Consider the following 288358-nt stretch of genomic DNA (forward strand, 5'->3'; position numbering starts at 1 on the left):
AAATTGTATTCAATACTAAATGAAGTCAGACGAGAAAAACAAATATCATGATACTGATTATATGTGAAATCTAAAAAAATGGTACAAATTAATTTATTTATAAAACAGAAATAGAGTCACAGGTATAGAAAATAAACTTATAGTTACCAAAAGGGAAAGAGAGCGGAGGGGTAAATTAGGAGACTGGGATTGTTATATACACACTATACGTAAAACAGATGATTAATAAGGACCTACTTTATGGCACAGGGAACTCAATACTTTGTGATGACCTATGTGGGAAAAGAATATAGGTAAGAGTGGACACACACTGTACAGGAGAAACTAACACAACATTGCAAGTCAACTATACTCTAATAAAAAAAAAGTTTTTTAACTGCATTCATTCAGTATCAGCTCAAAATGATTTGAAAGAGAGAGTGAAGGAGAGAGGAAAATTCATAAATCTTAATGATCTTAACATTGAACTATCTAGCATAGATTTCTTTTTCCTGCATTGAACAAACTGCCCCTAACCTACCTCTTTGAGGCTTTGGCAAATGATTACTTCTGGGGCAGCAGCAGCAAATCTAATGTACTTATTGTCACAAAAGCCTGAGATTACATTTTATTTCTCCTAAATTAGTCACCTAATAAAATTGGCTTCAAATAAAAATCAAATAAAAAGTGTGTCTTCCTGCTGTCTTTAGCTCTTGTGAAGGAAGAGTCTGTCTTTTGCCTTTCAGAAGAGTCAGAAGCCCCTTAACTGCTGATAGAATTATGCACAGCTTCCCCCAACACTTTCTCAGATTTAGCACTCGCATTATAACATCAACAAAGATAATAAGAGGTCTGACTGGGTACACACGCAGCATGCTCCAGTAGAAGTCCACACTTACGTCCTTGGCCCATAGTGATAACTGCTCTTGGCCCACCCTTAGTCTGGCTTTCTTTGTTGGTAAGGTTCCCTCTCATACGTAAAGCTTGTGAAGACAAAAATAAAAACAGAGTGTTAGCAAAGAAACACTCGATCTCTTCCCTGTTAGTCTATACACACAGTGTTTTAAAATGTACCTAAGATTTATTCCAAACAGGTATGGTAAGACAGACAGACACAGAAATGACAGTTATGAAGGAAGAAGCTTTTCCTCACAATTCCCTACAAGCAGGAGGTATAGCTTTCCACACAGGGAAGCACCAAGGGTTGGTCAGGAGGCAGCAGGAGTGAGGGAAAACATAGGCAAAAGACTTTATTGTGGTTTTCATAGAAAGGAATGGATAAGCAAGGTAAGCAGTTTAGGATTGGCTAGTTTGAAAAATCTGGGCTATATAGCCTCGTCCCTAATTGTCTACTAACTGTCCCCGGGTGACTTAGGGTAGAGGGAATATTGGCTTCCGGTGTGAGTTAATGAAGAAGGTAACTGGAGGTATGGACTTTGGATTGGTTGGTGTGCATATGAAAGGTATGCTCACAAGCAAATTGTTTACTCTCTTTAGGAATTAGCTAGCCCTGGAAAGCACAGACTTTCTGGGAATAGCAAAGCCCTAAGATGTCAAAGCATTATAAAATACAAAAAAATTTAAAAATCATCTGATCCCTCTTCCAGCAATTCTCATTTCTTCCTTCCTCCTCTCCAACAAAAGATCAGTCTAATCCAGCTCACTAGCCTCCAGATGTGAGTACTATCCTTTTATCTGTGCAGGAACCCTTCCCAAGTGCTGACTTTTCACATTGCTTACATATCCTGGTTGAGAACCAAAGTTAAAGACACCTGCATTTCAGAATCACTGGGGGAATTTATTAAAAAATATAGTTCCTTGGTTTCATTCAAGACCCACAGAATCAGAATTTTCCAAGGTAGAGCCAAGGCCTTCTGTGGTGGTTCATTTTTTGCAAGAATGACCCCAGGGTGCCCAGATCTGGTTAAAATTTTTCTGAGTGTGTCTGTGAGGGTGTTTCTGAATGAAATTAGCATTTGAATCAGTTGCTGTTCAGTTGCTCAGTTGTGTCCGACTCTTTGTGACCCCATGAACTGCAGCACAGCTGGTTTCCCTATCATTCACCATCTCCCGGAGTTTGCTCAAACTCATGTCCATTGAGTCAGTGATGCCATCCAAGCATTTTGTCCTGTGTCGTCCCCTTCTGCTCCTGCCTTCCATCTTTCCCAGCATCAGGGTCTTTTTCAATGTGTCCACTCTTCACATCAAGTGGCCGAAGTATTGGAGCTTCAACTTCATCATCAACCCTTCCAATGAATACTCAAGGTTGATTTCCTCTAGGATTGACTGGTTTCATCTCATTCCTGTCCAAGGGACTCTCAAGAGTCTTCTCCAACACCACAGTTCGAAAGCATCAATTCTTCAGCGTTCAGCCTTCTTAATAGTCCAACTCTCACATCCATACATGAATCCTGGAAAAACCAAGGCTCTGACTATACAGACTTTTGTGGGCAAAGTAATGTCTCTCTTTTCTGGTACACTGTCTAGGTTTGTCATAGCCTGACAGCAAAGCATCTACCTGCAATGTGGGAGACCCGGTTTGATCCCTGGGTTGGGAAGATCCCCTGGAGAAGGAAATGGCAACCCACTCCAGTATTCTTGCCTAGAAAATCCCATGTACAGAGGAGCCTGGTAGGCTACAGTCCATGGGGTAGCAAAGAGTTGGACACAACTGAGCAACTTCACTTCACTTTCTTCCAAGGAGCAAACGTCTTTTAATTTCATGGCTGCAGTCACGGTCCCCAGTGATTTTGGAGCCCAAGAAAATAAAATCTGTCATTGTTTCCATTGTTTCCCCATCTATTTGCCATGATGTGATGGGACTGGATACCATGATCTTTGTTTTTTGAATGTTGAGTTTTAAGCCAGCTTTTCCACTCTCCTCTTTCATCTTCATCAAGAGGCTTTTCAGTTCCTCTTTGCTTTCTGCCATAAGGATGGTGTCATCTGCATATCTGAGGTTATTGATATTTCTCCCAGCAATCTTGATTCCAGCTCATGCTTCATCTAGTCCAGCATTTTGCATGTGTACTCTGCATGTAAGTTAAATAAGTAGAGTGACAACAGATAGCCCTGACATACTCCTTTCCCAATTTTGAACCAGTCTGTGGTTCCATGTTCGGGTCTAACTGTTGCTTCTTGATCTGCATACAGATTTCTCAGGAGACAGGTAAGGTGGTCTGGTATTCACACCTCTTGAAGAATTTTCCAGTTTGTTTTGATCCACACAGTCAAAGGCTTTGGTGTAGTCAATGAAAGGGAGGTAGAGGTTTTTCTGGAATTCTCTCACTTTTCCTATGGTCCAATGAATGTTGGCAATTTGATATCTGGTTCCTCTGCCTTTTCTAAATCCAGCTTGTACATCCGGAAGTTCTCGGTTCATGTACTGTTAAAGCTTAGCTTGAAGGATTTTAAGCATGACCCTGATAGCATGTGAGATGAGTGCAACTGTGCGGTAGTTTGAGCATTCTTTGGCATTGCCTTTCTTTGGGATTGGAATGAAAACTGACCTTTTCCAGTTCTGTGGCCACTGCTGAGTTTTCCAAATTTGCTGGCATATTGAGTGCAGTACTTTAACAACATCAACTTTTAGGATTTGAAATAACCCAGCTGGAATTCCATTATCTCCACTAACTGTGTAGTGATGCTTCCTAAGGCCAACTTTACTGCACATTACAGGGTATCTGGCTGAGTGAGTGATCACACTGTCACAGTCACCCAGGTCATTATCTTTTTTTGTATAGTTCTTCTGTGTATTCTTGCCACCTCTTCTTAATATCTTCTGCTTCTGTTAGGTCCATACTGTTTCTGTCCTTTATTGTGCCCATCTTTGCATGAAATGTTCCCTTGGCTGTCTCTAATTTTCTTTGGACTAGAGATCTCTTCAGACTAGATTTGGGTCAGTAGACTGAGTAAAGTAGATTGCCCTCCCTCATGGGGGTGGTGTTTGCTCAATTCATTGGCTTGAATAGGACACGAAAAGCTGAGTAAAGAGAGAATTCACTCTCTCTGCTGGACTATCTTTGAGCTGGGACACCAGTGTTCTCCTGCCTTTAGTCTTAGACTAGAATTTACACGACCAGTTCTCCTGGTCCTTCGGTTGTCAGACTCAGAATGGAACTGTATAATCAGTTCTCCCAAAATCATTGCAGATGGTGGCTGCAGCCAAGAAATTAAAAGATGCTTGCTCCTTGAAAGAAAAGCTATGACAAATCTAGACATGTATTAAAAAGCAGACACATTACTTTGCAAACAAAGGTCCATAGAGTCAAAGCAATGGTTTTCCCAGGTGTCACATAGGGATGTGAGAGTTGGACCATAAAGAAGGCTGAGCACTGAAGAATCGATGCTTTTTAAAAAAATACTTTTATGTATTTATTTTTGGCTATGCTGGGTCTTCATTGCTGTGAGGGCTTTTCTCTAACTGTGGCAATTGGGGGCTACCCTCTAGGTAGGCGGGCTTCTCACTGCAGGGGATTCCTGTTGAGGAGCACAGGCTCCAGGGCACATGAGCTTCAGTTGTTGAGGTTCCTGGGCTCTAGAGCACAGGCTCAGGAGTTGTGGCACATGGGCTTAGCTGCTCCGCGGCACATGGGATCTCTCTGGACCAGGGATGGAACCTGTGTCTCCTGCATTGGCAGGTGGATTATTTGCCACTGAGCCACCAGGGGAGCCCAAATTGACGCTTTTGAACTGTGGTGCTGGAGAAGACTCTTCTCCAGGGTGTGTACATACAGGGTGTGTATCCTCCAGTTCCCTGCCCTTGCTGGTCCATGAAGACTTCTCTGCCTCAGCCCACACAATTTGACTTTCTCCTCAATGCTTGGTGCACTAGTTGTCAGAACTACAAATTTTTCTATATTTTCACTGTCATGATTAAAACTTTTATATTAAATTATAAAATCATGCAGTATAAATAAAGAACTCCAAATACATTCTTATTAATCAAAATCAATTTTTAATTCAAAATTATTATTGTTATTCTAGGTCATTTGCATTTCTCTATAGATTCCAAAATTAACTTGCCAATTTCTACAAAACTCCTTCTGGGATTTTGATTGGAAATGCTTTGAATCTATAGATCAATTTGGGGAGAACTGACATGATAATAACATTTAGTCTTTCCACCGTAAGCATGGCATGCATCTCTATTTACTTCAGCTCAGTTCAGTTCAGTTCCTCAGTCGTGTCCGACTTTTTGTGACCCCATGAATCGCAGCACGCCAGGCCTCCCTGTCCATTACCAACTCCCAGAGTTTACTCAAACACATGAGGCCTCTTTAATTTTCTCTCATTGTACAGGTCTTCCACGTATTTTGCTAAATTCCTAAATATTTCATAATTTTGATGCCATTAAAAACAGTATTATTAAATATCAGTTTCTAAATTATTCATTGATCAGATATAAAAATTTGATGATTGGCCTTTTATCCTACAAACTTGCTAAATTCATTTATTAATTCTAACAGATTTTTTGTAGTTTTCTTAGGATTTACTTACATAGATAATAATGTAATCTGTACATATAGTTTTATTTTTTCCTTTCTGATATGTATGTCTTTTATTTCTTTTCTAATCTTATTATTATTAGACTGGCGAGGATCAGTACAATGTTGCATAGAAGTGATAGGAGTAGATATCCTTACTTTCTTCTCAATCTTAGGGCAAGTGCACTCAGTCTTTCTCCATCTAATATAATGTTAGCTATAGGTTTGTTTTTTCTTTTTTTCTATTGCTGACAATCCTTATTTTGGTGAGAATATTTTCTTCTATGTCTTGTTTACTGTGAGGTGCTTCTTTTTTTTTTTCTTTACCAAATCAGTATTGACTATTATCTGATTGTTTTAATGCTTTAGATCTGTTAAAATGAACATACTGCTTTTCATTTTTAGTCTGTTTGATGTGATAGGATTATATTGACTGATTTTTGTATGTTAAACCAAACCTGCATTCCTGGGATAAACTCCACTTGGTTATGATGGCCTTCTTTGTATGTTGCTGGATTTAATTTGGTAAAACTTTGAAAGAATTTTTGTGTCTTTAAAAGAGAGATACTGTTAGTGATACTTTCTATATGCTTAAAATCTGCATGATCTTATTTTGATTCTTGCAAAAATGTTGTGAAGATAATATGTCAGTGCTTCTTAAAGTGGATACAGGCCTTTAAAATCCCTGTCAATCAGGCACTTAAGCTGACTTTCTTTTCTATTAGTTGTATTAATAAGTTTTAGATGAGAAAACTAAGGCTCAATAATTGAGTAAATTGTTCAGGAGTTAGATTTGGGATTCAAACCCAGGATTCAAACTGAAACAGGAGGGAAGAAGACAGGGCACAACCTTTAAAAGCATGATGTAGCTATTAAGGATACAACAAAAACTGGTTAGAATTGATTAGGCCCAAGATGACAGAAGACTCGACTCCCAGTAGACCCTGAACCTCATTACACACTCATTGTGATACATTAGCATGTTCAACAACACAGCCACAGGCACCATGACAGTTCTGAGGCTGACCTTAAAAGGCCAAAACGTGGGTAGTGGCCCTATTCCTGGAAATCTCTGCCCCTTCCCCCAAATAGTTGGAATATCCTCCCACTCACTAGCTCTGTGAAATTAGCCAGCCCGTAAAAGCCAACCACCTCATATTTTGGGGCCACTCTGGCCTTTTGAGATGGACTGCCTTCTATCTATAGAGTGTTCATCTCTCTAAATAAATCCAATTCTTACCTATCACTTTATCTGTCACTGAATTCTTTCTGCAACAGCAATACATAAAGAACTTGAGCTTTATTAAGTCCTGAGACCAAATGGTCAATTTCAGTTAAAAGATCGTGTGTTCAAGTCCCAGCCCATGGTTTCAAGTCCCAATCCAAGTTGTGTGACTTCAAAACCACCTTCTGTTCATGCTGCATTTAGAGGGAAGTGACTTCTTTTCACCTTGCATAAGGATTCTGTATCAGTAAGAAAAGGAGTGAGAACAGATACTGAGTGTGTGCCTAGCAGTGTCAGCCACAATGTCTCTCAAGGGGAGCACTGACTATTCAGCAATCAATAACCCTAGCACACTGGCCAGAAATGAGGCCACCAAGTAGCTGTATAATCCTATGGTTATATATGAGTTCAACTGAATTATAGTCGGGGTGACTCTCTTTAGAGATGTGACTTATCACTTCAGCCCACGCATTCCATCAATGGGGGTTCTGTGAAAACATCTGTAGTGTAAGAAAGCTGAACTAGAGGTTACAAAGAGGCTTGAATCAAAAGTTCTTCAGGTATTTAAAGCAGGAGTTGACCTGCTGCCAACTTTCATAAATAAAATTTTATTGGGACACAGCCATGCCCATTTAAAAAAAATATTATCTATGGCTATTTTCAGTCAAAAACAGTGCTAAATACTTGCAGCTGAGACCTATGATGCATAAAGCTGAAAATATTATTATTTAACGTTAGTCTGTTGACCCCTGCTTTAATGCAATGCTGTTCAATGTTTAATTGAACTTTCTTTGATGGTAAAAAATACCGCATGTCTGCCCAATATGGTAGCACCTAGCTACCATGACTGTTGAGTGTTTGAAATGTGGCTAGTGGGACTGAAAAAATAAAATTTAAATAGCTTCATATGGCTCGCGGCTACTCTATTGGACAGTGCAGCTTTAAAATGTTAGTGCCTCTTAAAGTGGATAGAAGCCTTCAAAATTCCTGTCAGTCAGGCACTTAAGCTGACTTTTTTTTTGCTATAATTTCTTACATTTACTGCTTGACACCTAAAAAAACAGAGACTCATCCAAATTAACCAACTTGCCATAGTTACCGTGTTAGTGACAGACACCACAGTCGAATGGATTCTCCACAAAGTCCATGTGTGACGCTTGCCAAGGGTGTGGCAAATTCATGTTTTGATTCTTTTGGAGTTTTGGGTGTGATGTGGGTGGTCTTCACCCTATGTAGTCCTGGCCTGGGTAAAAGGCGTACTATTAACATCCTGTCCACCCTTGGCTTCCTGTTGCTCTTTCTAATATGAAATGATAAAAGGATTTCTGCTCTAAAAAATATTCATTATTTTACCATAAATAGTTTTCCTGGGAAGGGTCTGAAGAGCTGTAGATGCTCCAGACTGTTCATTAAAATCCATTCTCTCCCTGGAGAGAGAAAACAAAAGTATGTGCCATGCACTCAGTCATGTCCAATTCTGCAACCACATGGACTACAGTCTGACAGGCTCTTCTGTCCACAGAATTTTCCAGGCAAGAATACTGGAGTGGGTTGCCACTGCCTCCTCTAGGGATCTTCCCGACCTAGGGATCGAACTCATGTCTCCTGGGTCTCCTACATTGCAGGCAGATTCTCTTTGGGAGGACAGTAGTTGCATTTAAGTTGTACCTAAGAAGTACCAGATAATCAAAGCTACGGTTTTTCCAGTAGTCATGTACGGATGTAAGAACTGGACCATAACGACGGCTGAGCATCGAAGAATCGATGCTTTTGAACTGTGGTCCTGGAGAAGACTCTTGAGAGTCCCGTGGACTGCAAGGATATCAAACCAGTCAATTCAAAGGAAATCAGCCCCAAATATTCATTGGAAGGACTGATGCTGAAGCTGAAGCTCCAATACTTTGGCCACCTGATGCGAAGAGCTGACTTATTGGAAAACACCCTTATGCTGGGAAAGATTGAGGGCAGGAGGAGAAGGAGATGACAGAGGATGAGATGGCTAGATGGCATCACTGACTCAATGGACATGAGTTTGCACAAACTCTGGGAGATAGTGAAGGACAGGGAAGCCTGGCATGCTGCAGTCCGCAGGGGTCACAAAGAATTGCACATGACTTAGCGACTAAATAACAACAACAAAAAGGTACCAGAAAAGGGGCTCAGTAATGTTTCTGACTGAATGACTCTTCCAGCCAAATATAAGTGGTTGTATCTAGAATGCTAGCAAGGAATTAGCCCAGTGCACATACAAAAGCAGCATTCCCTTGTCTGCGGGGTGGGTCCATGGACCACTCTGTTTTCCTTGGTTACAACAGGAGGTGCCTGGAGTCATTTCTGCATTGGTTGTAAAACACCATTCTTCCACCTCTTCCCACTCCACACCTTCCCCAATTCTCTATTCATAGTGGCCTGGAAACCAGCTATTCCCATAAAATGAAATATTAGGTTGGTGCAAAAGTAATCACGGTTTTGCACTGTTGAACTTTGCTGTTTGATATTGGAATACATTCTTAAATAAATGTTATGCTACACATCATTTTAATGACATTTCTCACTTTACGTTTTTGGGCTAATGACTTATTCCTTGTTGTTTATTTCATATTTATTTTAGACTAGGGAAATGATGTTAGACAAAAAGCAAATTCAAGCAATTGTCTTATTCGAGTTCAAAATAGGTTATAAAGCAGCAGAGAGCTCGCAACATCAACAATGAATTTGGCTCAAGAACTGCTAATGACCGTACAGTGAAGTGGTGCTTCAAGAAGTTTTGCAAAGATGAAAGTCTTGAAGATGAGTAGCATAGTGACTGGACATCACAAGTTGACAATGACCAATTGAGAGCATCATTGAAGCTGATCCTCTTATAACTATACAAGAAGTTGCCCAAGAACTCAATGTCTACAGCTGTTCAGTTTTTGAAGCAAATTGGAAAGGTGAAAAGTTTGATAACTGGGTGCTTCATGAGCTGACTGAAAGTCAAAAAAATCATTTTCAAGTGTTGTCTTCTCTTATTCTCGGAGAAGGCAATGGCACCCCACTCCAGTACTCTTGCCTGGAAAATGCCATGGACGGAGGAGCCTGGTAGGCTGCAGTCCATGGGGTCGTTAAGAGTCAGAGATGACTCACCACCACTATTCAACATAGTTTTGGAAGTGTTGGCCACAGCAATCAGGGCAGAAAAAGAAATAAAAGGGATCCAGACAGGAAAAGAAGAAGTAAAACTCTCACTGTTTGCAGATGACATGATCCTCTATATAGAAAACCCTAAAGACTCTACCAGAAAATTACTACAGCTAATCAATGAATACAGTAATGTTGCAGGATATAAAATTAACACACAGAAATCCCTTGCATTCCTATACACTAACAATGAGAAAACAGAAAGAGAAATTAAGGAAACAATACCATTCACCATTGCAACAAAAAGAATAAAATACTTAGGAGTATATCTACCTAAAGAAGCGAAAGACCTATATATAGAAAACTATAAAACACTGATGAAAGAAATCAAAGAGGACACAAATAGATGGAGAAATATACCGTGTTCATGGGATTGGAAGAATCAATATTGTGAAAATGGCTATACTACCCAAAGCAATCTATAGATTCAATGCAATCCCTATTCAAGCTATCAACGGTATTTTCACAGAACTAGAACAAATAATCTTCACAATTTGTATGGAAATACAAAAATCTCGAATAGCCAAAGCAATCTTGAGAAAGAAGAATGGAACTGGAGGAATCAACCTGCCTGACTTCAGACTCTACTACAAAAGCCACAGTCATCAAGACAGTATGGTACTGGCACAAAGACAGAAATATAGATCAATGGAACAGAATTGAAAGCCCAGAGATAAATCCACGAACCTATGGACACCTTATCTTTGACAAAGGAGGCAAGGATATACAATGGAAAAAAAGACAACCTCTTTAACAAGTGGTGCTGGGAAAACTGGTCAACCACTTGTAAAAGAAATGAAACTAGAACACTTTCTAACACCATACACAAAAATAAACTCAAAATGGATTAAAGATCTAAATGTAAGACCAGAAACTATAAAACTCCTAGAGGAGAACATAGGCAAAACACTCTCCGACATAAATCACAGCAGGATCCTCTATGACCCACCTCCCAGAATATTGGAAATAAAAGCAAAACTAAACAAATGGGACCTAATGAAACTTAAAAGCTTTTGCACTACAAAGGAAACTATAAGTAAGGTGAAAAGACAGCCCTCAGATTGGGAGAAAATAATAGCAAATGAAGAAACAACAAAGGATTAATCTCAAAAATATACAAGCAACTCCTGCAGCTCAATTCCAGAAAAATAAATGACCCAATCAAAAAATGGGCCAAAGAACTAAACAGACATTTCTCCAAAGAAGACATACAGATGGCTAACAAACACATGAAAAGATGCTCAACATCACTCATTATCAGAGAAATGCAAATCAAAACCACAATGAGGTACCATTACACGCCAGTCAGAATGGCTGCTATCCAAAAGTCTACAAGCAATAAATGCTGGAGAGGGTGTGGAGAAAAGGGAACCCTCTTACACTGTTGGTGGGAATGCAAACTAGTACAGCCACTATGGAGAACAGTGTGGAGATTCCTTAAAAAACTGGAAATAGAACTGCCATACGACCCAGCAATCCCACTTCTGGGCATACACACCGAGGAAACCAGATCTCAAAGAGACACGTGCACCCCAATGTTCATCACAGCACTGTTTAGGCGGAAGAGGGGATCGGGATGGGGAACACATGTAAATCCATGGCTGATTCATGTCAATGTATGGCAAAATCCACTACAATATTGTAAAGTAATTAGCCTCCAACTAATAAAAATAAATGAAAAAAAAAAAGTCAAGAGATGACTGAGCGACTTAACTTTCACTTTTCACTTTCATGCATTGGAGAAGGAAATGGCAACCCTCTCCAGTGTTCTTGCCTGGAGAATCCCAGGGACAGGGGAGCCTGCTGGGCTGCCGTCTACGGGGTCGCACAGGATCGGACACGACTGAAGTGACTTAGCAGCAGCAACAGCAGCGTCTCTTATTCTATACAATAACAACAAACCATTTCTTGCTTAGATTTTGATGCACAATGAAAAAAGGATTTTATGTGACAGCCAGCGATGATCAGCTCAGTGGCTGAACTGAGAAGAAGCTCCAAAGCACTTCCTAAAGCCAAACTTGCACCAAAAAAAAGTCATGGTCACTGTTTGGTGATCTGCTGCCAGTCTGATCCACTACAGCTTTCTGAATCCTGGAGAAACCATTACATCTGAGAAGTATGCTCAACAAATCGGTGAGATGTACCAAAAACTGTGACACCTGCAGCTGGCATTGGTCAACAGAAAAGACCCAGTTCTTTTCCACAATGCCTGACCGCACATCACACAACTAATGCTTCAAAAGTTGAATGAATTGGGCAACAAAGTTTTGCCTCATGTGTCACATTCACCTGACCTCTCCCCAACCAACTACCACCCCTCCAAGCATCTCGACAACTTTTTGGAGGGAAAACGCCCCCACAACCAGCAGGAGGCAGAAGATGCTTTGCAAGAGACCACTGAATCCCAAAGCATGGATATTTACTCTACAGAAATAAACAAACTTATTTCTCATTAGTAAAAAATGGTGCCCATTTTGATTAATAAAGACATGCTTTGAGCCTAGTTATAATGACTTAAAATTCATGGTCTGAAACCGCAATTATGTCTGCACCAACCTAATAATTAGAAAGGAACATAATTCGTGTTCATATCTATGTCAATATGGAAGGAAAGGGTGCCTGGCTGTGACAAGGCCAGAGTCATGCACGGGTGGGTTCTGATCCTGGCATGGGCCTGCAATTTGTGGAAATTAAAACGTGTGAGGGGTGCTGTTACCAGAGGAATCCTGTGATGCAGTTGCAGCAGGAAGGGCACTACTCACAAAAGCAACAAAATACAGAATGTACTAAGAAATAAGTTTGGCATGCCATGTGTGAGACCTGTATAAAGACAACAAAGAGGTTTTATGACAGACAAAGGAAGAGGCCTCGTATAAGCCCCGAATTTGGGCCTGAGAGGACTGCTAGATCGTGAGTAAATGCCACCTGTGCCCTTACTGAAGATAGTAATAATTCTACCTCATGGAGGTATGGCAACGATTAAATGGAAAGGTTCATATCAACAGCAGGGTCAGTACTCATTAGATATTATTATCATCAATTAATTTTAACCAAACAAAACATATTTTTAAAGGGAAGCAAAGAACACTAGTTATACCACGTATTTAAGTATGATTTAAAACAATGCGTAAAAACAACAGGTTACTGAGAAAAAGATAGATGTGCAAATAAATAGAGAATAGAGTATATTGGAGACTTACTCTGATTGTGAGAAGTAATATATTATAAAGGAACCATCACAAAATAATGATTAAAAAAAAGAAATATTCCAATATTATTGGGATAGAATAAGCTATTTGGAAAGATAATTTAGATTAACCCTTCATACCGCACACTAAAAATAAATTCCCATATGCATGCTAAAGAGTTAAACAGTTCTCATAACACACAGAAAAACTAGCAGAAACAAAAATTGAGTGATTATCAGATCTCTGGGGGATTAACTTAAAGCTATGAAATGATCAAAGTGTTAGAAAACAAGACAACAGGCCCAAAATGGCATTGCTTATGCTAAGCCCCACTTCACAAAATGAAGACTTAATTATAGTTTCAGCCTCTTTCAGAAATGGAATCTTAAAGCAGTCAATCAGGAATCATCTGATCAGCACTAGCTAGGTAATCTGCCTGAGATATCCCTGCCATCCCATAAAGAAAAGCAACCTTTCTCAGCCTGCCCTGCCTTGCCTTTCCCCTAGAAACCCCAATGAAGGCTGAAGCCTAAGCATTCTCCTCCATTCCATCATTTGCTTCCTGATCAACACTTTCCTGGTGTTTTCTACATGTCTTGGGGCAGCATGCTGTTCTTCCTGTCTCTACGACCTGTTAGTATAATACACTTTCTTTTACCTTGAGCCTCTTTCCTCTTGTGGCCACACATGCCTGATCATCTCATAAAAGAATACAAAACACTCTGAAATACCATTTGAGGGAACTATTTCAAAAGACAAAAAATGGATTTACTGCAGCAATATCTATAATAGTAAAAAACTGGAAACAACCAAAGTGTACAACGGCATGGAAACAATTAATCAACTTATGCTATGTGTAATTAATATAATATTATCATTTAAAAAGACAATACTTTGTACAAATATTAAATGTTTATATGACTTGACATTCAGCATAAAAGCAGCATGCATGCAATGCTAAATAGCTTACTCGTGTCCAACTCCTTGAGACCTCAAGGACTATAGCCTGCCAGGCTCCTCTGTCCATGGGATTCTCCAGGTAAGAATACTGGAGTGGGTTGCCATGCTCTCCTCCAGGGGGAATCTTCTCAAACAAGAGATTGAACCTGCATCTCTTACGTCTCCTGCTTTGGCAGTCAGGTTCTTTACCACTTAGCACCACCTGGGAAGCCCATAAAAGCAGCATACAAGTACAAAATAATGAAAACAATTTGATATATTGTGGTGAAAATATTTTGGGTGAATTTTTTTCCATTTTATGTTAGTAACTATAGATAATGATATCTTGTCAATGCAATTAAAAGTTTAAAATTTTATAGCTAATAAATGCAGGTATCTTCTAACATTATGGATTATAGATTTCTCAAGAATATAATATGAGAACATCAGTACTCATTTGAGTTATTACTTTTTATTCTTTTATTAAGTTAAAATGCAAAATGGAAGATCTCTTTCCTAGAATTAATGTCCATTTTAATATGATTTTTAAATTGCAAATCTTTTTAAGAATGAAGAATTGAGTGATGAATGTCAATTCTCCCACCAAGGCCAGCTGGAATACCTTCTGTGGCTCATGATGCCCTGAAAGAATCCAGTGCCCCAGCTCTGGATTCCCACAATCCTTCACTCTCTGCTAGACGCCAGAGAGGCTATCTCTGCTCAGTTGCATTGGAGACCAAGAGGTCTATTCTTCTCTGGGATCCACTTCAATAAGGAAGTACTTCTCCCCCTGACACTGGTCTTAGCAAGGATTTTTTTGATATGACACCCAAAGCAAAAGCAACTAAGGCAAAAATAAATAATTTGGACTACATCAAACTAAAAATGGTCTTAGCAAGGATTTTTTTGATATGACACCCAAAGCAAAAGCAACTAAGGCAAAAATAATAATTTGGACTACATCAAACTAAAAAGCTTCAGCACAGCCAAAGAAATAACCAACAAAATGAACAGGAAACCTAAGGAATGGGAGAAAATATTTGCAAACCACATTGATAAGGGGTTAATGTCCAAAATATATAAGGAACTCACAGAACTCGATAGCAAAAAGCAAACAAAAAATACCACCAGGCAATCCAAACAAAAAACAGGCAAAGGACTTGAATATATTTTATTCCAAAAGACGATCCAAAGATGGTCAAATCGTCATGGTACCTGAAAAGGTACTCAAGATCACAACTCATCAGGGAAACACAAAGGAAAACCACAATGAGATATCACCTCAAAACTGTTAGGATGGCTATATAAAAAAGACAAGAGATAACAAATGCGAGCAAAGGTGTGGACAAAGGAGAACATTTGTACATTGCTGGTAGGAATGTAAATTAGTGTAGTCTCTATGTAAAACAGTATGAAGGTTTCTCAAAATAGAATTATCATATGATCTAGCAATCCTACTTCTGGGTACATCCCCAAAGGCAATGAAGTCACAATCTTGAAGGGATATCTATCTGCACCTCTGTGTTCATTGTGACATTATTTACAAAAGCTGCAAGATATGGAAGCAACTCTTTAAGACCCCCATGTAGCCCACCAGGGTCCTCTGTCCATGGAATTCTCTAGGCAAGAATACTGGAGTGGGTTGCCATTTCCCTCTCCAGGGTATCTTCCCAACCCAGGGATCAAACCTGGGTCTCCTGCATTGCAGGAGGATTCTGAGCCACCAGGGAAGTCCCATTTATCTAAGTGTTCACCAATAAATGAATGGATAAAGAAATGTGGTACACATACACAGACAAAATGGAATATTACATATTCAGCCATTTTTGATGTAAAATGAACACATTATGCTAAGAGAAATTAATCTGACAAAGACAAATAGTGAATGACCTCAGTTATATTTGGAATCTAAAAAGAACCAAATCATAGAAACAAAGAACAGACTGTTGATTGCCAGGGGCAAGGGGTGGGGAAATTAGAGAAGGTGGTCAAGGGGTACAAACTTCCAGTTATAAGGTGAGTAAGTTCTGGGGGGGGGATGTGATGTATATATAGCACGATGACTATAGTTAATAATACCATATTGTATATTTTAAAATTGGAAAGAGAGTATATTTTAAAAGTACTCACCACATAGACACACACACAAAACTATAATCATGTGAAGTCACAGATGTGTTAACTAACCTTATTGTGGCAATCTAAATGGTTGCCACAATAACGTTAGTTAACACATATACATATATAAATATATACATGTATTTATACAACATACACATACATACATATATATACATATACAACATATACATATATAAAATCACCATTTTATATACCTTAAACATTCACAATGATCTATGTCAATTGTATCTTATTAAAGCTGGGGGAGAAAAGGATACTTCTGAGACCAAGGGACAGTGAAATCTGGGTTCAAAACCTTTTGCCAAGTTTATGATTTTCAGTTTAATCAGGAGCTGAAAAAAACTAAGTATTCAGTAGTCATGGTATCCAACTCACACACAGACTAAGAATTTTTACAAAGTCTAAAGCAATTATGATGATAATAATAAGCATTCAGATTCCCTGACAGACCCTCCAAAAGTTAGCATCAAAAAGTCTCTTTTCTGCCTGACAACTCTTCCCCGAGAGATGATGTGATAAACATACCATTTTTAGCAACAGGCTAATTTTTTCTCAAAGCCACTGTGATTATGCTCCCTTTTTTCTTTAGTTGCTAGGAAGCTCAAAGTCAATTTGCAGTTCACTTCTGCTGGGTACCAGACTTCAACGGTCAGTGCTACTCAGTGTTTCCACCCAGCCCTAACATGACTTTCCTTCTTTTCCTTTGAATTTATTGGTTAATGGCCAGCATACAGCCAAACTTGGTGAATAATCCACATGTACTTGAAAAGGAGTATTCTGCTGGAATTGGGTGGGGTGCTCTATAAATGGTAGCGGCTTTAGAGTGAATGCTCAGGAAGGGCTTTTCCAGGACAGTCATAGTTAAAACTGGGGCTTTCCTCATGGCTCAGATGGTAAAGAACCTGCAAAGCAGGAGACCCGGGTTTGATCCCTGGATTGGGAAGATCCCCTGGAGAAGGGAATAGCTACCCACTCCAGTATTCTTACCTGGAGAATTCCATGGACAGAGGAGCCTGGCAGGTTACCGTCCACGGGAGCCACAAAGAGTCGGACACAACTAAGCAACTAATTCTTTCATTTTCACAACTAATTCTTTCACTTTCAGTTTTCATAGCTATAATGCAAAGATGACAAAAAAGGAACCAACTTGTTAAAGACCAGGCAGACTGGACAGAGGGAGTAACTAGTGCAAAGACCCTGAGAGGGGAGGTGGGCCCTGAGATCACTGCTATCAGGGAGTTTTATATATATAAAACTTCCTCACGATTCATGCTCACTCAGGTTTTAGAGAGTTGCTGTCACACCAGGACTGGAGCTTTATTATCTGTGATCCTCCTTTTTCCCCTGACCAGAGCCCAATGGAATTGAAGGGACTGGTGTCCAGTTACCCAAGTGGCAGGCCTGCCTTTGGCCTTTGCCTCAGTCATGATCTCCAGGCTGCTGTCTTATCCCCAAAACTCACTAAAACAACAATAATTCTAAAATCATCATAGCAGTTATCATCTACTGCATGGTACCACACACACAGTGGATTCCACTCAATCTTCACAACTGCCTTGTGAAGTAGGCATCATTCATCCTTTTACATGTAAGGAAAGTGAAGTTCAGTGAGGCTGAGGAATTCCCCCAAGTTCATGCAGGCTGCAAGATGCAGAGTTGGATTTAAAACCCAGACAGCTCTGACTCTAAAGCCCATGCTTCTAACATTAGGCCACATGACCTCTCTTCACCCACTTGCTGTACCAGTTGTGATCCTCAAATCCATGTCTTAGCTCCAGTCCTGATGCTGCCAAGTTTCTCAGCACACTGAGCCTGGAGCTCTGCTCTGCTCCTACTGATTCTCCTGGCCTGGACACAAACCCACGATTGAAACTTGCTCTGTCCTGACATCCATCCCCAATCCCACTGCCCACCTCACTGTGTGACACTGCCCTGCACCTGGACATCTCGGAGCCACAGCAGGGGCTGTGAACACATTACAGTACCCAGTGCGATTCCAGGTTTTGCCTCCTGACCTTTGCCTCCCCAACTAGGGCCTGGGTCCTATTCCAAGTCCTGGCCTCTTGCCCACAGCCTCGTACTTACGTGACTCACCACACTCCAGGCCTGAAGGAGTCACACTGCCCACCCCCGCAGCCTCTACCTCCCTCTGGGGTTCTGTGAGGTGTAAATTTCTGAGACTTATGGGGACATGTCTTGACTTCACACCTTAATCAACATCAGCAGCAGATACCCAACCACTTTCATCAGAAACCCCATCAGTAAAACATTTGTGCACTTGTGCTCCCCAATATATGCACATTTAACTATATGTAAGTCATAGTACTATAGCAGTATATTGTATACTTCATAATGCACAAAAATATGGAAAGTGTTAAATTATAAATTATAGGATTCCATAATATATGTTTAATATTTAGAAACATATTATATAGGGTTTCCCTGGTGGCTCAGATGGTAAAGAATCCACCTGCAGTGGAGACCCAGATTTGATCCCTGGTTGGGAAGGATCCCCTGGAGAAGGGAATGGCAACCCACTCCAGTTTTCTTGTCTGGAGAATGCCATGGCCAGAGGAGCCTTGTGGGCTACAGTCCATGGGTTCTCAAAGAGTCAGACATGACTGAGCAACTTTCACTTTACTTCACTTCACATATTACATAACATACATTATTATATGTTCTACATTAAGAATTTCACCTTAAGGATACATTTTGTGTGTGTGAGAGAGTTTTACCTCTTTAACAGTTTTTATATTTTGTGTGTATAATCTGTATTTACACTCTAATATATTCTATGCCAGGGATTTTTTGTGGTTCACGTGAAGGTACACCCCTCCTCTGGAGACCGCTTAACCTCAGGATCCAGGCCAAGCCCCCCAGGAGCCATCCTGGCTCTCCACAGACAGACTTGTCACCTTCTCCATGCTTTCCCAGGTCTCATCCTCATTCAGATAGGTCTCCCAGCTACTCCCTTTCATCCCAACACATGCTTTGGAGTCAGAACACCTGAGGTTAACTACAGATGGCTGCTTACCAGCTGTGTGACCATGGACAGTGAATGTAATCTCTCTGGGCCTCAGTTCTCACCTATAAAATCAGGACAATAGCACAAACTTCTCTGGTAGACGTGAGGACAGAAAGAGGTATAATACCTAGAAGGGGGCCTGGCCCAGAGACAGAGGCCAATGACTGATGACCATCACCATCATTTTGCCAAGGGACTCACTACCGCCTCCAGTTACTATTTATTCTGATCCATCCTGCCCATCCTTCCCTTCAAGTTCATGGGCTACCTGTCCTAACCACTCCAGCCCTCCATACTCTCTCTGCTCTGGGATCCACACACCCTCCCCAACCTTCTGCACTTAGACTGTGTATCTGCAGATTGCCAACTAACTATTTCTGTCTACTCTCACTTCTCCAACCAGTTCCCATGCTCTGGGAGGGCAGGGAGCACAGGCTCCTGCTTCTGGGTGCTCACCACAGGTGGCACTCAGGCAAAGCAGGTGAAGTGGACACATGCCCTCACACAGCTTGGCTCTGAAGGCTTCCTGTGCCACCCCCTCCTGGCATTTTACCACCCTTTGTCCCTTCACTGAAATCACAAGTTTGCATCTGTTGGCCTGTGAAATCCCACAGGCTCCTACAGAAGAGGCCACTCTTAACTAGACACTCCAGCAGATCCTGCCAAGCTAGGATCAGCATCTCATCATGTTTCCATCACAACACAGTGAGAAACATGTGACTGGCCCTTAGCAACGGTCTCTCAAGAAAGCTACCCCTATAGAGAGCTCATTAAGTTAACTGAACACACGTGAGGCAGAAATCTAAAAACAGACCTGTGCTGTCTGAAGCCTCATGCAGCACGTGGCAGACACTGGAAAGGGCAAGGATGGAGCCTTGCTCCCAGGAAGAACAGGGAAAGAGAAAAAAATCTGCTGGGCAGGCAACTCATGGGTGAGTCCAGATCCCTGAGGAAAAAGAGAAGGGTGAACTTCCACCTGGAGCTGAAGACCCTTTGGTGAAGCCAGACCAGCCACATACACACATGCAGACACATACACATTGGTGAAGCTAGACCAGCCACACCCACACACACCCACACACCCCCTTCCCCCCACTCCCAGGTATTGGAAGCTCTTCTCCACTCCCTAACCAGGAACCCCAGGAAATGGCTTTGAAAAGCAATTGAAATAGTAAAAATTTTAAATTCATTTCAATTCAGTAAACCTCAGGCAGTTACTATGCTGCAAATGTATGTCCTCTGTGACATAGTCTTCACTCTTAAGAGATTTACAAGGACAGGATAGGATATGTAACAATACCTACAACTCAGGATAAGGCATGGTACAAGCTCTAATGCGGGAGCAGGCAGAGCATTCTGGGAGCAGAGAGGAGAAAGGAGAAATAACACTGAATGGGGAAAACAGGCAGTCAGGGAGGGCTGCATGGAAGAGGCATGCTTGCCCTGTGCCTGTGAGTTGTCTTCCTCGGTGCTCAACTGAATTCAGCAAGCACTGGTTAAGAGGTTAAACAGGCAAGTTTTCCAGGAGTTTGGTTATTACCTACGCCTTGCTTGCTTGCCGAGGCTAGCCTGTAAACGCTACAGCTTCTTTTGCCTTTAGGGAATTTATTCAGTGGGGTTGCTGAGCTGTGCTGTGCTCAAGTTGCTCAGTTGCATCCGACTCTTTGCAACCCCATGGACTGTAGCCCACCAGGCTCCTCTGTCCATGGAATTTTCCAGGCAGGAATACTGGAGCAGGTTGCCATTTCGTACTCCAAGGGATCTTCCCAACCCAGGGATGATATCCATGTTTCTTGTGTCTGCTGCATTGCAGGCAGTTTCTTTACCACTGTGTCACCCGCGAAGCCCATTCAATGCGGTTAGAGAGACTCAAACCTCAGAGAGGAGACACCAAGGACCCCACTCCCTTGCACCCTTGGCTGGTTGTTCCCCTTCCTTACGGAGACCAGTGGAGGAAAAATGGGCTCCTCGACTCACTCTGATGTAAAAATAGGAAAGCAAACTGGGCCAGCACACACCTGTGATTTATGGCTCTTAAAATGATTTTAAAATGCAAAGCAGTCTCACCACCTTCACGGAATGTTTGCCTTCAAGAAAAATCTGCACAAGGGGTTAAGACTAATCCCTTTGCTGAGAATGTATAAAAGGCAGCCTTTCTGTATTAAAGGAGCAGGAAACCTGGAACAAGCAGAAAAGGGGGACATGTGTGCCACCCCTGATATTTTGTGTGTTTTGAAAGAACACAAGAGAGCAGGCAAAAGAGTAGGCATCTTTAACCCACAGGTATTTGCAAGCTGTCACGATAGGAAAACTGGTCAGAAAAATAATAAAACACACACACACACAAATGCACACAAACACACACCGAACAGAAAGGGAACTTTCAAGAGTGTCAGAGGTCTGAAGCAAAGCACGTCAGACACGCAGGCCACCAGAGCTTGGGTCAGACATCTCTGGCTCCACCACAGCAGGTGAGAGTGTCACAGGGTTGAGTGGGAGTTGTTGTGGGGTGTTAGCAGTGGAAATCTAGCTCTCATTTTCAAAGTCACCCCCCAAAAGGCAAGTACTTGAGGGAGAGGGGCAGCTCATACCTGCTTCAGACAGAGCCACACTCAAAGCTGGGGCGCACATCTGTGGTTCTCTCTCAGACCCACATATGAGGTAAAGTTGTGATAAAGGGGTCTGTGAGATGTGGAAATAGTGGCAGGCCTCTTCAACAAGAAAAGGTGCACTGTGAAGCTCTACAAATGTCAGGGTTTTGTTTTGAAGGAAATTAACATCAACATTACTTCAGTAGGAAAGAGTATCTATGCTTCCCGGCCTCTTAGTAGCTAATCCTGTTGGCCTCACTCTAACCCACTTCACTAAAAATTAATCAGCTCATTTCATATATTTCTTTTTTTTTTAATTTCAATTTCTGTTTATTAGAAGTTTATATAAATAACAATTGATTTTTGCATATTGATTCTCTATTCTATAACCTTGTTATGCTTCCTTGTTGTTTTTTTTTTTTTCATTTATTTTTATTAGTTGGAGGCTAATTACTTCACAACATTTCAGTGGGTTTTGTCATACATTGACATGAATCAGCGGTGGAGTTACATGTGTTCCCCATCCCGATCCCCCCTCCCACCTCCCTCTCCACCCGATTCCTCTGGGTCTTCCCAGTGCACCAGGCCCAAGCACTTGTCTCATGCATCCCACCTGGGCTGGTGATCTGTTTCCCTGAAAGAGACACGTGCACCCCAATGTTCATCGCAGCACTGTTTATAATAGCCAGGACATGGAAGCAACCTAGATGCCCATCAGCAGATGAATGGATAAGGAAGCTGTAGTACATATACACAATGGAATATTACTCAGCCATTAAAAAGAATTCATTTGAATCAGTTCTAATGAGATGGATGAAACTGGAGCCCATTATACAGAGTGAAGTAAGCCAGAAAGATAAAGATCATTACAGCATAGTAACACATATATATGGAATTTAGACAGATGGTAATGATAACCATATATTTCTTTACTCAACTCATTCGAGGCACGCTGTCAAACACCTAGCTCATGCTAGGTCCAGTAAAATGAATAAGACATGCTAATGCTCTCAAGAAATTCACAGCCTGGCAAAAAATGTTCTAAAGGTACTAGTTACACCAAATGCATAGAAAAGGTCTGAAAAGAAACACTCCAGAAGTGGCTTCCTCTGGGGAAGGGAGCAAGATGGGGGTATTAGTGAATTCTTTACCAGGGAAAGATTCAACCAAAGCACTAAGTGTCCCTCTGGTTTTTGAAAAACGACACCTCTGTAAGCTTCCTTTTCATACGCAATAAAATGGAAAAAAAGTTTTTGACCTTGGAATAAGCTACTATTTCAATTAGTCAGAACTTTCATGAAATGGACATGACTGCTGCTGGCAGCTGCTCCCAGCTGAGTTGAATTCACTCCTGAGTGAATGTCCCAACCTGCAGGTTGCATGAACAGCAAACAACATTTAATTATTTCCTAGTTCATACTGTCCACTTGGAGGCCAAGCCAGTTCTGCTTCACGTGAGTGGAGCTCCTCGGGCTCATTTTAGTTCCATTTTCAACTTCCTGTTGACCCAAATCCCTCTCTGGCCCTGGGAGTTAAGACTCTGTGTTCCAGTTACATAAATTCTCGGCCTCAGAATAGTCATGGATGCATGACAGCCATTTACCCTGTTCCTTGCCCCCCCCCGCCAGGCCCTGCTATCCTGCCCTTTCAGATGACCACACCATCTATCAACCCTCTCTGGTGGGCAGGGCCAGGGGGTCTGATAAATGGGGTCCCAGACCACCCAGCTATGCATGCTGACTCACAGTACCCACTCCCCACTAGAGGGCTTGGGGAAGAAGGCTTCCTAAGTGTCCTCTGAGACATTTTAAACAAGCAGAAGCCACTTAAAAACTGAATGGTAGAATTAAAATACAATTCTTTGCTTCTCCAAGTAGAGTACCCAGCCCACAGCACCAGCACCCGCAGCACCCTGGAAACTGGGAATGAATGCAGATTCTCAGGCTGTGCCCCATACCCACTGCATCAGAAACTGGGCCCTGAATCTCAGTCTCATCAAGCCCTCCAGGGGGATCTGGAGTGTGTCTGCTGAAGTGTGAGCAGCACTAATGCAACTATCTGAAGCTGAGATGAGAAACGAGTTGCTCCCAGTTCATGAAACTCGTAGAAACTGCTTAGTTTGAATGTCTGCCTCAAAGAGTGTGTGTGAGTGGTCCTTTGTTCAGACACTTAATTCTACAGATAAGCTATTTGAGGATGTGAGAATGAGAGTTATGTTAGTCTGCTAGGGCTGCCATTACAAAACGGCACCCCAGACTGCGTGCCTTACACAACAGACTTTTTTCTCTCAGTTCTAGAGGTTGGAAGTCCAAGATCAGGGTATTGGCAGATTTGGTTTCTCCTAAAACATCTCTCCTTGACTTGTAAGTAGCCACCTTCTTGCTGCCTCTGCAGAATGGTCACCACTACATACACGTATGCCCTTGGAGTCTCTCTGTGTGTCTTCAGGGCCTCTTCTTATAAGGGCACCATATTGGATTAGGGCCCACACTAACAGCCTCATTTTAATTTGATCACCTCTTTAAACACAATCTCCAGACACATTCACATTTTCAGGTACTAGAGGTTAAGATTTCAATGTGTAAATTTTGGGGGATATATTCCAGTCCAACTGTTCTATCAGTTTTCACAAGCCCTGTCTCATGCCCTTTCCTTGGGTATGTCGGACCAAGGGGAGAATGACTGGATTCTCTTTCCTTCTCCTTGGCTCCCTCATCCCCTCACACCACTGTATAGGAGGCAGCTGATTCTATAGGCCTGAAGACTCCTGGGAAGGACAGCCTTGCTGTTGGCCGAGCAGCAGACAGGAAGAGGAAGAAATGGATGGGGAATAGGAAAGAAGAAGGGAGAAGGAGAGATTGACAAAAAGAAAGGAGAAGGACTAGGGTGAAATCATTAATGAGTTCAGCAGGGAGATGTCTACCTGCCTTCACTTCCAGAATCAGTGCCTCTACCCCCACCTGGTCTGAAAGGCCAACCAGGGAGCCAGACCAAGGCTATGTCCCCAGGGGCTGAGTGGTCTTGTGTCAGCCATTTACATCTTTGCTGTCTCTGTTCATTCATTTGTTTGTTCACTAGTTTATTCACTCATCCATCCTGCAGAATAAGAATATGCTTTAGACCCTGTCCTAGGTAATATTTCCTTGTTGGTAAAATGGAAATAGTAATCCCAGTTTGCAGAGTTGTTAGGATTCGAGACAAATACCTAGTAAGGTGTCTGTCTGTGAATCTCATCTCCTGTGAATGTAAGCCCTTGAGGACAGGGATTTGGTGTGTGTGTGTTCACGTCTGTCCCCCAGCACCTGGAGAGTGACAGGTGTTCGACGGATATTTGAGGAAGGAAAGAAACGTGAAGGATGGGGCGTGGGGAAAAGAAAGAGGCAAGCTTGGCGCACTGAATGGTCACTGCCAGTGCTGCTACCTCTTGAGATGGCCCAGCTCCTGGGAAGTCCTGAGGACAGTCACGTTAGCACCAGATCTTGGAACCGGCATCACTTTCCTCCCACCTCAGTAAGGCTTCTGGCAACAGAAGCTATATACGACTTGAGGGGACTCCAGGTCAGCTGTAGACCAGTTCATGAAGCAACTGAATTTGTCATCGGTGAAGCACATTAGCAATTCCTGGGAAATATTATAAAAATAGGATCTGGGTAATAAAATAAAGTCTAACCTTGTTTTCTTTTCCTTTGCGCTTGTGTAGTTTCACTTGAAGTGCACTCCGCGCTTCCGACCACAGTTCCTAGTATGAACCAGCTGCGCCCAGCACCTCAGCTAGGCAGGTTGTGTACACAGGTGCTGGGCACAACATAGCACTTCAACATGGCGGCGGCGGCGGGCAGAGACACTTGACCTGGTATCGCGATGCAGCTCAGCAGCGCGAGAACTCTACCCCTCCCCCCTCCCCACTGATGGCTCCAAGAGCCTTATAAAGTAGCCCTGCCCGTGATCCATGGGGAGAGCTTGTGCTGCGGTACAGGTTCACATCTCTCCATTCATTCTCTGATTGGACAGTAAAGCTTTCCTTTGCTTCTGAATCAAGCCTGGTTTCATTCTATTGGCACAAATAGAAGGCACCGCTGGGCAGGAGAATCCTTGTTGGGGACTAACACGGGTGGGTCTGTAACAAAATTTCTCTTTGACACGCTTACAACTTGACCCCGCTTTATGCTGCCCCTCATTTCTGATCCTCACAGGCTGCTAGGGCCCCTCACCTTGAGGGAAAAGGGGAGAGGGCAAGGACAGAGCTCTGAACTCTCCCATCCTATACCCCCTCACACTTGCCAGCGCTGGTCTCCCTCCTGATAGTTCCAGACATCTGGTCTCTGTAACGAGCTGATGAACGAATTCTCACCATGGTGTATAGTAAACGGTAGGATGGTGTGTTACCCCTCCCAGGGGTCCTTGCCCTGCTGCAGGGTCTGTGCTTTAACCCACACACAATCATTCCAGAAAGTTAGCCCTGGGAGGGACCTTACAAACCAGCCAGCCTGACTCTTCATCTCCAACAGCCAATTTTCAGCCCCCCAAAACATAAAATATAATACTGAGCCCCTGAGCAGGATGTCTCCTTGTGACTCCCTAAACCCCAATTTCCGTATAAGCCAATGTGACCTACATTCTTGGCTTGGCAGAGACAAGCGAAGAAATTCTCTCTTCTGTCCCACTGCCTTCTCAGTGCTCTCAAAGCACAGCCAGGTATTCTCCCATTATCACCTCTAATTTGTCAAGAAGTAATTTCCTGACACAGGCAGCTCTGCTGAGAAACCAGTCCCAAGACTAGAGCTGTCAGGCTGGACCACGGTGATACCAGTCCACACTAGACCTTAGGCCCCAACTCCCCTCCTCTCACACACTCTTCTTTTGGACCATGAGAGAGTTTGCCTTCCTTCTCCTGGGGGCAGAAATCGCCATAAGGGGGAGACAGCCCTTTCCCAAGCTGTTTTATTTGAGAGCCTGTGTTTCCTGTGCATGCCTGCTGAGTCCCTTTAGTCGTGTCTGACTGTTTGCAACCCTAATGGACCACAGCCAGTCAGGCTCCTCTCTCCATGGGATTCTCCAGGCAAGAATACTGGAGTGGCTTGCTATCTCCTCCTCCAGGGGATCTTCCCAACCCAGGGATCGAACCTGCACCTCTTACATCTCCTGCACTGGCAAGAGGGTTCTTTACCACTAGCACCACCTGGGAAGCCCCTTGTGTTTCCTACCTCTTAGCAAAGGAAGTGGGCCTCTGTCCTGGGCCCCAGGCTAAACATTTAATTGGGCTTCATGAGACATTTTATGTGGTCCACAGTTGCTTCCATGTCTTGTTAGATTCTTGCTAGCTACCCCGAGGAGGGGCTTGCAGGAAGTCTGCCACTGCTCACTGGGCATTCTCCCCTGCCCTCCTGACACAGAAGTGCAAGGTCAGAAGCTATGTAGCAATGTGAGCACACACTGGAAGAGTAGGGTAGTGAAGGAGAATCGAGGTTTGAAATGTGTGAAGTCAGAAGTAAGTCATCCTTTCTTTTCAAGTTATTTTATATTTGGGAACATGCCTGCATATGTGCTAAGTTGCTTCAGTCCTGTCCGACTCTGCGACCTCATGGACTGTAGCCCGCCAGGCTCCTCTGTCCATGGAATTTTTCCAGGCAAGAATACTGGAGTGGGTCGCCATGCCCTCCTCCAGGGGATCTTCCTCACCCAGGGACATGAAACATCAACAAAAAATCAAATCAACAAGCCTACACTTCTGCAGGTTGGGAAGGGAGCTGATGCCCAGGTTGGTGTTGAAGACTGGGACTTTCACTGGGTCACAGGGACGGCTCAACATGACCAGTGGCTTACTCTGTCCCCTATTAGTTACTAGTTTTAAAAATTATTATAAAATAAAATAAAATCAATGCTTATGTTTTTAAAAATCCACTGGCTTCTCTGAGCAGGGCCAGCAAGCCTGAGGCCACCAGATCACCTCCCCCAAAATCACCCAGAGGCTTCTTATAATGCAGACTCCTGAGGTCCAGCCTGGAATTTCTGAATCGGGGTTTCTGAAGGGATTTGAGACCCTGAAATTGAAGACCCACCTTCCTACTTCACCAAGTGAGAAAACAAGCTCTCAGAGAGGGCATATTAAGACCAAGTTCCTGGGACTTCCCTGGTGGTCCAGTGGTTTAGACTCTGCACTCCCAATGCAGCAGGCATGGGTTTGACCCCTGGCCACGGAACTAAATCCCACATGCCACAACTAAGAGTTCACATGCCTCAATGAGGACTCCATGCAAAAGAAAGAAAATAAATAAATTTTCTTTTTTAAAAAAGACCAAGCCCCCATGGATAGAAAATGGCAGATTATTGGGAATTCCCTGGTGGTCCAGTGGTTAGGAGTCAGTGCTTTCACTGCCAAGGATCTGGGTTCAATCCTGCAAGACGCGTGGTCAAAAAAAAAAAAAGGCACATTGCCTAACTCCAAAGCTGCGTTGTGTCTCCAGCACATAATAATAATCTATTAGGGATATATTATGGGCTGCCTCAAATTCTCTAAACTCTAGTCTTCTGACAGACCCTCAGCTGTTCTTATTCCCACTGTATGCCCCCACCTCCCTTGCAGTTTGGCACAGCCACGTGACTAAGTGCTGACACTGGTCACATAAAAGGAAATAATGTGAATGACTTCCAGATGGTGGCCTCAAAGGGAAGGAGACTGCTTTCCTCTTCCCCTTCCTCCTTTCCCAAAGCTGGGAAACAGACCTGGTCATTGGTATTAGAGCAGCTTACACATAAGATGGAAGCTGAGTTTTGAGGGTAGCAGTATGCTGAGATGAAAGGACCCCAGTGTCCACCACCACCACAGAACCACCACACAGCCCTGGACTGTGATGTAAGAGAAACACGTCACATCACAATGCATCTTACATCACAGCCCTGGACTGTGATGTAAGAGAAACACGTCACATCACAATGCATCTTACATCACAGCCCTGGACTGTGATGTAAGAGAAACACGTCACATCACAATGCATCTTACATCACAGCCCTGGACTGTGATGTAAGAGAAACACGTCACATCACAATGCATCTTACATCACAGCCCTGGACTGTGATGTAAGAGAAACACGTCACATCACAATGCATCTTACATCACAGCCCTGGACTGTGATGTAAGAGAAACACGTCACATCACAATGCATCTTACATCACAGCCCTGGACTGTGATGTAAGAGAAACACGTCACATCACAATGCATCTTACATCACAGCCCTGGACTGTGATGTAAGAGAAACACGTCACATCACAATACATCTTACATCACAGCCCTGGACTGTGATGTAAGAGAAACAAACTGCTAGCTTGTCTTGTCCACTCTCATTCCAGCTTTTGTTGCAGTTCCCAAACTTGCATCCTAGTACACATTCCACCAGGCAGTGTAGCGCAACTGGTTAGAGCCAGCCTCTGGAGTTAGACACATCTGAGTTCAAATCCTGGCTCATCACAAAGATGGCTCTAGCTTTTTTCTGATGATTGCTATTCATCTTCTTTGATAACCACTTCGTAGACCTTCCTAAGGGACAGTCATTCACATGCCATACATATTCAGCATAGTAAGAGCTCAGTGGTTGAACCCAAGGACTCAGACTACTGAGCTCAAGTCCTAGATCCATATGTTCTACCAACATTACCTTGGGCATGTTACTTAACCTTTCTGGGCCTCAATTTCTCCATAGGCAAATAAGGATACTAATAGTGCCTTCCTCACAGGGTTTGCTAAGACTTCAGAGAGACTGTAGCCACCCACTATGAAAGCAGAGCAGACACAGCTTCCTAATACTTAAAGATACCTGGTCCAGAACCTGGTATATAATAAGCATTTAATAAATATTAGTTGCTGCTCCTGCTTATTATTGTTATTATTCTTCTCATGCTGAGCACAGAGCTTGGTGCATAAGATGTAAATGCTTTCAAAAGGATGAATGAATGAAGATCTAAACCTGATTCGGTGGAGGAGATAAGGCACACACACAAAAAAACCAAGGTGAGGTGTTTTATCCCAGATTGATCACTGCTCATTGGTGTCTGCCAGAGAATGCTGCTCCTCAGTCTGTAGACCCTCACAAGAGCTCCTCAAGCTTGAAATGGTTTCAGTGTTGTTTACACTAAATTAAAGCTTAGACAGTTGCTCCTCTGGTACCTCCTTGATAGTGGGGAATCCCATACAGCCCTGGAGGATTGCCCACGAAACACAGAACACTTTTACTCTGGGTATTGACCCCTGCTATTTAGTGTAAACATAAGAATCTGTGCTTGTTATTCAAAAAGGTGAGTGTAATTCTCACCAGTGATGATACTCCTGGATTGGCAGCCCTGCTTGGGCACCGGAAGCTAACTCCACAGAGTTCCTCCTTCAGCAGACAGCACTACTCTTTCTAAAGAAACAGGGACTGACCTGAATGATGCAGCTGGCCGAGGCTCCACAAGGCCTGAAGGTCTCCTTGGATCAGAGAGCTGGAATCAGCCAACCAGAGGCAGAGCTCAGAATCAGACTCCCTGAGTTTGCCATTCACAATCTGGCCCCATTACTAGTTACACGGTCAACTGTCTGTCTCTGAAACTTGAATTTCTCATCTGTCAAATGGGTTTAATAACAGTATCTACCTCACAGGTGGTTGTGAGAAATTAGACAGTTAATGTGAAAAGCTTATAACAATGCCTGGCACATAGAAAGGCCGCAGTAGGTGTTTACTATTATTCTTGCTATTTTTAGTTTTTTTGGCTGGCTGGGGCAAACAGCAGGATGCAATGATATGTGTGCAATAGTGTGGTTTGTCCTCCTTCGTTCTTCTCTGCCTAACCTGTCCCTCTAGGCCAGTGACTCTGCTGGCTCCATCCTGGTCACAAGACAGTGGCCCCCCACACTGGACCAGCCGCCACTGGGAACAACTGCCCAAATCTCACCTCCTGTCTCAAGTATGCCCCACTGCATTTTTAAGTTAAAAGCAAATGGAAAAGATATATTTCAAAGTATTTTATAAATTACACTTGAACTAATGATCTAGCCTGATTAGCACTGTCCTCTTTTCTCCTCAATTCTTTCACCGTAGAGACATAAGGGCAAATTGTTTCGGCAGAGTGTACTTTGCCTGGTGACCCTTCTATTACAATGCAGGCAGGTAGGTGCAGGGGCACCCCCAGCACACTGCCCGGGAGTAGCTCATCCTTTCAGCCTGCTAGCATTTCTAAAGCTCTTTATCAGTATTTAACCCAGAGGTACACGAACAGTATTAGGCAGGAAAATACTGCCACCTGTTGATCAACCAGAATCCCTGTTTGAGTGCAAGCATTTCCTTTATCACACGTTTTATATTACTCTAGCCTTTTACTTGTGCTAGATACTCGGAAAATTCAGTGTCTTATGTTTCTGCCCAATGTGTTCATTTTACACAAATAACTAGTAAATAGGGTTAAAAATACCTTTCAGTACTAGTTCCGTATTCTCAAAATCATTGTGCCCGTTTCATACACAGTCAGCCCTCCATATCTGCAGGTTCAGCATCTCACAGAGGGCGGATCATGAGAGCCTGGACCATTTGCAGTATCTGCTCGGGGTCCTAGGACCAACCAGAAACAGATATCAAGGGATGACTGTACATTTATGGAAGTTATGTAGGATGAGAGGAGTAAAGGAGTCTTGAGCTTCTGGGCTCTTTCTTCACCTGACTATTGATTAGTTGTGGCCTGGGTGAGTGCGTTCCCTTCATAGGCACTCTGCTGGGTGGGGGCAAGTGGTGACTTGCAACTCCAATACTACATGGTTTTGGGTACCTAATAACACATACAAGACATTGTAAGTGAATTTTTTGAATCAAGCATAACATCAAAAATTATATTGCAACAGTTCGGTTTTTAAAAAATAAATAGAAAGAGCTCTCTTTGAGGCGTTCCACAGTCGGTCATTACCACTCTGCAACAATTAACTGGGTCTGTGCTAAAGAGTTGCCTCCAAGCCAGAGAATGACTGGAAATGGCTGCACACCCATTCTCCCCACACCTGTCTGAACTGTGCCTTCCCAACCTTTCAAATAGAAGGTAGGGTGTGCTCAAACTACCCATGGCTACTGCTGCCACTAGGAGTCCAGACCCTCCAAAGAGCTCAGGAACTGGGGCTTCCCCATAGGAAGAAGAAATAGTGCCCAGAACACCCTGGTACATGGCCCTGGAGCTTTGAGGGTTTGTGGCACCAGTTGGGGCTTTTTCTCACACCTAGTAAAACAGGGCCTTGCAGGTTGGACAATCAACTTCAGAAATGGGAGAACTAAGTGGGTTCAGAGGTTCACGTACAGTCACCTGTACAAATAAAAATTTGTACCTCTTCAAATAAAAATGTTAAGCATTTGCCAAAATAAGAAAATAATTGTAAGTTACTGTAATGAAAAAGAACCTATCCTATAAAAATTTCAAAATACTGCTATGCTCGCTAAACACATCTTTCAGTTTTTAAATGTGTTTACTTATTTCACCTAATTCTTCCTCAGATGTCCTTTGAATTGGGCTTGGTCAGTCTATGCTTCAGCCTCCAGTGTTTCCAATCATTAGAATAACCTGTCAGCCACACCTGCCAACAGAAAATCTCTCTTCTCAATTAAGACTCACCCAGTGATAACGGGAGAGTTGGAGACATATTCTCCCCAAATGAGAGTCTCTTTTTCATGGTTTCTATCTTGTCTCTCCAAGTCCCTGTTAAGTAACTCTTGGAGCCCTGCAAACCAGGAAGCCCTGATATGCAGTGTTTACCAATATATGAGGTGTAAATACTTCTGCTGTGGCCAGTTTCAAGTGACCGTGATGTTACTAAGCATGGAGTTGGAGAGAAATGTGCAACTGGCAAGAGCCAGACCCACTCCCACCCCCACCCAGCACATCTCTGCAATGTAAACTCATGTTCAAAACTGATGAATTCTAAAAGACAATTTTTTCCTACATGTGTATATACCGAGTAAAAAAATATTCTCTGTAAAATAAAACATTGCATTAATAATCTGCAAAAACATCAACACAAGTTGTTTTTTTCACACACATACCCCTGAGAAAGCCTTGGGAGGGTCTCCCCAGTTCTTGTGGACGCAGAAAACAACAGTGTGAGAGAAAGGGGAGTCATGTATTTTATTATTGCAAAATCAGGAAAGTGAGAGAAAAGTCTGGAAAGGAGGACCAGATGCTGGTAAATATATGTATAGAGAAGGTGAAAAAAGGAGCTGGGTAGCAGTCCATCTCAAATTGAAATCTCTCCTCAGGGCCAAGCCCTTGCAGAGAAGCAAGCTGAATGCCAGATGCATGAATAACAGCCCAATCCAATCCATATTCCCCGTGAGTCCCCCTCAGCTCCATCAGACCTCAGTGTGACTTGAGTGAGCTCCCACCTCAGGGAAGAAAGATACGAAGCAAGGTCCCAAGGAATCCATGAAAAGAGGAACATCAACCTCATTCGGACCCAGCTAAGCTGTCAAGTCAGCACAGTGGACGATGTACTTGGCTCAAGTCTTTCAAATACCACTGAAGCTTAGTGGGAGATGACCAGCCTCTGAAAAAGTCGTAAGGAAGCAAACATGTGTTTTCCTTCTTCCATCCTAATCCTCCCCCTTCCTCTCCCCGTTTGTCCAGCTGCTGGCTGCCTTCCAGCTAATCCGCACACACATGAGATGAGAGATGATTGGCCAGTCTGCTTCGACTAAGAATTCCCTTCAAAAAGCAATTTGCATTTTATTAATGGATCCGTGGAGACAAAAAAAGCCTTCAAGAAATCAGCAGTCAGTGCAGACGGGTGGGGGCAGAGGCTGATCTGCCTTTCCAGGAGGCCAGGGCTTCGTCCCAGACAGAAGTCTTGAGAGAGCAAGACTAAAACAGAAGGTGATTAAAACAGAAGTCAAACATGTTGGTGTTCTTATAAATGCTGAGCACCTTCTGCAGAGGACTAAAGGAGAGCAAATGAGTTTACATTTTAGCATGAAATGTATAAAGGATATAAGGGAAAAACTACAGATGACAGTAATTATTTTAAATGTTTAGCCATACTGGGATGGGCTGGCTTATCATCATTTGACTCGGTGATTTTTCTTTCTTTCCCTCTTAGATACTGTATATTTTTTTTAGAATTATATCTCAATTAAACTGATTAACATATAAGTTTGCATTTACAATTACCCTTTAAGCTTCATCATATGAGATATCTTGAGGCATCCTGGGAACAATTGGAAGTGATAGTGATTTTTTCCTTTTATCTTTGCACAAAGCAGATTAATCAAAATTGACATTAATAAGCAGAAATGTCTCTAGCAATGTGTCTATTAAAATAACCTCTACCCAAGTGGTTATGAGTTCCACATACTATTTCCTTGTTACTTTGATTTTAAACATTCATTCCTCTTTCCTTATAACCCACACCCATTTTTCCTCCTATCACATTCACATAGGCAATCATTCTAATATTTTCCATGTATGTATGTTTGCATTCTATAAATTTTATGTTGTTCCGTATACTTGGACTTTTATTTAAGTGAGTGATATTGTGTTCCATAGCACACTCTCAGTCGCTTTGCTTGCACTGATTTGAATATCCATCCAGTTTGTTCTCTGGAAGTAACCTGGATGAGTGTAACTGCTGCAAAGTTAACCCAGGCAGTACCCCCATCACATTTTATCTCTGCTGTCCTTGTGAGGGACACTGAGTTCATTTCCAGTGCTTGACCACCACAAACAATACTGTAATGAGCAATCTCCTTATGGATCTGGTGAGAGTTTCATTGGGATAAACACCCAGGAGAAAGCCGATCGGTCATAGGTAATGCATATGCTGCATTTTCCTAAGTAGGACAGAAAACCTTCATTCTGTTCTTTCCAGAAAAAATGAACCAATCATTCCTTCTATTGAGCAGTGCATAAGGTTTCCTGCATTCTTACAAATATCTGGCATTATCCAACTTCATATTTTTGCCAGGCTAGTTAAAGTAATCCCTTCTCCAGCGAATCTTCCTGACTCAGGAATCAAACCAGGTTCTCCTGCATTGCAGGCAGATTCTTTACCAGCTGAGCTACTAGGGAAGACCCAGTTAAAGTAATATCTCATTGTTTTCATTTGCCTTCTCTGATTACTGATTATTTGAAGCTTCACTTCCTATATACTGCCCAGTGTTAGATGGTTATCTTCTGGGTTGGCTATAAATGCCTGTTCCTATCTTTTGCCCATTTTTCTACTGGGGCTTCTGTCTTCTTATTTGCAAAGGTTCTTGTACGGGCTAAATGTCAATCCCAGATTTAGTTTAGACTTTGAAACTGTTTGCTCTCATTCCACCACCTCTCCATTAATTTTTTCACTGAAGAGTAACATTTAACTTGGGGTTAATCCAATTCATTTATTTGTTGTTTGTTATTTTTGCAACATGATTTGTGCTTTTAAGGTTATGCTTAAAATGTTTTTCCCTGCTTCTGGGTCATGAAGATAGCTCCTGTATTATCTTGGATCCCCTTTATAATTTTATCTTTTATATTTTCATTTTTAGCTTATCTCCAGTCCACCAGTGAGTGATATGGCATTGGGTAGAATCCAGTTTTATTTTTCTTTAGGAAATGAACCAGATCGCCAAATACGTTTTTACTTAACAGTCTGTCGTTTGCCTGCTGACTGTTACCTCTATCCTGTAGTTTTCACATACACCTGGATTTGTCCCTGAGTTCTCCATTCTGTTCCTTTGATCTGTCTGTTTTTATTCCAAATCTAAACTTAAAAAAATAATAATTTGGTTTTGTAGTATGCCAGTGTCTAGTAGAATTAGCCCCTTCCTCCCTATCTTTACTCTCTTTTTTAAGGTTGATTAGTCATGAATTTTTTCTTCATATAAATGTTAAAATTAACTAAATTCCTCAAAAAAATTCAGCTGGAATGTTAACTGAAATTGTATTTGATTTATAACTTAGTTTGAGGAATAACTGACATCTTTATAATAGCATATCACATTATTCAAGTGTATGGGTAATCTCTATTTATTGACATATTCTGTGGTGTTTTTAACAGTTTCAACATTTTCTCCATAGAGTTAGCATTTAGTTTTGGTCAAGGAAGAATTCCTGTATACTTAATGACTTTTTTGTTTCTATTACGAATGGTATCTCAATTCTGATTATATGGTGTAAGAGATACCATTAGTTTTTATGGGTTGATCTTTATCCCGTAGTATTGCTAAATTTTTAGTACTGCTAACAATGTAAATTCCTATTTATTTTTCTAGAAAGATGATTATATCTACAGAGAATAATGAAAGTTTCAACTCCTCCTTTTAATCTTTACACATACATATTTTTCCCCAATATTGTCCAGGACTGCTAGTCAGTAGTCTTCATTTTTGTCTTTGTTAGTATGTAAGGGATATTGTTCTGATCCCTATATGAAAGGAACTGTATCTAGAGTTTCTTTATAATATATGTAAGTGTGCATTTACTTTAAGATTTTGCTACGTAAGCTTTATCAATTAAAGGACGTTTCCTTCCATTTCTAGTTTGATTAAGAGTTTTTAATCATAAATAAGTATTGATCCTTTTCAAAAGCTTTTTCATGCAGAGACTGAGATGATTATATAATTTTCCTTTATATATTTGGAATGTGGGGAATTACATTGATTGGTTTTCTGATGTTGAGCCATCCTTTTATTCCTAGGATAAACCTCACTTGATTTTGATGTATAATTCTTTTAAATAAACTGATGTATCAGTGAATATTTTACTGTTTATGTATCTATGTTCATAGTGAAATGAGTCTATAATTTTCTTTGTCTTCTGTCTTTGCAATCAAATTTATAAATTTATAAAATGAATGAGGCAGCTTTCATTTTTCCTATTTTCTGGTACAATTTGTGTTAAGATAGGAATATCTGTTTCTTGAAAGTTTGGTGAAAGGTGCGTGAGCCTGGGGTTTTTTGGAAGATAGACCTTTGACCATCTCCTCAATTTGTTTAATACTTGTTGATGTAGTTAAAGCTATTTTTTCCTGTACCCATTTTAACAGTTCATATTTTTCTGTGAATTCATTTCTTTCACCTAGACCTTCAAATTTAGTGGTAGATACGTGTCCATGTGCTTTTCCAACCTCTCCATTATATTATTTCTCTTTTTAATCCTATATTTTAAAATTATGTCATCTTCATTTTTTTTTTTTCTTGATCAGTCTTGCCAGAGATCTGTCAGGTTTGTACTTGAAAAAAATCCCATTGTGGGATCTTTAAAGCTTTCTTTAAAGCTTTTTTACTAGGTATATGTATGCTCATAGTGGACAGATCTTTTTTTGTTTTCTGTTATTCCTTTTATGCATATATGATGTACTACCATCTGTCCTCTGTGTATTTTTTGCCTTATTCTGTAAGATATTAATATTGCTACTCAGGTTTTCTTTTCATTCATAATTACCTAGTATATATTTTTAATCTACTTTTTGACTTTATTTTTTCATAAATTTTGTAGACTACATATTTTTGTATCATATTTTATTTTTTAATACACTCTGTGAACCTCTGCCTTTGGTGAGTTTAACCTTTTTGCTGTTCTAGTTCCACTATCTTATTTATTTATTTTCTATAATCACCACAGTGTACATTATATTCCCAGGATTTATTTTATACTGGAAGTTTGTTCCTTTGACCACCTTTACTCATTTCATCTGCCTCTGGCAAGCACCAATCTGTTCTCTGTTCATTTTTCTTTAGATTCCACATACAAATGAGATCATACAGTATTTGTCTTTCTCTGACTAACTGGCATAATACCCTCAAGATCCATCCATGTTGTTGACTATTTGCTATTTGTTCTACTTTCTTTTCTCTGTTCCTCAATTCTACTGCATATACCAAGTTTCCCCCAATTCACCATTGTCTGTCTCCACCTTACTTTACCATAATCTCATGTCCTCTTGGCCTCCCTCCCACTCTGTTCCCCCTCCACCATGCTGATAGAATTTTAGTTCTGGGTTTTATGTGAGAGAGGTTTTTTCCTTCTGACACCAAATACATGGAGTCTTTTCCAACGCTACTTCTCCAACTCCCTAACACCTTCTAGGTGTCCTACAATTCAATTCTGACACTAACTACCCAGAGTTAGTCAGATTCCACAGGTTTAAGGATTTAGGCCCAGAAACTGCCCTCACTTCAGATGCTAGTCACAAGACTTGGGTTCCCAGGATACTCACGCTTCTGTCCAAAGAAGTAGCTTTGTAGCTTCTGGCTACAAAGTCAGAGGTTTTTCACAACCCTCATCCCAGGCTTGATAATTTGCTAGAATGACTCAGAATTCAGGAAAATACTGTACTTACTAATACAGTTTATTATAAAGACTATTGGGTTTGATCTCTGGGTTGGGAAGATCCCCTGGGGGACAGCATAGCAATACACTCTAGTATTCTTGCCTGGAGAACCCCATAGACAGGGGAGCCTGGCGGGCTACAGTCCATACTGTCAAAGAGTTGGACATGGCTGACTCCAGCTCCTCTTCCCTCTTGGAGGTTGGGGAGTAAGGTTCAAAGTTCCAAGTTTCTAATCAAGCTTTTTTTCTTTCTGGCTACCAGTCCCCATCCAGAAGCTATCTAAGAGCTTGCCAGAAGTTGCTTCATTAGCCAAAAGATGCTCTGTCATCTTATTACTCAATGAGTTTGAAACATAAAAGCTCTCTCTCTCCCCTCTGGGGTTTTGAATTTCAGGAGGACAACTCAGAACTTTAATGACACAAGGCTACTTTTTCCAAGGATAAGGCTGGGAAAAGATGAACCTGTTAGGTTTTGTTTATTTATGTTTCTTACTTTATTATATAGATGCTATGTCTACACCTTTAGCAGTTGCTACAGTTCACTGCTCAGGTCCTCCTCAGCTGGTAGTGAGGGCAAGGCAGATTTGGGTCACTTTCCTTACCATAGTGTCCTGCAGCTGGTTGATGTGGGATCTGGGTTAGGTATGAAGGCCTGGCCCTCTTGACTCAAGATGGTACAGCTCTGAAAGGCCAACCGTTGGAGCTCCCTGTGAAACCAGCTGAGACCTTGGGGCTGATAGCCCCAATTTCTCACCCTGGCCTCACAGACCAACTCCTAAGACGAGCCCTGTGAGATAGATAGCATTTATTCATACTTTGTAGATGTGGAAACAGGCTCCAGGAGCTTAAGTAACTTGGTCGAATAGTAAACATGATATTTGATTACAGAAATCTGTCTGATTCCAAACCTTTGTAATTTTTTTGTCCAGTGAGGACAGGAATGTGTGGTAATAACATTCATTCAACTGTTCTTCCCAGGTCCTCCATACCAGGCACCATGCCCCAAAACTATAGTTACATTACACCACACACACAAACACACACACGCCTCTGCACCAGGGTTACCATCTCTTCCACGTCGAAAATTCCCAAAGAGAAGTGAGGAGCTACAGGCCACGGAGGTATGCTTCCAATGCCTTTGCAATTTCAGTGGCATGAGGCCAGGCTCCAGGGCTGGGAAAGAGGGCTGTGGCTGACTGGCACTCCCCTCGGGGCTGAGGCTATGCTTCCCCTGCCAGGTTCAGAGGAGGAAGGGCAGCTAGCTGGGCTCCGGGAATGGCTGTCCCAGGAGGGCTCCTTCTCCTCCCTAGACTTCCACCTCAGTCTTCTCCATTCCTGAAAACCTCACAGCTGGGGGGTTGGAGGGAGGCGGTGGTGGTGCTGGTTTTCAGATTCCAAGGCAGAGTCAGGAATTGATGCATTCTTTAAGAACAAATGCCATCTGCTGTCAGAGCACATCTAATAATGCTCCCTCTGGGGCCTTCATTGTAACATACACCCCCTCCCTCCCCCTTTGTGGCCACATTTAACATGTCTGTGCGCTGAAATATTCTCTGAAGTGTAAAGTCCTTGCCTAGCACCTTTTAAAGAGGCGGTCGTGTTCTTTGCTATCGCAGAAACACCCTGAGCCTGCCTGCTGTCAGAAAGGCATCCTGTGCAGTGAGGTCAACTCCACCTCACTCAGAGGGCCTGTGGCTCTCCCTCAGCAAAAGCCTGCTGGGCTGTGGCATCAAGGAGAAAATGCAAAGAATCCCCGGCTCTGCACAAACCGTGTGGCTCATTTCTTGCAATGGGCCCCCCATTACCCAGGGCCTGTGTGTGGTTTCTCGGTCTCGGGCCTGGGCTGTTTCAGACCGGGTGCTTGGCTTGGTTCCTCTCCCCCGAGAGGAACAGTGACAGGGCAGAGGAGGAGAGTGGGCGGGGCCGGCGAGGTGCAGTCACTCAGTAGAGGAATCGCAGCCAGGGCCTGGCTTTCCGCACTGGCAGCCGGTGTGTGTCGCCCCCTGTGCCAGCCACGTGCCCGCAGCTCACCACCATGGCAGCCTGCTCTGTGAGTCTTTGAGGTGATGGCTCCAGCTGTCGAGCCTGGCCTTTTCTCTCTCTCTTTTTTTTTTTTTTGCCTAAAGGTTTTATTAAAATATTGGGAAGACAAAGACAAAGACATCACCTTGAAAGCTTAGGAGAGTTCTGTCACATAGCAGAAACATACCACCAATGTCTGAGGCACAGCATGTCGTGGTGCCCTGGCCTCCCTGTGGTGACCCAACGATGAAAGTGCAGATAAAACCCAGAGGGTCTTGGAATGCAGGAATGGAAAAACCAAACCCTTATTGTCCTTCCCTCCCCCAAGTTATAACTACTAACGGATTTCAGGTCCTCCTGAGCAGTATACCCTGTCTCCCTTCCTACCCCATAGGGAGAAGATATTTGCCTTCCTCTTCCCCCTACCCAGTATACATGCCTCATCCAAACAGCACATGACCCACAAGACCCCTTTCCCACTCCTTGTACCCTGGCTATAAAAGTGGACTAAGGACTCCTGTTCAACCTCGGTTCCCCATTGAACTGGCCCGCTAACAGCGACTCCCATTCTAGTAAATGTTATTTCCCTCTCATTCTGTCTCTTGTCTGGAAATTCTTTTCTAATCCTCACCCAGACCATGATACTCCCCAGGGTGCTTGTCCACTCTTCCTCTTGGTGGACAGCTGTGGTCCTTCTACCCCTGGTCTGCGACTTTCCCGCAGAGTCCCTCCCCGGGCGCGAAAGCTGGGCAGCTCCTCCTGCGTCCTGGGCGCTCACCATTGCACTCAAGCACCTCACAGAATACTCCGGAGTCCCAACCCTGAGCACTAGGGCTGGGAATATGGTAGTGGTGGGCGGGGGGGGGGGGTGAAGATTTAAAAACCATCATGGAACTTATCAAGTCTGGGGAGAAGATCAACACTGATCACAGAATTAACCAATAAAAGTAAAGTTATAATTGTGCCAAGTGCCAGGAAAAGGAGGTAGGTGGAGCCGTGAAGGCATGTAACAGGGGCCCTGATCTAGTCAGGCTGCCCTGACACTGGAGGAGTAGCAGGCAAAGTGAGCGAGGGCTGTTCTGGGCAGGCAACAGCAGGGGCAGGAGGGAGTGTGGCTTCTGAGGACTGGAAGAAGGCCAGTGAGAGTGGGAAGGGGAGACTGACAGGTGTGCTGTGAGCCAAAGCTAGAGAGGGGCCAGTTGGGGAGAACAATGGAAGTCTTTAAAGTATTTGAAAATCCCTGTTGCCTGCAGCAGAGAATAAAATAGGAAGAGATGGTGAAGGTCAGTTAGGAGTTACCACTTTGGACCACAGTGTGCAGATGAGGAAGAGGGAAGAGGTATTAGAGATCTTTTGGAAGAAGGATTAACAAACACTTGGTGGATTTGAGAGATTTGGATTGAGAGAGAGAAGCAAGTGTCAAGGGAGATACATGGGTTTTGCCTTCATAACTGGTTATACAATAAGAGGAGGATCAAGTCTGAGAAAAGGTAATTAGTACATTTCAGACACGTGTAATTTGAGGGGACAGTCAGGTTGTGTAGTGAGAGGCAATTGGGCTTTTGTGACAGGAGCTCTGGACTAGGAACCTCATTTGTGATATGAGTGGTTACCAAATCCCTGGGCCTGGACAAGGTTGTCCAGGGAGCAGTTAGAGTGGAAGGAGAGGAGAGGGGGCTGGATGATGGGGGAGCTCCAACAGTTCATGGCAGGCTGGGGACCACGAGCCTGCTCGGAAGACTTAAGAGGAGCTCCCAGAGAATAGGAGTCAAAGCAAGAGGATGTCAGGTCACAGAATCCAATGGAAAAGAATGTGTTTCATGAAGAAGAGGATTTTGATTCTGACCGCAGTGAGGTCCAGATCGTCCCCCTGCTTTAAAGCCCTATTAAAACAGGCAAGGTGTATGAAACAATGGTTTTCAGACACTGAAAAGCAGGCAACACAGGGCAGCCATCCCTGAGAGAAGAGAAATAAAGGTGAGTCCAACATGTGATGCAGTCAGCTGCCTGAAGAGAGCTCCAGGCTGCAGAGCAGGGAGGGGGACCCCGAGCAGACACTGATCGTCTTCCTGGGTGCAGGCAACAGGAATAAGAGTTTGAGGAGACTGATTTAGACTTTTCCTTTTCTTCCTCCAGAGGGCCTGAAGTGCTTTGAAATTTGGGTCTCACATGGGGCCTTCCTGGGGGCTGGGGGACTCTTGGCAGACAGTTTGAAACTAGCTTCAAAAGTAGCCTAGTGAGCCAGTAAAAATAGGGCATGCAGCCTGGATGGGAGAGTGACAGAGGGACCCCATTCTGATTGCAGAGTACAAGTCTGGGGGAAAGAGGGTCAGCCTTCCTGACAGCTAGGGGCTGGGTAGGGGATGACAAAGTCTGAATGGATTTATTCCACCCCTTGAGACATTCAGGCTTCCCTAGTGGCTCAGATGGTAAAGAATTTGCCTGTAATGCAGGAGATCTGGGTAGATCCCCTGGAGAAGGGAATGGCTACCCCCTCCGGTATTCTTGCCTGGAGAATTCCATAGACAGAGGAGCCTGGAACTTTCGGGTGCTAGCCACTGCAGGTGCCTCCCCTCCCCTGCTGGGGTCACTCTTATCCAGGCTTGTCTTTGGAGAAACCTATCTTGAAAATTCAACATCACACGTATTTTGTTTTTTGTTTTCACACCTGTGTTTTTTAACTTCCTGTGAGAGACAGCCCACTGAAACCCCATCGCCAGACTCCGAAGCCCACCTTCCAGATGCAGACCCCCACCCCTGTGGAAGAGACACACACACACACAGCTGCCTTTTTTCCCCTCCCAGTCACTTTAGCATGTCGTGATTTATGCAGTCCCCAGGCTGACCTTCCCTGTGGGTGGCCCAGCTGGCATACTTCACGGTCGGCGACAGGTAAAGCCTTCACTTTCAGACAGAGGAAGTGATCCCTAAGTCAATCTGCCAGAGGAGGAGTGAAAAGTAAAGTTGCTCAGTCATGTCCCCAACTCTTTGGGATCCCAGGGACTATACAGTCCATGGAATGGGTTGCCATTCCCTTCTGCAGAGGATCTTCCCAACCCAGGGATCGAACCCAGGTCTCCCGCATTGTGGGCAGATTCTTTACCAGCTGAGCCGTCAGGGAAGCTGCAGGAGGAGGGACACATGAATGATGAGCCAAAGAGTCAGGGCTGCCACCAATGCCTCACTTCAGCAGGGCAACCTGAGTGTAATGCAAAGCCACGAATCTGCAGCTAGAAAGTCAGCTCAGAGGGTGGGCCGGTGGCCTGTGCACTTTTAGCAGCACATGTGCCCTGCCAGGCAAGGAAGCCTGGGAAGGACAGGAGAGGACAGGGCTGGGAAGCCTAGGAGGGGAGATCCAGGAGCACACAGAGCCCTGGCACCATGGCTGTCTTGAGAGGCTAACTAACTCCACTTCCAGATAGGGGTCTGGGTGTGTGTTTTCCTTGAGAGCTGGGTAAAGCGAAAGGCTCTATAATGGTCATATAATCTTCATCACCCAGCACATTAGTTTTCTGAATTTCTACTTGGAACATTTGTGCCTGCCAGATAAGAGAGGAGCTCAATTAGGCTCCAAATGTCACCATTTCTAGTAATTACCATCGTGCACAAACAATGGAAAGTGCTCAACAATGGGTCTGATTTGAAACATTAACTTTCAAAAATGCTCACAAATGAATCATTTAATCTACAATCAACTTCTATTTTATTTTTTTTTCCTTCTAGAGATAGAAAATAGATAGTTACTGTGAAGAGAATTGGGGAAACTTTCCACGCACATAATTTGTGTTCAGAAACATAGAAACAAACATTTCTCTGGAATGTATGAAATGATTCCATATACAATATGCTATCATTGTAGAAAGCCTTCCAAAAGGGATTCAGTGCAAGAAATCCTAGTTGAAAACATCTGTGATTTAAGGCATGTCAAACTTGAAATATGCATGTATGGGCATGTGGGTATACATGTGTGTGCTCCCCATAATAGAGTCCCTGGGCATCTCACTCTGCGTGGCCCACGCATTAAGTGGGCATGAAGTGATTATTCACAAAACCCCAAGCTGCTGTACCAAGCAGAGTGCCTGATAGAGAAATGCAAAAAAGGGAGCACAGAGTCAGCAACTGCTATGCACTGGGGAAGACTTGGTAACTATAGCAACTTGCTTTAGAAGTTGCTCTTCCCCTGCCAGAAATCAGGTGGGCCCTGTCAGCCCTCCCACTGTCACACCGCAGGGAGAGAGCAGCCATTCAGGAGAGGTGAGGCCAGCCCGCAAAGGGCACACAGAGGAAAGCAGACCTCCTTAAGTCCCGGCACCACACAGGTCTGTGAAGCAGCAGATTAGGAACAAGAATAAGTGCAGCTGAGGAAGATGAACATAAAGAGAGGGTTTTGAACTCTTGCAAACAGAATGGGAATTCTCTGTCATGGATACATCCGCCCAGCTGTGACCATTCTGATGAAAACCGGCACACGACACAGAAAAGATCAGCACACACTCAAGAACTGGACCCAGGCAGGGTCAGGGTATTTCTGTCAGTCTCCTGGATAAAACCTCACATTTCCACCGAAAGGAGGGACTAGAGTTAACACCGGAACCCCACCACATATCAGATTTTTGTAGTTGCGGTAATTTTTGGGGGGGATTAACTTTTAGTAAACTGCAGATGGTTGAACACACAGGGTGAGCTCATTTCTTCTCATCAAATCCTTTACAGGATTGTCATTAAAAAGCCTGGAGCCAAAGGAGCTCCTCGGATATGGTGAGCCAAAGGTTTCCCCGCTGGGAGCCCCAGTGACCTTTCGCAATCTGGTCTCTGAAGTGGGTAGAAGGGAGGTCTCTCTCACATGGAATGGGCTTGGTGAGCTGAATGTTACAGGGACTCAGGCTTGGTTTACCCTCCTCACCACAGCGCTGGGCACAGCTTATGCCTGCCTATCCTGAACCATGGCCTCCATTTGACTGCAGAACTCACTCCTGTTCCCCTACCACCTCACTGGTTGCTCCCGCTCCCTCCTCTCTGCAGGATCTTCCTTCTCTCTCCCAACTCTAGGTGATCTAAGCCTTGGAAGGTCTCCCTCCTCTTGCCTTCATTTTTTATGTGATCTTATTTAGTGTCAGGGTTCTCACTGTATCTGCAACTCAAGACTGACATAGTCAACAACCATCTCAATGTGACCACGTGGATCTCGATCTAACAGGCACCACACACATGGCATGCCCCAGACTGTCTTCTTGTAGCAGATGGCTGGTTCTCCCATCAAAGTACACCCCAAAAGGAATGTTCCTCAGCCCATCCTCTGCTCCCTGCCAGCCACCAACATGCCTGCTTGGACTGTGCCAATGGCCTCTTGAGTCCTCTGTTTTTGCCCTTGATCTTTCCTACAGTCTCTTCTCCACATGGCAGCCAGAATCTTTTAAAAACACAGATCAGATCCTATCACTATCTTGCTCAAGACCCTCCAGTGTCTTCTGGCCACCGAATAGAAGCTGGAGCTCCTGCCAGTGGCTTCTGGGCCCACGTGATCGGGTGCATCCCTCTGCTCCAACCGCCTCTCGACCACCTTCCCCTTTGCTCACTCTGCTCCTGACGCACTGGTTTTCTCTGCTTCTTCACACATGACCTCAGCGCCTCACACTTGCTGCCATTACTGTCTAGATTCACTGGAATAGCTCATTCCCTCTCCAAGTTTCCACTCTCTTCTTAGAGACATCTTCCCTATTTTCCATTCTATCCCTTTATCCTGCTTTACTTTTCTTTGCCATGCTAATCATTACCTATATTATCATAGAAATCCGTCTCCCTCAGGAGGATGTGAGATTTATAAAAACAGGGACTTTTTGTTCACTGCTTTTTCCCCAGGACTCAAAACAGTGCCCAGCACATGGTGGGCAATCAGCAAATATTTGTAAATGAGTGAATAAACACACGCATAAAGAAACTAACCATACTTTGTGTAACAGGTTGGCTGTGACATGTAGTGGTTCAACAGTTTTTAAATTGCTTTTGATTTTGTTGCTAAATGATTTGGCTCCTGTAACAAATCAGGTGGTAAAATAAGTCATTCTGTTGGAAAATAAACCACATCTGGGGTCAAAAACATGGTGCTCTCTCACGTCTCAGAAAAAAAATGGATTTCAAAAATCTAGTTAACAGAAGAGCCCGGACAGAATTAGAATATAGGATTCTGGATCTAGAAGGGACTTCTCTCCCCAAAGGAGATATATACTCTCCCCCTCCAAGAGCAAACATCAACAGTTCTTCTCAACCCTGTGTCCTATGAGCTCCCCTGCTCCAAGCTTGCTCACCAAGTCATCTTCCCAATACAAGTGCCTGTCCCAGAAGAACCCCTCTTCTAGCTGCTAAAAAATTCCCTCCATGTCATTACAGAAGTTTTAGTAGTAGCCACAATGTACTGGGTATTAGCTATTTGCCACACACTTGGCATTCACTTGTTTACTCCTCAAAGCAATCTGGTGACTTGGTGATGTTAGTAGCCTCATTTCATAAATGAAGAAACCATAGCACAGTGAGGCTAAAGGACACGTCCAAGGTTACAAAGCTGGTGAGACATGGAGCCAGGATTCAACCTGAGGTTCTGACCTAGCATCCATGCTCTTGATCATCTGCAGGCTCTCTTCTTAGCAGACTACCTGGCTCAAATTGGGTGACTTGGCTAAGGTCACACATAGCAGGCAATGGACAAATGGGGCAGGGGGAGGGTCCAAGTCTTTGTTCCCTGTTCTCTCTAGTTGGCTTGAAAGATTTCAGTGAGATGTATCTGCCTCAGAGTGGGTAGCAAGGAAGTTTCATGGTGGAACTAGTTTCAATTACTAGCTGCTAATTTAAAGCCAAGGTGAGAAACTTGTCTCACTCGCCCCATAAAAGAGAGTCAGATTTAAAGTGTCTGGAATTTTATCTCAGTTTAAGTGGCAAAGTATGCCTTTTGTATTTGAAATCTATTTTCCTTTTTAATCCTTCCTCTACAAGATATTTGGTAGTGACAACTTAAAAATACCTTTAACAAGTTTTTTTTTCTGTTGTTCCTACTGGATGATTTTGCTTATTTTAAACCTGGTGCAGACTGTACCTGCTATGTTCCTTAATTCTGCCACATTCAAATACTGACTACTGTGTGCGCCCCTGATGGAGTCTTGGTGCTTAAATAGTATTGCTAGGACTCACCCTCATGTCCCAATCCCTAAGCATATAAGGTGAAATTTATGACCTTGAGCAACTCAGACTCTCTGAGCTAGCTTCCTCCTTTCCAACACAAGTGTGGGCCTGGCTGGTCTCTTACTCGATGGTGCCTTCTGATTCTATATCTAGAATAATGACAGTCACTATTTATTACGAGGCACTATGTTAAGTGTTTTATGTGCATTTCTCATTAAATCTTCACCAACATCACTATGAAATAGGTACTATTATCTCATTTTTATAGATGAAGAAACTACAGTTTAGAGAGGTTAATAAACTTGGCCAAGGTCACACTCTCAGCAGGGGAGTGGCAGAGGTGGGATGCAAAGCTTGGCAATGTGCACAGAACCTACAGTCACTACCAGTAATGAGGTGGCAGAGTGCTCCTCACAGAATCATGGAGAGCTGAGGTGCACAGAACAACTCCCCTCACAGCACAGATGGAGACACTGGGGCCAAGAGAATCTGAGAGACGTCCACTGCCACATTACCAGGCAGTGGCAGAGCCGACACGAACTCTCTTCTTGCCTATTTCCTATGGCTGTTCCATCAGGTAGATTCTGGAGAGTGGACATCTCTCTCATCACAAGCTTTTGATTGGACTCCGGACCTGGCTTACTCACCTTCAGTCCAGAGAGATTTTAAAAACAGTTCGAGGCAGTGGTATGTGTCTATCACGCATTAGATTTGTACATTACTGTGCCAGACTTAAGCCTGAAGTTATCTCCTATCTATATATATCTGAACCTACCTATCTCTCTTTTTCTTAACTTTATTTGGAATTTGTATTCAGAATCCAAACTGGGTCTCACGAGGATGCTATCAGTTGTCAATATGCTGGTCTACTTCTCCACAGGAACTTTCCCCACAAATCCATTGCAAGGTGGGTCTGCGGAAGGCTGAGGCTGAACTTGAAGAGACTGCATCTCCTCCCACATGCTAAGCCTAAAACAGTGTTCTCCTTCACATCACCTACTGACTTTCAACTTTTAGGTTACTTTTAGATTAGGATGATTCTCAGCTCTGCCTGTACATTAGAATCATCTAAGGAAACAAGAAAAAAACAACAGTATTTGGGACCCGCTCACCATTGAAACCTTTGGAAGCTCCAAAACCACTGAAGGCGTTTGAGTAGGAACATGATGTGGGGAACAGTATGCTTTATCAAAATTGTGGTCAGGTTGCTATTTCCAAAATTAACTGGAGGGAGCTTTCTACATATTTTTTGGAAAGAGCCAGGTCTTCTGTTGCTTAACCTCCCAATTTGGGGTTAATCTTGAATCACAGATTTCCGACACACCTCATTCTTTCTTTTCAGGGTCCCCTAGGGAGTTTATCTTTCATTCTGCAGTTCTCATTCCACACAGAAGAGCTTTAGGAGGAGCATGTACCTCTATACTGTTTTCTCCTTACTTTATTATTAATTTTGAAAATATGTTTTGTTAACATGTTACAACATTCAATACAGAGTAAAAAATGAGTCTCCCTACTTTCCTACCTCTCAGCCTTGGTTTTCCTCCCTGGAGCCCAGTTTCCAGCTCTTGGTGTCTCCTTGCAGAAATGGTTTCTGCATATACAGACAAACATTATGCACACAGATTTACCTAAATGGCAACCTTCTAAATACTGACCAGTAACATGCTTTTTCCCTCTTTCTCTTTCATCTTCAAAATTAAGCATGCAGGTTCTTCTAGGCATTTTTAAGGGGGAATAAAAAGGGCAACGACAAGGTTTAGAGGATCCAGAACCTTAAAAGCTGTCAAAACCACATTTCTGAGTTCTTCGCTCAGTAGTACTTAGAGCTTCCTGCTCTCTTCCTTTCTCTTCTATACTGAGGTGGAGCTCTCCAAATCTTATAGCTGCTCCCCCAGCCTCCTAGGTCCCTGACCCCATTCAGCATATTTTCCTGTTCTTCCTTCGTGAAAGTGCCCTTCACTAGCAAGTGGCCCTGAATTTACAGTTGAAGTGAACGAAACAACGCTTGTGAATAGGAGGCCATTCAGGGGTGCCTAACCTCATTTGGGAATTACACATTTCAGGGGAATTTTATAATCCATGGTCACCCTGAGCAACATTTCACTTAGTAATTTAGGCAAGTGACAAGGGTCTGAGCTATCATGCTAAAAGTTGGAATTCAAAGGAAGGGGTAAACAAAAGAGACCATGCAAAGAGAAATGTGATGCAACTTGATAACTGACTAGGTTTGGGGAGTGGAAAGAAAGGAGTGAACAACTCTCTACACCTTAGAATCGAAGATTTTAAGCTCAAGCAATCAGAAGAATGATGGGATCACTGTTAAACAGGACATTCTTTGTAAAGGTTTTCAAAAGGCTTGCTTTGTTTTTTGGTTTTTTTTTTTTCTAGGTTGAATACTGTACTCATCAAATTTCGGAGGCAGACCAGGCATGGGAAGATCTGTGAGGTAATAGTTTGTCTCTGACGCTTCTCTGCACCTTTTCTGTTTCACTCTTCTACCTGAAGCCATGGGCTATTCTTCCATGCAGCTGCCTGTCATATAACCCTGCCAAAGTGATGAACAGTATCAGGTGTAGGCTGATAAAGGCAAAGCTGTGCCCTCTCTCAGGAGTAGCTACATTTAAAAAGAAGACTCATGAAGAAATAAAGCCTTAAGACAAAGAAAGAGAGCACCTACAAGAGTGAAATTAATGGGTCCTAGGGTGAATTTTTTTCAGATGAACTGGTTAATCACAAGGTTAATTATGTTCCATTGGGACTACTTATTTCAAAGCTTTTCATGCCTGAACAGATTCCTAAAGAGAGAGTTCTCCACAGCCTCAGTTAAGTTGAATGCAACTGAAACAGCTTAGTGAGCGAGCCCACTCAGACCAGAGCAGGACCTCAGTAATGAATGCATACAACCAACAGTCACCAATTCCAATCTATCTGAGTTCACCAGAGGTCTATCTAAATGAGATACTGCTTCACCTCCTCCAGGCATCTGATGTTGAAAATATTCACTGTATAAAAAGTGAAATGGAATAATGGTGAAAAGCAAAGAGCTCTGGAGCCAGGCTATTTAAGTTCAAGCATTTACTAGCTTTGCCAATTACTGCTTAAGTGACCTCAAGACATTTATTTAACTTGCTGTGACCATACTAATACCCACCCTACAGAATGACTGTGAAGATGAAATGACATACAACACGTACAGCATTGAGACAATGCATTGCAGATAGCAAATTCCATGAGTGTCAGCAGTTAGTGGTTTTACTAATTGTAGCATTTCATATTCTGATTTTGCAAGCATTCAGTTTTGCAATTAATTTTAGTTTGTTAAAATCAGACAAAATAAAAAAGCAGTATCTCTGCAGTTTCTTTCTTTAACCATTTCAAGTTTCTCTCTGATGTCCCAGGGGCTAGTAATGGTATCACATATGGCAAGGGACTATAAGAAGTTAGGCTACATTCTAAATGGCAGAGATGTCAGGAGATCCTTCAGAGTCATCTTTAAATTCTCATTGCCCACCAGCATAAGATAAAGCCTTTTTATATCCTTTACTATCTACTGTCCACTGGCAGGAAATTCAGTTTAAATTCAACTCAGCCAACAACTTCTCACTTCTGGCTTCAAGCAAGCATCCCTGACAATGGAGACAAAGCAGTTAAAAAAGAAATATATTCTATATCCATGTCTTTTTTTAAAATGTATATGCCAAAGTAATTTTTGAAAGAGGTGGCATGCCAATATTAGTTTCTTCAGCTAAAGGAGATACAAGGTTCGTCTGAATATATCATCTCAATGAAAGGCAGGTCTGTGATACCTCAGAGCTTGGCGAAAACGGATACCACCAAGGATCTGGGAACATTAGAAGATACTGAATGAACGCATCATTTCATCATGAGGTGTTACTATTCTTAAACTGTGGAGCTACACAAATATTTGTTGAATATTTATGCTAAGTGCTTTGCCCGTGTATGAAATGCCTGTCACATAAGTGTTAATTAATGTTTATTGGTATGTTGAAAAGTAGTGGTAATCTAAAACATTTAAAATGCATGGTTGAAAATACTTCATTTGGAAGTATTATTATTTAGATATCACTTACTCTATGTTTTGGCCTTTAATTAACTAGGATAGCTTTTTCTACAATACTGTAGCAGGAAAATTTTCTATTCCATATTGTTTTAAACAATTTCTCTCTCTGTGGAGGTCAGCAGGATTCCAGGAAAGAAATATAGTAAGTTTAGTACTTTTACCTTTTAGCTTAGCTAACAAACACCAAATTAAAGCTGTATATAACCTCCAGACAGTTTGTACTGCTGTTGACAGAAAATTCACTTTGATAGCATTATTTCTAGGTATGAAAATGGAGCATAGTTAAAAGAACCCCAGAGATTGCACATTTTCTTTGAGAAGACAAATCATTTCCTGCTGCAAATATAAGGCTGATGTTAGAGGTCTAATAAATCTTGTTGATAAATTACACAGAAGCACATAAAATGTCTAAAAGGTAGCTCATGCTAGGAGAATATATTAAATAAATTTACATGCATAATATATATTTTCTCTCTTCAATCAGCTTTCCAAGGAATTGAATGAAGTACTTTAACTTCAAATCAACCCCAAAATGCTGTTTCATATCCTATTTCATGTTTCCTAAACTTTTATTCTACTTTTAGAAAGTCTATACCTTATACTGGATAATGGGATATCTGGCACAATTTATCCAAAGATCTCAAAAAGCCACGCATATAATAATGTGAGTTTTACCAAAGAAAAATAGGGTTCTTCAGGGTCACATTACATGTAACATGAGGGCTGGAAGAGCTCAGCTGGCCACAGTTAGACTAAGCACGATGTTCCTTACTCTGCAGCTGTGTTTGCTGAGATACCACTTACAGGCTCTCTCTCAGAACTGAAACCACAAAATAACTAAAACATCTCAAACCATAAAACTCAATCCACAATATCAGCTCTTGGGTATGAATTAAGAGGCATCCAAACTTTTAAAGATTCTATGTGTGTGTCAGTCAGACTCTTTGTGATCCCGTGGACTATAGCCTGCCAGGCTCCTCCATCCATGGGATTTTCCAGGCAAGAATACTGGAGTGGGTTGCCATTTCCTTCTCCAGGTAATCTTCCCAACACAGGGATTGAACCCAGGTCTCCCACTTTGCAGGCAGACTCTCTAGCAACTGAGCCATCAGGGAAACTCATCTATAGGTAATAAAACAAATTATTAGTGACAAACATTTTTTGGTGATTAGCTTGTTAGCTTACTGACAGCATGTAATAAGACTGTTGGGGAACGGAAGACTACTGGTTAATTTTTTGGTGACACTGGGGGTAAAGTATTACGGGTGGGACACAGTGACATTAGGGAGCTGCAGAATTGCCAGCTCAGCGGACAGAGGTAGCACTGAGGTAGTTATTAGAAAGGAATGTGTGGGATGGGAGGAGATGAAAAGGACCTTGTGAGACAGGAAAAATCTACTGTGGGACGGAAGAATGTAAAACACTCTCTGCACACACACACACATATACGTGTGTGTGTGTGTGTGTGTGTGTGTGTGTGTGTGTGTATGTGTGCATGTAGGTGTACGCACATCTTTCCTTCTCTCCTACCCTAGGCTGGCCCTAGCTAGTTATTCAACCCAGTGTGGTCTTTGGTAGATTTTCAAAAAATTTTTATGTCGAAAATGCATATTATCTGTAGAAAATAAAAATAATTTTATGATCTAAGGATATTTTGACAAATTTCATCCAAATGGTCTCTGTGTTTATAATTGCATAATTGGGATTATGCCTATAAGATTTTTAAGAATCTGCATATATGTTTCAACTATTAAGAAAAGCATTAAATATTAAATATCCCCTTAAGACAGGGAATTAGGATTATTTTTTTAACTTTTAAAATTTATTTAGTTATTTTTGACTGTGCTAGGTTTTTGTTGCTGCAACAGCTTTTCTCTAATCGCAGTGAGAGGGGGCTACTCTCTCGCTGCGGCGCATGGACTTCTCGTTGCAGTGACTTCTCTTATGGCAGAGCCACACTGGGGCGTGTGGCTTTTAGTCTCCCAGACTCCAGTGCACAGGCTCAGCAGCTGTGGTGCACGGACTTAGTTATTCCGTGGCATGAAGGATCTTCTGGACCAGAGATCAAACCCGTGTCTCCTTCCTGGCATGTGGATTCTTTACCACTGAGCTACCAGGGAAGCCCTATGATTATCTTGAATGCTGTTTCTTTCCATGTGATAAAAGCTAGGTCCCATAGCTTCCCCTCTTTCTCTTGACTTCTTGCCCTTTGGTCATGGTTTATCATTTGCTTTGCTTTGCTTTTAGCTGTTATCCAGAAGTCCTTCTCCTCTCACCTCCCATAAAAAATGGGACGAGGTAATTTAACCTGAACAGCTGCTCCTTGTGTTCCTGATGTTTTACTCTCTTCTTTCATAGTTGAACCCCTAACTCATCCCCTTTCCCTATAACATAGCATGATTGCTGTTGGTTGGAATCTTTAGTGCAAGGCCAACCTTAGTAACTCAAATGATTGACACGGACTAAACTGTCTTGTTTAGCCCACCCTGTAAGTTGCTTTCCTAGTTTTTAGCCCTTGGGGGTAGAAGGGGGGAAGGGGTAGGGGGTGCTGCTTGCTTATCCTAAGGGCTTTTTATTTTATTATGGTGTTATTGGAGAAGAGTCTTGAGAGTCCTGTGGACTGCAAGGAGATTCAACCAGTCCATCCTAAAGAAGATCAGTCCTGAGTGTTCACTGGAAGGACGGATGTTGAAGCCGAAACTCCAATACTTTGACCACCTGATATGAAGAACTGACTCATTTGAAAAGACCCTGATGCTGGGAAAGATTGAGGGCAAGGGGAAAAGGGGACGACAGAGGATGAGAGGTTGGATGGCATCACCGACTCAATGGAGATAAGTTTGAGTGAACTCCAGGAGTTCGTGATGGACAGGGAGGCCTGGTGTGCTGCGGTCCATGCGGTCATGAAGAGTCAGACACGACTGGGCGACTGAACTGAACACTGACTTGTAACATTATAAAAATTTCATGTGTTCAACACTGTATTTAGACTTCTATATCCACTATAGCATGTTCACCACCAAAAATTTAGTATCTATCTGTTGTCATAGTTGAGCCCCTTTACTCATTTTGCCCAGGGCTTTTTACCCCACACTAGACTTCCAGAAAGACTGCTAGTGTTTCTGGAAAAAAAGAGTATTTCCCTGTCTGGGCCCATCTCTTTGATATCAAAATTGTTTTATGAGCCTTCTTAGACCAATCTGTCTATTGTCTTCTGGGCTCTACCAGGAAATCATCAACATGCCTTTCACTCCTGGTTCTGGGCTTCCAGCTCCTGGTCCAATCTACCAACCAGAGCCGACCACCTCCACCAGTGATTCCAGGCTCCAAGTTCATTCTGCCCTGCCCTTGCTTGTCAGGGTTCTCACAGCAGTGAGCTGAGCGACCCCAGCTTCTCCCTCTATTCAGTCACCTCACTCTAGTTCCCAGGAGGGTGTTTCTACTCCCACGTCTTCTCTGAAAAGCCTCCTTGTTGCTGCATACCTTGTCCCTGTCCTTGAAATATCTAAGTCACAGTAGGAAGGGTCATTTTTTCATGAATCACACTGTTCATGCACTCATTTTAGCATGCTAGAAAGTTAATCACCTTTACCTGGAAAAAGAGAAATTTCATATGGTTCAATCTGTTAATAATAAATGTCATCAACAGGAAAATAAATAAATTAGCCATAATCTATTAATACTCTGGCATAATACTCTGGAAGTGAGAATGAATGAGCCAGAGCTGTCATAGATAAAATTCACAAATATACTGTTGAAGAAAAAAGCATGCTGCAGAGGAATACATATAGTATATCATGAGCACAAAGTTTGAAAGCTAGGCACAGCAATGCTCTATATTTCTTAGGGATTTATACACACACACACAGATGCACACACATTGTCATATGCTATGGTAGTATCATTTCTTAAATGGAAAGAATTTCCAGAATAATCTTTTTAAAAAGACGAAAAATGCATAGTAGCTTTCAGTAATATTAGTGAGTAAGGACATGGGCTGTGGAGTCAGACAGACCTGGATTCAAATCTATGCTGTTACTCCTTACCGCTATGAGACATGGGCAAGTCATAATTTCTCTGAACCTCGGCTCCTTCCTCTGCAAAATGGAGATAATGCCAGTTCCTGCTTCATCCTATTGTTAGGAGGATTAAATGAGATGAAGAATGTAACCACTTACGATAGTACCTGGCACAACAACAGATGGCTGGTGGGAGGATGGGGTAGAAATGATAGTAATACTAATACTTTCTCTAAAATACATAAAATTTTAACTCTTAGTTATCTGTAAAGGGGATTTATCTAAATGATTTACTTCTTAAGCAATCTAGATAGCTAATATTTTATCTTAATAGACTTATTATACCAAGAACTGGGAGTAGAAAGGTAAGACACAGTGTCTATCCTCCAGCAGAGGTATTGTCAGTGATGCCTGTCAGGGCACCATTTGTGTTTAACAAAGATGCTACAGTCACCAAAAACTTAAAATAGAAGTGGAAGTATAAATAAATGCTTCCAACTCACTTGCCCTGCCTTAAGCAAGAATGCTTCAAAGTAAAGTGCCATTGGGGAATTTTGATTTATGATGTAGTTTTTACAAGTTGCATGACTTCAAATAGCATCCTGTAAGTTCCCGAGCAGTAGATGGGGAGCCATTTGACAGGTTTGTCATTTGCTTTTTCTCATTCTTCAGAAAACTCCATGGATGCACTGTCTTCACTTACATAAGCCTTTGTATCTATGCTTTTGAACACTTGCCTTTGTTAGTTAAAAATAACCCGGATTGTTCACAGTTCTTTTTTTGTTCTGGTGTGTCTTTAAATGCAGCTGCATGCAGTTTCACAGCAAACAATTTAATTGTGAGCTTAAAGAACTCACTTCCAAAGTTAAAATTTGGAAATGGTGCATTTTGTGTAACTCATGTTTAAGATGGAAAAACGCTGGTTATTAATTTTTACTTTTTATTAGTGCCAGAAATGGACTTTATACAAATTTCCTTTTTGTTGATAAAGGAACAAAAAAAAGAGAGAGAGAGATTAGACCGGCCAATCTCTTCTGGTAAAGTGGTAGGTAATTTGGATCTACCTCCTTGTTGAGGGCAATTAGAAAGTTGGACAAAATATTAATAGTAAAGATATATGCTTGAAACTACTTGGGAGATAAGAAGATAGTACAAGAACTACCAGGTCAAGATCTGGGGAAATTTGATGGCCCAGTTACTTTCTCTTGGATGAGTTTAATGATTCCTGATGGAGTTATTGAGAAAAATAAGCAGTTCTTCTGATACCCTCATGGTGCTAGGAGGATAGGAACTGGAGTCTGGAACCAGCCACAGAGGAAGGCCAGGTGAACCTCCTCACTTTAGGTTAGGATCCTCAGGGGCTGTGCCCTAGGAATAAGGTCAAATCAATAGACAGTCTCTGTAAGGGCCACAATTCAACTCTGAAATATCTCCATTCCTAAAATTGGACTGAAGAAATCCTATACTGATTGCTGGACCAGAAAATAGCAAAAGCAAATACTCTCTGAAAGAAGGTATCATTTTTTAAAAAGTCTCCACATTATTCCTATAATCACAAATGACTAGGTATATGAGACAACAGAAATAAAACTTATAGAAAAAATATATATTAGAAATAGGGAATACTTATCCTGATTTATTCCAGATACTGGAATTATCATACACAGACTATAAAAGAACTTTCCTTATTATTTTCAAGGAAACAGAAGACAAGATTAAAAGTTCTGACAGAAAACTGGAAACACTAAAAAAAAAAAAAAGGAAATTCTAGAAATGATAAATACATAACAGAAATCAGGAATTTATTCAATGGGTATAACAGCAGATAGACATAGATTAAGTGAATTACAAAGAAGGTCAAATAAAATATCCAAATTAAACACAAGGAATGAAAAATGGGAAGCAAAGATTAAGAGACAAAGAGGAGACACTGAGACAATCTGACATGTAGGTAACTGGAGTTCCAAGAGGAAAAGAAAGAGAATAGGCCAGAAGAACCAGGAGAACTTTTTAAAGAAATGATGACTAAGGATGTTCCAAAAGTGATGACAGATATCAAGCCACAGATTCAAGAAGCCCTTCTGGATTCCAAGGAAGATAAATTAAAAAAAAAAAAAAAAAAATTCATAATATCACCACAGAGTCTAAAAACATTAAGAAGACAATAAAGATATTATGAGCAACTTTACGTCAATAAATTAAATAATTTAGATAAAAAGGACACAACTGAAAATCTCAGTATCTATTAAAGAAGTTACAGCTCTTAAAATAAGCCAACCCACAAAGAAAACTCTAAGCACATTTATGGTTTCATTGGTGAAATTTATCAAACATGAAAAAAAGAAAGTACCAATCTTAAACAAATTCTTTCAGAAAATAGAGGAAGAAACACTTTCATAGCCCAGCATAACACACACATGAAAATCTGACAAAGGCATTCCAAAAAAAAGAAAACTATTAACCCTCCTGGAGAGAGCTTGCAACAACCTTTAATAAACACTAGCAAATCAAATCTAACAATACCTAAAAAAGAAAATGATCAACCAAAGGCTTATTCTAGTAAGGTTGATTTAATGTTTGGAAATGAATCAGTGCAATGCATCAGATTAATAAAAGAAAGGAGAAAAATCATCAGTTCAACAAAAAGCATCCAACAAAATGCAACTCCAAATCAAGATTAAAAACTCTCAGCAAATTTGGACTGGATAAGAACTTCCCTCAGTCTGATAAAAGGCACCTACAAAAACCTGGTTGTCATACTTAATGGTAGCATCAAACTTAATTGATGCTTTACCACTGAAGACTGGATCAAAGCTAGGATGTCTGCTCTTAGCAATCCTCTCTAACACTGTACTGGAAGTCCTAGCCAGGGTAACAGAATGAGAAAAAGAAATGAGAGGCTTACATATCAGAAAAGAAGCACACTATTTCTAGTCACAAATAATATGATTGCTTACATAGAAATTTCTATGGATTCTACAAAACTAATAGAACTGGTAAGTGAGTTTGGAGAACCTGAAGGCCACAAAGCAAACAGACAAAAATAACTGTACTCTCATATATTAATATCAAACTATAAAGTAAAATTAAAAAAATTAAATACTGTCAAAAATATGCTACTTTCAATATAAATTTAACAGAAAACATGTAAAACCTCTACACTGAAAACTACAAAATAATGCCAAGAATTAAGAGATACTGACAAGGCTCACTACTGAGCCACAGGAGGAATCAATACTGTTGTCAATTCTGAGCTATAGATTCAAAGCAATTCTAAATTTTCAGGAAAAAATTTTTATACAAACTGACAAGTTTATGCTTAAATTCACACAGGAATATAAAGGACCTAGAATGTATAAAACAATCCTGAAAAAGAACAAATTGTGGAGGGTTTACAGTACCTGACTCCAAGAATTACAAAAAGTACCAGTAATCAAAGCTGTGTGGCACTGGCAGAGGACACACAATTAAACCAATAAAATAGTACAGAGCCTAGAAACAGAGCCCCCCCACACCCCCATACACATTCAATTTGTTTGACAAAGGCAAGAAAGCAATCTGTGCATAGTTGGCTATGGCCCCAGCTGCTATTCTTCTAGATCTACTGTCATGTTCTTGCAAAGGCCAAGCTTACCTATCACTAACGACCTTTCACTTACCTTCTGCCAACGATTCAGCACAGTGCGGTTAGTAATACTGGCCACTTCCTCTAACAATGTCACTTTGGTGTAAGGAATCCCCGTAGGCCTGGCCAAAACTTGCTTAGAACAGCACTGCAGTTCAAGATACTTTTCAACCAATCATCCTTTGCCCTCCTTTCCTTTTACCAACCAAAGGCTCTCCACATCCTTTCTCTGGCCTCTCTCCCCTTTCTCCTTCATAGGCAGTCTTAACAAATATCTAGTACATCTACTCCTTTCTTGGCATACATATCTCAGAGGATCCTAAACTAACATAGGTGATGATGGGACTGAACTAAGAACACAAGTGGCAGGATGGAGTTGTTGACTGGCTTATTCATTACCTGGTAGGCAAAGAGGAATGCCATTCTAGTGGTACATGGGGCATGGATAGTCCCTGGCACAGGATAGTGGCCAAACTGCTAAAGATTTTACCAGTGGTGACCTGAGAAAACCATTGGTGGGTTTTGCTGGGGAGGTGATCGCACTTGCCTGTGTAATGATTCAGGCATCTCAATGAACTGGGGAGAACAACATCTAAAGACAGTGGGATTGGTTGGTTACTGTCAAGCTGCTATGGTACTCTACAGAGGAAGGATGAGAAACTGAGAGCTGTTAATAAGCCATTAAAATCTATGGGTATGATATTAGTTTGGTAGTTTACAAAAAGGCCCTTATTTCTAACTGTGGAAGAGCAGATACAACTGAGTGGCTGACTGAAGATCTGTTCATTAGAGTCACAGAGTTCTAAAGACATTTAAATGCTCAGATGGAGGTCTGCTATACTAAGGTCAAGAAAATCTGCATGAGGGCATGTGAACAGAATGGCCAAGGTGGCAAAAATGAAGCCCATGATATAGGCTTCCACTTAACCAAGGCCAATAAAGCCATTTCTGCCTCTGAATGTCCAATGTGTTAGCAGCCAATCTAATTCTAAAATTTATATAGAAATACAAAAGGCCAAGAATAGTAAAGATTATCTTAAATAAAAACAATAAGGTAGAAGGGCTTGATTTCTTGGATATCAACACTTTTTATAATAACCATTACAAAAAGCTGTGATATTGGTGTAAGGATAGACCAGTAGAAAAGAATAAAGTCTATAAATAGACTCAAGTATTTGCATCTATCATTATATATCATCTGTCATCATTGTATGGTCATATCATACATCAATATAAATACCTGTGTATATTTATTTTTTGTCTGTGTTTATGTATTTTTAATAAATTGTACCTGTAAAGCAATGGGGAGATGACAGTCTTTTCAATAAATGGTGTGCTAAAACTTCATTCTGTATTTTTATAAAAACTAAATGATACTTAACCTCCTATGGCTCACAGAGATCAATTTCTAGATGGATTATAGATCAAACTATGAAAGGTAAAATAACAAAGCCTCTAGAAAACAACACAGGAAAATCATACAACCTTGGCATACAGAAATATTTCTTAACCAGGGCATAAAAAGCACTAACCATAAAGAGATTGATAAAATGAACTACATTAAATTAGTAACTTATTTTCAAAGAGCACCCTTAAATTGAGAAGACAAGCCACAGAGAAGAAGATATGACTAATAAAAACATGGAAAGATACTCAACTTCATTAATAAGAAAAAGAAAACTTAAACCATTACAAGACACTGCCACAAACCCACTAGAATAGCTAAAATTAAACAGAGTAATACCTGAAGCTGGCAAGGATAAAGAGCAACAGGAATTCTCAGATTGCTGGTAGGCGTATGGATTGGTACAACTTCTTTGGGAAATTGTATGGCATTACTGGGCTTCCCGAATAGCTCAGCTGGTAAAGAATCTGCCTGCAGTGCAGGAGACCCCAGTTCGATTTCTGGGTCAGGAAGATCTGCTGGAAAAGGGATAGGCTACCCATTCCAGTGTTCATGGGCTTCCCATGTGACTCGGTAAAGAATCCACCTGCAATGTAGGAGACCTGGGTTCAATTCCTGGGTTGGGAAGATCCCCTGGAGAAGGGAAAAGCTACCCACTCCAGTATTCTGGCCTGGAGAATTCCATGGACCGTATAGTCCATGGGGTTGCAAAGAGTCAGACACTAATGAGCGATTTTGACTTTCACTTTCATGGCGTTACTACTAAAGCTGAAGATATGCATATCCTATGAATTAGCAATTCCACTCCCAGGTATTTACTTAACATAAATGCCTGCACATGAACAAGAAACATATGTAAAAATGTTCACAACAGTATTACTTCTAAAAGCTTCAAAGTGAAAGTCGCTCAGTCGTATCTGACTCTTTGTGATCCCCATGGACTACAGCCCACCAGGCTTCTCTGTCCATGGTATTCTTCAAGCAAGAATACTGGAGTGGGTTGCCATTCCCTTCTCCAGGGGATCTTCCTGATCCAGGGTTCAAACCCAGCTCTCCTACATTGCAGGCAGCTCTCCCACATTGCAAGCCTAAGACATAAAAGCTTCAAATTGTAAACTAAAATATCCATCAACAGTAGAGTAGATAAATTGTGGTCTATTTATACCATGGATCACCACTAGCAATGAAAATAAAGCAGTTTACATATAGTAAAACAGCTGAATTTCACAAATAAAAATTTACGTAGGAGAAGCCATACTAAAAAAGCACATACTAAACATTCCATTCACATGGTTTAAAATATAGGCAAAATTAACACCCTTAGGTGGTGTAAGTCTATACAGAAGCAAGGAAGTGATTACCATAAATTAGGACTGGAGTGGAGGGAAGGGGTGATAATTAGGAAGGTCATGAGAGAAGCTTTCTGGAGTACCAACACTATTCTGTTTCTTGACCTGGATGGTGGTTACATTGGTATTCACACTGTAGTAAGATTACTGAGCTGAAAATTTTATGCACTTTTCTATATGCATGTTTTGCAATAAAAAAGATCAAACAAACAAACAAAAGGAATGGTCTTGTCTTTGACATCAAGATGAAAGGTTTAGTATTTGCTTAGTATGCCCTTGAGTTATTTTATTGACAACTTTAAGTAATTCAATTGAATTATTCAGATTTTTTTTTACTGAGACCCTATGCCAGACATTTCTGAGATGGTTGGTTAAGGGTAAAAAAAAAAAAAAACGTTTATTGCCGAAGAGTTGCAGAAAATTAACCAATCCAGCAATCAAACCTAAAAATATGGCTTCATTTTAATATGCTCCAAAAAACAAAATTAATAGAATCACACATAGTATTATACTTATTTTTTTAAGTGAGTGTCTTCAAAAGAAAATGGATTCCTGCCAACAAAGTAAATAAGGCAGAAGAGGTAACAGAGACATGAAAGGGACAGATAAAAAAGTCTAATTCCCCAAAGCTTCCCTCCTTGCTGCTGCTTTGTTTTGAATTACAAACCTTCATGGCAGAATTATCTTTGACAGAATCCTGGGAAGAAGATTTCTAGATCTGAAAGATAACAGGGTAGCTGCGCATGTTAAAATGGGAATAGAGCAGAGATTCTGCAGGTGTAACAGGATAGAAAGAAGCAACTGCATAATAAGCTGAGGTAGAAAGAAAATCAAGTATTGCCTTAGTAGTGCCTAGTAATGCCTTAAAGATTCATCTGCATGATCTGACAATCCAGGAGAGCCTAGTGGAGGGTACTTAATGAGAAAAGGAGCTCAAACTAGCATTATGATACTCTGGAAGAGAAGAATTTCAACTGGAAGTTTAATCATGGGATTAAGATACAAAGGAGATAGGTCAACCTTCCCTAGAGATACAACTCTTCCATCTCACAATACAGTCAAACCCAACTCTGAATAAATCTAGCTGTCTCTTTCTGACAACTGTCTTCCAATTGCTGGGGGGGAAAATCACATATTGCAGACTAGAGCCACTGTAAATTCACGGGCACCAATCTCAACCATGTTTTAAATGTTGTATGACAATTTCCTATTTCCCTGGAAAGTTCTCTCTCCCATTTTTCACAATGACTACTTCAAACCTTCTCTACTTTTCTTAACACTGCTCCCCTCTCACCCTGAGCAGTGTTGTTACCTACTTTAAAGAGAAAACAGATGCCATTAGAAGGAAACCAAATTTTTTTGGCAATAGATCTTCAAATCCTTTTACATTCATCCTTTTCTCCTTCCTGCAGGCAAGGTTTCCTTTTAAAATGTAAGATAAATCCTTTCCTCCAACCATGCTAGTAATCCTTTCCCTGTCTTATGTCCCAAACTGCATTACTTATCATCCCAAACAGGCTCTTCCTCTTAATGGTCCTTATATCAGTAGACCAGGACCCTGGAAACTATCCTTGACTCCTTCCTCTCAAATTACCAAATCCAGTGTATTCCACATCCTATATGTCTCCTGAATTTATCTCATTATCTGCCTCCTCTGTCACCATCATCCCCAATTATTACCTGTCATCGACTGTACCTGCCTGACTGGTCTCTTGACTTCCAAGTGTATTTCTAACTCACATACCACTTTGCAGTTGCCAATTATCTTTTCCAAATGCTATTCTGATGTCAATCAGTTCAGTCGTTCAGTCGTGTCTAACTCTTTGCGACCCCATGGACTGCAGCACGCCAGGCTTTCCTGCTCTTGCTAACCTCTCTAATTTATTTCTATTTATTCCACTCCTTCATGTCTTGCACCAAGCATTTCCAGACAAGCATGCACCCATTTCCTTTGCCTGGGAGACTGTCCACTCTCACCAACATTCACCTGCCTAGGCCACCTCAAACTGTAAATATCATTTCCTTTTAAAGGCCCTTCCTGACTTCCCAGACTAGGTTTGGTCTCTGTGCTATGAGCCTCCCTAATATAACATTCATTGTTCTTTGTTAATTCAACTTTATGCTCAGAAAGTAGGGCTCTGTCTATTCACTATTGTTCCACAATACTCAGCAGAGTAACTTCAGGCATCAAAAACTTTTGTTGAATAAACAGAAATATAATAAATGTAAAAAGAAAAATAAAAAGAAAAGCAAACCATCTAGCCATTAATGATAGATGTACTCTTATCTGGTTTGGTCTAGATTAAAAGTTGCCATAGATTTTTTTTTTTTTAGCTTTCCTGGTGGCTCAGATGGTAAAGAATCTGCCCGTAATGCAGAAGACCCAGGTTTGATCCCTGAGTCTGGAAGATCTCCTGGAGGATAGCATGGCAATCCACTCCAGTTTTCTTACCTAGAGAATCCCATGGACAGAGGAGCCTCATGGGCTACATTAGTCCACAGGGTTGCAAAGAGTCGGACATGACTGAGTGACTAAGACACACACACAGATTTTTTTTTAAGTTAAACGTGTAACATTCATGGCTTTCATAGGTAAGAATGAACTAGACACTTTTAAGTAATACTGGAAGCTGTTACAACAGAAGACAGATTGTGATTTGATGACTCCTGTGTCTTTGATATTGTTTCCAGGCCAGAAAGGTGTAATTTTATGACTCTGGGAGACATCAATAGCCTTTATCAAAAGAGTAGTATTGAAACAGCTAGCCTAAAGGCAGGATAGATAAATTACAAATTTTTCAAGAAGTCTTTGAGTATTGCACACTTACACAAGAAACATATTTACACAGACTATAAGGTCTTCAAAATCATTATTACTAAACAAATTTATTATAGGAAAAAGAAGTATAAACATCCCGAGAAAAATGACTTCAATACATGGTCAGAGGGTTTAAATTTTTTTTCCTAAAGAAAAAGAGTCAGGGCAGCTGGCCTTACAATAATGAGAAAAAGGTATTGATAACTAGTCTGCAAAAAAAAAAGTGCCTGAAATGTTCATTCAAGGCTGGTATTCATTCTTTATTCAGAGCCTGGTTGTCAGGCTTGAAAGGCAACAGAGATTACTGATGCATTCTACAGCCAAGTCATGGAGAACATAAATAAATTTGTTCTTCGTACAGCAATGAATAAAGGGAGGAAAAGACTCATTCTTTGTATCACAAGGGCTCTATGCCTTCTGCTTGGCTTTAGTAAGACGACTTCTGTTAACTACAGTCATATGACACACTTTAGAAATATAGTAATTTGATATTTCATTTTCATTAGTTCAATGCAGCAAAGCCGCCTTTCAATTCTGATATTGCATGATTAACATCTTGCATAGTTTTATTTGCATTTTTTAAAGTAGGTAACACAGTGATCATGAATTCCAAAAGGAATTTATGGAACTATTTAGGAGCATTAAGTAATTTACCCTTGTTTCAGTTTAGAGACGTTAGTTAAAAAAAATCTGAGGCCAAGATGAAGATAGTAGAGTGAAAAACAAACTTAAAAAAAAAAAACCAGTAGCAGTATGTTTACTAAAGTCAAAGTCAAAGCTACATTTTGAAAGTCATTCATGAGAATTCCCATTAAATGAAAACACTTGATCAATTTTGCTCTCTGCCTTAACAAATTACTTCAGGAATATTAATAACTTTCACCTTTTGGCCAAAAGAGTTGATTCTGTGCTTTCCATTTCTTAAATTACACACATACACACACACATACAGAGTTTTTATGAAGCTAGGACTAGTTCTGTGTCAATTCTGTTACTGAGATTAGTGGGGGAAATTTTTTTATGTAGGCATGCTGTCTAAGAAGATATGATTTTAAGAGCCTCAGTGGACAGAACAAAAAAGGAGATACTTCTGAACCCATTTGTAAGAAGAGATACTGTGAGTTGCCTTTTAACACAAGGCCCCTGCAGTCTTGTGAGTAACCTATTTGGCAAGCTTGAATAGTTGATAACTGTGATGCAAAATGGCTTAAGAATCACTTGAAGACAGTCTATAAGAGAATTAAGAGAAACTGAAAAGGAATATGAACTGTAGTTATTGAGATCGAGAGTTGGTGAAAATAGAGATGTGGGATTGCTATTGAAGAAAGGGTAGGGCTTTTTAAAAGTGGAAATAAAGGGTAGAGTTTCAAATTTTACAGAATCGAACTGAAATGAACATTTTTCCTATCTTTGCTATGAGCCCACGACTGCAGCCTATCGGGCTTCTCTGTCCATGAGATTTCCCAAGTAAGAATACAGGAGTGGGTTGCCATTTCTTTCTCCAGGGAATCTTCCCAGGCCAAGGATGGAACCCAGATCAACTGCATCTCCTACTGGGCAGGTGGATTCTTTACCACTGAGCCACACATATTTATAACATGGAAGTGCTTCAGAAGTCATCTCATCTGCTCAGACTATAAATTATGAAAAGTAGTAGTTATAGCTTACAGATCAGCAGCTTACAGATAAATATCCCTTACTTAGAAACAGTTATAGACCCACTTCCTTTCTTTTCACAATGACTAAATTTCATTCAAAATTCCACTGCTGCTAAGTATTTTCTTCCTCTTCTTCTGTTCCACCATTATTGGGAAGGGGAAGGAACAGTGTTACCAAAAAAAGCCAGAGGGACTGACAGTTTCAAGGAGGCAGAGTATATGCAGAATATAAAGATCAAATAAATTAAGGACTGAAGAGTGTTTATTGGATTTGGTAATATGGAGGTAAATGGGTGACTTCAACCATAACAAGTGAAGCCACTTATTTCTCCATGATATATTAATTCATTTTTTTTCTAACTCTAAGGTTATGCATGACCTTGTGGAATAGTAACATAATTCAGTAAGAAAAAAAAAAAGGTCATTACCCAGTAACTTTGATTCTTCTTAGGGTATTAAAATTAACTACTCAATGATTTGCTCCAAAAGTCTCTAGTCTGAAAGGTTATTTTGATTTTAAAACAAACACTACATGTATGGCCTCTTCAGTCTGTGAGTACTTTCTGATCTTCTAGGAATGTTCTGAAAAACAAAAGAAAAATTATCATAAACTATTTATGACACATACTGCCAGGCTTTACAACAGATCTACTTCTATTATTAAGTATGGGATTGACATGTACACACTGCTATATTTAAAACAGATAACCAAAAAGGACCTATTGTATAGCACAGAGAATGCTGCTCAATATTCTGTAATAATCTAAATGGGAAAAGAATTTGAAAAAGATTAGGTAACATGTGTATGTATAACTGAATCACTTTGCTGTACACTTGGAACTAACATAACATTGCTGATCAACTATTCTTCAATATAAACTTAAAGAAAAAAAATCTTCAACCATTTCCTTTTATATCACCCTTAACTTCACCAACACCAGTATCATTTCCTTTTCACTTACCTGGCCACAACTGAGCTTTACAAAAACTACTACTGGCTACTACCTTTTGACTATAAGCACATCTGTAAAGACAAACTTTAAACTGTGGCATATTTTCTTGAGTTAAATTCAACACTATATAGGTTTGTAAGGTTGGAAAGAAACCTCAAATGGCTATCTAATCTCTTGTTCTAGGTCCAGGCAAATCTACTCAAGAAAGCAAAGCAAATGTTTTTTTTTAAATTAAAGCCATCAAGAATTGTTTTTTATTTCCTTACTGTACTGCTAACAGGAAGACTTAGTTCATCTTTCCTCTTCGACAGGGATTAGAGATCATTAGTTAACTGCCTAGATAACCCTCAAGGTAGCAAGTTACCAACAACCTCATGTATCAGCTACCTATTGCCACAATGCTATGTGAAATAATCCACTTCAAAAATTAGGTATAAGACAATAAACATTTATTTTTACTCATGAACAGTTCTGGGCTGGGCTAATTTTAGCTATGCTTGCTCATCTGTCTACAGTCAGCCAGCAGGTGAGCTTGCAACTGGCTGGTCTAAGTTGGCGTCATTGGGGATAGCTCTCTGCATGAGGTTTCTGAACTTCTAGCAGGTCATGCTGAACTTCTTTCACTACATTTGGCCAAAACAAGCTTCAGGGACACTCAGGTTCAAAGCGGTGAGAACAGAACCCATTTCTTAATGGGAGAAACCAGGTAAGAGGGACCCCTCTACTGATGCGATAGAGGCAAGGATAAAGATTCCAGTCATTTTCACAGTCAAATTACCAAAATGTCATTTAGTCTTTTCTTCATACTAAATCTGATATGGATGCTGTTTCTCCTCCATCCCTGAATCTGGACTGTGTAAATATTAACAACTAATTTTATCATTGCAAAGTGTAATTTCAAGAATGCTATTGAACTGAAGTCAAGATGTGCTAAAATTAAAGAGCAAGTTGAGAGTTTAATTAATGAGCATAAGGAGTTGAAAAATATTGATTTTTTTGACTTTAGGAAAAATGACATAAAAGCTACCTTAAGGAAATTAAACAGCATAAGTAGCTTTTAAATTTTCCATTGACTGTTTAGAGCTTATATTATTTGATAAACCATCAGAAAGTTTTATTCAAAGAGGAAACACCCATGAACCTTTAAAATGAACCATTTATTAAAGCAGACTGTTATTCTTAACAGTTATGTAAGTTACATGGTTTATGTCAGTGTATTTCACATGGAAATTTTTTAAACTCTTATCAGCAAGCAAAATTGTATCACACAATATATAAGTAGGAAGGGGATACTGCTAAACATTCAAATAAGGCAAGTATTTTAAAACAATAAAACAATAATTAAAAAAATTCAAGCATTCCTTTAAGAGAATTCAATACTACAAGCTAAATGTACTTTCTGAGTGTATTCATACAATCAAGGCAGTGTTTCTTCTTTTAAAACACCAGGAAATGGGATAAGGCTCATTAATAGATACAGCTGCCCGCAAGATTTTTAATCTCAGTTGCTTTCTTTAAATTAAAATTCACAAAGTGCACAATTAAGATATATCAAAAAACTGAATCTGCTACTCTAACAACAGCTGTCCATGCTTAATACTTAGTGGTTTATTTGACCAAATGATGTCTTTTCAGGGAAAAATAAAAAAGATAAGCCACTGTAAAACATTTAGTTTGAAATGTATGCTAATATTTTTCTTAAAAATCAAAAATTATGGAGGAAAAGGGTTATTTACCTTAAGGAAAAGAAAGCAAAACACTGGAATGACCAAACATTTTCAAAGAACAAGCACCACAAAGGACATTTGCATTCAGTTTTGTAATATTTATCAATGCATTTTTTCTTACTCCAACCAATCTACTTCATCAAATTCTGAATCATCTTCTGAATCACTGTATTCCACAGCAATACGACGGGACAGGATGGTGGCAACATCATTTTCAATGCGTTCATGTTTAGCTTCCTGTTCACGCTGCTCTTCGACTTTTCGCAGCTGAATACCTGATAGAGTAAATTCAAACGTTCATTGTAAACCAAAACACTAGATATTATTATTATTAGATATATTATATATTGCTATTATTACTAGATATTATATTATTAGACATTATTAATCTAATAAAATCAAGTACATATAAGAAATACTAACAGGAAAGTAAAAAGCAAGATCTATTAAAAACGATTTGAATGAATCATATTTAGAGAGACATTAATTCTTTTATTATATTATTATCTGTGATAGTATTTGATGAAATTTACTACATATCCCAGAGGATGTCTATAGCTTATTTAGCCATAACGGTATATTGTGCTTCCCTACTCATCATCACCTGAAGTTAACCAGGTGATACATTTTTTTCGTTTGACCTCTATGGTCAAATAATTAAACATTGTTGAGCATATTTTCTGTGGCTTTATTCTCCCCAGTACTTGAGAGAAAGGCACTATTATTCATTCTATACTGTTAGTGCCTGGCATATAGTATAACAAGTCATTCCTTTGTTATTAAGGTAGGAACCTAAATCCTTTCAAGGTACTAGTAAAGCAAGTGTCACTTATACACCAAATGGACAGCCTTAACACGGAAGAAAATACCATTTTTAAAGTAGTTAATATACATATTAAGTATAATACAAATTTTAACTAAATTTTCCATAACATTTAAGTCTGATATTTTAAATTTCCCATTCATTACATAAACATTTTAAGAATCCCTACTAAGTATGAAGATAAAATAACTAATGTGATAAACTTTCTTGAAAATTACTTAAAATATAAACTGACCACAGCTCTACTTTCTAAAGGCTATTTGTGCAAAAAACATGATCATCTAAAATTTTACAAATAAAGAAAACATTACTGTCTCAAATATTCAGAAAGGTTCTTAACGCTACTATTACAATGCTTTTAAAGAAAAAAGAGAAAATTACCTTTTCGTATTGCTTCCAGAAGTACACTTCTGGCGTCACTGATTACTGGTAGGGTTGATGGATGACGCTTTGGCTCAGAAGCAGGTGTAACTTGTGAAGGAGGAGATGGAGGCATTAATGGAACATGGGGACCTGGGGCAGTAGATGGAGTTGGATGTAGCCCAGAGGGAGGATGAGCAAGAGCTGCAACTGTGACAGGTGATGATGGTCGAATGCCAGGTGGAGGCAAAGGAGGCGGTGGTGGGGGTGGAGGCAGCCCTTGGACTTCTCCTTGTGGGAGTGGATGAACTGGTACAGTCTCGCATACTGGGGCAGCTCTAGCTACTGGTGGAGAGGGCTGTACTAGAGGAGGTGCAATTGGAGGAGGAGCTGGATGAAGAACTCCAGGGGCAATCTGAAGAGGAGCTGGAGGTGGTGGTACTGCTGGAGCTTGCAAAGCAGTGGTTGGAGGTGGAGGTGGGGGTGGCACTGGTGGGGGAGGAGTTGAAGTCATCGAAGCTCTTAATGAAGACGTTGACAAGGCAGATGGAAGAGGTGGTGGAGGAGGTGGGGGGGTGGGGCTCACAAACACAGCTGTCCTGCCTGTAGCTGGTGACTGAGGACGATTTTCTATCAAACCTGTAGCAGAACTGAAATGAAAGAGAGATCCTAGCAAGTTATTTAAACAGAAAAGACTAACCACACAAAATATAAATGGCGACCAGTAATTATATCAAGGTAGATGCATTAATATGTTCCTATAAAAATTAAAAATTCTTCATCAATATTTAGAATGAAATGAAAACCAAAAGTACACTAATAAGAAAATTAATACATGGTGCTGTGATTTCTAATATTCTAAATGGACTGCTCACACAACTTTCATATCTATAAGCATTTTATACTTTGATAAATAAAATGCTCAATTTTATACTGTAATATGAGTCTTCATAATGGCTCAATATCTATCATACTACAACATTTTGTAGTATGCTATATGTATGCTACAAATTTGCAGCAATACTTGTGGCCCAAACAATACTGTATTCATATTGAAGCTATTAAGACTCATCATATGTCATTTCAGTTAAATCAATGACAACTAATTACAAACCACAAAGGAAATTGACATCCCTCTTCCTTCCTAAGGATGGAACGAACATCAAATGAGTCAGTGATATAAGCTTGATTTTTTTTTTAACTGAAAATTGTAAAGCTGATTTCTAATTCTCTATTAAAAAATTGTAATGTGGATAACACTGGACAAAATTAAACTTCAAAAAGCTTTACTAAAAGATTATTATGAGCAATTGCTTATTCTCTCCCAAATTCTTAAAGAGTTATTTCCCCAACATCAAATCAACATTTATAATTAAATCTTTGATTCCCATTTCTTTGTCCTTAACCACATACCAAAAATTCTTATTTTTATTAATATATTGCACATCATGTGCTTGAGAACAAAGCCATAATAAAACAAAACACATCTATCTTTAAATGATCATTAGCTAAATTTTCCCAAGAGAATGTGTGAGCTCTTATCAGAGACTGGCAAATTACATCCCACGGGCCAAATCTTAACTAATCCCTGTTTTTGTAAATAAAACTTTGTTGAAACACAAACATATTCATAGGTTTATGTATAGTCCATGGCTTCTTCCATTCATCAATGTCAGAGTTGAGCAGTTGTGACAGTAGACATATTTCCTAAGGTCAAAAATATTTACTACAAGGGCCTTAAAGGAAAAGGCTACCAACACCTGTGATAAACACATCATGTGCTTGTTCTGACATACCTGATACAGGTGGGTATGGGTTTCGCATCTCCTGCTCCATGCATTGGTGGAGGTGGAGGAGGTTCATGTGGTCTGACTAAAACCCTTTCCTCAGCTCTAGTCAGGAGCTCACTCATCTGACTAAATGGCAAGGCAGAAAGTGAGTAAGATCCATCCATATGATCCACATATGTCTGAGGTCTAGAAAAAAATAATAAATTAGTGTATCTTTCTTGAATTATTGCTGAAGTAAAGTGTTTTACATGAGATATTTAAGGTTTATCCTTTGAATGCCAACATTTTAACTACTTTTAGGAAACTTCTTTCAGAAATTTATCCTGCTTTTAAAACACAGAATGCTGCTCATAATGCAACCTTTCCTTGCTGATTCAAGCTATTATGATGACTTTCAGTTATTTTATTACATTACAATATAATACTAACAGCTCACAAAGGTGAAAAGTGTTACATTCATAATCTGATAAACAAGAAAATAGTTAACTTTTAGGCAAATCGTGTTCAAAGCTATCTGCTTTAGTTTTTTTCCTTTATAATAAGATGCTAATGACAAAAATCTAGAATATGAAAATTTTATACACCAGAATATCCTGTTGCTCTTTTAAACCTAAATGACTTCCAAATGTCTTGTGCCCAAGGGAGATAGGTCTCAATGATACTAGTAGCACAGAGATCCCTAACTACATTGTTTTTGTCTTTTTCATGTTTTTAAAGATGTTAGAGTACTCAGGGAAGAAGGCAATGGCAACCCACTCCAGTACTCTCGCCTTGAAAATCCCAAGGATGGAGGAGCCTGGTAGGCTGCAGTCCATGGGGTCGCTAAGAGTCGGACACGACTGAGCAACTTCACTTTCACTTTTCCTTTCATGCATTGGAGAAGGAAATGGCAACCCACTCCAATGTTCTTGCCTGGAGAATCCCAGGGATGGGGGAGCCTGCTGGGCTGCCGTCTATGGGGTAACACAGAGTCAGACACGACTGAAGCGACTTAGCAGCAGCAGAGTACTCAGAAAATAGCTGAGTAACGTAACATGTGACTCAAAACAGATTTAAGCAAAATTTTAGATACTTTGAGCATGTGACGATTTCTAAATGTTTACTGACTATAGTGCACACTGCAGACAAAGTTGGATTTAAAAGATGTGTATAAAGCAAGTTAGAAGTGATTATATTTACACTATTGGGTCAGCAATATCTCAATTACTTAACAGTGATTAGAAACAGATGTTTGTCTATCAATTGTTAATTTAAAAAATCAATTCTTTCAGCCTCTTTCTTTCAGTACTATATATAGACAGTATCATGTATATTACTCCTAAAATAGAACAAGATAATTTACATTTATGACCCAATCATTTACAGGTATTATTCAAAAGAAAGTCTCAAGTGCTTTTCCATTGAAAAAAATCAATAACTATAAGATATATAATAATAACTGAAATCAACTGTACACAAATTTCTTCACAAAGAGATACTAGTATAATGTTTGTTAGGGTCGCATGTTAGTTAGATAGGGCCCCTGGTTACTGAGAAAGGAGAAGGACCTATTGTCTATTTCTGCAAAAGGGGATGAGTGATTTTGTTTGAAAGTCCTGATATATCTGAGGTAGAAAATGTGACCCGGAAAGGAAATGAGGGGAAAGAAAAAGAACAAAATACAACCCCTTCTCAACTCCTATTTTATACATAGTGAATCAATAATACGTCAAAAAAAATCCAGACCGCCATTACTGTTATGAAATTTTAACAGACTCGGCCTGAACTACTGAGAAGGAACTGAGACTTCATATGAAAGTTAAAATAAAGCTGAAGATCATCTGCTTCAACCACTTCTTTCTACAGATGACAAAACTGAAATCCAGGTACAAAAATGACCTGCCCAAGATCAGACTTCAGTAGGCTCACAATGGTTAGGGTTTCAAAATCATCTCAATACTTATAGAACAGCGTCTATCAATTCAACAGTTCAGGACCTAAGCCTTAGACATATAGATACTAGAAATAAAGCCAGTGTTTTATCATTAATTTTGTTAAAAAACAAACAAAAGAAAAGAAACCTTGTTTCAAAATGAGAGGCTGGGCCATTAGCAACTTCAATATGCTTATGTAAGAGATTAGCATCATCTTCAGCCAGCTCTGGACCTTGGGCCAGCTTCTGCCATTCTCTCCGCCTGTCATGAGGTGCTCTTGGCACTTTTTCTGGTTCATGAGGACGATCTAGATTTTTCTGCTATAACAGATGTATTGAAACAAAGCCAAATGCTGAAGTTCTATGTTTTTAAAGAGAGGTTAAGACAATCAAAACAGAATTCTAACATCAATATTGAAAAAGCAACTCATCATAGTATAGTAAAAGTAACAACAGAATAACTCATCATAGTATAGTAAAAACAACAACAGAGACAGTTCATTTGTGCATTCACAGTTAAATGTTAGGAGTTTGCTTGTAATCCCATTTTCTAATGTTTTTTTAACCTCTACTTGGAATTGATGTATCAGATAAAAACAGTATATCTGAGGAATAAAACTTGAGGTCAGAAAGTCCTTTCAGATGAAAAAAAATTCATCAACTCTGCTCCCTCATCTATTAGTTTTTGGTATAATGAGTGAAATTTCTACCATTAATTTTTCCAGCCCAAACTGGAAACTAGTACTAAGGTTATGTGACCTGAGAAGTGACTAATTAGCTAGCCAATACATTAGAAAAAAAATCCAATTACCCAATTAAACCATAATAACAACTGTGTCACTCAACAGAAAATAGGGTATTTGAAAAATAAAACAGAAAGTGACTCAAACTGTGGGAGAACAAGTATAGAAACGAAAGGTACAAAAAAGTCAAATGCCAAAGGGTCAAGCAGGTAACATATTTGAATGGTAAGAGTTAGGTATAAGATGAGGCCTGCAGGGAACTAGATGCGCATGACCATCTAAGGGATTTCAGTTCAAAAATTTAAAAACCACTGTGTTTGTCAAACAGAACTGCTTGCAAGCGTAGCCTGGGCTACCAGTCACCAGTTTGCAAACTCTGGCCAGAACACTGGTACACTGTCTAGTGCAGAAAATAGTAACTTGCAGGCATTATGGGGCAGTGCAGGGAAAGCAGAAGTAGCTACAGGAGAAACAGAGGGATGATAAAGACAAACTTTGCCACCTTCATAATTCTGCCTAAATCCAACTGTGCTTCTTTCTTTTATATTTCTAGTTATCATTAATATGGAATAAAACAGATCCAAGTGAATTTCATCAGAAAACAGAAAATGACAATACAGCAGACAGATAACAGGAATTTAGTGAAAATGTTATAATCTTTTCAGGGCATTTAGGATATGCTCTGTGGTAAGAGAATATTAACTAATCTACTTTACCAATATCTGTACAATGTTCCTTTCATTCTTTTTCAGTAGAATGCCTTTCTCTTCCCTGGTCCACTTAATTCTTATTTGTTCTTTAAGATTCATTACAAGCTTTGTTGAAGTGTTAATCAGGCCCACCCTGTCTAGAGCGGGTGCTATTTTGTGCTACTCAAACTCTCCGTGCATACCTCTGTTAGGGTACTTATCACACCATATTTGCACCCCACTGGACTGTGATCTTTCTGTGTGGTTACTATATGGACCAAATAAAATAAAACTGTCAAAGTATAGAATTAATAAAATTCCACATATGCAACAAAACACAAATACATGAAAACTAACTTCAATTTTCTGAATTTCTTGTAATACCTTCTGCTTCCTCTTTTCCTTCCTCTTATCCTCTGTATCCTGTAACATTTTTTCTTTCCAAAGATCAAAGAAATATGAAGGATTGGTATAAAACTTCAAACCTTCTTTACCATCATCTCTGAAATATAAAATATCAATGAAAATACACATTAGTAAGACTTAGGCAATCAGAATAGAAATTATTTTACTAAAATTGTTTCTTCTTACATTAACAAAATATAGCATGTGTAAAAATACTGGCAAAGTAAATCAGAATATGCACCAATAGAACATTTCTCACAAATCAGACAGGAAACTAAGGAAAATGGAAAACCAGAAGTTTTGCAGAGTTTGTGTTAATAAAGTACAACTGGACAATTTTCATCCTTAACTTCTACTGAATACAAAATTTTCTATAAGTCCTATGGGAAATTTCAATAATTACAAATGATTCTGCCAAAGATCAAAGCCTGAAAGGATAACAGAATAGAGAAATTATACAGGGTTTCTGCCAATACTCTTACTATCATCTTATCAAACAGAAAAAAAAGTCACCAAATAGTCATTCTAATAGTAATAGCTATATCCAATTACTTGCATACTGACATAGTTTCAAATAAGTATCTGAATACCATTTCATTTAGGATGTGTTGTGCCTCTTAAATTCCTCATTTAACAATTTATGTGAAAGACTCAAAGAAAGGCTGAATAACTCTAGATTTTTTTTAAATGGCCAAAAAAAACAGATACTATATATTCATTACACAGAAATATGATGCATACAGATCAAGAGTAGATAAGAACAAGAAAAAATGATATTTATTTTATTAATGTGAGATTTTGAACTCTCTTTGTTTTCCATCAAATTAGAAATTGAAAAGACGTAATAACAACTCCTTGTACCTTTAGAGTAGTATCTGCCATTGGCTTTTCTTAAAAATATTTGTCAAAACAACTCCTTTGATTTGTATGCCAGAATCCTGGGAGCTCACTAGTGAATAAAGCAAAGGTTTTCTAAAGGTGTTGTCTACGGAGGGGTCTCTGCATTGGTCAGGAATCCAGTGAAATAAAAAAGTGTTTGGGGATTTAGCATTTAAAGTTAGACCTCTTTGAACTTGAAGTCTGAGATAAGTAACCAGCCTTATTTATTAGCCTACTGACCTGTAAGGAGTGAGTATATTGAGAGGAGGAGGCTGTTCACAAACATCATATGTCTCTTGTAATGGAATAGGCAAAGTCTTGCGGTCGAAAAGCTGCTGATCTTGAATTGTAGAACTTCGGAAGGCTTTTCTCATTGTTATATCTTGCAAAGATACTAAAACAAAAATCCAACATGTATCATTTTATTTTACTAACGTGATTTAACTAACATAAGGACAAATTCATACACTGTATTTGTTTAGAAGTCAAAAGGCTGTGACTGTAGTGGCTTATGAATCAGGAACCACATTTTTAAAATAAATGCTCTTATCATTATATCACAAATAATTTTGTGCTTTATTTTCCCAATTAGATGGACTTTAATGCAACCTCTGATTTCTAAGGCTCAGAAAGCTCTAATGACACCTGAAGCACATTTTACATTTTCCATCAAAACATCTTTTTCTTTTCTCTACTTACCATATTATCCCTCATCAACCTACATTTTCCTCTTTTTTTCCTATAATCTTTATTCCATCCCCCTTTATTACTTTTATTTAGCTTATACCATTAACACTGAAGGAACTGCTTTGCTGTTAGTAGTATTCTGGGCTAAACACAGTATTGCCCTCTATGCTATAAAGATTATAAATACTGTAACATGGACTATAAAGTTAAAATAAATCTACTGTAAAGAAAATTAAATTTTCAAGTACTGGGCAATCTGTATTATTGCCTGTTTCACTTTTCTTTTATTTTGTACTATAAAGATCTCTAATTAACTACAAGTTCTTAAGGACTGAAGCTGTCTTATACATTAGTACTTCTAGTAAGTAACACAATTTATTACTTATAGTACCTCTAGTAAGTAATACATATGAGGATTTAAAATTACTTCATTTACTCATCTTCTTTTGGACTGTGCAGCATGTTTAAATAAAAATGTGTCAAAATACTAGATTCTTAACTCTTAGAGTGACTTCTTGATATTAAAAAATTAGGTGACTTTATATTGAAATATACATATTTGCATATGATTTTTAGTATGATGCTTTATGCCATAAAAAGGTCAGTACTAAATAATCATAACGAGTCCTAAATTATTTTCCTCCCTAAAATAGTATCTCTTTCATCCTCACAAATAAAATACACTCAACACAAATGTTTGGATCTATGAAGTAAGTGAAGCAATAAGGCTGGCTGTGCAATAGCCACAATATGACTGCATCCCCAGCAATTCCACTGCTACCTGACTTGTAACACACTTAAAAACAACAAAATAAAATTCAAAGAAGGAAAACAAATTTTTCCACTATCACTAAAGAGTAGTATGAGAGATATTTAATGAGTACAAACTATAGTGGTAGATGTTTTCACTAATTTTTACTTAACCTTTATAATAACTTAATGAGATAGGAATTATTATGCCATTTGTAAACATATAAAAATAGAAAATATTACATAACTGGGCCAAGATAAATTGGTTAATAAACAGTAGAGCTAGAACAGAAAATGCAGATTTGTCTGCCTTTGAGGCTAATCTCTTTGCCACAATACCGTATACTGTTCCTCTGGCTCATGTCAGAAGTGGCCTCTGTTTTCTGCAATCAAAATGAACCAATTCTTGCCACTATCCTATCCCACTTATTAACCATTAAATATAAAACCTAGTGTTTAATCTCCCAAAACTTTCTTAGTAAAGAATATAAAGAACATGTAAAGTAATAAGCATTTTTCATTCTTCAGTTCCTCTTAATTATCATTTCTCATTTGTTAACAGACCAATGTGACAAAGCCCCTTGCAGCTGCCAACAGTGACATATTACTTAGTGTTATATAACACAGCAAGTCAGCAAAATGTTTGTAAACATATTGAACTAAATATAATTGTACAGATCTTTGTTTAAAACTCAGTGTTTTACCCATTCTAAATTATTATGATAGTTCTATTACTATTTAATGGTAATTAAAAAACCCAAAATACTGACGTTACATTCTGTAATTTATTATTCTACTCACAATGTTATTTTATTTGAACTGTAATGGAGTTAAAAAATCTAGGTTAAATAACTTTGAAAATTCCTCTATCCAACATCCCCAAGACAATTTCAAATTAAGTAGTTCAACTTTAAGATTCTGAATTCTTCCCCAAAGCTCCATATAATTTTGAAGGAAACCAAATAATTCTGATAGTTGTAGGCACATTAAGAATTTTTTTAAACACTTAAAACTATCTTAAGTTATTTACTAGTACCTATATTTTCATTTTCAACTTAATGGGAATGCTAAAGTATCTTAAAATTTAACAGTATTTTGAAACAATGTTAATTTTTATTTCTGTTACATAAAAGAGCTGCTTGTGTATATTTTAGATGACTTACATATTTAATTACATATTTAACTTACATATTTAAATCATTTAAAAAAGAAATTTTGAATACAAATTATATATTTGAAAGTATGGCCATAAATTTTTTTTAAATATTAGCAGTGATTTTTACTTCACAAATTTCATGATGTGTAACTGATATACACAAACAAGTTTCAAAGGATACCACCAAGAAAAAAATCACCACAGAATGAAAGAAAATCTTTCTAAATCATAAGATTTGGGACTTGGATGCAGAATATGTATGTACAGAATTTGCATAACTCAACAATAAAAGGAAAAATAATCCAAATTAAAAATAGGAGAAGGATCTGAAAAGTTTTCCAAGGAAGATACACAAATGGCCAGTAAATCATTTAAACCCTGTTTTCTTAAAAAAATCAGATCACTATTTTTTTATTATTATTTTTTTACATTAAGTTTGAGTAAACTCTGGGAGTTGGTGATGGACAGGGAAGCCTGGGGTGCTGCGATTCATGGGGTCGCAGAGTCGGACATGACTGAGTGACTGAACTGAACTGTGAATTACATTTGACTGTAGTTTTATTAAAGGGACAAGCACATGCTAACTATCTATTGACAATTCTATCATAAGACTTCTGGTACAATGTAAAGTCCAGATCCAGCCCTTTGCACAAACAGAATCATTTTTGTTTTACTTGTTTTTGACTGAACTAGTTGCAGTTGCTAACATTTAAAAACAAGAGGTATGAGATAGACATCTAGATATCCCGGACACAAAAAAGATCTGGAATGACCAGACTGACTTTCCCTCATTTCATGTCACCCAAATACCAACAATCCACTCCCTGTTTGTATACTCTCTCAAAATTGTGCACTTGGTCCACTTCACTCAGAGTAACTAGGATGAAAAACCTGGTTTTAATCCTATCCACCACTTTCTTGCTGGGTGACTTGTCTCTAAATAGCTTTTAAGCCATGAAAAGATGCTCAACATCATTAGTCATCAGGGAAATGCCAATACATTCTACAAAATGAACCAGTATTGAAAACATTATGCTAAGAAATGAAAGAAGCCAGTCACAAAAAATCATATGCTATAAGATTCCATTTATATGAAATGTCTAGAATAGGCAAATCCAAAGAGATAGAAAGTAGACAGTGATTGCTAGAGGCCAGGGAGAAGGTGAGGTGAGAAGTAACTCCATTAGATACAGGGTTTCTTTTTGGGGTGAGGAGAATGTTCTAAAACCGACTGTGGTGATAGTCACATAACAGAGAAAATACTAAATTCCATTGAATCATACACTTTACAAGAGGTAACTGTAGGGTATATGAAATATACCTCAATAAAGTTTTCTTTTTTTTTTTTTTAAGTACTGTCTTGGTTTTTTCTCATATCTAGACCTGTGAGTTTGTATCTTCGCATGCAAAGGAAACTTGGCATAGGAAGTATTCACCTCTCCTTATTTAGGCATTAAATTAGGTTATGTCAGAAATTTTGGTTCAATCACTAAAACATCCTTATATTTTACATATTTGCTATATAAAAGGTAGCAAAATTACCTTTTGATTTTTCCAGTGATATCCTTTAGTATTTTTATTGCTCAAGTTGAGATAAATAACTTAGTTAAAATAAAAATGCTATTCCACAAAAAATATTTTGAACAGAGTATTATAAGAGATTCACATTAAATAATTCTCTAGGGTCGATTGGCAAAAATTATGTTCTTAATAATTTCATTTCTCTTGGTAGAAAAAAAAAAAAAAACAGAGCCATTGAGAAACAACAACATTCAATATATTCTATCAATGCATGAAATGTTTTACCACTAAAGTTTTTACCATTATTTTAGCCTGTAATGTGATTTTTTAAGCCTGATATCCCTAGCTTAATATCTCACTATTGAACATTTTTGTCCTGTATGTTGGCAATTTGGGGTTTTGTTTTTTTTTGGAGGGGAGGGAATGTTCATTTAAAATGGGAAGTAACATTTAAATAACCAGATCAGATTCTGGTGATTTTAGCAATTTGCACATATAAAAGCATATTAAAAGGAATTTTCATTCTTTAAAAAAAAAAAAATCAAACCTAAGAATTTCAGATAATTTTCAAGTAATTTTTATTTTTAAGACAAAAGTATACAAATAAATTATAAGGGAGATACTGAGCCCACAGGTCACAACCACTAAAGCCTGCATGCCTAAAGCATCTGCTCTGCCACAAGAGAAACTACTGCAGTGAGAAGCCTCCACCGCACGCAGTGAAGACCCAGCACAGTCATAAATAAATAAATAAAAATTACAAGGGAGAAAGAAAAGAGAAAGAAAATGGAAGAAAAGTCTGGCTTAAAAAAAATTTATGTCAAAAAATGAAGAGCTATCTAATAGACAAGAAGAAGAAAAAAAAGAGTAGACAAAAAAAAAAAAAAAGAGTAGACAACTCAGGAGAGTCATGCTAATGGCATTTACAGATAAGCCACCAACCTATTACAACATGTACAACAAAGGTCGTGGGTAAAAAATATTTGCAGTAAATTCATGTTTTTTGTGTGTCTCTTTGATTAACGGAAGCACCTTTCTCCCAGTTGTTTTTTTTTAAATAAATTCATGTATAATACTGTTCTTATATATATATCACTCATCCTACCTAACCAAAAACATACATGTGAAAGAAAATATGCATAAACTTACATTCTTCTTCTTTAGGATCAAGCTGTGTAACACTGACAGATAAACGGTCCACACGTTCTTGTAATGAGTTAACTCTGAAGGAAAAACTATGTGCTTCATTGAATAATTCTCCAAATATATCTTCAGCATATTTACCTAAGCAAAAATGAAGCATATACCATAAAGTTTAAAGTTATCATAGATAAATATAAACCAATTTAACATTTAAAATGCTGCCCCAATAAATTTGATATTTATTTGAAACCAGTTTAAACTTTAAACCCTCAACTACAGTAATCTAACTGTGATAGAGTTGGAAAAAACAAACCCTAGGATATATGGTTTTAAATACTAGATCTACCACTTTCTGGTAGGTGACTTGTGGCTAAAATGGAAATACTCTCCTGCTCTACCCCTATCTATACACCACTTTCACTCCCTTTATACACCTGTTAAGGGTTAGAAAGGTCATGATGTAAAGTAAAAATAAATAATACATCTCTTAATCCCAAATCAGCAATCATAAACAGTCTACACTAGAACTGAATTTCAGGCCAAGTGACAGAATGCAAGATTCTTCATAAAGCTAATAGATGACCAAATCTCAGGTATGCCCAAAACATAGATTCTGAAAATTTATGAGATATATTTTACATTTTCTCTCATTCTAGTTTCTTAAAAAATCATAAATCTAAAATCACTGTATTCCTCTAGTCATGTAAATTTCCATTATGAAAAGAATAAACCAAAATAATCCCATTCAAAAAGGAGCAATAAAAATTTCTATCTAATAAAAAAGTCAGGGAGAAGTTTCAGATGACCTAGAATTTAAAAATATTCAACTGTATTTAGAATATATAAACAAATGAATACTCACAATATAAAGATAAGCCAATTACTATCTATACCTTGAATTAAAAAAAAATTGATTGTCTTCCTAAATCAAGACAACTTAGACCCAAGCATACTGTCTAGGTTAAATGAGGCTCAACAGTAAGCTCTATAACCTGTAACAGGGTACTTACATACTTACATAATGAATTCATTAATCTTGCCAGTTTACATTTGAACAATGGCTATTTTTTTTCAAAGCACTTTAGTACATTATCAGTTAAATCAACAAATGTTTACTGAGGGTTCAGTAAACTGTGCCTGGTAGGCGTTATTTCCTACTGAAGACACCAAAAAATAAAACATAAAATTCCTATCCTAGAAGATTTTCTAATCTTTAGGCAAAAAAATCAGAATTTTAATTTCTTTATAATTAAGAGAAAAAGGATAATTTTATACATTTTCATTCGCTCACATTTGCTGTAAACCAAAATGCCAGACAATGTTCTAGATCCTGGAGACAGAAAAATGATTGGAAGAAGGTCTCTGCAACTGACAAGTTTTGAACAGAGGGAGAAACAGACATTTAAATAAAAATGAAAACCAATTTAATAATTAAGTCCAAATCTTTGTTCCCTTCACTCTGAGGCCTTGGTATAAATTTCCTCACCTGTAAAATAGAAATAAAAATATCTCCTTCAAAGAAATTATAAGAAAAAGAAGCAAAAAAAAAGCCAGGGGGAAGGGCAATGGTAGAGTGCCTGATACAGGACAGGAGCTTAACAACAGGCAGCTCTGACTATAGAACAAGGTCAGAGCCACAGAGCACAGAGAAAGAAGCATCTAAACTTTTGGGTGTGGGATGGTATTAGAGAAACTTCCAGAGACAGTTTCTCTGGCAGATAAGAGAGGCATTACAGGTGGAAGAAAAGGCAAGTATAAAGTTACTCATTTATTCATCAAATGTTAAGAGACACAAAGATGGAAGAGACAATTCTATTCCTGAAAGAACTAAGTTTAATACACGGATCTTTAACTTACAGTCTGTATACCACCTGAAATTATATGCAGATTTCTAATGCATTTGTATATTTTGGGAAAGAGAGCCCACAGGTTTTGGACTTTTTTTTTTCTTTTTTTAACAGATTTTTTAAATAAAGTCTACACTTCCCCCACTTCAGGTTTAAGTGCCAAAGCACTGACATACATAAGATAGACATCCCATTTGTTCTATTTTCATGTCCCTTCTTACTTTCTAAATCTACCTCCTCCTATCCCAGAGAAAGGTGAAATGAATAAAGTTCGCAATGGAAAAGAAAGCTAATTGTCTATGTACCTGAATTTCAACTAAACTTACATTTATTATACTACTGTCTCTACCCAAGAAGCTGTGAGGTCTCATTATCTCTGATGTTAAAATCTAAATCCTCTCATCTAACACTATCCTCCATATGAAGCTCCACCATATATATCTAATATCATTTGTACCTTTAATCCCTCTCACATGGGACTTCCCTGGCAGTCCAGTGGCTAAGACTGTGCTTCCATTGCAGGGATCTCGGGTCGGGGAACTAAGACCCCAACATGGTGTGCAGCAAAAAAAAAAAAAAAAAAAACCCTCTCATATATTTATTTTTGCCTCCATTCATTTGCTTACTTCTTCAAACAAGTTGAAAGGCCTTCCTTCTTCATCCCTCTACATTTTCCAAATTCTTCTGTTCCCTAAAGGCCCAGTTCAACTCACATTCATTCAGTAAGCCTCCTCTTATGACTTCACCTATGGTTATCTCTCTTTTCTCAGTTCCTATAATCTAAAACTCATGGTTTTTAATTATATACATGCTCACACTGTTTGAAACACACAGAATAGTTTCAGCATTCATCATATTAGACTCTTCAACTACATGGGGTGTGTTCTTTGAGGACAAAAAACATGTACCTTCATCACATAGCAAAATATTCAGTGTTATCTGTCCATTATCTACTAATTAGTCTTATAGAGCCAATCTATTTATCTACCCTCTTACCCATCTACATTGCTACCTGTGAAATTTTCTGATTGAGAACAAGAAGTAGGCTCTATCAGCTCATCTTGGCAGCTCAAAGTGGCTATATTCAACAAGAGAAAGGCCTTGGGAAGAGAAAACACTAAAAGATCTCTCATATAATTAGAGTTCCAATGGCTGTTAAATAAGACATGGGCTTCCCTAGTGGCTCAGATGGTAAGGTCAGGAAGATCCCCTGGAGAAGGAAATGGCAACCTATTCCAGTACTCTTGCCTGGAAAATCCCATGAATGGAGAAGCCTGGTAGGCTACAGCTCATGAGGTCGCATACAGTCAGACAAGACTGAGCAACTACTTAAGTAGTAGTAGTAATAATGGGGAAAATTTTGGAATAGCAGAAGAAATTTAAATAAAGCAAATTCTAGGCTTTCAGTAATTATCATAAAACAGAATTGTGTTCTACTAGGAAAAACAACTGAACTGGATGTATATTTTTGTAAGGAAGAGGTCAGAACAATGTCCAGCCCCAAGCTACCTGAGCCCTGGAGTCGACCTTCACTACTGTGAAAGTGCTACAGCACTTTTGGTGCTGGGATTAGCGTCAAAGCGGAAATATGTATTACGTAGAACCATTCTGAATAGCCTAGTTTTATAAGTAGTTCAGAGATTATTTAATGCATTAATTATTATTTTAACTGTTTTGGATGGAAACTGAAATAAAATCTACTCTAAGTTTCCCTGTCTTAAATAAAAATTAAACATAATTTAACCTGTTTTTGAGAACTCAAAGTCATAAATTATGAGAAACAACAGCATTAAAATGTATAATTTTACATTAAATGCAGTTACATTAAATGGCCTCGTTCCAGTTTTTATGTTGCTTTTCCTCTTATGTCACTTCTTCCTTCACTATAAACTACACCTTTTGATTGGCTTCAGTAATGCCTACTTCTGTTATTGGCATCCCCCTTCCCCCACATTTCCTCTTTTAATTCTCTGAAGCATGAATGTTTGGAAATCACATCATTAACCTGTCTGAATTATCAAAGTAAAAGCAAACAAACTTGGAGAGGGATCAACTGGTTATTTTATGTACATGGTCTTCAGCCTGGACTTGTTTATTCTGGCTATCTTGAGGCCTTTTAAATTTAACTCCAGGTTCTCAACTATGTCAAGTGGGAAAGTTGCCAGAGAGCTTAATTTTAGGGTGGTAAACTAATGTTATACCTTGCTACAATATTTTATGCTTTTTCTTTTTTGAATCTCTACAAACTACCATGAAAATGCCTCTATAGTCTCTGATTCCAAGTCTGAAGCACTCAAAGCCTAATTTAGTTATATTTTACAATGTATTTCTATTTTCAGAGCTTGGTTACAGCATAACCATGTGCTGGCTGACATATGTTGCTTATAATGGACTGCCTATACCAGACATGAAAATTCTTTACCTTTATGTTATGTGAGAAATGGGTTAATACTGCAAAATTGACACTCTTAATCATTACATTAGTTCTAAATTCTATATTGAAAATACACCTAAAATAAGATGCCTATATTAGATCTAACATTCATTTTGAAGAAATATTTTAACCAAACTTATTAATGTCATTTCTATGCTCTTAACATGCATTTTAATATTAACAAGCTGATGCACCTATTTACATATAGCATATATAAATTTTAAATGAAGTTATGTTATGTTATATTATTAGAATATAACATATAAAACCAGTTAGTACTAGCAAATGACTTTAAACAATATATTAATCATATATTAATACTTTCTTGGACTTTTCTTTTGACTTGTTTCAAAAGTACACTCTATACTGAATTGCTCAAGAAAGAAACAAGTAAACAGTATGTTAGTGATTCACAGCCAATATCTAACCTGGAAAAAAAAAAAAAAAAACACACCAAGTGGAACAAAGAATATACTTAAATTCAAATAAACAGTCTTTTAATTTACTCTTACAACTATTTCACAAGCAATGTAGAAATTTAGTGCTCTCACCAAGAACATTAAAATACAACTTTATGTTGCTCTGGCTACATGAATATGTCCAAATGCTCTCACTTGAAACAAATCAGATCAACAACCTCATTTTACCTTGTGCTAAGTACTCAATTATAAAAAGACAAAAGTTAATAGGAAAAGAAAAGAGGAGTCAATCCTGGCTATTAAGGACAATCTGTGTAGGTGGGTATGGCTGACAAATCTAAGACTACTTAGAGATGATATCTAGGCCAAAAACATCTTATTTTGTCTTTAAAATAAAATATAAATGTCTCAGAAAAAGCTAATCCTTCAATTGAAAAGATAAACTGGATTTTAGAAATTTTTTCTAACATTACATTTAGAATAAATGGGAAATAATTCCTTAACCTAGCAGCTCTGTTATAAAATCTTATAATGGAAACAGACTGACCTTCACCTCCTCCCTTAACCTGTCCCTTCCATTGGCCTGTATTATCTGGCCAGTCTGCTGGCCTTCTGTCTGCCATCAGGCTGCCAATCAGACACTTGACTCATATGCTAATGTCCTTTAGACAATCCACTTGACTAACCTAATCCTCGACTAGTCAGTTACTACTCCACATCTTTCACTTTTAGATATGTGATAATATAAAAATATATCCCTAGGCTAATAAGATATATAAAGAGATACTAGTATCCCAAAACACAAATACTGAAGCCTCTAGAAAAGTATATAGTGATAACAAGCAAGCAAAAGTACAACTCTACCACCACCTTCTATAGTCCAAATCATATTTTAAAAACAATCTCAGTAATTCTTATGCATCATGTGATTCTGTTGCTAAAAGATTCTGTCCTTATTTCCCTTCCCCAGATCCAAGAGAAGAAATGATTCTAAAATGCATTAATTTTATGAAAATGACACTTTTTTTCAAAATAATTAGATAATTCTGCACTCTTCTTATTAACTATCCCCCCACCCAAATTAGTCACAAGAATATTGTTTTAACACCCCAATGTGTAACTCTGGTTTGTGAGTAATATTTTTAATTGATGTAAAAATACTTACTTAGGCTACTTAGTTGTCTAATTATATTTGCCAAGGAAATATTGGTCACACATTCCAGTTCATTCTTAATTCCTCTAGGCAGTGCTGTGTGACACAAGTGCCTAGGATCAATGTTTCTTTTCACTAATGGCATCTTGAGATCAACCTTTGTGCCAGTTCACCTGTAGGAAATCATACAATAAATTAACACTTTTCAGTCTTAACCAACACAGAGTGAGACCTTATATTTCACATTTCATAATAAAATATTTACTAGTATGAAGATGGTGAAAATGGAGTCACACCTGACTAAATAAAACTGATTTAACATTTTTATCAATTATTAGAATGTCAATATCATATGAAACATTTTTTAAAACTTACTTTCAATGTCAGCTGCTTCATGATCAATTCATAATCATTATCACTATTATTCTCTTGACACCACTGATTTTACTTACTACAACTAGAGGTTTTGTTCTAGAAAGTTAGTATGGAAGGTCCTCTGTAAGCAATTATCTAAGAGGATTAAAGAAGCTGCAAGATTAGCGTCAAAGTTACTTTTCCACATAAAATGTGGAAAAAATGAGGCATTCAATAGCTCAAAAATCAAATAGTCCATGTAATCTTCAATCTCATCAAAACCAACCAAAAAATATTTATTTAATTGATTAACCTTCTTTGAATTACAATCAGTCCTTACTTCCCAGGCTTCCCATATGCACAAATTTCAGCTTCCACAGTTCAGTTAAATAATACCAGTCCCCCAACAACATGGTTCTAATTCGACTTACTACAGTATACTAACTAACTACATAAATACAAATCCCTTTGCAGGCACTTCAGTTCACAAGTTACTGTGTTAATAAGAGAGGAATATCATTCCAGTGACCAATCATATCACTTTTTTTCAAACTCTGTTGGTGAAAGGTGACTTCTCATCTGTTACTCAGTTTACCTATAGACAGCAAAGAAAGTAGTTGGTTTATCTTCTTGCCTCCCAATGATAAACTCATGTGAAATTTTACAAAATGATAACTGAAAGAGAGAACTGGCCAATAATGATAAAAATGTGGCAAAGAAAGAAAAAATGACATTGGAGTGAAATTCAAATTGACTCTAAGTGGATTAACAGAAAAAAACAGCTGATTGTGGGAATGTTGCCACTATCCTATTTGAGAGACACTAGATATGCAGTCAGAGGAATTTAGTGAAGGTAAAATTACTGAAATGCGGAAAGTAGTTGTCACAAAAAGATGTCCCAAAAGAAGCAACAACAGCAAAAAACTTCACAATAAAGGAATTCTTAGGTAAGAAGAGAAGCGAAAAGCAAAAGAGAAAAGGAAAGATAAAAGCATCTGAATGCACAGTTCCAAAGAATAGCAACGAAAGATAAGAAAGCCTTCCTCAGTGATCAATGCAAAGAAATAGAGGAAAACAATAGAATGGGAAAGACTAGAGATCTCCAAGAAAATTAGAGATACTAAGGGAACATTTCATGCAAAGATGGGCTCAATAAAGGACAGAAATGGTATGGACCTAACAGAAGCAGAAGATATTAAGAAGAGGTGGTAACAATACACAGAAGAACTGCACAAAAAAGATCTTCATGACCCAGATAATCACGATGGTGTGATCACTCACCTAGAGCCAGACATACTGGAATGTGAAGTCAAGTGGGCCTTAGGAAGCATCACTATGAACAAAGATAGTGGAGGTGATGGAATTCCAGTTGAGCTATTTCAAATACTAAAAGATGATGCTATGAAGGTGCTGCACTCAATATGCCAGCAAATTTGGAAAACTCAGTAGTGGCCACAGGACTGGAAAAGGTCAGTTTTCATTCCAATCCTTAAGAAAGGCAATGCCAAAGAATGCTCAAACTACCACACAATTGCACTCATCTCACATGCTAGTAAAGTAATGCTCAAAATTCTCCAAGCCAGGCTTCAGCAATACGTGAACCGTGAACTTCCAGATGTTCAAGCTGGTTTTAGAAAAGGCAGAGGAACCAAAGATCAAATTGCCAACATCCGCTGGATCATCGGAAAAGCAAGAGAGTTTCAGAAAAACATCTATTTCTGCTTTACTGACTACGCCAAAGCCTTCGACTGTGTGGATCACAATAAACTCTGGAAAATTCTCAAAGAGATGGGAATACCAGACCACCTGACCTGCGTCTTGAGAAACCTGTATGCAGGTCAGGAAGCAGCAGTTAGAACTGGACATGGAACAACAGACTGGTTCCAAATAGGAAAAGGAGTATGTCAAGGCTGTATATTGTCACCCTGCTTATTTAACTTATATGCAGAGTACATCATGAGAAATGCTGGGCTGGAGGAAGCACAAGCTGGAATCAAGATTGCCGAGGGAAATATCATTAACCTCAGATATGCAGATGAAACCACTCTTATGGCAGAAAATGAAGAAGAACTAAAGGGCCTCTTGATGAAAGTGAAAAAGGAGAGTGAAAAAATTGGCTTAAAGCTCAACATTCACAAAACTAAGATCATGGCATCCGGTCCCATCACTTCATGGGAAATAAATGGGGAGACAGTGGAAACAGTGGCTGACTTTATTTTTCGGGGCTCTAAAATCACTGCAGATGATGACTGCAGCCATGAAATTAAAAGACGCTTACTCCTTGGAAGGAAAGTCATGACCAACATAGACAGCGTATTAAAAAGTAGAGACATTACTTTGCCAACAAAGGTCCATCTAGTCAAGGTTATGGTTTTTCCAGTGGTCATGTATGGATGCGAGAGTTGGACTATAAAGAAAGCTGAGCACTGAAGAATTAATGCTTTTGAACTGTGGTGTTGGAGAAGACTCTTGACAGTCCCTTGGACTGCAAGCAGATCCAACCAGCCCATCCTAAAGGAGATCAGTCCTAGGTGTTCACTGGAAGGACTGATGTTGAAGCTGAAACTCCAATTCTTTGGCCACCTGATGTGAAGAGCTGACTCATATGAAAAGACCCTGATGATGGGAAAGACTGAGGGCAGGAGGCGAAGGGGACACACAGGATGAGATGGTTGGATGGCATCACCGACTCAATGGACATGAGTTTGGGTGAACTCCAGGAGTTGTCGATGGACAGGGAGGCTTGTTGTGCTGCAGTTCATGGGGTCGCAAAGAGTCAGACACGACTGAGCGACTGAACTGAACTGACTGAGGGATATTTCATGACACAAAGTGCAAAAGGATAAAATGTTGGAAGCTGATCTAAAATTAGTAGAAAAGAATAAGACAATTTGCAAGGCATAGAAAAGACGATTATTCCACTGGCTCTGTTATTCTAAGTTATATAAGGAGAAGGCAAAGCACTGTTCAAACTACTCTTGGTAAGTTTTTACCAAGAAATAAAGCACTAGCACTATAATTCAGTTTCTAATACATTTAGAAACATTATACTAAATTATTATACTAAATTATATTAGCTTTACTTTTTCATTTCCTTATATGTTTATAACTAAAATAGAATTTTAAATGTTTTGACAAATTTTTTAGAGATCATGGAACAGCTGTTAATTTTTTCTCACTGATTATTAAGACGATTTTGTATAGTTTTATTATCTTATACAGGCATTTTTTTTTGGTCCCACACTACCATACTAAATGAGGACTGCCTGTACTTACTGGTAAACAATGCTTACTGAAGGAAGGCATTTATTATCTACTGAGCTTTAATAACTACCAAAAGGAAAGTTTTGTATAAATCTAATTGCATCTAAGTGTTACTGATGAACATTCTTTAAAAACAAACTTTTACATGAAATCTGTCTCCTCTGACTGCTTTGTCCAGCATTTTCTCTACATTTTTAAACCTTTTTACAATTGTACAATATGAAGTTCACTTTTAAAAAAGTATACAAAATTGTACAGCTTCAATGATTTAAACAAACATGCACGCTAACATAGGAGCCAAAACATGAGAAAAAACCTAAGAAGTAAAAACCCCAGAACGGTCCCACTTTGGTCTCCTCTCCAATCACCCTTACTTCTTTCCTCCCCAAAGGTACCCATTATTCTGACTCTTACAATACACATTTCCTTGTTTTTCTTTACACTTTCACATCTTAAGCAGGTAACTCTAAACACTGTAGTTTCATTTTTATTGCTTCTTGAAGTTTATGTGTCTAGAACCATATGTTATGTATTATTACTTTGTGTCTTGCCTTTTACAGGTAACATTATACTTGTAACATTCATCTATGTCGCTTTGTGTAACTGTAGGGTGTTCATTTTCAATGCTGTAAGATACTTTACTGTATAATTACACCACAATTTATTTACCCATTCTAATTTTGGTATTATATATATGAGTTGTTTCTGCTGCTGCTAAGTCGCTTCAGTCGTGTCCGACTCTGTGCGACCCCATAGACGGCAGCCCACCAGGCTCCCCCGTCCCTGGGATTCTCCAGGCAAGAACACTGGAGTGGGTTGCCATTTCCTTCTCCAGTGCATGAAAGTGAAAAGTGAAAGTGAAGTCGCTCAGTCGTGTCCAACTCTTAGTGACTCCATGGACTGCAGCCTACCAGGCTCCTCCATCCATGGGATTTTCCAGGCTAGAGTACTGGAGTGGGTGCCACTGCCTTCTCCAGAGTTGTTTCTAGTTTGAGGTTATTATGCACAATACTATGAACATTCATGTACAAGTGTCTTGGTGTACACATTTCTGTTGGGAGTATACTTCAGGAAAATAGCTAGGTTAAGGACATGCACAGCTTGAACCTTAGGAGATGATGTCAAACTGTTTCAAGAGCAGCTATACCAAAGTATACTCCTTTCAGCAGTGTAGGAGATTGCTGCTGCTCCACATCCTCACAAACTTGATGCTGTCAGTTTTTTACAAAAATCTAGCAACTCTTGTACGTAAGTTGTGACAGAGTACTGCAGTTTTATGTTGTCCCCAATTACTGAGAGTTTAAGCACCTTTTCATGTGTTTATCTTTTGGATCTTCCTCATCTGAGAAGTGTCTATCCAATGCTCTTGCCTATCTCCTTTCTGCTATTTGTTGTGTTAGGGCTGATTTGTAAGAGCACTGGCTATGAGCCATCTGAAGGTTATGTATGATGCAAATATCTTCTCTTGTGTCATTTGTTATCTCACACCCTTGAAGTCTTTTATGAGAAAGTGATGGAATTTATCCATCTTTTTAAGTTTACTATAAAAGCACAGGTTTTTTAAAAATCATTTTATACACTAAGATCACAAGTATGAGCTTCTGTTTTATCTCTTAGCTTTGTTGTTTTGCCTTGTACTTTCAATTTATAATTGACATGGAATTAATTTTTTGTGAATGGTATTAGAAAGCAGTCAAGTTTCTTATATATTATTTCAACACCACTCACTGAAAAGACTATTCTTTCCCCGTTGCTCTACTGTGGCACTTTTTTCATAAACCAAGTTTCTACGTATCCTTAAATCCATTTTGAAGTTCTATAGTGTTTCACTAATCTGTCCACCTAAAGCTAATCTCAGTGGAGCTCTACAGTAAGTCTTGATATCCAATAGGGCAAGTCCTCCTACCTTGCACAAAAGCATTTTGAATGTATTGAATTCATATTAAAATTCCAATGGTATTTTTCAAAGAAATAGAAAAAGCAACCCTAAAAATTCACATGGAAACACCAAAAACCCCAAACTGCCAAAGCAATCTTGAGAAAGAAGAACAAAGCTAGAAGCAAACACTTCCTGATTTTATACTAAAAGGGTATAGAAATTAAAAATTACGGTACTGACAGAAAAATAAGATATACAGACTCATGAGAATTAAGAATCCAGAGATAAATGCAAGAGTAAATGGTCAGCTAATATTTGACAAAGGAGACAAGAACACTCAGAGTGAAAAAGATAGTCTTTTCAATAAATGATACTGGAAAAAGTAGACATTCACATGCAAAAGAATAAAACTAGACCCCTATCTGACACCACTCACAAAAATTAACTTGAAATGAATTAAAGATTTATATATAAGACCTGAAATGTAAAACTCCTAGCAGAAAACAAAGGGGAAAAACTCCTTGACATTGGTCCTAACAATGTTTTTTGGGGGGATATATGACCAAAAGCACAAGAAACAAAAGCAAGTAAGAGTGACTACATCAAACTAAAAAGTTTCTGCACAGCAAAGTAAACAATCAACAAAATGAAGAGACAGCCTCCAGAATAGGGAAAAATATTTGCAAACCATTTAATTAATAACAGGTTAATATCCAAAATATATAAGGAACCCATACAACTCAACAGCAAAAAATCCCAAACAATCCAATTAAAACTCGGTCAGAGGAGTGAACAGACATTCTTCCAAAGACGGACATACAAATGATCAACAAGGACACGAAAAGATGCTCAACATCACGAATCAAGGAAATGCATTTTTTCCTTTTTCAGAAAACTTGTTATACAATTTTAAAAGTTACAGTTATTACAAAGTACTGATTATATTCCTTGAGTTGTACAATACATCCTTGAACCTGTCTTACATCCAGTAGTTTGTACCTCCCACTTTCCCATTTTTATACTGTTCTTCCCCACTGGTAACCACTAGTTTGCTCTCTACATCTGTGAGTCTGCTGCTTTGTTTTTTTTGCATTCACCAGTTTGCTATATTTTTTACATTCCACATATAGGAGTTATCATGCAATTTAAAACCACAATCAGATAACACCTTACAACTGGTAGAATGGCTAGTCTCAAAAAACATGAGATAACAAATACTGGTAAGGATGTGGAGAAAGGGGAACCACTGTAAGCTGCTGATGGAAATGTAAATTGATACTTTGGAAATAGTATCAATGAATACTATGGAAATAGAATATGGAGTCTCCTCAAAAAAATTAAAAACAGAATTATCACATGATCTAGCAATCCTCCTTCAGGGTATACATCTGAAGGAAATGAAATCGTTATTTTTGAAGAGATATTTGCAACCCCATGTTCACTGCAGCATTAAATACACAAGACGGAAACATCCTAAAAGTCCAGTGATGGATGAAAAGATAAAGAAAATGTGACATAAACAGTATATACCACGAAATAATATTCAGTCATAAAAATGAAGGAGATCCTGCCATCTGAGACAACCCTGAGGGCACTAGGCTATCTGAAGTAAGTCAGATAGAGATGAACAATATATGATATCATGTATATGTGGAATCCAAAAAAAACTGAACTCAGAAAGTAGAATTGTGGTTGCCAGGGACTGGAGACTAAGGGACATGGGGAAATGATGGTCAAAGAGTACAAATCTCCAGGTATAATAAATTCTGGGGATCCAATCGCATTCAGTTCAGTTCAGTCGCTCAGTCGTGTCCGACTCTTTGCGACCCCATGAATCGCAGCACGCCAGGCCTCCGTGTCCATCACAAACTCCCGGAGTTTACTCAAACTTATGCCCATGGAGTCGATGATGCCATCCAGCCATCTCATCCTCTGTCGTATAGCACAGTGACTGTAATTGGCAATATTGTATTATGATTGTATTATGTACTTAGAAGTTGCTAAGAGAGTAGATCTCGCTGGTCTCACAATAACAAAAAGAGGTAACTATGTGAAGTGACGGATGAAATAGGCAATAATCTTATGTGGTAATCATTTCACAGTATATATTTGTATCATATTGTACACCTTAAATTTATACAATGTTATATGTCAATTACATTTCAATGAAGCTGGGCAGGGGGGAGACCCTGGCATACAGTAAGTATACAATGACCACTACTTCATTTGAATTTCTCAACAACATTGATTGTTAGAAGACAGACTTGATTGTTAGTACTCTCTGACCCATTTTAAAGGGGAAAAAGTATATGGAAGCAGTGTTTGAGAGTAAAAAAGATGCTAACCAAATCTTTCCAAACTTTTTATGTGGGATGTATGGAAACAGCACTACCCCCCAAAAGAAATAAATACAAAACTAATTTTAGGAACAGTTATCAGTTAAGGCAAAGAGACAGAAGGTTTAAGTTTGGAGAAAAGGATGAAAATGACTATGCACAGCTAAGTCTTCAGGTCAGAGACAGAAGCTCTCTGGAGTATAATGGAAAGATGTGAGAAAGACAGAGAAATGGGTCAAATAAGGAAACATTCAAATAAGATGATGTGAGTTCTGAAGATAACAAAAAACAAGGATTGTATATCTGTCAGTTGACATAGACAAACAGTGTCATGAGGCTTAGTGAAATTATTTCTAGGTCTTTTGAAAGAGTATGAGCACACGCTTTGGTTTAAGATATGATCCTGAAGGTGTCAAGAGATGATGCTATGGCATGCAGAATTAAATACCAAACTTTACCACATGTTGTCACACAGCTAATTATTGGCACCACAGGATAATAATCTCAGTTCTGACTTTCAATTCAGTGTTTCCTTCATTATAAGAAGTTGACACTTTCTCCTAAATTTTATTCCTGGACTTTTAACTAATTACTTGGAATACATAATCATTTAAACATAGTTTCATTTTTCCTTAGTTGTATTCAAAGTTTACTACAAGGAAGTTCATTTGCTACATTCTTGTCCACTCATAGTTCCACTAGATCTTCACATAATTTTTCATCTTGGCATTTCACTTTACAGAGGAATGTACTGGCATTTCAACATGTGCTTTCTCTTCCTGAACATTTTCAAAATATACAACCAGTATCAACATTAATCCTCACTGTTAAAAGTTTTCAATTCAAAATAGCAGACCTCTTTCAAGACTCCTAAGCTGGATGGCATATTAAAAATCAACTATTTCACCTCTCATTTTTTAGATGAACAAATTTACCTCAGAAAATTAAAAAACTGTCCAAGTTCACAAAATTAACATCAGGGTTAATACTAAATTTTAGACTGCCAGATATTTACTGTTATACTCTTAATCTGTTAGTATTTTTTAATTCTATTTTATGTTCTTGACAAATCAACGTTCAAATCTCACAATACTCTAGAAGATTTTCAATGGTATTTTGAAGCTCCCCAATTCCTAAGTGACTTTCTTCAACAAACAAAATACTTTCACGAGCCAGAAGCTTACAAGGTAAATAAGGCAACAAAGAGAAATGCTAAAAACTTTAAAACAATAACAATTAACCTATGGCTACAGTCTAAAAGTAGGACAAGATAAATTATTAGTTATGCAGAGAGAATGAAATCAAAACAAGCTAAAGAGGTAAAGAAGACAATATTGATATAGACCTGTGGTATATTCATTGTTAGCCCCATGTAGCTAAATGAAAAATAGATAAATTTCAAGTTCAGTTTTTCAGTCACACTAAGCCACATTTCAAGTACTCAATAGCCACATGTGGCTTATGGCTGCAATTACAGAGGACAACACAATTATAAAGCATTATGCCATAACTGTAGAAAGTTGCATCAGACAACACTGATGTCTATGATGGACAAAATGTCAAGGAGACGGGATATTTTAAGTCAAGGATAAGAGAGGAAAAATAAGAAAACATGCCTGAAAGAACACAAAAGTAGAACTAAAAGATAACATACAATCAAATTGAAAAATTGAACTTTGAAATTCAATAAAGAACTCACAAGTCTTCTTAAGGAGTAAATGATCACAAACATTCAACTTTAAAGAATTTTAAAGAGTCCTTATCTTTTACTATGAAGTATATGTGAAACAGGAGTACCAGACCACCTTACCTAACTTCCTCAGAAACCTGTATGCGGGTCAAGAAGCGACAGTCAGAAGCAGGCATGGAACAACCGACTGATTCAAAATTGGGAAAGGAGTACACCAAGGCTGTATACTGCCAACCCACTTATTTAATTTATATGCAGAGTACATTATGCAAAAATGCTGGGCTGGATAAATCACAAGCTGGAATCAAGACTGCCGCAGAAATATCAACAACCTCAGATATGCAGATGAAACCACTCTAATGGCAGAAAGTGAAGATGAACTAGAGTCTCTTGATGAGTGTGAAACAGACAAGTGAAAAAGCTGGCTTGAAACTCAACATTGAAAAAACCGAGATCATGGCATCCAGTCCCATCACTTCATGGCAAACAGAAGAGAAAAAAAGTGAAAGCAGTGACAGATTTTGTTTTCTTGGGCTCCAAACCACTGCAGATGGTTACTGCAGCCACAAAATTAAAAGATGCTCGATTTCTTGGAAAGCTATGATAAACCTAGACAGCACATTAAAAAGCAGAGACATCACTTTGTCAACAAAGGACTGTATAGCTAAAGGTATGGTTTTTCCAGTTGCATACATGGATGTGAGAGCTGGACCATGAAGAAGTTTGAGTGCCAAAGAATTAATGCTTTTGAATTGTGGTGCTGCAGAAGACTCCTGAAAGTTCTTTGGACTGCAAGGAGATCAAACCAGTTGATCCTAAAGGATATCAACCCTGAATATTCATTGAAAGGATGGTTGCTGAAGCTGAAGCTCCAATACTTTGCTCACCTGATAGGAAGAGCTGACTCATTGGAAAAGATCCTGATGCTGGGAAAGATGGAAGGCAAAAGGAGAAGGTAACAGCAGAGGATAAGATAGGTAGATAGTATCACTGACTCAATGGACATGAATTTGAGCAAACTCCAGGAAACAGTGAAGAACAGAGGAGCCTGGGTTGCTGCAGTTAATGGGGTTGCAGAGTCGGACACAAACTTAGCCAATGAACAATACATAAAATGACTAAAGGCAGTAAAATGCTGGTGCATAGGGTATATATAAACATACATATGCATCAGTTCAGTCACTCAGTGGTGTCCGACTCTTTGCAACCCCACGGACTGCAGCATGCCAGGATTCTCTGTTCATCATCAACTCCCAGAACATGCTCAAACTCATGTCCATCAAGTTGGTCATGCCATCCAACCATCTCATCCTCTGTCGTCCCCTTCTTCTGCCTTCCCAGCATCAAGGTTTTTTTTTCAGTGAGTCAGTTCTTTGCATCAGGTGGCCAAGGGGTTGGAGCTTCAACTTCAACATCAGTCCTTCCAATGAATATTCAGGACTGATTTCCTTTAGGATTGACTGATGTGATCTCCTAGAAATCCAAGGGACTCTCGAATCTTCTCCAACACTACAGTACAAAAGCATCAATTCTTCGGTGCTCAGCTTTCTTTATGGTCCAACTTTCACATCCACACATGACTACTGGAAAAATCATACCTTTGACTATATGTACCTTTGTCAGTAATGTCTCTGCTTTTTAATATGCTGTCCGGGTTTGTCATAGCTTTTCTTCCAAGGAGCAAGCATCTTTTAATTTCATGGCTGCAGTCACTATCTGCAGTGATTTTGGAGCCCAAGAAAATAGTCACTGTTTCCATTGTTTCCCCATCTATTTGCCATGAAGTGATGGGACCAGATACCATGATCTTAGTTTTCTGAATGTTGAGTTTTAAGCCAGCTTTTTCACTCTCCTCTTTCACTTTCATCAAGAGGCTCTTTATTTTAGTTCCTCTTTGCTTTCTGTCATAAGGGTGGTGTCATCTGCATATCTGAGGTTATTGATATTTCTCCCAGCAATCTTGATTCCAGCTTGTGTTTCATCCAGCCCGCATTTCCCATGATGTACTCTGCATATAAGTTAAATAACCAGGGTGACAATATACAGCCTTGACGTACTCCTTTCCCAGTTTGGAACCAGTCTGTTGTTTCATGTCCAGTTCTAACTGTTGCTTCTTGACCTACATACAGATTTCTCAGGAAGTAGGTATGGTGGTCTGGTATTCCCATCTCTAACAATTTTCTAAAGTTTGTTGTGATCCACAGAGTCAAAGGCTTTTTTAGCATAGTCAATGAAGCAAAAGTAGATGTTTTTCTGGAATTCTCTTGCTTTTTCTCTTGCCAATGGATACTGGCAATTTGATCTATGCACACATATGTATAGCTTTAGTAAATATTGCTAAATAACTTTCCTCAGTGCTTGAACCAATTTCCACCCCACCAGTTCTTTATGAGCATTCCAGTTGTTTGATAGCCTTGCTAACTCTGGTATTATACACTAATAAGTTGATGATCCAAGACTAATCACATCTTATTGTAAAGCTTCTTGTCTTCAAAAATTTCTAAATTTCTAAAATTTTTGCCCATTAAATAATCATAATAAAATATTAAATACATCATTCTTTAATCCTTTCCAGAAAGTAAATGAGTAGATAAAACCTCTTCCATGATACATAAACAGTATTCCCTATATTCTGTAATATAAGAATTCTATAAACTCAAGAATTCTAAGATTGGCCTTAATAATAACAGAAGCAACAAAATTTGTAGCTACAGTTAATACATCCACTGTACAAGTTTAAATAATGAATAGGAATTTTATTAAATTTATATTTGTAGACATACAATTAAATTACAATGTTCATTAGTCAACAATTTTGAGTCAAGAACTTGTAAATCTTCCAAAATCACCTTTTCTATTATGTATGATTCATAGTTACATCCTCAACATTTTACAGTTTCCTCTCATTACAGGTGAAAAGAAAAAATACCAATACTGAAAAGGTGCTAGGAATATTATTAACATTTTAATTCTCTTCCCCGACTTGGACATGGAAATTTTTTGCAAATGCTATGCTGAATCGGAGAGAATAATCAATTTACATTTGAGTTTCAGAATCATCCCTTTGAAAACATTTATTATTATTACTATTATGTCTTTTGTCTTATGTTTAGGGGAAAAAAAACACAAACTTTATTGAGGTATCAATAAAGTACAATATACTGCCCTATGTGATAGGCAGAATTCTAAGATATTCATTCCAGATCTCCAGCACCTCCTCCTACTACTACTTCCATGATTATATATTACATGTTACAAGAGATTCTGAAGACATAATAATATTTGCTAATCAACTGACCTTAATATACAAAGATTATATGTATGGGTTTAATCTAATCACACTAGCCCTTTAAAAGCAGGGTGTTTTCTCCAGTTGATAGCAGAAAAGGAAGTCAGAGATTCACATCAGGAGGGACATTCGCCATATCGTTGCTGGCCTGCCCAGCAAGACCGAGGCCACTTGGGAAGGACCTGCGAGGAGCCTCCAAGACAAGAGCACCGTCGGGCTGACAGCCAGAGCAAAACAAGAAGCTCAGTTCCACAACTGCAAGGGACTGAATCTGCCAATGTGAATGGGCTTTTTCACCCAAAGCCTCCAGAAACGAATGTAGTGCAGTTAACACCTTGATTTTAGCCTTATAAGATGCTAAGCAGCAAACTAGCCAAGCCCACTCAAACTAGTGACCTACAAAACTGTGAGATAATTAATACACACTGTTTTAGTCTGCCAAATTTGTGGCAATTTGTTAAGCAGCAACAGAAAATTAAGTGTACATACTTATAAGTGTACAATTTTAATTAGTTTTAAAGCAGTTGTAACAGTTTAACACTGTGAAATCACTACAGTCACTCCTTACATTTTCTTCCTGCCCCTTGGCAATCCTTCCCTCCCACTCATTCCTGCAATCAACCAGGCACTTGCTTTCTGTCACTATAGATTTGTTTGCTTGTTATAGAATTCTATACAAATGGAATCATATTTACTCTTTTTTGCCTGTCTTTCCATTAGCATAATGATTTTTTTAGATTTGTCCATGTTGTTGCATTTATCAATAAATCATTCATTATTACTGTTGAATTTTATTGTTCATAATATGGATTTACCATAATTTACCATTCATTTGTTGATGGACATTTGGGTTATTTTCAGTTAGGGGCTATTATAAATAAAGTGACCATAAACTTTTTGTACAACTCTGTGTGTGAACATATGTTTGTTTTTCCTGGATAAATAACATACATAAGTTTGTTTAAAGGGCCTGAGGCAGGGCAGGGAGAGGATAAGTGGCAGGCAAAGAGTTAATGGTACCTTTACTGCAAAAAAGGAAAGGGATTCTTCTGAGTTCCAAAAGTAGTTCTCAGGAGAAGCTGTGAACTCTCCTCTTTTGTACCTGGAAAAAATGGTGGAGGAACTAGGATTCTACAGTTTAAATGGTAAAAAGGGTGATGGGTCAGTAGGCAGAGACTTAAGTCTCTTCTAAATTCTACTTTTTTCCCAACGTATCTTTCTTTTCAATGGTTTTATTCCATTGCTTATATGCCTAATAAAATACAGTATCATACAGATATACTTAAAGCATTTTCAATGTATTATTACAAAGATGCTTACATTCCAGTTTTCTCATTTACTATTATGAACAATGTTGCTTTGTCCTCTATGAACAGGCTACCTGACAAGAACACACGGCCCAGCCTTAAACTGACCTCTACAGAAAGACCACAGTTAGGCAAGAACTGAGCCTATGTGAGCAGTCTTTCAACAGATAAGTACCACACACATAAGCAAGTAAAGAGGTCTACAACAAAAGACATTAATAGGGGGACCTTGTCACCACTAACAGACATTCATACAGACATTCATAAATCTAAAGTTTATTAGCTGGGATTCCCTGGTGGCTCAGATGGTAAAGCGTCTACCCGAAATGTGGGAGACCCGGGTTCAATTTGAAAGAGCGCAAGTAATGAAATTCAAATTCTAGCTGTCTCACTGATATATTTGTGTTATTATTGGGCATTTCTGTGAATATATTTTAGAAAATACATTCAGAAGTGTTTTTAAAAGTAAACTGAATTATTTACCAGGAGGTGACTCCTGACCCAGCCTCTGAGTCAAATAAGCCACTGTTTGAACCAGAAACCGAGGTCCTGATAGACACTGGGATCTTCGAGACAATTCCTCGAGATAAGTTTGACAAGCTATACAGGCTTGCTTCTGCTGGCTCCAAAAGTCCTGAGTCCGCTGTTTGACCCCCAAGACAATGCCTTCCTGTCCTGGGCTCACTGCTATGCTACATTCCACAACTGATCTAATTGCTGGGTCTGCAGAGCACTCCCCTCCTCATCAATTGAAGGCTTCACATGGTGCGTTTCTCCACTTCAAGGAAAAGACTTTCTTCAACTCTGTCAATATCTTCACCAACGACAATCATGTGTGATGCCTCTCTTCAATTTGATGACATCTAACAATCCTAAAATGGACTGATATAACACACTGTACCTTAACTATGGACATAATGTGACTTTTAATTTTGATTATGTTTTAACTGGTTTAATTACTATTTTGGCTTACATCTCTAACTGTAAAATGGGGTTTGTTTCTAACCGTCTGAAAGCTTTTAGATTACAAATGATGGTTCAAGCTCCTATGAGTGCCACAACCTCCTCCAACTGTTACTTGGGGCCCCTGGATCAGAGACCCTCAATATGAGGGTGAGGAGAATATGTACCTCAACAATTTAGGGATGACACCCGTCAAAAGCAGGAAGTAGTTATGGAACTAAAATGATGCCCCTTTCCCTTGGCAACATATTCTAAAAGAAAAAAGAGGGGAATGAGTCAATTCCTAGGTAGGTTGATAAGAAGTCCAGGGTCCCTGAGGAGGAGGAAGAGGTCTGGGGCTCTCAAGGAAGAGATAGGGGTCTGGAATTTTCAAGGAGGAGAAAAGGACAAACATTTTTTTCTACATTCCTTAGTCTTAGTCACATATAACCCTGACCTGATGATGATTACACAACAAAACAACTCAGCTTAAACTCTCTATATAAGGACTATATGAGGATTATATAACAACAATGCATCCTGCTTGAAGACAGTTTCTGCTTCTTGAAAACCTTCTGACTAATCCATTGGTCCATGGGGCCCCAAAGAGTCAGACACCACTGAACTGAACTGAACTGAATCCTGTTATCTTAAAATGTATATTATGGGTGTGGGTCTGGTAAGATCTTTCTGTTGTTAGTTCTAATCCTGTCATCTTAAAATGTAAATTGTGGGAGTGGGTCTAGTTAAGATCTGTACCACCTTGAGACATTCTTTTGATTCATTGTAATAACCAATTTAAAAAAGTATATGGTTCCCTTGCTAAGACTAGTGATGGGGCCACTCTTGTCCTCCGTCTGATGTTTATGTCAGAAGCCTTCTCTGTCCTTTTCATACTTTAATAAAACTCTGCTACACACACACACAAAGTAATTTGAATTATTTAAAAGTAATTTGAATTTATCAAGAATGATTACTTATAAAAATTATTTTCTTTTTGGGGTAACAGGTCCTAGAACATAGAGATGAATTCTGTTCCAACTTCCCTATTTTTCATGATTCCTATTCTGTGAGTCTATTCTTACCTAATCACATTTTTTCATTATACAGTATTCTCAAAACAGGCAAAATATAAATTAAGATATATCAAGCAGACAGCACATGGCTTGCTTCAAAAGTCATCAAACAAAGATAAAGGAGGAATACTTCCTAACTCAATGAAGTTGGCACTACACTAATACAAAAGCCAGATAAAGATATACTAATATCAAGAAAAGAAAACTACAAATCAATACCTCTGATGAATACAGATGCAAAAATCCCCCACAAAAATTTAGCAGAATCATTAAGGTATACAAAAATTACACACTACGACAACATGGGATTCATTTGAGTCATAAAGACTGGTTCCACAGTCAAAAATCAATCAAACTGAATCCACCCCATCAACCTGCTATAGAAGAAAAGTCACATGATCATATTAATAATGTAGAAAAAACATTTGACAAGCCCAACACTTTTCATGATAAATTCAGAATGGCTAGCAAACCAGGAATTGAAGGTAACTTCCTCAACTTAATAAAGAGCATCTAATATCTAAAGCTGCAGAAGGAAATGGCAACCCGCTCCTGTATTCTTGCTTGGAGAACCCCATGGACAGAGGAGCCTGACGGGCCACAGTCCATGGGGTTGCAAGAGTTGGACATGACTTAGTGACTAAATCACCACTACCACCAAGAGCTAAAGCTATTACCTACAGCTAACATCATACTTCATGGTGAAAAACTAGAAGCTTTCCTGCTAAGGTCAGAAACAAGGCAAAAATGTCCCATATCATCACATCTTACTCAAAGTCTTAGCTAGAGCAATATGACAAGAAAAGGAAAAAAATAAACAGATTGAGAAGAAATAAAACTGTCTTTATTCACAGATAACATCACTATGTATGTTGAAAATCCAAAATAATCAACAAAAAACTCCTGGAACTAATAAATTATTATAACAAGACAACAGGATACAAGGTTAATATATAAAACTCAACTGTTTTTCAATATACCAGCAATAACAACTGTAAATTTAAATTAATAACATATAATTTACATTAACACCCCAAGCCCCAAAATACTTAGGTATAAATTTATATAAGATTTATATGAAGGAAATTATAAAGCTCTGATATGAAAAAAAGAAAAAGAAGAACTAAATAAATGAAGCAATATTTCACATTCATAGATAGGAAGACTCAATATGGTCATCATGTTAAGTTCTTCACAACTTGATCTAAAGATTCAATGCAATTCAAATCAAAATCCTAGCAATTTATTTTGTAGCTACTGACAAACTGATTCTGAAGTTTATATGGAAAGCCAAAAGACCCAGAACAGCCAATGTAATACTGAACGTAACAAAAATTAGTTAGAAGACTGACACTACCTGACTTCAAGCCTTAGTATAAAGCTATAGTAAGCAAGACAGTACAATACTGGCAAAAGCACGGGCAAATAGATCAATGGAACAGAACAGAGTGCCCAGAAATAGGCCCAATCAGCCAACTGATTTTAGACAAAAAAAGCAAAATAATAATAGGAATACCTCATTTTATTGTGCTTCACAGATATGGCATTTCTTACAAATTGAAGGTTTGTGGCAACCCTGTGTCATCAGATGACAGTAGTTTTAGCAATAAAGTATTTTTCAATTAATGTATTTTTTTTTTGCACATAGTGCTATTCCACACATAACAGACTAAAATATAGCATAAACATAATTTTTATATGCACTAAGAAAGAAAAAAAATTCATGTGACTAGCTTAACTGTGATATACACTTTATTGGGGTGGTCTGGAACCAAATCCACAACATATCCAAGTATGCCTGTACAATGGTGAGAAGAGTCTTTAACAAATGGTGCTGGAAAAACTGGACATCTACATGTAAAAAAGTGAATATAAACACAGACCTTACACCTTTCACAAAAATTAACTCAAAATGAATCACAGACCTAAATGTGAAATGAAAATCTATAAAACTTCCAGAAGATAACAAAGGAGAAAATCTAGATGACCTTGTGTTTGGCAGTGACTTTTCAGATCCATGAAAAAATAATTGATGAGCTGGACTTTATTAAAATTAAAAATTTCTGCTCTACAAAAGACATCAAGAGAATGAGAAGACATGTCACAAATTGTGAAAAAAAATTTGTAAAAGACTGAAAAAGAACTGTTGTCCAGAGTATACAAGCAATTGTTAAAAGTTTTTTTTTTTTTTTTAAAGAATAACCTGATTAAAAACTGGGCTAAAGATCTAAACAGACACTTCACCAAAAAAGATATATAGATGGTAAAGAAGCATATAAAAAGACGCTCAACATCATATGTCATTCAGTTCAGTTGCTCAGTCGTGTCCAACTCTTTGTGATCCCATGAATCGCAGCACGCCAGGCCTCCCTGTCCATCACCAACTCCTAGAGTTTACTCAAACTCATGTCCATTGAGTCGGTGATGCCATCCATCCATCTCATCCTCTGTCATCCCCTTCTCCTCCTGCCCCCAATCCCTCCCAGCATCAGGGTCTTTTCCAATAAGTCAGCTCTTCTCATGATGTGGCCCAAGTATTGGAGTTTCAGCTTCAGCATCAGTCCTTCCAATGAACACCCAGGATTGATCTCCTTTAGGAAGGACTGGTTGGATCTCCTCGCAATCCACGGGACTCTCAAGAGTCTTCTCCAACACCACTGTTCAAAAGCATCAATTTTTCAGCACTCAGCTTTCCTCACAGTCCAACTCTCACATCCATATATGACTACTGGAAAAACCATAGCCTTGACTAGGCGGACCTTTGCTGGTAAAGAAATGTCTCTGCTTTTTAATATGCTGTCTAGGTTGGTCATAACTTTCCTTCCAAGGAGTAAGCATCTTTTAATTTCATGGCTGCAATCACAATCTGCAGTGATTTTGGAGCTTAAAAAAATAAAGTCTGACACTGTTTCCAGTGTCTCCCCATCTATTTCCCATGAAGTGATGGGACCAGATGCCATGATCTTAGTTTTCTGAATGTTGAGCTTTAAGCCAACTTTTTCACTCTCCTCTTTCACTTTCATCAAGAGGCTTTTCAGTTCCTCTTCACTTTCTGTCATAAGGGTGGTATCATCTGCATATCTGAGATTATTGATATTTCTTCCAGCAATCTTGATTTCAGCTTGTGCTTCTTCCAGTCCAGCCTTTCTCATGATGTACTCTGCATAGAAGTTAAATAAGCAGGGTGACAATATATAGCCTTGATGTACTCCTTTTCCTATTTGGAACCAGTCTGTTGTTCCATGTCTAGTTCTAACTGTTGCTTCCTGACCTGCATACAGGTTTCTCAAGAGGCAGGTCAGGTGGGCTGGTATTCCCATCTCTTTCAGAATTTTCCAGTTTATTGTGATCCACACAGTCGAAGGCTTTGGCGTAGTCAATAAAGCAGAAATAGATGTTTTTCTGAAACTCTCTTGCTTTTTCGATGATCCAGCGGATGTTGGCAATTTGATCTTTGGTTCCTCTGCCTTTTCTAAAACCAGCTTGATAAAAAAAAAAATAAAAAATAAAACCAGCTTGAACATCTGGAAGTTCACGGTTCACATATTGCTGAAGCCTGGCTTGGAGAATTTTGAGCATTACCTTACTAGCGTGTGCGATGAGTGCAATTGTGCAGTAGTTTGAGCATTCTTTGGGATTGCCTTTCTTAGGGATTGGAATGAAAACTGACCTTTTCCAGTCCTGTGGCCACTACTGAGTTTTCCAAATTTGCTGGCATATTGAGTGCAGCACTTTCATAGCATCATCTTTCAGGATTTGAAATAGCTCAACTGGAATTCCATCACATCCACTAGTTTTGTTCGTAGTGATGCTTTCTAAGGCCCACCTGACTTCACATTCCAGGATGTCTGGAGAAGCTCTATACAGTCAGCAAAAACAAGACTGGGAGCTGGCTGTGGCTCAGATCATGAACTCCTTATTGCCAAATTCAGACTTAAAGTGAAGAAAAGTAGGGAAAGCCACTAGACCATTCAGGTATGACCTAAACCAAATCCCTTATGACTATACAGTGGAAGTGAGAAATAGATTTAAGGGACTAGATCTGACAGACAGAGAGCCTGATGAACTATGGCCGGAGGTTCGTGACATTGTACAGGAGACAGGGATCAAGACCATCCCCATGGAAAAGAAATGCAAAAAAGCAAAATGGTTGTCTGAGAAGGCCTTACAAATAGCTGTGAAAAGAAGAGAAGTGAAAAGCAAAGGAGAAAAGGAAAGATATTTCCATTTGAATGCAGAGTTCCAAAGAATAGCCAGGAGAGATAAGAAAGCCTTCCTCAGCGATCAATGCAAAGAAATAAAGGAAAACAACAGAATGGGAAAGACTAGAGATCTCTTCAAGAAAATTAGAGATACCAAGGGAACATTTCACGCAAAGATGGGGTTCGATAAAGGACAGAAATGGTATGGGCCTAACAGAAGCAGAAGATATTAAGAAGAGGTGGCAAGAATACACAGAAGAACTGTACAAAAAAGATCTTCATGACCCAGATAATCACAATGGTGTGATCACTCACCTAGAGCCAGACATCCTGGAATGTGAAGTCATATGTCATCAGAGAACTACAAATCAAAACAACGAGAATTCCCTGGCAGTCCAGTGGTTAGGACTCCATGCTTTCACTGCCAAAGGCCTGGGTTCAACCCCTGGTCAGCGAACTAAAATCCCACAAGTCATGTGGCACAATCAATCAATAAATACAGACACAAATATTTATATAATATATATAATGTTTAGGAATACGGAGTCTGACAACAAAGGAGATGGGGTTTGAGTATGGTTCTGCCACTTACAAATTGTGCTAAGGACTTTAACCTCTCTGTGCCTCTGGGATTAATACTACCTACTTCACTTGGTTGATTTTGTGTGAAATTGTGCTAAGTCGCTTCAGTTGTGTCCAATTGCAACCCTATGGACTGTAGCCCACCAGGCTCCTCTGTCCATGGGATCCTCCAGGCAAGAATACTGGAATGGGTATTCCATTACTGTCCTCCTCCAGGGCATCATCCCAACGAGCATATCGAATTCATATCTCTTATGTCTCCTGCATTTGCAGGAGGTTTCTTTACCAATAGCAGCACCTGGGTTGTTTCTAAAGATTTTGTGTAGTTGCTCAGTCATGTCTGATTCTTTGCAACCCTATGGACTATAGCTCACCAGGCTCCTCTGTCCATGGGATTCTCCAGGTAAGAAAACTGGAGTGGGCTGCCATTTCCTTCTCCAGGGTTTCTGCCCAACCTGGGGATTGAACTCAGGTCTCCTGAATTGCAGGCAGATTCTTTACTGTCCGAGCCACTGAAATGACTAGGAGAAGGCCCGATACATAGCAAATAAGAACTCAAAGATGTTAATGATTATTTCTGTGAAAAAAAACTTTGTATTTCTTAAGAATTTTCCAAGGATAAAGGGCTACACTATCTTATAATTAGAACGGCTTTTTTTCATTCTAAAGAACAATATTTGGATGAAAGGGAACAGCAGTTTTCTGAATTTCTGCCACTTTCCCTTTTGTGAACTACTATTTTGCATGACCACAGAATCCACTATGTGTGTGCGTGCAGAAAAGTGCTTTGTTGAATCTTCAGAAAAACTGTTCTGGTCTTTAACATAATCAATAATCAAATCTGAATGTTAGAGTACTGTGCTCTGTTTTTACCCACACCTCATTTCTGACAACAAATGGGTAATTTTCCACACCAAGCAATTCTCCAGTTCTCTGTGGACATCAACTGAGCATCCTACAAGTCAATTCAGTATGTCCTATGTGCACGCGTGCTCAGCTGCTTCAGTTGTGTCTGACTCTTTGCAATCCTATAGACTGTAGCCCACTAGGTTCCTCTGTCCATGGGATTCTCCAGGCAAGGATAGGGAAGTGGGTTGCCATGCCCTCCTCCAGGAAATATTCCAGACCCAGGGATCAAATCCACGTCTGCTTTCATCTTCTGCATTGCAGGCAGAATTCTTTATCCACCGAGTCACCTCAGTTCAGTTCAGTTGCTCAGCTGTGTCGGACTCTTTGCGACCCCACGGACTGCAGCACACCAAGTCCAGAAGCTTACTCAAATTCATGTCCATCGAGTCAGTGATGCCATCCAAAACATCTCATCCTCTATCATCCCCTTCTCTTCCCGCCTTCAATCTCTCCCAGCATCAGGGTCTTTTCCAATGAGTCAGTTCTTTGCACCAGGTGGCCAAAGTATTGGGAGTTTCAGCTTCAGCATCAGTCCTTCTAATGAGTATTCAGAACTGATTTCCTTTAGGACTCACTGGTTTGATCTCCTTGCAATCCAAGGGACTCTCAAGAGTCTTCTCCAACACCACAGTTCAAAAGCATCAATTCTGAGTCACCCAATATGTCCTACAAGTCAATTTAATTCCAATATTAACTACTTGGAGACAGCACAATGCCACAGGCTGCTCACTCCCACAAGACTGCCCCCAACTTCAGAAGCCAGTTAAAAGTCTTAGGCCTCCCATTTTTCTCCCCAACAAGTTATAAATCAGGGGTTCCCATGACTCCCTCCTCAGGTTTGCTAATTTGCTAGAACAACTCAAGGGACTCAGGAAAACACTTTACTATTTTAACTGGTTTGTTATCAATGACACAACTCAAAAACAGCCATGTGGTTTGTAAAGAGTTGGACACGACTTAGTGATTAAACAACAAATATGGGCAAGGTATTGGGGAAATTTATGGTCTGGAGAAATTCATGCAGAGTTTCCATGTCCTGTCTGGGCACATCACCCTCCCAGCATCTCAGTGTGTTCATCAATCTGGAAGCTTTCCAAATCATGTAATTTAATAAGTGTTTTTACGGAGGTTTCATTACATAGGCATGGTTGATGCAATCATTGTTCATTGATGGTTAACAATCTCTAGACCCTCTTCCTTTCTTTGAGGTTAGGGAGTAAGGTTGAAAGTTCTAAGTTTCTTAATCAAGTCTTGGTTTTTATGGTCGCCATCTAGGGGTATCTAGGGGCCCCCTGTCACTAGTCATCTTATTTGCATACAAAAAGATACTCAAAAGTTTTAGGAGCTTGTGCCAAGAACCAGGGACAAAGACCAACTAACTACATGTTTCTTATTATATCAGAAGATTACAAGGAGTAATTTGCAATTAAAAATGAAGATTGAAAAAGAAAAATACTAGTTTTCAGATTACTAAAAGTCTACCTGCATGTAATTGTCTTCTAAAAAAGATAAAAACTGTGAAATTTTTTGTTTTTGTGAGGATCCATTCCTTGCAAATAACATTTCTCTTTGCTATTCCATGCCATTTAAGGAAAGCAGAAACCTTAGTCTCCATCTTCTTATCACCTCCCACATTCCCCCAGGGCTATGACTCTCTACATTATTCTACCAAATAACAGAAGTCAAATTTGTGTGGTAATTTTTTAATAATTGTGTGTTATTACCCATAGGTATTATCCAATTCATGCAAACTTAAGTGCCTCAGCACCTATGGTCAATTAGAAATGACTGCAAATTCTTTGTAACTCTTTATTACGTTATTTCCATACTCCTTAAATTTGGACTGGTTTTGTGACTTGTTTTTACAGTATCATGTGGTGGAAGTGACACTGTGTGATCTCCAAGTCTAGGCCTTAAGAGACCTCACAGCTCCTATAAATGCTCTCTTTGAATGAATGCTCTCTTATCTTCCACAGATAAGCTCAGATAGCTATGAAGTTTTGGAGTAGTTTATTATCCTGTGAGAGGTAACAGATACACACACCCCCTACCCCCTTCTAAAGAAACGAAATTATCTTTGTATACAATAAACTAATGAGTTGTACCACTCTGCTTTCAATTAAACCAAATCTGGTAATATGATCACAACCACTGGATTGGTATTTGATCTGGAACAGGTCAGGAAGATCCCCTGGAGGAGGGCATGGCAACCCACTCCAGTATTCTTGCCTAGAGAATCCCATGGTCAGAGAAGCCTGGCAGCCTACAGGTCCATAGGGTCACAAAGAGATGGACATGACTGAAGCGACTTAGCAAGCATGCAGCCACATACAAGACATAAGTGAAGTGAAAGTTGCTCAGTCGTGTTTGACTCTTTGTGACACCATGGACTATACAGTCCATGGAATTCTCCAGGCCAGAATACTGGAGTGGGTAGCTTTTCCCTTCTCCAGGGGATCTTCCTGACCCAGGAATCGAACCTGGATTTCCTGCATTACATGAAGATTCTTTACCAGCTGAGCTACCAGGGAAGCTCATGACAAGACACAGGGAAGGCCTGTCATGTATAAAGTGACATGGCACAAAACTCTGCCCTAGCGGACAACTCCATGGAAGGCAGTGACAAATTCAAATCCTTTATTAGGTAACAGGAACGTTAACATAAACACTGAAAAACTGGTCACTAAAGCTGCTAATACATCCTGAACAATATAATATAAATCCTTGTTCTGTAAGCACTAGGATCCAGGGGGCTGTATGTCTACTCAGCCTCTTTGCAACCCTACTCTGGAGTAAGCTTCCATTGGCTAAGGAAATCTGAATATTTTTCTTTACAACCTGAAAGGACACTATATATGCTATATTAATTTCATCTATCTTAACACTTTATAGTGTTTAAGTTTATAAAACATTTCTAAATAATCTCATTTGAGAGGTAGCATGACTTATTGGACAGGGCACAGAGTTTGGGTCAGGGAGGCTAAAATTCAATCACACTAATCAAAAGATTACTAAAAGAAGTTTTAAGAATTAGAAATAAGAGAAGTACAAAAGCAAAACTAAACAAATGGGACCTAATGAAACTTAAAAGCTTTTGCACAACAAAGGAAACTATAAGTAAGTTGAAAAGACAGCCCTCAGATTGGGAGAAAATAATAGCAAATGAAGAAACAGACAAAGGATTAATCTCAAAAATATACAAGCAACTCCTGAAGCTCAATTCCAGAAAAATAAATGACCCATTTCAAAAATGGGCCAAAGAACTAAACAGACATTTCTCCAAAGAAGACATACAGATGGCTAACAAACACATGAAAAGATGCTCAACATCACTCATTATCAGAGAAATGCAAATCAAAACCACAATGAGGTACCATTATACGCCAGTCAGGATGGCTGCTATCCAAAAGTCTACAAGCAATAAATGCTGGAGAGGGTGTGGAGAAAAGGGAACCCTCTTACACTGTTGGTGGGAATGCAAGCTAGTACAGCCGCTATGGAAAACAGTGTGGAGATTTCTTAAAAAACTGGAAATAGAACTGCCATATGACCCAGCAATCCCACTTCTGGGCATACACACTGAGGAAACCAGATCTGAAAGAGACACGTGCACCCCAATGTTCATCGCAGCACTGTTTATAATAGCCAGGACATGGAAGCAACCTAGATGCCCATCAGCAGATGAATGGATAAGGAAGCTGTGGTACATATACACCATGGAATATTACTCAGCCTTTAAAAAGAATTCATTTGAACCAGTCCTAATGAGATGGATGAAACTGGAGCCCATTATACAGAGTGAAGTAAGCCAGAAAGATAAAGAACATTACAGCATACTAACACATATATATGGAATTTAGAAAGATGGTAACGACAACCCTATATGCAAAACAGAAAAAGAGACACAGAAGTACAGAACAGACTTTTGAACTCTGTGGGAGAAGGTGAGGGTGAGATGTTGCGAAAGAACAGCATGTATATTATCTATGGTGAAACAGGTCACCAGCCCAGGTGGGATGCATGAGACAAGTGCTCGAGCCTGGTGCACTGGGAAGACCCAGAGGAATCGGGTGGAGAGGGAGGTGGGAGGGGGGATCGGGATGGGGAATACGTGTAAATCTATTGCTGATTCATGTCAATGTATGACAAAACCCACTGAAAAAATAAATAAATAAATAATAAAATAAAATAAAACAACTGAAAAAAAAAAAAGAGAAGTACATGTAAAATTTTTTAAGTGTCTGGCAAATAACAGCACCCCAATAAATTCTATTTTTCTATTAATTTAGTAAGATTTACTAAGGACACTGATTGCATCAACTGGCTTTTGTTACATAACAGAACCACCTCAAAAATTAGTAGCTTAAAATAACAACCAATTCTGAGTCAGCAATTTAGGCTATGCTCAGCTGAACAGCTCTGCTGATCTTGGCCAGGCTCATTCATATGCTGTGGACAGCTGCCAGGTAAACAGGCTGGTCTAAGATAGCTCAGCTGGGATGGCTGTCTCTATTCCAAAGGGTCTCTCATCATCTATCTGGCTAGCCTAGATTTGACTACATATGGAAACATGCAACACCTCTTAATGCCCAGGCTCAGAACTCACCAAACGTAACCTCCGCTGAGTTTATCAGCCACAGCACATCGCCAGGCAAACCAACACTTAAAAGGATGGGGAAACAAAGTCAAGGAGCTGCTGAGTGTGGTCATTCTGCAGTTTATCCAGAGACCCATATACTGGGGACTGTAAAGGGCTTTTAAATGCTATATATATATGTAGATGTAAATGATTTATGTATTTAATCATTACATTAAATCATTACAGAAAGGTCCTCAAGAGAGATATAGACTATTCCTACTTTCCATGTGGGGAAACTGAAGTGTAGGGAGCTAGTAACTAGCCCGAATTATTATTACGGCTTCCCTGGTGGCTCAGTGGGTAAAGCGTCTGCCTGCAGTGTGGGAGACCTGGGTTCCATTCCTCGATCGGGAAGACCCCCTGGAGAAGGAAATGGCAATCCACTCCAGTACTCTTGCCTGGAAAATCCCATGGACAGAGAAGCCTGGTGGGCTACAGTCCATGGGATTGCAAAGAGTTGGACACGACCAAGCAACTTCACTTTCACTTTCACATACATAGCAGAGTCAAAATCGGAAATCAGGTTTCCTAGGTCCTACCTAGTTCAATGTTTTTTCCATTCATCCTATGTTGTCCAGAAATTGATTCCAAGATCCTAGAGGTCCTATAACACCTCCATAAAGTAGCTTCTAAATAATGTCACAGAACAAAATATTTTATGATTTGAGATGTAAGTTTAAATCATATTTGCTTGATTTCTTTGTCACAGTCTACCTAACCTAACAAATCACCTGTGGGCAACTTTAATGAAAAACTGCTTCATGGCACAGGCACCATTTTGTTTCAGTTTGATTCTGGGAACATTATTTTTCTTTCTAAATGAAGAATTTATTCAATGACTCACTACTGAATGTCTGTTGTCTATGTCAGTCACTGTACTATATACTGAAGATACAACAAGATAATCAGCTTTTATAAACTATATTTAAAAGCTTTCTTTTAAGATCCCCCTCTTGAAGAAATAAGTTTGATAAGGGAAGCATTTATTTTCAGAGAAATTTCTGGGATCTACTATTTTAATGAAAATATATTCCTTTTTACCATTAAACCCTGCAATAGCTAATGGACTACCAAGTTCAACAAATTGCATCACCTGTATGTATGAACAGATATTCACAAATATGCATTTAATTATCATGGTCAGAAGCCTATTAATCCTTCTGACTCCTATCTCTATTCATCCCCCACATCTTGGTTGATTCTACCTTCAAAATATATATCTACTAATTCACTAACACTATGTTGAACCAAGCTACTACTGTCTCTTGCTCAGAACGTAACTTGCACTCATTTCATCTCTCTGCGTCCATTACTGTCTTCTTAGAGAAGCTCAAGATACTTAAAAGATGTCTGATTACATTATTTCTTCTGCTTAAAACCCTTCCAGCAGCTTCCCTATTCTAAATGTACTCGCTTCACTGTAGCCTTTAGGACCTTTCCATTCTCACCTTTAACCCTTCTCTTTGTTGCTCCAGTCACACCAACCTTTTCCTTTCACTCCAAGCTCTTTTCCACTGTAGGGCCTTTGTATGCCCTGTTCCCTCTTGGCATCACTGGCCTCTTTTCATTTCTCATGGCTCAAAAGGCCCTTCCAAACTTTTCTTACATAGGTCCCCTTCTTATCCTATTATGGTGTCCTATTTGTTTCCCTCATAGCATGTTTTCAATTTTTAAGTACATATTTACTTGTTTATCTACTGGTTATATCCTTCCTACCAGCCTGTAAGTTCCATGAGAGTACAAACTGTTTCATTCATTACTGTACAAATATTTAGCATATTGCTTGCTACACAGCAAGTGTTCAATAAATATTTTTAAAGTAATCAATATCTAATTTTTGCATGGCACCATTTTGGTTTATTTGCCAATAACTGCAGATAGTGAAAAAAGGATGGACAAAACTAAATTTACTAGAGTGAATGAAAATGAAAAGGTTTCCAGGGTCAACACCCAATGTGAAAATAAAATTTATTACCTAAAATTAGTACTTGTTACCATCATCTTAGATTATTATGGACAGAGGAGCCTGGTGGGCTACAGTCCATTAGGTTGCAAAGAGTTGGACATGACTAAGCACATACATACATAACAAATAAAACCTAGTTTCCATGTGCCTAGAGTATCTAGGTAGGATTAGCAGTTTACCTCTTGCAAACGCAGGAATAACGATATTACTGCTAGAGTGACTTTTCACAATAGGCTTTCCTCACCTCTTCTATTTCTCTATAGGAACATTTTTCACATTAAATACTAGATCGCTGAAATACAGAGATGGAATTTATATACTAATTTCAAACACAGTACAGTATATTTCCAAAGACACAATTACACTGTTTCTGGCATAAAAGCAGTAACTAATGCTGAAACACATTTTTAAATGATGGTTCTCTGCAAGCAGTTGAAAGAGGGAATTTCTAAGGTCAGTTACTTTAAAGTGAAGTAAGTTTAGATAGCTGACTAAATTAAAAAACTATACCAAATAGTAGCTAGCATCAAATGTTTTTCCAACTATAGTCAGAAAAAATATACTTGTCTTTTAATCATGTGAAATGTTTATTGCTGCCAGTTATATAATTGGTATATGTTTCTTGAAGAAAATTTGAAAAATATTCACAAACATGAAAATAAAATTATCCCAAATCCCAGCAACCAGAGACTAAGACTTAACACTTCATTTAACAGAGACCTCTATTTTGGATCAATTACAGTATTATGTAAATAAACTCTTTAAAAGAATCTAGCTTTCTGAACTTACGACCCAACTACTTTCAGACTTCTGTTCATGCCATTCTCTCCTTGAAGGATGAACCAAATCTCAATCCACTCACCTTTAGGACTGAGTTATGTAATATCCCTAAGTATCTGTTTTATCCTAAGATTTTTGTGGAGATTTAGTCACGAACATTAAGAACCTAGTACAGTAGATGTTATACAAATGGTAGTCATTGTAACAGCTAAAAAAATCACCTCTTTAGTGGATCTTTCACAGATTACTTCAGTCCTTTTCTGATGCTATTTGTATGTTACTTACATTGTAGTGTCTCACTACGAGCCAATACAAGACTTATATCCCTCCCTAGGATCTGAAATGATTTGGGACAGGTCTTCCACAACTTTATACTCCCCACGATGTTTACAGATACTTAAGGTCAATTCAAAAAAATTTTTTTCACACATATTACCTGTAAGTCATCGAACTGGGAGACACAAAGATGAATAATAAGTTTTCATTTCTGCCCTCACATAGTTTATATAATCTTTTAGAGGGAAAGAGACATTATTAGTGTAAATGACATCAGGTCCACAAACTTTTTTTTAAACCCATTGGGGGAAAAATATGTTTCGGAATTTACAATTTCTCAGATTTTAGAAAGGTAATATAGTATATATACTGTATATTAAGAAATCACTCAGTAAGGTCCAGGCTGGTGCCCTATGATCCAACATTATTACTTCTATTCATAGTGAAACATATGAATATTTACTAACTGGTATAAATATAGACTATAAGTAGCCTCATATCCATTCAGGTCAAATTTTACTACTACATGAGTTTTCAACTGTTGCTGTAGCAAATTACCATAAATGTAGTGACTTACACAGTACAAATTTATTATCTTTTAGATCTAGAAGTCACAACTGTCCTTGTGCTAAAGCCAAGATGTCTACAAAGCTGGTCTCTTTCTAAAGGATCCACGGGAGACTGTTCTTTGCCTTGCCTGACTTCTGGATGCTATTAGCTTTCCTTGGCTCCTGGCCTTTCATCTTAATAATTAGCAATCACCCCACCACTCTAATCTCTACTTCTGCCATGACATTTTCTTCTGACTCTCTTGCCTCCCTCTTCCTCTCATAAGGACTCGGGATTACACTGAGCCTATCTGGGTAGTCCAAGCTAATCTCCCCATTGCAAGATCTTTAATTTAATCATCTCTGCAAAGCCCCTTTTACCAAGTAATGTAATATGTTTACAGGTTCCAGGATTAGGATATGGACCTCTTTGGGGGCCATCATTTTGCTCACCAGAGCCACAAAATTAGCTTTTGTTTGTTTTTTAAAGAGAAAATTTTAGTTTTCAGAGTCTTTTGAACTTTAGAACTACAGAGAAGGAACTCTGGACCTGTATAAACAAAGGTAGTACAAGGCTAGTGATACAAGAAAAGCACAGGAGAATTATAGAAATATAATGAATGGAAAAACCACAAGCAGTTAAGTATCAGGAAAAGCTCAATGAAATAAATAGCATTGGGCTGGCCAAAAAGTTCGTTTGGGTTTTTACACAACATCTTACAAAAACCCAAATAAACTTTTTGGCCAACTCAATATTTGATGGGAACCTTCAAAGATGTAAAGGATTATGCCAGGTGAACACTGGTACAAAAGGTAATTTTCAGACATTCTTGCTCTCAAAATTTTATAGGGACATACAGAACAGCAACAACAAATTCAGAGACAGGAACAATATTTGGAGAAGAAAGAGACTGCAGTTTGACTGAACTATATAGACTAAAAGTAACAGTAGTGAAAGAAAAGGAAAGATGAAGACAGATACAATGGGCTATGTTGCTTGTCAGGATGAAGAGTTTGTTCTTAATTCTGGAGGAAGTGAGCAGTCAGGTGGAAATAGTTTTGAACTGAGAAATGATATGATATGATTGGTGTTATACTGAAGAAAGATTAACTTGGCAAGAGGATTGATTCAAATTGGGAAAGGCAGAAGCGTAGCAGACAAATGACTAATCTAAAGAATAGGTACTTTCACTAGGGTGATGGGAGAAGAAGAATGATGTCAAGGTAGCTGGAATTCTTAAGAGATTTTCATCAACATAATTTTTAATAAAAGCAGCTACAAATTATAGGGCTTACTGTAATGTCAGGTACCATTCTATGAAAGAGTTTAACTCCATTTTATAGATAAGACGACTTTGGTATAGAAAGTATACCTTCTACACTAAGTATCATGGCTGGGATTTGAATCCAGGTAGATATGACTCCCGGAGAAGGCAATGGCAACCCACTCCAGTACTCTTGCCTGGAAAATCCCATGGACAGAGGAGCCTGGTAGGTGGCAGTCCATGGGGTCGCGAAGAGTCGGACACGACTGAGTGACTTCATTTTCACTTTTCACTTTTTACTGTCATGTCAGATACCATTCTATGAAAGAGTTTAACTCCATTTTATAGATAAGAAGACTTTGGTATAGAAAGTGTACCTTCTACACTAAGTATCATGGCTGGGATTTGAATCCAGGTAGATATGACTCCCGGAGAAGGAAATGGCAACCCACTCCAGTGTTCTTGCCTGGAGAATCCCAGCGACAGCGGAGCCTGGTTGGCTGCCGTCTATGGGGTCGCACAGGACACGACTGAAGCGACTTAGCAGCAGCAGCAGCGACTCTAGAGTCCAAATGAATATGAACTTGTAGTGACATAATCTGAAAATTGAACTAACTGATGTTGAAAAATTCACCATTCCACCTAAAAGTAAGCTATGATAAGTTAACAATGTATACTTAAAACTCTAAAACAAATACTAAAATATCACAGGGAGTTATAGCTATTAGGCCAACAAAGGAGAAGAAACAGAATTGTTAAAAAAATTACTCGGGCTTCCCGGGTGGCTCAGTGGTAAAGAATCTGCCTGCCAATGCAGGAGACACAGGTTTGATCCCTAGTCTGGGAAGATCCCACATGCCATGGAGCAACAAGGTCTGTAAGTCCAACTATTGAGCCTGCACTCTGGAGCCCAGGAGCCACAACTACTAAGCCCGCTCACTCCAACTACTGACGCCCACGAGCCCTAAAGCATGTACTCTGCAATAAGAGGCCTGTGCACGACAACTGGACAGCAGCCCCAGCTCACCACAGTTAGATAAAAATCCACAGAGCAGTGAGGACCCAGCACAGCCATAAATGAATATTTCAAAATTTACTCATGCTGAAAGAAAATAAAAAGGGAAATGAGAGATTTATGAACAGTTACAACAAAAAGAAAATAACAAAATGGTAGATTTAAACTCTGTCATCAATAATCACATTAACCATAAATGATCTGAACATGCCAATTAAAAGGCAGAAATTGTAAGACTGAATTTAAAAAAATAAGACCACCCACATGCTGCTTATAAGAAACAATTTTAAATATGAATACACAAAGAGGTTAAAAGTAAAAGGATAGAAAAAGATATACCATGCTAAAGGAAAAAAAAAAGCTGGAGTGACTACATTAATATCAGACAAAGTTGATTTTAGAGAAAGGATATTATCAGAGATAAAGGGAATCATTCATACTAACAAAGCTGTCAATTCATCATGTATATATCATAATCTAAAATATTTACTTTACAAATAAATAGATTCAATAAAGTAAAAAGTAATAGAAGTACAATATAATACAGAAAAGTCCATAGATACAGCTAAAAATTTCAACATCTTTCAATCACTAATAGACCAAGTAGACAGACAGTAAGCACAGAGATGTCTAGAAGAATACCATCAGCCAACTTGATAATTGAACTTTATAGAAACCCTATTCCAAAATAATACAAAACACATTTTTAAGTATTACAAGTACACAAGTAACATTTACCAAGAGAGACCACTTTAAAATCATAAAATAAGTAAGAATAAACGTAAAAGGATTTAAATCCTACAAGGTATGTTTTCTGACCACAAACTAATTACATTAGCAATCATAACAAAATGATATACGGAAAATCCTCAAATAGTTGAAGGCTAGGAAATATATTTCCAAATAACTCCAATCAAAGAAGAAATAAAAAGGGAAAAAATAGTTATTTTGAATTGAATGAAAATGAAAACAAAAGTATCATAATGTCTGAGGGAAGCAGCTAAAGTAGTAGTAAATAAAGGGAAAATTACAGTATTAAAATGTCTACATTGAAAAACAAGAAAGGTCTTAAATCAATGGCCTCAACTATTTTCACCTCAACAAACTAGAAAAAATAAAGCAAATTAAACTGGAAGTAAGCAAAAGAGAGGAAATAGTGAAGGTGAGAGCAAAAGTCATTGGAACAGAAAAATAATGAGAACATTAATAAAAACGATAACCCACTAGCCAGGCTGATGAGGAAGGGTAGCATATGAAGAGAATATAAATTGACAGTATCTGAAGAATAATAGGACTGCTATCACTATAGATTCTACACATATTAAAAGAATTGTTCAGTTCAGTTCAGTCACTCAGTCGTGTCCAACTCTTTGTGACCCCGTGAATCGCAGCACGCCAGGCCTCCCTGTCCATCACCAACTCCCAGAGTTTACTCAAACTCATGTCCTTCGAGTTGGTGATGCCATCCAGCCATCTCATCCTCTGTCGTCCCCTTCTCCTCCTGCCCCCAATCCCTCCCAGCATCAGGTCTTTTCTAATGAGTCAACTCTTCACATGAGGTGGCCAAAGTACTGGAGTTTCAGCTTCAGCGTCAGTCCTTCCAATGAACACCCAGGACTGTTAAGAAATATCAAAAACAACTTATACTAATAAGTTCCACATCTTACATGAAATGGAAAAATCCTGAAAAGACACAAGGTTTAGTGAACCTCACAAAAGAAGAAATACATTGTCCTTCGAAAAAAGAAAAGCAATATTAAGGGATTTATACTCCTTGACTTCAATACTTATTATAAAGCCATGCTATTCTAGGTAGTGTGGTATTGGTATGAAGATAGACAAATATCCAATAGAACAGAAAAGAGTCCAGAAATAATCCAACTGATGAATTATTTGGTCAACTGATTCCTTACACAGATGCAAAGTTGACATTCTTTTTTACTTTTTAATGGTGCTACAACAATTGGATATCGCTATTTTAAAAAAAAAACTTAGATTCTTACCTCTTATCATGTATGTACAAATGAGTCACATATCTAAATGTAGAAAGTAAAAATATAAGACTTTTAGACAAAAGAAAATTTTTACTGCCTTGACTTAGGCATAGATTTCTTAGATGTAACACCAATAGCACAATCCATAAAAAAAGAAATTTTTGAACTAGAATTCATCAAAATTAAGAACTTTTGCTTTTTCAAAAGAATTTCTGCTTTCTCATTGAAAAGACAATTCACAGGTTGCAAGAAAATATTTGTAAATCACATATTTGATGTATCTAGAATGAAGAAACCTTTCTTGGTGGCTTAGATGGTAAAGAATCTGCCTGCAAGTCAAGAGACTTGGGTTCAATCCGGGAAGAGCCCCTGGTGAAGGGAATGGCAACCTACCCCACCTGGAAATCCTATGGACAGAGAAGCCTAGTGGGCTACAGTCCATGGGGTCTCAAAGAATCTGACACGACTGAGCGACTAACACAAATAAAGACAATAAAATTCTATTAGAAAACAACCCAAAGGTAAACATCAAGATATTCAAATAGATACTTCACAAAAGAAAATATACAAATGGCATTTAAAAAGATGATCAACATCATTAGTCTTTGAAAGTGAAAGTCGCTCAGTCATGTCCGACTCTTTGCAACTCCATGGACTATGTCCATGGAATTCTCCAGGACAGAATACTGGAGTTGGGTAGCCTTTCACTTCTCCAGGGGATCTTCCCAACCCAGGGATCAAACCCAGGTCTCCTGCATTGCAGGCAGATTCTTTACCAGCTGAGCCACCCGGGAAGCCCTCATTAGTCTTTAGGAAAACACAAATTAAAGTCACAAGGAGATACCACTACACACCTATTAGAATGGCTAAAACTAAAATGGCAAGAATGTAGAGCACCTGAACTCCTACCCTGCTTGTAGAAATACTATAAAATGACATAACCACTTTGAAAGACACTTTGGAACTTTCTTATAAAGTTAAACATATACCTACTGTATGACCCAGCCATTTTACTTCCAGATTTACTCAGGAGAAAAGAAAGCATATACCCAAATAATGACTTCTACATGAACACTCACAGCAGTTATATTTGTAATAATCAAAACCTGGAAACAACCCAAATGATCACCAACAGACCAATAAAAAACAAATTGTTATCCACTGGAACAATGTTTATAAAACGGGATGCTGCTGCTAAGTCATTTCAGTCGTGTCTGACTCTGTGCGACCCCCTAGATGGCAGCCCACCATGCTCCCCCATCCCTGGGATTCTCCAGGCAAGAACACTGGAGTGGGTTGCCATTTCCTTCTCCAGCGCATGAAAGTGAAAAGTGAAAGTCAAGTCACTCAGTCACGTCCGACTCTTAGCGACCTCATGGACTGCAGACTACCAGGCTCCTCCGTCCATGGGATTTTCCAGGCAACAGTACTGGAGTGGGGTGCCATTGCCTTCTCCAACAAAATGGGATAGTGTTCAGTAAAAAGTGAACTAATGATGGACATGACAATACAGATAAATTTTAAAGTCATTACACTAAGTGAAAGCAGACAAACAAAAGACTCTACACTGTATGATTCTATTCATATAGTTTCAGAAAATACACACTAACCTATTATGTCAGACAGTAGATTAGTGGTTGCTTAGGGTAGGAATTGGGATTGATGGAAGGGTAAGGAAAGACAGGACACAGGAATTACAAACGAAGAACAGAAAATGGGGGGGGGGGTCATTATCTTGATTGTAATGATGATTTCAAAGCATATCCATAAGTCAAAACTTATCCAATTGTACATCAATTATATTTCGATATAGCTCTCAAAAACTCATTTAATCAAATAGCAATAACCATTTATCCCAATATAGGTAATGCTCATATCCTGCTGTAAATGCTTATTTGCTATTACCTATTAACAAGAAAATGATTTAAACTTACAATAGTAACATTATACTACTCAACTTCAATGTGTAAAAGAGTACATTTTCTTTCTGGAAATGTGCAAGCAAAAAATCTTTAAGACTAATGGATTAAAACAGTGCAAATTCAGACAAGCTCAAGTAGATCAGTGAGATCTGCTATCTTCTATCAGCATATTGTTATCTATCCTATTCCTTACTTGAAAATAAATGCAGTTATCACAACAGGAAACTGGTTAAGTATGTGGCCTTAACAATTTCCATCTCATCACTAAAAGTAATCTACAAGTATAAAACAGCAGATGAATTGGGTAACTAGTCATTTGTAATTTGCCTATGTCAAAATGAAAAATTTCTCCACACAAAACATTTCACGTGGTGGCAAAGTTCCAGGCCAGTTCCCAAATCTTATTTAAGCAGTAGGGATTAATTATCCCCTTTTTCTTCTACATCACTGTTTTCCCTCTACTAGATCACTGTCATCAATATAGAGACATGCTATAATTTCATCCATCTTAAAAAAAAAAAAGCAACAACAAAAACAAACTTCTCTTGGTCCTATTTCTGCCTTTAGCCATTTAATCCCCCACTTCCTGATTTCTCAGCTCTCCTTTTTGGCAAAATTCTTTGAATCAGTTCTCTGATTTCTCTCCTGCAATTCTCACTTAAATCTGTCCTACTCGGGCTTTCATTTCCAGCACTGTATCAACCATCTGACTAAGGTCAATTATCTGCTATATCTAGTGGTTAATTCTGAAGTCTCTTTTCACTAAACCTTTTAACAGTTGTTCATTCCTTGAAATCACTTATTGTGGCTTTCGGGAAACCTCAAGTTCCTGGCTTCCCTCCTGCCTCCTTCACAACTTCTCTACTTCCAAATCTTAAGAGTACTCTAGGACTCAGTCCTCGACCTTTTTTCTTATCTGTATCTATATTCACTCCATTAGCAGTTTCATGTTAAATTTTCTTAAAAGTAAGATACATCTATATCTTAACTTAAAAGACTCGACTGCCTCACTATAATCCTCAAATGAGGTCAATTATCATTATCATTTGGGGAGGCAGGTGCTGATAAAAAGATTCAAACAGATATAAAAAAAGTTGAAAAAGAAGTTACTTAATTTTCAGTAAATCATTACTAGTATTACTGGTATAGGGAGTTTCTTAAAAATAATAAAGCTAAATTGATGAATACCAAAACAAATATTTTTTATTTATTCCATTTATTACATTAGAAACATTTAAATACCATACTAAATATTTCATTAAAAATGTAAATTATGACCTTATCCATGGTCGTAGTCCCATATGGGCCTATACCAGTAACAACTTACATTAATTTGGACTTGTTTCAGAAGACTTTCTTATAACAATTATCTCCTTTTATCCTAAAAAAGACTCCATAAGGATATTACAGTAAATATTATTTAAGCCAGCAGTTTCTGCTCTTAATATGACCTCTCACATAACAGGCAGATTTTAATGAGCAGATTTAATTAATTTCAAATTAGAGAACTTAGAAATCCATCTCTACTACAAGAAATATATATTAAAATTCATGTTCAACTGATGACAGGTCATTACTGTCATCTTTCTGTACTTACCATAAAATTACAAAATAGAAATTTAAATATTCTTTTTAATGTCAATGGAACTAAGTCCTTTATAAACATAACCATTAAGAGACAATCTTTATTTCATTTACTTCCATGACTATACTGATGATAAATATTATATTAACACTGATCGCCAACAATTGTTGACTGCCTCTATTACAAAGAAAACACTTAATTTTGCAAAGACGACGACTATATTTATAATTGATCATTCACAAGTAAAGCATGACCCTTTTCCTCCCTTCAAGATTCCTACCTCAAATGATGTGGCGTGCACTGCCTGCTGACCCCAGAGCAATGGTTAGAGGCATCCAGACTTATAGCAAAGCTTCTTAAAATATACCCTATCTCTCTTGAGGGCTCAAACATCAGTGCCTCCAGTCCTGAGGACTGAAGAGTGTCCCCTTCCCTTCTACTACTAAGCACATCAAGTGTCTGTATAGACTCTCAGAGTTCTGCCTCTAAGATCTCCATCTGTGAAATGTTCCTTTCTGACCTAAAAATCCTATTTCACCCTTCCAATTCCTCATTATTATCTTTCTTTGTCCTTATCAAGTCCTTGTGATCCTTTTGTTCTTCTCTGTTTTCAAAACCATCAACATACTTTTGGCTTTGCTTCCCCCTTCCTACCTCACTAGCATTTCAGATCCCTGTTCCAAACAGAACTGCCCAGATCACAAGGCCTTACTTTATCCTCTGCTACCAACTGAAGGGTTATATCAGAATGATATTCTGATATGAATACCATTATATTCATAATGATTACATTACATCTTCTCTGATCACATCATCAGCATCCTTCCGCTGTCTTTTAAATTTCCACTCAGTAAATAATGAATCAAGAATCAACAGTTTTGTTATGTCCCAGTTCATTCTACACCTTCTGTTCTTCATAAATCTATGTCCAGATTTTGGCCTATCCCTTTAAAATTAAATTTTATATATTTTAAATTTTAATTATATTAAAATACTGACATAAACAACCCTAACATCCCTGTAAACACTCAGACCTATGCTCTCTGTCTGACAGACTGCAACACAATGTCTTGTGTTGGATATATTTTCAATATATCCAAAACCAACTTCACCATCAGTGACTCCTCATTCCTCAAAGAAAATTTACTCCTCTTTTGGACTTCTCTATTTCTAATAATAACACCAAATCACTTAGCATTTGAGATCACCTTTAAAGCAAAGTACTGGTTTCTCTACAATATGAATTCAGTAAACTTTCGATTGTGTACAAATTGTTGGAAAAATAATTACATTTTCATTAAAAGGATATGATATAGCCATTTTCATTCAACTCTTTTGATGGTACAATAATTTGGTACATGGTTTTTACTCCACAAGTGGCTTGAACCCTGGAACCAATCCCTAACACACACGTCCAATTTTGCCACCTACCAACTAAATCAAAATAATCCCATTTTTCCTCTACATCTAGAGGATACCTGAGTCAGGAGTAAGCATGAGAGACCAGGCAGTTAGATTGTGGCTACCATTGTGAAAGAATGTGGTTGCAGACTATGCCCAAACTTTAGTTTTCATCTGATAAGTGAGAATTACATCTCCTGCCTGGGTTGTTGTGAGAATTACATCATATGCCTAGAACAGTGCTTAGCACATAACAGATGCTCAAAAAATGGTGCTCCTGTGATTACTGGTGTCATCTTTAAGTCAAGAGCAATTTGACCACATGGGTAACCACTCTGTTTCTTCAGGGGACTGCTAATAACACATCTTTATTTTAAATCAATTTATGTCTTAAATTTTAGAACAATTCTAATTTTTATCTATTCCATGCTCTTTTAAACCAGTCAAATATTTCAAAAGTTCCAACATTCTAAATATTTTTTTTAAAAAAGAACAAATACAATGAATACAAAACATTTACAAATATGGTAGTTATCCAACTATATCAATAGTTATTTTAACATGAATGATTCAGATACACTGATTAGAAGAGAACATCAGAATACACTAAGAACACTAAACAACAAAAAAGACTCAGCCAAATGTTGTCTACAAGAAATTCACTTTAAATATAAAGACACAGAATTTCAGAGAATGCAGACTTCTAAGCAGGGGAATATCTCAAGGATAAAGAAGGGCATTATAGAATGATAAGGGTATAAACTCTCTGAGACGACATAACAATCCTTAATGTACTGGACTGGCCAAAAGTTTCATTCAGTTTGTCCTGTAAAACAGCCCTAGCAGCCGCTTAGTTGTCTTTAACTTCATTCAAAACAATTTGTTAGCTTATAATTTGACAGGTAGCTGTCATATCAGCATGCATTTTAAAATAATTATCAAAATAGGTGAATTTTTGTGTAGCCATTTTAATATTGAATATGGAAGAAAAAAGCAACCTTCTCAGCATATTATGCTTTATTATTTCAGTCAGTTCAGTTAGGTCGCTCAGTCGTATCCAACTCTTTGCAACCCCATGGACTGCAGCACGCCAGGCCTCCCTTGTCCATCGCCAACTCCCGGAGTTTACTCAAACTCATGTCCATTGAGTCGGTGATGCCATCCAACCATCTCATCCTCTGTCATCCCCTCCTCCTCCTGCCTTCAATCTTTCCCAGCATCAGGGTCTTTTCAAATGAGTCAGTTCTTCGCATCAGGTAGCTAAAGTATTGCAGCTTCAGCATCAGTCCTTCCAATGAATATTCAGGACTGATTTCCTTTAGGACTATTATTTCAAGAAAGGTAAAATGAAACTTAAATGGAAAAAATATTTTCACAGGGCATGGGGAAGGTGCTGTGACTGATCAAATGTGTCAAAAGTGATCTACGAAGTTGGTGCTGAGGATCTCTCCCTGGATGATGCTCCACGGTCAGGTAGACCAGTTGAAGTTAACGATCAAACCAAGACATTAACTGAAAACAGTAAACATTATACCATGAAGCAGAAAGCCGACATACTCAAAATATCCGAATCAAGCACTAAAAATCATTTGCATCAGCTTGGTTATATTATTATTTGTTTTGATGTTTGGGTTCCACATAAGTGTAAAAAAAAAACACTGACAGTAGTTCCACATTTCTGCTTAAGTGTAAAAAAAATTTTTGATTTTAAAAACAAATTGTGACAGATGATGAAAAGTGAACACTGGACAATAATGTGGGATGGGAGAGATCATGCAGCAAGCGAAATGAACCATGACCAACCACACCAAAGGCTAGTCTTCATCCAAAGAAGGTGATGTTGTGTTGTGTTTATGGTGGGATTGATAAAGAGTCCTCTACTATGAACTCTTTCTGAAAACCAAACAATTAATTCCAACAAGTACTGCTCCTAGTCAGAGCAACCGAAAGCAGCAGTTGATGAAAAGCATCCAGAATCATTCAACAGAAAATACACTGTATTCCATTAGGGTAATGAAAGACTGCATGTTTCTTTGATGACGAAGGCAAAACACTGTTAACAGTTTGACTGAAGTTCTGATTCACCTGCCATATTCACCAGACATCATACCTTCAGATGTCCATTTTGGTCTTTACGAAATTCTCTTAAGAGAAATATTTCAACTGCCTGGAAGACTATAAAAGGCAGCTGGAACAGTTCTTTGCTCAAAAAGATAAAAAAGTTTTGGGAAGATGGCATTATGAAGCTGCCTGGAAAATGGCAGAAGGTAGTGGAACAAAATGGTGAAAATGTTGTTCAATAAAGTTACTGGTGAAAATAGAAAATGTGTCTTCCATTTTTACTTAAAAAACCAAAGAACTTTTTGGCCAATCAACATATATCTAACAACAGAGTACCAAAATATGTGAGGCAAAATTTGATAGAACTTCAAGAAGAAATAGATGAATTCACTATTACAGAGACTTGAACACCTCTCTATCAGTAACTGACAGATCCAACAGGCAGAAAATTAACAAGGATAGGGTTGAATTGAGTGGACGCATCAGTCAACTGGATGTAACTGACATTTACATAATACTTCACCCAACAACACAGAACACAGATTCTTCTCAAGCTCACACAGAGCAATCACCAAGACAGACCATATCCTGGTCTGTAAAACACCCCATCCCCCAAAGAACAGACATCATACAACACATACACTCAGACCACAATGGGATTACACTGGAAAGTAATACCATAAAGACAGCTGGAAAATCCCCAAATATTTTAACATCACACTTCTGAATAACATATAGGTCAAAGAAGTCTTAAGATAAATTTTTGAGTATTTTGAAGTAAATGAAAATGAAAATATCACTTGTCAAAATGTGTGGGATCTATCACAAGCAAAGTTTAAAGGGAAATTTATAGCACTGAATGCACATATTAGGAAAGATCTAAAATCAATAACCTCAGCTTCCACCCTAGGAAACTAGAAAAAGCAGTATAAGCCTAAATTAATCAAAACAATTAAAAAAATAAACAAAAAACAGAGCAGAAACCAATGAAATTGAGAAAGGAAAATCAACAGAGAAAAACCAATGAAACCAAAAGAGGGTTCTTTGAAAATGTCAACAAAATTGATAAATTTCTAGCCATGTATTATGATATATCACACAAAGCTTATGTTTTGGTTTTTAAAATAAATGTGTGCCAGTCTTTAACTCGGAGAAGGCAATGGCACCCCACTCCAGTACTCTTGCCTGGAAAATCCCATGGACAGAGGAGCCTGGTGGGCTACAGTCCATGGGGTCGCTAAAGTCAGACACGACTGAAGCAACTTAGCAGCAGCAGCAGTCTTCAACTGAAATATAAAATGCTCCTCCCATTTTGCTTAACCTTTCTACAATTCTCCAGCTTTATCTCTAGCACATTTATGTTACAAAAATTTATCAAAACAAAACAAAAAACCCGAATACAACACAACATATGTCTTATCAAGGAGTGGAAAATAAAAAAGCTTACTTTTGCAGCATAACATGAAAACATAACAGACTTCATATTTTTCTGTAGAAGAATCAAACTAATCCACTCCCTGACACACAAGGCTTTTCCTTTTTTTTTTTTAATGAGTTAATCGTTATAGAAAGATTAACTTATTAGAGTAGACCTGAGTAACTTACTCAAGAGAAAATAATGTCAGGAAGCTGTCCCATTAACAAACAAACAAAATAAAGCACTGCTGCCATCATCATCCAATAGATGTCATCACACTCAACACCCACGTCCTTAGAATCCTTTTAGAATCATGAATTTAAGGAGTGGTGGCTTGACAGCATAGGGTAATAGGAAAAAATGGGACTCTGAAATCTCTGTTCAAGTTCCACCTCTACCATTTTTATTAGCATTGTGACCTTGTACAAATTACTAAATCTATGAGAAGATTCAACTGGTTGGTTGCCAGGTACCAAAAATATCATTCTAACTACTTCATGTAAAGAGCACAACCTATTACAGAGATATTACAGTGCCTTTTGTAACCCAATCTCAGGACCATGGACACAGACACTGAATACAGCCAGGACTCTGTGGATTTGTTTCTTATTCTTTCTTCAAGATGCCCCTGCTTATATACTTCACCCGGCAAGAAACAAAGCCAGTAACAGTTTCTCAGTTCTGTGTCTTACAGCTTCAGTCACTGGAGAGAAAACAAATTATTCAGTCCTCTGGACACCTGGGACCCAGGAAAACCTGAATACCCTGCTCAATGCAGCGTCTAGAACTAGACCAATAAAGTACAAAAATGGGCAGAATTGTGACTGATCTCTTTGACCCCCTCTAAGCCAGTGATCTTTTCAAAAGTCAGATTTGATTCAGTGATTACCCTGATTAAAATCCTTTATGGCCTTCCCCAATACACGTACAATAAAAATCCGTAACTTTCATTGAACCAAAGCTTCTGTAGCCTTGCATGATCAGGCTCCTGTTTACCTCCACAGCCACCTATCAAGCCACAATCCCTCCTGCTGAGCTTTAACAACTCTGGCCTTTTTTGGTTCCTTGAACCTACCAAGCTCTTTCCCATCTCAAAATCATTTTCCATGTCTTCTTTACATTCTCTTCCTTTTTCACATAGCTAATGTCCACCAATCTTTCCTCAAAGTTGTCCCTGATTCTCAAGGTAAACTAAGTTACCTGTTCTTGTCCCTTATAGCACTCATCACAATCCAATAATAAACGTGTGCATGTTTTTACTTTCTGACTCTTACCATACTATTAACTCCAAGAGAATCAAGACCTCTGTATTACCCTTTATTCTCTGCATCTAGCACCTAGTTGGCCCCCAACAATTATGTGTGAAATGAATAACTGGCTTAGATGAGATAATCACCCCAAATTGTCAAAATTTAGTGGTGATTTTGACAATCACCAATACCTCATCTAATACTACCTACTACCCTTAGAATTCAGGGAAGTAGGCCATAGTAGGCAAGCAGAATTACTATTATCAAGCTACTAAAATGGTTGCTTCAGTAGTAACTTACTGGGGAAAGGGAAGAGAGTGGTTTCCAGAGAACCTGTGCTTCTACTGAGCGAATAAACTTGTTTAATTCAGTTAACCCTCTTCCTCCATAAAATCTTCATAAGACTATGATGTCAAATAAGTAAAATAATATAACTATCTATACAGTAGCTTGCACAAAGAGCAAGCATGCAATGGTACTTCTTTTCCTCTCAGGAGACCATGTTACCTGTTACTCTTAAATATTATTAACCTCTGAATAAGAACTTAATTAAAAACCTACAAAATACTCCAGTGTATATGAAAAACAGAGCTGTGTTTCATGACCCCTTTTCTCACAGCATCATGATCTTCCCACCTCCCTAAGAGAATTAGTTACCTGCTCTTCTGTTTCAATTATATCAGCTCAAATATCCATTTAGCTTAAAGAACAAGTCCTAGAAACACAGAAATGAAGTAGAGCAAAGCAAAGCAACCAACCAAAAGGACAACAACAAAACTATCTTGTCCTCAGGGAAGATGACTTTCTCACTCTGCCTCCAACCACACACGTGCATGCGTGAGTGCTAAGTTGCATCCAACTCTTTGCGACCCTATGGACTGTAGCCCACCAGGCTCCTCTGTCCATGGGATTCTGCAGGCATGAGTACCGAAGAGGACTGCCAAGCCCTCCTCCGGGGATCTTCCTAACCTAGGGATCAAACGCCCGTCACTTAGGTTTCCTGCACTGACAGATGGGTTCTTTACCACTAGCGCCACCTGGGAAGACCATACCCGCACTCTTGTCCTGCCCAAAGTTTCACAGAATCCAAGGTAAGGCTGCCACATTTAGCAAATAAAAATACAGAGTTGTTGTTTAATCACTAAGTCATGTCTAACGCTTTGTAACCCCATGGACTGTAGCCCAACCAGCTCCTCTGTCCATGGAATTCTCCAGACAAGAATACTGGAGTGGGTTGCCATTTCCTTCTCCAGGGGATCTTCCTGATCTAAGGATTGAACCCACATCTCCCCACACATTGTCTGTCAACTCTATTCTCAGGCCATATGACATCTCTTTACCTTCATATACCCACTCCACAACCTTCATTACAATACTTTGCCTTCTAAAAAAATTTCTCTGGAGACACACTGGATATGATCTTTCTCCAAAGTATAGTTAAAGTATACCCTGACCTCACTTATATGCTGTCAGTAAAAAACTCTAAAGAGGAAAGCAAAGAAAATCATCTTAATTCTGTTTCTTGGTGGTGCTGGGAGTTAAAAAAAAAGAAAAGAAAACAAATGTAAACAAAACAGCAACCATTAGCAACTTCTTTAAAAACCTAAAAAGTCTTGCTTCCAAGAATAGGTATGTGAGAAAAAGATTAACAGTATAATCTTTTCAGAACTAGATCCAGAAAGAATAAATTTTCTGACAGAAAGTATATAAGCAGTGACATTTGAAAGGGAGAATGAACTCTCAGAACAAAGGGTTACACTTAGCTTCAAAACACCTTTGAATTTTATTTGTAACCAAAAGGAACCTCAGAGATCATCTACCTCAAACTTCTCAATTTATGAGAAAACCAAAGACCTCAAGAGGTAAAATTACTTATTCAACGTTACAAAGATGATCCTAGCTCCTTCCAGTTTCTCATACTCTGACCTCTTGCCCCAGATGATATAAGGCTGAGGAAGATCTTCTTCCTGTCCAGTGAGTGTCAGAGGACAAATTCCTAATAATACTGTCACATCTAACACAAGAAAAATGTATTCCTAGCATTTCAAGGTAGATACTGATTTTCCCACAGAAAGATTGTTGTACACAGTATCACAGAGATTTTTCAACATTATTAACACAACTTTACAACTCTCTAATATTATTAGTCCACTCCTATAAGTCAAGTTTATTATGGGTTAAATTTGGTGAGTTGTCTGAGAATCTAACCACCAAACATATTGCTTCAGAGAAAGTTAAGTTCCAAGTTCTAAACCATTTTACAAGTTAAAAATATAATAAATTGTATTGGAAGTTAAGAACTACCAATTCAGAATTATAAACTAAGTGTGATAGACTAAAACCACAAGATTCTTCAAAGCTCCACACTAAAGGTCACTTAAAATTAGGTATTGGGCACATTTACCACAGGATACAATCTACATACATTTTTTATTAATATTTTACTGGAAAAATGAAGTATGTTAAAAAAGAATCATACACATTTCTATACTCATATAATTTAGGAATTAAAAAGAAAACCTTCAGTGTACATTTTCAGGAAGTGACCTATAAGAGACAAGAAATTATCATCTCATAAATGAAAGGCTGGCAACGTATACATTATGCAATCTCTAATGCTAGTTCAAAAAATGTGTGGGTAAAGGAATTATACCTGAATAGGTAAGTGAAGTTCAAAGAACTTCCCAATATATATTTTTTCTTTTCTCTTGAGATAAAGCCGTATGCTTTCTGAATTGAAAATTTATTTGATACATCTTTAAAATTTTTTCTACTTGGTACACTAAATCAATGGATATTCTTCATTCTCTCATTTTACTAGTCCAACAAAAATTAAATCTATACTATTTGCTAAAGACTATGCTAGCAATTTCAGTTGTTGTTTAGTCACTCAGTCATGTTCAAATCAACTCTTTGTGATCCCAGAGACTGCAGCTCCCCCCCCAACCCCCCCACCCCGGGCTCCTCTGTCCATGGGATTTCCCAGGCAAGAATACTGCAGTGGATTGCCATTTCCTTCTCCAGGGGATCTTCCCGACCCAGGGATCCAGCCCACATCTCCTGAGTTGGCAGGCAGATTCTTTACCACAGCAATTTCAGATTTATGACAATAAGCATCAGGTCAGTTCCTATCCTCAAGGAGCTTAGAGAAACCTTGAGTTAACTGTATTTATGAAGTAATTATGGCAACTGAATTTCAGTTGGTCATTTCAGGAAACATTAAAAATGTCATCAAATTAATTCTTAAAAAAGGAAACTATACAGTAGTAACCTTAAAAACATTTGAATAGTCTTATCATTTATATGAAATTTCACCACAAAGTAATTAAAAGTAGTGTTTTGGTAGAAGTAATATTTTAACAGCAGTTTTTGCTGTGAAAATTAATTGAATTAACCCTCCAAAAAGGAAATCAAAAGCTACTAGATACTGTAATAATGAAAATCAAGTACTTGGCAATACCTTATTCTGACAATAAAGGAATACGTATAATTATAGTATTATATTGATACACTCTCTGAATATATATATGGTTATTTACAAACCTGAATAAAGTAGCTCCATATCACACCTTACAAATGACCAATGTATTTTCAATGTATTACAAAGTCAATGTATTACATTACACCACAAACATCAATGTATTACAAATTCAAAATGTATTTTGAATTGTGTCTTCTGCAAGTTTTTCAATGAAAAAGGTCTAAACATTTTCCAGAGATTTTCTTTTTCACAAACTTTATTCAATACCCTACTTGTTTATTACCAAATCATGTAACTTTTCATCAATATTAACTAAACCTATACTGAAAACTACATATATTAACTATTATTACTTTTTAAATTTGCAATTATTAAAAATATGGTGGATGAGAAACATTCAATTTAGAGCCATGTCTCCAAAGCAAAATTCAATGTAAATCAGCCATTCTAACATGCCACAGAAAATCCTAATGAAAATTTTCACTGTATTTTACACTGAAATATTTTCACCATTTACCAGCTAAAATACGTAAATAAATATTTTAAAATATTTAAAAGCATCATGAAAACATATTTACTTAATTTAGGCATACTAGTTGGTGGCATAAATGGACTTTTTCCATTTACATATAAGGAAACCAAGGCAAGGTGTCCATTTTATAAACTGCACGGTCATTTCCTAACAAGCAACTGATTCTACATCATCAAGTTATACACGGGCCACTTCCAAGTGCCATAAAACAATTAGTGTACCTTAAAACAACTGCCTCTGCAGTGCCTATGTGCAAATTCGTTTTACCAAGAGGGTTATGGCAACAATCTAAAACAAGAAAAGCTAGAAAGGGAGGATTACAAAAAAGAAAAATAAAACACTTATTTTTGGTAGCGAATCATTTATTTTTAAATAATGAGATGTAAACAATTTTTAGCATAATAAATAACCAACAGTTGTTTCTTCCATTTCTAAAAAATATTTCATCTTTCAGGTAGATCATGCAAAATTGTAGCCTACCCATCCTTGTAGACAGAAGTTTAAAAATTGAGAAGAAATCCTCTGACAAGTAATTAAATACATGACATTGCAAGCAAGAGAATAAAATTAGATAAATTTAGGAAATGTATCATTATTTCAGTTAAAACCCCATCTTAAATATTAAATGCTTCCTTTCATTCAACCGAAGCCTAGGATTAGCAAATACTCCATTACTGAAAAATAAAGATATACAAAACTTTCCTTTTTCAAAACTTGAGAAATTTGGTATCAAATATTGGACAGTAAAGAAAAACACTTTTCCTAACAGAAACTTAGAGCATAAGGGGAAAAAAAAAAACAGTTCCTGAGAGTTCGAAAGACTGAAACTGTGTCCATAACTATGATATAGTGCTATCAACAATTAGGAAAATGAAAGTTACCGCCTATACAAATTAAAGAACATTAGACGGGTTGCATAACCAATAAACCAATTACATCAATTCCTGGACAGAAACAAGACTTAGCTAACACGTGGATATAACATCAAAAATATATATATTAAAATATAGGCACCCTTTGCATAGAAAACGAAAGAATCAGACTGAATCGTGTTCAAGTATCTAGTCTAGTTGGGGATTCTTTAATAAATCGGCTATAAGATAGGTTGTGAATGCTCAGGTCAGATGTGCTTTCTTTTTGCCATTATTCCAGTTCATCATCCGCAAGTGCAAGAGAAGGCGTCAGAGTACCGAAGCTAGGGGGCATGCTATAGCAAGGGGAAAAGAAAAATGGGAAAAGGTGCAATGGATGCTGCAGAGTTGAATAATTATCCGGGTGGCACAATGGGCGAGTCCCGCCGACGTCGGAGCTGGGTGAGCAGCTCCCTAACTCTGCCCAAGGCCCCCTCTCCCCAGAGCAGGCGTCGGAGACGACAGCCGGCTTCGCCTCCTCTTCCAGCGAAGAAAGGGATCCCCGCACTCGCTTTACCGTTATGTTGTGTCTTTACAGACACAGGCTCGCGGCTCAAACACGCAAACGCACCAGCTGGCTTTACGGAGCCTCGGGCACGTAGCTCGAGCCTCGCTTCTCGGGCAACCGGTGCCGCAGGCTCCCCCGGAGCGAGGAGGCACAGGGGCGGGACGCGGGGGCAGGGGCGCTCAGGCGGTGGCACCTCAGGTGAGAACCGCAGTATCCCCGCCTAGAGCAGCCTCGAGGCGGTCCCCGCAACCAAGCGCCAGGCGCGCCCGCCGGCCGCCGGGTCCCTAGCCCCACTGGCGGGTGGGCGGCCGGAGCTCTGGAAACCCGCGAATGGGGGTGGGGGCCGTCGCGGGGGAGGCGCGCCCATCCCCACAACCTTTGGCTGGCTAGCGCTCCAGGCGCACCTCTCCCCGTTCTTGGCCAGTGGGGAAGAGTTCCTCTCCCGGCACCCTGACCCCCCGAAAAACAATTCCTCAGAGACTCGCGCTCACCGAGAAATCTTGAGGGGCTCTTGCCTTACCCCTTCTTCATGCTTCGGCGGCGGCCGCCTGTCCCCCTCAGCTCCCGGGACTCCACCTAGAGCCTCCAGGAGCGTCAGTCTCCCGGGTGGAACCTGCTGTGGGCAGCGGCCGAGGTACCGGGCCACGGGGAGCGCCGCCTGCGACGTCCGCCGGTCACCGGACCCACCGTGTGCTCGACGCGCGAGCGAACAACACCGTGAGTCGCCGCCGCCGCCGCCCCCCACCCGCCCCCTCCTCGTTCGCGACGCTCCACAACCGGACGCGGAGACCCGCGCCTGAAGCAGGGGGGAACCGCTGGACTCTTGCCACCTAATCCCCCATCTTTCCCACCAGGAGCTATTCCCCGTCAGTCAACGTCTTCCCACTTAAGATTCTCACTTTCCTCTTCAGTTCTCGGTGCCCAGGTGCAGCTGTGGTGGGAAACTCAGCCCCCACCCACTCACCCATCAGTGGGGATGAATATCGCTCTTCCCCCCCTTTCCTGAGGCTTATATGGTATTGCCCAATCCTCAGTTTGGGGGAGGGGGACGGAGAGAACAGTGCTTGGCCGGGGAATGAGGGAAGATGAGAGCCAATTGAATGAACCAACCATTCAGGGGCGGGGTCAAAGAGGGGCCTGCCTGCCCCGCCCCGCCCCTCGCACCAAACTACAATCCCCATCGTGCTTCTTCCGCTTCCCTCCGCGCTGCACGCCGGGAGTGTGGCATTTGGCGGCCTCAAGGTATTTCGGAACTCGTAGTCTTTAATCTAGTCACATAGGTCCCGAAAGTTGTAAGCTATTATAATCGTCTCTGTTTCCCTAGGTAAATATTTCCAAACCCCGAGTTCCATTGTACTTATTCTAATACTAGTTCATCGATTGTGTTGATTGTTTTAAAATATAAATGTTTTCTTAGGAGAGGAACTAAATAATGTCTATTACTGCAACCTGTCAGGACCTAAAGCTGCTCCTTCTTCCGCCAGGGCCTGGTCTCCACAGATTATCTGTTGCCGTCATGTCGGCTGCGATTGCAGCTCTCGCTGCTTCTTATGGTTCGGGTTCAGGGTCCGAATCGGACTCGGACAGTGAGGGCGGGCGGTGTTCCCTGCCAGCCGCGGATTCCCTCATGCACTTAACTAAATCGTCTTCGGATAAGCCCTCTCTGGCAGTGGCAGTGGACTCCGCTCCGGAGGTGGCAGTTAAGGTAAGCGCTTTGGCTACTGGTGCGCGGCGGGAATTGTCCATTTCTGCTCCAAAATCCGACAGTCACTTGTTAGACCCCGGGTTACCTGTCCTTCGATCCTGACAGGTGAGTGGCTAACGCTTGGATTCTTCTCCCTCTGTAGGTCTTTCTCGGGAGAAGCTGGGAATTGGAAGTTCAGAACAGTCCTCCACTCCCTGCTCTTGCCTCCCGTCGTCAGGAAGAGGGGATGAAATTTGAGTTTCTGGATTAGGATGTGCCCTGGATAGAGTAGGTGTAACAACATAAGCAAACCTAAATCAGAACTTCCCAGACTAGAGTATGTGCCCTCGCTTTAAATGAGCAGCGGCCTGGCTTTGTTTTGTTTTTGAAGTCCGAACTAGAATCTGATCCCGGCTCCACTACTTGTTTGAACTTGGGCAAGTTATACAGCCTTCTCTGTCTCCTCACCTGTATAATGGAGGTATAATTTTTAAAGCAGCTACATACATGAGAGGATTATTGTGACGAAATAAAGCTTGTACCCGAAAGCTCGGTGTCTAATAAAAGTGCATATATAAGGCAAAGCAGTGAGAAAAGACCTTGAATTTAAGAAATAGTGTGCATGATCCCAACTGAGGAAGGTGATAGAGGAGGAAATTGGGTTACATAGTTCCTTTAACAAGTGCTTATTGAACACAGGTTACTTCCCAGGAACTGTTCTAAGAGCTGAAGACACAGAGGCCAATAAGCTAGACATCTTTGAAAGCTTGATGCGTTCATTTTCGTGGAAAAGGCAGTCAGTAAAATGTGAACAAATGAAGTGGTTACAGAGTGGGTAGAGTACTGTGAAGGAAAAAAACAACTCCATGAAATAGAGTTCTGTAATAGAGAATAAGGTAGGAGCTTGACTTCTCTAGATTGTTTAGGGAAGTCTTCTTGAAAAAGTGGCTTTGAGGAACAGGAAACAGCCAGCCAAGTGCATAATAAGACAAGTGTTTCCCAGCAAAAAGAGGTAGCAAACCTTGAGATGGCAACGAGATGAGTGTCTTTGAAGAACTGAGGAAACATGTCTGTGTCTAGAGCTGGAGGAGAGCATCTCCCAGTTGGTGGTACTGGTCCAGTAGAGCCTAATGAGGGTGGATCAGGAGCTCAGGATGTGGTGAGGGGAGGCAGTGTGCAAAAACTCCTTTCTAATTATGATGTTCCCAAGTCAGTTGCTATAACTTAAGTCTCTTACAGGTTTTTAGTGAGCTATTTATGGATTTTACTTTTTAAAGGGACATCAAGTATGAAAGAATACTTAGAATCCCTCTATTTGTATAACAAAACAAACTCCTCAAACTTATACTCCTCCAGCAGCCTCCTGAGTCTTCATTCTTTTCACAGCTCAGCTTTTTGGAGCTCTCCCACTTTATCTCACTTTCTCCTCAGCTCAATGCAGCCTTGCCCTAGCCTCTTGGGAAACTTACTGTCTCTGAGTAATGTCACTGGGCTTCCAGTTGTCAAGTTCTGTCGTCTTGAGTATGTGCATCAAGTGGTGCTATTAAATAGTTCTTCTTGGAAACTTTCTCTCCCTCTGGCTTCCATGGGTCTATCCTCAGCCTTCTCTTTCCTGTTCTTTTGCCCTCCCTTTCAATATTGATGTTTCCTGAGACTCTTAGTCCATATTTGCATCCCTCATACTCTCCAGGCCTTCAACCTGTAGTACTTCTGATGACTCACAGGTGAATACTGAAATGGTTCACACAGACTCTGGTATCAAGACTGCCAAAATGCAAATCCTACCTCCATGAGTTACCCAAATTGTGACCTTGGATAAATTATTTAAGTGCTCCGTGTCTTTTTTCTCATCTGTTAAGTAGGGGATAACATTAGTAACTATCTCATAAATCATGTGCCAGGCACACTATCCTTATCCATTCTAAACTCCTTGCTAGCTTCAGAACTATTAACCTCTCTCCCAGGATAGCTCTCAGTCACTTCCAATCCAGTGTGTTAAAATATGAGCATTTCTTTCCCTCAGGATCTGCTTTACCTGTTTTTCCCATTTCAATTAATGATTCCACAACCTATGCATTAGAACAGACGGGTCTTCCTTTTTCTTCTTCCTCAGCCCCTGAAGCTCATCATTCAAATGGTTATAACATGTCTGTTTCATTAACTTCACTCAAATCAATTTCTATTTCTCTGTTTTTACTGATACAGCCTACTTTATATCTTCCTCACTTCTCTCAAGTGTCATTCTTGACTTTGCTTTCTCTCTGAATTTCTACTATTGGGTAATAGGTCCTGGTAATGAATAGGAACCATTACTCAATAGTGCCTATGTTATTTATCAAATCTCTGTTTCCTTTTCTGCTACCACTGTTCAGATTCTTATAATTTTATAATTTTTGTTCAAGACAATTATAGTAACTTTCTAACTGGACTTTCTACTTCCTTCTTTCTTGTCTCCCAGTTCCACACCCCGAGTTTCCCTTCACAATGCACTCAGAATGAGTTTCTAAATTCCAGTGTTATCATATCACTTCCTTGCCAAAGACATTCTATTGCCCGCCCAGTAATTTCTAAGTTCCTTATGTATTAATAACATATTCTTCCATGATGACCTCTCCACAAAGCCCTCAAAGCCTATTTTCTTTTATCCCCCTCAAGATTTTGCTCACACTAGCCTCTCTGCCCGGAAATCCCTTGCCTCATGCCTCCCTTCTTTCCTACCCCGCAAAACTCTACTCTTGTTCAGTCTCAGCGCATGTTTCCTCCTCTGTCTACCTCAACCCCCTTTCCACACTTCAGTTGTATAGCATTTGCCACATTGCTGTGACTTGTTAATTTTTTTCTTTCTTCTGGACCGGACCCTAGAGACCTGAGGTGGTTGTGTATGTTTGTTTTCATGTTTTCAATGCCTTGTATACAAAATTATGAGAGATAGATAAGGTGAGTAAATGAATGAAAGACTACGTGAAAAACAAAGTCTTGAAAAAATACATACATTGAGATTCGGTGTATACTGAATGGGTGGGAGTGTGGGGACATCTCTAGAACTCAGTTCAATCACTTCAAGTTATAAGTAAGATAATCCAGGAGAAAAGATTGAATAAAGTATCAGAGGTCCATTAGAAATAGGACTGGGGCTAAACCCCCCAGTGCTCTAGTGTCTATGATGAGAGAGTAAGGGATATTGATCATCACTTGTTTGTTAATAAACTTTATTTAAAAAAGCTTATACCTAGTAAGTTTAATGATGGAAAAATATCCAGGGGAAAAGCTGTGAAGCATACAAATATATTCATCTGTAATTGTCAAGTTGTGACTAATAGTAAACATTTTGGCAAAATACGAGCTTACGCAGTTTTTTAATCCGTACCACTGAACACTAATGAGAGTTCATATATCTTATTAGTGATTTTATTTTTGAAGTTACTATTGGGTTGTCTCTTCCTTCTGATGTGTAGGAGGTCTTTACATATTCTGGATATTACCCTATGTCAATTATGTATGTTGCAAATTTGTGTCTTGTTATGGAGAAATAACAAGCCACAGATTTTCCTTGTTGGAGAAATTCTTTTACCAAAGCCATAAAAATATTCTCCTATTTTGTCTTTCGAAAGCACTATATTTTTGCTTTTACATTTAAGCCATAAATCCATGGAATTAAGTTTTGTATATGGTGTGAATATTTTTAATAATATGGCTTTGATCTTTGTAGGTTGTTCTACCCCCTCACCTCTATCCATTTTTTGTTATTCAAAAATGTCTTGGCTCTTCTTGTCCCCTGTAATTCTACATATGGTTTATAATTAACTTGTAAGTTTTGCTAACATCCAAGTGGGATATTGTTTGGGATGGGATTGAATGATAGATCAGTTTGAAGACAGTGTTCTATCTATTCATTCATTTAGGTCTTCTTTAGATTTTTAATTTCTTTGAAAGTTTATAATTTCCTGCATCAATATCTTGAACAGTTTTGTTGCAGAGATTTCTGTGTGTGTGCTTAGTCACTCAGTGGTGTCCCAACTCTTGGTGACCCCGTGGACTATAGCCCACCAGGCTCCTCTGTCTGTGGAATAGTGGGTTGCTGTTTCCTACTCCAGGGGATCTTCCTGACCCAGGGATTGAACCTGCATCGCATGCATCTCCAACATTGGCAGGCGGATTCTTTATCACTGTACCACCTAGGAATCCCCACAGAGATTTCTAGGTGCATCTAATTTTTATGCTAGTATAATAATAAATTGTGTTGGTTTTTTTTTCCATTATTTAATTTTTTGACTGATCTTACTACTTTCATAATGGTACATCAGGCAAATTCCAAGCAAAAGAAAATGGCATTGGTTGTATTAGGGTCAATAAAATAGACTTAAAATGGAAAAAGTATCACTTCATAATGATTCAAGGCTCAATTCACAAAGGGGTATATAACAATTTTAAATTTATGTGCATCTAATGGTAGCGCTAGTAAAGAACCCGCCTGCCAATGCAGCAGACATAAGAGACATGTGTTCGATTCCTGGGTTGGGAAGATCCCCTGGAGGAGGGCATGGCAACCCACTCGCATCCCATGGACAGAGGGGCCTGGCAGTCTACAGTCTATAGGGTTCAGAGAGTCGAAGATGACTGAAGCAATTTAGCACAAAATAATGTAAAAAGCTCAAAATATTTAAGCAAAAATTTTTATAACTATGAGAGAAATTGACAAGTTTACAATTATAGCAGAAGATTTTAATATACCTCTTTCAATAATTGATAGAATAAGCAAAACAATATCAGTAATGATATATAAAATTCAAACAACAAAATTAGGAAACTATCTAAAGGGTATAAAGGATATAGCACTCAATGTAGAAAATTGTTTTAAGCACTAATAAAACAATTTTTAAAAACTGACCATATACTAGGCCAAGGATTGGTTAAGGGCCAGATAGTAAATATTTTGGGCTGTGCTGGCCACTGAGCTTCCCTGTTGGTTTAGATGTTAAAGAACTCGCCTGTGATTCAGGAGACCTAGGTTCAGTCCTTGGGTCGGGAAGATCCCCTGGAGAAGGGAATGGATACCCACTCCAGTATTCTTGCCTGGAGAATTCCATGGACAGAGGAGCCTGGTGGGCTGTAGTCCATGAGGTCGCAAAGAGTTGGACACAACTGAGTGACTCGTATATAACAGGCTGGCCACATACAGTCTTTGTCACATCTTACTGTCTTTCCATCTTTCTTTTTAAAACAACCCTTTAAAATGTAAGTATCTTACATTTACTTAGCTTGTTGATACAGAAACAGACTGTGGGTTAGACTTGACCCAATAAATGTAGTTTGCTACACCATGTACTAGGCCATAAAATAAATCTCAGTACATTTAAAATCATAATCACATTCTCTGACCACAATGCATCTAAGCTAATCAGACACAAAAAGATAACTATAAAAACCCCAGATTTGAAAATTACGAAATTGCACTGGTAACCCTGGGCCAAATTTTTTAGAAATATTTCTATCTTTTAATCTTTTATTATAGTCTTTTTCCTCTGTATTTTTTTAAGGGCAAAACTCAAAAGGTATCTTCATATGAATTTCTATTATTTTATCTCAGCCGCTTAAGCTCCCATTTTAGAAGTCTATTCATTTTCACTTTCTGGGGAAAAAAACCTATAACATAAATTGATAGTCTGTAATAATGGTTAATATTTATGTCCTGCTTAATAGTTTACAAAGTGCTTTTATATCCATTTTCTTATTTGTATAACAGCTAAGAAATGTGAAAAGGACTAAAATGTAAATAATATTTAACTTTATTCTCAAATTACTTTGAATCAACAAAAGATAACCTGTTTAAACTTATTTGACCCATAGGGTGCCCTTCACTTACTGCACTTTAATTTTCATGGATAATTGAAGCTGAATAGAAATCCTTTGTAATTCTCTGCTAATTTCAATTGCATGCCTAATTGTTACTGAACTCCTCATGGGTATTAAAACAAGGTTGTGATGTTGTCCAAGTTTTTCTAATTAAATGTAAAATTAATAACTCTTCAGTTTCTGAAGAGTTGTTCAGTTTGTTCTGTAATTTTATTAGCAGGAACCAGAGACTGGGACCTATTCATATTTTTTATTAGTTGTCACTGTTGCTTCTTAAAAGTAGTTCTTTTAAAATTGTATTTTGTGTTTAAAACTTGATGTCTCATGGTACTCTGTTTAAAGTAATTCAAATTTAGAATATTTAAAATACCCTTAACCAGAAAGATCTGGTAAATCATATTATAAAGTGGTTCTAGCAACTGTTTTCTAAAAAAAAAAAAACCACTGGGGAGGTATGAATGTGGCTAAGCTTCTTGTTCTTTTAAGCAGTTTATCATTATAAGTTGAATATTAAGAGAGAAAAGAATTTAATTTCATTTTTATGCAGCTTAACTTTATGGTATTGTGTTTTGATGCTAAGCCCTATGTACTGTTTATAGTCAATGAAGATTCGGGTATACTTTCTGGGGTAACGTGCATGTATCACTTAATTAGGTGGCCTGGCTTCGGAGCTCCCTTCCTTTGTAGTCTTAACACCCTTCCCTGCCTCAGAAGCTGAAAACCCAGATTCTCATTCTCCCAGCTCCCTGTTGGCTAAGGCTTAGGGCTGTGATTTGGGCTGAGACAGACAGATGCACCCACCTAAATTCTAATCTAAAGCTAATCCACGAGGAAGCAAAGAAAGAATATTTTAAGTGGCGACCAGTGGTGACCAGCATAATCTAGTTCCGTCAACCAGAAGTCTCTATAGCAGCATCCAGTGTTTAGTAATCATGTTTGGTAACAGTGACCTTTTGTCCTCACTGGACTGGTTTTGAGATATGATTGATTTTGAATTATGATTCCATCTATATACTTACCCTGTCTTGGTGCCTGTTCCCCCAAGCTAATTCTCTACCCTTGAGAATTCCAAGAGAAACTCAAATGGATTCAATATAGTTTAATCAGCCTGTGAGTGATTCACTTGCTTGTAACTAAAAACCCTGACCCATACTCTGCCAGTGATTTTTGTTTGTTTGTTTGCTGCTAATTAGGTATCTTTAACATTGTTCGTTGGAGAAGGCAATGGCACCCCACTCCGGTACTCTTGCCTGGAAAATCCCATGGATGGAGGAGCCTGGTGGGCTGCAGTCCATGGGGTCGCTAAGAGTCAGACATGACTGAGCTACTTCACTTTCACTTTTCACTGTCATGCATTGGAGAGGGAAATGGCAACCCACTCCAGTGTTCTTGCCTGGAGAATCCCAGGGATGGGGGAGCCTGGTGGGCTGCCGTCTGTGGGGTCGCACAGAGTCGGACACAACTGAAGTGACTTAGCAGCAGCAGCAGCAGCAACATTGTTCATTGTGGCTACTTTAACTTTTTCCTTTTCTTACTTACTCTGTTGGTACCTTGGGGTCAGTGACTTAAGTTTGCTACTACTTCACAAAAGTGTTGTAAGGATTATGTGACATACTGTGTCTACCCTGGTCTTGGCGCTGATGATGTTAAATGCTCCTTTTCATAGCACTTAACCTCTTCTAGCAAATTCACTTACTTATTATATCGGTTATTGTCTGTCTTCCCTATTAGAATATAAGCTTTATAAGGACAGGGAGCTTTGTCTGTTTCTACAGGGCCTAGAACAGTGTCTGACACATAGTAGGCACTCAGGCAGTATTTACTGAATGAATATGTGATTCTAGATACTGCCCTTGTTTTTTGAAGATGTGTATGTTCCTAACTACATAAAGAAAATTAAAAGATCATCTGTGACTCCCAAAATCTCCCACCAACTCCAAACATCTGTCACCCACCATTCATTCTTGTTACTTTAGTCTCTATTTCACCTCCTTCTCTTTTCAGAGGCTAATCGGCTCTTTCCCGGATTCACTCCTTTCCCACGCCTCTTCCAGAGTGACCACAGCTTTTTGATTACTCCCTCATTCTTATCATATGTTTCTCCCTACTTGGCCTTGCCTGTAGCTTATGGTGACTGAATCTTTGGCTTAGCCTTTTCTTTAAAAAAGAGAGAAACAGAATTTTACCATTAAAATCCTTCAATCTGACTCCTCGTCTCTTATTTACTGCCAGATGTCTTGAAAGAGCAAAATTTTTACTGTCTTTTACTGTCTTTTTTTTCCTGAATCTTCAGTTATACCTCAGCCCCTTGCAACCGGCTCTCCATACTTAACCCCATTACCAAAATTGCTCTGGCCAAGGTTTTTTGTGACGTAAATGAAGAATTCAGTGGTCTTTAGTCAGCCTTCATCTTCTAATTTGTCTATGGATTTGACATTTCTTTCCATTTAACTAATATTTATTGAACATGGACTTAATGCCCTGCATTCTACTAGGCAGTAAGAATATAAAATGTAAGTAAAAGTCATGTGCAACAAATAATATATTACAAGGTCTATTAGGAGTTATGAGCAACATCTCTTGGAACTGTGGATGAAAAACATTTTTCCTGGGCCAAGAGGAGAGAAAGTATCAGGGAAAAGAAGATGACATATTATCAGATAATGAAGGGAAATGAACAAGGACCAAAGTAACATTGCCAACAGCACAGAAAACATGAAAGTGCTGGGTATTTTAAAAAATCAGCAATTAGTCTAATAAGCCAAAAATGGGGCACATTAAAGCAGATAAGGATGTATTATAATAGACCAGGCAAGATATGATGAAGTATGCATTCGGAGGCAGAGAATGGAGATTGGGAATAGGGTTGCTGGAGAAGTGTTTTGGGGAGAATCAGTAAGACTCAGTGCCTGCTCTGTTAGTGTGTGACGGCAGCATTGAGGGGAGAGCACCTTCTGTTTTGGACACGGCTAAGTGTTTGATGCTGTGAAATATCCATATAATGAATCTCAACAGGCTGTCAAGTATGTGGATCCAGAGGCCAGGTGTGGTCAAGACGGCAGACAAAAATTAGGGGTGGAGATTGAAGTCAAGAGAAAGGATAAGATAAAGAGATAGACGATTTTGAAACAGAGAGGAAGGACGTTTAAGGGAGTCAGACCGGACTGTATCTTTGTGAAGTCGAGTAACTAGGTTGTCTGCTTCAGTGAAGGGTGTTTTAATAGTGACAAAATTTTGGAACCATAACTGTGCCTATAGTATTATTCTTCCTGTCAGGTTTCTACCTTTGCTCGTTAACTAGTCTACATCAGCAAGAGGTCAGAATAAAGATGGTGGTATGTTAGGGATAGTTCCAGGGGCTAAGGACACATTTGTGTATACAAAGTCCAACTTCTGTAGCTTATATTTTATAATAGAGGGAAGTAGACAATAAATATGTCAGGTGGTGAAAAATATAGTGGAGAAAAATAAAGCAGGGTAAAGGGAAAATAGAAAAACCACACAGAGACCTGAAAGGAGAGAGAACAGTCTTGTGGCTATCCAGAGAAAGAACATTCCAAGAAGAGGGAAGAGTAAGTGCGGAGACCCTGAAATAAGATTGCCTTTTGGTGAATTTCAGGAATAACAAATGAGCCAGCGAGTCTGGAGTAAAGTGAGCACAGGGCTAGGTGAAAACAGAGTTGGTAAGGATAAAGGACAGATCATGGAGTATAAATTCTCAACCAGTTAGATTCAAACTTATTCATTTTATAATGGCAATTTGTAATTTCAGCTTTACTGAAATGCAAATCATGAATGATATATAACTTCCTTAAAAATTTCAAAATATAACTTGAATACCCTAATTAAATTAAAGGACATTTGTTTATAACCTGTTTGATGTGTAAATAAAACATGTAGCGACAGCACATTTTTCATAGTCAATGCTTGAGGCAGGACAATCCAGGAAGACATCAATGCCCTATAAAAACTACCCTTGGGAGCCATACTTTCTGAGAACAACTTGGTAACGAGCCCTGCAGGCCTTCATTCAGCTCTTTCCCTAAGCGGAGAAGCTACCAGAGGGTTTAAGAGTGAAAGAGGAACATAATCTGACTAATATTTTAAAAGACTCACACATAAGGTGTCACACTCCACACCTTATGGAGTGAGGTGTGGGTGGACAAGGGCAGAAGCAGAGACTAGTTCAGAGGGTATTACAATAATCCAGGTGCAAGAAGATAAGTTGAACTGAGGTGATAGTGAAAGAGGACTTTGAAAAGTGGGTGAACTCTGGGTGTCCAGAGAAGGTAGAGGGTTTGCTGATGGGTTGGATGTACAATGTGGAAGAAAGGAGCCAAGGATAACTCTGACAATTTTCACCTGAACAGATGTAAGGGTAGAATTAAGGTTCATTTAGAAAAGGCTAGGAGTCACCCGGAGAAGGCAATGGCAACCCCCTCCAGTACTCTTGCCTGGAAAATCCCATGGATGGAGGAGCCTGGTAGGCTGCACTCCATGGGGTTGCTAAGAGTCAGACACGACTGAGCGACTTCACTTTGATGCATTGGAGAAGGAAATGGCAACCCACTCCAGTGTTCTTGCCTAGAGAATCCCACGGACAAAGGAGCCTGGTGGGCTACACTCCATGGGGTCACAAAGAGTCGGACACAGCTGAAGTGACTTCGAAGCAGCAGCAGGAGTCACTGAGGAAGGAGAAACCAGAGGTTCCCTTTTTGGATATATTAATTTTGAAATATCTATTAGACATCCTGGGAGAAAAGATGTTGTGTTGAAGCTCAGATATATAAATCCCTAGAGTTCAGGGAAGAGATCCAGGCTAGAAAATTGTAATTTATAATTGTTCATGTGGTGGGGTTACACAAGATAGACCACCAGTGATTCTCTGGTGGAGATGAGATTTTTATGTTCATTAAGTTGGGGGATGAATTTAAGAGTTGATATAGATAATAACGCATAGATGATTAGATTTAGAAGTTTTGGGCCCTGTCATCCCCTTCTGTTTCCTCTGCAGTCCCTAACCAAGTCCATCCAGGTACATATCTAATAAGGTGTGCTGAGTGAAGAAGGCGTGCTTCTCTTGAATTTGGAGCCAGAAGATCAGACCTTTTGAGTTAATAAAAAAGGACTTTCTTTTGGACTCTCTTACTTTAAGGCTTTGAGTGGTGTTGACTTATTTAGAAATTTTAATTTGTTCAGATGAGATGGTCAGTGCTTTGGAAGGAAAAACTTTCTGTTATGCAATCTAACCCTGTAACTGTTTACATTATATACTTTTATTAGCCTTTGATTGTTAGAGTGATTAATCATAAATATCAGAAGTGACTAGTCTCACTAGTATCATAAGTACTAGTGTAATCTTCATAGAATTGGTGTTAAGATGGCTAGTGTGACCTTAATGTAATTTCTAAAATATAGTAATTACTTGTCATATCTTTAATGTTCACTTGGTGTCCTTATAGGAAGATTTGGAGACTGGAGTTCACCTTGACCCTGCCGTCAAAGAGGTTCAGTATAATCCTACCTATGAGACCATGTTTGCTCCTGAGGTAAGAAAATGTCTTAGATTAAGAGTGTATTTTGCTGAAGTATTTAAATTGTTGTTTTAGTTGCTAAGCCAACTCTTTTGTGACCCCATGGGCTATAGCCCACTAGGCCCTCTGTCCTTTGGTTTTTCCCAGGCAATAATACTAGAGTGGGTTGCCATTTCTTTGTCCAGGGGATCCCTGACCTAGGGATCGAACCCACATCTCCTGCTTAGCAGGTGGATTCTTTACCACTGAGCCACCTGGGAAGCCCATACATAGGTAGATAAACAGTTGGTGAATTTTTCAAAGTTTTCCCATGAAAGTACACCGTTTAAACTGTCAGAAAATATCTCCTGTTATATCTCAATTAAAAAAAGAAAGGAAAATACATCCTTCTATTCTCCAAAAGTTAAATAGTACACTTTTGTAAGAATATATCTAATTCTTAGATGCAGACTTAGTTAACATCTTCCTCTCGGTGTTGATAAGGGAGTGTTACAAGTTGACCATGAGGGAAAAAATTTTGGTTGATTAGCATCATTAATGCATAGTATATTGTGAAACATCTAGTGACAAGTGCTGCTGTGTTAAGCAGTAAAAAGAGATGCCATGCTGACGTGGTCATGGCTCAAAAATAGCCACACTGTTGATTGCTTGCTTTGAGTCAGACATCTTATGAATTCTTTTTCTTGATGATAAATGGTGATGGAAGCACTAAAAAAGCTGAAGGAAAAAAGAAAAAAACAGAAACAGTGAAAATTGTCAGAAACCCTTTGTAGAAAAGATTAGATTTCTAGATATTTAGCCTTTGAAAAGGAGAAAAGAATGCTTGATTGATAAAATACAGATGTCAGAAAAAGATCATTATCAAAAGTAATAATAATACCAGTTCAGTAGCAGGATCTTTCAGAGCACTTTAAAGATGGAGATGAGGAGCTGTATCTTATTGGATCCTGGTGGAGAAAGAAGTACTTTTTTCATTTTTTGGCATATAGTCATTGTCCTTTTTTTTTTTTTTTTGATAAGCTATTTCATGTAATTTTTGCCTGCTTAGGTTTCCATAGTCACTTAAAATTTGGCAGTGGCACCGTATAGTGCAGCCAAGGACGTCAGTGCTGGTGCTCAGGCTGTTCTCTTAAGTGTACAAGAAGCAAAAATCTCATTCTCAGGCTCTTGAGAGTGGTACAATTTTATTTTATTCCATTATTTCTTAAATCCTTATCACCTGTTAAATCATAGACTGTTTTCTAGCTCTTGGCACTATTTTAGCTGGTGCTTTAAAGAGAGGTAGTATATATATGTTTTTATTATATATATGTGGTTTTTTTTTTTTAATGTAAAGTACTTCAGTTTAAGCCACTGAATTCAGAAAATGAGAAAATTTGAAAGTGACATGATGTGTGACATTCTTATGTTAGTGTATTTTCTATAAAGTCTTTTTTTCTTAAATTTTTAGATCCTGTGCATAACCTAACATATTGCTGTGTGATTATTTTTCAAAACTTTCAAGAAAAATTCAAAAGGTCAAAAAATTTGGGATGCTATTGGCAAGACACTAGGTTTATCATTCTTGTTTTGGGGTTATCAGTCCTTTAATTTTTTGTTCTCCCCCACCCTATGTTAGGGAACCTCACATTAGATGTATCAACTGGTTTATGTTAGGAACATTTCAATGCTTATTGTCTACAATTTAAGAAAAGAGTGATGAGGCTGAAAAGTGAAGAAAAATTACAGTTTTACAAGGAAATTGTCTGTGACTTAAATTACCGACTTTGAACTTTTTGACTAGAGTCTGAATAACTTGCCAAAGTCTGGAAAGTGTTACCAGAGCTTTCCTAGATGAAATTCAAGTTCTCATGATTTGAAAATCCATCATTAGAAACAAGATTTAATCCCTCTGTTCATGCTAGTGTTTACCAGAGAGGATACGCCACGTGTTTTTTTGTTTTGTTTTTAAGAAAAAAAAGAGACCAGACTATTTTCTATAGTGCCTCGAAAGCACTACTTAAGTTTAAGGAGAGTTTGCATCTGGTTGTAAAGACAGAAGTTTCATGAAGGTATGTGTAACTAGCAATTTTTTTTTTTAATGAGCAATACAGTCCACATTAACAACATGAGACGTGGGGCTACACAGACCACTTATTAGCTCTTTTGTGATCTTAAATTACCTTATTTTTTTTCCATAGGTAAAATGAAGATTATTTCTGTTTACTAAATTATAAAGACAAATGAGATAATATATGTTGTGCTTAGGAAACTCTCTGGCACAGAATAATAAGCATTTAATAAATTATAGCCTTTATTATTTATGTTAATATTATTGACATTGATGGCTAGGTAGGCCTTTAGAGGAAAGGTTCTAGGCAAAAGGGAACAGCATGAGCCAAATCACAAAATAGAAAGAACAGTAGTGTTTTAGTCATTATTAGTAGGGGAGAACAGGCTAAGGCTAGAATAGCACTTTGTACAGAGGTATTGCTTTGGGGGCCAAGGTAGCGAGTTTGGTCTTGATTTAATAGATGAGTTTTTAGGAAGATTTATTTTAAAGGTTTGCATGATGGAAAAGAGCAGGGATGGAGACTAATGAAATAAAACAACCACTTATTACTCTATGGCAGGTACCACCCTGAAGGATTTGTATGCCTTATCTCCTTTAGCCCTCTCTACGACCCTATGTATCCCTATTTTAGAGTGAGGAATTTAACTGTGGGATTATACTGCCTACAGGTGCCATATTTGGGGATTTGATCATTCTTAACAATCACTCCATAACTATGAGACCATTTAGAAGGCCACAGTGTAGTTTGCAGTTTTGACTATTATAAATTAATGAATTGCTATTTTATTTTGGATCCACTTAGAGAAAAGTATATTTGTTAGCTTCTCTAGACTCATATAAAGCCCATAAGCCTCAGAGAGAATTTCATACTCCTTAAAATAACACTACTTTTAAGAATAGAAGAAATATAAAAGTTTAGAGGGGGGAAATGCCAGTTACTGTTTAAGATCTGTTTAAGGCTTCTGTTTAAGCCTTTAAGAAGGGCTGCTGTAAATAGTAATGTTAGAATGGACTTCAGAAGTCAGATAGATGAGAACTTTTACAGATGAGGAAACTGAGGTTCAAGGTCATAGAACCACTAATAAAATGTGCTCTCGTAATATTTAAACTCTGCTTATGTCTTACAAGATTGAGGTATTCTGCAAATAAAATTGAATTGTGGTGAGCTTTTCCAAAATTGTAGAAAATAATAATATACTCTTCTCATCTTAAAATTGTTTATAAATGTTTTATACATTGATTACTGCAATAAATATTCATGAAAAACTTAGCAACAATCTAAGAATAATTACTTGTTTAATAACTTAGGTTTTTTTTCCCTATCTGTGAACTTATGCTTTTATTTCATATAGTCAATTTTTACTTAATGAAATTTCTTAATTCCTGTGATGTTATGATATACTACTAAGGCATGCATGCTAAGTCGCTTTAGTCGTGTCCAGCTCTTTGTGACCCTATGGCATAACCCTCCAGGCTCCTCTGTCCATGAGATTCTCCAGGCAAGAATACTGGAGTGGGTTGCCATGCCCTCCTCCAGGGCATCTTCCCGACCCAGGGATTGAATGTGTGTCTCTTAGTCTTCTGCATTGGCACGTGGGTTCTTCACCTCTAGCACCACCTGGGAAGCCGCATGCTACTAAGGCATCAACCCTCAAGTACTCTGCCTGCTAAAGACGTGAGAACCACTGCCTTATAATACATGGTCTCTTAGATTTATCAACTAATGCCTTAAATTAAAAATGCGTTTCTCCTGAGTTTATAAATAAAGCACTGCTTCACTCAGATGAAAGCTTGCTTACCTCGGAAACATTTTCTTTTTTGGTGCAATGTCTGAATTAATATTTAAATATGTACATTTTATATTGGAGATTTACAATTGCAATTGACTACCGTGTACTTCTGTACTGATGCTGGGAAAGATTGAGGCCAGGAGGAGAAGGGAGCAACAGAGGATGAGCTGGTTGGATGGCATCACTGACTCAGTGAACATGAGTTTGAGCCAGCTCCGGGAGACAGTGAGGGACCGGGAAGCCTGGTGTGCTATGTATAGTCCATGGGGTCACAAAGAGTCGGACGCGACTGAGCAACTGAACTGAACAGTGTACGTCAGTATTATCTGAGCTGAAAACTATTGAATACTCATACCTAATTAACTTGAATATCTATTTTTAAAAATCATTTGAATGTAAATTTACACTTAAACTTAGTTAACTACCAAAAATTGAAAAGAAGCATTTAGAAATCAGTTTTGTGTCTTTTTAAATAGGCATTGTTTTATTTTTTAATGGTTAACCAAGAATTAAGACTTGCATATTCACACAGACCAGGAACCTCCGGGAGAATAATTGGTAAGAGCTGAGCCCTGCTGAATAACATTCTCTGCCTTCCTCTGTTGACATTCAATATCTTTGAGGTCAGCTCTGATAGCTGCCAGTAACCAGAAAGTTAAGGAGAGCTAGAAGTAGATGAATCCTACCCCAGGCAGCTGCCTGTATCAGTAGAAGATTTTGTTGTTGTTGTTGTCGCAGCTTAGATATTTATAAAGTCCAAGCACATTTAAATTTTCAGACTGTGTTAAGAGCAGCACCGCAGCTTTCAGTGGCCATGAAGTTGGGCACATCCCAGCCAGGAGTAGGACGTCAGATCTCATTGTTCTTCCAGCCTTTCAACCCTCCCTTGAAGCCCCTCAATAAAATGGTTTGATAAAAAAAAAAAAATAGTACACACACCACAAGATATACTTTACTGGAATATATGGATCTATATTCTTATGGAAATCATAGTTCTTAACACTGAGAATTTTTCTGTAAAAGATAGACAGTTTGACATGTATGACCTGTAGAAGAATTATTCTCTTTTTGTAAAATCTTAATAAAATTAGACTATGGAAATGTACTTTGCTTTTTCAAATCAGAAGTTATAAGCATAATGATTGGTAATTAATTATATGTGATAGTAGTAATGATATGGGCAATGGAGATTTTTATTGTTTTAGAATTTTTTTATCCCCAGAAATACCACATGCTGCTTTGCAGATGTTAACTGACTGTAGCAATTAGATCATCTGGAAAACTTAAGTTGTTTTATTATCTTTAATTTTATGAATGTTCTTATTTTTGTAATAAATTTAATAACTGAATGAAGTTAACTGTAACTTCCAGCACTCAGCAATCTTGGTTTTTTTTTCCCCTGCATTTCCACCTATCAGCACAGGAAGAAGTAACATGGACTGCAAAGTCTTGTCCTGTCCTACATTTTAATTTAGAATAAAGAGTAATAAAATCTTTATCTATAAATTAGATATCTTAAGATTGAATCATTTTAAACCTAGAAATGGAAGCTGTCAATAGAAAGGAATATTATAGTAATTTATTTTCTTCTAGAGCAGAAAAAATTATAAAGCAAATCTAACTTTTAAATTCAGACTTGTGTGCATAGTATAATGTTGATACATAGAGAAGACAGCATTCTGGTTAAGAAAAGGTCAGTAGTTTATATTTATGGCTCTGGAAGTGTATAATGGAAAAGGTGGTTTCTAATGGTAGTGACCTAAGATGTTTTAACATCAGAATCTTTCTAACTTCATGACAGTTCTAACATCATAACAGTTGACCTGTATAGTTCTACTGTTTCCAAAGTAGGAAGTTCATTTTATTCTTTATTTTAAAACTGAAAAGAACTGAACTTTCCTAATACCTTTTTTAATAGCATTAAGCAAATTATTGACTCTGGGCAGGTAAGATATGTCATCTTGACTTTTTTTTCATTTCTAACATGAGAAAGAGAATACTTCTCTAACTTTCCGGAATTTATGTACACATCAAATTACATAACATTTGGAAAGCCATTCTGGAACTCAAAACATTGGAAACAAATAGGTAATAATGGCACTATTTTATGTAACTTTCAGACATTCATAGTGTGACTTTTCAGAGTAGAGAAGTTGTGTATACATTTGTAATGTCTTTTCCTAGGGACTTTTTCAAGCAGTTTACTTTTATTGTCTATTTCCTGTCTTCTTCCCCCAGTAAGATTCTGATTAATCTTTCCTGCATTAGTGCTTTCTATATGCCAGGCAGTATGAAAAGTATGAGGGTTCTAAGTCTGCACCTTTGAGAAACTCATAATCAAGTAGCTGAGAAACATGTGTTTTTTTAATTACATCACCACTCCAAAAATCCCCAAATCATGGTTTAGACAAAACTATAGTGAGTCTCAATTATCTGGAGCAACACTGTCAAATAGAACTTCCTGAAATGGTGAAAATGTAGTAATCAATAATTGTATGTGGCTGTTAGGCTCGTGAATATGGCTAGAATGACTGTAGAACTAAATATTTTAATTAATTTAAACTTAAATAGCTGCATATAGAGTGAGCTGATTCCTGTCCTGTGCTAGTGGCTGACAACAGTGCTAACAAGCCGCTGACTGGTTGCCCTGAATCATGTGAGGTGAGCAAGTCCCCAAATAGGTTAACGGCCCCTGATAATTCAGAGTTGAAAATATACTGTGCAATAATTCTACTCATTCTATTGAGAATGTTTTTTATTGTTTTTTTCCTCATAACATTGCAGTTTGGACCAGAAAATCCCTTCAGAACCCAGCAAATGGCTGCCCCTAGAAATATGCTTTCTGGATATGCTGAACCAGCCCACATCAATGATTTTATGTTTGAACAGCAAAGAAGAACTTTTGCCACTTACGGTAAGGTGATAAGAGAGTTCAAGTTAAACCTTATTAGAAATGATGTGTGTGTGTGTAATAATCAATTTTATCTTCTGACTTTTTAAATTTATTAATCTGGATGCCTTAAGAGGGTAGTGTGTTTTCTTATACATATCTGTAAATATAGCAATGGGAAGGTGCACTAGTATTTTTAGCTGTCATTCTAAACCTGCTCTGATTTCTGAATACTAGAAATATTCTGCGGTCTTAAAAACAGAATGTTTTCTGTTGTACTTTTTGATAGCACTTCATACTGAATGACTGTTATATGCAGATTACTGTTGAAGTTGGTTAATAACAGAATAGAGTGAAGAGTATTCTTGCCTGGAGAATCCCATGGACAGAGGAGCCTGGCAGGCTGCAGTCCATGGGGTCACAAGAGTTGGACATGACTTAGTGACTAAAGAAGGAAAGAGTCTTAAGAGTTATATTTTTATTTTCTTATGTACTGGTTGACTTCACTGTCTTTCTCAAATCTCTCTGAAAAGTTTTCTGTTGATTACTGAGGGATGTCAAGAAATGGAATGGCTACAACTTAATGTGCATACAAAGCTGGGAATCCCCTCTGAAAGAAGATGGTCTTTATAATAATGTCCTTGTTGTTGGTTCCACAGAACAGAAGTCTGGTCACTTATATCAGATTTGTTCATATTTGGTGGCACGTTTTCTATCTCTTCCTATAATCTACATCTGTAGGTTGAGAGATACATTGATTACCTTCTGCTTTTAAGAACTTTTTGGTAGAGTGGTTAAGCAAAGTAACTGAGAATGTTTTTATGCCCATTGTAGTTGTAATCTTTTTCTGTCCTATCTGCCATTAACTTCCATTATTTTAAGGGAGGGCCCCACAAAAGTTAAGAAAGCAGTATCATGTGAAATATTATGTATGCAGTGATGCTTTTTAATAATAGTTGTTTTCACTAAAAAATAACAGAAATTTCAAACATTTAGGAAAGAGGGAAAAAAAGGTTACCTATAATCCTATTATACTAATATGTCTACTTTTAGTGAAATTTATTCCTCCAAGTCTTTTTTATTATACATATTTGTATTAGAGAGCTATAATCCTTCTAAACTAAAAATTTTGCAGCTTGCTTTTTTTAAAATCAATATTCTGTCATAAAAATTTTTCAGTGTTACTTTATAATCTCAAAGCTTATTATTTTTAAGAGCTATGTAATACCCACTGATTGGTTTTATCTCAGTTTACATATTTATTCTAATGTTGGAAAGGGTTTTTTTTTTTCCTAGTTTTTAAAGAGTGATGTAAACTGATTCACTGAATTAGTTTAGAGGTTTAGTACAAATAGTCTTAGTTATTTATCCATAATATATTCTTGGAAACTGGTTGTAAAAAGATTGTCATATATTAGATTATATTTCACCATGCCAGGGTTATAATGGACTTAACAGGTGACAAAATTCATAGCAAAAGATTTTATACCTCTAAAATCTTCAAAAAGAGTTCAATGACACTTCCAATTCCACAAAATAAATGCATTGTACCCATTGCTTATATGTAAGGGATTCCATGTAAACCTAAAATATATGTGCAGTACATAAAAACCAACCCTGTTGCATCATGAATTTATTATATCCTAGCCTACAATAAAACAAACATAAAGATTTTGCATATTTTTTTAAGACTTTAGAAAGAAGGGCCTTAAGCAGTAGCTTAGATAGCTTAAATCTTTAAAATAAAATAAAACAAGTAAAAAGTCAGTGCAGATACCTACAAAGTTTATACTGATACCTACTTTTCTTAAGCTATCCTATAGCAAGAGTAAGCATTTAGAGCAGTTCAGTTGGCTTTAGACCTAGATTCAGAAATAGCTTATTTGGGGGGAAAAAAATAGCTGGTATTTTTTTTGCCTCTTCCATCAAGAGAGAGTGGGCTAGGACACAGAATGAACTATTTAGTGAGTTAAAGACATAAAAAGTGAATGTGGGATATACCATTTTACGCAGCCTGGAATAAAAGGAGTAGCCCTTGCAAACTAAGAAATGTATGGTCTTATGAAAAATCTTAGAACTGAGAACCACTTATTTGAACTTAAATTAGTAAACAAGTTAACCAACCTCAGGTTTAGCAGTCTTTTTTTTCCCCCCTCCAGGTACTAAGCAAGTATAACTTGTGTTAATTTTAAAGTTTTATCATTTTTTCATGAAAAATTCTTGTCTAGCTCCAGGTAGTAATTCCTATCTACTTGTTTCCTCTCACTCTTGTATATGTAATGTAAAGCTACAGACCTTTCTGTTACCTTCTCTGATTTGCTTAGTACCAGGGAACAAACCTTCCTGATACCTTGTACTAGGGTTACCTATGAGACATGAAGGAGATGGCCCAGGAATTCAGCCTTACCTGTGTTATACTTATCACTCTGTAACTCTGCTGGGATATAGAACGAACATTAATCCTACGTTTCTTCCCATTTTTAAATGGTTGTAGCAGTGTTATAATCTAAGTGTATTATTTTATTTAGTTTATCACAGCCACCTTTATTCCTTATCTGGGAAGGTAGTCTCTCTTATTTATCATCCCACTCACTTATGCTACTGTTGTGTTTTTAGCTCCCTTTTTTGGTGTTTCTCTGAGTTCTTAGTCTCTCAGTGGTTTGTGTGAATTCTTTTGTCCTATTCTTCCTTTTCCTCTTGGCTTCCTAGCCTGTTCCTTTGGGTTAATGATTCTGAATAGAAACATGGCCCACGAAGAAGAATTGGTCCTCAGAGTGTGAGTGGACAGTTGAATGTGATAAAGTGATAACTCTTGGAGATAAGCGCAGAAAGATCCAACATAATGAAGACCTTTAAAATTATCTTGAGCAGCTTTGCCTCTCATAGGCAACTTTACAATTGAAAATTTGGTTTGCTTCTGATAGAATTATTGTTATGTACATCTTGATGATAAAAGAAGCTGTGACATTTTCAGAAAATAAGGAAGAAATAAAGTCACAAGAAGACAGACAAAAGAAGCTGTTTTCAACATCTTGGGAAGGAAAATGTAAAATGAGCAAATATGCATAGAATTAAAATGAATTGTAAATGGGAAAAAAAAATGGAGTCAGTAATTTGTACTTTTTTCCTTTCAGGTTATGCATTGGACCCTTCATTAGATAATCATCAAGTGTCTACTAAGTATATTGGTTCTGTAGAAGAAGCTGAAAAAAATCAAGGTAATTTATTTGAAATATTTAATATCAAATATACATAACTATACTTATTGTTTGTAAGTTGACTTTGGAGTAGGGAAAGAACTAGTATTTAATTTAGCTCCTGATTTTTTTAAACTTGAGACAGTAGAGTGATATAGTTTAGAGCAGTGTATTTATATAGTTAGTTTAGAGCTTGCATTTGCTCCTTACTAGGTGTGCAGCCTTGTAGGGAAAAAAGGCAGTCATACCTATGGCAGGGAGGTGAGTCCTTGGCACAGTGCCAACACTGTAGAAATCATTTAAGAAATGAAAATGAATGTATACCTAATTTTAGCAATTTATTTCTCAACACTAATATAAAGCTCCATTTTAACAGCAGAAAAAAATATCATTGTGCATATCTGTGGAAATTGCCTTTAAGGGTTGCTTTGAAGCTGAGTTTGAATATGTGTTTTAAAACATATGTTTGTGCCTGTGTTCATTTTGTACTTATTATAAGACAAAGCATCATACTCTCAATGTTAACTTGCCACAAAGCTTATCAGCCCCTTGGAATCTTATCCATAAAATGTTGGATAGAAAAAGAATATGCTATTTGTATGAAGGCACTTTGTAACTCTATAGCCTATATGATCAAGCTGCCTTTGGTTTATGAGCTAGATTGTTGTAAAAATAGGATTTTAACAACCTTTTGTTATAACACAGCCTAAAGGAAACTGATTTGAATTAATACAGGTAAGTTTTTCTCTTTGTTAGACCTCTACAAGTTACATCTTTATGTAGCTAGATTCTCAGTTAACAGTGAAATTTTGACCATGGCTCTGGTAAACCTTTCTTTTTCCAATTTAATGACTACACACAGCATGCCACTTTGTACTGATCAAATGAGAATCCCAACTAGAAACATCCTCTTTTCTTCCTGTTAAGATATATGATATCAGAGGTCCAGTTTAGATTGAGTTCACTTGGAAGAAATCCAGATTCTTGTGAAACCTTCTTTATATTGTTGCATTATAATATAGTGAAGCAAGGAATAGTTATTAATGAAATTTTATCTAATTTGGCTATAAATGAGAAATTTGTTTATTCTTGCTTTCAGAGGTAAATTTTTCATTACTTAACATTATTAAATTGCTGTTTCTTTCAGAAAGTGGTAAAATCTACTGATAAAGGTCTGTGATTAATTAAAAGATTGTGTACCATGGCAGGATTACATAGCTGACTCTTTTTTTCACATATATTAGAACTTGGAAAATACTGCAGTTGAAGCAGTAGAAAGCTGCTTTGCCCAGAAGATTGAGTCTCTCTATATATAGCATGAGTCCATATGTCTGGATTCATATAGGTTTTATTTTGTGTTTTAAATAAATCTGTGAAAATATGTGTGTGTGTGTGCTTGTGTGTAAATCTCTTTAGAAAATACCCATATTTGTGATTTTTTTTTTAATGTAGGTTTAACTGTGTTTGAAACTGGTCAGAAGAAAACAGAAAAGAGGAAAAAATTTAAAGAAAATGATGCATCTAATATTGATGGTTTCTTGGGACCGTGGGCAAAATATGTGGATGAAAAAGATGTAGCCAAACCTTCAGAAGTAAGCTTTGATGTTTTTCACTGCCAGTTCAGCTGTATGCTATGTCTCAATGAAGGATATCTGTGTTAATAAATGAGGTTTCCTTAGAGAACTAAATGACTCATCAGAAGTTCTCTGCCTTAGTTGACTGAGAAAATACTGTAAGATTCCTTTGTTTTTCTTTGGAATAATTTTTGTTTATATTTTTCTGATTTATTTTCTTCCATAATTTTTAGCTAAAATACAGTATTGAACAATTGGTAATAAAAATCACCTTGATAATACTATTAAGGTGCCATAGTAGTTGCTTTTCTGATACCAATATTCAGATAGTATTTACAAAATCAGCCTTTCTATGATTTTAGAATTGGTGGGTTTTATTTAATTTTTTTTAAATTTTAACAAAGTAGTATATCTGTATATATGTTTTTCATAATATTATGATACAGCAAAGAACAAGATTAAGAGAAAATCCTGTCTTCAGGATGCTTACTTTCTAGTTCTATCTCATATCCAATTATGTCAGTAATACACATATGCTGCTCTTTATTTATTTTGACTTCTTATTTACTATAAGGATTTATTACTACCCTATTTTCCTTTTGGGCTTCCCTCATGACAAAGTCTGGTAAAAAAAAAATATCTGCCTGCAATGCAAGAGACCCAGGTTTGATCCCTGGGTCGGGGAGATGCCCTAGAGAAGGAAATAGCAACTCACTCCAGTATTCTTGCCTGGGAAACTCCATGGACAGAGGAGCCTGGTGGGCTGCAGTTCATGGGATCACAAGAGTTGGACACTACTTAGCGACTAAACACCACCACCCACTTCCTTTTACTGCTCTTCCCGTAAAAGTTGTGTCACAAATCTATAGTCATTGCTTATGTCCTTATGACTATTAAAAGCTGTTTATGAAGAACATTGTTTACTCAAATTCACTGTATTTCTGGTATGTACTAGATTTTCTAATTACCTCATTTTTTCACTTACATAATTAGCGTTATACATTAAATTACTCCTAGCTGTTCCAGAAGGAGAGGTTTTGTATTAAATGAGTTTAAAAGTTCAAGAACACCGTGTGTTTAATGCCATTTTGTAATCTGCCAAAGAGTTGAGATTGTTATCCTAGGAGACATACTTGCAGTTATTGCTTCACCAAAAAAGTGCACTTCCTTGTAAAGAATTTATGATCAGCAGTGGCCAGGATGGGGTTCTGGAACATCCATTTTAAAAATTCACTCCTTAATTTCCTTAGGAAGAACAAAAAGAATTGGATGAAATTACAGCAAAGAGGCAGAAGAAAGGCAAACAGGAAGAAGAGAAACCTGGAGAGGAAAAGACAATCTTACATGGTAATGTGTTTTTTATGCCTCTTCTTTTTTATGATAAACTTTCAGATATTTACTTTGTTCATATATTAATTGCCTTTACTAATCAGCTGCTGGGAATCATTATATTAGGAATTATATTGGACAGTTTGCATCCCAAAGAAATTATAGCAGACTCTTCTGTGTTGTAATTAGAGATAGCCACAGATTATTTTTTTGAAGTACTAATGAACTTTTTTTTAAAGGTAGATAAAGATTATGGTTCACAATCTGTTCTTCCCTAAGATAAAGTTGACTCTTTCTGGCATATAACTAGTCCCCCAGTCATTTTAACCTTTTCTTTTTAACCCAAGCCAAATTTTCTCCAGGTATGATCAAAGTTCATAACTGTTACTAAATTACACTTTTAAAGAATAAACTTTGTTTTTCAGGTAAGTAGGTTAGAGATCTATATGCTCATACGTATTTTGATTTGCAGAAGGAAATGCATATTCACCAAAATAAATTATAAATATTCTAGACTCTACCTGATTTATTACTAACTAGTTATATTGGGGAAATGATGTAGTGATTACCAGACTATGAAGAATAATCCAATTCAGATAGTATTGATTACTCTAATGTTATACCACTTATCAAATATATAGGTTTCATGAGGTCATATTTAGTTTTAGTTTCTCAGGTTCTCATTTTATCTCGAAGTAGTCTGTTTAGTACTGTGTGCTTACAGCCATAATAACAATAACAGCCAACATTTATTGAGGACTTATTCTGTGCAGCATACTACTAAATGCTTTGATACATATTATACTATGTCATTTAATTCTCAGATGTGACTTCATTGTAAATCTGATTGAAAGTAGAAAAGAGATTGGAAAAGGAACCTAGAAGGGCATAAAGGAGGAAAACAGGGAAAAGGATAGTTGATATACTTTTGTTTTAACTTCCTTTTAATCCTGTTTTGCTTCTGATTCTTTGCCAGTGACTCATGAGGCCCAAGTGTTATCTTTTCTTCTCTGAATAATTATACTGCAGTGGAGTCTTTTGTACACGCTGCTAAAACTGGATAAAGGAAGTAAGAGCTTATTTAAAGGTCTGATATTCTCTGGAAATTTAGGGATTCCAAAATACTACCTCTGATTGAAATAACAGCAGTGATTTCGGGCAGTTAAATTTTCGCTGTCTCTTGGTCTTAACATCATCAAAATAGTATTACCTAAACTTTAATATGCAATGATATCCTTGTGAATTAAGTGTTTGTTATTTTAAGAATATAGATTTCATAACTACAGCTTTTATTTGTTCACTGCTTTCTTTTGCCTTCTTGTTTCAGTTAAAGAAATGTATGACTATCAAGGCAGGTCCTATCTTCACATACCTCAGGATGTTGGTGTTAATCTGCGGTCAACTGTGCCACCTGAGAAATGTTATCTTCCCAAAAAACAAATTCATGTGTGGTCTGGACACACAAAGGTAAACGAATTGGTTGTTTTTATTTGCTGTAATGCATTAATATAACAGTGAAGCCAGCATAAATTTTCAGCTGTTGATGTGGGACACTCAGTATTTCTAGTGAAGATGTAGAGAGGAGAGAGCAGGGAAGTCATTAAAGATAAACTGGAGTCACTTTGGAGGTGCCAGCACATATGAGTCACAAGTGAGTACTCAGTCTTCAGGGTCATCTGATTGGGCCATGACATAAGCATTCATGGTTTGGTGTCTTACCCCCTCATGGTAGCCTGGGCCTTCGCTTCCAGGCTCCTGCCGTTATCTGCTTCCTCTTGGGCACCAACTCGGTGAGTAGTGGGCTGATACTAGCACCAAAGTCTCAGTAATTTTGCCTTAGCTCTTGGGGTTATCCCACTTCAAAGATTAGACGCTCCCTGCTTTATACACTATGATAATACTTAAACTAATGCAGAGACAAGGCACTTGAAAACTTTGATGTTAATATTCTTTGTCATATTCACTATTCCAACTGATAATTTCCAACTCTTAGCAAAGAAAGGAACTGAGTAAAAGAAGGAAGAGGAGTGAGGGCATGAGCAACATGATTGACTAAGAATTCCCCTGGGTGAGGAAGTCACTGATGAAGGTTAGAAAAGCTTAGTGTCAGTAAGGGCTGCTCTTAGAATACTTCTGAAGGTTATTCTCGGGTATGGATTTTAAAATGAAAAAAAAAAAAAAACCAGTAAATTACGTGGTTTAAAAATACACTGTCATTCCCTTTTGTTTAATTTTAGCTGAGATTTTGAATGCTTCTGATTGATAATTGTAATACCTTTTTACAGGGTGTCAGTGCAGTCAGATTGTTTCCTCTCTCTGGCCATTTGTTGCTGTCTTGTTCCATGGACTGTAAAATTAAGGTGAGTTTTCAGTAATAGAGTAGAAGCTACAAAGCTAGTGCTTTGGTTAAATCTATTTGGTTAATTATAAATAGATCTGAGTTTGTTAGGCAATTAGAGGCTAATTATTTTCTCTTAAGCCTTGTGAATGCAGCAGTTTATGAACTGCTTCCAAACATGTTGATTCAGATATGGCTTTGTAGTCCAATTGGCTAGGCTCTCTGTAAGCTTAGATAGCTGATTAGAACATAATCACTCACTTTAGCTTTAGGCGCATGAATATTTAATCACCAATAATGCATTTTTATAGAGGTGTTGGATATGTAACTGAGTTCATTTGTTCCTCAGTACCTTAGAGGTAGAAAGGATATGTGATAGAAATCCCATTTTTAGAGAGTAAATAATATAATTCACTCTTTTTTTCTTCCAAATGCTAGTAGCAGAATTGCTCCCAGCCTCTTTTCCCACTTTATATAGTCTTAGGAAGGTCTACCTTTAGTTGATGTTCAGCAATAGTGTGTGGTAGAAAAAAAACTGAGTTGCCAATACATGTCAATTTGATATGGGAAAGCCTTTTAAAAACTTAAAGCTGGTCAAATGGTTTTTATCTTTTGTATGTCTTCTGTGTCCAGATCATTATATTAGTCAATAAATATCAACCCTGTAGTGATCTTGGAAAGTTGATTCATGAAAATTTTATCCTTTGTAAATAATTCATGGGTAGTAATAATATATTAATATAAAGGTAGCATTTTTTGATGAGAGCAACAATTTAGGCATTTGTCTTGACTTAGTGGTTTAAAATGACAGGCCAGCAGTTTGGAGTAGCAAGACTTATTTCCTTTAACTTTCAATTTATACAGACTGTGTTAATTGAGATTAAAGCCTTCTTTTTGCCTAGTTAGAACAGCATAGAATTCAGTTGAGTTCATGTCTAGGTACACTTTATGTACATTTATTAGGCACCTGTTACGTACAAGGGCCCGAGGATAAAAAATTACTTTGGCACTGTCCCTGCTCTTACGGTGATCATTTCATTATGCTGTAAGTGATCCTTTTAGAGGAGGTGTTCTGATGTCAGAGAGGAAGCATACCCCAATAGGAAGTGTGAGTAAGGGGTGGGGGGGCGGACTCAGGGAGCATAGAGTATGTCTGAGAGGAGTAAACAGAACGCGTCGGCATCGTGTGTGCTGAAAACTGCAGGTTCTGTGACTGCTCGAGTCTAAATCTGAGCGGCATAGAGTGACTACAGTCATAACAGGGGACCGGGTCCAGACGTGTTTTCCTGGTGTGCTGCGGGAACCGAGGCTTTACCCTGCAGACCCTGGGTGGCCAGGAAGTGCTTTCTGTTTCAGATCACTGGCAACACTGTCCAGGACTGGATTTGAGGCAGGCAAGAATAAAGGTAGTTTCAAAACTGTTGTATTAATTCACTTTAGATGTAATGAGATCTATGAGCTTGTTATATTTTAGTCTAGATCTTCATTTTCATAACAGCTTTTAGTATATGTGCTGCCAAAGCAAGCACTCATAACAGCTTTTATAATCGTTAATACTTCAGAAGAGTTTAAAAAAAAAACTTTTCAGTACCAAAATGTTATAACATGGCAGTTTTAATAACATTTAATTCTTTTGAAGCTAGTTTATAGTATTACATAAGTAGAAACTTTTCATCACAGAAAATGTCAAATACAGAAGAAGAAAATGAAAAGCATGTGTATAAGCTCCATCTAAGTTAAGTTCTCTTAATTTCAGAGTTTAAAGTGTGTGTGTGTGTGTGTGTGTGTGTACATGCACATGAGTATGTGTATAGTCCAAATAGTGTAACACCTGTCCGTGGAATTCTCCAGGCAAGACTATTGGAATGGTTGCTGGTCCCTTCTTCAGGGCATCTTCCCTACCCAGGGATTGAATCCAGGTCTCCTGCATTGCAGGCAGATTCTTTACCATCTGAGGCAATAGCACCGAACAATGTGTTTAATAATATGTAATGCCTTGGTTAAGTTCCCTGTACACACACAGATACGCACACGCACATAGCTGGCATCTGACGATTGTTAGTGGTTGAAAGTTGTCATTTTATCAAAGGCTTGTATTAAATTTAACGTTTCTATGTGTTGGTTTTTTTTTTTTCCTCCAGCTATGGGAGGTTTATGGAGACAGGCGCTGTCTGCGAACATTTATTGGTAATATTTCTTTTCTCTCTGGCTATAAATCTGTTTGGAAAGACTTTTTAAACTAGAGTAACATCATCAACAGTAATTTTGCTACTACTGATTTTGCTACTGATGTGAAGGAAAGCCTTCACAGACTTGAGTGAGTGTTGAAGGAGGGGTAAGTCTCCCATATAAACAAAGAACTAGGAAGAGAGAGCAACAGAAGCTGTAGCAGAAGTGATATGAGAACTGCATTGAGGGAACCACTTGTACCTCAGCATTGTAAGCGTGAGGAATACAGTGAGAGGGGAGATCAGCAGCCGAGGTGGGCAGTGTGTGAGAGACCTTTGGTCTATCTAGGGGGTCTTCGGAAGCCAACAGCTGAACGGCTCTTGCAGGAAAGCATCATGATCAGATTTGAAGTTTTCAAAGATCACAATGGCAGTATAGAGGATGCTTTGATGGGGCAGGCCTAGAGGCAAGAAAATGATTTACAAAGTTATTTCATTAGTCTGGAGTAGAGATGATGAGAGCCAGAACTAGAGCAGCAGAGAAAGGAAAGGGTTAGGGTTAGAGAAAGGAAAGGAACAACAAAGAGTTGAAAGCAGTGGCTCTTAGTAACTAGAAGTGAGTGTAAAAAGAGTGAGGTGGAAATCTAGAGCGACTCCCAGGTGGCTGGCTGAATGGTGGTGCCATTCATCTTAGGAAGATGATAAGGTTTCACACTCATGGAATTTGAGCTGCTTTTGAGATACTGAGATGAAAATGTCTTGTAAGCAATTAGATAGCCAGATGTTGAGCTTTGAAGAGAAGCCGGGAATTGGCTGCAAACACAGGTAAAAAGAAAAGGTTAAGAGAACTCCTTGAAAGAAAGAAGACCAAAAAGAGGACAGCTTTGTGGCAGACTTTTGGTAGATTGTCTTTGTCAGATTTTGCATGAAGACTGGTTACATTTCCAAATTAACTATACCGAAATGAAACAATATTTGAATTATATTGGCTCTGTTTTTAGATTTAAGTGGGAGTCCATTCTGTATCGCTTTGTTATGATTTTAGGGCCTGACTGCACAAATAAATACTGCCCGAGATGCCCGGGCAGCCCAGAAGACTTTTGGGAAGGCTCTCGGCAGCATACAGGGAACCGAATGTCTCCTGTGTTGTAGGGGATTTGGTCCTCGTTTGTCCCCCCTGCTCTTGCAGCTTTTCACTGGAAAACTGAAAATTCCCACTTAGAAAGATGATAACAGCTCTGACCAGGACTCCTGCTGTAGGAAAGGATTCCTGCTTGCCATGACTAGAGGTCATTAGCAGTGGTGGTGATTTAGGGTCCCTGTTGACCATTTGTGCCATGCACATTTTGTACAATTGTCTTGGTCATAGTGGGATAGTAAAAAATAGGAAACTTTCTGCTTTCATTTAGTCACATTTTATTTACCCCTATAACTTTCAAAAGAGTTGATTGGTCCAGTAAGATTGATTTCTAAACAAAGCACCTTGAAATTAATTTATTGTCAAATGCCATTTTAAAACTAAATATAGTTAGTATTTGTTTTTAAAAAGGTATAGTCCATGAGATGCTGGATCCATTTCTATGAAATTCAGTAATGTAATCCCAGAAATATACAATTATTGAACAGAAGCCACAATTTTCATGAACGTTGGCTTTAGGTCACTTTGTTTTCATTTCCGGCTTGGCTAGTAATTTCAGAGTGAACCTTTAAAATGTCACCAGTCATTTCTCTTTCATTGGCAATAATTGGACTGTTATGTTTCCTTAGATTCTTGACCAGTCATCAGCTTTATGTATTACATTATTAAGAGAGTGCTATGAGAGACTTTTTAAAACAAAGTTAGATCTTTTCTCTTGATTCTTACCTAAATGTTATGCCTCAGAGTCACCTAAGGAGCTTTTCAAAGGGAGGGAAAACACCTACGTTCTGTAGCCCACACATAACATATTCTGAGTCAGTAAATCAGGAGGTAGAATTCCAGTGATTTTGACTCACAGCGTGGCTTGGAAGACACTGTTTAATGCTGTTTCTCTTATGGTGCTTGTATTTTAAATGAAGACACTTCACCTCACCTCCATTTCTATTGTCTCTGCCTTTAGGTCACAGTAAAGCTGTTAGGGATATCTGCTTTAATACTGCAGGGACACAGTTCCTCAGTGCAGCTTATGACAGGTATCTTAAGCTCTGGGACACCGAGACAGGTAAGAGCTCACTTATACTAACACATATTTACCTTAGAAATTAGCTTTTTAAAATGGAACAATGTGAGTAGTCTTCTCTGCCAAAATGGTACCTTCTCTAACTGCTGATTCTCATATCATTGGCTGTCAGTAATACCACAAAATATTGATAAAGTTGAAACTGAGCTGTAAAAGTAGCTCTTTCAGTATGAAATTCCTTTCCACGAAATACAGTTTATAAAGCAAATATATTGGTAGATAAGGAAATTTGAAATTTTCCATAGACTATTTAATTGATCTTTAGGTTATCCTCTATATAACGTACCATGCTGCATTGTATAATCATAGAAGCGCAATAAATACACGATGAACAGAATTAAATTTAATTGCCCCAATTGGTTAAAATGTAGGTCTAAACTTCCATGGGCAGATTGGTTTTATATATTCACAGACATATTGATTACATTAGCACATTATGGCTAGTATAATTTTATATAATCAGAGAACCATCTTTCATCGTACTGAGTTTTAAGGATAAAGAAAATAGCTAATAGTTATTGAACACTGTTTACCAAGCATTATACTAAGCACTTACATGCAGTATCTTGTTCAGCCCTAACAATATCACTCACTATGAATTTAAATACTACTATTGTTATGGATGAGGAAACTGAGGCTTAAGAGATAACTTTTCCAGGGTTACACAGCTAGTAATGGTCAAATTGGATTTAAACCAAGGTCTTTGTAATGCTAAACCCCATACTCTTAACCTCTTTGACAGTGGTCCTCAACTCTTTACTCCATGTTTTAATTACCTGGAGAGTTTTATCTGCTCTGCAATTGATGATACAGATTTACTTTTGAAAATATTATTTTTAATCATTAAAAATTCATGAAAAGGAACAATGCAGTTTGCAGTAAAGAACAAACAGGCTGCCATTTCTCCAAATTTATTAGGAAATGATCTCTTATCTCTAGATCTTAATTCCAGGGTTGTCTTTAAATGGTCAAATTTATTTTACCTACTTTAACTTGGGTCTTTGGTTTTAGGACAGTGTATATCAAGATTTACAAACCGAAAAGTGCCCTATTGTGTCAAATTTAATCCTGATGAAGATAAGCAAAATCTCTTTGTGGCTGGGATGTCTGATAAGAAGATTGTGCAAGTAAGTCTTTTCACAATATTTTTATTAAGATTCCTGAGCTTTACATTGTATCAGGGACTGAAATAAGGAATATTAACTTGTTTAATATTTGCTGCTTTTAGGGTCTGCTGATGCTCTAGTCTTAGCAGAAAGCAGTAAATGTATAAAAAGATGATATTGGAGATCTCTTTTCCTTCTCCATTTATCATGATTATGAGCTTTGTTTTCATAAATCTGCTCTACGTCTGTCTTTGCCCTTTCCCTTATTGGATATACAGTGGGACATTCGAAGTGGAGAAATTGTGCAGGAATATGATCGGCATTTGGGAGCTGTCAACACCATTGTTTTTGTCGATGAGAATAGGAGATTTGTAAGCACATCTGATGACAAGAGCCTAAGAGTTTGGGAATGGTAAGTTTTTATCAGTAAAAATCTGATTTATATAAAGCAAACAACTTGAAATTTTGTAGCCAAAGAGAAAGCCTGATAATACACAACAATCTGAATATTTTCACAACTGTGATCTCTGGCCTGTCGATCAAACTGGTTTAACTATTCAGGTGTCCAGAAAATGAAAATTAAAGGTTAAGCATGCTACTTTTCATAGTCTTTATATAACCTATTTAAAGAAAATGTATTTTGAGTCATTTTTCTTATACTAGTTAAAAGCTTATATAGTGCTGTTTTACATTCTGTATTAGGTATTTTATTCATCTTTGCAAAAAGTAGGGATGACAAACATAGATTGTATTGCTTATGCTAGGGATTGAGTATAAGATCCTATCATTAGAAAATAAGAGACTATTTTAAAATCTCTTGATTTTTTAAACATCTGCATTTTGATTATTCAAAAAATTGCCCCAGGTCATCATCCTTATGTCCTGCTGTTCATAGCCTATAATGGTAGAATACAAATGTTTTACTTGTAGAGTATAATCAGAATATATTGGTTAATTATGCTTTCCTAGAGGGAAAAAAAAACCACTTTTCTGAAGTCAATAAATAATAATGTCACTAAGTGCCTATCATAGATCATGTTTTATAATTGATTTTCAAAGTACTACATAGTAACCTTTTTGTCAGAGTGAATGTTTGGTTGGAACCCAGCTTGTTTTTACAGTTACTTGTAAGACATAGCTGAACTGTGGCTACAGCCTTCAGGGACTAGAAAGCGTCTTTCTACCCTCAGAAGTTGTTCCGCTGTAGGAAGTAAGATGTCTTAAACTATAGGCATCAGTTTCCTCCCAAAACTGAGTCTGTTTGGGGACCTGTGAAAAGTAAAAATTAGTCGCTCCGTCATGTCCGACTCTGCGATCCCATGGACTGTAGCCCACCAGACTCCTCTGTCCATGGGGATTCTCCAGGCAAGAACACTGGAGTGGGTTGCCATTTCCTTCTCCAGGGGATCAAACCTGGGTCTCCTGCACCGCAGGCAGATTCTTCACCGTCTGAGCCACCAGAGAAGGACCTGAGAACATCCCTACACACATCAGGGGACAGTTTGGGTAATTGAAGATTTAATGTAATTTAACTGCAGTTTCTCCCACACTCCCTCCACATTACCTCCAGTTAATGGAGAGTTGACTACTATACACATAGTCTTCGCATTATTCTTAAAATCTTAGCATTATTCTTAAGGTCCATGATTTGAGACTGTCTTTTAACTAAGATCTTTCCTACTTCAGAAATGATGTTCCATGCTGAGGACCTGATTAAGACATCATTTCATATGGGCCACCTTAGACCATTTGTACAACAAAGTACTTAGTTTAGCATACATAAAACTGTTTTGTTTTTATGTACTCTAACAGTTTGATTATACTTAAACTTTCAGGTGTTTGTATCTTCAGATGGTATTTTCAGCTTCATTTGAAAATGTGAAGTAGTAAATTGTTAACTGTTTAAATGATACACACCAGTTACAGGGCTTTTAGAACACTTGTGAGTGTTTCCTAAATTAGAGCATTGGTCAGCAAAATATTTTGATTAAATTAAATGGTAACAGGCGTTTTTTTACTTCTCAGAGCTTAAGAAATATTCCTAAGAGTCAAAATACTGTTTCATTATGAATGATGACATCCTGTAGATTTCAGTTCAATTCTCACTTGCTATTAGAACCTTCTTAACCAATCCTCACATAAGATTAGGTGCCTCTTCTCTATCATCCCACACAAACAACCCTTCGCTTCCCACAGCTTTTTATTAATAGTGCTTGCTTATTTATTCCTCTTCTCTGACAAGCTCCTTTCCTTTTTACGGGGTGTGGGGTATATATGTATTTTTTAAGTATAGTTGATTTACAATGTTGTATCCTGACAAGTTCTTAACCATGAGAGAAAGAACTGCCTCAACTCTCCATCTGTCTCCAACACCAGCACAATGCCTGGCACACAGACTAGATACCTAAGAAAATCATTTTGTCATAATTATTAATGATGTTACTTTTATTGAGCTCTTTCTGTGTCGCAGGCACACTAAGCATTTTGCCTGAACTATTTTATTTAATGGGCAAGTAATCTTATGAGACAGCTATATTTGCTTTTCCTGTTTTATAGATAAGAAAACTGAGATACATTAAGTAGTTCCCATGAAACTTGAAAGTGCCAGAATTTAAACTCAGATCAAACTAGTTCTAGAGATTTTCTTTTCTGTTTTTCTCACCAGTTTTATTGAGGTATTAATAAAATTATAATGTATTTAAAGTGTACAACATAATGATTTGATATACATATACAGTGTGAAAGAATTAATTAGCTCTTTCACACTGAGTTAACTAACATATCCATCACCTCACATATTTACTTTTTGTTTTGTGACAACACTTAGTTTGTACTGTCCTAGCAGATTTCAGTTATGCAGTACAGTATTATCAACAATAGCCACCATGGTATCCATCAGAACATCAGACCTTATTCATCTTACAGCTAAGGGTGTGCACCCTTTTGCTAGTTTTACCTAATTTCCTACTCACCCCTCCACCCATCCCCTGGCAGCCACCATCTACTGTCTATTTCTATGAGTTTGACTTTATTTTTTTTTAAAGATTACACAAATAAGTGATACCATATAGTATGTGTCTGTCTCTGTCTGACTTATTTCACTTAGCATAATATCCATCCTCCTGGTTTATCCAAAGGAAAGTTGATTTTCTTAAACAATATCATACAAACTAAGACTATTACACAGTTTTAAAGGAGAACAGGAGATGTAATTAGATATTGAGCATCCTGTGGTATCCTACTGCATGAGCTATCATAGGCATGTTTTCTACCAAAGGCATTTATTTTTGTTAAAACGTTTTTAAAAGAAAATTTCAGAGGTTGGCACTATTTTTTTATCTTTAAAATGTCATACATTTTTGTTAGGGTTTTTTTTTTTTTGATAATTTCATTTCCAGGCTGAAAAGTATTTGTAACATGCTGTGCTGTGCTGTGGTTGTTCACTCAGTCATGTCCGACTCTTTGCAACCCCATGGACTGGAAGCCGCCAGGCTCCTCTGTCCATGGGGATTCTCCAGGCAAGAATACTGGAGTGGGCTGCCATCTGTTTAAATTTTTTTGTGTACTTTTCATAAAACATGGGTTGATAACGAACCTGAAGTGTTGTTAACTTAATTTACAAAATGCTCTTATTTTTTAAAATCATGTTATAAAATTATCAACTACTAATAATAAATATGAGAAGGGAAAAGCAGTTGAACCTTTTTAAGATTTAAGCTCATCTCAATATATTTGGATCATTTTGAAGTCACTTCTCACTGTTATTTAGAGGTATAAAGGCTTTGGGATTTGATAAATCTTACTGTTCCTCAGGTTACATCAGAAAGTGTTTTCCTCCAACAAAGACTGTGATGGAAGTTTTTTCTGATTGTTTACTTCTTCTGGGGTGATAGATGGATACAGAAGATCCTTACTTAAAAGGCATATTATTATTATTGTCGTTGTTGTTTTCTAATTAATCAGTCTTTGAACTTGAACCATAGTTTGAAATTGAAATTGGTGCTTTATATCCTGTATTATCGGAGAAGGCAATGGCAACCCACTCCAGTACTCTTGCCTGGAAAATCCCATGGACGGAGGAGCCTGGTGGGCTGCAGTCCATGGGGTTGCTAAGAGTTGGACACGACTGAGCGACTTCACTTTCATTCATTGGAGAAGGAAATGGCAACCCACCCAGTGTTCTTGTCTGGAGAATCCCAGGGACAGCGGAGCCTGGTGGGCTGCCGTCTCTGAGGTTGCACAGAGTCGGACACGACTGAAGCGACTTAGCAGCAGCAGCAACTTTCTGTGTTATTCATCAGATTACATTCCCCACACATTACTCTACAAAAAACCATTTCTGATGTCTCATGAAAAGCAGCAAGATCAAAATCCTTCAGAACCACTGAAATTTTTTTTATTATTATTATCATGGAGAGTATTAAAAATGAAAAGACACTTAGAACTTTGGATGGTTTTCGATTTAGGTGACTAGTTTTGAATTTTTGTTGTTTTCATTTTATTCTTTTTTATTTTGTAATTATTCTTTTATTCTCACAAGAAAAAATGTTTAATGTTTTTTCTCCTACACTGTATACATTTGGAATACTTTACATATAAGCTGAAAATAGATGTCCAGGTGCTTAATCTGCCAGAAATTATGAGATTTCTGGATGGGTTTGACCTGCTTGCAGATCCCTGTACATCTTTGCCTACCATCTACTTGCATTGCTGAAGGCTCTTTAGCACTTGAACCTGCTTGCAAAGTGCCAAGTTACGGTTGATTGGCAGGTAAAGGAATACTTCCCTGCAGGCTTGCCTCAGACATCTTGCTTCTGTCTACCATGGTACATTTTTAGATGAGTTCATTATTAAAGAACTTATAATAACAGATTATTTTTTAACATAAAGGGAAAAGTTAAAATCAAATAGCGGTAGAAAACTAAATCACTGACACTTGTAATTATCATGGAAAGTCATTTGTATAAGTAAAAGCTTTATAATAATAGAATGTCATTTTGTGGTTTTCCTTCCTCCAGGAAGTTTCATGAAACTTTGTAATTTCAAGAGCATCTCTTTTGTTTCAGAGATTATTCTTCTAAAAGTACTTTTAAAAGTTACTATTCTGATAGGTTATTTTTAATTTTTAGGGATATCCCTGTGGATTTCAAGTATATAGCAGAACCCAGTATGCACTCAATGCCTGCAGTGACTTTGTCTCCAAATGGTGAGTTAGTAGATACAGTGTTTTTAAATGAGCTTCTAAGACACTGTGTGATTTCTGTTTTCAAAAGAGCCTTGGCCATTCCCTCCTAGGGAAAGTCTGTCACAGTGCCATACTTGTATATTAGAAATAATCACTGATTTTCATTTATGAGTCACCTCACCCATTCTCTTGTTTTTTTTTTTTAAAAAAAGGTAAAAATAAAAGAAGCAATGATTTGCAACATTACCCGAGCATCTAAGGATTTCCATCTGAGAATCAGGGTTGTTTTTTTTTTAATTATTCTTCCAACAGAATCATATTCAGCAACTCATATTTACTATGAGCTCTTTTTCTTTTGGGGAATAGGTAATTTTGTTCTGGTTCCTTATATGAGAACACCTTAGCAATTCACCTGAGAAAGATTTTCTCAGGCAAAAATTAAAAAGATAAGTCTGCTTAATACTGTTTTCTATTCAGTAATTCATTGCCTTTTAAGTACAAGTACTACAGATATACTGATATAATTTTACATGAGGATATTAAAGTGGAGGACCCGATGTTTGGGCAGCATGGTCGCAAAGCCACTGTCAGCTCATGTAGCTGCTGTGAATATAGAGCAAGGACGAAGGAGCAAGAAAGATTTTGCTCTTCCAGTCGAAGCATCTACCATAGGCAAATCTGTGGACACTTGTCAAGTGTCCTATGATTTTTATGAGAAGAACAACCTCACAGGATGCTGTTCGGATAATCACCATATTGTATACAGTCACATTTGTGCACCTACATTTCATACAGTGTATTTTTAAACCGTCCGTCACCAATACTGTGCCCATCTTGAACAAAGCCACTTACCTAGTCTGACTGTGAACATTGTTAGGGTCATCCTTTATCATGTCTATAATATATAGGATGCAAAGATACTGCAGTTTAGATGCTAGTGGTTTTGGTGAATCCTGAGGAGTTAAAAGCACTGTGGCCCAAATCAAAAAATGGGCAGAAGACCTAAATAGACATTTTTCCAAACAAGGCATACAGATGACCAATAGGCACATTAGAAGATGCTCTTCATCACTAACTCTTTGAGCACTGCAAATCAAAAACTACAGTGGGGTACTACCTCACACCAATCAGAATGGATGTCATTAATAAGTCTATAAATAAATGCTAGAGAGGGTATGGAGGAAAGGGGACTCTTACACTATTAGTGGGAATGTAAATTGGTGTAGCCACTATGGAAAACAGTATGAAGTTTCCTCAAAAAACTAAAAATAGAGTTGCCATATGATTCAGCAGCGCCACTCCTGGTCATATACCCAGACAAAACTGTATTTTGAAAAGATTCATGCACCCCTTTGTTCATGGCTGCACAATTCCCAAGGCATGGAAACAGCCTAAATGTCCATTGACAGATGAATGAATAAAGAAGATGTAGTACTATATACAGTGGAATACTACTCAGCCATAAAAAGGAATGAAATAATGCTATTACACAGAATGGATGGACCTACATATTATCATGGGCTTCCTTGGTGGCCCAATGCAAGTTCAGACTCTGTCAGAAAGAACCCCTGTAGGAGGAAATAGCAACCCACTCCCGTATTCTTGCCTGGGAAATCCCATGGACAGAGTAGCTTAGTGGGCTGCAGTTCATGGGGTCTCAAAAAGAGTCGGACATGACTTAGTGACTAAATAACAACAGAGATTATCATACTAAGTGGAGTAGGTCAGAAAGAGATAGACTAATACCATATGATATCACACATATGTGAAATCTAAAATAGAACACAAATGAATATATATATAAAACAAAAACATATTTTCAGGTATAGGGAACATAATTGTGGTTGCCAAGGGGCATGGGGGGAGGGTGTGGGCGTTTGGGATTAGCAGATACAAGCTATTATATATAGAATGGATAAACAATAAGGTCCTCTGTATAGCACAGGGAACTATATTCAATATCTTTGATAAACCATAATGGAAAAGAATATGTGTATATCAGTCAGTTTGCTATATAGCAGAAATTAAATGCTACATTGTAAATCAACTATTACTTCAATAAAACTTTTTAAAAAGCATTGTGTTACTATAGCATTACTAAAATTACTGAAAGTGTTTTACTAAATTTTTTTTTACTAAAGTTACTAAAGATTGTTTTGATCATGTCTTTGTACAGTTTTATTTAATAATCCTAGGCTTTCTCACCTAGAGTTCATCTTTCCTCTTTCCATAGTTAACACAAATAGTCTTTTTCTCTCCATGGTTCTATTATTTATTACAAATTCATTTCATTTCATAAAATTTAGTTTTGTTTTATTAATGCTAAACTCGGAGTTTTTGTATATCCTTATTTAAACAGAAGAAAACTTTTCTAGGAAAAATGCTAAATGATACAAGATTTTATGAGCAAAATCCCTTACTCTGTAAAATACAAATATTTCTCACTTTCAATAAATCTGTAACACTTCACAGGCAGTATGGTAAATTTATTTTCCTATTGTTATATAGTAGTTGGGAACAAAATAATATTAATGACTGAACCTACTTAAATAAAAGTCTTTTTAAAATTTTCAGTCTTCCTCTAAAATGTCTCACTTATTGAATTTACAGGAAAATGGCTAGCGTGCCAATCAATGGACAACCAAATCTTAATTTTTGGAGCACAGAACAGATTTAGATTGAATAAGAAGAAAATTTTTAAGGGCCATATGGTAGCAGGCTATGCTTGTCAAGTAGACTTTTCACCAGACATGAGGTAAGTTTAAACTTTCTTATTTATTCCCATATTCATATACGATGATATAAACTACTATATACAAATAGCAACAGTATACAAATCACTTTTATATATGTAATTGTACGAGAATTGTTCAGATTGTCTAAATGCCAGATAAAAAACAAGAACAAGTTAAGACAGTTATATTTGGCGCTTTTTTTTTTTAAGTTCTTCAGTATATCTCTCTACATTAGTTAGTTAGTTCTGTGCCCTTTAAGCACATAATGAGTCCCTGTCCATATAGGCAGCGACTTTCCTTCTGCTTTTCTAAGCAAGGCTGTGAGGACTATAAGCACTATATTGCTGTGATTTAATGAGCACCAGAGGAATTAATCCTGTATTGTGGGGTTGAAGTTAACAACGTCACTACAGCTTTTCTGTGCTAAAACCTCAAATCCAGCCTCTGAATGTTTCTCAGTCACACTAGATTTTTGAAGCCTAGAGCCTTTCTAAGAGTGAAACTCTGTATTCATTCCACTGTTGTTAGCTAAAATATATGGGTATCACTTATTCAGAAATTCCTGTAACCTTGTATGTTTAGCCTGGTAATTGGCACTTAGACTCCTACCTCTGAATGAGTCTTTGACATATTCAGAAGCTTTTGGAGCCAAAAATAATTACAAAGATGGTAGAGTCTACTCCAGTTGAATGGGTCTACATGTGTTTGCATGGCTTACATGTGTGTGAAATTGACCCCCTTACACTGCTTCTGACTGTCTTAGAGAGTGATTGTGATACTGCATTCACTGTGGCCCATGGGTCTCCCAGTTTTCCAAGTTGAAAGTAATTTTTCTCTCTAAGACTGGTCACTCAATGGGGAGGTTTTTTGATAGAAGATTAAACTATAGACTGCTTTATATACTACCTTATTATTCAAGTATTATACAGTCACATTGATTTTTTTTATGTTAGAGTAAGAAATATAAACTCTTTCTCTGTTCCTCATCTTGTTTACCATTTTAAGGTACTTGAATTATTTGAATTTATTTTTCTTCTCATTACAGCTATGTGATTTCAGGAGATGGAAATGGAAAGTTAAACATCTGGGACTGGAAGACCACAAAACTCTACAGTAGATTTAAAGCTCATGATAAAGTGTGTATAGGTGCAGTGTGGCATCCTCATGAAACATCTAAAGTCATAACTTGTGGTTGGGATGGTCTCATTAAATTGTGGGATTAATGGGATTAATCCTTAAACTATCTAGGATCATTTTTGATCCAATATCATATTTAACTATATTTAATTATTAAAGGTGTTGGATGACAACTTGATTTACAGGTTATGATTTTCTTACATGGCCTTATGAAATAGTTTAACCATTGTTTAAAAAAAAACTGTAAATTTGGCCCATATAATTTCATTAGCAACTTCGTTTTGTTCTTTATAGGTGTTATTATACGAGAATGACCATTGACTTAACATTTGACAAGTGGTTATTATTGGCAGGCAGTTTGGATTTACCCCCATGATGTACTGAAAGGATCTTTTTGGAGCCGAGAAGGAATCCCTAGTGGATTACCTCTTCAACAGAAAGGAAAGAACAGGGATGATATGATTTAATGTGAATCTGAAAGAAGGATAAAAACCACCCACAATTACTGTTCCTATTATTTTCCATGGGTCAGTTCTAATCTTTTGGATTCAGGAGTTCCATTATTTTTTTATTACTTATGTAGTGTCTGTTTAGTTGTAAGCCATCAATCTTCTCTGACTTGAGCATCCCTCTAATTGTTAAACAGTGTAAAATAAAAATCAGTCCAGAGTTCTTTCCTTGGCTCTCTTCTTGATCAGTATAGACAGGACTATATATAAGCAGAGAATCACATTATTTTTGAAAATGGAACTCAAGAGAAGGAATTGTATTTGTATTTACTGTCCAGTAAGGACCTGGCTACACTTTCAGAAATCAGGGTCTCCTAGGTCACTGTTTCACAGATGTTACTATTGAAATACTCCTCATAGGAGATTGGATGTGAGAACATAGTTCAAAATGTCAGCTTGTAATTTCTTTGAAGCTGTATGTTTTATTTAAAACTAATCTGATTTTGCTTATGAATATATTCAATAGAACTTTTTAAGATTAGAAAAATGTTAAACTTCTTTCCAAATCTTTGGGTAAAATTGACACTGGGAAGATGACTAGGGTTCCTAATTTGAGAAGCAGGGACTGTGATTGGTTTAAAAAAAAAAATTTTTTTTTTTTAAACTTCAGATTGTGAAATCAAGATAGCTTCTTAAACATAGTAGCTAATAGCACTTTAGTTTGACAAGCCATTTCTCCTTTTTTTTTTTTCTTTTTTACAAATCTATGTCAGATGTTTGAATGTAGTGTGAAATATTTCAGTGCCATGCTATAAAAGATTGGCTCAAAGCTGCTCAGACTGCTGACTTGGAGACCAGAATCTTGTTGAGTGTTGATATCCCAGGGCCATTAGCTCTGAGTCCTGTGCTACCAAGAGCAGTTCATGCTCCATGCCCTTCGAACTTCCATTTTTAAACATTAGAATTTAAAAAGACCTGGTATAGATGACCAGGTGCTATAGCCACATATAAATTTCAAGTAAGAAAATAAAGAGAAAAGCGGTAGAAGTATATTTTGGACACAGCACCCAAAGAAATAATACACTGCCTTGCCGCTGCCATTTCTATTTCTTGATCTGCTGGGAAAGGTGACTGCCATTTCCTGAACAGGAAAAAATTCAATCAGAAGCTTTTCTGTAGTCCCAACCACTGGTTTTAACAAATGTGAATTATTGAAATGTGATGGGACAAAGAATTAATCATACATTTGAACTGTCTTGTTCAGGACCAGTATTATGTATGTTACAAATCATAACTTCTAAATCTGGGTTTATTTCATTGTGTTTTTAACTGTTTCTAAACTAAGGAACTGTATATAAAAGTTGTCTTTTTTTTAAAAAAGATGGTATTTTTAAATAAAGCATTTTTGTAGAAAGTGTTATCAAAATTTTTGTTCTTAGTCTCCTTTTAAGTCTCAACTCTGAGACACCAGATTAAACCATTTGCAGATTTTAAATGAGTCCTTTTTCTGGGCTTCCCTGATAGCTCAGTTGGTAAAGAATCTGCCTGCAATGCAAGAGACCCCGGTTCAATTCCTGGGTCAGGAAGATCCACTGGAGAAAGAAAAGGCTACCCTCTCTAGTATTCTTGGGCTTCCCTGGTGGCTCAGCTGGTAAAGAATCCACCTGCAATGCAGGAGACCTGGGTTTGATCCCTGGGTTGGAAAGATCCCCTGGAAAAGGGAAAGGCTACCCACTCCAGTATTCTGGCCTAGAGAATTCCATGGGCTCCTTGGGGTCCCAAAGAGTTGGACACGACCGAGCGACTTTCACTGTCACTTTGATTTTTCTGGGGAGTAATGATGCTTTAAAGGTGAGTATAGTATATTAATGGGCTTATCCTAAATAAGTGACAAAAATACAAGCCAATGCCCTCAGAGCACAGAGAATAAGTTTTAACACAGTCCATATTTATTCACTTGGTGCCACTGAGTCTTGATTGCACCTATTTTAGAGTACACAAATGTGTGGGGTTCTTTCTCAGCATTAAAGATTTCAAGATCATATTGTGACTGGAAATAAGTGATTACCATCTGGCTCTTTTTCCTCACTGCAACCCTTTTCTCACACCCAGGACAGATTTCCTTCCTGAAAGTTATGGATAGTAATGATGCTTTGGTAGAAAGTTTAATGAATATTTACATAGTGAAGCACAAGCTGGGAATACTTTGTCCTTAATAAGGAGCCAGTTTTAAGATAAGGAACATTGGAGTAGTGTCACACAGGCACTTCTCTAAGTATGAAAGTATAGAGTGACTTTTGAGGACGCATTGTGAGGCTGGTTGATGTTCTTAGCTATTAATTACCTGGAAGAAAACATGGACAGTGAAATAACAAACCCTTGAATGGTAGCTGTAAGAATTGCAACACCAGCAACAATTATAGAGACTCTACTTGAAAAATCCTGTTTCTCAGAATGTGAAACAATGTGGACTGAGAACTACCTGGAGATGGTGCCCCTTACTGAGATACAGAATTCAGAAGAAAGTAGTGGATGATTAGGGAACCATAATGAATTCAGGAATGGAGAGGGAAGTGTGAAGTGCCATCCAGGTCAAAATATCCATCAGCAGTATTAACTTTGGGTCTCAAAGAGACCTAGGGAACACTGATGCTATTCTTCATCAACAGTGCATGTTTTTCTCATTTTTGTCCCCTCTGAAATAGAGCTATATCTTAATGATGTGTCATAATTTAATTGGCAGCATTCTTTCTTAATGGATCATAAAATTACTGATGAAATACAGTATAAACAAGGCAAATACTAAGGGGAACTAAGAAGAAGAGAAGAGCCAAAGGAAAGAAGATTCCACTATAACACTTGGCTCAAAATTCGTGTTATCAAATATTTATTTGATCAGTGGGTAAATAAAATGAATGACCTAGCACAAGATTGCTCTGAGGCATCACCCCCTAGAACCAGTTTTTTATCTAAATTTTTCAACTTACGGATTTCCAAACCATGTGATTATAAATTCAGTTTCTTAAAGAGACTGAAGGTTTCAAATTCTTAAAACAAACTGATTTTCTCCAGAGCTACAGGAAGGGTAGACTTCCTTGTGCTTGGAAGAAGGGGGATAGAGGTCCTTTATTAGAACCCTCTTCCATTGAGATTGTCACCCTCCAAAGGTCCCACTGCTACAGGTATCAGCTCCAATCCTGTCCCACCAAACAACAAGCCTTATCGCTAATGCTCTAGGCCCCTGGCCCTCACTGGTATACTGAACTCTTAAGACCACTGCAGTGTAGGTTCCTGCTACCTCTCAGGTTCTAGGATCCCTCTGAACTTTTTGTGTCTGAAGGTTTTTCTTTGTTGGGCATTCATATATATACATAAACATGTGTCTGTGTATGTACATGTGTGTACACACATGCATACATATATATTCACACATAATACTTAAAGAAAGATCACCATGAAAATACATCCTTAATCTAGTATCTTTGGATGTTGCCCCTTTGTTAGAGCATTCTAAAAACACAGAAGTATAAACAAATGCAGTCTGAAACATTCTGGTTTTTAGAACCTTGGGAGCTTAAGTGTGTTACCTAAAAAGGTACTTTACCTAAGGGTACTTCACTTGATGACTGGAGAGCCATTATAATGGATTCATCTTTAATCTGGGCCTTTTCTTGTGAATCAACCTATCATTTGGATTCTCTTGAATTTATCCTAAGACTTGCCTTTTATAGCACACAAATCAAGAAATTACCTAACCACCATCTAAGCCTTCTCTAATCACAAAAATCTTAGAATAATGAGATTTTTAAACTAGAAGAAACCTTAGAAATCAAATATTCCAACCTAAGATAAGAAAATAGGCCAATAAGGGTGATGAATTGCTTGTTATCACACAGCTAGTTAGCAGTGTCAGAATCTTTCTCCCTTCATCCCGCTATCCTGTTTCCTCTACATACTGCCACTTAATTGTGTATTTTAAAATTGTCATATTTGTGTTGTGATTTTTATGGCTTCCAGCTTGCTTTCTCTGAGGTAGTTAATAGACTGTGTTTATTTCGTCCTTTAGTAAAACAGAACTTGTAACTAAAGACATTCTAACAGCCTCTTCCACCAGAGTTAGACCAAATGGTAACTGTGCTGGGAAGGACTTTTCTGACTTCAGTCAAATAGCCTGGAGAACATAATATGCTCTCTCTCCTTTTTACTCTTTGAAAAACTACCTTAATATTTTTTGTCCTAAAAAACCACTGTGGTTTTAATCACTTTTATAGGAATGCCAGCCAGCCCCTGTCCTTGACAGAAGTAGCCTCACATCATCATACCTTCTTTCTCTCATAAACTGAAAAATATTCTCCATGGTACTGTGAGTTGTGATCTAATACACTGACTCTAAAAAGTTGTTCTCTGGGAATTGTATTTAAAAAAAAAAAAAAAATGAAAAATGAGAAAGGAAGACTGAGGTTTAGTATCCTAGGATAACTTCTAACAATAATTGAGCCTTTAATTATTATTGTATTTATTTGATTCAATTATTATATAGCTCTCAAGTCCCCAGGGTCAAGAAAGATCTTCAGGTTAGCATCTTTAATCAGGAATGAGGATTACTGCAAGTAGTGTAATACACAACCATGTCAAGAAAAGGACTTGTGTCTTAAATTAACCAAAATGAGAGATATTGATTCATCTAAATTCCAAAGATATTTTTAATATCAGAAAAAAAGTCAATGACAGATAATGATGAAATAATTTCACTGAAAAATCCTATGTGAAATAGCTTTCTTTATATTCATATTCAACACTATTTACGGAGCCCATTTGACCTAGCAGGTCCCATGGTAGGCACTGGGATACAGACACGGCTCTTACCCCCATGGAGGGAAAGTCACCACATAAGGAGACCATGAAAGTAAAAGGAGTGTGAAGCTGGGGGGAACAGAAGACACGGTGGTGGTGGTGGTGGTTTAGTTGCTAAGTCATGTCCAACTCTTGAGACCAAATGAACTGTAGCCTGCCAAGCTCCTCTGTCCATGCGATTTCCCAGACAAGAATACTGGCGTGGCAGCACTGTTTTTAATAGCCAGGACATGGAAGCAACCTAGATGCCCATCAGCAGACGAATGGATAAGAAAGCTATGGTACATATACACAATGGAATATTACTCAGCCATTAAAAAAGAATACATTTGAATCAGTTCTAATGAGATGGATGAAACTGGAGCCCATTATACAGAGTGAAGTAAGCCAGAAAGATAAACACCAATACAGTGTACTAACGCATATATCTGGAATTTAGAAAGATGGTAACGATAACCCTAAATGCAAGACAGAAAAAGAGACACAGATGTATAGAACAGACTTTTGGACCCTGTGGGAGAAGGCGAGGGTGGGATGATCTGAGAGAATAGCATTGAAACAGGTATATTATCAAGTGTGAAACAGATCGCCAGTCCAGGTTGGATGCATGAGACAAGTGCTCAGGGCTGGTGCACTGGGATGACCCAGAGGGATGGGATAGGGAGGGAGGTGGGAGCAGGGTTCAGGATGGGGAACACATGTAAATCCATGGCTGATTCATGTCAATGTACGGCAAAAACCACTACAATATTGTAATTAGCCTCCAACTAATAAAAATAAATGAAAAAAAAAAAAGAATACTGGCATGGGTTGCCATTTCCTTCTCCAGATCTTCCTGACCCAGGGTTTGAACCCACATCTCCTGCATTGCAGGCAGTCTCTTGCATTGTAGGCGGCTTCTTTACTGCTGAGCCACCAGGGAAGCCCAGAAGACATTGTAGGGAAACATAACCGGGGGCCTTCAATAAGGGGAGGTCCCTGAGGAAACAATGTTTGATTTGACATCAATCCTTAAAAAATATTTTCTTGTACAGATAGCTTATTTTTATTGATACAAAATGGCGGTTTCTCCCTAATGTTATAGAACTCACTTGGACTTTTGGATATTATCACACCTACCTAGGGTGAATATCTAATGACCAGAAATGTAGGACATAAAGCAGAATAGAAGCTAAAGACAGGGAAGGGGCAGGGTCCTGGAGACTGCCTATTGTGCTATGCATTAATTGCTTGATCTTGGGGCAGTCTAAGGGTCTTGAGGGAGGAGCTGCAGTGGAAGAGAACCACTGGGGGACTCAGGACCACAGTCATTGACCAACCTAGCTCCTTGATAGATATTAACTGCATATCTGTCATATACATACTAAGCTTCTCTATTAAAAGTCTAGATTAGAATTCAAACTTAGCAGGAAAAAAAAAATCCCTTACTATTTCAGACAATCTTATTCCACAAAACCAATCACTAAGACAAACTTAAAATATTTTATGAGAATATGAAGCTGCTGGTTTAACACAGCATTAGTTTTAACAGGTATTTGTTGAGAACTCATATTTCCTTGTATCGTGCTTAACATAAAGTGTGACAATATTTAGCTTGCTTGATATACTTAAGGACAGAAATACAATAAAATAATTTCTATAATTTCTAAATTTAGGCAGTTTAAGAATATATCGAATCTTTGGATTACAATTTCATGTGGTAAGTTCAAATACCTCTCTAAATGTGAGAAACAGAAACATATTTTAGCATATAATTAAATGTACTGAATTCACAAAGAACCAGCAATTGGCTAGTACAAAAAAGAATTATTGCTTAAAGGCAAACATAAACTTATCTCTAAAAGAAGAGAATCATGTTACATAATTGAGCTTGTAGGTACCATTGTATGGTCAAGTAGCAACAGAATTATCTGTTTCAATGAGGCCTTCATTTTTCATCTGGACAAATATGATGATGAGGCTGGTTCCCTGGTATTAATAGAAGCTGCTTTACAAAATCCAAACATGTAGTATTTAGGAAACACAAATCTTGCATGGTATTTACTATATAATAAATAAAATCTTATAGCCAAAGCAGAAATGCTTACATGAATAACTGATTTGAACTAAACACTGTAAATTCATAAATTTGCTTTTGTTCTAGCCTGATGCAAAGACTAGTGGACCTTTAGTCTAACAGAAGTTTGTTTACGTCTTCCTGGCTCCCTTTATTTGAACATGTCAAATAGTTACAAATATTTATTGATAACCTATTATAACTACATAAAATACAATCATTCTAAGAAAAAGGAGAACGAGAAAATTGTTTTTCTTTGACTTTAATCTCAGATTGTGACATAGACTTCATGCCTAAAGGTTGACCTCTGACTATTTTATATCCTCATATGTCTTTTGTCTAAAACAGAATCATTTGATAAGAGCATTATTAAAGTTGTATTTTCAGATTAATTTATTAACTCTGGTAGGAGTTAATTAAGAGATGTGTGTCACAGATATTCACATCTGAGTTCATCTATCTGAAAGTCAAAGGCGAATTTGAAGCAAAGGAAATGCAAGCTATACTTCCAAGTGACTGGGTCCTCCTTAAAATCCAGGAGCCATGTCGGACCAGCCAGGGCCAAGAGTCACTTCCAAGCCTTGCAAGATCTTTTTGGCAACCTGAATATATTGTCAGAGAAGCTTTGGGGACCCCATATTTTTTCAGTAAGCTTCCATTTGGTGGACATATTTTAATTGAGTAGATTGTTTAAACCTGCCTGCTACAAAAATGATCCCCACTCTAACAGATCTGCAGGTCTGGTCCTGGTTTATTAGTAGACTTTTCTTCCCATTTACGAACCGGGAGGCAAAAATGTGTCCTTGCATTTGTCAAATGCTATTGAAGCAGCCCTGTGGAGGGATCTGCATGGGCTTTGGGATCTGACAGGCTGAGATGTGAACTCCTGCTCCACCATTAGAATAATCTAAATAACCTCTCAGAGGTTCCTTACCCGTGTAATTGGAAAACTTGGACTTCCTTATAGTGTTGTTTGGAGAATCAGGAATAATCTATGCACAGTATTAGGCACATAGGAAGCTCTCAGTAAATAGCAGCTCTTGATTCTGCCTGTTTGTTTTCTGCATTTTGTTTATCTTGTTTTTGTGGTGGCCCTGGCCTCCAGGGTGAGGGCCAGGGGTGCTGCCCAACATCCTACAATGCACACAATGGCCCTCCTTCCCTCCCCCAACAAAGAATTATCCAACCCAAATGGAAATAACACTCAGGTTAAAAAACCCTGGCCCACACAATAAGCAAATAATTCTAGAGGCAGGGAAACCATAGCAACAGTCAGAATATTCATCACAAATTTCAAACTATCTATGAAGGGAATGAAGGACAATCTTAGAAAAAAGCACAAAATAAGTACAAATAATTATTGAACAGGCTGCCTAAGTAGGTGGGTGTGGGTGGGTGTGTTTGTGATTTATTTTGAGTTTGTCTTTATTTTTTTCTCAACAGTATATCCATTCTAGCTTCAGATATATATATAGATAGATAGATATAGTGTGATGAAGTCGATGTTCTGTATCACCAGTCTGGAAAAAATGGTAACTTCAGCTGTACAAAGGGAGCTTTCAGTAATGTTCTTAATCTTCAAGACCATGAATTAGGAACCTTGGTATGAGTATGAATACATCTAAAACCTAATCATACTAGACACTTAGAATTAGTATACTTCATGTGTTTAGTCACTTCAGTCAGGTCTGACTCTTCATGACCCCATGGACGGTAGCCTGCCAGGCTCCTCTGTCCATAGGATTCTCCAGGCAAGAATACTGGAGTGGGTAGCCATTCCCTTCTCCAGGGAATCTTCCCGAGCCAGGGATCAAACCTGGATCTCCTGCATTGCAGGTGGATTTCTTTACCAGCTGAGTCACCAGGGAAACAGTATAACTCATACCTTGGTGTATAAGAAGGGTTAAAAGGTTTAAATAAAAAAGATCTACTGTGTTTAATGTATAAAATTTTTATTAAAAATGAAAGGTAATCTATGATGTAATCCAAACAGGATTAGGACTAAAGTTAACTTTGTTTTGGAGGCTATAGCATGCAAACTAACAAGATAAACCACTTTAGAGTTTTATGGACTTTTTGTACTTTTGAAACACCTAGGGACATTGAAAGCAACTAAACTGCTAACTTATTCAAGCTGGCCCTGTCACATCAATAACTTTTGCTAATGTCCTGTAAGTTTTAATTTAAAAAACCTCATTTATATTTTTTTTTCAGTTTAATGTAGGTTTATTGTTTGTTTGTTTGTTTTTATTAGTTGGAGGCTAATTATTTTACAATATTGTGGTGGGTTTTGTCATACATTGACATGAATCAGCCATGGAGTTACATGTATTCCCCATCCCGATCCCCCCTCCCACCTCCCTCTCCACCCGATTCCTCTGGGTCTTCCCAGTGCACCAGGCCCGAGCACTTGTCTCATGCATCCAACCTGGGCTGGTGATCTGTTTCACTATAGATAATATACATGTTTCGATGCTGTTCTCTCGAAACATCCCACCCTCGCCTTCTCCCACAGAGTCCCAAAAGTCTGTTCTGTACATCTGTGTCTCTTTTTCTGTTTTGCATATAGGGTTATCATTACCATCTTTCTAAATTCCATATATATGTGTTAGTATGCTGTAAAGGGAACCCTCTTACACTGTTGGTGGGAATGCAAACTAGTACAGCCGCTATGGAGAACAGTGTGGAGATTTCTTAAAAAACTGGAAATAGAACTGCCATGTGACCCAGCAATCCCACTTCTGGGCAGACACACCAAGGAAACCAGATCTGAAAGAGACACGTGCACCCCAATGTTCATCACCGCACTGTTTATAATAGCTAGGACATGGAAGCAACCTAGATGCCCATCAGCAGACGAATGGACAAGGAAGCTGTGGTACATATACACCATGGAATATTACTCAGCCATTAAAAAGAATTCATTTGAATCAGTTCTAATGAGATGGATGAAACTGGAGCCCATTATACAGAGTGAAGTAAGCCAGAAAGATAAAGAACATTACAGCATACTAACACATTTATATTTTTAAAAAATCATCACTACTAATCCAGAAAGTCTTATTCCCTTTTGAAGTCAAGTTAGTAAGATGATATAACTCTATTGTATTTGGCTTCTCACCTGAGTAATATTTTCAAACCACTGCAAAAAGCAATAAAGCCAACCCAGGGAATGTTTAGAGTAGAAGGAGGTAAAACAATGGGGATAAGGAATTAAGGTCTAGTAGTAATCAGTACTCTATTTTCTCCCAAAATTTCTTAAACAAACAGTGTATGTATTACTGTTCTCTTGCGATATAGAAAATGCCAAAAGATGTATTTAATATATCAAAGGTAATAATTTGATTTATTTTTACACTATTTAATTATTTGAAATAGGATTTTAGAAAATCGTTTATAGAAGTAAATGTCTAATTCTTGTAGACAGAAAAGATGGAGATCATTTAAACTATTGAGAATATGCATTCCCTGCTTACTTTTTAAAAATATACAAAATATATACAGTGTGTTTGATATTACCACACTGTATCTATCCCAGGAAAAAGAGAGAACCTGGCCCTTAGGCCACAGGCTTACAATGAATGCCAGTTGGCAGAAAGGAAAATTTCATTTAATCTTGGAGATAATGTATTAAAAAAATAATAATAATGACACCATAGGCAAGTCCATAGTTGAGAAATCAGGTTTGAAGACACTCAAATTCTGTTTTGGGTTTAGTTTCATGGGAACAGAGGGGATTTAAGGCTGAACATAAAAAGAATCCTGAGTTGAAGAACGTGATAGTCTAGTCTTTCTTACTCAGTTACAGAATTTGGTGTGTCTGCATTCCCAGAAACTAGAATCAGTGATTCTTATAAAGTCACAGCATGGCTTCAGCAAAGGTTGAGGAGGAATGATTGAAATCTACAAGGCTGTAAAGAATGTTATTGACACAGTGAACAAGAAAATCCTTGAGCAAGGTGAGTGAATAGCAAATGAAAGGCCCTGTTTTAAACAGCAGGCTATATATTTAAGGATCTCATCAACCCAGGAAAAATAGAAATGTTATATAATTTCTTTTTCATGGTGGTGAACTCATGATTTATAGATACATAATTAATTTTAGGGAAAACTGAGATAAATGGGGGATTATCTTCCAAGTTGAGGTAAGGAAGGACAAGCATTTCCACTCTGAGGCAAAAGGCATAGAGCTTGGGTTTGGGCAGATGGAGGTTGACTCCTGTGTCTGTCCCCTCAACATGTATTAACTGTTCCCCTACCATATGCCAAGCCACATGTACTACAAAGCTAATAACACAACTTCTGCCTCAAGCAAGTCACAGGCTAGTGGGAGCCTAGACAGGTAAACCAATAACTAGAATCATGGACATGTTCCCTGCTGCAAATATTTCCTTGAGTTCTTGATGAGATCCTGTGTCCTATTTCCATCTTGTATTCACCCAACCCAGAGTATAACAGCTACTGGCATTGAAAATATCTTTTTTCAGGAAAAGCTGAGGTTTAGATAAGTCTTTGTAACTGTGAAAAAGCCTGAAATCCTGCAGTTCTAACTCTTTAAGGAGGCTGTACCAGAAGCGCACAACACTGCTGTCACTGCCGCTGACCTCAAACCCAGGCCAGTGGAGATGGATCTCAAAGATGAGCTGTCCAATTTGTTCGAGGACATCTTCCAGAATAAGATTTTCCAAAACTTTCCATTCTGCGCTTTCCAGATCCGCTTTGAGAACATCAATCTGTAACAAAATGATGAAATGAGATTAGCAGAGTCAGTAAACATTGTTAAAAATACCATTGCTATCAGGAGCATCACTATATAGCTGCTTCCCAAAAGAGCAGAAATTTTCAAATTTTAGAGTTAGAAGTCTTTTTCAAATGGCTACTTATGATTTTCTAACCTCACTCCACACACAAATAATGAAATACCAGCCAGAAATCATGATGGACCCTCTTACTCTCTGCCCAGTGGGCATGGATGTCCAGGAAGGAGATGCTGGAGCATGTATATCTCCATGTCCACAGTTTCTCCCCAGCAACCAATATGCTACTTAGGGGAACTCAGTCCTGGAAGAATGGTGGCCTATAAGGAAGGACTGGCAGAGGGCCACTGCCTATAGGAACCACCTCAAAAACCTTGACAACCCCTTTTCCCCTACCAGTTTCACCAGGATTGAAAGCTAGGGGAAGAGATCTCAGCTCTCTGAATACTAGACTTGAAAAAAAAAAAGTATTAACAGTATTCCATGACTTTTTAAAAAAGTATATGCCAGTACAGCATTCTAAGAAAAAATTAATAAAACCATTCCCTGTTCATTTAATGAACACAAGTTCACATTCCAGGTGAGATGGGATACAGGATGAAAAGTAGGATGGGAGAGAGTTTGCCATTAAGTTATGAGAAGGATCTCCTTTCTGCTGGCTTTGCACAAAATCTATTAGAATAACAGAATAACAGACACCTCCAGAAAGCAATGAAAGCTAATTACTTAGCAAATGCTTCTATATCCTGGCACTATGCTAAGTGCTTCACCTTGCAATATTCATTTACTCCTCTCAACAATTCTGCAAGGGTGTATCCCTATTTAAAGTTGAGGAAACCAGACTCAGAGAGTAACCCATCCTTGGTCACACAGTTGGAGAGACAGTGGTGAAACATGAACTGAGTCTGTTTATATGGCCCATGTTCTTAATCATGACATGATACTGAATTCCCATAAACCACAAAAGGGAAAGTGGTAAATCAGAGTTCCTAAAAGGCTTTTGGTTTGGAAAATAAGATGCTATTGGAGAGGGAGTAAGGATCACTGAGTCTAAGTACTGTTATCAGCATCACCATTTTACATTGGAAAGCAGAGCACTGTCCATCTTAAAGAATCACTTTCCCACATACATTATCTCAGCAAAATAGCCCTCTAGGTAGGCAAGGATTTGGTAAAAAGAACTTTTCTGCTGCCAAGAAATGGGGGAAGGGGTATATAGGGGATAATTTGACCACACAGAAGAAGGCTGGCACATTCAGACACAAACTGGAATAATTAAGATGGAGGGAATCACTGCAATAGAACAAAGCCCATAGTTCCAAGAGGTGACAACAAAACCCTAAACAGCTCTTCAGGAAGCTGCCAACTGAAGTTACCAAAGTCCTGCCCATGAAAGTGACTTTTCAGAAGGATAGACAAGAACCAGGACCAGCCCTGCCCCGGCCTCTCCTTTCTCTCACTGCGTGTCTATTTGACGAGCTTCTCATTTGCAGCTGAGACATGAGGCTGCCAGTGGTAAAATTCCTTATGTGATCTCAGAGTTGACTGGAGAAGTTAACATGGAGTTTAGATACAATTGCTCTAAGAAAATGATCTTTGCCCGGCATCCTGAGACCCGTCAGGAAAGGCTTTCACTCTCTTGCCTTGAACAGTACCTCCTGGTCCACAGGGAAACAGTGATGGTAACAACCCCAAGACTATCAAGAGGCCTTAGAAAAGGCTAGATATCCATAAACAGCTTTTTTTTTTTTTAATTCAATGGTTCTAAAATCAAAGAGAAAAAGTTTAAAAAAACAAAAACAATCTTCTTTTCTCAAAGGAACTGAGCAAAGGCAGGTTCCATGTGAATATACACAAGGCTGAAATAATTCTCATGACTTGGATACAACAGAGCTAATTCATTCTTTTTTCATTTCTGCTGCCTTGGTGCATCCTTGGCTTTGTTTAATCTGTGAAGTTTTAAGCAGAATATTCTTGATTAGGATAATTAAGCTGCTGAAAGAAATATTAAATCAAAACTTCACAAAACTTTCTAATTTATACAGAAAATATCCAAAACTCAAAGCCAACATTTGTTGGGTCAATTCACACAGTGAAGAACTTCTTAGGTTTCTTTATAGATTCATTTTTCACCATGACTTTCTCTGAGTTTGAATATATTTAATGTGATCTATAAATCAAAGTATTAAAGTGGCAGGATAAAGTTAATCAGCCTAAAATTGACCTAAAAACTATACTGGTGAATTATAGTGAATATATATATATACTGGTGAATTTATAGAAAAAATTATAACATATTTTTTCTAAACATATTTTTAAAATAAGCTATCAACATACCTAACATATTCTTTCCAAACATATTTTTAAAATAAGCCATTAATCAAAAGTTATAAGCAACTGGGAAAAAATAATTAGGTTAAGTCATAGCAAATATATGCTTTCTTTAGAAATTCGATTTTCATTTACAAAAAGTATTTCAAATATGACCACACTCCCCTGCCCCCTTCTGAATCCAGTGACAGAATTCTCTACTTCAATCAGAATGATATAGGTTGATCTCAATCATGCAACCCAGGGGGAACACAGAACTGAGGAGGACATAGCTCTTTCCTATCTTCCAGCCTCAGAGCACAGATAGCCAAAAGCTGTGAATAAAACATGGTCTTCTCTTTCAGTGTGCTTTTTCTATTTCTTGCCTTTTAGAATGTTCTATTACCACAACAATTTTGCAAGTGTGATTTCCATTATTACTGCATAATGCACCCAATATTATTGTTATTATAAGGTGCTAAACATCTCTGAATAAGATATGTCACTTTTAACATTTTAATATCAGCTTTCAACAATTATGGCACTAAAAATCATGCAAATTATTATATCGGAATATCAAGTGCCAATCCTAATACAGTTAGGTTAAATCAGGTTTCTTGGAAAAAAACAACTAAATGTTAGCTCTCTGTAAACTCTGGAATAACCAAAGACATAGTCTCAAAAAAAGTAGATGAAGCAGCCTACTTAGCATAACTTCAGAGGTCCTATCAAAGTTACCTCCTTTTCTTTGTGCCAGAAATATATAATAAATCACCTTTAATAGAACTTTTTGAGGAAATGAGAATTTTAATTTTAACTGGATTAAGATGTGAGGCTATCTGACAGCTCCCTTTTCATGGGCACACGTTTATCCCGTGTTCATCCACCCAGAACTGCAAAGATGAGAGTAAAGGGGGTTGGTGGTAAAATTCATTGGCAATAACTATTAGCTTGCTAGATCTGCTATTAAAAAGTGCCACAGATTGTGTGACTTCAACAACAGAAATTTACTGTCTCAGAGTTCTGTAGGCTAGACGTCCAAAATCAAGGTGACCAACAGTGTTGGTTCCTCTGAGAGCTATAGAGGATGCTCTGTTTCATGGCCCTCTCATAGCTTCTGGTGGTTTGCTGGAAATCTTTGGCATTCCTTGGCCTCTGCATGGCTCTGATCTGTCTTCACAATGTTATTCCTGTTTCTGTGTCCAAATTCCCCCTTTATAAAGACACCAATCATAATGAATTAGGGCCCCACCCTACACCATTATGACTTCACTTAAACTAATTAACGTCTGTCTTGACCCTGACCCTATTTCCAGTTAAGATCACATTCTGAGGAACTAGGAGTTGCGACCTCAGCATATGCATGTGGCGGCGGGTGGGGGGAGTGGGGGGTGTGCTACTGCTATAGAGCTTTGGCAAGGTAGTATGTGTTCAGGAGCCCATTTCCCGGGGCCAGTGCCTAGGGAAAGTGTCTTGTACCACAGATCTAAGCGCTAGCAACTATCTGAGGGAACTGTGGGTTATCCTGTCCATTCCTACCCCAGCCAACACTGAAAGTTCCAATCTTGCTAAGTGTCAAACCCAAAGCAGATGGATAAGCCTCCAAAGCCAATTAAAACCATCATCATAAAACCCTTATGCTTCAATCCCTGGGTCTTTCTCAGCCACACAACGAGGCCCAGCAGGTGCAGCTTGTCTTTGATATCTTTCTGTTCCCTAACTCATTCTTTTCCCTCCTCTAGAACGCCTTCAAGTAGTCAACTTCCTCATGCTACACTCCCCACCTGAGTCTTTTCCCCTTCAAGAGGACCCTCCAGCAGGATAGGCAAATTTTGCCACATACCTGTAGACTAGCCAGAGGGCAAAAGTGGAAGCTGCAACATCTTTAAAGGCCTGGGTTTGGAAGTCACCAGCATCATTTCTGCTGCATTCTATTGGCCAAAGTAAACCACAAGGCTAACATCAAGGGGAGATGAAACAGATGCCCCTTCTGAGAAGAGGAGCAGCATACACAGAAAGGGTGAGATGGTCATTGTTCGTGGCCCTGTCTGCATATATTTGACCTCAATCATCGAAAAAAATATTATTTTATATACAAATCCATGAATGAACTACAGTATTACCACAGAAGTGAGCCTTAACTGGACACAAGCAATATTCCAGGAAAACTGAATAATAAAGCATTTATTCATCAGAATATTATTAAGGAAAGGACATTAGGGAATTCCCTGGCAATCCAATGGTTAGGACTCCATGCTTTTCCTGCCGAAGGCCTGAGTTCAATCCCTGATTAGGGAATTAGGGATCCCACAAGCCACTCAGTGTGGCCCCTCCTCCCCCCAAAAAGGCAGGTTAATTAAAACGTGGCATTTTCTATTAGATATGGCTTTCTTTGGAAGCTGACAGAGAATCTGGGATATCCAATGGATTAAGGATGACTAATAAAGAAAATTCTGAAAAGAACAAGTATATGTATAAGTCCTAGATATTATATCAGTCTACTAGGACTACTATAACAAAATACCACAGACTGAGTGGCTTAACATCAAAAATTTGTTTTCTCACAGTTCTGGAGGCTGAAAGTCCAGGATCAAAGTGTAAACAGATTTGATTTCTCCGGAAGCCTCTCTCCGTGGCTTGCTGATGGCTTCTTCCTCACTGTCCTCACATGGACAATGAGGACATGGTCCTCTCCTCGGTGTGAGCACTCCTGGTATCTCTTCCTTTTCTTACAAGAACACCACCCCATTCTAACAACTTCAATTAACCTCAGTTGCCTCCTTAAAGGCTCTGTCACCAAACACAGTCATATTGAGGGTGAGCGCTTCAATTTGTGAACTTTGGTGGGGAAACAATTCAGTCCATAACAGATATAAAACAGGTACTTTTGATGTACATGATTTAGAGGCAACCAGTATCTCTTCAAAAAGAGTTTTCAAATCCACCCCTGTTATTGCTAATGCAGGCTAGCTGCTGGAGAAAACCAGCAGTTCTTCCTCCATCATTGTTGTTGTTCAATCACGAAGTCATGTCTGACACTTTGTGACCCCATGGACTACAGCACGCAGGGCTTCCCTGTCCTTCACCATCTCCCAGAGCTTGCTCAGACTTGTCTATTGAGTTGGTGATGCCATCCAACCATCTCGTCCTCTGTCAACCCCTTCTCCTCCTGCCCTCAATCTTTCCCAGCATCAGGGTCTTTTCCAATGAGTCAGTTCTTCACATCAGGTGGCCAAAGTATTGGAGCTTCAGCTTCAGCACCAGTCCTTCCAATGAATATTCAGGGTTGATTTCCTTTAGGATTGACTGGTTCATTCTCCTTGCAGTCCACGGGACTCTCAAGAGTCTTCTTCAGCACCAGAGTTCGAAAGTATCCGTTCTTCAGCGCTCAGCCTCCTTTATAGTCCAACTCTCACATCTATACATGACTACTGGAAAAATCATAGTTTTGACTATATGGACCTTTGTTGGCAAAGTGATGTCTCTGCTTTTTAAGACACTGTCTAGGTTTGTCTTCCTCCATAACTAACAGCTAACTCCAGTGCTGGGTGGTAAAAATGTGAGCCACCTCACGTTAATTGAAGGCGAGTCATAGACACTGTGGCAGATTTTATTTTCCAAAGATGGTCTCACCATTAAATCCCATCTCACATGCTTTTCTACAATATGGCCTTGACCTTCCTCCCACCAACAGATGAAGTTGATGTTCCCTCCCCAGAGATGGCTTCTTGGGGTTGGCAACCGGCACAGTCATACCAGACCCCACACTTAGAAGGGCTCAACATTTGGTTTCTTGCTCTGATGTTGCCAACTTGAATTTCTTAATATGTTTTGAACAAGAGATCCTACACTTTGTACTCAGTCCTACAATTATGTATTCTGTTCTGTGATCCTGCCCTTGAATATTGATGGACTTGTGACCAGTGACTACTAAAGTATGGTAGAAGTGACTCTAGGTGATGACATCCAAGCACAGGCTTTGTTCACTGATATTCTCTCTCTTAAAAATTTCAGCCACAAGGCAAAGTGTCCAAGTGCCCTGAGGCCATCATGCTATGAGTCCAAACTAGCCCTTGCAGAGAGACCACACAAAAGAGACTCTGAATCAATATGCAGAGAGTGATGCCTGGCCAACCCCAGTTGCTCCAACCATCATCCAACTGCAACCTGAAGAGAGACCCTGAGCCAGAACCACCTAGAAAAGCCCTCCCCAAATACTGACCCCCAGAAACTGGGAGAGATCAATGATCAATTACTGCTGTTTTAAAAAACTTAAGTTTTGCGGGTGACTCATAATGTAGCAGGAGATAACTAGAACAGAGACCAACTACCATTTATGCAAATCTTCTTTTGAAACATTAAAAGTTAATTGCATAGTGTCAAATACTATATATTCCAAAGCTGTGACTTCTAGATTTTAATGTATATTTAACCAAAAATATTTTCTTATTTTAAAAAAAAAGCAACAACGGTACGGGATTTCCCTAGTGGTACAGTGGATAGGAATCCACTTGCCAATGCAGGGGACATGGGTTTGATCCCTGGTCTGGGAAGATCCCTTGGAGAAGGGAATGGCCACCCACTCCAGTATTCTTGCCTGGAGAATTTCATGGACAGAGGAGCCTGGTGAGCGAGATACAGTCATGGGGTTGGAAAGAACTGGGCACTACAGAGCAACTAAGACTTTCACTTATTCACCGGAAGATCCCACATGCCCCGGAGCAACTAAAGCCCATGCAGCACAGCTAATGAACCTGCGCTCTAGAGCCCTCAGGCTGCATCTGCTGAAGCCCGTGTGCCTAGAGCCTGTGCTCCACAAGGAAGAGTAGCCCCGCTCTGCACAACTAGAGGAAGCCTGAGCACATCAACGAAGACCCAGCACAACCAAAACTAAATAAATTTTTAAAAAAGGTACAAAGTCATTATGTAAAAATTAAAGCTACAGATAAGCAAAAAGAAAAGGAATTAAGACACCTGTGATCTAGAGTTTAAAAACAGTTAACTTGAACACCTGGTATATTTCTTGCTAAACATTTTTCTTTGCCTTCAATACACACACACACACACACACATGCACAAAACACAGTTTACAGCCTACATGGGCATAATTCAGATACACATGCTGTTTATAAAATTAGAATTATACTGTTTTAAATTTGCTTTTTAATGTAACAGACCATGAATATTTTTTCAGGCCAACACATTTTCAACTAAAATGTTCTCTCAAACAGTGTCCCTGGGAGCTTTCATAAGAATGTGATGCAGGTGAGCGAGGCCCCTGCAGGACTGAGGCAGATGTGGGGGAGGAACAGACCCTCCACCTTGGTTCAACAGGAGCAGCTCCCCTTTTCTCTCTTTTATATGCTTGGAATCCTTTGCAAATCTGTGCTTGAGAAAGAGATTTCCTGCTTAAGAAAAAAAATTTTTTGGAAGCCTCCGTCTATAACTTGTGTTTTTAACAACTTTTATATTGGTTTAATTCACTTAATCAAATCCCTCTTCTGATGGTCATTTAGGTTCTTTCCAATTGGATGATGTTGTCAACTGAGGTGTTCAACAAACTTGCAGCTAAATATTTAAGCATGTTCAATTCTTTCCTTAGAATAAGAACACTTCCAGGAGAGAACTGGCAGGTTCAAAACATAGGCACAGTTTACACTTTTAATAATTTTACTAACCAGTAGCCCCTTCCAGTCCCTGCTCTCGAGAAACTGAGGACAAACCAGATTGTGCTAAGACTGGGAATCTGTGCAGACAGACACACCACAAAAAGCTCCTCCACTGTTATTAGTTCCGTCATCACTGGCTTGTTTATATTATCCTAAAGCTACATGATACTCTGGAGCATTCCTAAACAAACCTATGCTTTTATGTCCCAGTGATTCACTAGAGTAGACAAAAAAAACTGCACGCCATTTAAGGAAGAGAAAACAAGCAAATCAATTTTAACTAAGTATATGTTAAACTGTCTTTATATAAAATTTTATTTAAAACATTTTAATAAAAATGCTTTATCTATTGTTCTGTGTGTGTGCGCGTGCTAAGTCACTTCAGTCATGTTTGCCTCTTTGCAACCCTATGGACTGGAGCCCACCAGGCTCCTCTGTCCATGGGGATTCTCTAGGCAAGAATACTGGAGTGGGTTGCCCTCCTCCAGGGGTTCTTCCCAACTCAGGGATTGAAATTGGGTCTCCTGCATGGGTAGGCAGGTTTTTTACCACTAGCACCACCTGGGAAGCTCCCTATTGTTCCATATTAAACCTTTAAAAGGAGATAGATTCTTTTTTCCACGCATAAAATGTGAGTTAAAGCTTCAAACTGGTTATTGTTGTTCAGTTGTTCAGTCATGTCTGACTCTTTGTGACCCCATGGTGCACCATTCCAGGCTTCCCTGTCCTTCCCTATCTTCCAGAGTTTGCTCAAACTCATGTTCATTAAGTCAATGATGTCATCAAACCGTCCAATCAACCTCATCCTCTGTCACCCCCTTCTCCTCCTGCCCTCAATCTTTCCCAGCATCAGGGTCTTTTCCAATGAATCAGCTCTCTACATCATGTGGCCAAAGTGTGAGAGCTTCAGCTTCAGCAGCAGACCTTCCTATGAATATCAGGGTTGATTTCCTTTAGGACTGACTGGTTTGGTCTCCAGCGACTCTCAAGAGTCTTCTCCAGCACCACAATTTGAAAGCATCAGTTTTTCAGTGTTCAGCCTTCTTTATGGTCCAACTCTCACATTCATACATGACTACTGGAAAAACCAGAGCTTTGACTATATGGACCCTTGTCAGCAAAGTGATGTCTCTGCTTTTTAAGACACTGTCCAGGTTTGTCATAGCTTTTCTTCCAAGGAGCAACTGTCTTACCATCCTTTATAATTAACATCCTAATTAATCATTATATTAATCAAAATCCTTGGCTAAAAGCCAAAACTACATAACACCAATAAAATGTCAATATTAACCATACAGCTTATCAAACAACTCACACAGAACAAGGGGCTTCTTTCATTTGTGCCACAATTGACCTATGAACATAGCTGCTTGCTTTCAACATGGGCAGTTTGGCTTTGAAGCCAGAATCATACACTGTGTATATGGCATTTACAGATATATCTCACACTTCGTAAAAGACAGATTCCTGAAAAAGAGTGTGGAAACTGAGTTTTGGAATTAGGCTCTATTTTTAAAATTATTATTTATTTAACTACTCATTGAGTTATTCATAAATATTTTTTAATTAATTTATCAGCAATTACCTGTCACCCCAACAATAAATGCTACATTCACTCTCCATACTCACTGTGGTCTAGGTCAATATTCAAAATCATAATTTTAAAATTATTTTATCAATACAACTCCTTTTAGTTTAATTATGAAAAGTTGTTATTTAATGATTAAGGCAAAGCAAATCCAGGCTTTTAAATAACATCTTCTTAAAGCAAGATATATCTCTGCACCTACAAAATTAAAACCTGAACGAACATATTAGAAAGAGGATCCTGTTTTGTAGAAAAATAGAAGAAATTAATCTATCTTAAATGAACAAGAGGATTAAAAGTGTCTTTAAGAGCCTTAGACTTTAAACACACTAAATCAGGCCCAGTTATCATCATTGGCTGGCAGAAATGTGGCATTACAGGATATCTGCTACCACTAAGAAATGGGAGATAAGATTGCCCTGAATAGCATGGGAAATATGAAGGGTCATTCTAAGCTAATGTAGGACCATTTCTGAACTAATAATAAAAGAAAATAATTTTATGTAGTAATCAGCTCACAGAACTGACCTCTACAGGGAGCAATACTCTGTAAATGAATTTTAAAGGAATTAAGGAAAACATTTATAAACAAAGACTTACTTTGTCAAATATCTAGCCTACTTCACAGGGGCTAATCTGAAGCTGCTGGGCGAGAAACTTCTGGGCTGGGCGAGGTCATATAACATGTAGCACCAGAAATATAGGTCAGGGACAGTAATGGGTGAGTCAGTGACACGTCAAGAAGTCAGCAGGGATCCATGTTGATGTTTGACAGAAAACAACAAAATTCTATAAAGCAATTATCCTTCAATTGAAAAACAAATTTAAAAAAAAGTCAGCAGGGCTACTGGTGACATGCAACAGAAAGGAACCAAGAAGCACAAATTTAGGCAGGATCAAAGTGGCAAAAAGGGACCTGGCCCAGAACAGAGTCAGATAGCAACAAAGACAGCACGAGGCAACTGCTTGAATTTCCATCATCATAAAAAGTTCTATTGGACAGTGCTGTTCAGAGTATCACATGCATCAGATATACCAAGTGATATTTGGAGCATCACATGAACGAGCCGGGGGGCTTGTGAACACACAAGTTCTGATTCAGTGGATCTGGAGTGGGGCCTGAGTGTTTGCATTTTCATCAGGAGCCCAGCTGTGGTGATGTCATTGATTGAAGGATGACACTTTGAGAACCATCAGACAAACACTTTGAGAATCACTGGACTTGGCTGATGACATTGGTTGAGTTTTTATGGTTTTCAAAGGACCTGACCTCAGCTCAACTAAGATCATGTCATCTGGTCCCATCACTTCATGGCAAATAGATGAAGAAGCAATGGAAACAGTGAGAGACTTAATTTTCTTGGGCTCCAAAATCACTGGAGATGGTGACTGTAGCCAGGTAATTAAAAGATGATTGCTCCTTGGAAGAAAAACTATGACAAACCTGGACACCATATTAAAAAACAGAGACATTACTTTGCCAAAAAAGGTCTGTCTCATCAAAGCTATGGTTTTTCCAGTAGTCATGTATGGATGTGAGAGTTGGACCACAAAGAAAGCTGAGCGCCTAAGAACTGATGCTTTTGAATTATGGTGTTGGAGAAGACTCTTGAGAGTCCCTTGGACTGCAAGGAGATCCAACCAGTCCATCCTAAAGGAAATCAGTCCTGAATATTCATTGGAAGGACTGATGCTAAAGCTGAAGCTCCAATCCTTTGGACTCCTGAATGGAAGAACTGACTCATTGGAAAAGACCCTGATGCTGGGAGAGATTGAAGGCAGGAGGAGAAGGGGACAACAGAGGGCAAGATGGTTGGATGGCATCACTGACTCGATGGACGTGAGTTTGAGCAAGCTCCGGGAGTTGGTGAAGGACAGGGAAGCCTGGCATGCTGCAGTCCCTGGGGTCACAAAGAGTCAGACACGACTGAGTGACTGAACTGAACTGACCTCAGCACAGGCTGGGTTCTCCCTCCTCTCATGAGCAGATGCAGAAAGTACCTACATACTGGTAATCTTTGGCCTGGAAAGGTATATGTTGTTTTCCCAATACCAGATTTTTTCTTAATTAGCATACAGTTAGGTCAGGGATTCCTAAACATATCATCAAGGTGTTGTTGGTGAGGCTTGTAACTCCTTGAAACTGTGTACAAAAAATATGTGTGTTTATGCCCATGAGAACTTTTCTAAGAAAATTGTAGTTCCTGGGACCTTGTCTCAGGACCTTATCCTTATCAGTTGCCTTATCACATGGATCAGAGGAAAGCAACAGGACTCCTACTAGAGGGCTTTCTTGAGATTAAAGGAGAAATGTACATAACTCACCATGCACAGCACCTAACACAGAGTATGTGCTCCTCTGGTGTTAGCTATTAATCTGATCAATTCTTAGTGTAGTCCATAATCCCTTCACGCCCCTCCCCTCAGTTAACATTATCATGTTTAAACTAACATTAAAATGGGCCTTGTCTGTACCATAGCAGCCAGGTTTGGGGAGATGACTCAGGGGTAGAATTAAAATTTAGTACAGGAAACATACAGAGGTATTTCAAACATGATCATCAAGAATCATCTCTATACAGCACATTGGCAGGTGAAGTTGAAAATAGGTTCAACTACATTTCCATCTGACAATGGGCAAAATAGGTATAATTCTTATGCCCTAGACTGGACACTAAGCTGCATGAATCCATTAACTTATTTTTTATAACCTGTAGTTTGTATAATTTTTAAATATTTATTTATTTGGCTGCACTGGGTCTCAGTTGTGGCATTTAGATCTTTGTTGCAACTTGTAGGATCTTTAGCTGTGGCATGCAAACTCTTAGTTGTAGCATGTGAGATCTAGTTCCCTGACTAGAGACCGAACCTGGGTCTCCTGTACTGGCAGCACAGACCACCAGGGAACTTATTTATTTTCAAACCTCCAGTTTCTAGTCCACTACCAGGCATTATCAAAAATAGATGATAGGTGGATGGCTGAACAAATGAATACATAGACAGGTGGGTGAATGGGTGAATGGACAAATGGTTAAAGGGACCTCCAAGGATCCAGGTTCTGGAAGATTAGAGCCAGTAGGTATATGTGAACATCTGGTCCAACTTTCTCATTTTCTAGACAAGGAAAACTGAAGCCTAATGATTTGTCCAAGATCATAAATTAATTCATCAGTGGCAGATATTCTACATCTCAAACATCACTCTCTGCTCTGAGACTTAGATACACCTACACATTATACATACAAACACACACACACACACACCCATGAACATTCATCAAACATTAATACAGCTTTGAGACAAGCCTACAACTCTTAAGCTTTATTTTCCTTGAGACTTAAGGACTAGTGAAGTGTTTTATTTAATGACTGCTACAATATTTGAGAAAGAAGCATGATTCCTTTCTTCTCTCAATCTCTCTCTCTGCCAAGAATCACTCTGTACCAGAAGTACCCAGAAAAGCACAATCTGGCGTTTTCTAAATTTGCTTCTGATCAATACCAGCTCACCACTAAGAACATTAATACAAATTCACATCCTATAAAATGCTTTCCTCTTAGTAGAGAAAAATAGCAACATACACTATTGTTTAATCTAAAGGGAACTATAGCATGGCAGAGATATTACTTGCCCACATAACTATTCATCCTTCTTTCTCAATAACAGAACCGTGATCTCTAGTTGATCACATTGCTGCCCAGATAAAAGACTATATTTCCTCGTCTCTCTTTTGGCTGTGTGGCCATGTGACTAAAATCTTACCAACGAGATAAAAGTAAAAGTGTCATGTGGGATTTCCAGTAAGTTCCCTTTAAGGAAAAGGCTGTACTTAGTGTTTCCTCTGTCCCTTTGCCTGGAGTGAGTATGTGATGGCTGGAGCTGCAGCAGCAATACTGGACCATGAGGAGAGGATTACACCCTAAGAAGAAAGAAGAACTGGATGAAGTTTGGATCCCTGAGGACTATGGAGTCTCTATAACAAGACTTGTACTACCTACCTCTAGAATTCTCTTATGTGAGAGGAAGACAATTTTCCTACTGGTTAAGCCAACATAATTTTTTTCACATGTAAATTAACCTAATTTTAAATACATTCAACCGATTATGGTATTCTTAGCTGCTGTTGCCCCTGTTGGAAATTTTATTTAGAGTTGAAGTCTTCTGTGAAGAAGTAGTTAGTGGCAGTGAAACAACCTAGCAATCCATGCCTGTTAGAAGTTAATTTATTCATCACTTACTGAGTTAGTAAGCAATTTTCTAATTCTGGAATCGCCACTCTTCCTGTAGATCCCCTACCTATTTCCTTCTTGTTTCCTCCTCCTACACTCCAAAACCATGGCAATTCCTCTCCTTCCAGAATTCTCATGACCACTACACTGCAATCTCCCTTCCTCTCTCAGCCCAGAAATTTACAATGCATTAACAAAATGGATCTGAAAAATCACAACTGGTCAGTTCCTTTAGCCTTAAAAACTCTAGGCTTGAGTCGTCATGTTAATGAAGTTAGTACTCTTCTTTATCTATTCTATACATGTGAAATTCTAGTATATGCATAAGAAGCCAGATACTGACTTATTTTGACCATTCAATGAATTCTACACATCTGTATATTTTTACTGAAAGAACAGATGATTTTCCTTGAAGAAGGAAAGCAAAACTTAGTCAGGCCTCAAGTGGAACAAGAAGATAAGATTTGATGCTTTTGAACTGTGGTGTTGGAGAAGACTCTTGAGACTCTCTTGGACTGCAAGGAGATCAAACCAGTCAGTCCTAAAGGAAATCAGTCCTGAATATTCATTGGAAGGACTGATACTGAAGCTGAAGCTCCAATGTTTTGGCCACCTGATACGAAGAACTGATTCACTGGAAAAGACCCTGATGCTGGGAAAGACTGAAGGCAGGAGGAGAAGGGGACAACAGAGGATGAGACGGTTGGATGGCATCACCGACTCAATGGACAGGAGTTTGAATAAACTTGAGGAGATGGTGAAGAATAGGGAAACCTGGCATGCTGCAGTCATGGGCTTACAAAGAGTCAGACATGACTGCATGACTGAACAACAAGTGGAACAAGAAAATAAAGATCTTTCATCTTATAATGCTCCCATAATAACATTCAGTCTAGGCAATTTTAAGTTGAATGTGTCAAGTCTTTCATCTGCAAAACAAGTGTAACATAATTAGGGTATATCAGCTTTTATGAAGCTTGAAGCTTGTTTTATTTGAGGGCCCTCTTTAAGAAAAAGAATATGAAATTGTAAATACAGAATTAGGTAAAAATCATTTCTGCTTATAATCAAGGTATATGTACAGGTCTCAACTCAAGCAAAAAGAGAGGATTAAGTGATAACAAATTATAAATACATGTATAGCAAAAAGCCAGAAAATAAGGCAAAACATGAAAAGGGTTTTTTAAAAACCTACAAGAAAAAAATTCAAGCAGTATCAGTTTTGAACTTCCTGATAAATTTATGTAGCAATGGTAATAAGGGGAGAAAAAAACTTTATACATAGAAATATCAGTGCCGACCATCACATATGGAAATTACCCCTAAGATACCCAAAGAAATCTGCTAGATATTCAGATATAGATTGCATCTGAAGCTTCATCTTAGGGAAAATGTTAAGACAACAATGTAGAAATAACCATTCATTGGTTCTCACTGGATATGATTTAAAAGTCCATAACATTTGCCTTAGATGTGCCATCCCTCAAAACACAGCTTTCTATCTTATACCTATTGGTAACAAAAAAGTAATAGCCAACTTTAATTAAGCACTTACTGTGTGCCCACCCAAGCAGCATACTAAGAACTTTTCATGCAATGCCCCCAATTCATCCCCCACATAAATGAAATAAGCATTTGATTATCTTCACACGACAGACGGGAAAACTAAGACGTAGGTAGGTCACACAATTTGTAAGGGGTAAAGCCGAAACTAAATCCAAGCAATTTCCATAGAAATTTGAGTTCCAAGACTCAGAGAAGTTAAACCTAAGGCACACAGCTAGTAAGTGGTGGAATCAGGAATCTAACTGGGTCTCTCATCAAAAACAGGCATTCTTAACACCATATACTTATACCCTCACATAGAGGTTAAAGAAACCAAGCACTAAATATGATACTGTGGAGAGAGCTTGATTGACACTTCCCTTTGCAAAAATGACCTGAAAACAGGCAAGTTTGACCTTGGAGTACAGAATGAAGCAGAGCAAGGACTAACAGAGTTCTGCCAAGGGAACACACCGGTCAGAGCCAACACCCTCTTCCAACAACACAAGAGAAGACTCTACACATGGACATCATCAGATGGTCAACACCAAAATCAGATTGATTATATTCTTTGCAGCCAAAGATGGAGAAGCTCTATACTCAGCAAAAACAAGACCAGGAGCTGACTGTGGCTCAGATCATGAACTCCTTTTTGCAAAATTCAGGCTTAAGTTGAAGAAAGTAGGGAAAACTACTAGACCATTCAGGTATGACCTAAATCAAATCCCTTACAATTATACAGTGGAAGTGACAAACAGATTAAAACAGACTCTAGACATGATAGAGTGCCTGAAGAACTATGAATGGAGTTTCATGACATTGTACATGAAGCAGTAATCAAGACCATCCCCAAGGAAAAGAAATGCAAAAAGACAAAATAGTTGTCTGAGGAGGTCTTACAAATAGCTGAGAAAAGAAGAGAAGCTAAAGGAAAAAGAGAAAAGGAAATATATCCATCTGAATGCAGAGTACCAAAGAATAGCAGGGAGAGATAAGAAAGCCCTCCTCAGTGATCAGTGCAAAGAAATAGAGGAAAACAACAGAATGGGAAAGACTAGAGATCTCTTCAAGAAAATTAGAGATACCAAAGGAACATTTCATGCAAAGACGGTCACAATAAAGGACAGAAACAGTATGGACCTAACAGAAACAGAGGATATTAAGAAGAGGTGACAAGAATAACAGAAGATCTATACAAAAAAGATCTTAATGACCCAGATAATCATGATGGTGTGATCACTCACCTAGAACAAGACACCCTGGACTGTGAAGTCGACTGGGCTTTAGGAAGCATCACTACAAACAAAGCTAGTGGAGGTGATGCAATTCCAGCCAAGCTATTTCAAATCCTAAGAGATGATTCTGTGAAAGTGCTGCACTCAATATGCCAGCAAATTTGGAAAACTCAGCATTGGCCACAGGACTGGAAAAGGTCAGTTTTCATTCCAATCCGAAGAATGTTCAAACTACTGCACAACTGCATTCATCTCACGTGCTAGCAAAGTAATGCTCAAAATTCTTCAAGCCAGGCTTCAATAGTACTTGAACCGAGAACTTCCAGATGTTCAAGCTGGATTTAGAAAAGGTAGAGGAACCAGAGATCAAATTGCCAACATTCACTGGATCATTGAAAAAGCAAGAAAATTCCAGAAATACATCTACTTCAACTTCATTGACTATGCCAAAGCCTTTGACTGTGTGGATCACAACAAACTGGAGAATTGTTGAAGAGATGGGAATACCAGACCACCTTACCTGCCTCCTGAGAAATCTGTATGCAGGTCAAGAAGCAACAGTTAGAACCGGACATGGAACAACAGATTAGTTCTAAATAGGGAAAGCAGTATGTCAAGGCTCTATATTGTCACCCTGTTTATTTAGCTTATCTGCAGAGTACATAGTGCAAAATGCCAGACCGGATGAAGCACAAGCTGGAAACAAGATTGCTGGGAGAAATATAAATAACTCCAGATATCCAGATGACACCACACTTATGAGAGAAAGCAAGGAAGAACTAAACAGCCTGTTGATGAAAGTGAAAGAGGACAGTGAAAAAGCTGGCTTAAAACTCAACATTCAAAAAATGAAGATCATGGTATCTGGTCCCATCACTTAATGGCAAATAGATGAGGAAACATTGGAAACAGTGATAGACTTTATTTTCTTGGGCTCCAAAATCACTGCAGATGGTGACTGCAGCCATGAAATTAAAACATGCTTGCTCCTTGGAAGAAAAGCTATGACCAACCTAGGCAGCATATTAAAAAGCAGAGACATTACTCTGCCAACAAACGTCCATCTAGTCAAAGCTATGGTTTTTCCAGTAGTCATGTATGGATGTGAGAGTTGGACTATAAAGAAAGCTGAGCGCCTAAGAACTGATGCTTTTGAACTGTGGTGTTGGAGAAGACTCTTGAGAGTTCCTTGGACTGCAAGGAGATCCAACCAGTCCATCCTAAAGGAAATCAGTCCTGAATATTCATTGGAAGGTGAAGCTGAAGCTCCAATCCTTTGGACACCTGAATGGAAGAACTGACTCACTGGAAAAGACCCTGATGCTGGGAGAGATTGCAGGCAGGAGGAGAAGGGGACAAGAGAGGACAAGATGGTTTGATGGCATCACCGACTTGATGGACATGAGTTTGAGCAAGTTCTGGGAGTTGATGAAGGACAAGGAAGCCTGGCATGCTACAGTCCATGGGGTCGCAAAGAGTCAGACACATCCGAGTGGCTGAACTGAACTTGCCAAAATGACAGGCAGGAGGAAACCACATATGGAGCGCTTGTTCATCTAATCTGTCTTTGTTGAGCTCCCAGCATGTGCATGGCCCCCCTGCTGCCATTCTTGGGGGTGAAGTGAAAGTGTTAGTTGCTCAGTCACATCTGACTCTTTGCAACCCCATGGACCGTAGCCCACCAGGCTCCTCTGTCCACGGAATTCTCCAGGGAAGAATACTGGAGTGGGTAGCTATTTCCTTCTCTGGGGGATCTTCCCAACCCAGGGATCAAACCCAGGTCTCCTACAGTGTAGGTAGATTCTTTACCGTCTGAGCCACCAAAGACAGCAATTAGACCTGCCTTTATCCAAAGCACCCACATTTTAGCAGTTGCAACTTATTTTATCATTAGAACTAGTGCCCTCTCCCCTTTGTTCCATGTGTTTTTCTAAAATAGTAACAGTGTCATATTCATTTCATAAGTTTTGCAAGACCAAAAGGCATAATTTAGGGCTAGGGCATTTTCTTTGCCACTTCATGTTTTATAATGTTCTATACAATTTAATATAAATACATAATAAGAAGAAAACCACCATTTGCATCTGTGGAGGCTCAAACAACAGCCACCAGACTGCTGCTCCTGCTGAAGAGGGATTTCCTCCCATTAATTCTTCCCCTCCACACCAAAGATGGGTTGTGAATTCCCTTTAATTCCTAATTTCAATTTCAGGTCCAATCAAAAGGGCCAGGTCTACAGCCAATACCATGTCACATGTCAAATGGTCCAAAAAAAATTAAATTATTTGAACCCTAATATGCCAAGAAATAAGTATATGATATTCCATCTACCTCTCCATTGCCTAGGGGACAATAATTTGGGATGCTGTTTGTGTTTATAAAAATAAGACATGCAATTGTTAAAAATTGGGGAAGTACAGAAAGATATAAAGAAGAAAAAATTGTCAAAAACCCAATCAGAGGTGGAATTAACTATATACTTTTTGGTTATATTTCTGAGAAAAGAATTGAGATTAAACAGTACATATAATTCTGAAATCTATTTCTAATGGGGAGTTTTTGTTTTTGTTTTGCTTTAAAAGACCATCTGCTTAATCCTGATGTACGGAGTCCCTTTTTTTTAGGCAAAGGTCACTTCAACAGCTTGATTGGAACATTCTAGAGACATCTGCAAACAGCCCAAACTTTTCTTAGGCATAATTCATTGGGCTGTCCTGACACTTTTTGCGCCATAGAAGTGAACATGCACCCATTCAGTTTACCCTCTACAGAGTTATGTGATGGGAGCTGACCTTCCTGGGAAAAAAAGAACTGTCATTATCTTTTTGTGCTAATATGAGTTTAGTAAGAAATTTGTATTTTTTCATGTTTTACAAAGTCTACTGATTACATCAGGTAATCTGAATTACACAAGCAGGAAAGATTGCAAATTCAAAAGAAAGGAAGGGACGCAGCACATATAGAGGAGTGGAGGAGTCATTTAAACTTTTATCAAGATAAAAGCGTGTAAGAACCTCACTTATTTGAGAAGGAGGAGGTGAAAGAAGAGGATGTGAAGGAGAAGGAGGGGAGAGGGGAGACTCAGCTTAATCCTCCAACTGCCATGTGCCTTATAGAGGACTTCTACTTGATATTTCTCCTTTCTAACAGCCCTAAAATCTTTTTTTATTTCTCAGTCACACAAGAAAAACAGTGGAATGGCTGTCCAGTAGTTAAAGTGAAAAGATGCCTTTAGTACTCTGCTATCAATAGACATGTGGGACATTTGACAGATGACCATCTTTGAAAATCACCCAAATCTATAATACACTTCCAACTGAATCAAAGAGATCAATACATATAATAGATTTTTTTAAGCCTGTGTGTTGACCCAGCATAGAGAGAGTGGAAGTAATCATGAAAGTTTTATGGGCTGTCAATGAGGGACTTCATCATCTTGCCTGTATTTCAGTGGTGGCTGTTTTTATACTTTTCAGAAATGAAGTTCCTAGGATTCTCTATCCTCTTATTCATCTTTTTTTCAGCCATGAGGCAATGCAGTTTTATTGGAGCTGGAGGAGCTTTCCAGATGGCATTTTTTCAATAGAAACAAAAGAAAAGATGCCATTTACCTAACGTGTGTACACCACTTGTAGAGCTTGGAGGCTGGTCTGTTGTTAACCTGTAACCATGAACAACCTCCCTAAAATGGATGCTCTATATTTCAGAGAGTGGGTGGTTTCAGGTAGGCATATTTCAGGCATCAAGGATAGATCTGAATCATGTTAACAGAATGACAGCGTACTGGCTACTTCTCTGAATAATGTAGTAATAACATATAACCTGATGGAAAACCAAAACTCTTACAAAAACATTTTACTTAGCACGTTCAGATTCCTTCAGTTACTAGTGATCCTCATACCAGTGTTTTCCATAAATGCTTAAGTGGAGACAAATGTAGTCTAATTGTCTCGTTTCTCATAAGGGAGGAAGAGCTATACCATCTTGGTTTTTTTCAAGTGCATCACCAAATTCAGTTGAGTTCCTTAGTGACTGGCTGCTTAATAAATTCATGCTGAAAACAGCTTCTTAAAATCTTTAGTTAAGAGCATATATCCTTAATTTGTTGTTTTAAAAAATTGAGAATGATGATCTATTAATATATCATTTGTGAGCTTCTTGATCTATGTGCTAGAAATTGTCAACCAGATATTTTTGAAATTGAAAAAAAAAAAATTTACAGGGAAGGATCAAGAAAAGAGAGACCATAGTTTATTGTAAAAAAAAATCTATATAGTTTATATATTTTTTGAAGTCAGTTCTCAGTTATCTATGGCGTAATTTTAAAACTCACATTCAAAAGCAGTTATAAGTACACACTTCACAGCTAAATATCAAATATTTATTTTGAGTTATCTATAATCTGGGTTAGTCAGATCTCTGGAGGAAAATAATAAATTGTTGATAATGCAAAACCAGCTTTCATTATTTCTGGGTAATGTGACTTATTTCTCTTTTCTTCATAGACAAAAACCTAGTTCAAATTTGTTTATAGCAAGCCCCAGAGCAACTTTAAAATGTTTTAGTAATGAATATTTCTTTTAAAATCAATTATTAAATAGAGTTTCAAAATGTTTTGTGCTGTAGCTTTATTTTAGTGCAGTGGGATTTGACTTTTAAAAAAGAAAATTTGTTTTATTAGAATGGTTGTTAAAACTGCAGCTGGGACAGAAATGTATAAAACAAAAAGTAAAAGTTCCTTATTCCTGCCCACATTTTAAGTTTTGGTAGAGACTGATAGATGCGATAGCTAGTGCTAAAATGCCAAGACTGACTGATGTCACCTTCACCAATACTGGCTCTTATCAATCTTTTTAATACTTGCTTGCCTAATATTTCTGATTAATTATGGTTGCTCTCAAGAGATCACAGCCTTGAACTGTCCACCTTCCACAATCTTTCCAGAATTATCTGCCTAACTTAAAACCTAATTATTTAGGTCCCCTGTTTCAAGGTCTCTGCTGGCTCCCTACACCTACAAAATGAAATCCAGCCTTCTGTATAGGGCTCACTAGGTCCCTCACCAGAGAAGGCAATGGCACCCCACTCCAGTACTGTTGCCTGGAAAATCCCACAGATGGAGGAGCCTGGTGGGCTGCAGTCCATGGGGTCACTAGGAGTTGGACATGACTGAGTGACTTCACTTTCACTTTTCACTTTCATGCATTGGAGAAGGAAATGGCAACCCACTCCAGTGTTCTTGCCTGGAGAATCGCAGGGACAGAGGAGCCTGGTGGGCTGCCGTCTATGGGGTCGCACAGGGTCGGACACGACTGAAGCGACTTAGCAGCAGCAGCAGGTCCCTCACAGCCTGGACCTAACTTCCTTTTTATGCCTCACATCTTCCTTCTCTCCACAGATCACCTTTTGTGCCAGCCATGCTGAATTTTTTACCTTTTTGCAATTCACGATTCTCTTTCTCGAGTCTCCACCCTTGCATATATTATTTCCCCTCCCTCCTACCTCTGACAACTTCCCATTCAACTTCCAAGAGCCAGCTAAAATAGCATCTCTTCTGTGATCTCCCTGCATGTGTGCGTGCTAAGTTGCTTCAGTCCTGTCTGACTCTATGACCCTGTGGACTCGTCTGCCAGGTTCCTCTACTCATGGGGTTCTCCAGGCAAGAGTACTGGAGTGGGTTGCCATGCCCTCCTCCAAGGGATCTTCCTGACCCAGGAATCAAACCTGAGTCTCTTGTGGCTCCTGCATTGCAGGCAGATTCTTTACTGATGAGCTACCAGGGAAGCCCTGTATTCCACGTACCTGGAGCTGATATCTCCCTGACCCCCCAACAAAAAGGAGCTTCTCTCTTCTGCTTCTCTTGCATTAGCACTTAGCACATTTCTAGATAATTTTTTGCACAAATGTTCATCTCCCCTAGAGACAATGAAGGGCAAGGACTCTCATCATTGCTGCCCTTCATTGGTTCATTTCCTGATTTACAGGAAAGCCTCAAAAAGGGTTTAGTGAATACCTAAAAAGTGTTCAATAGTATCCAACAAAAGTAAACTACAACAACAAAAATCCAGGCTTTCTTTGTCTGTGGCATGGAATACGAAATATTTCAGCATGCTTAGCACAGAACAAGCATTAACAACATATGGCTGCCTTGCACAAGGAAAGCATGCTAAGAAATTGCTGGTGGGCACATCGACAGCCTCAATCGAAATGACAAAGAAGGAACTCTATACCTAAGTATTTCTCCTTCCTGCCCTCCTCCTGCTTTCCTCTCTCACCTCCTGTAACTTCACACCGACAGCATTCACTCTCAAATGCTCTCAGGCTGGATAAAGCTCTTTATTACAGAACATTCACCAAACCAGAAACAAAAATTTCCTATTTTTCCACCTGGGTCAACTTCCACTCCCTCAGTCAAGAATTATGAGACACCTACTTGAGAAACAAATAAGATTATGTGATTTAAGAATTTGATGTTTGGACAAAAATAGGCTCAGTCTTACAGAGAGAGATGCCTTTTTAAAAGATTAGCTAATTAACTCAAGTGAATCTAACTAGCAGAATGTACTGAGGAGAGATTTTTTATTGGAAGGCATTCCTGAAGTCCCTTGGACTTTCTGGGTCACTAGACCCCACCAGCCCCAAGACGGAAGAGATGGTGTCAGCAACCAGACCTCCCATTTCTAAAAGGTTGCCCACACCAGGCTCATTTGCGGGGATTTCACAGTGTACCTTCCTATAAGGGTCAGTGCTCAGAAGATCACAATCACTCAGCATATACACTTTTGGTATGGTGAAAAGCAATCATCAAAAAACAAACTGAATTAGGGCAAGAGAGCAAGGAGGAAAAGGGTTGAGAGAAGAGTGACAGATGAGAAAGGATGTCAACATTGGGAGACTCATATAGAGATAAAAAGCCCAAATACACAGCCCTGGACACTCACACAAAAAACCTACTGAAAAAACCAGAAATGCACCCATCTCAACATTAAAATGCTTTCTTCCTAAAAAAAGCTGAGCGTCCTATAACATATTAGCTTAAAAAAAAAAAAAAGCCATAAAAGATTGCCTGAATCAGAAAACACCAGAGCACTTTTCTTCCTAAAATTATGAAAGCCTGCTGAATGGCTGGAAATGACTCTGCTCTACCTTCACTTCTCATGGTACGAGTTTCCATCCTCCAATTTGATCTGATTTCCAGGGTGGCCATTCCTCTTATAGCCACACATGCTGAGATCAAAGGATAGACAGGCTGTTATATACAAGCCTAATGCTACAGAGAGAAGAGTTGGAAAGTGCTCAAACTTCATTATATAAAAAAAAAATTTCAAGGCATAAAAGCCATTTTCAGAGGAAGCCAAAACCCAAAATAGTAGCAACTTTAAACTTCATTTCACGAGCATGAGGGATGTTATACCCCTCCATGTGGTTGCCTAGGGAACAGGATTCATTTATTCTTTGCTATTCAATAATTTCTTGGAAATTGCTACCCTATATTATACCTATGATTTTTAAATCCACTCTAAATGGAAAATTCCCTCAAAAAGCCGATTTTAAGTTACAGTTCAGGAATCTTTGTCAGGAAAATGTTATAGAAAACCAAAGTTCCTATAATATATCTTGCTGTTCTGATACATTAACATTGTTCTACTTGGATAGGAGATTTTCTTATCCATAATATCTTACTCTTCATTTTGATTACTGAATGTGGAGTCTTCTTATAAATAAGTGAATTTGCCTTAATTAAATACACTTATCTGAGCATGTCAAACAACATAAACTGGAATAATCTAGTCTGAGCTAAACCATTCAAAATTATTCTGACATTCCCCTAAGCATTAATAAAAGGATATCCTTAATAATAATTACGTGTGAGAAGCAAAAAGAACAATATTTTATTTCCTATACATGATAAATGGTTCTTCAACTTTTGTCTGTCATAGACCCAACCATGAGAGAGAAAAGCGTGGGTAAACTGCCATGGGAAAGCTTATTGAAAGTGCTATCCATGACATGAGCACATGTTTGTTTTATGTAAAAATCACACTGCTGGCCAAATCCCTGCCCCTCTACTGCCTGTAACTCTATGAGCCCTAAGTTAATTATTTCACTGAGTGTGCTGGGTCCTTCATTTCTGGTTCCCTGCCTGTTAAACGAACAAAGGACATTCTGAGAGTAGAACCTCCAGGGGGTAGAATATTGCTTCTGTTTGTGTCTCTTGCTCATGCGTTTGGCCTCTCCACATGTCAATTTTTACAAGAAAACTAGATGAGGTTAAACTTTATCTCCTTACTTTCCTCTTTGAAATAGCTTGCATTAAAACCCATATTATGGCTTTCCTGGTATGGTAAAGAATCCATGGGCAATGCAGGAGGCCAGGATTTGATCCCTGGGTTGGGAAGATCCTCTGGAGAAGGGAATGACTACCCACTCCAGTATTTTGGCCTGGAGAATCCCATGGACAGAGGAACTTGGTGGGCTACAGTCCATGGGGTTGCAGAGAGTTGGACACAACTTAGTGACGAATACTTTCACTTTCACTACAAAACCTAGATTAGGAAGAAACTGAGGCCAATGGCTAGAGGAGGGGGTGACTGTGATTCAGAAACTTCAATTTTCTATGCAATTTTAAGATCTTTATTGTCCTGTACCTAAAACCAGAGTTTGTACCTCAAACACAGACCTTCTAGGACAACTGTATCTGAAATGATAGCCATTAGCTGAATAGCAAAGTCTCAATTAACCAGAATCTAACCACAGGAAAAAAATTCCTACCTGTCAGAAAGTACTGTCTTGGGCACAGTGGGGTTTAAAAATATGCCAAAATAATTTTTTTCTGCAGATCAGTTTTAAAGGATTTGATTGATAAGAGAATAAATTCATATAAGAAATCTTGCTTTTAAAAAACAGAAACAATTTCCATGGAGGGTCCTAAGGTAAGTGCATACCCAGTTCTACCTTTTAAAACTATTGAATAATTTCAGTGCCATAAGAGTGAAGTTCAGAATGATTTTAGAGTACCTCAATTTTTTATTATTAATACTATGGCTTTTTTAATAACTGTCTCAGGCTCCTGTGGAACACTGGATGGGGATGTTTGAACACTGAAGTGCTAAAGTGGGTCAAAAAAGTTAATCAACACAATTTTATCAATTTTAAACTTTAAATTAGTAATGTGCATTTGTTGTTTTATTTGAGTTCTGCTACAGAAAATGAGAAATCAAATGGCTTAGGTGAATTTGTAATATGTGCTAAGTACAGGTAAGTAACTTATGAGACATTGTGTGTGCTTAATCATTCAATAGTGTCTGACTCTGTCACTCTATGGACTGTAGTCTGACAGGTTCCACTGTCCGTGGAATTTTCCAGGCAAGAATACTGGCGTGGGTTACCATTTCCTTCTCCAGGGGATCTTCCCGACCCAGGGATCATTAGGCATAAATAAAATATACAGATGTGTTGAACATAGGAAGGGATAGAAATGCTGAGTAAACACTAAAATTGTCACTAAACATTAAATATACATGAGGTATTAAAACTGTCACTAAACATTAAATATACATGAGGTATTAAAACTGTCACTAAACATATACATGATGAAAACTAGTCACTCAATATTTATGAAGTTGTAAATTGGTCACCCATTGGTTATACCCATTCTAGCTCCACAGATACTCTGCCAGATAAAATCCATAACTGCTCATAGACTGGCAAATCAAATCCAACAATATATAAAAAGAATTATAAGGACTTCCTTGGTGGTCCAGTGGTTGAGACTATATACCAGCAATGAACAGTGGAATTTGAAATTTAAAACACAATACCACTTATGTTAGCATCTCCCAAAATGAAATACTTAAATACAAATCCAACAAAATATGCACAAGATCTAAATGAGGAAAGCCATCAACCTCTGGTGAACAAAATCCAGTAAGAACTAAATAAATGGAAAGATACTCCATGTTCTTGGCTTGGAAGACTCAACAGTTTCAAGATGTCAGTTCTTCCCTATTTGATCTATAGATTCAGTGTAATCCTAACCAAAATCCCAGCAATTTATTTTGTCAATAAATTGATCCTCAAGTTTAAGTGGAGAAAAAAAAAATCCAGAATCACCAATGCAGTATTGACTGAGAACAAAGTTGGATGATGAACACTAACTGACTTTAAGACTTACTATAAAGCAATGGGGGGGGGGGCGGTGCTTCCCAGGTGGCCCTAGTGGTAAAGAACCCACGTACACAATGGAATATTACTCAGCCATTAAAAAGAATTCATTTGAATCAGTTCTAATGAGATGGATGAAACTGGAGCCCATTATACAGAGTGAAGTAAGCCAGAAAGATAAACACCAATACAGTATACTAACGCATATATCTGGAATTTAGAAAGATGGTAACAATAACCCTATATGCAAAACGGAAAAAGAGACACAGATGTACAGAACAGACTTTTAGACTCTGTGGGAGAAGGCGAGGGTGGGATGTTCTGAGAGAATAGCATTGAAACAGGTATACTATCAAGGGTGAAACAGATCATCGGCCCAGGTTGGATGCATGAGACAAGTGCTCAGGGCTGGTGCACTGGGAAGACCCAGAGGGATGGGATGGAGAGGGAGGTGGGAGGGGGGTTCAGGATGGGGAACACATGTAAATCCATGGCTGATTCATGTCAATGTACGGCAAAAACCACTACGATATTGTAAAGGAATTAGCCTCCAACTAATAAAATAGACCAAAGAAAAAAAAAAAAAGAACCCACCTGCCAATGCAGGGAGACGTTAGAGACGCGAGTTTGATCCCTGGGTCAGGAAGGGGACCTAGAGGAGAGTATGGCAACCCACTCCAATATTCTTGCTTAGACAATCCCATGAACAGAAGAGCCCGGTGGGCTTCCGTCCATACGTTTGCACAGAATTGGACATGACTGCAGTGACTTAGGACAGCATAGCACATAAAGCTTTGATAGTCAAGACAGTGTGGTACTGACAAAAGTACAAACAAATAGATAAATGGAACAGAATAACGCGTCTAGAAGTAGACCCCCATAAATATAGTCAACTGATCTTTAACAAAGGAGCAAAGGATAGCATTGAGGAAAAACAGTTTTCCCACAAAAGGTGTGAGAACAACTTGACATCTCCTGCAAAAAAACAAAACAAAACAAAACAAAAACTGAATCTAGACCTTACACCCTTGACAAAAATTAATTCAAAATGGATAACAGACCTAAATGTAAAATACAAAACTATGAAACTCCTAGGAGGTAACATATAAGAACATCTAGATAACCTTGAATGTAAGAATGACTTCTTAGATAAAACACCAGAGGCATGATTCATGAAAGAAGTAACTGATAAGCTGCACTTCATTAAAACTAAAAACTTCTGTTCTGTGAAAGAAAATGTTAAGAGAAGAGCGATGAGTGACAGACTGGGAAAAATATCTGCAAAGGACACATCCAAAAATAAAGAACTCTTTGAATTCAACAATAGGAAAACAACCAACCAGATTAAAAATGAGACAAAGACCATAATACATGCCTCACCAAAGAAGATTTTCATATGGCAAATGAGCATATGAAAAGATATTCCCCATCATATGTCACTTATCAGGGAAATGCGAATTAAAACAACAATCAGATACCACTATGCACCTATTAGAATGACCAAAATTTGGAACACTTTTGACACCATTGGAAAATTTTGACACCATTAAATGATATCAAGGGTGTGGAGCAATAGGAATTCTCATTCACTGCTAGTAGGAATATATAATGGTATAGTACAGCCTCTTTATTCTGGCCTGGAGAATTTCATGGACTATAGTCCATGGGGTCGAAAAGAGTCGGGCACGACTGAACGACCTTCACTTTCACAGCCCCTTTAGAAGACAGTTTGCAGTTTCATACGATATTAAACATATTCTTTTTATAAGATCCAAAAGAGTTGAAAACTTGTCTCCACACAAAAGCCAGCAGATGGATACTTATGGCAGCTGCACTTATAATTGCCAAAACTTGGAAGCAATCAAGATATCCTTCAACAGGTGAATAGATAAACTGTGATACATGCAGACGATGGGATATTATTCAACACCAAAAAAGTGAGTTATCAAGGCATGAAAAGACATGAAGGAAACTTAAGTGCATATTACCAAGTGAAAGAAGTCAATCTGAAAAGACTACATACTGTATGATTCCAACTGTGTGACATCTTGGAAAAGGCAACACTATGGAGGCAACAAAAAAATCAGGGATTGCCAGAAGTTAGGAATGAGAGGGCAATGGGAGAGATGAATAGATGGAAACAGAGGATTTTTAGGGTAGTGAAAATACTATGTACGATACCATAATAATGATACATGTCATTATGGGTTTGCCCAACACCAAGACTGAATTACAAACTATGGACCACTCTGGTGGGGGATGTGGATAACGTGGGAGGTTATGCATGTATGGAGGCAGGGAGCATATTGGAAATCTCTGTACTCTATCCCCAATTTTATTATGAACCTAAAACTGCCCTAAAAAAATAAAGTCAATAATGAAAGAGCAGATTACAAAATAGCATACACAGTGTAATGCCATTTTTTTTCTCATTCATTTTTATATGCTTCATTGGAGGATAATTGCTCTACAGTGTGGCTAGTTTCTGCCGTTCAACAATGTGAATCAGCCACGAGCATACATATATTTCCTCCTCCTTCCCACCCGACCCCCTCCCACCCCTCTGGGTCATCACAGAGCACCAGGTTGAGTTGAGTTCCCTGTATTGTTCAGCAACTTCCCACTAGCTATCTCTTTTACACATGGTAAAATATGTATTTCAATGTTACTCTCTCAATTTGCCCCACTGTCTCCTTCCCCTGATGTGCCAGGCGTTCACTGACAGATGAATGGATAAAGAAGTTGTGGTGTATAGACAATGGAATATTACTCAGCCATAAAAAGGAATGACTCTGGGTCACTTGAACTGAGGTGGACAAACCTATAGCCTGTTATACAAAGTAAGACAGAAAGAGAAAATAAAATATCATATATTAACACAGATATACGGAATCTAGAAAAATGGTACTGATGAATCTATTTTCAAGGCAGGAATAGAGATGCAGACATAGAGTCTGATGCCAGGCTAATTTTATTAAAATACATATACAATAGGGAGAATAATATGAAAAAATGACTAATGTATATATCTTTGAGGTAAAATGAAAGATGATTTTAATTTTCATTCTTTTACTTTCTGTACTCTCTGTAATCTAGATTTTCTACAATGAACATATGTCATCTCCATAATTAAAAAACACTAAAATAAATGGTTTTTAGAAAAGCTTTGGAAATGAGACAGCATTTGAAAGATGAGTGAAAATTTGATTTTTTCAGATACAGAGAAATTATCAGTAAAAGGAATTGTGACTGAAGCTACATGGGATGAGGAAGTTTTGGTAACTTGGAAGGGAAATTGACTAGCTATATTTGAGCATAGAGTATCCATAGAAAAGTGGTGGAAAATGAAGAAGTTGAAAACTGAATTGAGACCTTGCACATCAGATGAAGTGTTTATACTTAATGCAGTATTAAGTATTCCCCCTGTGTTCCTAGTACAGCAGAAGAACAGACAGAGGTGGGAAACAGAACCTCTTTTAGTTAGTTAGAAAATTTAGTTATTAAGAATATTCCTTTGAATTTAGTTCACCCAACAAGGTGTTATACTTGATACGTCTCCAAAAAGGAGTCAAAGTTACCTAACAGGGTTTGAGAGAGAGAAAGATCAATTCAGAGGAATCTAAATGTCAAAAGGCAAATATAGTTGCAAGTATTAAAGAGTTATTGTTATATAAAATACATTGGAACACAATGCTCTCCACCCAAATTATTCCACAACAGTACACTAATAGTCTGTGGGGCTTATACCCAAGAGTTGGACATGGGGAAAATGACTGAATTACAAGATTTGTACCAATGGGCATGAAGCAGGTGAACTATTTGAAATGCACACCAATTATATTTATTGTTATCACCACAGAAAGATCAGTCCCAAGGACACTGAAGGGGTGTCTGGACATCAGATTTACACTGCTGCTGTTCTAAACACTGCCAAAATCCAATCCAGAATATTGACTCTCTAACAATTTCTGGAGTAAATGTTTGGCTTATTGGAAATACCTTCAATATCACTAAGAAAGCACATGAGCAATTAGCTCATTTCAGTCACTTTGTTCTGTCCAACTCTTTGCGATCCTACAGACTACAGCACGCCAGGCTTCCCTGTCCATCACCGACTCCTAGAGTTTGCTCAAACTCATGTCCATTGAGTCGGTGATGCCACCCAATCATCTCATCCTCTGTCATCCCCTTCTCCTCCTGCCTTCGATCTTTCCCAGCATCAGGGTCTTTTCCAATGAGTCAGTTCTTCGCATCAGGTGGCCAAAGTATTGGAGTTTCAGCTTCAGCATCAGTCCTTCTAATGAATATTCAGAACTGATTTCCTTTAGGATGGACTGGTTGGATCTCCTTGCAGTCCAAGGGACTCTCAAGAGTTTTCTCCAACACCACAGTTCAAAAGCATACATTCTTCGGCACTCAGCTTTCTTTATAGTCCAACTCTCACATCCATACATGACTACTGGAAAAACCATAGCCTTGACAGACTTTTGTCGGCAAACTAATGTCTCTGCTTTTTAATATGCTGTCTAGGTTGGTCATAGCTTTTCTTCCAAGGATCAGCGTCTTTTAATTTCATGGCTGCAGTCACCATCCGCAGTGATTTTGGAGTCCAAGAAAATAAAGTATCTCACTGTTTCCATTGTTTCTCCATCTATTTGCCATGAAGTGATGGGACCAGATGTCATGATCTTAGCTTTTTGAATGTTGAGTTTTAAACCAACTTTTTCACTCTCCTCTTTTGCTTTAATCTCTTCAGTCATTCTTCTCTTTCTGAAAATAGGTGTCATGTCATTTGCATATCTGATGACACAATGATGCATATTTCTCCCAGCAATCTTGATTCCAGCTTGTGCTTCATCCAGCCCAGCACTTCACATGATGTACTCTGCATATAAGTTAAATAAGCAGGGTGACAATATACAGCCTTGATGTACTCCTTTCCCAATTTGGAACCAGTCTGTTGTTCCATGTCCAGTTCTAACTGTTTCTTCTTGATGGGCATACAGATTTCTCAGGAGGCAGGTTAGGTGGTCTGGTATTCCCATCACTTGAAGAATTTTCCATAGTTTGTTGTGATCCACACAGTCAAAGGCTTTGGCATAGTCAATAAAGCAGAAATAGATGTTTTTTCTGGAACTCTCTTGCTTTTTCAATGATCCAACAGATGTTGGCAATTTAATCTTTGGTTCGTCTGCCTTTTCTAAATCCAGTTTGAACATCTGGAATTTCATGGTTCACATACTGTTGAAGCCTGGCTTGGAGAATTTTGAGCATTACTTTGCTAGTGTATGAAATGAGTGCAATTGTGTGGCAGTTTGAACATTCTTTGTCATTGCCTTTCTTTGGGATTGGAATGAAAACTGATCTTTCCCAGTCCTGTGGCCACTGCTGAGTTTTCCAAATTTGCTGGCATATTGAGTGCAGCACTTTCACAGCATCATCTTTTACAAATTGAAACAGCTCAACTGGAATTCCATCACCTCCACTAGTTTAGTTCATAGTGATATTTTCTAAGGCCTACTTGACTTCCCATCCCAGGATGTCTGGCTCTAGGTGAGTGATCACACCATCATGGTTATCTGGGTCATTAAGATCTTTTTGTATAGTTCTTTTGTGTATTCTTGCCACCTCTTCTTAATATCTTCTGCTTCTGTTAGGTTCATACCATTTCTGTCCTTTATTGAGCCCATCTTTGCATGAAGTGTTCCCTTGGTATTTCTAAGTTTCTTGAAGAGATCTCTAGTCTTTCCCATTCTATTGTTTTCCTCTATTTCTTTGCATTGGTCACTGAGGAAGGCTTTCTCATCTCTCCTTGCTATTCTTTGGAACTCTGCATTCAAATGGGTATATCTTTCCTTTTCTCCTTTGAATTTAGCTTCTCTTCTTTTCTTACCTATTTGTAAGACCTCCTCAGACAACCATTTAGTCTTTTTGCATTTCTTTTTCTTGGGGATGGTCTTGATCACTGCCTCATGTATAATATCATGAACCTCTGTCCATAGTTCTTCAGGCACTCTATCAGATCTAATCCCTTGAATCTGTTTGTCACTTCCACTGTATAATCATAAAGGATTTGATTTAGGTCATACCTGAATGGTCTAGTAGCTTTCCCTACTTTCTTCAGCTTAAGCCTGAATTTGGCAATAAGGAGCTCATGATCTGAGCCACAGTCAGCTCCTGGTCTTGTTTTTGCTGACTGTATAGAGCTTCTCCATCTTTGGCTGCAAAGAAATCAATCTGATTTCAGTGTTGACCATCTGATGATATCCATGTGTAGAGTCTTCTCTTGTGTTGTTGGAAGAGGGTGTTTGCTATGACCAGTGAGTTCTCTTGGCAAAACTCTGCTAGCCTTTGCTCTGCTTCATTTTGTACTCCAAGGCCAAATTTGCCTGTTATTCCAGGTACCTTTTAACTTCCTACTTTTGCATTCCAGTCCCCTATGATGAAAAGGACATCTTTTTTGGGTGTTAGTTCTAGAAGGTCTTGTTGGTCTTCATAGAACCATTAAACATTAACTTCTTCAGCATTACTGGTTAGGGCTTAGACTTGGATTACCGTGATATTGAATGGTTTGCCTTGGAAACGAACAGAGATCATTCTGTCTTTTTTGAGATTGCACCCAAGTACTCCATTTCGGACTCTTGTTGACTATGATGCCTACTCCATTTCTTCTAAGGGATTCTTGCCCACAGTCATAGATATAATGATCATCTGAGTTAAATTTGCCCATTCTAGTCCATTTTAATTCACTGATTCCTAAAATGTCGATGTTCACTCTTGCCATCTCCTGTTTGGCCACTTCCAATTTACTTTGATTCATGGACCTAACATTCCAGGTTCCTATGCAATATTGTTCTTTACAGCATCAGACTTTACTTCCATCACCAGTCACATCCACAGCTGGGTGTTGTTTCTGCTTTGGCTCTGTCTCTTCATTCTTTCTGGAGTTGTTTCTCCACTCTTCTCCAGTAGCATATTGGGCCCCTACCGACCTAGCGAGTTCATCTTTCAGTGTCATATCTTTTTGCCTTTTCATACTGTTCATGGGGTTCTCAAGAGGAGAATAGTGAAGTGGTTTGCCATTCCCTTCTCCAGTGGACCACGTTTTCTCAGAACTCTCCACCATGACCTGTCCATCTTGGGTGGCCCTACACGGCATGGCTCATAGTTTCATTGAGTCAGACAAGGCTGTGTGGTCCATGTGGTCAGTTTGATTAGTTTTCTGTGATGGGCTTTTCATTCTGTCTACTCTCTGATGGAGAAGGATAAGAGGCTTATGGAAGCTTCCTGATGGGAGAGACTGACTGTGAGGGAAACTGGGTCTTGTTCTGATGGGTGGGGCCATGCTCAGTAAATCTTTAATCCAATTTTCTCTTGATAGGCAGGGCTGTGTTCCCTCCCTGTTGAAATATACCAAATGATCTATGTCATAATCCTCCATTCTAAGTATTTGGGAAAAAAAAAGAAAGTATTTGAATATTGGCCTAAAATAGTTCAAATCAATTCAATCCAATAACTATTTAATAAACAGCTTCTAGAAAAGTGTTAGTTGCTCAGTCATGTCTGACTCTTTGCAACCCTACGGACTTTAGCCAGCCATGCTCCTCTGCAGGCAAGAATACTGGAATGGGTTGCCATTTCCTTCTCTTCCGGACTCAGGGATCAAAATCAGATCTCCTGCATTGCAGGCAGATTCTTTACAGTCTGAGCCACCAGGAAAGCAACTCCAATCAATTCAACCCAGTAACTATTTAATAAACAGCCTCTATCTGGGGATCAACTGCCCAGACACTGTGAGCTAGGTTCTTCATAGACTTTCTGTCATTAATGCTAACAATCTCACATAAAAGGTGCTATCATCCTCGTTTTACAGAATAAAACATGGCTCAGAGGGCTTAATTTGCTTGTGCCTTTCACACAACCAACAGCAGAGAAGGTGGTATCAGGGTCCTTTGGGCTGAGGGCCAGTGACCCCTCCACAGGGCAACATGGCCCAAACTTCCACCTGCCCTCAGACAGCATTCAGAAAATATTATCAACATTGTTTTCCATGTAAATACTGTTATCAGAGCAACTGGGAGAAACCCCCTGGATACCTAATTGGATCTCTCTAGTACATCAGAATAATGCCATAGCAAACAATTAAACCAATACAAAGTTTCTAAGGAAAGAGCTGTGCCAAGGACTTTTTCTGGCCAGCTTCTTTCTCTTCCTCAATTGCTAGCAAAATTAAAACTGGACAGAATATTAACCATGTTTTTCATTGGTTTAGGGATAAGATAAGCAGATTCCTTCTGTAAAACCAAAAACCAGAAGTTTAAGTCTCCAAATATAAATGCCTATATATAATCTTAAATATCTGAAATCCCCTTGAAAAATCTAAAGAATGCAATTTCAATTTAAAATATCTATAAATAGCACAAAATTGAGCAAAATATTAGTGGAATGAGAAAATGAGTGAGAGGCCCTTTTGCTATCTTTATAGAATTAAAATTCTTTAGGGAATAGAGGCAGTGTTCTAAGAATAGAAAAAACATTTCTCCCTGAATACCTCATGACTCCCAAACACCACTATATTTTCATCTGACATCCTCAGGCAGCTTTCTTTTTCTCCCCCAAAGAAAAGGCACGGACATATCTGGTGGCAACATCTCAACATCTCTGAATATTAGATGATGCATAGAATAAGAAAAAGAACATTACTGGGGAAATGTTTTCCATAATCTCACCAAAGATTAGTAGAGGCAGCCAAGAAAAAGCCAGTAATGTGTTAACAAATGCTCTCACTGACCTCCATTCCCATTCCCATAGAATAGAGGGCAGCTGAATAGCAGGAAGGAAACAAAGGAAAAAGGCCTAATCGCCAGCGGTCTCCAGGGCCTACTCTCCCACCCACCAATCACTTATAGTTCCCACTATAGGCAATATGTGTGTGCACGCATGCACACTCACTCAGTCGCTCAGTCATGTCTGACTCTGTGCGACCCTATGGACTGTAGCCCACCAGGCGCCTCTGTCCATGGGATTCTCCAAGCCAGAACACCGGAATGGGTTGCCATGCCTTGCTCCAACTGTAGGCATCAGGAGTATAAAAATAAATGGCATATTAGATTGGATTTCTCCATTAAACACTCCCCAGAGAACACTGTACTTCTTTGTAGCACTCATTACAGGATCACATTTCTATCTTTTTAGACATGTGTTAAATCTTAAGATACTTGCTTATGGAAATGTAAAATGGTGCAGCCACTATGAAAAACTGTATGGCAGTTTCTCAAAAAAAATTTAAAAATAGAATTACCATAGGATCCAGCAATTCCATTTCTGGGTCTATAGCCAAAAGAACCAGAGACACGATTTTGAAAAGATATTTGCACACTCACTGGGAGCATTCTTACAATAGGCAAGAGGTGAAATAAACCCAGTTGTCCACTGACAGATAAAGGGACAAATAAAATTGTGTATATACATACAAAGGATTATGCAGCTTTAAAAAGAAAGGATTATTCAGCTTTAAAAAGAAAGAAACATGCTACAACATGAATGACGCTTGAGGGCATTATGCTAAGTGAAATAAATCAGTCACAAAAAGAAAATTACTGCATGATTCCATTTATATGAGGCACCTAGCATAGTTACATTTATTGAAACAGGAAGTGGGATGGTGGTTGCCAAGGGCTGGGGGAAGAGGGAAATCCGTGTTTAATGAGTGTAAAGTTTCAGTTGTGCAAAATAAAAATGTTCTAGAGATTCATAACAATGTGAACATACTCAGCATTACTTAAAAATAGTTAAGATAGTAAATTTTCTATTGTTGTTGTTCAGTCGTGAAGTCATGTCTGACTCTTTGTGACCCCGTAGACTGCAGCATGCCAGGCTTCCCTGTCCTTCACTCTTTCTCAGAGTTTGCCCAAGTTCATGTCCACTGAGTCAGTGATGTTATCTAGCCGTCTCATCCTCTGCTGCCCACTTTTCTTTTTGCCTTCAATCTTTTCCAACATCAGGGTTTTTCCAATGAGCTGGCTCTTCTCATCAGGTGGCTAAAGTATTGGAACTTCAGCTTCAGCATCAGTCCTTACAAAGAATAGTCAGGGTTGACTTCCTTAGAATTGACTGATTTGATCTCCTTGCAGTCCAAGGGACTTTCAAGAGTCTTCTCCAGCACCACAATTCGTAAACATCAGCTTTCTTTATGGTCCAGCTCTCACATCCATACATGACTACTGGGAAAACCATAGCTTTGACTACACGGACTTCTGTCAGCAAAATGATGTCTCTGCTTTTTAACATGCTGTCAGGGTTTGTCAAAGATCTCTTTTCAAGGAGCAAGCGTCTTTTAATTTTACGGCTGCAGTCACTGTCCACAGTGCTTTTGGACCCCAAGAAAACAAAATCTGTCTCTGCTTCCACTTTTCCCTCTTCTATTTGCCATGAAGTAGTGATGGGACCAGATGCCATGATCTTTGTTTTTTGAATGTCGAGTTTCAAGCCAGCTTTTTCATTCTCCTCTTTCATCCTCATCAAAAGGCTCTTTAGTTCCTCTTCACTTTCTGCCACTAGAATGGTATCATCTGCATATCTGAGGTTACTGATATTTCTCCCTGCAATCTTGATTCTAGCTTGTGATTCATCCAGGCCCAGTGCTTCATATGAGGTACCCTGCATATAAGTTAAATAAGCAGGGTGACAATATATAGCCTTGATGTACTCCTTTCCCATTTTGAACCAGTCTGTTGTTCCATGTTCAATTTTCACTATTGCTTCTTGACCTGCATACAGGTTTCTCAGAAGACAGGTACAGCGGTCTGGTATTCTCATCTTGTTAAGAATTTTCCAGTTTGTTGTGATCCACACAGTTAAAGGCTTTAGCGTAGTCAATGAAACAGATGTTTTTTCTGGAATTCCCTTGCTTTTTCTATGACCCAGTGAATGTTGACAATTTGATCTCTGGTTCTTCTGCCTTTTCTAAACATCTGGAAGTTCTCAGTTCACAGAAGAATGAAACCTAGCTTGAAGAATTTTGAGCATAACTTTGCTAGCATGTGAAATGAGCACAATTGTATGGTGGTTTGAACATTCTTTGGCATTGCCCTTCTTTAGGATTGAAATGCAAACTGACCTTTTCCAGTCCTATGGCTCCTGCTGAGTTTTCCAAATGTACTGACATAACGAGTGCAGCACCTTCACAGCCTCATTTTGCACTTCACTACAATTTTAAACAATTTTTAATTAACAAAAGACTTGTTTGTCCCTATATTTTTATTATTTAAGCACAAACCCTTGCATATAGAAGATGTTTAATAAATATTTACTAGACAGATAGATGGAGGAATGGATAAATGGATGGATGGACTGGACAGATGGGAATGTGAAGAGAAGTGTAACATATAAACCAATAATTACTATGCCATGTAAACATTGAGAAATGGGCCCTGGATATATGAAGTGGAGAGTTCTTGCTACGGTCGGTTTTGACATAACATTTTTCACATAGAATTACTTTGTTTTATCAACCAACACCACAAAATAGATTCACTTCTATTCAGTTGATTAATTCTTATTTTTTTCTTTTACTTCTCTTCACTACAGTATAATCTGTCTTCTGACCTACATGATATTATAATAGAAAAATCCATTTTCTGTCACCTTTGCTTTTTATAGCTCCTCTCTTAATCCAAAAGGGTAATATGAAATAAAGCTTACACTCAACGCTGCAGAAGAGGAAAGCAGGTGATAAGTTGCTTGCCTCTAGGTTATTAATCAGCTGTCCTCTGGGGCATACTGTTATGAAGCTGTGCCATGTAATAAACAAAGGCAAAAAGGATAATCTCCATTTTCTGACTCTGAAGTGCAGGCATGTGCTATAAAACTAAATTGACATCTGTTAGCAGGCTTGTCACATGAACGGTTTTTTCCTGCAGAATCTGGAATAAATTAGATCTTAAAATAAAACTTGGAACAGAGAGGCTGCTTTACATAATTCCTTCTAATGTTGTGCTGTGAACCTATCGCACTGATTTGAAAGAGAAGTTCTTATAAGAAATGTTTCATTATCATTTTAATTGCAAAAATGTTGAATGCCACTCCATGCTAGGAAATTTGTGTTTTTTAAAAGGTCCTTATGTTTTTAACTAAAAAGTGGTGAATGAAATCTTCCTTTTCTAATATTTCACAGCTGCAAAATAAATCAGCTTTTACCTCCAACTAAAACTGTGACCACTTTTCCCCAAGCACTTGGAGCCCGCTTCATGGGTGGTTTATTATGCATGGGCACCTCAGAGGCTGGCATGGCTGTGCTCCTGAGGCAGAAATCGCCGGCCTGGGTGTGACCTCACAGATTTGTTCAGGAATCTCTCCCTCAGAGGATTCACTAATATGATAGCAAGTTCTTGGGGCTCTTACTGTCAAAAGGCATTAAGCATTTTTTAACACACACAGAGTAAGTTGCCCAGCTGCCTGACCTAGTGAATCTGAGCTGCGCAGTGCCGTAGTGCCGAATGTAGTCACGTTCCTCTGTCGACCTACTGTTAGGAAAGGAAGTCATAAAAAAGGCAACCTTTTGGGCACCTGGAGCTTAGAGCCTCCCTCGGCTCCCTCAGGATTCACTTAGCTCTCATTCCCCAAAGTTTGTCAAAATGGCAAGATTCTCAGACAAACGCGCCAACTTTGGTACACAGCAACGAAGAAAAACAAATGCCAGCTCTCTGGAGGCTAATTTCCTCCATATGTGAAATCTTCCTCTTTGGTAATAATAACGGGTCCCTCGGAAAGTCCTGAAGGAGCGAGAGGCAGTCACGATGCTCTATGAGATAAAGTCCCAAATCTGGCTCCACGAATACCCTTCATTCATCTCTATCACCAGCATCAGTTTATTTTCTGAACAGTCTTCACAAATGGCAGAGATCTGTACCGCTCACCCTACAAGAAGGAAAACTAAAGGCACAGAGGCCACAGAGGCTTAGTGAGGAGCCAGGGAGTGAGGCCCCCAAAGCTGACAGCCAGGCTCTGGACCCCCTTCCTGTCTAAAACAGTCTGTGCACAGCAGGGGATGAGCGATTTGCAAACGGAAGGCTGAGCTTCTGAAGTCCTCTCTATCCACGGAGGTGATCACAAATGGTGATCTTCATACCACCTGGGGTAGAATGGGGTGGGGTTGGTTAAAAATACAGATTTCCTGAGCTCCATGCCAGACGAGCTAAATCAGAATCTCTGAGCTTGGTCCTGGGTCTGACCTCTGAGTCAAGGTCCCTTAAGAAGATTGGATGCTCTGGGGCAAGTTGCCATTACTTTTGGTTTGTTTTCTGGTGTTCTGAATTCTAACACTGAAATCTGAGAAACCTGCAGTTACACAGGTGGGAGTTGGTCTCTGGATTCCAGAGCACTGTTCACACACAATCTTTCCAGTCATGGCTTTTGGCCAAGGGAAACCAAGGGAGAACACATCTAAGGAAACAAAAACTGTAGCTCAATCCAGATTCACTGAGTGGTTTGAAAATCATTAAGAACAATCAGGACTTTTTGCTTCACAGCAAATCTCACCATTATAGATGAGTGAATATGGTAAAAAGCCAAAACTCATTTGCTCAATATTGAGTGCACAAGTTCTCGACTCAAGTTCTCAAGACGACTTGTCCTTAGGGTCCACTGCAGATTGATAGAGGAAGAAAGATGTCTCTGCATTTCAAATCGCAATTCAGTACCATGAATGACTCATTACTCTTAAATTGCCACTGGCTTATTTCACAGAAACACAGCACCATCATGATTAAATATAATAGCAATTCTGCAAGATGAAGTTGCCTTCAAATACACAGAAAGATACACATCTCTCTTTGAAAAGAAAGGAATATAAACAAGTCTAAGTAGAAGATTCCTCTGGGCCTTAAAAGAATCACCTGGACTTCTACCTTTATCACAGCATATCTTGTTTCCATGCAGTTTTCCACCCAAATGTTCTTTTGAAATATCAGTGACTAAAGCCTCTGGATGCTCATGCGGCTGCTGATTAATTCCATAGTAGGTTGTAGGAAAAGGTAAATTATTCAAACTTTGATATCCTGCACATTTTATTTAGAAAGCTACCAGGGAGAAAGTCAGGTGGACAAATATATATTTCCTGAGCACTTCACTAGGTAGTCAGGATGGGGGTATGTACAACGAAGGGTATCTTGGGTACACAGTTTAGATGGGAGCACACGTCTGAGAAGCAGAGATCCAGCTGCAGGGTAAAGCCATTAGTCATCTAGGACTCAGGCCTGTCTGGGCCTTGCACTGGTACGGCAGATGACCAGGGGACATTTTCATGAAGGAGAAGAAAAAATTTCTCCTGAGAAAAAATTAGTCCCAGAAAAACAGCATGTCTAGTACAGAAAGCTGGGGCAATAGGCTGGCATAGCAAGAAAATGACCTGGGGCACAGCGTAGCATCTGTGCCTCACTCCACCCTCGGTAAGGACTCTGGCTAGAGTGAGAGGACATCGGGAGAGCACAGAGTGGCTCAGGTCCCAGCAGTGACCATTACTGTTAATATCGTCTGCTCCTGTGTTCCTCAGACTGTGGTACAGACATTGCTACTCAATGTATGGTCCCTAATCAGCAGGATCAGCATTATCTGGGAGCTTCCTAGAAATGCAGAGTCTTGGGCCTCACCCCAAACCTCCTAAGTCAACATCTACTTTTTCATTAGATTCTCCAGGTGGTTCACATACATAATAATATACGAGAAATATTGGTATAGGATATGATTGGGGGCAATATAAATAAGCATTTCAAAATCTTTTATTAAGGCATTTTTAATGTATACAGGAAAAAAACTGGAACAGTTGACTATTGAGTCCGTGGATACTATTTCTGCAGATGATTCTAAGGAAGAAAGGTGAATCAGTTAAAAAAAAAACAAAATGAAGGCAAGATGCACACCCTCCCCATTGTACCAAACACAAAGCAAAAAAGAGAATGATAAGGGAGGCAGGGGACAGAAAGATCAAAGCGGGCTCAAAATCAAGGTGAACATCTCCAGGGACCAGAACATAGAGCAGTAAGCAGGACTGAAGCCAGGACATGCTGGGCTCTGACATAGAGCAGGTAGCAGAGGTCCTGGGATGCATCTCCTACAAAGAACAGGAACTAAAAGTGCTCCCATCACAAAGCAGCTGAGCCACATTTACTGATTAAAGCCAAGGGCTGAAGCGGAGTTCCCTGGACTCAGAAAGGAGCCCAAAATAAACTGCTGAAAACCACTAACTGGGGCTAAGGCTTAAAACCAGTCATTGGTCTAGGGAGGTAAGAGAAGAGAGGCTCACTCTTGCAAACAGCAAATGAGCCAAATCCAGACAATTCAGTAACTGGATATTCCCATTATCACTGAAGAAACAGAAGCCCCCAGATGCTTATATAAGACCGGGCCCTGAAGGCTATTGTAAAATCACTAGGCAGAGAAAGGTAGAACCAAAAAGGAAAGAAAAAAGCAAAACCAAACCAAAAACCTTCCACTGAAAATGAGCTAACAAACTGAACTTGAAAATACACACAAAATCAAATGATGAAAAACAGCCAACCAAAACCATAACTGGAACATTACTTCATTGAGAGAGTAAATTAATTTTGTTAAACTGTCTGACTAAATTTTAAGTATGTTTAGGGCAAAAGTAGAAAGTCAAGAGATACCTGGGTAACACGCAAGTTTCTCTTCAGAGTACAAAATAAAGCAGGGCAAAGTCTGAGTTTTGTCAAGAGAATACACTGGTCATAGAAAACATCCTCTTCCAACAACACAAGAGACAACTCTACACATAAACATCACCAGATGGTCAATACCAAAATCAGATTGATTATATTCCTTGCAGCCAAAATTGAAGAAGCTCTATATAGTCAGCAAAAATGAGACCTGAAGCTGACTGTGGCTCAGATCATCACCTCCTTACTGCAAAATTCAGGCTTAAGTTGAAGAAAGTAGGCAAACCACTAGGCCATTCCATTATGATCAAATCAAATCCCTTATGATGATATAGTAGAAGTGACAAATAAATTCAAAGGATTAGATCTGACAGAGTCCCTGAAGAACTATGGATGGAGGTTCATAACACTGTACAGCAGACAATGACCAAAACCATCCAAAGGAAAAAAAAAAATGCAAGAAGGAAAAATGGTTGTCTGAGGAGGCCTTAAAAATAGTTGAGAAAAGAAGAGAAGTAAAAGGCAAAGGAGAAAGGGAAAGATATACCCAAATGAATGCAGAGTTCCAGAGAATAGTAAAGAGAGAAAAGAAAAACTTCTTAAGCAAACAATCCAAAGAAATAGAAGACAACAATAAAATGTGAAATACTAGAGATCTCTTCAAGAAAACTGGAGATATCAAGGGAAAATTTCATGCAAAGATGGGCATAATAAAGGACAGAAATGGCAAGGACCTAGAAGAAGCATAAGAGATTAAGAAGAGGTAGCAAGAATACACAGTAGAACTATACAAAAAAGAACTTAACAACCCAGATAATCACGATGGTATGGTCACTCACCTAGAGACAGACACCCTGGAGTGTGAAGTCAAGAGGGACTTAGGAAGCATTACTACAAACAAAACTAGTGGAGGTGATGGAATTTCAGCTGAGCTATTTCAAATCCTAAAGGATGATGCTATTAAAGTGCTGCACTAAATATGCCAGCAAATTTTGAAAACTCAGCAGTGACCAGAGGACTGGAAAAGGTCAGTTTTCATTCTAATCCCAAAGAAAGACAATGTCAAAGATGTTCAAACTACCATACAATTGTGTTCATTTCATATGCTAGCAAGGTTATGCTCAAAATCCTTCAAGCTAAGCTTCAACACTATGTGAACTGAGAACTTCCAGATGTACAAACTGGGTTTAGAAAAGGCAGAGGAACCAAAGATCAAATTGCCAACATCTGCTGGATCATAGAAGAAGCAAGAGAACTCCAGAAAAACATCTACTTCTGCTTCACTGACCATGCTAAAGCCTTTGGCTGTGTGGATCACAACAAATTGTGGGAAATTCTTAAAGAGATGGAAATACCAGACCACCTTATCTGTCTCCTGAGAAACCTGTGTGTGGGTCAAGGAACAATAGTTAGAATCGGACATGCAACAACAGACTAGTTCAAAACTGGGAAAGGAGTATGATAAGGCTGTATATTGTCCCCCTTCTTGTTGTACTTACATGCAGAGTGAAAGTGAAAGTTGTTCAGTCCTGTCCAACTCTTTGCAACCCCATGGACTACACAGTCCATGGAATTCTCCTGGCCAGAATACTAGAGTGAGTAGCCATTCCCTTCTCCAGTGGATCTTCCCAACCCAGGGATCGAACCCAGGTCTCCTGCATTACAGGCAGATTCTTTACCAGCTGAGCTACCAGGGAATCCCAATATACAGAGTACATCACGTGAAGTGCTAGGATGGATGAATCACAAGCTGGAATCAAGATTGCCGAGACAAATAGCAACAACCTCAGATATACAGATGATACCGCTCTAATGGCAGAAAGTGAAGAGGAACTAAAGAGCTGTTTGATGAGGGTGAAATAGAGTGAAAAAGATGATTTGAAACTCAATATTCAAAAAACTAAGATCATGGCATCTGACTCCATCACTTTATGGCAAATAGAAGAGGGAAAAGTGGAAGCAGTGACAAATTTTATTTTCTTAGGGTCCAAAATCACTGTGGGCAATGACTCGGCCATGAAATTAAGAGATGTTCTTTGGAAGGAAAACTATGACAAACCTAGACAGCGTATTAAAAAACAGAGACATCACTCTGCCAACAAGGGTCCATAGAATCAAAGCTATGATTTTTCCAGTAGTGAGGTGTGGATGTGAGAGCTGGATCATAAAGAAAGCTGAGCACCAAAGAATTGATGCTTTCAAATTATGGTGCTGGGGAAGACTCTTGGAGTCCCTTGGACAGCAAGGAGATCCAACCAGTCAATCCTAAAGGAAATCAACCCTGAATATTCATTGGAAGGAGTGATGCTGAAGCTGAAGCTCCAATACTTTGGCCACCTGATGTGAAGAACTGACTCAGTGGAAAAGACCCTGATGCTGGGTCTTTTGAGGGCAAGAGGAGAAGGTGACGGCAGAGGATGCGATGGTTAAACAGCATCACTGACTCAGTGGATATGAATTTGAGCAAACTCTGAGAAAGAGCGAAGGACAGGGAAGCCTGGCGTGCTGCAGTACAAGGGGTCACAAAGAGTCAGACACGACTTAGTGGCTGGAAAACAATAGCAACAGGCTGTACATAAACTAAAACTATCTCTAAAAAATATAAAAATAAAGGACTCTATAATAGCATTTCATATAAAACTAACCCCCCTCCCCCAAAAAAGCTGGTATGGCAGAATCAACAGCAGACAAAACAGAACTTAAGGCAAAAGGGATTTCTAGAAATAAAAAAAAGACATAATATATACACATGGTAGAATGTTTTTCCAGAAAGTGTCTATCATTTTCCATTTCCAACAGCAAAGCATGAACAGTATTCCCAATAAGCATTTCAGGGTAGGGGAGCATTGACATATTGCTTATATGTGCAAACTCGATAAGCGAGAAGTAAAGGGAATCTTTTTGTGGTTTAATTTCAAAGTTCGTATTCTCTTAAACACAGCACCAACCACACAACAGAACTGTTGTTTTGTAATTAATGGCAGGCTCTCTGCCCAGGGAAGCAGAAAGTGGCATTCCTTTCAGAGTCCAAGGCGACACACAAGCTCGGGGGCAGAGTCTTGGGTAAGGGAGGACTTAACCCCCAGGGCTGAACAGGCAGGAAGTCCAGCTCCAGCTTCATCACCTGACTGGCATCCCCAGCCACAAGGTCTACATCTGCTTTGGATTACTTCTCAGCAGCTTCTTTCATTTGCATACAGTCCAGTATTTACTTTCTATACAATTGCCAGCAAAGCTGTTTGGTACCCTGAGTCAGTTAACAAGAATAGTCTAAGACCAAGTCTGAAGGACCAATTCCCTTCAATTTCACACAAAGATTTCATTAAAAAAAAAAAAAAACTCTTGACTAGCATTAGGTGCAGTTAGCAATTTCCAGAGAAATCACTGATATATTTTTCCCTAGAACAAAGAAAGGTAAAAAAGCTTCTATAAAATTTAGTAAAAACTTACTGAAATTATTAGAGGGGTGGGATGGGGAGGGAGATGGGAGGGAGTTTCAAAAGGGAGGGGATATATGTATACCTATGGCTGATTCATGTTGAGGTTTGACAGAAAACAACAAAATTCTGTAAAGCAATTATCCTTCAATAAAAAATAAATTAATAAAAAAAACTTACTGAAATCTTTAATAAATAATTTCAATTTACAATCAAATGACAAATTCACTCCAGGCACTCCGCTGGAAGTTTTCACCCTGTGCTCTCTGCTCTAATCCTCAGAAACAATCCATTTAGGTAGTATCATTGTCCCCATTTTATTGACAATCAAATTGAGGGCCAGAAAGGTTAAATGACTTGCCTGAGGACCCATGCCTCAAACCTAGAGTAATGAGCCTTACAAAGGTAAGCTCTAATGTAGTCCTGTTATTCACATTATTATCAGCATGATTATGACTGAAAATAATTTCTCATTAACCAGCCTGGATCATTTAGGGATACTCTGTGTAATAAAGTCTTATGATTAATATAAGCAGAAACCTCAGATTCGATATTTCTAATCACATTCTGGAAAAATTCAGATGCATAGTTACAGCAATAAGCACTCAGCCAAAAGAAGACAGTTAATCATTCCAAATAATGCTGAATCCAGGTGATATTATTCCCTGACAGACTGGGCTTCTCATGCACACACTTTTGCTGATGCAGCTGCTTCTCACTCGATGCTTTAGAAAGGTTTTTTGATTTACGGTTTGAAGTTAAAATTACCAGAGAGTTTTAAAAGCAGTATGAAAGCCATATGCATCTTACTGTCACTATCTTAAGACTGTGCCTTTCATTTTTGGCTACATTTTTTGCCTGAGTGACTGGAATCTAGGTATGGGTAAAGATAAGAAAAACAACCGCTTAAAATGGAAAACATCACAAAATTATGTGAGATATTTTAAAGCCATGAAGTGAAAACAAAACAACAAAACCCCTTTGGTGTCTATAGTCACTTTCAGGAAAAATAAGTGAAGGCGGCAAGGCAAACACATTGACATGTTTTAGTGTGTTTTTCCTATTTGTTTTCCCTGCCAGAGATACATCCTATTTATCAAGGTCTGTACACATGTTGAAAAATGAAAACAGATCCTGTCTGCTGCAGGCCAGAACCGAGGTTTCCTTTAATCTGGTACCATGTAGCTCCTAGAAGCATGTCCTAATGGAAGCAATCATTCACCAAAGGCTTTAGATTTTGTTGTTTTTGTTTTAAAGCATTCACCCAAAAAAAATCTTTATGAAAGAATATCAGTATCTTTTAAATTTTCAACAAGGGACTTTTTTTTAAAGGGGAAAATACATACGTGGCAATTCTGAGCCAGATCACTTTCATTATTTATGGGGTTTTCTTTCCTCCATTTTTTTTTTTATTGTGGTAAAATGCACATAACATAAAATTACCACCTTAATCATTTTTACATGTCATTATTAGTGTTTTCAATAAAAATAATGGCCCTAGGAATATTTTTAAAAGCCTCTAAAACATTTTTCTTTTTTGGAATCTCTGAAAATATTTCTTCTGTGTGAGAAGCAGTGTTATAAGAGGCATGACATTTTATCTACAGCATAAAGGTTTGCCCACTGCAGCTCCCATGGAGTGAAACAATTCAGGTGTCTACCCGGTAGACATTTTTCATACAATATGTGGCATAGATAAATTATATCCACAGATCACTTTTTGAAGTCTCATTTTATCCTAACATTTACCAAATCTTTGGCTAAAATATTATCCAAAAAAGCAAAATGTCTTTGTGTTTCACTTCTAGATACTCAGTCTTTTCTTTGAAGAATGGGAGTGGAGGACCAGGGTATAAAAAGCATGAAGGTGGAGCAGTAAGACTCCTAAATGAATGCAAAGAATGAGTAGTTAGCTCTTTGAATAATCTAGAGTTGACATGTCAAAGGGTCAAGGCAATAATCTTCAGCCACAAAAAAAAAAAAAAATCTATGAAGGTAACAAACAGCAAAAACAAAATAAAATTCTGAAAAATGCTCTCACTTCTTTGGGTTCTGTTCAAAGATTTTTATCCCCAAACTCCTATATGTGTTTCATTAAGTCTCCTAACTATCACATGCTAGTTACTCTCAATGGCAAATCAAAATACAAACACAAAATTCAAAACACATGTTAAAAGAACACCAAATTTTTTGAAGTTGTTCTTGTAGAAGCTCCTCCTGTCCAATTAAAGAAAGTTTTGTTTTCTGTTTTTTGGATTTTTTTAAAAAGAGGAAGCTGAAGAAGAGGGGGAAGGGAAGGAAAAAGAACAATGCAGAGGAAGTTTTTTTATTAAAGATCAAGCTGCCAATTAAGGTTTAAAATTGAATTCTGTATACCTACTGTGTCTCAGGAACACCCATTCTGGTATGTCCTAAATTACATGCCATCTCTGGGGATAATAAGCCAAGGGAGGCCAAGCCCAAGAAGGGTTGGCAATCAAATGCAAGACAACTACACTCAGGAGAATTTCTCTAGCATCTACCTACAGAATGCAGTTGGTCACATTTATACTAAAAACTGCTTTCAAAAAACACAGTTCAAAGATTAAGTTTCCTTTTGCTATCCATTCACAATAAAATATTTGTAGAGATTTGACATCTTTTGATATAATTGTATCAGTTGCAATACACATAGTGTCCATTCAATTTTACAAAGTACATTTTAATCAAAGCTACACATATTTTCTCACCTTTAAGAGCCTGGAGACCCAAAATCATTGTTTCAACAGTGAGAAACATGATATACAAGCAATCTCTTATCAAACATAAACCTGGTTCTGATTACTTTTTGTATTTGAAGCCGATACAAGTAGTTTGCTCTGTCTGGAAATTTAAGATCAATTGCCAAATGGGAATGGTACTCTTGAGCCCACCATCAGAGTTAGTTTCTTATTATCCTTACCGAGTCTTGGTCAAAACCTTAAGCACCACTCAACAGCAACTAAAATCTTGAAATCAATTTAAATATCTCTATCCTTGCCAAAACTTTATATCTACAGAGCTGACTCTATAAATAATGATGAGGTTAAAACTGAACTTTCAACTATCCAATCCTTGATTTGCATTAAAAAAAAAAAGACAGTTTATGAATTTGTTCACTTTAACTATGAAATCAAATGAAAAATCTGACCTTGTGATGCCCAAATTCATTCAAAATGGTTCCCAGTTTTCTGGTGTTGCTATACGGTTTTTGGGCAGCAACAGCTGGATGGGGGTCCCGCCAGTCGATGGACAAACGGTGATACCAAAGACGCTCACTTTCCAGAACATGAGCTGATTTAACACTAGGATCAAAACGATGTACTTCACATCCATTGTTGGCCATGCCAACCTCAAAATGGGTATCATCACTTCCTAGGCTGTAAAGAAAGAGGATAGAAATCAATAACAAAAAAATATAATGGAGAAAAAGTGTTAACTGACAAAAATGATAGTGCCAAGGCCAATTTTCTTAGTCATATCAAGGCTTCTCCTGTTTTAGAACATGGCTGGTTATACACATTCAGTAAACCTTCCTTCACAAAAAGCATTAAAGCTAAAAGCTTCTGGATAAAAGAAAAGAGAGGAATTAGGTGCTAAATGCAGACTAGAGAATCACATATTCAAACATGTAGGAGCATATCAAATTAATTTTTTTTAAGATATAAGCTATAGTATCAATGAAACAAAGACTATCTAGTCTTCTCAGAAGATATTCTCAGAATATGCCAAAAATAAAAAGTCCACGCATCAGTTCCCTTAGGGAGAGGTGCATTCTGCTAATGAGTTAATTTGTCTTCCTTGTAATGACCATTGTGCTGTGCATGCAGTTTGACTTAAAACAACAGCTGCTTTCTTTAGAAATGGGGTGTATTTTAAAAAGCACAGTTAAAGAAAAAAGGCAGACGTATGTGGTTCTACTGAATCTGGTACTCAAGAAGTAAAAGAGGTATATCGCCTCAATTCACATAAACAAGGGGAAGAAATTAAGAATTAGTTATACTTAAGTACCCAGTTAGGTAACACATTGTGGAATATTTATATACTTACAAATTTCTAATTTACTGAGAAATATTTCTTATGTAGTGATGTAAGATTCATAGCTTTAATTAAAGCATCATTTTGAACGAAAAACATTAAATTAACCATGAGAGTATGATTTTTTTTTAACAATGAGTATGACTTTTCTGCCCAAATACTATATTTAGATGTGATTAAAGATACCAACTGGACATGGACCAATAGACTGGTTCCAAATCGGAAAAAGAGTACGTCAAGGCTGTATATTGTCACCCTGCTTATTTAACTTCTATGCAGAGTACATCATGAGAAACACTGGGCTGGAAGAACCACAAGCTGGAATCAAGATTGCCAGGAGAAATATCAATAACCTCAGATATGCAGATGACACCACCCTTATGGCAGAAAGTGAAGAGGAACTAAAAAGCCTCTTGATGAAAGTGAAAGAGGAGAGTGAAAAAGTTGGCTTAAAACTCAACATTCAGAAAACTAATATCATGGCATCTGGTCCCATCACTTCATGGCAAATAGATGGGGAAACAGTGGCTGACTTTATTTTTCTGGGCTCCAAAATCACTGCAGATGGTGATTGCAGCCATGAAAGTAAAAGACGCTTACTCCTTGGAAGGAAAGTTATCACCAACCTAGACAGCATATTAAAAAGCAGAGACATTACTTTGCCAACAAAGGTGTGTCTAGTCAAGGCTGTGATTTTTCCAGTGGTCATGTATGGATGTGAGAGTTGGACTGTGAAGAAAACTGAGCGCCAAAGAATTGATGCTTTTGAACTGTGGTATTGGAGAAGACTCTTGAGAGTCCCTTGGACTGCAAGGAGATCCAACCAGTCCATCCTAAAGGAGATCAGTCCTGGGTGTTCATTGGAAGGACTGATGTTGAAGCTGAAACTCCAATACTTTGGCCACCTCATGAGAAGAGTTGACTCATTGGAAAAGACCCTGATTCTGGGAGGGATTGGGGGCAGGAGGAGAAGGGGACAACAGAGGATGAGATGGCTGGATGGCATCACTGACTCGATGGGCATGAGTTTGAGTAAACTCTGGGAGTTGGTGATGGACAGGGAGGCCTGGTGTGCTGCGATTCATGGGGTCGCAAAGAGTCAGACACGACTGAGCAACTGAACTGAACTGAAGCAATAATTAATAATGGTTTTAAGCTACTGAGTTTTAGAGCGACTTGTTACACAGCAATAGCTAACTGACAAACCTGGCATTAAATGTAAATCCAAGAGTTGCAATAGTAAAAGTGAAAGTCACTCAGTCAGGTCCAACTCTTTGACCCCATGGACTATACAGTCGATGAAATTCTCCAGGCCAGAATATTGGAGTGGGTAGCCTTTCCTTTCTCCAGAGGATCTTCCCAACCCGGGGATCAAACCCAGGTCTCCCACGTTGCAGGCAGATTCTTTAACAGCTGAGCCACAGGAGAGGCTCAAGAATACTGGAGTGGGTAGCCTATCCCTTCTCCAGGGGATCTTCCCGACCCAGGAACTGAACCAGGGTCTCCTGCATTGCAGGCGGATTCTTTACCAACTGAGATATTAGGGAAGCAATAGATACTGCAAAGCATTTTTTAGTAGTCAGATTTGTTTCTATATAGATCAGAATGTTATAGAAATCACTTGTCCCAAAAGATTTTTCACTTAATTGAATTTATCAAAATTTAGATGAGCAAACTTGTGCTTTCATGGAAATATGGAACTCATCAGAAAAATGGAAGTTTGGTAGCCTCACTAAGAGATCAAAACACTAGTCAAAAAAGTACTCTTTAAATATGATTTGTATATAAATTTTCTAGAGTAAAGAAATGTGAATGATTTATTTCTCTTTGAATTTTCAGAACATCATTTCAAGAAAAGATCTTCTGTAAAACATGTATATATTTTAATCAAAGCCTCAAAAAATTTTAAGAATTAATAATATACAGTTGTATAACTAATTTTTATAAGCATTATATTATACATTGATATGTTTTCAATTTAAACTCATTTCTTATAGTTAAAAAAATAGCAAATGCACTTTAAAAAGTTTAAGTTGTGTATAAATATACAAAACAAAAAGTAAAAGTTTCCTACCACTAGAATTTTAGCCATTAATTTCCAGAGATAAAATCTTAGCAATTTTTTGTGTATCCTTCCAGAAATTTTCTACATATGTACAAGGATTCTCTATTAGAAATATCATAAGTACCCATATGCACATATAAGTTAATTATTAGATGATGAGGAACTATTTTGGGTGATATACTAAATAACATGAAACTACTGAAATTTGCAAATTTTTTATTATGCTATTTTTACTGAATAAAATTCACTTAATTTAAATATATAATATGCACTGTATTGGAAAGTAATAAACTACATTTATTTAATCAATGCCTGTAATTCTTATTTTCCTTTATTCAAAACGGTACTTCTTCACACTTAGTTTAAATTAGTCAAGTTTGTGGCAGGAGTAAAAAGCAAAAGGAAGAAAAAATTTGATATACATAGGTGTTGCAAAAAGTGGCCCAAAGGGGTAAAGTCAAGACTCAAACTCAATCCAGGCAGTTCCAAAGCATGTGCTGTTTATACTCTACCTCACTGCAAATAAGTGCAGGACACAGAATTATGGAAGGAATATTTGTGAACTTGGGGATCTACAAAATTGTCAGCTACTAGACAATAAAGCTCCATAAAGTAAAGGACTGTGTCAATCTTGCTTACTTCTGAATCCTTAGTGCTGAGGGGATAGATGAATGATGACAGATAAACCTACAAAATGCTGCGCTAAGTGAAAGAAAACTGTTAGGTAGGGCCTGGAATTGCCAGAATATACAGTCCAATATCCAACATGACATGGGATGGGCTATATTTCATTGACAGATAAATTAACCTGGTGCTTGATCTGAAGAAACTCATAAGTAGTAAGGAAGAAATATTTTTGAACAAATATCTATAATAAACTAAAATAAAATGATTATTTATACCAAAAGTGTATTTAGTCTATAAGGAAACTATTTTCTGCTCTTATTTAACTGAAAAGAGAATTCACTGTGGAAAAATTTTACTTTATAGAAATTTTTAAAATATATATTTTATGTATATATTATAAATACAGATCATGAGCGCATGGCTTCTACCTTAAGTTTTAAGATAGTTGTTCCAGTTCCTGCCATCGTAACTGCATTCCAGCCATCAGGAAAAGTAAAAGAGGAGGTGAAAGTCACATGCTTTCCTCCTCATGACGTGGCCTAGAAATTGCACCTACCACTTGCACTCATATCATATTGCTAAAAGCTAGTTACATGGCCCCTTGCAGCTGCAAGAAAGTCTAGAATACGCAATCTTTGGCAATGACTGTGAGCCCTGCTAAACTCAGGAGTTCTGTTACCAAAGAAGAATGAAAGAATAAATATTGGTGGACAACTAGAAATTCCTGCTACAAGCCATGTTTGAAACAGGTAAGGTGTCAATACATATATTCAAAGATATAAGCTTTCATGAACACTGTAACCTATCCCTCTATATGGAGGAGAGGATAAATTATATAACATGCTTATATTAACAAATATTAATATTATTCCATATATGTTGATGTAAAAGTTTGAGATCACAACAAACTCTTCAGCACAGAAGGGTTGTCAAATCTGAGGGATTTGTTGGAGAAATAGGAAAGTAGGAAGGGGCAAATTATAAGGCTAAACACCCAAAGGTAACAATAACAGAGTAACCATATTGGCCCTCCCTCCTGATGTCTCAGAGAGCAACAACCAGTATCCCTAAGTGTAGTTGTGTGGGTTGCACACTAAACAACTCTAGGGGGCACCACTCCTAGTCATCATAATGATTATCCAACAGATGGTAGTAAAAGTTCTTGAGGGAGGAGATGCCCTTTCCCACATGCGTAAAAGTATCCCTTGGACTAGCTACAGTACTGACAATTGCATGCTCTTTGACGCTACTGAAGGATAGAAGGGATGTATGTGGCACTTTAAAATCCTTGATTATTCTTTTAAAAATATTTCTATTAGGGTAACTATCCTTTATGTTCCCTAAGATGCAAAAACTCAGAGTATAAACACATGAAGAGATATTCAATATCATTAACTAGTAGGGAGAAACAAAATAAAACTATAATGAGATGCCATTTCACAGCTACTAGGATGGCTATACACAAAAAGACCAATAATAGTAAGTGTTGATGACAATATGGAGAAATTGGAACCTTCATACACTGTTGGTGGGAACATAAAATGGTATATAACCAAGAGATATGAATACATATGTCCACACACAAAAATCCATACATGAACATTCATAACAATATTATTCATAGTAGCCAAAAGGTGGAAAAAACCCAAATGTCTATCAGCTGATGAATGAATAAATAAAATATGGTATATGCATACAGTGCAATATTATTTGGCAGTAAAAAGGAATGAAGTACAGATACATGTAATAACATGGATAAAACTTGAAAGTATTATGCTAAATGAAAAAATCAGTCAAAATACCACATATTAAATGCTTCCATTTATATGAAATGTCCAGAGTAGGTAAAACTATAAAGACAGAAAGTAGATTAATGGTTGCCTAGAAGTGGGAGATGAAAAGAAGGAAGTGGGTATGAGGAAATTGGGAGTGACCACTACTGAGTACAGGCCTTTCTTTCTTGGGGTGATGATAATGTTCTAAAATTGACTGCGGTGACTAGAAAACATTGAATCGTACTCTAAACAGATGAATTTTGTGGTATGTGAATTATATCTCAATTCAAAGCTGTTTAAAAAACTAAAAAAATTAAAAAATCAGACCATATATAGGGAAAGTTTTTAACTCTCATCATTGAAGACAGAAAGGTTGGAAGAAGTAAGACAATTTGTATTTCCCCCAGGATTATCAGTCATCCTTTCCTCATTCCAGCAGAAACCAGAGAATCTGGACAAATAATCACCTAGATCTGTAAACTGCCAACTACTAGAAAGTAAGTGTGTGTGCTCAGTCACTAAGTCGTGTCTGACTCTGCAACCCTATGGACTGTGGCATGCCAGGCTCTTCTGTCCATGGGTTTCTCCAGGTAAGAATACTGGACTGGGTTGCCATGTACTCCTCCAGGGGGTCTTCCCAACCCAGGGATCAAACCCACATCTCCTGCATCTCCTGCATTGCAGGAGGATTCTTTTACCACTCTGAAAAGTAATAGGCTTTCCAAAGCATAAATGACAATGAATAGTGGATAAAAATATTTTATAATTATTCATTTTTATTAAATAACATTGCATAAAATGCCAAGATTTCATCTAAAACATATATTCTTAACTGGAATGATATCGTCCCTAAGCAGGGGAGAAAACTGATTCTTTAAGTATATGTTTAGAGTATAGATAATACATAAGTTATGTAAATAGATATACAGTGTATAGTATTAAAATTTCATGGGGAGGATGATTGGGGGAAAATTGTCTAAAAAGAGTCCTTGGGACCATGATTTTCTAATTCCTCATTCATATAAAAAATGAGCTCTGTGTTAATTAAACTATTAAAGGATAAAAATTTTGGCTCTGGAGCTCATTCATTTCTCTTGAAAGGCTCAGGGTAACCAGAAGCCCCAGATTTTCTGCCTAAGATGTTGGCTTTTGTTGCCTAAACCACATATCAAATTTTCTTGTCTCCTGCTGAGAATTTATATCTTAAAACCAAATGGTACATCACGTCAGAAAACTAAGCAAGAGACAAAAAAGATTTATCTACATATTATCCCCTTAAGTTTTCTCCTCTACTCCCAATCCTACCCCTGAAATATAATCTTTGATATAAAGGATTAAAAGGTGATTTTTCCCAATTCACTTTAGCTACCATCTTCATTCCCACCCCATCTCCCTACCATCACCCCTCCACCTCACATACAAGAAGACTTGCAGGGCAGACCCCATCTGAAGTCAAGCAATAGACAATATTATCACATGACCTCACAGCCTCTTCTCACTTAACTTCTCTTTCCCCTTCTCCATAACATAACCTTCCTTTTCAGTGCCTTCCCCTATCTTAATTGGTCTATTCTATTCCTTTTCAAAACTAAAATGGATCTGCTTTAAATTTTCAACTAAACTTGACTCAGACTACACTCCTAGAAAAACTCTTTTACATTAACTGCAGAATAAAAAGCTTTGATTCCCCGTAAAGAAATTTCAGATATCAGAGAGAATGTAGAGGTGATACCTCCTTCATTTCTTGGAGGTGGAAGAAAGGTAGGACACAGATCAGAGAAGGGTATTCAGCCTCTGCCTTCTGATCAGTATGTCCTGAGATCCTTTCTTCCTCTCACTCCTCAAAGGTCACCTCCAGCTGCAGCTTCATTCATTAGGCTCAGTTAGGATAGGAATGGCTAAGCACAGCAGTGGCTTGGATGGTCTGCTGCTGCAGCCCTGGGGCTTAGGGCTTGGGCCTGAATGTAGGAGCACCATGACCCACTGGCCTCCTGCCCAGCCTATCTATCTCACAACTCTCCCAACACTCCCAAATGTTTCTGCTTCATTTCGGAACCACCATTTGTGGCCTGGGTCTCTTTCTTCCCTCAGCATCAACTGAGATGTTGTCAGTTGGCTATTACCTTCCCCTAAAGCAAACAATTCACCTAAGAATATTCTCAACCCTGAGAAATAGTACAATGAACATAAACACCCATAATCCAAAGCATTCTTTTTTAGGGCATAAGAAATATTTTCTTTAGTTTCCAGTTTTCAATTAAAGCATTGTTAGGTTTTGAATCAAATGTTGGCCCTTGAAACCAATCCATTTCTTTTCCCAGTAGAATTCAACTGTTCCTATCTGCTCTTTACAAAGTTGATTTTGAATAGTGAACATTTAAATGAAAATAAGAAACTACCTTTTATATGTAAGAATCTGAAATCTTATAGCAGAATGACTTTATCTAATGGCTTTGAAGTATAAGAAAAGCAAAAAGGAACTTGAAAAATTTCCCCCAAAACAGCTTTCCCAGTTTTGTTTTACTCAGTTATATTCTTTAAATGAAATTATTCCAGGGTATAAAATATTAAGCAAAACATAAAGGCAGTTTGGAGCAAGAAAATAGGACCAAGCTGAGATCTTTAATTTGCATGTAGAACTATGCAATTATTTTTATGACCTACTTTCATGAATTTTTAATATGATATAAAATAAACTCCACTGTCACAACGTCCCATTCTTTCTCCAATCTTGCAGCATAGCTGGTGGGCTCCAAGAAAAAAGGAACTCTGTTCTAATCAACTGGCTAAGCAACTCATTTACTAATCTTCAGCCTCCTAGTTTAATTCATGGCAGAACCAGCTTCCCTCTTGAGTCTTCTTACCTCAGGCAATGTTTATGTAGCAAATATATATTGAGTGCCTACTGTGTACCACACTTCACTGATATACACTTCATTTAACCCATAAAAGAATGTTTCCATTATCCTGAGATTCTTATTTGAAACCTGTTTGCTTGTTTTTTAAATTCGCAATGACTACAACTAAGGATTCTTGCTTGGTAAAGTTTGACAGCAATCATGATCCTCTATGCAATTAGCACCTTGGGTGAGCCTCTGTATCACCCAAACGTTGGCTCTGAACCCTCATCATCTAGGAATCTGGTTGGCAGTTGTCACTCATGAGCCTGAATGTAAACTACAGAGGACATGAAGCCTATTGGTGAGTAACAAACATGACACTTGTGAGGGTCCCCAGTATTTTGTAAAGGACTCCAGGGATCTTGCCTGAGAAACTAACCACACAGCTTCTAGAGTCAACACAACAGGGTATTCCAAACAAAAGTAACCCTCTCCTGCCTTTTACTTTTTGTGAGATATATATAATTTGTAAATTTTCAGGACTGTTTATATGAATACTGATGCACTGAGTAAAATAGTCTCATTATTTTATATGTATCCTTTTACAACAAGCCCTCCAAATCTATTTGAACATTTAGGTCATTTTCAGCCTGAATAACTGAATATCAGTGTCTCCCACAGTTTTGACAAAACCTTGTTATTTTCACAGGCACTCCCTCTTTTTATTTATTTATTTTTTTAGTCTAAAAGTATACACATATTTACCATTGGCATAAAACAAAAAAATTCAACAGAGGCCATTTGTCCTGGGTCACTCATCATCAGTTCAGTCAGTCAATTCAGTCGCTCAGTCGTGTCCAACTCTTTGTGACCCCATGAATCGCAGCACGCCAGGCCTCCCTGTCCATCACCAACTCCTGGAGTTTACCCAAACTCATGTCCATCGAGTCGGTGATGCCATCCAACCATCTCATCCTCTGTCGTCTCCTTCTCCTCCTGCCCCCAATCCCTCCCAGAATCAGGGTCTTTTCCAATGAGTCAACTCTTCGCATAAGGTGGCCAAAGTATTGAAGTTTCAGCTTCAACATCAGTCTTTCCAATGAACACCCAGGACTGATCTCCTTTAGGACGGACTGGTTGGATCTCCTTGCAGTCCAAGGGACTCTCAAGAGTCTTCTCCAATACCACAGTTCAAAAGCATCAATTCTTTGGCGCTCAGTTTTCTTCACAGTCCAACTCTCACATCCACACATGACCACTGGAAAAACCACAGCCTTGACTAGATGGACCTTTGTTGGCAAAGTAATGTCTCTGTTTTTTAATATGTTAACTAGGTTGGTCATGACTTTCCTTCCAAAAGTAAGCGTCTTTTACTTTCATGGCTGCAATCACCATCTGCAGTGATTTTGGAGCCCCAAAAAATAAAGTCAGCCACTGCTTCCACTGTTTCCCATCTATTTCCCATGAAATGATGGGACCGGATGCCATGATCTTAGTTTTCTGAATGTTGAGCTTTAAGCCAACTTTTTCACTCTCCTCTTTCACTTTCATCAAGAGGCTTTTTAGTTCCTCTTCACTTTCTGCCATAAGGGTGGTGTCATCTGCATATCTGAGGTTATTGATATTTCTCCTGGCAATCTTGATTCCAGCTTGTGCTTCCTCCAGCCCAGCGTTGCTCATGATGTACTCTGCATATAAGTTAAATAAGCAGGGTGACAATATAGCCTTGACGTACTCCTTTTCCTATTTGGAACCAGTCTGTTGTTCCATGTCCAGTTCTAACTGTTGCTTCCTGACCTGCATACAGGTTTCTCAAGAGGCAGGTCAGGTGGTCTGGTATTCCCATCTCTTTGAGAATTTTCCAGAGTTTATTGTGATCCACACAGTCAAATGCTTTGGCATAGTCAATAAAGCAGAAATAGATATTTTTCTGGAACTCTCTTGCTGTTTTGATGATCCAGCGGATGTTGGAAATTTGATCTCTGTGTATAAAATTTCTAATATACTCACTGTTGCTTTTTTTTTCTAGGGGCATTCTTAATATTTTTCTTTTTCTAATAAGAATGCTCTAATACTAGCTGAGAATCACCGGCTTCACCAAGGAGATCATCATTAGGCTGAAAATGGAAGTTATCAATTTACTACCAACAGAATGGGAGAGAAAGTGGCCCTGGCCATTGGAGCTCTGCAAGTGCCTAAGGTTACATAACAGACAGAGGAGTCTGAAATGACGGCAGGAGAAGAAGCAGAGCACCTGTTAAACCCTGCAACCATTCATCATTTGTCTTGCTGAAAAAACCTTGTCTGCCTACAGGAGCGTTTTTTATTTTCTGCCTGTAAAATGTACTTACCCTAACGAATAGAGGCGGCACTGCTTGATGCGGATTTGATGAACTAACCCAAACCTGTCATCGAGACAGACCGACCAGGGCTTTTTTGTAGGGCTGGAGGCAGTAGCCAGGCTGTCTGTCCTCATGTGATCACATGCAATCTGTAAGGATTGGAAATCAATGTGAATAATTTAAAGTACTGGATGATAGATGGCAGGTAGAGACTTACTGCTTCCCCGGTCACTGAAAACCATAATGGGAGAGTTATATCCTTCTCCACTGATAACCACGAGCACCAAGGAATCAGAGGATTGTTGTAAAATGTTTGGAGGAATCTCAAATACTAGATTATAGGTAATCTCGAGGAGATTAGAGGCAGGTTTGAAGGGAAATTAAGAACTGCTATAAAAAAAAAAAAAACTAGCCTTTTGCACAGAGTATACAGAGGACAACAAATCAGGAGCAAGTATGGCAGAGAGGAGAAGGCAGGAAAGGCTCTACAGAGGTGTGTTAGTCTTGGAGAAGGAACAGAAGTTGAATAAGAGGCTGAGACCAAGAAGGGCATTCCAGACGTGGAGAACAGTGCTCCCAAACCACAGAGGTCTGTTACTCACAGCATTCCTATTAGAAGTTGTGAGAGATGGCTGAGGGCATAGATCTTAGAAGGACACAAGATTATTTACTCCTTATCTCAGGCAGACAAGGTGAGGCCAACATGCTCCAAAAAGGTAGCATGTGTTAATCAAGGTAAACAACTCATCAGAGGTCAAGTGAGAATAATACAAGCCCCGACTAACAAGATAGTACTGTCTGTGATACACTTCCAATAAGCTTCCTCCTCCGGGGATGGGCAAGAGACCCAGATGGGAAGGAGGCTCCTCTTGATCTAGCCAAAGCACCTCTCATAACTCATCCATCAAAATTAGATAAGAAAACCAAAGGGAACATGTATCTAAATCAAGCAGAAGGAAGCCAGTTTCTAATTTCAAATGCACATTAAGTAAATATACTTAGCGAGGAATTCTGACTTGTGTTTGAGCCTAGCACAGTATGCATGGCTGAGGCTGTCGGAACCAAAGAAAACAAGTTCTGTGGCCAAGATATTTATCTTACTGAGCAACAGTGTTTCCCTCTAATCCCTCAAAACTCTCATAGTCATCATGATGCCCCATGAATCATGCAGCAGTTCTTGCTGTCACATCGCAGACAACAGACCATACCAGAGGCAAAGGATGTTTTGAGTTTCATTGCTTTAATTCATTGGAAAATATAATAGTAAATGATTTCTTTCTTAAAAAGGTATTCTAGGCTTGCTCAATCCTTTCATTTATTTTCCAGAATGTTAATCTGAAAACAGCATATTATGTGGAGCCAGCGTCTCCCTTACTTTTGCTGTAATCTAGGACTGACCTGGCAAAATCATCCTAGCACTATCTATCAAGGACTGAGAGACAGCTTCCTGCTAGAATTTGGACCTTTTATAGGAAAGCTTAAAAAGTGAAATCCTAATATTTATTTGTTCTTTCCTTTTGATGAAACAAAAATGCAAATTTTAAGGCAATAAAAATTTAAACATAAAATTTTATGATCCACCACTTGCCTTGTATGTGCAGACATCTTTGGTGAACTTTATGTACAATGCCAATATATCATTTTCCTTAAAGAAGCAACTGGTGCAGAATAGACTGGGTCAAGTAACCTGGGAAATTCTGGGCCTCACTTAATGGAAGTTCTTAGCTTAAATATGTACGTAGGACTTTATTGATGTTACTAGCTTTATTACTTGTATTCTATTTTACAAGATTATTATTTCTTGTACTAATAAATGTGTGACTGAGCTTCCAATAAAAGTAATGATGATTAGGTAACTTAAAACTATTGACAAAATATATAGTCCTATAAGATCAAAGATTGTAATAGTGTAACTCTAGACAAAACAAGAAGTAAGCATTTCCTAGACCATAATAGACTAGTCAGACACATGGTCCAGAGGTGGATGGCCAAGTCCAGTAATAGCACATTGAGTAGGCTAACAAGGAAATCCTTGACTGACTTGGGAATAAGCATTCCTAGTGCCTTGGGACAAGCTTGCCATGAAATGCCTCCAAAACCTTGGTCAAAATTAAGACCAAAAGGGAAGGGACTGTGAAATAAAGGATGTTATTCATTATATAGTTCTACAGGAATCAAGTTATTTGCCACTGCAGTCACTGACCTACAAAACACCTTGAAAGGAATTCAGAGCAAAAATCAGAATGAGACATTCTGTGCTCTGGAAATTCTGGCAGAATAGGCCTTCAGATAGTTAGATATTTTCAGAGGAAAATGTTTGAATCCAGTTTCCTGCATCTTCCCATACTATGAAAAGCACTATAACCATTAACTAAAATATATGTTTTTCACTATTAACTTTCTACCAAGGTGTGTGCTTGCAACAGGCACATGCCCTGTTGTCAAAATCATATATCTACGAACCTCCCCACTCAGAACAGTCCTCAGAAGCTGAGAGATCATCTCCAAGCTTATAATTCTCAGTTTGGCTTATAAAATTTTCAATTTCTTTCTCAAACTGACTATTGATTAATTTTTGTCAACATCCTCAACCCAGTTTTTTTTCTACTTCTCAATCTGCAATCACTGTTCAAAGGAAAAATAATAATAGAAAATGGAATTGAATCTTCTCCCAAGCAACTAGTAGAGAGCACATTTATTAACTGGATCTGTCAACATGTCAATTTATAGAATTCATTTCCTACTATTCTCCCACAAATAAATGGAAAGTATGCCACTGCCTACCCACTTCGTGTCCCCACCCACCCATCCAAAGGAGAGGGTGCTAATCTAATAGTCAAAACTCAGCGTTCATCAAGCTTGTTCCTACTAGTAGGTATGTTGTGATGCCTTAAAACTTCACTGGCACTCGGCTCCATGCCCTGCCTCCTGCAGTCAGTTAGTTAGACCCGGGGCAGTTTGGTGGGTCCCAAAGGCATGCCTGGATCTCCTAATCCTGAACCATTTATTCTAAGGTAGCCTCCTGGGGTATCTTTATTAAAGTGGTATGATGATCCCATTTCCTGTTGTTTCTTTTTATGTACCCTCTCTGAGAACCTCCAAAAGACAGGGATGTTCACAGATGCTTGTTCATCATATCCTCCCAACACCATTTAAACCTAACTCTAGCCTCTCTTAATCTTCTAGATTAAGAAGAGGTGGCAAGAATACACAGAAGAACTATACAAGAAAGGTCTTAATGACTCAGATAACCACAACGTTGCAGTCACTCGCCTAGAGTCAGACACCCTAGAGTGTGAAGTCAAGTGGGCCTTAGGAAGCATTACTATGAACAAAGCTAGTAGAGGTGATGGAATTCCAGCTGAGCTATTTCAAATCTTAAAAGATAATGCTGTTAAAGTGCTGCATTCAATATGCCAGCAAATTTGGAAAACTCAGCAGTGGCCACAGGACTGGAAAAGGTCAGTTTTCATTTCAATCCCAAAGAAGGGCAATACCAAAGACTGTTCAAACTGCCACACAATTGCGTTCATTTCACATGCTAGCAAGGTAATGTTCAAAATCCCTCAAGCAAAGCTTCAGCAGTATGTGAACCAAGAACTTCCTGATATACAAACTGGGTTTCAATGAGGCAGAGGAACCAGAAATCAAATTGCCAAAATTTGTTGGATCATGAAGAAAGCATGGGAGTTTCAGAAAAACATCTACTTCTCTTTCATTGACTACACTAAAGCCTTAGGCTGTGTGGATCACAACAAACTGTGGAAGTCTTAAAGAGATGGGAATACTAGGCTATCTTACCTGTCTCCAGAGAAACCTGTGTGCAGCTCAAGAAGCAACAATCAGAACTAGACACAGAACAACTGACTGGTTCAAAACTGGGAAAGGAGTAAGACAAGCCTGTATATTGTCACTCTGCTTATTTAACTTATATGCAAAGGACATCATGCAAAATGCCAGCCTAGTTGAATCACAAGCTGGAATCAAGAATGCCAAGACAAATATCAACAACCTCAGATATGCAGATGATACCACTCTAATGACAGAAAGTGAAGAGGAACTAAAGAGCTTCTTGATGAGTGTGAAAGAGTAGAGTGAAAAAGCTGGCTTGAAATTCAACATTCAAAAAACTAAGATTATGGCATCTGGGCCCATCACTTCACAGCAAAACAGAAGGGGAAAAAGTGAAAGACGTGACAGATTTTATTTTCTTGGGCTCCAAAATCACTCCAGGTGATAATTGCACCCATGAGATTAAAAGACACAGCTCCTGAGAAGGAAAGCTATTGCAAACCTAGATAGTGTATTAAAAAACAGAGACATCACTTTGCCAGCAAAGGTCCAGATAGTCAAAGTCATCTTTTTTCCAGTAGTTAGGTAAGGAAGTGAGAGTTGGATCATAAAGAAGGCTGAGCGCTGAAGAATTGATGCTTATGAATTGTGGTGCTGGAGAAGACTCTTGACGATCCCTTGCACAGCAAGGAGAACAAACCAGTCAATGCTAAAAGAAATCAGTCCTGAATATTCATTGGAAGGACTAATGCTAAAGTTGAAGTTCCAATACCTTGGCCACCTGATGTGAAGCGCCTACTCATTGGAAAAGACCCTGATGCTGGGAAAGAGTGAAGGCAAAAGGAGAAGGGGGCAGCAGAGGATGAGATGATCAGATAGCATCACTGACTCAATGGACAAAAATTTAAGTAAACTCTGGGAGACAGTGAAGGACAGAGGAGCCTGGCAGGCTGCAGGCCAAGAGGTCGAAAAGACTTGGACACAACTTAGCAACTGAACAATATCTAGCCTCTCCCACCATATTTCTCAAGGTGTGGCCACCTACATCCTGATAGATGAGTGAGTACTTAAAAATTTTTGAGTCCCACTCCATATTTATAAAATCAGAATCCTTGAGTCTTATGCATGTGAACATACACTTTAATAAACTCTCCCAGGTGATTCTTAAGCAGGAGGTCCTGAGAGTTTCCTGGCAGCCTTTTGTAAAGCTCCACTGAAATGTTCCAGATTGGCCTCACCCATGCCTTAGCAAATTAAGGGAAGAGGCTATGCTTGAGCTAGAGCTTTCAATTGAAAACAGCAGCACCTCCAAAACCTCACCCCTAACAGAGAGCCAGAGAGGTGACACTACAGTTATCCAGAGGCCCCCCAAGAGTCAGGTAAATATTAATGGTCAAAATTCAGGGCATTGAGGCTCAGCTGCTCCCCCTTTATGACCCTTAGGGAGTGGGATTTTATCCTATTAAAGTTAACACTTTCTTCTTCCACAGATTTCCTTTTGTTCAGCTATCTCTATTGGAAAAACATTCTTTTCCATTCAGTATCTGTTATTGTTCCACTTTTCTTTCCTAGTGCAAACATATAACACAGAAGTTTTTCCATTTTCAGTTCATTTCAGTCACTCAGTCATGTCCGACTCTTCGTGACCCCCTGGACCACAGCACGCCAGGCCTCCCTGTCCATCACCAACTCCCAGAGTTTACTCAAACTCATCTCCATTGAGTCGGTGATGTCATCCAACCATCTCATCCTGTCGTCCCCTTCTCCTCCTGCCTTCAATTTTTCCCAGCATCAGGGTCTTTTCTAATGAATCAATTCTTTGCATCAGGTAGCCAAAGCTGGAATTTCAGCTTCAGCATCAGTCCTTCCAATGAATATTCAGGACTGAGTTGACTGGTTTGATCTCCTTGCTGTCCAAGTGACTCTCAAGAGTCCTCTCCTATACCACAGTTCAAAAGCATCCATTCCTTGGCACTCAACTATCTTTATAGTCCAACTCTCACATCCATACATGACCACTGGAAAAACCATAGCTTTGACTAGACGAACCTTTGTTGACAAAGTAATGTCTCTGCTTTTTAATATGCTGTCTAGGTTGGTCATAGTTTTTCTTCCAAAGAGCAAATGTCTTTTAATTTCATGGCTGCAGTCACTGTCTGCAGTGATTTTGGAGTCCAAAAAAATAAAGTCTGTCACTGTTTCCATGTTTCCCCATCTATTTGCCATGAAGTGATGGGACTGGATGTAAGCCAACTTCCTCACTCTCCTCTTTCACTTTCATCAAGAAGCTCTTTAGTTCTTCTTCGCTTTTGGCCGTAAGGGTGGTGTCATCTGCATATCTGAGGTTATTAATATTTCTCCCAGCACTCTTGATTCCAGCTTGTGCTTCATCCAGCCCAGCATTTCACATGAGGTACTCTGCATAGAAGTTAAATAAGCTGGGTGACAATATACAGCCTTAATGTACTCCTTTCCCGATTTGGAACCAGTCTGTTGTTCCATGACTGCTTCTAACTATTGCTTCTTGACCTGCATACAGGTTTCTCAGGAGGCAGGTAAGATGATCTAGTATTCCCATCTCTTGAAGAATTTTCCACAGTTTGTTGTGATCCATACAGTCAAAGGCTTTGGCATAGTTAATAAAGCAGAAGTATATGTTTTTCTGGAACTCGCTTGCTTTTTCAATGATCCAACAGATGTTGGCAATTTGATCTCTGGTTCCTCTGACTTTCCGAAATCTAGCTTAAACATCTGGAATTTCATGGTTCACATACTGTTGAAGCCTGGCTTGGAGAATTTTGAGCATTACTTTGCTAGTGTATGAAATGAGTGCAATTGTGTGGCAGTTTGAACATTCTTTGTCATTGCCTTTCTTTGGGATTGGAATGAAAACTGATCTTTCCCAGTCCTGTGGCCACTGCTGAGTTTTCCAAAGTTGCTGGCATATAGAGTGCAGCACTTTCACAGCATCATCCTTTAGGATTTGAAATAGCTCAACTGGAATTGCATCACCTCCACTAGCTTTGTTCATAGTGATGCTTCCTAAGGCCTACTTGACTTTGCATTCCAGGATGTCTGGCTCTAGGTGAGTGATCACACCATCATGGTTATCTGGGTCATTAAAATATTTTTTTTTGTATAGTTCTGTGTATTCTTGCCACCTCTTCTTAATATCTTAAGCTTCTGTTAGGTCCATACCATTTCTGACCTTTATTGTGCTCATCTTTGCATGAAATGTTCCCTTGGTATCTCTAATTTTCTTGAAGAGATCTCTAGTCTTTCCCATTCTATTGTTTTCCTCTATTTCTTTGCACTGATCACTGAGGAAGGCTTTCTCATCTCTCCTTGCTATTCTTTGGAACTCTGCATTCAAATGAGTATATCTTTCCTTTTCTCCTTTGCCTTTAACTTCTCTTCTTTTCTCAGCTATTTGTAAGACCTCCTCAGACAACCATTTAGTCTTTTTGCATTTCTTTTTCTTGGGGATGGTCTTGATCACTGCCTCCTGTACAATGTTATGAACCTCCATTTGTAGTTCTTCAGGCACTCTGTCTATCAGATCTAATCCCTTGAATCTGTTTATCACTTACACTGTATAATCATAAGGGATTTGATTTAGGTCATACCAGAATGTTCTAGTGATTTTCCCTATTTTCTTCAATTTAAGCCTGAATTTTGCAATAAGGAGTTCATGATCTGAGCCACAGTCAGCTCCCAGTCTTGTTTTTGCTGATTGTATAGAGCTTCTACATCTTTGGCTGCAAAGAATATAATCAATCTGATTTCAGTGTTGACCATCTGGTGATGTCCATGTGTAAAGTCTTCTCTTGTGTTGTTGGAAGAGGGTGTTTGCTATGACCAGTGCGTTCTCTTGGCAAAACTCTGTTAGCCTTTGCCCTGTTTCTTTTTATACTCCAAAGCCAAATTTGCCTGTTACTCCATACTCTTAACTTCCTACTTTTACATTCCAGTCCCCTATGATGAAATGGACATCTTTTTTGGGTGTTAGTTCTAGAAGGTCTTGTAGGTTTTCATAGAACCATTCAACTTCAGCTTCTTCAGCATTACTGGTTGGGGCTTAGACTTGGATTACTATGATATTGAATGGTTTGCCTTGGAAATGAACAGAGATCATTCTGTATTTTTTGAGATTGCACCCAAGTTCTGCATTTTGGACTCTTTTGTTGACTATAAGGGCTACTCCATTTCTTCTAAGGGATTCTTGCCCACAGTATGAAATAATGGTCATCTGAATTAAATTTGCTCATTCCTGTCCATTTTAGTTCACTGATTCCTAAAATATCGATGTTCACTCTTGCCATCTCCTGTTTGGCCACTTCTAATTTACCTTGATTCAGGGACCTAACATTCCAGGTTCCTATGCACTATTGTTCTTTACAGCATCGGACTTTACTTCCATCACCAGTCACATCCACAACTGGGCGTTGTTTTTGCTTTCATTGTTTTTTTTTCCATTTTAACCATTAATTAATCATCTCATTTATAGACATTAGCTTTTGAAAACAACTAGGAGTACTCAGTAAAATTCAGCTCCTAAAAACTAATTAAATATTGATTTTTCAAACTTTCTTGTTGAGATTATGGCCAGGGCTTCAATGAAGTCGCTTGCAAGCAAAACCAATGAGGGCAGTAACTCCTAGCTAAGCTCTAATTTAGGTAAATATGGGGTTTTTTTTCTTCCCTCCAATTCCCCTTGTAATTTTAGCCAAATAAAGAGAATTAAACCTGGACAAAGGAAAACAGATTGCAAGAAAAAAAAAGTGTTTCCTGAAATGCCTTTTAGTTAATTTAAGTTGAAGAGATCTAATTTATTTTCGTTTCATTTTGTATCCCAAAAGCCTGAATAGCATTTCTGCCAACCCATAACCAGAATCTGGCAAAAGGAGCCCTTAAATTTTGCGTACGTTGGCAAGAATCACTTCAATAATCAAATTGCATGTTAAAGTAATACATTATTTTGAAAGGTAAAATATCAAGGAAAGAGTTGTATTTTTGTTGCTCTTATCCAAATTTGTGTGAGTGTGAATGTGTGTGTGTGTGCAGCAGTAAATATAATAGAAACCATTCTTTTATTAATAAATGTGCAAAATCTGAATGTCCAGAGCCGTAGGTTCTTGTCATTCATAGAAACAGTTAGATGAGTAGATGATTAGATAGATAGATAGGCTGACTTTAAAATGTATTTTTTCTTTTTAAAACAGCAACTGTTGCTTATATTAATTTTGTACTGCAAGCCATGCTTCCTGAAGGCATATGGTTTGGGGGTTGCCATAAAAAGCTGAATCTGGAGCTTTCCTTTAGAACAGAGCACTGGGTTTATGATTTAACCATTTCTTGTTAGCAGCAGATCATCTATGCCAGAACTCAGAGATGCAATCACAGCCTTTCACACTAGAAAACAATACCTACTAAAACTGAACTTGATATTCTGCCCACTCTAACCAACCATATCCTTTGGTGTTTCATTAAAAAATGCAGGTCCCCAACCACACCTTTAAGGTCACCACAATCACAAGTCCACGGGCACCTTCCCCATCGCAGTCTAATGTCACACTGTCCCATGCTCTGTGCTCCTGTTCCCAAGCTCCCTGGGCCTGGGGAAGCTTACCTACCTATCTGTCCACTCTGGTAAAGAACAACAGCCCTCTTGCTCCCTAGCTGTTTGCCAGTGTGTGGGGGTATTTAATTCAAGTTTGACATCCCAGCCAGTGCCTAACACCATATCTTCCTCAGAGCAAGTACTCAACAAATGTCTGCTGAATTGATGAATGAATAAATTAATGATGAACATATCAAATGCTAGGTTTTGCTGTACAAGCATGAATATGGATTTGAAGGAAATATATTATATATATATAAACCAGCATAAGAGGATGGAAGTGGAATTTACTCAAGTATCTACAGAGGTTTTTTTGGTTTATTGTTTTTTGGGGTTTTTTTTTTTTTTGCTTGCCCATTATGACCCACTACTGCTAACTGTGAAAATTTTAGGTAATAGGGATTCTAATATTCTGCCAGTTTTGTAGGCTTTCATTGTCAAGATGAGTTCTAAAAGAGGCACAAGCTTCCAACACAGCTGAAAAGCTCTGCAGAACAGAGAAAAGGGGAGGGAGCACTGGTTAGTAGGATTCCAGTTAAACCAGTTAGTGTCATCTCTGATGAGCTCCCAGCTCCTGGGCTAGTGACTCAGAAGCACACAAAAGCACAGGACTTTAGCTGGTAAAATGACCTCTGATTACAAAACCATTGTGAGGTCTGGAACTTTATCTAGTGCCTTCTAGAGGATGCAAAACCTTCTAGCGAGCTTCAACAACGAAATCTCTATTACTATGCTCCTCAAGGTGAATAATAAATATACGTCCATTTATCTACCTTCCCAACTAGTTTGTTAGCCACTTGAAGGCAGAGACTATTCCCAAGGCCTACATTTCAGGCACAGAGTAGGTGCTCAGTAATACTTGGTTAATAACAATTCTATACCAGTCTTACGGTAAAAGCTCACGGAGCTGGGAGGGACCTTAGAATTTGATACAATCTCTTCCTTTCCAAGATCTGAACAGTCAGACCAGACAAGCAAAATAAATTGCCCAGGATCACAACATCAGACCACATCACAGGACGCTTTTTTTAAAAGAATTTTTCCCTCTCAGTCCATAACTCATGGGAAAACTTGAAGAGGGACTTGAAATGATGCTTTCATGCCTCAAGAGCTTCTTCTAAGTTAATATGCCTTTTATAAGTTACAGAACATTAACCTGAAACACATATAAAATGGAATTCCGAGGCTTTCACATGGTCAATTTTGGGGGGGGGGGGTGCAGGGGGTTAAGCCCACCATTCTCAAATTCAACTCATACTTTTAACACCTTTCTCTGGGGCTTTAAAGGGCTTCTTCAAGCCACAGTTAAGAGGTCTAGTTTCTTATTCTTTATTTAAAACCAAACTATAAAATTAAAACTTCAGTATTTTAATTAAGTCAGTGTAAGTCCACCAAATTAATTTGCAGCAGCAAAATAAGATGAAATTATGTAAAGCGCAGGGACCAATTTATCATCCCATTACTCACGATGAATTCAACAAGCTTTTACTTCCATGTCTAGGTGACAAGTATTGAAATCTCTGGTTGTCTGACTGCATCATATGAGAAATGAATTTTTTTTTTTTACTCCTAAATTAGCCTTCTAAAATTCCATAAATACATGTTCCTCCATGGATGAAAAATAGGCTTGGCCACCAGTTGGGCAGAGAGAGTGGGATGTCAAGAGCCAGTGGGCTGAAGGGAGATCAAAAGGCCCGGGGACCCCTCAGTACCATACCAGCTCTACAATGCAGCTTCTGGGGCTGCAGCTTCACAGGCGGTCTGAGTTCTTAATTTACTAGCACTCTCAGTCCAGGGTGAAGTTTCCCTCAGGCCTTGATTTCCTTTTCCATCTCTCTTTCCTCAGGATCAGGCTACTTGAGAATGGAACCTCCTGATTAATGTGTCAAGAGTCATAGACTCTCCTTAATGAAGGGTCTCTGCCCGCTCGGGGCGCCGGGCAGGAGCTGCCACAATGCGTTAAGTCAGTAACGAAGGCGGTGCTCAGTAATGATTTAAAGGGCCCTAGGAACAGAGAGCCTTCGGATTCATTAGCTTCTCTTCTGACTGCCTGCGAAGTCTCCTTGGCTCTCAGGCCTAACGCGTCTCTGTCTGCCAACCTTCTGTGGCAGAAAAGTAAAAAGGCAGATTTCTCCAAATTGGGACTTGAATCTCCAGATGATGGTTTTGTGAGACACTGGACTGCCTACTCAAGGGCAAGAATCTGTCACTTCAAATGGTTTCCCAAAGCAATTTTCTAAAGTGGATCTTTAAAACACATTGCGATGAATCATTAAAACATCTCGGGGTGACGATACTCCTGGAAGGGATAAGATGCCAAAGCAGATGGAAGGCACCTATTATCTGCCTCTAGGTGAGCGGATATATTTAAGCAGTAAGGCCTCAGAAACTGTCCCTATCAAGCATCTATCAGGAGGCACTGAGAAACTTTACAGACCCTTATTGCCAAATCCTTTAAAAGGGGCAACTGGCAACTTTTAGTTTCCAAACCCACTTGTGCTTGAAACACAACCTGAATGGTGCTGATGTATCTCAGGAACCTCGAGGCTTCTTCATCCAGGGAGCGAGCAGGGCCTGCCCAAGGCTGGAGGTCTATTTGCCACCGGGGACCCTGAGAGGAGAAAACATAGGTTAGTGTGAAAAGGATCAGGAGGCTGGGGTGGGGGGTGGGAAGGGTTGCAGAGTATCACGGAGGTAAGACTGTTTGCCTCCTGCAAAACAAACACTGCTGCTCTTGAGCAGCAGGGAGGTGGTTTGGGGCTGCTATCACGAAGGCCACATGAGTCACAGGGAGACAAATGAGGCCTGAGAAAGCCCAGCTACCAGCTTAAACAGGAGACTGCAAAAGCCAGATGGGATGTCTGTCTCGAGCTTCTGATCAAAGGCAAACTCCACTTGACCCCATCAGGCTCTCTGATACAAAACTGCAGCTTTGTATTACCCGGAGCGTCTTCCCATTGTGGAAAAAACCTGCACAGTCTATGGGTTACAGCTTCAGAAATAGGTGCCTCCTAAGGCCCAGTTTTGTTGTCATGACACCATAATGCCTCAATCCTCAGGGTGCTTGGGTACCCCCCGCTTCTAGCAGAGGGAAATGCAGGGGAGGAAAAGGGGGACCACTGGGTATTCCAGACATCAGTACCCCTGTCATCTGCACCATGCACCTGCCAAAAGACCTTGGAGCTTGCACCACCAGGGTTGGCAATGGTGGCCTTCTAGCACTGCAAGACAACCTCTAGCTTTCAGCAGAAGACGCAAGGAGCTTCCAGGAGCAGAGTGATCAGAACCCTAAGCCTCCTTTTGTGGCAACGGTAGAGTAGATGAGGGTTGGAGGAAAGTAGTGGTGATCTAGAAGAATCAAAACTGGGGATACCTCCAACTGGGGAAGCTCTAGTCATGAAATCCTTTCTAGAGCTCAAGTTCCCCACCTGTAGTGGTCACCACCTGGAAACCTCCAGGAGACTCCTGTGATCCCAAGGGCAGAGTACGGTGCAGGGTGTAGGATGGGGAAGGGCAGGAGCCTGGGCAAGGAGAAGCCTCAGCAGTTGGCAGGGTGAACATCTCGTGTGAGGAAAGACTTTGGGAGTCTTGGCACAGAGCTTCCTGCAAAGTGGTTCGGATGGGCTCCCAAACCCCATTTTAGGGTGAGGAAGGGGGCAGGGGAGGGTTCTGGGGATCATTCATGTACACAACCCTCCCCTGCCCCCTTCCTCACCATAAAGTGTGATTCAGGAGCCCATTTTAACAGCTTTGCAGGAACGGTTCTGGGGACAAAACAAGGATCATGTACACACATTGTTCTCCAGTCAGATATTGCAATGGTCTGAACATGTGTCCCTGCCCCCCAAATTCCTATGTTGAAATCCTAATGCCCAATATGATGATATTAGGAGGTGGGACTTTGGGAGGTGCTTATATCATGAGGGTGGGGCCTTTATGAATAGGATTAGTGCTCTAGCTCCTGGGGCCCTACCAGCATGTGAGGACACAGCAAGAAGGCAGCCATCTGCAGCCCAGAAGAGGACCTTCACCAGGATCCAACCATGCTGGCACACTAATCCTGAACATCCAGCCTTCAGAACTGTGAGCAATAAATTTCTGTTGCTTATAAGCCACCCAGTCTGTAGTATTTTGTGACTGCAGCCAGAGGAGACTAAGACAGGTATTATGGCAAGAACCGTCTGTCACCCAAAAAGAAACATCTAAACAGACTAGTACTGGGGCACTTTCTGTTCAGTTCAGTTCAGCGGCTCAGTCATGTCAGACTCTTTGTGACCCCATGGACTGCAGCACACCAGGCTTCCCTGTCCATCACCAACTCCCAGAGCTTGCTCAAACAAACTCATGTCCATCGTGTCGGTGATGCCATCCAACCATTTCATCCTCTGTTGCCCCCTTCTCCTCCTGCCTTCAGTTTTTCCCAGAATCAGGGTCTTTTCCAATGAGTCAGTCCTTCCCATCAGGTGGCCAAAGTATTGGAGTTTCAGCTTCAGCATCAGTCCTTCCAATGAATATTCAGGACTGAGTTCCTTTAGGATGGACTGGTTAGATCTCCTTGCAGTCCAAGCGACTCTCAAGAGTCTTCTCCAACACTGCAGTTCAAAAGCATCAGTTCTTCAGTGCTCAGTTTTCTTTATAGTCCAACTCTCACATCCATACATGACTACTGGAAAAACCATAGCTTTGACTAGGCGGACCTTTGCTGGTAAAGAAATGTCTCTGATTTTCAATATGTCTAGGTTGGTCATAGCTTTCCTTCCAAGGAGCAACTGTCTTTTAATTTCATGGCTGCAGTCACCATCTGCAGTGATTTTGGAGCCCAGAAAAATAAAGTCTGACACTGTTTCCACTGTTTCCCCATCTACCTTCCATGAAGTGATGGGACCGAATGCCATGATCTTAGTTTTCTGAATGTTGAGTTTTAAGCCAACTTTTTCCACTCTCCTCTTGCACGTTCATCAAAAGGCTCTTTAGTTCTTTGCTTTCTGCCATAAGGGTGGAATCATCTGCATATCTGAGGTTATTGATATTTCTCCCAGCAATCTTGATTCCAGCTTGTGCTTCATCCAGCCCAGCATTTCACATGATGTACTCTGCATAGAAGTTAAATAACCAGGGTGACAATATACAGCCTTGATGTACTCCTTTCCCGATTTGGAACCAGACTGTTGTTCCATGTCCAGTTCTAACTGTTGCTTCTTGACCTGCATACAGATTTCTCAGGAGGCAGGTCAGGTGGTCTGGTATTCCCATTACTTGAAGAATTTTCCATAGTTTGTTGTGATCCACACAGTCGAAGGCTTTGGGATAGTCAATAAAGCAGAAATAGATGTTTTTCTGGAATTTTCTTGCCTTTTCAATGATCCAGCGGATGTTGGCAATTTAATCTCTGGTTCCTCTGTCTTTTCTGAATCCAGCTTGAACTTCTGGAAGTTCACAGTTCATGTACTGTTGAAGCCTGGCTTGGAGAATTTTGAGCGCTACTTTGCTAGTGTGTGAGATGAGTGCAATTGTGCAGTAGTTTGTACATTCTTTGGCATTGCCTTGGTAATCGGGGCACTTTAGTACATATATATATATATATATATGTATATATATATATATATTTGCCTTTAAATGGGGTGGCCTAGGTGACTTGGGGTTAAACAGAAAGCAAGAAGAATGAAGGGCAAGCTGGTTAGTCAATGTCAAGCCAAATGTGTGGGCTTGGGGAAGCACAGTACACTCTGGCATGTGGGTCTGAGATAAATGCAGACACTATGTAAGTGATAAAGCATTATTCCAGGTTAGGCATTACAAGACTCATATCACTGTACCAAGTCCCGAGAGTCCACAGTCTCAGCAGCCAGACAGACAGTGGCGGAGCACCCTGCAGTCCTCCAGGCTGAAAAAACCCTCACTGATCACCCACAGGCTGCCTCTTCCTCAGGAGTCCTTAGCACAGGGCCAGTTTCATAGGCACACAAGTTGTACATTCTTAGATGGGCTTGTGCTTGTCTCAGTGCTGACACTGTCTTGAAACTCTTAATTTTTAAACAAGAGGCTCAACAGTTTTATTCTGTGCTGAGCCCTGCAAATCACACATAGTCAGTCTGCCCTGAGGGGCACCTTTTCTTGGGGAATAGACTTTCCATATAGCTGTTCTTGTTTATGAAGGCTGAGGAGGCAGAGACTCCAGCCAGGGAGAGTCTGAGAACATTAAGTAATAAATCTTCCCAGTTAATGACTCCCACCCCCCATTTCTTTTCTTCGTCTTTAAATTAGTTGTTGATTACCACTTGGTCAAACAATATTTATTGAGCATCAGCCACTCTGTGCCAGCCACTAGTTGGCACCCATATGAATAAAACCCGGAACTTCCTGAGAGGCTCTCACAGTCTGGTGGGGGAGACAGATATATACAAAATAAGCTTGATAGAGAAATGCTGAAACATTAGGGAAAGCCATTCTTTCCAGGAAATTATTAATTATGAAATCATAAATTACAGACACATTTAAGTACAAATGCCTCTTAGCTTTGCTTGGTTACACTCCTTTTGCATCTAAGGTTGCTGCTGCTATCAGCACAGCAACACAAAGCTGCCTGCAAGTTTGTCCAGGCCTGGGGTTTCAAACTCCCCACATTAGTCTCATGGGATCCTGACAAGTAGCCCAGTGCCTGACCCAGGAGCCTTTTGATGAAAACAATAAAGTTTTCATGCTATGGTTTTCCTCTAAATCAGGGATCTGTAAATTTTTTCTATAAGAGGTCAAACAGCAAATATTTTAGTCTTTGCAGGCATACAGTTTCTGCTGCAATTCCTCACCGCCTGTTGTAGCTCAAAAGCAGCCAAAGACAGTAAATAAACAAATGGTCAGGACTGTGCTCTAATAAAACTCCATTTACAAAAACAGATGGCAGGCTGGATTTGGCCTGCAAGGCTGGAGCTTGCTGACCCCTGCTCTATCTGACTCTGATTTGGTTGTAGGCCATCCTAGAAGAGAGTGTTTACTTGAAATAATGCAAGACACACAGATTATGATATCTAGATTACAAAGAACTTTGTCATCTGGGTGAGTTGGGATATGTCGGTCAGGTCCCAGCAGGATACGATGGGAAGAATTTAGTAGAGAGACTATTTATAAAGGTGCAGGCGGAGTTTCAGTTCAGTTCAGTTCAGTCACTCAGTCGTGTCCAACTCTTTGCGACCCCGTGAATCACAGCACGCCAGGCCTCCCTGTCCATCACCAACTCCTGGAGTTTACTCAAACTCACGTCCACTGAGTCGATGATGCCATCCAACCATCTCATCCTCTGTTGTCCCCTTCTCCTCCTGCCTTCAATCTTTCCCAGCATCAGGGTCTTTTCAAATGAGTCAGCTCTTTGCATCAGGTAGCCAAAGTATTGGAGTTTCAGCTTCAACATCAGTCCTTGCAATGAATATTCAGGGCTGATTTCCTTTAGTATGGACTGGTTGGATCTCCTTGCAGTTCACGGGACTCTCAAGAGTCTTTTCCAATTCCACAGTTCAAAAGCATCAATTCTTCGGTGCTCAGCTTTCTTTATAGTCCAACTCTCACATCCATACATGGCTACTGGAAAAATCATAGCCTTGACTAAATGGACCTTTGTTGCCAAAGTAATGTCTCTGCTTTTTAATATGCTATCTAGGTTGGTCATAACTTTTCTTTCAAGGAGTGTCTTTTTATTTCATGGCTGCAGTCACCATCTACAGTGATTTTGGAGCCCCAAAAAATAAAGTCTGTCACTGTTTCCACTGTTTCTCTACCTATTTGCCATGAAGTGATGGGACTGGATGCCATGATCTTTGTTTTCCGAATGTTGAGCTTTAAGCCAACTTTTCCACTCTCTACTTTCACTTTCATCAAGAGGCTCTTTAGTTCTTCTTCACTTTCTGCCATAAGCGTGGTGTCAGCTGCATATCTGAGGTTATTGATATTGCTCCCAGCAATCTTGATTCCACCTTGTGCTTCATCCAGCCCAGCATTTCTCATGAAGGCAGAGTTTAGGAAACCAATAAGGAGTAATGCAATAACTGTGGCTGGTAGCACCAGGGAGCCCTTCCAAATCGTGAGCAGGAAGGAGCAGGGAGAGGGGGGGAATTTGTGGAACCCAAAGAGGGAAACTGCATGGAGAAGGTGTTTAATAGAAATACAGCCAACCCGATCACATACAGTCCTATTAAAGTACACACTCACCCTAACTGTCAAATGGAAAGAGAAGCTAAAGAAGTGGGAGGCTGTGGTTGGTCCATAGGTCAGCCTACTGGGGTGAGGAGTAGGGGATCAAGATGGAAAGTGGACCTGAAGAGGTAAGTGAAAGGTCTCCCACACAGCATCCTTTGGAAAGAGGCATTGAGACTTAACCAGGGAATCATTCACTCATTCAGTGGTCATTTGTGCCTTGTGCCAGGATCTGGGTTACAATTTAATATAGGACACAGCTGTGTAAACCAATAAATGCAACAAAGTTCTGCAAGAGCTTTGACTGAAATCTCTATAGGCACAATGGTGTTACAACAGAGATGAAGGATCCAAGTGCCAATCCAAAAAAATGCCAGAAAATACAAATATAGATTATGGGAAGCAGTCTCCAATGTGAGAAGCCCAAAATTCTCATTAAAAAGACACTTTAAACATAGTAGAAGCACATAACCTGGGCTAACACACAAAGGTAACATTCTGGATCAATAATAGTGGATCTATAGGGGGAGGTGACTCAATATGATAAAACTATACAATTATCTTAAGAATCCACAAGCTATATCCATCTTGCTACCTGATATTTCTCAGTTCTACTGAGTGTTGACCATGACAAAGCTAAACACAACAGCTGGAACAGTGAATAAGTTGAGGGTTCTCAGGTGGGGATATAATAGAAATATACAGCAGAGAGATGCCCTCAAAAGTGCTCTGGCTTAATGCTTTCGTTGAGCTGTTTAAAAAACATTTCACATAAAGTAATGTTCTCATTGGAATCAGCCTGACAGCAGTTTGTGATTATTTCCCCAAGGAAACCACTAGCTTTTATCACCTCTTTCAATTATCATTTGTCTTAATTCTCTAGCGCACACATCAATATTTGTCCTTCAGCAGTCCCACAAACAAAGAAAACAACAACAACAACAAAAAAGAAATCCCATAGAATTCCCGGAGCACCCTAAAACACTGAAGGCTGGTGTTTAGTACAACAGGGAAAAAAAAAAAAAAAAACAACTTTTTCTTTTAAAAAGAAACAATTCCCCAAACATCTCCCTAAATGCCAAAGTACAGTTATCCATGTGCTCCAAATATCAAGTGACCAGACAAGGTTACCCCCATCACTCCCAGGGGGTGGGAAGGTAGATTCCTGGTCCCATCTGTTGCCTCCACTTCCTCCTCAGATCAGTAAAGGAGCAGCTTCAGCAGAAGGTGGTGGAGGTATGGTCACTGGGGATTGGGGCAGATCCATCTGTCCCCAACAGGCTTGAACCGAAGTGTCAAATGGAGCCTACACAATGTGTTGCCACAGAGAAGTGGTCAGGCTCCTGACCACTTGCAGGGGTGGGGCCAGGGGTTGCTCAATTCCTTTGCAATCTGTGGTCCTGCCCCATACATAAACCACGAGGCCACTCAGACAAAGGAGCATCTCTTCCAACAGAGATAAGCATCCCAGGAAAGGCAGGGACCCAGATCTCTGAGGAAAGGAAGCAGCCCCCACCCACTTTTGTCTGTGAAGGATTTATCTGGCTCTTCCTCCAGATACACATGCAAAGTGAACTGGCTTCTTCTAAAGAGGGGAAATGGTTTGATTATATAGAAAAAATTTCCAAAAAATTAACATTAAGCAAAGGATTCTATACACGGCTAACTCATGTTGTTTGGGGGCTATTTTGCAGACATCTGAGAATCTCTTCCCAAAGGGTAAAAAGCGATCGCTGAGTCAGCCCAAGTCGGTACACAGAGATAATGTATCTGGCTCTAAAATCTGCAACAAGCACAACCGTGAGGCTTTCACATATTTTTATAATTTATGACTTCAGCATCAAATTTGTTTCTGGAAAAAGGAAAATGATTCTTTCAAGCCAAAGAAACTGAATTCCAAGGTTTCACTATTAAAAGATAATGCAAAAAATAAAGCAATCTTTTAAAATACCCTTTTGCCTACCAGCCTACACATATGCACATAATAGAAATATATTATTTCAAGACCATGAGCCCCAAGCAAAACTGGTTGCATTAAAATGTACATATACATATAAAAGCAGACCCACCCATGAGCTGAAAAGAGAATCATCGATTCTGTCTTGTGCAAAAGCCTTCTTTGCCTTGAAATTTGGCATAACAGCTTCCTTCTTCACAAGTCATTTCTCCCACACCCATGAATGACCTCACGTAGGCCACACACAGAGTGTCTAGCAACAGTGCCACCTCCAGTTGTACAAGCAAGCTTTAGACAAGCATACATATATATTTTTTACTTTCTTTTGAAATAAAAACCAAAGAAAGAGTCTAATGGTCCATTCCTCTGTTTCAATGCTACAGCTCTTTGGGGATGAAACTGTATGATCAGTGATTTAAATGATCAGTTTCTTTATTGTGACTGATAATTGGTAGAGTGTCTGGGGTATTTTTACCAAGTTTCGGTATTCTCAGATTCACATTCCCACAGCTAATAAGCTCTTGAAAGGTTTTAGAGACAGCAATTTTCTGTTGTGAGAGATAGCTAACAATTGATTTTCTGCGTTACGGTTGTGCCTGTGGAAAAGAACAAGGTTGTGAGTCCTTGACTCAAACTAAACAATACGCTGAGCGCGTGCAATGAGTTAATGTTGGAAAGCCTAAGCTTTCTGGAAAAAAACAAACTCAAAACAAGCAAAATCTATTTATTTAGCAATTTTGCTGCAATTTTGTGCTAATTAACAGCATCTGTTAGCGGGCAGGAAACAAAGATTGAAGGAAATTGTTCTTTTTTAGAAGGAGAAGGGGAGTTGGGGGAGTTGTTCGGGGAGGGGGAGGCACAGAATGGGACCTGGGCAGAGCAGTCATCCAGACACAACAGGGAGCATGTGAGCACCAGCCACTGCCTTTCTGGACTTTCTGGACTAATCATAGTTTCTAGGACTTCACTCAAGTGTGATTCTCAGAGTCTCTGGGGTAGCAGCTCACGTGTCCCTCCCCCCAGCTTCATGTAACTGATCTTTTTCTCAGAATGGGCCCTGCTTCAGAAAGAGTAAGGGTCAGCTACACACATTTAAAATTCAGGTCCCCATGCAAAAATTTTGTTTAAAAAAAAAAAAATCTCAGTTTCAGTTGTGGATAACATGGGTAAGCACACCCCCACCCTGTGTCTGGCAGTGAATACAGCAATAAAACCTGGACAGAACGCACTAAAGCAGCTATTTGAAAAATCTGAAAAGTAAACACTGGCAGGCAGGCTGGGAAAGACCAGAATTCAAAGTACCAGGAAGCAGCAGTGAGGGCATCACTGTTTTTCTTCTGGCATCCCCCTCGTGCCCCCAGTCAAGGTGGTCTCGCACTGGAGGTAGACATCTGCACAGACCAAGAGCTCCAGAGAAGCCCTCTAGCTCAGGTTCAAGGGGGGAAGGGTCTCCTACTGCTCAGAGAAAGTAGGAGGATTCCCTACTTCCCCCTCGTCTTGTATTTCCGTTCCTCCATTCTAGCACCCCAACTCCCAGGCCATCCCACTGTAGTGGAAGCCACAGCAGGAGTCTGCAAGAACCTAAAACTCTTAGGAAAGGGAAATTTCTTCTCTGATCTGAGGCTGTGGCCCCAAGAGGGCAGGGGAAAACCCAGTTGAGTATTTTCTCTCTTCTCAAACAGCTTGGCTTTGGACTTGCACATAGTCACAGGAAGGGTGTTGTAACTAAAGTCTAACCTTTCTAGCCAGAGGTTCAGAAACACAGGGAACTAGATAATACAGTCAGCTCTTAATATCTGTGGGGATTCCCTGATAGCTCAGTTGGTAAAGAATCCACCTGCAATGCAGGAGACCCCGTTTGATTCCTGGATTGGGAAGATCTGCTGGAGAAGGTACACTACCCACTACAGTATTCTTGGGCTTCCCTTGAGGCTCAGCTGGTAAAGAACCCACCTGCAATGTGGGAGACCTGGGTTCAAACCCTGGGTTGGGAAGATCCTCTGGAGAAGGGAAAGGCTACCCACTCCAGTATTCTGGCCTGGAGAATTCCATGGACTATAGTCACAAAGAGTTGGACACCACTGAGATACTTTCACTTTCACTTCAATATCTGTGGATGCAGAATCCTGGGGATACCGGGGGCCAACAGTAGTACATCACTGTATGACACTTGAGCATCCACAGATTTTGATTTATCTGCAGGTGTGCTAGAACCAATTCCCCTCCCCCCATCCCCAGACACCTAGATATGTGCATGCGCAAGTGCATCTGTTAGCATATCAAAGACTTGGAGAACCAGGCTAACAGACAGACCTCCACCAGGTCTGAGTCTGGCCACTGGGTGTCATGCATGTGGGACAGATCTGAAGACCAGTGAGAAATTTTTAAAACAGAACTGACAACTGATAGTGAAATCACAATCCATAAAAGGCTGGCTGGAACTTGAGACCTGAACCCAACCAGCTCAACTACCTGGAAAAACAAATATTGATATATGGACATTATCTATAGCATTTAAACACAACTCAGAGACTCAAGAGGAGAAGGGGACAACAGAAGACAAGATAGTCGGATGACATCATCAACTCAATGGACATGAGTTTGAGCAAACTCTGGGAGATGGTAAAAGACAGGGAAGCCATAGTCCATGGGGTTGCAAAAGAGTTGGACATGACTGAGCAACTGTACAACAACAGAGCCTCCATGATATTATACACACGAAAGGATATAACTCAAAACTATTCAGCATATGAAGAATCAGGAAAATCCCAATTGGTGTGGAGAAAAGACAGTCGACAAACGCCAATGACATGACACAGATCCTGAAATTATTTGACGAAAACTTAAAAGCAACTATTACAGAAACACTCCAAGAAGTAACAGTGTACACTCTTGAAACCAATGGAAAGATAGGAAATCTCAGCAAAGAAACAGGATATATAAAGAGCCTAAAGGACATTTGAGACCTGAAAAATACAATAACCAAAATAAAAATCTCAGTGGATGGGCTCAATAGCAGAATGAATATATCACAAGAAAGAGTCAGTGAACTTGAACACAGATAAATAGAGAGTATCCAATCTGAACAACAAAGAGAAAAATGATTTGAAAAAGACATGAAAAGAACCTCAGGGACCAGTGGGGCAATATCAAGAGGTCTAACACTCAGTTACTGGGATCCCAGAGGAGGAAGAGAAAGAATGCAGTGCAGAAACAAATATTTAAAGGTACAGTGGCTAGAAGATCCCCAAATTTGACAACAGACATAAACCTAAAGATTCAAGCAGCTCAGCAAACCCCTAACAGAAAGGCAAGAGGAAATCCACACCCATACCCATCATAATCAAACTGCTGAAAATGAAAGACAACGGCAACAAAAAGCTGAGTCTCTTTAACCTTGTGATAGACTTCATAGTGGGCCACGGTCTAAATAAATAAATGGAAAAGGCAGAGCCAGCCCAGCTCATAAAGGGCTTCTTACCCTGAGGCCCCCTCCCCGGCCAGGCCCAGTCCCACCTCCCCAAGTCCATCTGCTAAATGTCTCTGGCAGCAGACAGCACACATACTGAAACCCAAATCCAGAGCACATTCTGAATCCTCTCCCCATCAATCTGCCGCCTCTGCAACATTATACAGAGTGTAGGCTGGGAAGCAAGGGAACCAGAAATGAAATCAACTCTGACAAGAAAAAAATACACTATCACTCAAGCAGGCCCTGATAACTTTTAGGAAGAAATTTTTCTAAACAAAATAAAAGGACAAGGAGGAATAAATTCTCAGCTCTAGATTTATTCTCTAAGTTATCCTGGTAAGTTGGAAAGAAATGCCAAACAAATTTGAGTTGGGTTTTGTTCTTAAACTGACACCTTAAAATTCACTATGTTTTCTGTGTGTGGCAAAATAGCTCAAGTCTGGGTAAGATTGATACACAGAAAGGGGTAGTGAAGAGAAGAAAACATATAATGTATTTTAGGTTTTTATCATAGGACAATAGAAAGAGAAGCCAAACTTCTGGAGTAGATTCAGTGAAATGCAGAGGTTTTTATTTGTTTTCATGATGGAGAAACTATATAGCATCTGCGTACACAGTAGGCACTCAAACATCAATCATAGATCTTACCAGGGTTACGTATTAACCGTGTAAAGAAGGAAGAGTTTCATTTGTCTTACAAAGGTAAAAGTATAGAAGACTGTTTGCCTAAGAAAGCAAATAGGAATGTAGAAACAGCATTTATCACATTTTTAAGAATTCTCTCTCTCTCCCTTGTACTTGTGCATGCGCATGCACACACACACTTACACACACTGTATTAAAAACATATGCGTTACCGAGACCTCTTGAGATTCAAAGTCCTAGAAGCCTAACATCATCTGAATCAACATCAACCTGTGATGAGGTCATGGATTCACTTTTGTTTGAAAACTCCAGCCAGTTCATATCCCCCAAATATTTACCAGTTTCAAAAACATGAGCATCTCAGGATGGAAGGTCTGCAAGACCCCTATGAACCCATTTCAAGGATCCTTGGATCCTGAGTAGCTGCCAAAGCCAAAGGAGATATGGAGTTAGCAGAGGGTGGGGAGAAGAACGGAGAAGGGAAGCTAGAAAAGGGGGGCATGAGAGGGAAAAGCGTTCTCCCCTCACACCTGCACAGCGATCTCCACACTCCACACACATTTACCTAGGTCCCAGGGCTGTCCATAAAGTGGCACCCAGGACTCTTCAGCGGCTCTCAGCGCACATGAGTCCTCAACCTCGTGCCAAACCACAAGTCTCCCCACAGGGTCCCTCAGTCTGATCCTGCCGCTGACAGTCACGGACAAGCAGATGCCCCCTAGCCTCTCAGCCTTGGAGCCTCTTACGAGGTTCTGTGCCACAATGTTGAGCAGAGAGCCTGTCAATGGTAAAACTCAGTGCCGCTGAGCAGTTTCACAGGGAAAGTGTTTCAGTTCCAGAGCCTAGACAAGACATGATTCTTATTACCACAAAGAATGAAAATGCATCACCCAGCATCACCAAGGGCAGTGGGATGGGATGCATGGCGAAAAGAATGCATTCCAGAGGCCCCATCTGAGGCGCAGAGCCGCAGCATCCGTTAGCCACCCTGCAGGCTGATGCGGGGAAGAGCAGCTGCAAGTGCCACAACACGCGGATGGGACACAAAGCCGTCCTGGAAAGCCAACCAGGGTCACTGGATGATGCTTGGGTGTCATCCAGTCTTCTTTGGAAAAGGATGGAGCCAGCAAGACAAGGTGCTCTGCCATGAGTAGGACAGCCAGGGTGAATGCGAGGGAAAAACAAAGTTGGGTTCAGGACACTAGAAAAATCACACACCATGGTCCAAGGGTATCATCAGTTTCCTGATGAGGCTGTCACATCCCACTGTATATAAGCCATCAGTTGCACACAACATATGTATGTGTGTTTGTATGTGTGTTATGTATACATATATGCATTTCTCAGTTTTAAGTGTTCGTTCATTCATTACCTAACTTGTCATCTTCATATTGTCTGTGTTGCATATTGTCCACATTGCCATTCTCTGGCCTTGGTCTTTTTGATTATGATATAGTATCTGGTAGCCTGAGTGAATCCTGCTGGCAATTAGAGATAGGACTCTGGTTCTGGGACATTCCTCACATGATTCTATATTTATAGAACATTTTTCTGTCTGAGTGCACTGTAAGTTATAGTGCCTGACAAGTAGAACCAGCCCAATAAATGTTTCTTTTTCATCTGTGGAAGGCTGCCAGCATAAAACAAGGCAGAGAGGGAGCTGGCTGGACAACTCTGGAACCAAAAGCACTTTAAGCTTCAAACCTAAATGGAAGGAAAGATCTACAGTCTTTATCATTAAGTGGCCCTTTTCGGGAACATGAAGAATTGCTGAAGGAAGCAGACCTCTTCAGAGGTCAATTATTGCCGGGTCTGTGACTCTGAACTGAGAATTCTTTGGCGAACAAGACTGGGACGCTCCAAGATTAGAAGCGAAGCTGCCAAAGTGTTATCTGACCTCGGCCCTGTCCCCTTCCCCCATATCAGACTGAATAACAAGACTAAAGGGGACAAATTGTGCAAATAAATACAGCTGATCTAAGCTGATGAGAAATTCTGACTATATTTCTCAAATGTAAGGGCAAGGAGGACTAACACCTCCTTGCATCAAAGAAGAACAAACTTCCACCAACAAGGAGGAGTTTTTTTTTTTAATTAGTTGGAGGCTAATTACTTCACAACATTTCAGTGGGTTCTGTCATACATTGACATGAATCAGCCATGGAGTTACATGTATTCCCCATCCCGATCCCCCCTCCCACCTCCCTCTCCACCTGATTCCTCTGAGTCTTCCCAGTGCACCAGGCCCGAGCACTTGTCTCATGCATCCCACCTGGGCTGGTGATTACATTGATTTAAATACCAGCAAGGAAAGAATATAATAGAATCTTAGGATTAAGGATTTTTTTTTTTTTTTTTACTACTTTGGAAGAAAGTAGGGAAATTTACTAGCAAGGATTTATAGTAATATCTTAATCTAGCTAAATATAAATACTATTTATTTATTTCGGTGGAAATAAATTGTTATCAAACTTAAATGGTCTTTGATTCAAATTAAAGTAAAAGAGATGACAAGTAGCTTAGCAGGAATTCTGAGAGAATCTTTAAGAAACATTGGGGAGTTTTTTTTGTGTTTTTTTTTATCATTGCTGTGGGTTTGTTTGTTATTTGGCCACACTCCTGGGCATGCAGGATCTTAGTTCCCCGACCAACGACCGAACTCATGCCCCCTGAATTGGGAGCACAGAGTCTTAACCACTGAACTGCCGGGGAAGTGTCCAAGAAAGCATTTTGAAAGAAAGAAAACAAGCATTGTTGAGAATTTAAGCTATTTCATTCAAAATTAACATTTGTTTTGCTACTTATATACAATGAAATATTACTTAACCATTAAGAAAATGAAATAATGCCATCTGTAGCAACATGGATGGACCCAGAGATTATCATAGCTCAGTGAAGTAAGTCAGAGAAAGACAAATATATAATATCACTTATATGTGGAATCTAAAAAAAAAAGATAACAATGAACTTATTTACAAAACAGAAAAAGAGACATAGATGTAAAAAAAAAAAAACAAAACATGGTTACCAAGGGGAAAAGTGGGGAAGGGATAAATTGGGAGATTGGGATTGACATATACACACTACTATATATAAAGTAAATAACTAATAAGGACCTACTGTAAAGCCCAGGAAACTCTACTCGATACCCTGTGTAATGACCCATATGGGAAAATAATCTAAAAAAGAGTGGAAATACATATATATATATAACTGATTCACTTTGCTATATAGCAGAAACTAATATGACATTGTAAATCAACTATATTCCAGTAAAAATATTTAGAGATTATGAAGGTTAAAAAAAAATCAACATTTGTTTTAATATATTAAAAGGCTAATAAATATCTACATATTGGTTATAAAATTTAAGTTAAATCTGCACATATTCTATATCTTGAAATCATAAAGTCAGGTTTTATCCAAATCTATTGGTTAAAAAGAGAACAGAGTTTTTCTATAAAATGGAAAGTTTATTTTCATAATTCTAAAGATTGTTGACATGCAGCCTTGAAACTATAAATATTTGTTACTATAAATTTTGTCAAATGCAGAAAAATTAATGCTTTGGTAAAAGTGAAAACAGACTTCCCTGGTGATTCAGACAGTAAAGAATCTACCTTCAATGCAGGAGACCTGCGTGCGATCCCTGGGTTGGGAAGATCCCCCGGAGGAGGGCATGGCAACCCACTCCAGTATTCTTGCCTGGAGAATCCCCATGGACAGAGGAGCCTGGCGGGCCACAGTCCACGGGGTTGCAGAGTCAGACACCACTCAGCAACTAACGAAGCACAGCACAAAGGTGAAAAGTATGTTTGCCACGGGGTTTGATCCCACAAAGCCTTGCAGAGACTGACCTTCTGCTCATAACTGACCTGATCTGGTTCTACTCATTCAGTCTACACAGCAATGCCATGTAGATCCTCTTAAAAGTAAGCGGATATTCCTCATCATAGAAATTCACTTTATAAATAAACTCCAACATACTTTAGAACACAGTGCACAGTTTTCGTTTTCTTCAACATCCATTACAGCAGAAGCACTCTTAATCTGTCTATATAACACCAGCTTGTCAGATGTCAGTTCCTGCGCACTCCTGATGCTACCACTTCAGTCATATTTTTACAAGGAGTCTTTTGATTTGCTCCCAAACCAGGTTATGTCAGTTGTACAAGCTACTGAAATTACATACTTTCATTAAAATTTAGGCAAAATGATGGAATCTGCACACAGAAAGAAAATGGGTTCTCTTTTCTATAGAAACCAAGTCGAGAAAAAGCTAGGTGCTATTTTTAAGTACTGTTGCGTTAAGCATGGGTGAAGTAACTGTAAAAAAGAATAACAGGATCACTAAAGTCTAGAGGTGTTCTGCACTCAGATTGCTTCAGAAGTGTCAAATTCTTGCTCTACTTAAAAAACTAAAGCTGGAAATGTTCAAATGGGGTTTTGCAAAAATTCCAGCAAAAGGACATACTCACAGCAAAAGACTGGCCAACAAATGCACTTGCATATGTTTTAAGTTCAAATGGGCTGTGTGTATACTATTTGTGATTCTCTATTTTAACCACCTTCTATATAACTGACCGATTACTGTGAATTGATGACTATGTATATGGGTCCACCTACTAATTATATGGTTGTAGAGATTCCATAAGTGCGTAGTTAGAGAGTGCAACATTACCAATTAACTTAGATGCTGGACTAATGTTGGTGCATAGCTGAGGAAATGTAAACATAAAGCAGGACTGTGGATAAGGCAGGAGACTGGAAGAGATGACCTTTAACATAATAAACATAGCTTCTCAAGAAGCATTTAGCATAGAACAAGCACTTTACAAATGAAATGACATAAAAATCAATAACAGGGAGGAACCATTGGCTACAATTCTGAAAACAAACCATGAGGCTCTTCTTTAAGATATAGCTTGAGACCCAGAAGAGCTGAATAGGCCATCAGTAGGGTTGCACCTCTTAGCACATATCTCAACACCGGGCCAGGCCTGGGCTGGTCCCAACTCCACAGGCTGTTAACCAGGACTCTGAGCTCCACCTCCTGATGACTCAGCCCAGTTGAGATGATTACAGCAGACAAAAGCCCATCACACAGGCACATCTCTCAGTTAGAGACCAACACTAGTTATTAAAATACCTACTCCCAGCTTCAGGAATCAACCATTCAAATCATAACTGAACCTGTCTTAACCCAGCACTCACACCTCCCAAGGGAGGGAGTGGTCCTTCACGAGAAGCCTGAGGGGGCAGGGGCGGGGCTTGAGGCATCCCTATTCTGAAAACCCCTATGAGTGATTTTGATACACTCTGAAATTAAGAATTTTTCTGAGGTCTGTGAACCCCCTGAAATCAACTGTAAACAAATGTGTGTGCAAACAGATGTTCAGTATTCTGGAACACTTATCCATAGCTTTCACCTAATTGTTTTAATCAAATTTTCATAATTCAAAGAATGTGAAGATTCATTGTTCTGAACTCAGTTCAAATCTTCACCAATCTGGTTGTCTACATTAACCAGAGGAATTTGAGAAGCTGAACACAAGCATTCCCTGTACAGAGACTTCCTGTTATATTTCTCTTTTTTGCTTTAGTTTTTTTCCCTCCAAACTCCAATCTGTTCCTATTTCTTCACTTCTATTTTTAAACTGAAATTTTTTGGTTTCAAAATAACTATAATCTAAAAACTCCTCTGATAAAAGACAGGGAAAATTAAGTTTCCAATTTCCCTTACAACACTTCTCCCCTTCCTATATATATGATTTTGTTATTAAAAAAATTTTTTTAAACCTTACAAGCACTTTTGCTCTGCTTTTCATATTAGGCTAATAACTTGACCAAACATATGTATCTTTATTTTAATTAACAGCATCCTGGCTTGCCTGTATTTTTAAAATAACAAATTATACATAGAGATAGTACTTTTTTTCTCCTGTTCCTTGTCTTGACACATCACTATAACAAGGAATGATACTATATCGTATGTGTTAAATAGGCTCCAATCTGTGCTGGTGGTTTGGTTTTATAAATAAGAACATTTTTTTGTCCAAGAGGAAGGCCTAGGCACTCAGATTTTCCAAAACAATTCTCTGTATCCAGGGTACCCAAATAAATTCAAGCACTTCAGTATCAAAACTGATGTAGCTGTCTGCTCCTGATTGAGATTATGTCCTCTAAGTGCACATTAGTTAAATAAGCCATTTTTTACTATTTCTGTGCAAAATGAATATTCACTATTCAAAAGAACATACCCTATCATAATTATATAATCAGTTCAAATTTGTTCTTAAGTAATGCGAGGCATGCTTGAAATTCCAACCTGACAAAATGGCTAAAAGTAAGCTTTAAAATATATTATTTGACTTGGGAAATATCTAAGAAGACTTTGTATCAAACTTAACATCTACAGTAGTCAAAAGATTTTCCTGAGATACAGATTTCAGCATGAAGGTAGTCACAGCATATAGTAGACACTATACTAAATATGACCTCAGTCAACCTGGGTTATAATCTCTATTTACCTGAAACTAATTATTTAAGCAGAGTTCTACTTGATGGAATGGAAATAACAGCCACCTCACTCATAAAGATACTATGAGGACCAGTAGGATAACATCAGAGCAAGCCTGTGGAAGCTGGGGAGTTATGAAAGTAAGATACTAGCATAACTGCTGCTCTCTTTAACACAAATGCCCTCCAAAACGTATAGGATGCGTCCTGCACAGAAGTCATCACAAATGAGGTGACAAGTGTCCTACGGGTGAAAACGAAGGCAAGAAAAAGAAAGAGTTAAGGCAGCTGAAGTCCTTACGCAGAAGTACTCACTCATAGAAGAGGTGCAGTGGGCCGACCAGTGCCTGACCATTTCTTTTGACAAACACCTGGTGGTCTGAGTCAGACCAACATCAAAAACCACCACCACCATCAAAAAACATACAGATGCACTAAGAGGCCAGCAAGCTCACAGTGATGGCAGCGGGGGCATCCCCTTTATCGGGCAAACAGCCAGGTCCTGCGTTCCTAATGTAGGGCTGTACGTGCCTGATACCACAAGGCATCTTCCAGGCTGGGGGCACTGATGAGAGAGTGAGCACCACCCCATTCACCAGTCGCCAAGTAACCACACCGAGACACCAAGCCAGGTGCTTCCTAGGAAAGCAAGCGTGTGGACTCTGCCTTTCTATTGAATGTGCTATGCCTAGGAGTGAGCACATCAGACTGGGCTCCCAGGGCTCTTGCAAAGTTAGTTTATCTTTATCTGGACAGAGCAAAGCACGTGGTTTCACACCAGCCATTCATTCCATGGGCTTCTGAGGATATTTTTTAACTGACATATAATTAACACACCATAAAATTTACCATTTTTAGAGTGAAATATTAAGTGGTGATTGACATATACACAGATTAGGCAACCATTACCACTAAGTCCAGAATATTTTCATCACCTTGGAAAAAAAAACACCATTTCCAGTAGCAGCCATTCCCCGTTCCCCTCTTTCCCTCCCCTCTCTCCAGGCCCTAGCAACCACTAATCCATTCCCTGCATATTCTGGTTATTTCATTAAAATGGAGTGATGCAATGTGTGGCCTTCTGGGACTCTTTTCTCTCACTTATCACAATATTTTCAAGGTTCATCCACACTGTAGCATGGATCAGGACATGTACAAGTTTTGTACAAACATGTTTTCAATTCTCTTGGGTATATACCTAGCTGGGTAATTTCTAGGTGCTCTTGAACCCTAAAGTTCATGTTAGCACTCTCTGTGTAAACTATCTTCCATGGCAGACAGAAGGAAATACAGTTCACCAGGGTTCCCAAAAGCCAAAGGAAGTAATGAAGATGCATAAGAAGGGAAAAGGAGGATATGCATGAAGCAATATATTACTGTTCCCAAAATGTCACTAGTAATATATTTCCCCTATATCACAAAACAGCAGTAGCCATAGCCAGGATGAGAGGAATAGCCCTGGACCTATGTGGGCACAGTCAACACGTAATGAGTGCGACCTATGTACATCCAAGGCACTATGCTGAGCACCTTATATGGCTTGTCTAATCATAGACAGCATGTTGGAAACTTGACTTTTGAAAATAAACACTGATTGCAACCAATTCTGCCTTCCTGCCAGAGTGGCTTAATTCATCCCGTTGCTGGGCCTGGATGCAGAAGAGAAAACTAAACTGCCTAAGTAAGAAAATGACATATATTTAGGATTTGTTTGCTGTAAGCTCAAGAGAATTGGATGGGGAGTGATGCTTTGAAGGCTTGAAAAATGGAAGAAAGGGACTGATGTGTAAATAAGAGAAGGCAAGATCAATGGTATAGGAGCCTAAGAAGAAAAGACAGCATAAGAAATTCCCAATGGGCAAGAAATCCTTAATCAATTTTATGTTGATTTTTGTTTTGAACTTCATTGACATCCCCCTCTCTTACCCTGAGACTATCAGTAATGCCTAGATCATTCTAGGGATAAAAGAAGTGGGCAGTGCAAAACAGAGAGGAGATGGCAGTGGCCAGAGGTGAAATATTTAGCTAGGAGAACCATCAGAAAATTTAAATGCTAGATATTACCAGAAAATTGAGTGGAGGAAAGGTACTGGATCTCTCACAGCACACAGCTCAAACCATTTTAAGTATTAAACAACGAGTGAACTCAGAGCTGGAAAAAAATGGGTTCATCTGACTGTCATAATAAAATCTAAACAATTCTATATGTGTGTTAGAAAAGGTGGGTAACAGGAAAACACCAGGGTTTAAATCATTTTAACATTCACTGCCTGGAAATGGCCTCAAAACAGAGACCTTGGATGACATTCCCATGAGTAATTAGAGAGGACTAAAGCATGTCTTCAGTATCCCTGTGGAAAGCCTAGGCCCATTCTTCTCATGCTGCAAATGGCAAAACTCTAACAAAGGGTCTCAAGGACTAGATTGGGGCCACTGTAGGTCACTGGTCTCCCCCACAGTCACAATCATAGTTAGTGGGCCCTGAGGCTACTCCCAGAACAGGGGTTGGCAAATGTCTTCTGTGAAGAGTCAGATAGTAAATATTTTAGACTTTGTGAGCCAAGAGGCAAAATCAAGGATATTAAGTAGATTCTTACATAATGAGGAGACAAATTTCTACATTTCTATTGATGAAATTCAAAATATAATAAAAACTGTACAATTTTTTTGTAACATAGATATATTATATTTAGATAGCATTTTGCTTCATTGGGGTTCAAAGCTAGTGTTTCCTAACATCATATCAATTGCAAATATTCATCTATAAAAACCATTCTTCACTCATGGGCCATTACAAAACAGGCACAGGCTGGATATGGCTCCAAATCTCTGTAGCATAGTCACCACTGTTTGAAGCAGTCAATGCTGGGAGCTCTCTTCCAAGAGTCTGGGTGTAAAGCCCTGATCCAGAAATTGGAGATCTGGAGGGGGTTTTGGAATAGCTCTTGAAGGATCCAAATGTTCCTCAAACACATTGGTCTAGTAGCCCAGTGATTGAAATAACCATTTTTAGCCCTATTTACTAAGCACCTGCTTTGTGCTGGCTCTATCATAGTCTCTGGGGATAGAGTGGTGGCCAGGACACATGAGGCCCCCACCTTTATAGGGGATGCGACTGCAAACAAGAATTAGAGAAAGAAAAAATGTCAGAGAGTGGGAATGCCATAGAGAATATAAGAGGAGGTAGCAGAAGGGCAACTGGGATAGGGAGCTACTTTGGATAAAGTAGTTTAGTAAGGAGTTCCTTTTCCTCAATATTCTTCATTCTTCATTTTATCAGACATTGTATACTGTTTCCAATATGACTTGAGGGAGAGTAAAATATAATCCCATTGTACTTTAATTTCCTTCCTCTGCTTATTGGTAGGATTTATCATCTCTCTGTACTCACCTCTCTCTTTCCATATTATAACTGTATTATAATATATTATCTAGTAATTATATATGCTGTACATGTAATCTACATAATATATATATTTATATATTAGTCTTTCAGATTTCCTCTTCTATTAATTCCTGGTCAAGGCTGTTTGTTTTTCTGTTCAGTTGTTTATCTTTTTTTCTTATTGTTTTGTTTTTTAAAAAACTTTAGGGTATTACCCTTTATTCGTGGTGATGTGTGTGCAGTCGCTCAGTCATGTCCGACACTCTGCAACCCTTTGGACTGTAACCCGCCAGGCTTCTTTGTCCATGGGATTCTCCAGGCAAGAATACTGGAGTGGGTTGCCATGCTCATCTCCAGGGGATCTTCCCAACCCAGGAATCAACCCCCTCCTGCATCTCCTGTGTTTCCTGCATTGCAGGCGGATTCTTTACCCACTGAGCCATTGGGGAAGCCGTTATTCATGATATGCATTGCAAATACTCTCTCCCAGTCTATGATTTGCCTTTTAACTTTGTGTCTTTTGTTTAAAAGAAGATTTTAATTTTCAGGTGGTAAATGATCCATCTTACATGAGATTTGGTTGTCTGCTGTCCTTTTCAATGGGCAAATGGAGGGTCATGGATATTGAGTTTACACCTTCATCTCATCACTTTTAGCTATGTCTTACCCACATTTATTAATGTCTCTGAGCCTCAGCTTCCTCATCTGAAAAATGAGGACAATTCCTACCTCACAAATTTTTTGTGAAAATTAAATGAAAGGATACTAGCACAGTGGCCCCCTAACACCTCACTCTAATTGTAAGCATTTTGAAGTCCTTATAGTATGCAAAATACTATGTGCAGGGTCAGCACCTAGATTTAGTTTATCATGTTGGTTGAATTTGCTTTTAAATGAATATAAAGTGCCAAGTATAATAATATTCACTTAATTATTAGACCAAAATATGGAAAACGGAACCAGAAAAATAGAGCAATTATTAGCTCCTTAACCCACAATTACTCCAGTGGACTCCCCTAAACTAAAGTAGCAGCAGAGTTATAGTAAGTGGCAGTATTAAATAGGCGATTTGTAAGCATCCCTTTAAGTGAAAATTGTATTCCAAAAGCTTGGAAACACATTTCATACTGTCTACCCTAACACAGGCCAAAATTATTTAACAGAAATATTGTAAATGATATTTATAATTGGTTTTGAGGGGAAAAAATCACAAACTGATATGAACAGGTAAGCCCTAGCAATTTTATAATAAATGAGTTACATGAGGAATAAGCTTATAATTAAAATGTTAACAAAAAGTTAATATTTACTTCCAGCTTTTACTTATGATTTTAAAAAAAATTTCAGCACTGGAAATATTGACAGTTGAGCATATTATATATGCCATAAATTTCAAGAATAAAAAGAGGAACATTAAAAATTTCAATGAATATTGTGCTTCATACTACCCAGTCACATGGGCCTACATGTATTTGATGTTCAGAAGCCAGCATGACAGCAATACAAGGTTGAACAGAGACAACTTAATTTACAGAACTATTTCCACAGGCCAGGCATTTTCACCTACACACTCTCCTTTAGTCTTCATGAGTTAAGTACTACTAATTTTTTACAGAGGAGGAAACTAAAGTTCAGACAGGGTATGTCACTTGTCCACATTCAATAAGTAGGGGAGCAGAATTTAAACTTCTGACATCAAGTGTAAAATTATGAGCCCATCTTATAGGTGAGGATGCATCATAATAAAAAGTTTTCATGACATTTGCAAATCCATGTAAATAATCCCCTAGGATCTCAGGTGTTACTTGCCATCTCCATATTCTACCCCCAAAATTGCTGAATGAAGAGGCCTCCTTTCATACATAACTAAATCATCCTGCACTCAACGGGTATGTGTTTTTGCTAATTAGGATTTTTAATTGATTTGTTATGCTTTACTGTGGTGCTGAAGAAGACTTTTGAGAGTCCCTTGGACAGCAAGGAGATCAAACCAGTCAATCCTAAAGAAAATCAACTCTGAATATTCATTGGAAGGACTGTTGCTGAAGCTGAAGCTCCAATACTTTAGCCACCTGATGCGAAGAGCCAATTCATTGGAAAAGACCCTGATGCTGGGAAAGACTGAAGGCAAAAGGAGAAGGGGATGACAGAGGATGAGATGGTTAGATAGCATCACTGACTCAATGGACAGGAACTTGAGCAAACTCCAGGAGATAGTGAAGGACAGGGGAGCCTGGCATGCTACAGTCCATGGGGTCGAATAGTCAGACATGACTTAGCAACTGAACAGCAATAACAACTCAAAGTAGATGAACAATAAACTAAAAATACTTGTTGTCTTATTGTGTGCAATAACAAACACTATACAACATGAATACTGTCTCTGATTTGTGACCAGATTCTGAAAACATGCTTGGAAGTCTTTTGGCTTGCTCTGGCTAAAAATAAGTAAATGATTGCCATGAAGATGCATTTTAAACATGAAGTTTGATTCACCTCACCAGAGGCCTTTGTTTGATTTGCACTTATGGTTTTATTTATTCAAATAACTTGCCTTTTTTCTCCCAGGAGAAAAGACCTACAGATCATCACCCCATCACTGCTCTACACAAAGAATAAACAACGTCAACGAGAATCACTGTACTTAACAAACTCCAGGACACGCTATAGCACTGTTTATAAGATGTAAATCGCGTCTTGTTTTATTTCACTGTGCTGCTAAATTCAGACGTCTGCTTCATTTTAGATCTATGTCCCCTGAAAACAGCCTTCCATGCTTTATTCAATGCTGCCAAACGTGCAAATTCAGTGAGGCACTGCAAACAGCGAGCATGAGACACGACCTAGACGATGTCCACTTAGATAGGGATGATTGAAGGGTTACCATAGTGTGGTGGCCATAAGTGCTACTCACCAAACAGTTCCTGCTCTCTGACTTCTGAGCACACAACAGACCTCTGGCCCCCTGCGTGAGTAGGGCCCAGCAACCAGCTCTAGTCATTGGAATGTGAGCAAAAGTGCTAAGTCTGGCTCCTGGCCAGGACCATCAATAATGCCACACAAGAGCCTCCAGAGCAGTTATCCCTCTGCCGAGGTGACAGGCAATGGTCCAGTCTGGGGTCTAGAGAGAGGACGAAGACAGGACAGAGCAGCACCCCACCCCTGCCAACCCACAACAGATACGCAGCATAAGCAAGAAGCAAACCTTTGTCAGTAAGAGCCCTGAGATTCAAGGGTTGTTTGTGATCACAGCATAAACTGGCCTCTCCTGCCAGATACCCCAGACAAAGAAGGCCGTGAAAAAGAACTTGGTGTCTCTAGTGACAAGTTAGCAG

General features: G+C 38.8%; 3 protein-coding genes across 6 annotated transcripts in view; 1 reads left to right on the plus strand and 2 right to left on the minus strand.

Annotated features, from left to right (window-relative positions):
- Positions 1-68304: 68304 nt before the first annotated feature.
- WASF1 (WASP family member 1) lies at positions 68305-138031 on the minus strand. 4 transcript variants are annotated; one of them, XM_043439156.1, is made up of 9 exons: positions 137477-138031; positions 87617-87777; positions 81758-81892; positions 76735-76888; positions 75568-75712; positions 73927-74096; positions 71873-72052; positions 70098-70726; positions 68305-69168 (listed from the first exon to the last, which is right to left on the minus strand). In XM_043439156.1, the coding sequence occupies exons 2-9, from the start codon at positions 87747-87749 to the stop codon at positions 69011-69013; spliced, it is 1704 nt and encodes a 567-aa protein (XP_043295091.1). In that variant the 5' UTR covers positions 87750-87777; positions 137477-138031; the 3' UTR covers positions 68305-69010. The 4 variants fall into 4 exon arrangements, with proteins under 4 accessions (XP_043295091.1, XP_043295090.1, XP_043295093.1 ...); XM_043439155.1 differs by having other exon boundaries at positions 73927-74099; XM_043439158.1 differs by having other exon boundaries at positions 75595-75712; positions 137477-138030.
- Positions 138032-138469: 438 nt separating this feature from the next.
- On the plus strand, positions 138470-181640 carry CDC40 (cell division cycle 40). The gene is made up of 15 exons (XM_043439154.1): positions 138470-138690; positions 149985-150071; positions 156684-156813; positions 159924-160007; positions 161439-161578; positions 162811-162907; positions 164217-164356; positions 165175-165249; positions 167369-167414; positions 169495-169596; positions 170626-170741; positions 170999-171132; positions 175850-175926; positions 178516-178660; positions 179686-181640. Exons 1-15 carry the CDS (start codon positions 138502-138504, stop codon positions 179861-179863), a joined length of 1740 nt encoding a protein of 579 aa, XP_043295089.1. The 5' UTR covers positions 138470-138501; the 3' UTR covers positions 179864-181640.
- A 9135-nt stretch (positions 181641-190775) lies between these two features.
- The window catches only part of METTL24 (methyltransferase like 24), a 107661-nt gene continuing 10078 nt past the window's right edge, over positions 190776-288358 (minus strand). The window contains exons 2-5 of the mRNA XM_043439580.1: positions 263374-263472; positions 251459-251598; positions 240914-241142; positions 190776-191869 (exon numbers count right to left, since the gene is read on the minus strand). Coding sequence (XP_043295515.1) covers positions 191555-191869; positions 240914-241142; positions 251459-251598; positions 263374-263472 — 783 coding nt within the window. The 3' untranslated portion in view covers positions 190776-191554. The remainder of the gene's footprint in view (positions 191870-240913; positions 241143-251458; positions 251599-263373; positions 263473-288358) is intronic.

The sequence above is a fragment of the Cervus canadensis genome, chromosome 20 (genome assembly GCF_019320065.1).
Source record: "Cervus canadensis isolate Bull #8, Minnesota chromosome 20, ASM1932006v1, whole genome shotgun sequence".
Classification (NCBI taxonomy): Eukaryota; Metazoa; Chordata; class Mammalia; order Artiodactyla; family Cervidae; genus Cervus; species Cervus canadensis.

Bases quoted from the DNA above. Each gene is read 5' to 3' on its own strand.
- WASF1 (XM_043439155.1), bottom strand. From the start codon at position 87,749: ATGCCATTAGTGAAAAGAAACATTGATCCTAGGCACTTGTGTCACACA. The intron at 76,889-81,757 runs GTAAGTTTATGC...TTTTTGTTTTAG, and splicing joins TGATCCTAAAGAAGAAGAAT to TATCTTTGCAAGATATAACA. The intron at 72,053-73,926 runs GTTTCTTTTCTT...ATTTTTTTCTAG, and splicing joins GCCTCTCATTTTGAAACAAG to ACCTCAGACATATGTGGATC.
- CDC40 (XM_043439154.1), top strand. From the start codon at position 138,502: ATGTCGGCTGCGATTGCAGCTCTCGCTGCTTCTTATGGTTCGGGTTCA. The intron at 160,008-161,438 runs GTAATTTATTTG...TTTTTAATGTAG, and splicing joins AGAAGCTGAAAAAAATCAAG to GTTTAACTGTGTTTGAAACT. The intron at 165,250-167,368 runs GTGAGTTTTCAG...TTTTTCCTCCAG, and splicing joins CCATGGACTGTAAAATTAAG to CTATGGGAGGTTTATGGAGA.